General features: G+C 47.0%; 3 protein-coding genes and 4 non-coding genes across 8 annotated transcripts; 4 read left to right on the forward strand and 3 right to left on the reverse strand.

Annotated features, from left to right (window-relative positions):
- Positions 1 to 14,571: 14,571 nt before the first annotated feature.
- NCL (nucleolin) lies at positions 14,572 to 24,003 on the forward strand. 2 transcript variants are annotated; one of them, XM_060106138.1, is made up of 14 exons: positions 14,572 to 14,739; positions 15,824 to 15,940; positions 17,162 to 17,639; positions 18,023 to 18,223; positions 18,333 to 18,419; positions 18,604 to 18,745; positions 19,373 to 19,497; positions 20,404 to 20,527; positions 21,045 to 21,202; positions 21,694 to 21,817; positions 22,005 to 22,138; positions 22,663 to 22,789; positions 23,119 to 23,345; positions 23,519 to 24,003. In XM_060106138.1, the coding sequence occupies exons 1-14, from the start codon at positions 14,722 to 14,724 to the stop codon at positions 23,593 to 23,595; spliced, it is 2,139 nt and encodes a 712-aa protein (XP_059962121.1). In that variant the 5' UTR covers positions 14,572 to 14,721; the 3' UTR covers positions 23,596 to 24,003. The 2 variants fall into 2 exon arrangements, with proteins under 2 accessions (XP_059962121.1, XP_059962122.1); XM_060106139.1 differs by having other exon boundaries at positions 17,177 to 17,639.
- Positions 18,459 to 18,528, forward strand: LOC132495523 (small nucleolar RNA SNORD82). Its single transcript, XR_009533256.1, has one exon. It is a non-coding gene; the product is annotated as a small nucleolar RNA SNORD82 (small nucleolar RNA).
- Positions 22,222 to 22,301, forward strand: LOC132495524 (small nucleolar RNA SNORD20). Its single transcript, XR_009533257.1, has one exon. It is a non-coding gene; the product is annotated as a small nucleolar RNA SNORD20 (small nucleolar RNA).
- On the forward strand, positions 22,848 to 22,981 carry LOC132495516 (small nucleolar RNA SNORA75). The gene has a single exon (XR_009533251.1). It is a non-coding gene; the product is annotated as a small nucleolar RNA SNORA75 (small nucleolar RNA).
- A 32,041-nt stretch (positions 24,004 to 56,044) lies between the features above and the next one.
- On the reverse strand, positions 56,045 to 60,445 carry B3GNT7 (UDP-GlcNAc:betaGal beta-1,3-N-acetylglucosaminyltransferase 7). The gene is made up of 2 exons (XM_060106740.1): positions 60,381 to 60,445; positions 56,045 to 58,484 (listed from the first exon to the last, which is right to left on the reverse strand). Exons 1-2 carry the CDS (start codon positions 60,389 to 60,391, stop codon positions 57,290 to 57,292), a joined length of 1,206 nt encoding a protein of 401 aa, XP_059962723.1. The 5' UTR covers positions 60,392 to 60,445; the 3' UTR covers positions 56,045 to 57,289.
- Positions 60,446 to 82,824: 22,379 nt separating this feature from the next.
- On the reverse strand, positions 82,825 to 224,937 carry ARMC9 (armadillo repeat containing 9). Its single transcript, XM_060106995.1, is given in 25 exon segments — positions 82,825 to 83,307; positions 83,309 to 83,528; positions 90,141 to 90,267; positions 96,662 to 96,798; positions 101,558 to 101,673; positions 112,267 to 112,371; positions 150,091 to 150,146; positions 153,626 to 153,716; positions 159,521 to 159,595; positions 161,045 to 161,121; positions 163,147 to 163,286; positions 165,421 to 165,544; positions 167,640 to 167,730; positions 172,594 to 172,686; positions 175,808 to 175,919; positions 179,117 to 179,151; positions 191,847 to 191,945; positions 195,084 to 195,241; positions 202,469 to 202,493; positions 206,393 to 206,485; positions 210,122 to 210,277; positions 211,909 to 212,079; positions 215,345 to 215,470; positions 217,037 to 217,124; positions 224,853 to 224,937. Coding segments are annotated over 24 exon segments (2,961 nt in total). The 5' UTR covers positions 217,088 to 217,124; positions 224,853 to 224,937.
- LOC132495584 (U6 spliceosomal RNA) lies at positions 210,742 to 210,844 on the reverse strand. The gene has a single exon (XR_009533310.1). It is a non-coding gene; the product is annotated as a U6 spliceosomal RNA (small nuclear RNA).
- Positions 224,938 to 239,181: the final 14,244 nt, after the last annotated feature.

The following is a 239,181-nucleotide window of genomic DNA, read 5'->3' on the forward strand; positions in this document are numbered from 1 at the left end:
TCTCATTAGTCACCATATATTTATTTGCTTAGTGCTAGAATACACATAAGCAGTTTCTGAATTTCTAACTCACAGCTCTGAAAAACAAACCTGCTACTTAGAGTACAATACTGTGCAGTTTTTTCCCTTTAATCTTAGAATAGATGGTCAGATACCCTTTTCTGAAGCACGTAGAGGAGTGTCCCCCGGCATCCTCAGTGCTGTGATGCTCTCCATTTGTAGTACAGTTGGGTTCATCTGTTTCTGTTTATATTCCACTTTGGGGCTTCCCTGGTGGTGCAGTGGTTGAGAGTCCGCCTGCCGATGCAGGGGACGTGGGTTCGTGCCCCGGTCCTGGAAGATCCCACATGCCGCGGAGCGGCTAGGCCCGTGAGCCATGGCCGCTGAGCCTGCGCGTCCGGAGCCTGTGCTCCACAACGGGAGAGGCCACAACAGTGAGAGGCCTGCGTACCGCAAAAAAACAGGTAAAATATATTCCACTTTGGGTTGTCTCCACTCCCCCTTTCCCAATTCCTTGTTGATTAAAATTTTAAAAAAATTTATGAAACACAGTAATGATTCCAGAAGTCGGAACTACACAGAGATCCTCAGAGAAGTGTCACTGCCCCTATGCCTTCTACCCGCTCCTGTCCTTCACACCCTGCCTCTCCCGGCAAGTAAGCAATCTCACTAGTTTCTGATTTGTCTGTATTTATTACTATTTTTCTTTTTGCACGGTGTGTATTTTCTAGTTCCTCTTGTGTACGTGGTAGGTAGCCTGCTAGAAGAGCTTTTGCCCTTTGCTTTTTTCACTTCACAGTTTCTTGGAAATCATTAGTAAACATTTTGGGCTGTTATGTTATGGCTGTGCTTACTCACCAACGGTTTGTTTCAACAGTGTCCCCCCATCTTAGAAGAGGATGTGGAGAGAAGTCAGGCCGAAGAGGCAGGCAGAGGTCAGATCCTGGCCAAGGCCATTGCTTGCTGCACTAGTGAACTGGTACAGGATGGATGGGGATGAGGCCAGGGCCAAGGCCAGGGTGAGGAGACGGGGAGACCAGCCAGGAGAGCCTGCCGTGGCGTCGGCCTGGACCAAGGCAGGGTCAGAGGAACTGGAGGGAAGGGGACTAATTGGGGAGGGCAACATCTGGAGGTGGGGGACAGCAGACAAAGAGGCAAAGATGCCTCCCAGGTTTCTAGTTTGGTGACTGAGGGAGAGAATGAAGGCAGAAGAGCTGGTCTGAGGGAACCTGAGTGACTGGTTGAGTTTCAGGCAGAGCTTATTAGAGGGCCGGAGTAGGGGGTGTGTGCCATCAGCAGAGGGTGGTGCTCTTCCTTCCTCCTTCCCTCCCTCCCTCCCTCCCTCTCTTTTGCTGCACCATGTGGCTTGTGGGATCCCAGTTTCCCTACCAGGGACTGAACCAGCCCTCAGCAGTGAAAGCGCGGAGTCCTAACCACTGGACTACCAGGGAATTCCTGAATGGTGTTTTAAATGATGGCTGCGCAGGGAATGCCAAAACATGAGATTCAAAAATGGGTGTGCAGACTTCCCTCGTGGTCCAGTGGTTAGGACTCCGCGCAGGGGGTGTGGGTTCGATCCCTGGTCTCGGGGAACTAAGATCCCGCATGCCTCATGGCCAAAAATGAAAAAAAAGGGTGTGGCATGATGTTAAGTGAAAGATGCCAGACTCCGAAGCCCACCTGCTATATGATTCCACTTATATGACACTCTGGAAAGGGCAAAACCTGAGAGACAGGAAGTGGATCAGTGGTTAGTAGGGAGTGGTTGTGGTGGGGGGAGGGAGGGAGGGAACTGACTACAAGGGGCATTCGGGGAATTTTGGGAGGGGTGGAAATACTCTGGATTATATCATGATTGCATACGTTTACTAAAACTCACTGAACTGTATACCTAAAAGTAGTGAGTTTTACTGTATGTAAGTTACACCTCAATAAGTGACTTTTTAAAAACATGGAAGACTAGGGGACACTGATGGCTGTGGGGTAGTGAGGAGAGTCCAGAGGAGAATGAGGGCCCCTGAGCTGAGTCCTGAGACGCTCTGGAATAGAGGAATTGAGTGTCAGATACCAAAGGGGTCAAGTAAGGTGAGACCTAGAAGGTTTACTCACCAACAGTTGGTTGGTGAGGGAACGTTTCCCTTGTATGTGACAACCAGGCCACCGATGACCTTGACCAGAGCAGATTTTTTTCCCCCATCTAGGGTCCCCATCTTCCCCAAGTAGGGTCCCCATCCTCCACCCCCCTCAACTATGTAGGGCCCCATCCTTTCCAGGCTTCCCAGCAGACTGAGCTGAGGAGACATGCGTGATCAGGAGCCCCAGGAAGGCTGAGCGAAAGCACAGCAAGGGGAAGCGCCCAGCACCTTTCTGGGAAATAGCAGTGATGGGGATCCCCGAGGCAACGCGAGTCCTGCCACCAGCACCATAATTTAGGGCCAACTGCAAAGTGAAAATGCAGGGCTCCTGTTCAACAGTTACTAAGGTTTCAAGATGGCAACAGCAGAGCATGAAACCAATCCCGGGGCCCTTCTAAGTGTGGATGGCATGCCTGTGAAGCTGGCCTTGCTGCCACCTGAGAGTTGAGTTCCCAAGAAAGCACCGTAGACCACAGGAGCTGGCTGGGGAGGCCCAGCCTCCTTCTCTGCAACTAGGACTCCCAGGCGTCCCCAGAACCAGGACATGCCTCAGGGCTGCCACCTGCTGGCTATGTCAGGCCACTGCACCTCCCTTCGGAGAGAAGGACCTTGGGTGGAGCAGGAAAAGCGGCTTGTTGATCTCCAGGTGTCCCAACCCTTCCTTTCACTGAAGAGAAAACAGCCCCTGAAGGGGCATTTTGGCCGAGGTCACACTGGCCATAACTGTCGCACTTGAACCTCTCTGTTCTTTACAACCTCACAAATTAGAGATGGTACTCCCATGTGGATGAGGAAAGGAAATCAACAATTTGAGTTTCCTGGCTACTGTGGTTGCCTCCCATGACCCTTCTCTTGTCTAGGCACTCCCCTGATGATTCTTTGGGTACCCACTAGCCCAAGTGCTGACCCACCTGGGCCTGGGGCTGGGAGACGCAGCATAACCTCATTACTTGGCCGCAGAGTGGGCCATAACCCAAGGACAGTGGAGGGGACTTCTTTTTGGCTGGGGCTGCTGGAAAAGACATTTTCTAGCTCCCTCTGGACACTAAGATGTGTAGACATGAGGGTCATTGCTTGAACTGCAGCAAGAGGTTTTGCCACCAGGGTGAAAGCTGGTCTGAGCATGAAACTGACATGGGGAAATGGGGAAAGAAAGACAAAAAAGCAAATACTGGATGACATCTTTGAGCTGCTGGATCAAGCCAGCCCTGAAGAGCTGAGAGTCAGGGTACCCAGCACTTCGCAGTGCTGAGAGCCAGTGAATCCCTTTGTGTATTTAAATAGTTTTGAGCAGCTGCTTGCGATGAAAGGTGTCTAATGCAAAAGTTCCTCAAACCTCCATCTGTCTCTAGCCCCATCTGCTATGATCACGAGTCCTCAAGCCCTCAGTCTCCCTTGAGTGTTCAAAGGCACCAGGCCTCTCTCTCCAGGGCCTTTGCACAGGCTGTTGCATCTGCCAGGGCACTCTCCCCTCCCCCATCTAGCTGACAGATCCCATGGGCCATTATGGTCTCAGCCTAGATGGCATCTTCTCAACGAGGCTCTTCCTAATTCCGGTTCGCTCCAGAAACATTTGCTGAGCTCCTGCTCTGCCAGGCACCAGGCCAGGCCCACCTCTACCCGCCGCCCCCCCGCCGCCCCTCATGGGGAGCTCTGGAGATGCAGCAACATGAATCAAAGGGTCACACTCATGTCCTCAGACAAAGAGAAGAGACCTGGGCCTGGAAGTGAGAGTGTGGCTGGATGACCTGGGGATTTCAAAGAAAGCCAGTGAGACTGGAAAGCAGGGTCAGGGAGTTGGGAGTGGATCTTCCTGTCGTAGGAGCACGGAGGTGGTGAGGAGGGTTAGGGTGCTAGATATGTTGTGAAGGTAGTCAACTGGCCTTCCCTGTTTGCCAAGCTACCTTCTGATTCAGCTTCTATTGTAGGTCTGCAAATAAGCTGGTGCTGGTCCAGTGAGAGCTGTATTTGTCCCTGAAGGTTAATATATTTTTATATGGATTTTAAAATTGTGATACAATTCACATACCATAATGTATACTCTTCTAAAATGTACAGTTCTGGGGCTTCCCTGGTGGCGCAGTGGTTGAGAGTCTGCCTGCTGATGCAGGGGACATGGGTTCGTGCCCCGGTCCGGGAAGATCCCACATGCTGTGGAGCGGCTGGGCCCGTGAGCCGTGGCTGCTGAGCCTGCGCGTCCGGAGCCTGTGCTCCACAACGGGAGAGGCCACAACAGTGAGAGGCCCGCGTACTGCAAAAAAAAAAAAAAAAAAGTACAATTCTGGGTTTTGGTTTTTGGGGTTTTTTTTTCACAAAGTTGTGCGACCATCACAACTGTCTAATTCTAGAACATTTTCATGACCTCAGAAAGAGACCCTATGCCCATCAGCAGTCATTCCCCATTTCCCTCTTCCCCTAGTCCCTGGAAACTACTAATCTCCTTTCTGTCTCTAAAGATTTGCTAATGTTGGATACTTCATATAAATGGAATTATAAAATATGTGGTATTTTGGATCTTCTTTCACTGAACATATTTTCAAAGTTCATCTATGTTGTAGCACAGATAAGTACTTTCCTTTTATTGCTGAATAATATTCCATTGCATGGAGAGACCACATTTTGTTTATCCACTCATCATTTGTTAGACATTTAGGTGGTTTCACTTTTTTGTCTACTGTGAATAATGCTACTGTGAACACTCATGTGCAGGTTTTTTTTTGTCATGTGTGAGTTTTTGTATGGACGTATGCTCTCATTTCTCTTGGCTGTATACCTAAGAGTGAATTTGTTGAATTACATGGTAACTCTATGTTTAACCCTTTGAGGAACTGCCAGACAATTTTCCAAAGCAGCTGCACATTTTACACTCCCACCAGTAGTGTACAAGGCTTCCAATTTCTCCACATCCTCACCAACACTTGTTATTATCTGACTTTTTGATTATTGCCATCCTAGGGGTTGTGAAGATGTATCTCGCTGTGGTTTTGATTTGCATTACCTTGTTGGCTAATGATGTTGAGCACCTTTTCATTATTCAGTATTTGTTATATCTTCTTTGGAGAATGTTTATTCAAATCCTTTGCCCATTTTTTAACTGGGTGTTTTGTTTTTGTTGTTGAGCTATAGGAATTCTTTGTGTATTCTGGATATTAACCCCTTACATGATTAACAAATATTTTCTCCCATTATATATTATTATCTTTTCACTTTCTTGATAGTGTACTTTGCAACACAAAAGTTTTTTTTTTATTTTGCTGAAGTCCAGTGTATCTCTTTTTTTCTTTTGTTGCTTATGCCTGTGGTGTTATATCTAGGAAACCATTGCCTACCCTAAGATCAGGAAGATTTCTGCCTACGTTTTTTTTTTTCTTTCATTTTTGGCTGCGTTGGGTCTTCGTTGCCGTGAGCGGGCTTTCTCTAGCTGCGGCGAGCGGCGGCTACTCTTCATTGTGGTGTGCGGGCTTCTCATGAGGTGGCTTCTCTTGTTGTGGAGCACAGGCTCTAGGCTCATGGGCTTCAGTAGTTGTGGCACGTGGGCTCAGTAGTTGTGGCTTACGGGCTCTAGAACGCAGGCTCAGTAGTTGTGGCACACGGGCTTATTTGCTCTGCGGCATGTGGTATCTTCCCAGACCAGGGCTCAAACTCGTGTCCCCTGCATTGGCAGGCGGATTCTTAACCATTGCACCACCAGGGAAGTCCCCGCCTATGTTTTCTTCTAAGAGTTTTATAGTTTTAGCTCTTACATTTACGTCATTGATCCATTTTGAGTTAATTTTTGTAAATGGTAGGAGATAGGTATCCAGTTCCATTCTTTTGCATGTGGATATCCAATTGCCCCAGCACCATTTGTTGAATAGATTGTTTTCCCATTGAATTATTTTGGCACCTTTGTCAAAATCAACTGACTATAAACGTATGGGTTTATTTCTGGATTTTCAGATCTATTTCTTTGATCTATATGTCTATTCTTACGCCACTACCACACAGTCTTGACTACCGTAGCTTTGTAGTAAGTTTTGAAATTAAAAAGTGTGTCTACCAACTGTGTCTTTTCCAAGATTGTTTTGGCTATTCTGGGTCTCTTGAATTTTTATATAAGTTTTAGGATCAGCTTGTCAACTTCTACAAAGCAGGCAGCTGGTATTTTGATAGCGATTGTGTTGAATCTGAGATCAATTTGGGGAATGTTGCCATCCTAACAAAATTAAGTTTTCTAATCCATGAACACAGGATTTCTTTTAGTGTAATTTTCAGTGTACAAGTCTTGTACTCTTGTTAAACTTGTTCCTAAGTGTTTTATTCCTTTTGATGCTAGTGTTAACAGAATTGTTTTCTTAATTCCATTTTTGATTGTTCATTGCTATTGTATAGAAATATAATTGATTTTTGCACATGGATCTTGTATCCTGCCATCTTGCTGAACTTTTGATTAGCTCTAATAGTTTTTTGTGACTCCCACTGGATCTCTCTATATAAGATCATGTCATCTGCACGTAGAGATAGTTTTACTTCTCTCTTTCCAAACTGGATGACTTTTTTTCTCCCCCAAATCACCCTGGATATAACCTCCGGTACAGTGTTGACTAGAAGTGGTAAGAGCAGACATCTTCGTTTTGTTCTTATTCTCAAGGGAAAAAACTTTCAGTCTTTCACTATTGAGTATGATGTTAGCTGTGCGTTTTTTGTAAATGCCCATTATCAGATTGAGGAAGTACCCTTCTATTTCCTTGTTGAGTGTTTTATCATTAAAGGGTATTGGAGTTTGTGAAATGCTTTTTCTGCATCTATTGAGGTCAGTACAGTACATGGTTTTTGTCCTTTATGGTTAACACATTTTTTAAAAGCAGTTACCTGTGCAGGTAGAGGAATAGGAACCAGGAGAATGGGAGACATGAGTGCAAGAGAGACTTTTTACTGTATATTCTTTTATATTTTTTGGTTTCTTGGATGTATTTCTTATTCAAAAATGAAATTATCTTTTAGAAAATTGTGGCAAGATAAGCATAATATAAAATTTACCATATTAAACATTTTTAAGCATACAGCTCAGTAGTGTTAAGTATATTCACATTGTTGTGCAATCTCCAGAACTTTTTCATCTTGCAAAACTGAAACTCTATACCCATTAAACAACTCGGCATTGCCCCTCCTCCTAGCCCCTGGCAACCACCATTCTACTTCCTGTCTCTATGAATTTGACTCCTCTAGGTGCCTCATATAGTGAAACCATACAGTATGTGTCTTTTTGTGACTCACTTATTTCGCTTAGCATAATATCTTCAAGGTTCATCCATGTCATAGCATGAGTTAAAATTTCCTTTCCTTGTGTTTATCCATTCACTCATTGATGGATATCTGGGACCTTTGGCTATTGTGAATAATAGCCAAACACGGCTGTTGAACAAGGGTGTGCGATGTCTTTCAGACCCTGCTTTCAATTCTTTTGGATATATACCCAGAAGTATTATTTCTGGATCGTACAGTAGTTCTGTTTTTAATTTTTTGAGGAACCACTATAGTGTTTTCCATAATAGCTGCACCATTTTGCATTTATACCAGCAGTGCACAGGGTTCTAAATTTCTCCACATCCTTACCAACACCTGGCTTTTTTAATTAATTAATTAATTAATTAATTATTTTTAAAAAAATTTATTTATTTATTTGGGCTGCATTGGGTCTTTGTTGCTGCGCACGGGCTTTCTCTAGTTGCGGCGAGCAGGGGCTACTCTTCGTTGCAGTGCGCGGGCTTCTCATTGCAGTGGCTTCTTGTGGAGCACTGGCTCTAGGTGCACGGACCTCAGTAGTTGTGGCATGCGGGCTCAGTAGTTGTGGCTCGTGGGCTCTAGAGTGCAGGCTCCGTAGTTGTGGCGCATGGGTCCAGGTGCTCTGCGGCATGTGGGATCTTCCCAGACCAGGGCTCGAACCCGTGTCCCCTGCACTGGCAGGTGGATTCTTAACCACTGCATCTCCAGGGAAGCCCCTCACCTGGCTTTTTTTAAAATAGCAGCCATCCTGATAGGTGTGAGGTATAAATTATCTTTTTTTTTTTTTTTTTTTTTTTTTTTTTTTTGCCGTACGTGGGCCTCTCACTGTTGTGGCCTATCTCGTTGTGGAGCACAGGCTCCGGAAGCGCAGGCTCAGCGGCCATGGCTCACGGGCCCAGCCGCTCCGCGGCATGTGGGATCCTCCCACACCGGGGCACGAACCCGTGTCCCCTGCATCAGCAGGCGGACTCTCAACCACTGCGCCACCAGGGAAGCCCTCAACTACTTTTAATCTTACCTTCTTTCAATCTTCCATGAAGGCAGGGCCCTAGACCCAGCTTTGACCCTCCTAGACCCAGAAGGACAACTGGAGGGATGGACAGGAACAGAGAAGGAGGTCCTGTGGGGGACAGTGGGGATTCATGAAAGGCAGGGTGTCCCAGCTCCAGCAAGGTGGCCATGGGCTAGGGTTAGACTGGAGGACCTGGAAGCGGCTTCCTTGTTCTCCACAGTCTCTGGAAACCCATCAGAATTCCTGAGCTCTCTATGGCTAATTCTGGGTTCCTCCAACAGCTGTAAGTCATGTGGGCATCAGTCACAGAATCAGCATTTATTTATTTATAAAATGCAAATGTCTTTTTGTTTTTAATATTTATTTATTTTATTTTTGGCTACGCCGGGTCTTAGTTGTGGCATGCAGGATCCTCCGCTGTGGCGTGCAGGCTTCTCTCTAGTTGTGGCACGTGGGTTCTGTAGTTGTGGTGTGTGAGCTCTGTAGTTGTGGCACGTGGGCTCTCTAGTTGTGGCCCGAGTGCTCATTAGTTGAGGGTGCGCGGGCTTAGTTGCCCCGTGGCGTGTGGGATCTTAGTTCCCTGACCAGAGATTGAACCCGTGTCTCCTGCATTGGAAGGCATATTCTTAACCACTGGACCACCAGGGAAGTCCCTGAATCAGCATTTATTGAGCACCACCTGTTCGCTGACACTGTGCAGAGCCCAGGGTTAAAAGAACGAATTCCACATGACCTCAAGAAGCTCACTGCGGAGTAGGAAAACAGACACGGAAGCACACTCACCCAAAGGCACGGTGACAGCTGGTGCTTTACAAGTAGGAATGAGTTTCCAACCCAGTCTGCAGATAACGGGGGTCTCCAGGAAGAGGTGGCTGAGTCAGAAGGTCAACCAGGAGGCCAGGAGTGGGCGGAGGTTGTCTCAGCCAGGAGAAGGAGCACAGGAGAGGGTGCAGGTGGGACAGAGGCCAGAGGGCCCATCGGGGGAAGGCCAGTGGTTCAGTTGCCTGAAGCCTGGAGGTCACAGCTGGGCACAGAACCAGGACTAGGGTGAGACAATTGAGGCAGTTGCCTTGGATACAAAGTTGAAGGCCAAAAACTCAGTAATCAGTACAATGTTTTAATGCAAAACATGAAACACATGTTCCGGGAGAGAAAACTGAATATTGTGAGAATGTCAGTCTTTCCAAAAGTAGTACAAGGAAATTCATGATGTTTAATTATCAAGTTTTAAATGAACACAGGATCAATAATAGTGTTGTGTAAGCCATAGTGGAGCCTGAGGCCAAAGAAATATCAGTAATTCTCATCCTGTGGGTTTTTAAAATTCGATTTTGTGTTGTGTATTTTTCACGTTAATGAAAAAATACTGCACTGAAATACTACTCATCTTGATCACTCAGTTTCTGGGGCCCCTTAGGTCTTGTTCCTGAGACAGATGCCTCGCTCGCCTCACCTTAGTCCCCTTCTCTGCAGCAGGAAGTGGGCTTTCATTGGTGGGCTGCGGCACTGGAGGGTCACCCTTCCGGGTAGGAGAAGTCATTGAAATCTTTTATTTATTAGCATGTGTTTGTATCTGTTGATTAAAAAAACTGACGTGGCAGGAATTCCCTGGCAGTCCAGTGGTTAGGACCCCGCGCTTTCATTGCTGAGGGTGTGGGTTCAATCCCTGGTCGGGGAACTGAGATCCTGCAAGCTGCGTGGTGCAGCCAATAAAACAAAAAAAACTGATGTGGCTACACATAAATTAAGATGGGGGGCAGGGCTTCCCTGGTGGCGCAGTGGTTGAGAGTCCGCCTGCCGATGCAGGGGACACGGGTTCGTGCCCTGGTCCAGGAAAATCCCATATGCCGCGGAGCGGCTGGGCCCGTGGGCCATGGCCGCTGAGCCTGCGTGTCCGGAGCCTGTGCTCCGCAGCGGGAGAGGCCACAGCAGTGAGAGGCCCGCATACCAAAAAGAAAAAAAAAAAAAAAAAAAGATGGGGGGTAAGACTGGTGTCAGGGAGGCCAATTCAGAATTGCTGTCTTAATCTAGGCAGGATGATGAAGCTTGAAGTAAGAAGGAAGCTGTGGGAAGAGTAGGGGAGCGATTCCAAAGACTCCCAAGGGCCAGGCTGTGGGAAGCCCCTGCCTTGGGGGCTGAGGGGGACGGTCAGGTCTAAGACTGTGTCCAGCCCTGGGCTGGGAGGGCCGGTTGTTGTGTCTCGTTTAAGAAGGTATGAAAGATGGCAGTTCAGAGCGGAGGAAGAAGCTGAATTCAGTTTGTGACGCTTGGAATTTGAAGATCTATAGGACACCAAAGGGAGCTGCCTGGAGCCCAGGAGGAAAGAGGCTCCCGCAGAGACCCTGATTTGGGCACTGTCAGGGGACAGTCGTCCCCGGGAGGTGGAACCAAAACCAGAGAGGGTACCCCAAGCAGAGCGGCAGGAGGTGGGGGTATGTACAGAAGGGAGTTGAGGCCACGGGGGGCCCTATTCTTCCAAAAGAGACAAGAGCAGACGGGAATTATCGTAATTGTCACAACATACTCCATTCATTGAACGGACATGTCCTACGCATCTTTTATGCACCAGGCACTGTCTGGGCACTTAAGAGGCACTAAGCCATCCTGGCAGCAAGCTCCGGCCCCCCAGAGCCTACATTCTGGCTTACTCTTCTGTGTTAGTTACACAGGTACGCTTACCTTTACTCTCAAATTGGTGTGGACCGAGGGGTAGCCCCTTCATTTGGGAATCCTCACTCACTTAATCTTGTCCTCTTGTTTCTTTTCTAAGCTTCCAACTCTCCCTCCACTGGGTCCTTCCCCATAGGCTATAAGCTATGGGGAAGCTGGAGCTGCGACCACTCCCTCTCCCAGGAGTGCTTCCTACAGGGGCCCTGCACTTAGCGCTGCCACTTCTCCGTCTGCAGCACTGTGGCTTCCACCCCATCACACTTGCCAAAATCTCCAACGTCTTTTAATACCAAATCCAGTAGACCCTCTCAGGCCTCACCTTATTTGACTTTTTTGTGGCATTGGATACTGTTCTTTCTTCCTTTTTTCTGGAAACCCTTTCTTCCCTTGGCTTCCAAAACTCCCCTTTTCTAGCTTGGCTTCTGCCTCTGGGCCTTCTCCCACCCTAGATGTTTCCCACCACTGGGTCTGGGTCTGCCCAGCCTTCTCCTCTCCTCACTCTGGCTGCTATGCTAGGCTGGTCCCTCATGCCATCTGTGTGACCACCTCCATAGAGCCAGCCGCCTAAAGCAGCAGTCCCCAACCTTTTTGGCACCGGGGACTGGCTTTGTGGAAGGCAGTTTTTCCACGGACGGGGCGTGCGGTGGGGAGAGAGGATGGTTCAGGAGGTGATGGGAGCGACGGGGAGCAGCAGATGAAGCTTTGCTCACTCACCCACCGCTCACCTCCTGCTGTGCGGCCCGGCTCCCAACAGGCCGCAGACCAGTATCGGTCCCCTGCGGGTTGGGGACACCTGGCCTAAAGCAATGGGTATTTCTTATGCATCCATCATGTCCAACATTGAACTCAGGAGCTTCCCCCCAGAACTGCAGCTCTGCTGGTGTCACTCCACATACATACACACACTCAGCAGATAATGGAAATAAATGATCTGTTCTCCCTCTCTATTCAAGTCACCAAGTCTGTCAATAATAATAGCTAATACTGAGGGCTTATTACACATCTCACTTAATACTTTAATACTCATAACAACCCAAATGTCAGGTACTATTATTATACGCTTTTTTTTTTTTTTTTTGCGGTACGCGGGCCTCTCACTGCTGTGGCCTCTTCTATCGTGGAGCACAGGCTCCGGACGCGCAGGCTCAGCGGCCATGGCTCACGGGCCCAGCCGCTCCACGGCATGTGGGATCTTCCCGGACCGGGGCACGAATCCGCGTCCCCTGCATCGGCAGGCGGACTCTCCACCACTGCGCCACCAGGGAAGCCCTATTATACGCATTTTATAAAGAAATGGGATGACAGAGCAGGGTCTCAATTTAAATCCTAGTTCCTAGCTATGTGACCCTAGACAAGTTAACTTATCTATGCCCCAGTTTCTGTAAAATAGTGATAATTTTTTTCTAAGAGTAAATGAATTTATATATATATTATGTATAAAGAACTGGAATAGTGCTTGGAACTTCGTAAGTATTATATAAGTATTAGCTATTACTGTTTTTCTATCCTAGGCTGACCCCAAAGCAAGGCACTTGAACACTAAGCTATACTGGCTTTCTCCACTGCTCCTTTTACCTAAATACTTCATTCATTCAACAAATAATTTTCACCACTACTTATGTGAGGCAATGCGTGAGGTGCCAGGAATACAGCAAAGAACAAAGTCTGTGTTCTTGTGGCTGGGGAAGGAGCAAACAGACAGTAAACAGACAAGAAAAATGCCAGGTAGTGGTAAGCACCTGCAGAGGACTCGGTTAGGGTGATGTGGTAGGGAGCCTCTGGGTGGCACTTTTCATTGGAGGGTTGGGGAAAGGCCTCTTAAGAGGTGAAATAAACTGAGATCTGATGACAAGCCAGCCACGCCAGTATTTCTATAACTCATCCCTGTCACTTGATCATGCACTGCTCTCTCCAGCCTCTTCCCATGAGTGCCCCAAGCTTGCTCTGTGCCAAACTGCTTGCAAACACGTGGGTCTTATTCCACCATGCCTTGGCTTATGCTGTTCTTTCCATCCCCCGTCGCCCAGTAAGTGTCCCCTTGGTCCCCATCCCAGAGTTCAAAATGAGAACCTCCTCAGGGTGCTCTCCACAGATCATCAGAAAGCAGGGTGCAGACCAGAGAACTGGCCCCAGCTTCCTTCCTGATCAGAGAGCCCCAGTGGGTAGCTGTGAGTTTCCTATTCACTCAGTCACAGGAGCCTTCCAGGAAGAATTGCAAAATAACTTGATAGCTCACAGAATCCCCACCAGCCCTTGTTAAAATACAAAATCCTGGGCCCAATGCCACACCTCTTTAATTAGAAACTCCAGAGGTGATTCTGAACATTAGTTCAGTTAGGGAAATATCATCACAGCTGAAGGTATCTTGGTTTTGTACCAGGCACCAGGTGCCCAGGATGTAACCATCCTACCTGGGCAGGCTCAAAACTGAAGAAAGCGCTCTAGGTTAAGTTTGACACCAAAGTTTTGCCACAGTGACCCATCTGAATAATTGGCAAAAACACAACGCAAGGGCAATTTTCTGTGCTTCCGCCAACAAGGGAACCTTCCTTTGACTCTTCTGATTGACTCCTAGACCATCTAGTGACACTGATTTAGCAGCCACCATTTTTAAATAGCTGCTTTAGTCCCAAATAACAAAGAGGGAACTTTTGAGTGGTCAAAGGCCCTGCACTGTGGTTGGCCTGACCAAGTTCTTCTCCCCACCCCGCAGGTGTTAACATCCAGTGACCACCAGGGTGTTTCCCACTGGTAAAATGACCTAGTGCATGAGGTTTCTTGAGATTAAATATTATGTTTGTGCGCTGCTCACAGTAAACCTCACAAACATACACGACCGTCTATATCAGCAGCTCTCAGAAGGCAGCGTCAGGCACGTGGGCCGGAGGGCGGGATTCACCGGCAGACGGGGACTTTCTGGCTCTTGGTTCGTTAGCGGGCGGGACGAAGTTGGGCCCTCAACGCGGTGGACCCTGAATTCCCGACGGTCTCGGGCTAATTAGGAAACGGGGCAAACTCTTATCTTTCCTCCCTCCAGGAGGCTCTGCGTGGAGTGCGGGCCGGGGTCGCCCGTGAAGCCTCCCAGGAAACTCAAGCCCTCCACAGTCGACAAGACCCAGACACACTGGGGAGCCGAAAACCACCGTTACCCACCGCCCGGGAATTAGGGAACACGCGGCGCCAAAAATGTCCGTCCCACGGCGCAGGCGCCACGAGCGCGGGCCGTGGATGGGCACTCCGAGAACCGCGCGCCCACGGGCCAATCAGCGCTGGCCTTGCACAAAGCGAGTCCCGCCTCCAGGCCTCCGCCACGAATCCCCTCCCCCCTTCTCTGGCCTCCTCTGCCCGCCCACTCTTGCCCGTGCCCCGCCCCGCGCCGTTCTCAGGTACAGGCTCGCGATTGGCTTATGGGAGGGACGCGAACTCTGGTTGGTCGCGGCGGAGTCACGAGGGCGCCGTCGTCGCCTTTCCAGAGGCGATTACTGGGCAGGCTCAGTCTTTCGCCTCAGTCTCGAGCTCTAGCTGGCAGCCAAGCGTACGAGCTCTGCGATCAGCGGCCGCCATCGACGTTGCTTCGCTTCTTCTGGCCTCATCTGCGCCACTCGCTCGCCACACACTCCGCAGTCCTAAGCCGCTATCATGGTAAAGCTTGCAAAGGTAAGAGGCCTTGCTCGCGCGAGCACGGGCGTCAAGGCCTGTTTTCCGAGGAGCGCGCGCGCGGCGCCGCCAGGAGGAGGGCCTGCGCGCGGTCTCGGGCGCCTTCGAGGGCGCCATAGTGCGGGAAGTCTCGCGCGATTAGCTGGGAGGTCTCGCGGCTTTTGGCTGTGTGGTAGCGACGTGAAGAGCTTCGGCAGGTGCCGCGGATGGTCGATGCGGTGGGTAAGGACTTTGGGGCTGAGCGCGGGAAGGGGGCGCTGGGCCCCGGACGGATGAGGCCAAACTCCTGCGACGGGCCCGAGCGGAGCCCCGCCTCCTGACGCATGTGCCCTGGCTCGCGGCCCGCCACGTGGGCCGCGCCGCGTGGGTTCTGGCGCCTGCTGAGGGCCGAGGGCCCCGGGCCCTGGGGCGGCCCACGGGGGTCTCAGCTCTGGGCGGGCGGCAAGAGGGCTCCGGAAGGAGGCCCTGCCGCGTGCGTTCTGCGCCGGGCAGCGCGCACATGGTGGCCTGCGACTTACCCCCACGTGGCCCTGCTGGGGATGGAAGGGGCGGGGTTGATAACCTGGGAAAGGAAAACTTAACGGAATACTAAAGGTTAAGACGTGGATTTTTTTTTTTTTAAGGCTGCCTTAATTTAAATTCAGACGAGGGTGGTGGGATTAGGTGCCACAACTTACCCCAGAGGCTTTTTTAAGGTGGTTTTCCCCAGGTGAAGGGCCATGGATTGTTAGCTGTTACAGTGGTCCGATTGTAGGCTGTATTGAAAATTTTGTGCCGCGATACAAGGTTCGATTCTGGCTGGATGTATAGTTTTTTAAATGGGTGTGCTTAAAGGACGCAGCAAGAAGAGAGAAACCGTTTTCTTGAAGTTGCGTTTTTATCCTAAGGTTGGTTTTTGAAGAACTTGACAGGAAATATGTGGGAAGTTGACAATTCACCTGTGGTAACATTGGTATGAAGAGTAGTTTTTACGTTAATTGTACTTAACAGTATGAAGAGCGGGTTCTGAGGGAGATGACTGTGGTTTTACTCTGAAGAATGGCCTGAAATGTGGGAGGTGTAATGTGTAATGCGTCTGTTTTAGGCCGGTAAAAATCAAGGTGACCCCAAGAAAATGGCTCCTCCCCCAAAGGAGGTAGAAGAAGATAGTGAAGATGAGGAAATGTCAGAAGATGAAGAGGATGATAGCAGTGGAGAAGAGGTAATTGTATATAGTTGAACGCAGAGTTGTGTTAAACTACAAAATGGAGAGTTAAGAGCACATGGTATTGGGCGTCTGAAAATACTGGCAAAAAATAGCATTATATTTATCCATATATGACCTGTTGTAATGGTCCAGCGTTTCACAACGTTTTTATTGACCTGTCAAGATACCATAAGAGTAAGTGTTTGAATGAACTTGAGAGGAAAGGTGTGGAGTTTTCATGTGCCCTCTGCAGGGCTTGGTGTGATATAATGCAATAATATATTATTAGTTTTCCACTTGGAACACATTAGCCCCACATACCAGCTGGAGAAACAGCCTGGACAGTAAACTGTCCTGCGCGTGGCAGCTTTGCGCATTATATTTAGGTCTGAGGTTAGCCTTAACAGATTCGTCTAGTCTCTAAGTAGGATTAATTGGTCTCTGTTACCCTGTATGGGCTTGATAGTACTAAACACTGTTACAATGTGTGGATTGAGGGTTGCCACCTCCCATTGTGTTAGCACTTCATTAGCACTCCCAGCTACTGTTGGCTAGCTGTAAAGACGGCTAATTGCAGTATTTGCTCATGTTTCTTATTTAGAATTCAAGAAAGATTTTATTTTGACACACAGAACCTGATAAAACCAATAGTCAACAAAATGTGGTTTTGAGTGTGACTTAAATGTAAATAAATGACAGTTTTTTTATCAAGCTAATTGTTCACTCTTTGTATTAATTTTGCAACGATTGACTGTACAGCTTGACTATTTGATGTTCATTTTCTCTTTGGTCCTAAGAATGAACGTTCAGTGAACTTTATTCCTCCACCCACTGTGAGAGCCCCAAATAACTTCGTAACACGTAACAGGTAGTCCTTTCTATGTGTAAGGCTTTTAATTACATATATCAATTCAATCCTTAAAGCATTGTATAAAGTTGAGTTATTTTCAGATGGGAAACTATTGAGGCTTAAAATTAAGCTTTAAAACTTTGCCTAAGCCCACGCAGTGGCATCCAGTCTGTTTTCAGAGTCCCTGTTAGGGTGTGCTGCGGGATGAGGACTGTGACTTGAAGCGTACAGAAGGACATGTTACTTGACCCTGTAGTTTAACTTGCTAACATCTAGTGCATGTGGTCTTCAACTAGAGGCAGTGCTAGAATTTAGCATTCATTTATGGGACCAAGGCTCTCTTGAGTTTGGAAACAGGCCTATGTTGGTTTTTATTTATTCTTAAGGTTGTTATTCCTCAGAAAAAAGGCAAAAAGGCAACCACAACTCCAGCAAAGAAGGTGATGGTTTCCCCAACAAAAAAGGTTGCAGTTGCCACACCGGCAAAGAAAGCAGTTGTCACCCCTGGCAAAAAGACAGCTGCTACGCCAGCCAAGAAGACAGTTACACCTGCCAAAGCAGTAGCAACACCTGGCAAAAAGGGAGCCACACCAGGCAAAGCATTGGTAGCAACCCCTGGTAAGAAGGGAGCAGCCGCTCCAGCCAAGGGAGCAAAGAACGGCAAGAATGCCAAGAAGGAAGACAGTGATGAGGAAGATGAAGATGACAGTGAAGAGGAGGATGAGGATGATGAAGAGGAGGATGAGGATGAATTCGAGCCAGCGGTGATGAAAGCAGCTGCTGCTCCTGCCTCAGATGATGAGGATGACGAGGATGAAGATGACGGTGAAGACGATGATGAGGATGACGAGGATGACGAGGATGGTAAGGCATTGTATTGGCAGTCCTTGGGCTCCTGTTTGCAAGAAACATTAGGGGCGAGGTGTGGGTGGTAATGCTGTACTCCTGACGACCTGGGGTGGGTTAGACAAGCGTCACCCCCAGGGGTTCTCTGGGCTGGTTGTGGTGCACTGGTGGTGCCTGTGTGGTGCCCGTGGATGATTGCCTGCTCCTGGGTAGCATGCTTCAAACAGCTCATCCTGTATTTTTCACAGTGTAGATTTTTGCTTCCAAGTGATTTGTTAATTCTTGCCATAGCCTAAGCACAGTGGCATGGACAAGATTACATTTATTTTCCTTTGGCTTTTCCTAGGACTAGGAATAAAACGGATAATTCTGAGTTTTTGACTAGGTGGCTTCTCTTTCAGACTCTGAAGAAGAAGCTATGGAGACTGCACCAGCCAAAGGAAAGAAAGCTCCAGCAAAAGCTGCTCCTGTGAAGGCAAAGGGCACTGCTGAAGATGAAGATGAGGATGACGATGACGATGAGGAGGAGGAGGAGGAGGAGGAGGATGAAGACGAGGAGGAGGAAGAAGATGACCAGGAGGAGGAGGAGGAAGAGGAGGAAGGTAACCAAGTTAGATTCTGAAGTACATTGGCATGAGTTTTGTTTAAAGGAGATGCTTGAGTATGTGTGGCTACTTGTGGATGACATAGATTGTTTGATATCTTGACCAGAACTTGTCAAAGAAGCACCTGGAAAGCGAAAGAAGGAAATGGCCAAACAAAAAGCAGCTCCTGAAGCCAAGAAACAGAAAGTGGAAGGTAACTTAGAGAATTGGGAGGTGGGAAATAACACCTAATAGCACAAGTGATGAACAACAAAGGGACTTAATACTGAAACCTGATGTTATATTGCAATGTGCTGATGTGCTGTGTACAGAAATAATTTGACTAATAGTCAAATATACTGGAAAATAGACTAATTTGAGTAAATTTTTTTGTGCAGCCACAGAACCAACTACATCTTTCAATCTCTTTGTTGGAAACCTGAACTTCAGTAAATCTGCTCCTGAGTTGAAAACGGGTATCAGTGACCTTTTTGCGAAAAATGATCTTGCAGTTGTTGATGTCAGAATTGGTTTGTCTAGGTAAGTATGGGGGAGCTGTGCCGTAGTTCTGCACGATACTCGTGGGTCTGCTAATGCTTTTTCCTTCCCCTTTTAGAACCATAGCCCATTATCCTTAAATGTGAGTATGTTAAAGTCTTCAAAGATTAGACATTAATGAATTAAATCATTGGCCTATCAAATTGTAAAACCCCCAAATTGAAATTTTTTCTGTAATCTTCCTTAACTTTTGATGTAGCACAGTCTAGTTTCTAATAATGAGATCTGATGCTTATCTTAGAAGTATCTATTAGACCTGAGAAGCCATAAGAGTGAATGCTTTTAATCAGACAGGATTTTCCTATATTAGTGCTGAAACAGGTTTTTTTGTCATCTGCTATCAGTTGTTAAGGTGCAGTGTAACTAATAAAGATCTCAGAGGTGAACTTGCATCAGGTCTTGGTACTTAAATCCTGCTCTGTAGCCTCAGCTTAAAAGAGCCTGATTCAATTTTACTAATTGTATAGGTGCTTTTTAATCCTTGTTTGCACCATCATATTAGTGTTGCTGCTTTCCCAGAATATGTGTTACGTGGCTCTTGTTTGGTGGGGTTTTTTTGTTTTTTCCCCCCACGTGTAATTTTTTTTTTTTGTCCTCTTCGCCTTAAAGGAAGTTTGGCTACGTGGATTTTGAATCTGCTGAAGACCTGGGAAAAGCCTTGGAACTCACTGGTTTAAAAGTCTTTGGCAATGAAATTAAACTAGAAAAACCAAAGGGAAAAGACAGTAAGAAAGGTATGTAAAGCTTTAGGTAATGATGATACTTGTTAATGGTTATGTATCTAATCTAATGTAGACAAGCCAGGGTAAGTAGTTAACTGTTTTCCCTTTGGCTTCCTCATAATGTTGTGAGGACTAAATGAATTAGAATGTTAAATGTTTACAACAGTGCCTGGCACTGCTTGCTAGACTTAATCAAAAAATAATTGGTTAGATGTACCTAAATTAATAGGGTCCTTTCCTCACTGGACCTAGAGCAGATCCCTAACTACTCCTTTTGCATCTTTTACCCTTCTCTGTATGCACTTGTCACATTTTAAGTGTGTGTTTATGATCTTTTTATTTTTTAAAGTAAAAAAAATTTTTTGGCCATGCCGTGCAGCTTATGGGATGCTATTTCTGTGACCAGGGATCGAAGCATGCCCCCTGCAGTGGGAGCTCTGAGTCCCAACCACTGGACCGCCAGGGAATTCCCTACACTTGTTTTTTTAATGATCTTTTTAATGGAAAAATACTGAATATCTCCTCTCTATATACTATATAATATTTAGCTGTATTTTAAATATTCAGTGCATAGTTTGTTGTCAGCTGTGACAGCAATTTGTTTTGCCACTGCTATATTTCCATAATAGCAGAGTGCCTCCTACATTGTAGAATCTCTTTTTTTTATTTCTAACCTTTTTATTTTTATTTTTTTGGCTGTGCTGTGTGGCACGCAGGATCTTAGTTACCTGACCAGGGATCCAACCCGTGCCCCCTACATTGGGAGTGCAGAGTCTTAACCACTGGACGGCCAGGGAAGTCCCTCAAAATTATTTCTTAAACAGAACTTTTACATTGGTCAGTCTTTGGTGATCTTTGGGGGAAGAATGGTCTTTTAAGCCATCCAGTTCATTTTTGTGTTTTTGTTTTTTAATCTAGAGCGAGATGCGAGAACACTTTTGGCTAAAAATCTTCCTTATAAAGTTACTCAGGAAGAATTAAAAGAAGTGTTTGAAGATGCTGTGGAGATCAGATTAGTCAGCAAGGATGGAAAGAGTAAAGGGTATGTTTCGTGTCTACTGCAGTGTTTCATTAAAATTAATGAACTTTACTAATTTATAAAAGAAATGTTGATTTAATTTTCCTGTGTTTGTGATTTTGGGCAAATTAATTATTCTGTAACCTATGTCAGTCACCCATCTGTACAGTGGGGATAATGTACTTTAAGTGATAAAATAGAGTGATTTTATTATAAGATGAGCTAATGTATAAAATACTGTATATGTGCCTAGCTTACAGTAAATGTTTTGGAAATAATTGTAGTTATTGTAGTGAGGTGGACTTAATGTGAACAGATTTTCTAGAAGTGTTTGGCAAACTTTCTATAGTGGGAGGAAAGTTTAAATTGAAAAGTGGAAGATGGCAGAAACCTTGAACATTTCAATTACTATAGAACAAAGGACATTTTTATTGTACTTATCTGAAATACGGGCATATTGCTGAGATTAAAAACATTTGTGTTAGAGAATTAATATGGTTTTAAAAATCATGTGAGTTCTTAATGTTTTTTCCTTTTGTAGGATTGCTTATATTGAATTTAAGACAGAAGCTGATGCAGAGAAAACCTTGGAAGAAAAGCAGGGAACAGAGATAGATGGGCGATCCATTTCCCTGTACTATACTGGAGAGAAAGGTCAAGGTCAAGACCATAGAGGTGGAAAGAATAGCACTTGGACTGGTAAGAATTTATAGGCTTCCTACAGGGTTCTGGAATTGATGGAGGGGAAAGAAATCCTTTGCATCTTTGTACTTTATAAAGTTGACTGATAAATTGGATGTAGATGTAGATCAGCAAGTTATACCTGTATTTGTAATTGAGTGTCTTGAATGAGAGCTATATGAGATCTTTGTACTAGAACACAGATAAATCTAGCTTCCTTTGCATGTTTTATACTGTAAAGGACTTAGATCGTGTGCATTTAAAAATTAGAATATGCTAGGAAGACACAGGGCTGTAGTCAGCTTACATCTGAACAGTAGGAGTGGAAGGAAGCAGCATGTAACAGTACGTAGTAGTACTTGATATGTTGAGTACCAGGTAGGGTTCCACTTGTATCAACATTGGTGTGTTAACTCTCCCAAGCACAGATTCTTTAAGAACAATGTATAGCTGTGACTGAAGTTGGGAACTACTGCTTCAGTCTTAATTTGCCATCTCTTTATTTGTAGGTGAATCAAAAACCCTGGTTTTAAGCAACCTCTCCTATAGTGCAACGGAAGAAACTCTTCAGGAAGTATTTGAGAAGGCGACGTTTATCAAAGTGGCCCAGAACCAAAGTGGCAAATCTAAAGGGTAAAATAATTAGTATCTTTATGTTGTCACTTACAGGCTTTTAAGAGTATCTTGTGGAGGTAAAACCATGTTCTCCTGGCCATTAGTAGAAGCTGCACAGTTTAAGTGTTTGAAGAAAAAGGCTTGGTGGCATCAGAGGAGCAGTGTGCTTGGTAACTTACACGAAATGTTGACTTTTTATCCTCAGGTATGCATTTATAGAATTTGCGTCATTTGAAGATGCTAAAGAAGCTTTAAATTCATGTAATAAAAGGGAAATTGAGGGCAGAGCCATCAGGCTGGAGTTGCAAGGACCCAGGGGACAACCTAATGCAAGAAGCCGTAAGTTACTTCATTAACAGGATGTTGTGGTTGCATCCTCAGATCTAGAACATTTGTTTCTGTTGCTGCTGAGTAAATGATACTGGATATGATGACTGATTATCTGAGAAATAACTGATGAAATCTCAAGAGAAGTCCTCTAGATAGTCAAGTTCTGATCCAGCTAAGTCAGCACTGAGCAGCACATTTGCCAGGGCTTTACTGTCCTGTATGGTGTTTGTAGCCGCCTGGTTTAGAACTACTTTCACTTGCTTGGGTCGCTGCTTCTCCCGTTTTCCATAGAAGATTCTCAACTGCTCTGATGATCAGTGTAAACTTGACATGGCATTTGGTCTAAGCCCTTTGCTTTAAACATTAGTTGACCAAGTTGCTTTTACCCAGACACTCAAGGTGAAAGGCTACCTTTTGCTAAGATAAGCATTCTTAGCCAGTAGTCAGATACTAGACTGCAACATGCAAGTCCAGCATGTTGTCATAAATTGTGACTTTAATAAAAAGTACAATTTTTATTTTTTCTTTCCCAGAGCCATCCAAAACTCTGTTCGTCAAAGGTCTGTCTGAGGATACTACAGAAGAGACATTAAAGGAGTCGTTTGACGGCTCTATTCGTGCAAGGATAGTCACTGACCGGGAGACTGGATCCTCTAAGGGGTAAGTAAGATGCAGGGAACGTGTGGTTTCCACCAGGTGGAGAGCTCCCACCTAAGACGTCTTCTCATTGAGCTCCTTTCTGTCGATCGGTGACAGTTTAGGATTCGCACGAGAAGAAGAGACAATTCACAGAGCTAGCATTCTTGCCTTCTGTCTTCACAGAGGTATATTCAGCTGTTTTGTGGGACATTCTGTTTCAGCTTTCCATAGGGAACTCCCCTCACCTGGGTCTTTTCCCAGCTAAGCATCACCATCCAACATGTGGGAGTAACTTGGCATTTGTTCCACATGTTGGCTTTATAATGGGCAATTTCGTTTGGTGTTTTTAGGTTTGGTTTTGTAGACTTCAACAGCGAGGAAGAGGCCAAAGCTGCCAAGGAGGCCATGGAAGATGGTGAAATCGATGGAAACAAAGTTACTTTGGACTGGGCCAAGCCTAAGGGTGAAGGTGGCTTCGGTGGCCGAGGAGGAGGCAGAGGTGGCTTCGGTGGCCGAGGAGGAGGCAGAGGTGGCGGCCGAGGTGGATTTGGAGGCCGAGGCCGGGGAGGCTTTGGAGGTAAGGGGCGCGCGGTGGCCACCCAGCTGTGTGCGCCAGGTAGCCGTGGCAGTGCACTCCCGGACCTGAGCCTGCAGGCCCCGGTTCCTGCACCAGTCCCCACTCGTCCTGCTGGGGAGGGGATGGCTGGCAGCTTTGCAGCCACTCTTCAGTGACGGCTTGCCTTCCTGCAGGGCGAGGAGGCTTCCGAGGCGGCAGAGGAGGAGGAGGAGACCACAAGCCACAAGGAAAGAAGACGAAGTTTGAATAGTTTCTTCTATCCCTGTCTTCCCCTCTTCCATTTGAAAGAAAGGACTCTGAGGTTTTTACTCTGTTACCTGCTCAATGACGGAGCCTTCTGAGGACATTCCAAGACAGTATACAGCCCTGTGGTCTACTTGGAAACCCGTATAGATAACATTTCAAGGGAGATAACCCTGTTGGTGTTGACTGGATATTCGTATAAACTTTTTAAAGAGATGCGTGATAGAGCTAACCCTTATCTGTAAGTTTTGAATTTATATTGTTTCCTCCCATGTACAAAACCATTTTTTTTCCTACGGAGTTTTTTGGTTTTGTTTTGTTTTGTTTGCGTTGGTGGGTTATAAAGGAAAGCAGAATGTTTTATCATGATTTTTGCTTTAGCAACTTTGGGACAAATTAAAAGTCCTAAACTCTGGTGCCAGACTTGTACTTCCTGTCCTAGAGTGTTTCTCCTGGAATATCACTGAGAGTGGAGCATGGCAAATCAGTACTGCCACTCCAGATCTCCACCCCCTGTGAAAATGCTTATGCTTTGGTTTCAGGTATCCCAGCCATAAGTTTTTGCAGCCCTGTGTATGTCATGTGAAAGGCTCATTGGAAGTCCACTGTGGCCTTACCCCACTTAGAAACAGGCCTGAGGGGTCAGGTGTCCTGAAAAAGTGCTTTGGAAAGAGGGCCAGGAGCACTTTGGTCCGGGCTTTTTTAGATATGCATGCGAGAGCAATGACTGATGAGTATAATTCCTGCTGGATGAATGGGCCAAAATGGAGGCTTTGGGACTGTGAGGCCGGAGAGGAAACTACCAGTCTAGCCGATGGACCTAATATCTTTTGTAATTCCCCCAGCACCCTCAGGTTAAACCAACAAGAAAGGCCTTTGGTGGACATTCTGGCTTGTTAAGCATTCCCTTGCCCACCCCCACCCCCCCACTTCCAGTAAAAGGTCACATGAGAGGCCTAGGTCAAGCGATTAACATGATATATTTAGTTGAAAAATGGTGCGCAAGATGGTACAGAATGAAAGTGCCAACTCAAAAATACGGTACTGGTAGACTAGAGGGCAAAGTAAAGGATTTGCATTAGCTTAGTTTTGTCCTGGTTATGAGTTGCTGGCAGGATGAGGGAATCTAAACCTTGTGCATATCATGCACCACTCACCAAGTCAAGTCCATTGTAAGTACTAAAGGCGCAGACCAGGACAAATAACCTGGTTAGAAAGGGTGGAAGATTGGAAGTTTGGGTGCTGCTGGGAAGAAAAATCAAGCCAGCAGAGGGACATCCTCTGGTCAGGCAAACCTAAAAACTAAAGTGAACCATTGGAGAGCCTACTGTATAGCTCAGGGAACTCTACTCAGTGCTCTGTGGTGACCTAAATAGGAAGGAAATCCAAAAAAGGGGATGTATGTATACGTATAGCTGATTCACTTTGCTGTACAGTAGAAACTAACACAACATTGTAAAGCAACTATACTCTGATAAAAATTAAAAGCAAACTAATGAACCCTTGGTAGCCTATATTTTTCTAGAATTAAAAGTTTAATTAGTTGGAGCCCATTAGGGCTACTCATGAGTTAAAGTATATTATGTCTTAAAGCAACGCTGAGTAGAGTTTTAGCCGAGCATGTGAAAAGTTACGTCATTAATAGCAGCTCAGTCTGTCCCAAACTGGAATTTGAGGAAGGGGCCTGTGAGATTGGTCTTGGGGTCTGCAGGGCCTTCTCCATTACTCTGCAGCTGTTTTCCGGGTTTAAACCTGAAAGCATAGGACACTCCTTGGCCATCTAGGAACATGAATTAGCATTTGCCAGCTTGGCAGAGCCAGTGCTTATTCAGTACTTGTATTAACTAAGACCCTGTGGTGGTGGGGTGTTGGTGGGTTCCCTTTGGCAGGGGGGGGCTGAACCTGACCCTGCTAGCGGCCCAGTTGCAGGAGTTCTTGGCTCCTAGGGTAGGGCCTGCATTGAGATAAAAGTCTGAACCCACCTTGCTAACCCACTGGCAGTTAGTGGTGCTGAGAGTGTGCCAGGCTTTTATCTCGGACTCTCTTAACCGGCTATGGCGCAAGACAAGAGCAGAAAAATCGGATTCATCCTGTTTTTCTTTCCTCTCAGGTGAAGGAAACAGTCCAGCCCTGTGTGTTACTAGTTACTCCAGCCAGGGGTATTATGCTGACTTCCAGTGGAAGGATGATGAGGATGGAGGGTGGTTACCCTTTGGGATGGCAGGGGAGCTCTAGGACTTGCACGTAGGGAGTCCTGCAGACTTCTGAATCCTAGGCCTCCCTGCTCCCTCTGGTTCCTGGTTTGGATTGGGTGAGGGTTTTGCAGCCATTTTAGAAAAGCAGCTTCCTACGGCAAATGGTTGTCGCCACTTCCACCATCCTTCCAGCAGGTGGCAGCACATCCACAAGGATGTGGACACCTGGCAGAGGCGTCGAGAAGGAAGCCGAAGATTGTCTCAGGCCAATGGGTCTTCAACTCCAAACTCAATTTATGTAGTGGTAGGGTCTGGGAATCTGCAGGAAGTGCACTCAGCACACAGAGATGGTGTGGAATCCCCGCCAAAAAAGTGGATTCCAGTTGAGTACAAGAACCACAGTTTGTTGAATGCTTGTCCCATTTACCCATACTTGGCCCACTAATTACTTCATTGTAACTCAATCTTTGTCTGCCCTCAGCCTTAAAAAGTGCCAAAGCTTTTCTCATCCCAAGAGAGCTTGTCTCCTGAGCCTGCCTCCCTGCCTAGCCGTTCCCTCTAGCCTTTATTGCCGGACTTCGAGAAGGACCACACTCCTGCCTCCCCCTTTGCCTCCAGTAGTGTGGCTTCTGTCCCCACGTCAGCACAGTTCGTTAAGGGCGCCAGTGACCAAAGGCTGCAAATCCAGTGGTTGGTCTTGCCCTAGTTGATGGCTTCCCTGCAGCACCTGACATTCCTCCTGCCCACCTGCAACGTCCTTTTCTCCCACGGTTAGGAAGGAGGTGCAGGCTCTGTGATAGTAGCCGGGATGGAGAGGGACGAGAACAAGTAAACCTGGGAGTGGAGCCTCTCAACAGGATTTTCTCCAGTTAATATACATGAGCCAGTGGCCGTTCCTCCACATCAGGTAACGCCGTCACTGGAGGAGAAAGACTCTACTGCTGGTCCTTGTACATGGAAATGTGAAAAGAACACTCGTGTTCCTGCCAGCCTCTGAGAGGAGGGACTTGGTTGTATTTACTGTTCTGTCCCATGGGCCTAGGACAGTCCCTGACATAGTAGGTATTCAGTAGGTAATGAAGAAGTCCTGGAGAAACTCCTTCCCCCAACTGCAGGAAACCTATGGCAGCAGCAGGAGGGACTCTAAGGCCAGGAGTTCTTAACGTACATTTTTCAAGTTCTTAACATTTTTGTGTTGGGAGTTCTTTTGGGAGTCTGGTAAAGCTTTTGAAACCTTTCCAGAATAATGTTTTCAAATATTTTTTTAAAGCATTATAAGGGAAATCAAGTATATTGAAAAAAGTTTTTTTTTCCGGTACGCGGGCCTCTCACTGCCGTGGCCTCTCCCACTGCGGAGCACAGGCTCCGGTCGCGCAGGCTCAGCGGCCGTGGCTCACAGGCCCAGCCGCTCCCCGACATGTATCCTCCCGGACCGGGGCACCAACACGCATCCTCTGTATCGGCAGGCGGACTCTCAACCACTGCGCCACCAGGGAAGCCCTGAAAAAAGTTTTTAAAATATTAAAGTACATCATTTGTGATAGAATTGTGTATGTGTTCACTAATACATCAGGTAAGATGTATTTACATTTTTTAAATTTGTAGTTGCTTTACAATTGTCCAGTGAAGTGAATCAGCTATATGTATACATATATCCCCTCCCTCTTGGACCTCCCCCTCCACAAGATGTATTAACATTTAAAATACAGTTAGGGAGTTTGGTTCTGGTAATGATGGAGTGGCTTATAACAGACTAACCCTCCTGTTGATAATTATAAACTCGACAAAATATAAGAATCAACTTCTGAAGGTGTTGAAGACCAAACAATACCAGATGATAGAAACTGGAGCAGAAACCATCCTTGAAAGAAGGTAAGGACACGGGAGGAGATACATGTTTAACCATCTTTCCCCTCAGGGGTACCCCACCCTGCACCCCGATTAGCATGAACCTTTGGGCATAGAGTTTAAGCAGAAAGGGAGTCTTACTAAACTGAGAAGTCGGGTTGGAGTTTGAGTCTGGAAACTTTCCTGAAGATGAGGGAGACAGAGGAGAAAGCCATAAAATATGCATACAAGTTGCCTTCAGATTCTTGGCTGAGTCCTAAATTGATGAGCAGGGCAAGAGTCCCATGAGCACAGGGGTAAACAATGGAAAGGTGAAATAGCTGGCTACAGGTTCCAGCAAATAAATACCTGGTGCTGGAGAGAAGTTTGAAGTTCAAGTTCTGCCCAGTTAGAGGTGTTCGATAAACACTTAAGCTTTTTGAAACTCGGAAGAATCATACTTTAGAAGTAACAGCACGTTCCAGGCCCATGGATTAAGCCCTAGGAGTAAGGGCAAAATGCAAAACTAAGATAGACTCACCCTAACAAAACCTAAAGCCTAAAACTAAGCCCCCACGTAATCAATGGGGGAATCTGTTGGGAATTTAATTGCCTACTAGAACAAAATCCAACAGTGTTCAGGGGAAGGTAACAATCCAGACTCGGCAATATGTCATACATAATGTCCAGTAAGAAAAAGGTAACTAACTATATGTGCAATGAAGTATGAAAATGTCCACAATCGAGAAAAGCAAACAACTCGTTGAAATTTGTAAGCAAGGACTTTAATCAGTAAATATGTTAAAGAATTTACAGGAAAAGATAAATGAAGAAATGGGGAATTTCTGGAGAGAGATGGAGACTCAGAACCAAATGGAAATCCTAGAACTGAAAACTATATTAAAAAATTCACTAGAAAGGCTTAGCAGCAGGAGAAAGTATCAGTAAACTAGAAGATAGACCAATAGTAATATAGAGGTCAAAACATGCTACCCCAAAATATGATATAGCATATTAAATATTTCAAGCTGAAGGAATTTGAGAAAGAGCAGGTGCAGGAAGGACTTACAGAGCTTCCCCTGAAGCAAGTCATAGAACCCTCATATGAGAGGTGCCCTCCGTCTACCCGGAGGAAAGGATCACCCTTATCTCTGAAGACAGAGGGACACCAAGAGGGAATTTGAAGGAACAGGCCTTGCTGTTTCCCCCCGTTTACTACACTCAGTTCATACCTTTTTTGGGGGGTTCTATCATATTTTTCCACAACTCTCCACCCTTCATCAAATCTAACAAAAAAGTATACTAAGGCTTAACTACTTCTTCAGGTCTTCATTTCCTTATGAAGGCTCCCACGTCATGTAAGACTTATATTAAATAAATTTGTGTGCTTCTCTCTTTTTATTCTGTCTTTTGTTACAGGGCTCCAGCCAAGAACTTAGAAGGGTAGAGGGAAAAGATATTTTTCCTCCCCTACATGATCCAAGCTGAAGCTCAAAGAGAAAAGGTTGGGAGAAAAATGAACAGAACCTCAATGACAATACCAAACTGTCCACCATGTGTAATTGAGTCCAAGAAGGAGAGGAAAGAATGAGTGGGCAGAAATAAATCTCTTAGAAAAGTAATGGCTTAAAAATATCTAAATTGAAAAACAACCTACAGACCAAAGAAGAAAGTCATACACACCCCAGCACATCATAACTGAATTGCTGAACAACAAAGATAAAGTCAGACAAGAAAGACCCATTATGTGCAAAGGAACATCTGTAAGAATGATGGCTAAGTCTCATCAGGAAAATTATAAGACAATGGATGATATCTTTAAAGTGCTAAAGGAAAAATATCAATCTAGAATTCTAAATCTACAAGGTGTTCTTCAAAAATAAAGGAGAAATAAGTCATTTTCAAACGAAGCTGAGAGAACTCATCACCAGTAAGTACACTTGCATTTCAAAAAATGCTAAAGAAAGGTTTTCATGCCAAAGGGGAATGATATCAGATGGTAAACTGCATCTTCCAGAAGAAATAAAGAGCACTGGAAATGGTAAATAATTTACCCTTTGAAAGACTACTGTCTAAGGCAAAAAACATAACACGTATATTCTGGGGTTTATAATATATGTAAAAGTAAAGTACATGACAAAAATAGCACAAACTAAGGGAAGTAGGTCAATGAAGTTATATGATTTTAAGATTCTAGTATTACACTTAAGCTAGTATAATGTTAATTTAAGGTAAGCAGTGATAAGTTAAAGCTGAGTATTGTAATCCCTAGAGCAAACATTAAATAAAATAATACAAGCCAATAGAGAATATGGAATATTAATTCCAAAGACGTGAAATGTTAAAAAATAACCCCAAATAAGGTAGAAGAACAAGGATTAGATGGGATACTAGAAAACAAATAGTGGAATGATAGTTTATTTAAACTCAATCATACCAATAATTACAGTAAGTGAAGATGGACTAAACGAAAGGTAGAGATTGTCAAACTGGATGAAAAACACAAGAACTAACTATAAGCTATTTACAAGAGGTGCCCATTAAATACAAAGAAAAATGTTGACATAAAAAGATGGAAAGGAATATACCATGAAAACACCAGGTGTAAGAAATCTGTTGTGGCTATATCAATGTCAGACAAAGTAGATTTCAAAATGAGGAGTATAACCAAAGATAAAGAGCATTGTTTCATAATGAAAGAAAGGTCTATTTATCAGAAATGTATAGCGATCCTAAATGTATATTAATAACAGTCTTACAATATGTGAAGCAAAACTGGACAGAGCTAAAAGGAAAAATAGACAAATTTGCAAATCACAGTTGCAGATTTTAACACTTCTCACTTAGTAATAAAGTAGACAAATATCAGTAGTGATGTAGAAGAATTGAACACTATTTAGCCAATTAGACCTAACAACGTGAGGATACACATTCTTTTCAAGTGCACATTGAACATTCACCAAAATATTCTAGGCCACCAAACAAAGCTCAAGAAATTTCAGACTGAAAAACATATGTAGCATATTCTCTGATATAATAGAAATAAATTAGAAATCAATAACAGCAAGACATCTAGAAAATCCCTAAATATTTGGACATTAAGTGCACTTCTGAAAAACACTAAACACTTCTGAATGGGTCAAAGTAGAAATCAAAAGAAAAATTAGATATTACAAAGTGAATGATAATGAAAACACATTTGGGATGCAAATAAAGCAGTGTTTAGATGGAAATTTATAACTTTAAATGCTTTAGAAAAGAAAGGAAAAAGATTTTAAATTAGTGATCTAAATTTCCACCTTAAGGTAAAAAAGGAAGAGAAAATTAAGCTCAAAATAAGCAGAAAAAGGGAATAATAAAAATAAGAATGAAGGGCTTCCCTGGTGGCGCAGTGGTTGAGAGTCCGCCTGCCGATGCAGGGGACGCGGGATCGTGCCCCGGTCCGGGAGGAACCCACATGTCGCAGAGTGGCTGGGCCCGTGAGCCATGGTCGCTGAGCCGGCGCGTCCGGAGCCTGTGCTCCACAACGGGAGAAGCCACAGCAGTGAGAGGCCTGTGTACCGCAAAAAAAAAAAAAAAAAAAAAAAAAAAGAATGAAAATGATATAGGAAAATGAAGGCAAAAGTTGGTTCACTGGAAGGATGAAAAGGATTAGTGTAATTGATAGCAAGACTGATAAGAAAAATGAAAAAACAAATAACCAATAAATTTAACAGCTTAGACAAAATGAGCAAATTCTTTGAAAACTCAACTTTCCAAGACTGATAAAAAGAAATGGAACATCTGAATAGCTAATCCCTACATCTACTGAAGACATTGAACTCATCATTCAAAACCTCCCACAAAGAAAATCCCAGGCCCACATGGCTTTGTGAGTAAATTCTATCAAATGTTTAAAGAAGAAACAACACCAATCCTAACTTATTTCAGAAAATATAGGAAGGAGTAATTTCCAATCTGTTTTATGAGCGCTGATACCAAAGTATGAGAAGGACATTACAAGAAAAATACCCCAATATCCTTCATGAACATAAACATAAAATCCTTTTAATATTAACAAGTTAAATGTAGAAATATATTAAAATGATAATACATCATGACCAAGTGGGGTGTATCCTTAATTCAAAGTTGATTAAGATTTGAAAATAAATGTAATTCACCACATTATAGGATAAATGAGAAAATACAATTGTCCAAATAAAAGTAAAAAGAGGGCTTCCCTGGTGGTGCAGTGGTTGAGGGTCCGCCTGCTGATGCAGGGGACATGGGTTCGTGCCCCGGTCTGGGAAGATCCCACATGCCGCAGAGCAGCTGGGCCCATGAGCCATGGCCGCTGAGCCTGCGCGTCCGGAGCCTGTGCTCCGCAACAGGAGAGGCCACAACAGTGAGAGGCCTGCGTACCGCAAAAAAAAAAAAAAAAGGCATAAAGATTGGGAAGCAAGAGGGAATTCACTGGCGGTCCAGTGGTTAGGACTTGGTGCTTTCACTGCCAGGACCTGTGTTCAATCCCTGGTGGGGGAACTAAGATCCCACAAGCTGCCGGTGGCGTGGCCGAAAAAAAAAAAAGAAAAATATTGGGGAACAAGAACTAAAGTTCTTTATTCACACATGATATGATTGTCTATGTAGCAAAATAACAAGGAATTTTCCAAAATACTATCACAAAAAGCAAAATTTTTATAAAGTTTACAAGGACTTATATAACTAGGATCAACATATAAAAACCAGTTGTATTTATGTACAAAGCATTAAGCAATTGGAAAATTAAAAAAAATTTAACTACAATTTATAATTGCATTAATAAAAACAAAATATTTAAGTAAATTTAATGAAAGATGAGCAGGACATTGTGAAAAGAAATAAATAACTGGAGAGATACACCATGTTTGTGGATTGGAAGACTCAATATTGTTAAGATGTCAATCTTCTCCACATTTATAGATTCAACCCAATCATCATAATCTCAGCAAACTTTTTTACAGAAATTGACAGCATAATTTTTTTTTTTTGGCCATGCCGCAAGGCATATGGGATCTTAGTTCCCTGACCAGGGATTGAACCTGTGCCCCCTGCAGTGGAATTTCGGAGTCTTAACCACTGGACCTCCAGGGAAGTCCCAACAGGATCATTTTAAAACTTACATGGAAATGCAAGGGACGAGAATAGCCAAACAGTCTTGAAAAATAAAAGAAAGCCAGAGGACTTATACTAAATAATTTCAAAATTTATTATAAAGCTACAGTAATCAAGGCACTGTGTTACTATTTTAAGGATAAATATGTAGAAAATGAGACAGACTAGAAAGTCCAGGAATAATTCCTCATATACACAGTCAGTTGATTTTTGATAAAGGTACTAAGACATTTAATGGAGAGAAGATAGACTTTTTAACAAGTGGGGTTTAAAAAACTAGGTATTCATATTTTTAAAAATGAACCTTGACTTTTACTTCACCCTATATACGAAAATAATTCACGATGGGTCACAGGCCTAAATACAAGACCTAAAACTATAAAGCTTCTAGAAGAAAACAAAGGAGAATGTCTTTATGACTTAAGGGTAAGGAAAGATTTCTTAGGACACAAATGGTATTTACGATAAATGGGGAAAAAATGATAAATTGGACTTGATCAAAATTAAAATGTCTGCTCATCAGAAGACACTGTTAAGAAAATGAAAAGACAAGCCATAGATTAGGAGAAAATATCCACTATATATGTATTTCTGATAATATTCACAATACATATGTATTTCTGATACATATGTATTTCACAATACATATGTATTTTCAAAATAATAAAGGATTAAAGATCCATAACAAAAAGCCAACCCAATAAAGAGACTAAAGTCTTGAACAGACACTTTAAAAAAGAAGATATCTGGTTAGGAAAAAAGCACATAAAAATGTGCTCAACATGATTCGTCATCAGAGAAATACAAATTAAAACCGCAATGAGATACTACTACATACCCACCACCGTGGCTAAAGTTAAAACTACTGACAATGCCAAATGTGGTCAAGGATATAGAGCTAGAACTCATATATTGCTGGTAGAATGTAAATGGTATAGGCGCACCTTGTTTCCTTCTTGTTTTTTTGGGCCATGCCACCTGGCTTGCGGGATCTCAGTTTCACAACCAGGGATTGAACTCGGGCCATGGCAGTGAAAGCCCGGAATCCTAACCAGTAGGCCACCAGGGAACTCCCTAGGCACACCTTATTTTACTGTGCTTTGACTTGTGCTTTGCAGATATTGCATCTTTTATAAATCGAAGTTTTGTGGCAACCTGTGTCAAGCCAGTCTATTCACATCATTTTTCCAACAGCATTTGCTTACTTCGTGTCTCTGTGTCATATTCTTGAAATATTTCAAACTTTTCAAAGGTAATTCTAGCAATATTTCAAACTTTCTCATGATTATTATTTTTGTGGTGGTGATCTGTGATCAGTGATCTTTGCCTTTTTTATTTTTTTGGCCACACCGTGAGGCATGCAGGATCTTAGTTCCCCAACCAGAGATGGAACCCGAGCCCCCTGCACCGGAAGCGAGGAGTCCTAACCACTGCACCACCAGGGAATTTCCTGTGATCAGTGATCTTTGATGTTACTACTGTAATTGTTTTGAGGCACAACGTACCACACCCACATAGGACTGCAAACTTAATCAAAAAACGTGTGTGGGGCTTCCCTGGTGGCGCAGTGGTTGGGGGTCCGCCTGCCGATGCAGGGAACACAGGTTCGTGCCCCGGTCCGGGAAGATCCCACATGCCGCGGAGCGGCTGGGCCCGTGAGCCATGGCCGCTGAGCCTGCGCGTCCGGAGCCTGTGCTCCGCAACGGGAGAGGCCACAACAGTGAGAGGCCCGCGTACCGCAAAAAAAAAAAAAAAAGTGTGTGTTCTGGCTGCTCCCCCTACCGGCTGTTCCTCCATCTCTCTCCCCCTCCTTGGGCCTCCCTACTCCCTGAGACACAATATTGAAATTAGGCCAATTAATAACCCTACAATGACATCTAAGTGTTCAAGTGAAAGGAAGAGTCACATGTCCCTTAATTTAAATCAAAAGCTAGAAATGACTAAGTTCAGCGAGAAAGGCACATGGAAAGCTGAGACAGGCTGAAAGGTAGGCCTCTGGCACCACTTAAACAAGTTGTGAATGTAGAGGAAAAGCTCATGGAGGAAATTAAAAGTGCCACTCATGGGCTTCCCTGGTGGCGCAGTGGTTGAGAGTCCGCCTGCCGATGCAGGGGACATGGGTTCGTGCCGCGGAGCGGCTGGGCCCGTGGGCCATGGCCGCTGAGCCTGCGCGTCCAGAGCCTGTGCTCCACAACGGAAAAGGCCACAGCAGTGAGAGGCCCGCGTACTGCAGAAAAACCCCAAAACTACTCATTAACACATGAATGATAAGAAAGTGAAACAGCCTTACTGCTGATGTGGAGAAAGTTTCAGTGGTCTGGATAGAAGACCAAACCAGCCACAACATTCTCTTAAGCCAAAGCCTGATCCAGATCAAGGTCCCAGCTCTCTTCAACTCTGAAGGCTGAGGGAGGTGAGGTAGCTGCAGAAGACAAGCACGAAGCTAGCAGAGGCTGGTTCATGAGGTTTAAGGAATGATGCCCTCTCCATAACGTAGAAGTGCAAGGTGAAGCAGCAAGTGCTGGTATAGAAGCTGCATCAAGTTATCCAGAAGATCTAGCCACGATAATGAATGAAGGTGGCTACACTAAACAACAGATTTTCAATGTAGACAAAATAGCTTTTTAAAAAAAAAATAAAATTTTATGTTTTATTTTTTTTGGCCATGCCACATGGCTTGTGGGATATTAGTTCCCTGACCAGGGATTGAACCTGCACCCTCGGCAGTGAAAGCATGGAGTCCTAACCACTGGACCACCAGGGAATTCCCAAAACAGCTTTATATTGGAAGAAGATGCCATCTATGACTTTCAAAGCTAGAGGGGAGAAGTCAATGCCTGACTTCAAAGCTTCAGAGGGCAGGCTGACTCTCTTGTTAGGGGCTAAAGCAGCTGTTGACTTTAACTTGAAGCCAATGGTCATTTACCATTCCAAAAATCCTAGGGCCCTTCAGCATTGTGCTAAAACTACTCTGCCCGTGCTCTATAAATGGAATGACAAAGTCTGGATAACAGCACATCTCTTTACAACATGGTTTACTGAATATTTTAAGCCCACTGTTAAAAATGACTGCTCAGAAAAAAAGATTCCTTTCAAAATATTACTGCTCACTGACAATGCACCTGGTCACCAAGAGCTCTGATGGAGATGTACAATGAGATTCACGTTGTTCTCATGCTGCTAACACAGCATCTATTCTGTAGCACACGGATGAAGGAGTAATTTCGACTTCTGAGTTTTACTATTTAAGAAATACATTTCGTAAACTATAGCTGCCATAGATGGCGATTCCTCTGATGGATCTGGTCAAAGTACAGTTGACCCTTGAACAATGCAGGGATTAGGGGTTCCAACCCTCCTCACAGTTGAAAATCTGTGTTCCAATATCTCAGTACTTCAGTGGAGGAAGTAACTGCAGAAGAGAAGTAGAATTAGAAGTGGGGCCTGAAGATGTGACTGAATTGCTGCAATCTCATGATAAAACTTCAGCGGACGAGGAGTTGCTTCTTATAGATGAGCAGAGAAAGTGGTTTCCTGAGATGGAATCTACTCCTGGCGAGGATGCTGCGAAGATTGTTGAAATGACAAAAAAGGATTTAGAATATTTCATAAACTTAGTTCATAAAGCAGTGGCAGGGTTTGAGAGGATTGACTCCAAATTTGAAAGTCCTACTGTGGATAAAATGTTATCAAACAGCATTGCATGCTACAGAGAAATCATTCGAGAAGGGAGGAGTCAGTCCATGTGGCAGACTCCATTGCTGTTTTATTTTAAGGAATTGTCTTGGCCACCTCTCCCTTCAGCAACTACCACCCCGATCAGTCAGAGGCCATCAACACAGAGGCAAGACCCTCCACCAGCATAAAGATTATGACTCACCGATGATGGTTAGCATAACTTCTGTATGCACTGGGGAACCAAAAATATTCAGGTGACTCACTTTATTGCAATATTCACTTTACCACAGTGGTCTGGAACCAAACCTGCCATATCTCCAAGGTTTGCCTGTACAGTCATTTTGGAAAGTGCTTGACCATTTGTTATAAATTTAAACATATACCTACACTGAAAGTTTATATCAGGGTAAAGTTAAAGCTCTACCTATCTGATGACTCATCAGTTCCACTCCTAAATATTTACTCAGGAGATAACATATGTCCACAAAAAAACCCTTGTATAAAAATGCTTGCAGCAGCTTTATTCATATTAGCCAAAAACTGGAAACCACACAAATGTCCATCAAGAGGAGAATGGATGAATAAACTGTGGTGTATTAATGCAATGGAATACTCCTCAGCAATAAAAAGGAACAAACTAATTATTTACTCAACAACATGAATGACTCAAAATATTATCTACAGTGACAGAAGGCAGAATGAACAAGCAGAACTAATCACTCGTTATAGAAATTGAAACCGTGGTTGCCTCTGGGGATGGGGGGAGATTGAGTGGAAAGAAGCTCAAGGGCATTTCTGGGATGATGGAAATAGTCGAAATCCTGATTGGGGTGGTAGTTACAGATGTATGCAATTGTCAAGACTCACAAAACTGCACATTATGATTGGTGCATTTCATTGAATGTAAATTACACATTAACATCTAAAATGTGTAAGCAAATTAAAGTTAAATTTTAGTTTTTAAAGACATATTGGTGTGAAAGCTGTTAGAAATAAAACATTATACTATATAGCTACAAGGACATATTATAAAACACGGGGAATATAGCCAATATTTAACTATAAATAGAGTATAACCTTTAAAAATTGTGAATCACTATATTGTATACTTATAACTTATATAATATTGTACATCAAGTATACATCAATTAAAAAACTAAATACATAAACTTGGGAGATTGGGATTGACATATATACAGTAATATGTATAAAATAGATAACTAATAAGAACCTGCTGTATAAAAAAATAAATAAAATTCAAAAATTCAAAAAAAATACCTAAACTTAAAAAAACAATATACTATAGGGTGGTCTTTGACAAGACAATACACACAGTTTTGTACATCTGATTGATTTGTTTTCCTTTTCAATGTTATAAGTCCTGAAAATCTTGCAAAGGTATATATCTAAGCTTCTAGGGCTTGCTTTACTAGGAGAAGACAGGCTTTTCTCAAAGAATACCAGAATGCTTCAAGGCTTTTTTAGTTAAACTCTACTCGTCATAAGTTTTTTTGTCCTAAGAACAATGAGTTCATCTTTACCTAGGTCAAAATTCAGGAACACATTATCTCAGGAAGAAAAGAATTGTGGATTCATGGTTCAATTTTGATTGCCTAAAGACTGAAATAACTTTTGAAAGAGTTATGAAATGTTGCCAGGTGTTGGTAAATTTCTCTTTGCAAAGAAATTGTTAGAGCATTTTGTGTCTGCTCTGTCCTAAGAGAGCAAGTCCCACCCCGGGATCATTTGCAAAGATGTCATTGGTACTATATTCTCCTTCCTTATTGTCCCAGTTTGTTTTTTTAGGAGCATCATAAATGGTGACTTCAGGATCTCAAAGAGGAAGACATCTCGTTCATACAGTTAAAAATATCTGCCAAGTAAACCAACCCAAGGATAAAATTTTCTCCTTCAAAGTGTTTCCAGAAGTGGCCTTTCTTTTTCTTTCAGAAAATAATAAGACTTCTGCTGTTAGTTTGAACAATGCACTTGTCCTTTGAAAGCCAGTGAGAAGCACTTCATGGACTGTGTTCCCATTTCCTGACAAGCCGTTTGCAAACGCAGTCATTGAGAGACCTGCTTCTGAAGAAGTTGATGACTTTTATGAAAGTTGACAAAACATCTTTCAGAGATGTCACAAAAGTCTTTATTGCCCGTGCATTGAGTGATGACAGCGTGGAGAGTTTTATCACTAGGTTTGCAAAATCAGATTTGCAGGAGGTCCATCTGGATAGAGAATGAAGCTTTTCTTCCCAGGCCAAGTTTTATTTGGCAAAGACACTTTTTACTGCTTTCAAAATGTCTACAGCCTTTGTAGTTTTCAAAAGCCACTCGGAAAGTAAGAATCCTTTGGTAGCACCAGGACGCCCACAGTGAGGAGAGTGAAGCTGCTGTTTCCCCAGCGACCTGCTTCAAAATGTTAAAAGAAATGTCATCTATTCTAGAACATATCACACCATGTGACAAGGAAACTGCTTCCAGTGTTTTCTTCTGGTCCAATCCAAAAAGCAGTTTGATAATCTCTGTGCACGTGCCATGGCACTGTAACATGTCCCCCCGACAGCGTGGCAGATATTTGTCTGGGCGACTGGTGAGCAATTTTGGAGGATGCTCCAATAAAAGCTTACTGTGAAACAGCAAATCCAAGTGCTGGAAGTGTTCCAGCTTTTTTTGTTTTTGTTTTTGTTTTAGTTTCTGCTGTATAACAAAGTGAATCAGCTATAGATATACATACATCCCCATATCCCCTTCCTCTAGCGTCTCCCGCCCCTCTAGGTGGTCACACAGCACTCAGCTGCTCTCCCTGGTTCTAGCTTCTTTTTTTTTTTTTTTTTTTTTTTTTTTTTTTCTTTTTGCGGTATGCGGGCCTCTCACTGTTGTGGCCTCCCCCGTTGCGGAGCACAGGCTCCGGATGCGCAGGCTCCGGATGCGCAGGCCCAGCGGCCATGGCTCACGGGCCCAGCCGCTCCGCGGCATATGGGATCCTCCCAGACCGGGGCACGAACCCGTATCCCCTGCATCGGCAGGCGGACTCTCAACCACTGCGCCACCAGGGAGGCCCTGGTTCTAGCTTCTTTGAATTGAGCTTTCCTTACACAACACCCCTACCCCCCCATCAACATCTTTAAATGCATTTTCAGAAGGGATAGACATCCCATGCCCTTTCCATTCTGCTGGCTTCATCCTTCCATTCACAAGAATTTTTCAGTACAGAAAACACTGTGGCTTTTGTGTCCTGTCATGCTCGTTATTAAAAGCGAAACCAGATAATACATTGTCTTTATCATACTTCAGTATTACTCCTGTAAAGTGACTTCTTTCCATGACTTTGATGGTCTTCTGATGTGTCAGCCTGGCTAGGCTACCATCCCTGGTTCTTCAGTCAAACACTAAACTGGGTGTTGCAGGGAAGATACTTTGTAGATGGGCTGAAAGACCATAGGCAGTTGACTTTAAGCAAAGGAGATTATCCTAGATAATTTGGGTGGGCCTAATTCAGACAGATGAAAGACTTTAAGAGCAGAGTGGAAGATTCCCCAAAGAAATTCTGCTCGTGTATATCTGCTCCTGTCCGAGAGTGCCAGTCTGCCCTTCCCGACAGCCTGCCCTGTGGATTTCGGATGAGCCCACCCCCATAATCCTGAAAGCCAATTCCTCACAATACAATAAATCTCTTAATATATACAGGTGATCCTCATTATTTTTGGATTTTGTATTTGCAAATTCAACCACTCGCTAAAGTTTATTTGTAACCCCCAAATCCATACTCATGGTGCTTTTGTGGCCATACGAGGTTGTTCCCACGGTCATCCAGGACACGTACAGAGAGGCAAAAATTGTGAGGCATCCAACATGCGTGTTCCTAGCGGAGGTCAAATGAGGCGACCCTGCCTTCTTGGTTCAGCTCACACTGTAAGCAAGGGCCCTTTTGACAGTACATCTAGTGCCATGGTTTTAGCATTTTTGTCCTTCTTGTTGGTGATTTTGCTGTTTGAAATGGCCCCCATGCATAGCGCTGAAGTGCTGTCTAGTGTCCTAAGCTGTGTTTCATGAGCCTAAAGGAGAAAATATGTGTGCTACGTGAGCTTCGTTCACAGCTGAGTTATAGCGACGTTGGCTCTGAGTTCAATGTTAACGAATCAACATATATATGAAATTAGGTGTCTTTAAACAGAAACACACCTAAGCAAGGTTGTGTATTGATCGGTTGATAAAATTTCCCCCAGGAGCAATGTTTCAGTGTTTACTAATTCAGTGTTTGCAGCGATTTTATGGAACATAACCACCGCAAAGAATGAGAATTAAATGTACCTTCTACTGATTGTTTCTCTGCTTAAAACCCTCACTGATAGAGTGACAATCACAGAACCGCTAAGATAACCGTGGTTTGTTGCCCACTTTTACAATGAAAGGAAACTTAAGGCTCGGTGAAAATGAAGATGCAGGTTTTGTTCCCATCCCAGTTTATGGCTCCCCTGAACTCATGGCCCCCAGGTTAAGACCACATCTGAACCGAGGCTCATGGAGAAGGACCACACGACCGTGGCAGTCAGGGGGTGTGGGCTGAAGGCAGAGAGGTTCCCACAGACTCTAAAGAGGCCAGAGGCGGAGTCCGGAGTGCTTTGCTGCTTCGGCCCCACCCAGCATGTTGCCTGCAGTTCTTCTTCAAGGGGTGGTTGTCCCCAAGGCTGGGCCATCACAACCGGAAAACAGTGGTTGCCTCCAGTGCTGAGGAGGAGGGGCCTGCAAGGAGGGGAGTTTGGCTGGAGCAGCTCCAAGGTCCCTCCCTCAGAAGATACAATGGCATCTTGATTGTTTTCAGCTCAAAATAATCTGCATGCTCAAGAGACATTTTGAGGTGGCAAGTTTTGTTCCTCTACAGTCCCGCCTTTAAAACTTCTTGTACGAAGTTTCAAGGCCCATAAGCTGAATTGGTAGATGGCTCCATCTCATGAAACCAGTCTCTCCTTAAAGGGAAACAAAGGTTCATGGTTGGAGTACATGATAAACCCGGGGTCTGAGTCCTGAGTGCCGTCAGTCGGGAAGATTTCTAGATGTCAGGGTCAAAGCATCTTGGGCAGTTTGAAATGTCTCTGATGCTGCGTTCAGGTTAACTTTCTGAGTGGTTTCCACAGCAACAGGCATGAGGATGAGGATGGTCTAAAGAGGGGGCAATTGTCATCTTTCTCAGGTGGATGTCAAATTTCTCAGCTTGACTTTGCGGGGCTTCAGGAAAAGGGCAGCTCTCTTTCTTGATGATGCCAAGTCAGAAGTGGGAGAAAAATTGGAAACGTGAGTTGGAAGAGTGGTAGCCAAATATTGGAGAAAACTAGAATTCAGGATGCAGTCTAGTTTAGAGGTGGGAGGAGGGCAAAAAAGAGAAGATAAAACTGGTGTCACCAGGGGTTGTACACCATTTGTCTTTATTTAGTTTTATTTATTTATTTATTTGGCTGCACTGTGCAGCTTGCAGGACCTTAGTTCCCTGACCAGGGATCAAACCCGTGCCCCCCTGCAATGGAAACACAGAGTCCTAACCACTGGGCCGCCAGGGAATCCCCGGACACCATTTGTCTTGACTCATCTGTTGCTCTATCTGTGGTTTTAAACCTCCTTCTGTCTGGACAAGCTCACCTTTTGTCTTTTTGTTAAATTAACCAACAAGCCCTGGTTCATTGGACCTGGGAGGATACTTTGGCTGCCTGTCTGTGCACACAGGCCCACTCTACCATCCTAGAGAGTGAGATTGGTCTGCCTGGCCAGGCTCCTTACAAAGGGGGGCTGGTAATCCATCTTGTCCAGGCCACCGTGTCCTTCAGCTTAAGGTCCTGGGGACACGAGGACTTGCTTCTGGCATCTTCAGGTTGTGGGGCTGGACCTTGGTCCTTCTTGGCTGGGCCTGAATTCACCTCCAATGGCTGGCACTCCCTTAAGCACGGCTCCATGAACCCTACGATAGCGCCCTCTATTGTAGGTCTTATTGTGCCCATTTGGTAACTGAGAACTGAGCTTCACAGGGTAACTAGACTGACCTGCACAATGCTTTTTCCAGGCTGAGCTGACCCCACCTTACCTTGCCCACTCTCAGATTTCAGCTTTGCCAGAACCTTTGTCTCAACACCTCCACTCCTGGGTAAGGATGCAGCCCTGCTTTTGGCCCTGGCTCTGTGACGTTACATTCCTTAACGATCAGCCCCTAGTCCCCGGTGTGAGGTGGGAGATCCGCACATTTTCCCTAGAACCCATTGTTCCATCTCCGGCTCCAGCCTGGGGAAAAGCTGTCACCCAACTGGGATCAACTCTGCCCTTCCCCCTGCATGAGACTGCATTTTCACACCCTTTCCAACATCACAACTATGCATGTCCCATGACACATGGCTCAGGAATTATCAGATGAAATCTTTGGATATGACTTTACCCCAAGCGGACATATTTGTCTTCAAAGTTCTCCTCTGTGACCTGATCTCTTTCCTGGAGCCTCTTGGTGTTTTGTTAGCATCTTGACACCTGCCCATGAGCCCAGGGTGAATCTCAGATGGATATGGATGCGCTTCATGTCTTGGCACCTGCAGTGTTGCTTTGAGAATCTGAGGAAAGCCATGGATCCTCTCCAGCAAAATCCACAGATCCATACACATAGAATCTTTTTTGAAACTTTATATTGGATTTTTTATATTGTTGATTAACAATGTTATGTTAGTTTCAGGTGTACAGCAAAGTGATCCAGTTATACATATACATGTATCCATTCTTTTTCAAATTCTTTTCCCATTTAGGTCATTACAGAATATTGAGCAGAGTTCCCTCTGCTATACGGTAGGTCCATAACCATAGAATCTTGCAAGCAACTTCAAGGGGCTCGGGGATCCCCGACCCCGAGTCTTTCCCTCAGTCTCATCCCCTGTGTCAAGCTCACTTGATCAGGCAAAGTGAAGACAAAAAGTAAAAGATTCCAGCCCTACACTTACAACTGCTCTAAGACAACAGGGGTTGTGAGTCTAGGGGCAGGGTCCTGGCCACAGAGAAGGTCAGATAGCATGTTGGCCACTTGTAGCGGCCCCACTGGGAAAATGTAGGAACGGAACAGCTCTGCCTGGGAGGTAGCCAAGCTGCTAGGTTAAGGGCAGAGCCCTCCAGACTGCCACGTCTGCCCAAGACTTCTCACACTAGCTGCAACAAGTTCGGCCAACCGGACTATCTGAGGGAACAGTCCCCACAAGACTGCCCTGACTGCAGGCACCAGCTGCAAGTTCAGGGGTCTCAGGACCACCTTTACTTTAGATTTAGGTCTCAGGACCACCTTTACTCCACCTCAGGTTTGATCATTTGCTGGAATGACTCACAGAACTCGCTGAAAACTATTATACTCACAGCCACATTTATTACAGGGAAGCATACAAATTAGAACCAGTCGTAGGAAGAGGAACATAAGGTGGAGTCTGGGGGGCGTCCAAAGGTGAGCTTTGCCCATCCTCCCCCTGTGGAACCACGCATGGCATCACCCCTCCCAGCCGTGATGTGTGAGAATACACACTGAGGCTTGCCAACCTGGAAAGCTCACTCAGCTTCCATGTCCAGCGTTTGTGTAACCGAAAGTGGGGCCTGGCTGCTCGCCGCTCAAAAGCTAATAAAGAGGCCAAGTTGGTGGAAAAGAAATTTTGCTTTATTTTCGCCGGCAACCAGAGGGGAGGGCAGACTCCCGTCCAAAGGTCGACTCCCCCACTGACAATCAGGGGGCAAGAGCTTTTATAGACGGAGGCTGGGGGCTACATGCACAAACAGCCCAGTCAGCTCTGACCGTCATCTTGAAATTGGCCATGGGTGGTCTGATAAGCGTCATCTTGATTGTTTTAAGTACAGTTAATCTTCAGTTCCAGGGTTGGTTTGTTCCCATCGCCTTGAGGCCTGTTCTCGGAATTGTGGCAGCTTATGTCATGGCTACAGCCTGGTCATCATGTAGTTAACTTCTTCCACCTGGTGGGGCTTTCAGTATCTACAACACAGCTCGCAGGATATGGCTCAGAATATTATCTATAGCCCTTGAGGAGGAACTAAAAGTCCTTGACTTTGCTTAATGACCAAACTATTATTATTTGGTATCCTTTGACTGTTTTCCTTTGTTTCTGCATGTTCTCACTTCTCTGAGTAAACGTGTTCTTTGGCTAAAGTTTTTCCACAGGCAAAAGGCAGGCAGAGGACATGGGGGACAAGGTCCATTTCATTTGGACGGGGGTTTCATTACGTAGGAATGAATCAGGGCCCACGTCGTCTCCAGCCCACCTCCTATCCCTGGAGGATGAGCTGATATCACACGATAAGTCACTTTCTTAGGATAAAATATCTGGTGTGGTCCAGGGGTCCACCATGAATAACAAATAATCTCCTGTTACTTGGGAGATTCCAAGGGCTTGGAAGTTCCCTCCCAGGAGCCAGGACAAAGGGCCCAAGGCCAGATCTTTCTCACGGGGGAGGCCCAGTTCCTCAGTACACAGCTCCTGAGCTCAGCCCTCTGCCCTGCGGTTGGGCGATCATCCCAATTCTGACTTCATAAGCACATTCTGCTTTGTAAGTGACCCCACAAGTCTCCTCCAGGCTGTGAACTGGCAATGGGGAAAATGCTGATGCAGGTGGCTGGACTCAGGGTCCGGTCCACCGATGGGAAGTGCTGTATGCCACCCTCCCAGCAACCACCAGGTACTTCCCCTGCAGACCCCACTGGTTCTTCAGGAGCTTGAAGCAAACTGCAGCATCTGTGGAGAGACCCAGACTCCTGACTGGTCACTTGTGGAAGGGTGACAGGTGGCTACCTCCCAAACCTCCTGCCCTTAGCCTCCCCGTCCTGGGCACTTTGTGGACATGGATATCCTGAGCCACGTCCTGTCCAGCCAGAATCCTGCTCCATGTGGACTGAGCCTGTGGTGGCTCAGAATTGGGAGGACAGAGCAGAGGACCGAGCATGGCCCAGAGTTTCGCTTCCCTCCCAACCTTAGGCTGATGGGGGTGGAAGCTGATTCAGTGGATTGAGGAGTGAACAGGAGATGGGACTGAGAGACAGTACGTGGATGATGCTCTCAGAGACCCGGGGTCTGAGGGTCAGAGTAAAGACAGCAGTAGCTGAAGAGGATCACAGAATTGAAGGAGGGTTTTTGGTTTTAGTTTTTGTTTTTTGGTTTCTTTTTGTGGTACGCGGGCCTCTCACTGTAGTGGCCTCTCCCGTTGCGGAGCACAGGCTCCGGACGCGCAGGCTCAGCGGCCATGGCTCACGGGCCCAGCCGCTCCGCGGCACGTGGGATCTTCCCGGACCGGGGCACGAACCCGTGTCCCCTGCATCGGCAGGCGGACTCCCAACCACCGCGCCACCAGGGAAGCCCTTTAGTTGTTTTTAATGTGTGAGAGACTTGAGTCCATTTGGACGACCATTGAGGAGGGGCAGGGAAGCAATGCTTAGGTGTTGACCACAGAAGACAGTGTTCCTGAGGGGCTTGGGAAGGTGGGCTCTCAGAGGGGTGCGGGGGATGCACCCTCTTGCAAGGGAGACCCCAGAAGCTAAGGAAAGACACCAGCGATGATTTTTGAGGAGGGAGGGTGGGCCTACCATTTTAAGCAGGAGGTGCTCCCCCACGAGTCCTTGCATTTCCTTGTGGACTAAAAGGCAGGTCATCTGATAAGAAGTCGGGGGAGATGCTGGAGTCAGAGGTTTAGAAGAGTGAGGAAGGTCTCAGATAGGCTGGCACAGAGGAAGCATGGCAATAGACCCAAGTGCACGGGAGAACTCCGTAGATAATAAATAGAGCCCTTCAGGTTGGTGCAGGAAAGGCGGACTGATGTCGGGGCAGCTGGATAAATACCTGCTGAGAGAAAACATTGTTCCTCGTGGCTTACGTTAAAATAAGTTCCAGGTGGATCAAAGGTATTGGTGTGAAAAGTGAAATAGTAAATAACTAGAAGAAGGACTTCCCTGGAGGTCCAGTGGTTAAGACTCTGCGCTTCCACGGCAGGGGACACGGGTTGGATCCCTGGTCAGGGAACTATCCTGCATACCGCGTGGTCAAAAAATAAAAAATAAAATAAAATAAAGTACTATGGGAAAATTTGTTTTATAACTTCAAAGTTGGAAAGGACTTTCTGAGAATGACATAGAACCCAGAAGCCATAAAAGAAAAGATGGGTAATTTACATAAAAATAAAATATCACTGCATTGTAGAAAAATTATGAACAAAATTAAAAGATAAATGACAAATATTTGCACAGCATATTGGATAAATGGCTTTAATGAAGACCTTCTACAAATCAATAAGAGAAAGACAAATACACCAATAGGAAGATGGACAAAGTTTGAGAACAAACCATTCTCAGAAAAGGAAACACAAATGGCTCATAAACTCAGGAAACAGCTGTTAACCTCGCTCAGAGTAAGAGAAATGCAAGTTAAAACAACACTCTGTACCTTTCCTACCTATTAGATTGGCAAAGATCACCAAGTTTGCTAACATTCTGTCAGCAGGTGTGCGGGGACGGGGCTCACTTGTGCGTTGCTGTAGGGAATGTAGTTTGGTAAATCTCTGGGGAGAGAGCTAGTTGGTAGCTGCTGTCTGTTATGGGCCGAGTACTGACGTACTGAAGTTATGAAATCATAACTCCCAGTACTTCAGAACAAGAGTGTATTTGAAGATGGGGTCTTTACGGAGGGAATAAAATTAAAATGAGGTCATTAGGGTGGGCTCTTCTCCACTATGACTGGTGTCCTTATAAGAAGAGGAAATTTGGACACACCCATGAAGCCTTAGAAGAAACCAGCCCTGCTGACACCGTGATCTCAGACTGTGGGCCTCCAGACTGTGAGGAAATAAATTTCTGTTGTTCAAGCCACTCAGTCTGTGGTACTTCACTTTTTTTTTTTAAGTTAATTAATTAATTAATTAATGTGGCTTTGTCGGGTCTTAGCTACGGCACTCGGGATCTTCCCTGCAGCATGCAGGATCTTTTGTTGCGGCACGTGGGCTCTCTAGCTGAGGCATGTGGGCTCTAGAGTGCATGGGCTCAGTTGCTCTGCGGAATGTGGGATCTTAGTTCCCTGACCAGGGATCGAGCCTGCGTCCCCTGCACTGGAAGGTGGATTCTTTACCACTGGACCACCAGGGAAGTCCCATGTGGTACTTTGTTATGGCAACACGAGCTGAATAATACACTATCAAAATTTAAATTGACCTGGAAGTTTCACTTGCAGGAATTTATGCTACAGTTAGAGTGGCCCATGGGTTCATGAGCACGAACAAGGATATGCACGCTGTACTGTTTGTATCAGTCGAGGTTTAATCAGGAAAACAGAAGCCACTCTAGGTATTTCAAGTAGAGAGAGATTAATACAGGGAAATGGAGACTTGCAGAAGCATTGGAGGGGTTGGGGGAGGAAAGGACAGGAAGCCACTGGAAGTGAGGGGATGGCAGGGAACGTGCCACCAATGATCCCACGTGCCAGCAAGACGAAAGCAGGGGTTCCCCAGGAGGACTCCTGGAGCTGCTGGAAGCTTTCACTAAGGGTCTCAGCTGCCCACAGCACTGAAGTGAGGGTCTTCCAAGGGGGACCCCAGAAGCTAAGGAAAGACACCAGTGATGATTTTTGCTGCTTACCCATAGCTGCTTCTCGAGAGGAATGGCTTCTACTTCCTTCAGCCTTCTGAATCTGGTGAGGGTGCCCCTCATGGGCAGAATTCGGCCTAGAACATACTGGAAAGGGATTCTGGAAATTCAGAGGAGATATACAAGGGGATAGAGATGATGTTATATTACAATGATCGCACATGCCATGGAGCAACTAAACCCGTGCGCCACAACTGCAGAGCCTGAGCTCTAGAGCCCGCGAGCCACAACTACTTAGCCCAGGCGCTGCAACTACTGAAGCCCGCGCGCCTAGAGCCTGTGCTCCGCAACAAGAGAAGCCACCGCAATGAGAAGCCCGTGCCCTGCAACAAAGAGTAGCCCCTGCTTGCCGTAACTAGAGAAAGCCTGCGTGCAGCAAGGAAGACCCAAAGCAGGCAAAAAAAAAAAAAAAAAAAAAAAATTATCTACTGTTCATCTATTATTGTGGTAAAATATGCATTACATAAAACATACCATTTCAACCTTTTTAAAGTGTACACTTTAGCGGCATTAAATACAAAGACAATGTTGTACAACCGTCATCACTATCCACCTCCAGAACTTTTTCATCATCCCCAACACACAAATTCTGCACCCATTAAACACAAACTCTTCCCTCCCCGCATCCCCTGGTAACCTCTATTCTGCTGTCTCTATGAGTTTGACTACTCTAGGGACCTCGTATAAGTGGACTCATACGATATTTGTCTTTTCTGTGTCTGACTTATTTCACCCATCATAATGTCTTCAAGTTTCATCCATGTTGTAGCATGTACTCTTCTGTAGCAAGTTCATTCGTTTTTTTGGTTTTGTTTTTTGGCCATGCCATGCAGCATGTGGGATCTTAGTTCCCCAACCAGGGATCAAACCCGTGCCCCCTGCAATGGAAGTGTGGAGTTTTAAGCACTGGACCGCCAGGAAAGTCCTGCAAGTTCATTTCTTTTTATGGCTGAATATTATTCCATTGGACATATACCACATTTTGTTTATCCATTCATCTTGATGGACATCCCGGCTGTCTCCACCTTTTGGCTATTGTGAATAATGCTGCTATGAACATTGATGAACAAATATCTGTTTGAGTCCCTGCTTTGAATTCTTTTGGGTGTATTCCTAGAAGTAAATTTGTTGGATCAAATGGTTTCTGAGGAACAGCCAAATGGTCTCCATACCCACAAGTGGAATTGCTGGACATATGGTAGTTCTATTTTTAATTTTTGAGGAAGCTCCATGAGGTGATATCTCATGGTGGTCTTGATTCGTCATTTTTTTTTCTTAAGGAACAACTTATGGATTTATTAATCAATTCTACTGCTTTCAAATTCATTAAATTCAACTTTCATTTTTATTATGTCTTTATTGTTTCCTTTTTCTGGCTTTGCTTTAGTCTGTTTATTTATTTTTCATTAAAAAAATTTTTTTGGCCACACCATGTGGCTTGTGGGATGTTCCCCACCGGGGATTGAACCCGGGCCACAGCAGTGAGAGCTCCGAATTCGAACCAACAGGCCACCAGGGAACTCCAGCTTTAGTCTGTTTTAAAGTTCTTTCCCGAAATTTTGAGTTGAAATATTAGTTCAATTATTTGTATTATATTTTTCGTAGATAAATGAATGCATTTAAAGTTGTTAAATTTCACAATGTTCAACTGCTTTAGGGCCAAGGCCTAACACCTTTGAGGTTATAATGACATAAATTGGTGTTATCTCCATAAACATAATTATGTGGTGGCCCTGATTTCAAAACAGTCTGCCTTTATAGCTTTCATTTTTTCTTTGGCACACAGTTATTTAAGAAAGAGGCTAGGATTGTTGTCATTGTTCTTGTCATTTGGTTTACTTTTGTGGGTAATTTCTGGTTTATTGTCTCATGAACATGGAGTTTGGCCTGTCCAATTCCTGCTTTGGGGGATCCTTGATGTTTTCTTCCTAATATACATATGTAGTAAAAGTTTCTTGTGCAGAGGGGATGTACGTGCTGAGCATGGTACAGAGTTTGATATGAATCTTTGATTCAGTCCCACTTCCTTGCTGGCTGCCAACCAAGGCCTGCTCTCATCTTCTAGAAGCTGCCCTCACTTTTTGTCACTTGGCCACCTCCATCTTCAAGTCAGCTATTGTATGTGGAATCCTTTTCCTGCTTTGAATCTCTCCAATTTCTCCTGTTGGCAAGAGAAAGCTCTCTGCTTCTAAGGGTTCATGGGATTAGACCGGGCCCACCCAGATAATCTCCCTATTTTAAGGTCAACTGTGACATATAATGCACTGTAGTTATAAGAGTGATACCTCATCAAATGTGAAGGTTCCTGGGAGCAGGTAGGATATCACTGGGGGATGCTGAGTGTACTGTGATTCACAGTGGCTCATAAGTCTTCATTATAAAAGACACATTTTTATCAGTAACTCTCTATTTTTTTAAGTGCCAAAGAACATAGGTTCAAGTTCATAAAACAAATCTAGTAAGAAACGTTTGACTAGGTCTGGATGTGCTGGGCTGCCTGATTTGAGTCTGGCCTTTCAACCAACAGCTGGTTTTAGCTAACTGCAGGTGGCAATGGTGGATGGTCAGCTGTTTCCAGACCTGCCTCAAAGTTTTCCAGACCATTTGCCTGGGTTCAGTATGGTGGTCAACATGCAGCTTTTGCAACCTGAGTGCAGATCTGGCAAGTGGGGAGGCTGCCCTGTGCCTTTATCCTGGATGAGCAGCTGAATCAGAGCAACCTTGAAGGTGGCTGCCCTTGGCCTTTCACTCATGTGAGCCAGCAAATTGCTTTTAAAGTTTCAACCAGCTTGAGACTTCCTTGGGGGTCCGGTGGCTAAGCCTCTACACTCACAATGCAGGGGGCCTGGGTTCGATCCCTGGTCAGGGAACTAGATCCCATATGCATGCTGCAACTGAAAAGATCCCACGTGCCACAAGGAAGACCCCCCCACACAGCAATGAGGATTCCGCGTGCCGCAACCAAGACCCGATGCAGCCAAATAAATAAATTTTTTAAAAAAATGAAGTTTCAACCAGCTTGAGCTGAATTTTATGTCATTTGCAATCAAATTTATCCTAAGCAAGGCTGGCTATACATCAGCTTTTATAGCACATGGATTATTGTATCAGTTGTCTAGGAGAGCTTAAGTAGTAAACAATTACAAGGACAGCAAACTGTTGCCAGATATCTAAGGCCTTCCTTCTGACCTCAGAAGGCCTCTGAGGGTGGGCTGGCCAAGGCGATTTCTGTCAAGAGGCTGCACTCATCCTTGGTGGGTAAAACAAGAATCATTCCTCGAGGTGGCCCTGAGGATCTCAAAGCCATCTCCCTCCCTCCAAGGCTACCTTGTCTGTCCGAATATTGGCCTACGTGTATCTCCTAAACTTTACCCCTCAACTAAGTGATAAACGCTCAGGGTAGAAAGCCTTCTTTATACAGATAAGCTAAAAGAAAAGGATAAACCCCCTGGAATCCCACTACCAGGAAACAATTCCTATTGTACAGTCTGGCGTGGAGGTTTCTGGCATTTTTGAGGCACACATGCCCTTAGGTACCGCGGATAACTTGGGCTACAAGTATTCCAAGTTACAAATTTCACGGAACAGCTCTAATCGTCCCACCCCTCATTGTCACGATGTCCAACGTGGTCGGCTGGGGGCGCTCCCCGCCCTCTCCTGGCATCGCTCTGGTCCCGCGGACGCCTCCAGCCCTCCGGCCCCGCCCCGCGCCCTGGATCTTCGCAGGGCCCCGCCCACGGCCCGCTGCTGCGGAGCCGGCGCAGAGGGCTCTGCCTGCAGCCGTGCGCCCCTCGGCCCTCTACGGCCGCGTCACGGGCCAGCAGGTAGGTCTCACCGGGAGATGCCGCACTCCCCACCTCCTAACCAGGTCCCCGGGATCTGGTGGATTCCGCCACCACCCACCCCTGCCTCCCCCACCTCCGACGGCAGAGCGCGATTGTCCCCACTAAAGCCTAGGTGGTTCAGCGATGGCCTCTGGGTCGCGGGTTGGGCTGACCGCCCTCCGACGCCCGCACCCTTTGTCCAGCCTGGGGCGGGAGCAGGAATTCCGGGCATTCCTGTTAGATTCGGCACCAGAGAAAAACAAAGCGCGAGAAGATTCCTGATCGTCACCTGCGGCTCTGCAGGGTCAGGTAATCCCCGCCCGGGCGCCCGCCGGAGTCACCTGGGCAACTGTTTAAAACACCTAGACTAGCGCCCGCCCCCGAGGTTCGGATGTAACCCGCCTGGGTTGGGCCCTGGACGCAAGTGTTTTTCCAAAGCTCCCGGGGGCGGGGAGGGCGCGGGGTGGGGGTTGCTTTTCAGATGAGCAGCGGGGCTGAGCCCCTCCAGAAAGGATTGAGCTCCAGGCTCACCTGGAAGGTGTAAAATTTATTCCGAGATGCAAGTTTTGTATCAGAAATATACGCAAAAATTGCTTTCTACTTCATAACGTGTCTGTATTCGTTTTAATATAGAAGCAAATGTAAAAGATACTTTTCAGAAAAAGGAACTCCTAACTCCTACAGGTATAAAAGTGAACGCGAGGTAAAGATTTATTTTATTCATAAGAGGGCAAGCGGATGCTATAACTGGTTCACAGGAGACGTCAAAAAGCACAAATTTATATGGAGTGAAGGAATTGAATTGCAAACCGAGGCAAAACTGGTTTTTCCATAGGGGGGAGAGAAGTTGATGGAAGCCCTCGCTTCCTGCGATTTTTTTATTATTATATTTACAATGTATTTCTTAAAATTTTTTATTAAAAAAAAATCTAAAATTGAAGTATAGTTGATTTACAAAGTTGTGTTAGTTTTAGGTGTACAGCGAAGTGATTTCGTTTTGTGTGTGTGTGTGTCTATATATAGATATATTCTTTCTCAGATTCTTTTCCATTATAGGTTATTACAAGAAATTGAATATACTTCCCTGTGCTGTCCTTGTTGTTTATCTATTTTATATATAGTAGTGTGTATATGTTAATCCCAAACTCCCAATTTATCCCTCCCCCACTTCCTGTGAGTTTAAAAAAAGGTGCAGAATAGCTCCAAGACCATGAACTGGGCTGGAAGCAGACAGATTGGGGGTTGTGCTTTAAACAATGCATAGTGTTTCGCTGAAACAGAAAAGTTTTTCTTCACAATATTTTTAAAAACTACCTGGAAAAAAGACTTCTTACAGTGCTAATACTGCTGGGCTCCCCCAAACCCAAAATACCCAATTTCCAATCCCTCATGGGACATCACATTTTTCTACTTTTGGGGCTTCTGGGCAAAACCCACAAATACACATGGAAGTTCGTGGGTGAGGGGTTAGGTGCAGAGACCTGAGTTCAAGTAGTGCCCTGTCACACGATACCTGTGGGACCCTACTCTTGGGAGCCTCCATTTCTTCACTTGACCGTCGTATATAACAGGGTTCCAGAAGCTTCCCTCCCTGCTTCTTAGCTTAGGTGGACAAAGTCACCTCAGAACAGGCTTTCTTTGTTAAGGGGAGGTTTCTTTGAGTGGTCTCTTTAGTTATGTAAATGTGGCAAAGAGAGCACCCACTGCCCGGCGGAGAGCAGGCTGGACCTTCTGTGGCCTGACAAAGCTACCTCTTCCCAAGGCCCCTAGGAATGCAGGGCTGGTGGCTGGGGAGGAGGGGAAGTGTCTTGCATTTGAAGCTCAGGGCCCTTGGGGAGGAAAGGGTTTGAGACCCACCTCCCCCCACCCCTACCTGTTCCCCAGGATCTGATTGAGGAGTGACTAAAATTTACTGTCAGGGAAGGCTTGGAAAGTTGCTTCCCAGGGACAAAGGGAACCTGAGTGCGTTTGTGGGGCTCCCCAGGAGACTGTGTAACCGACTGGGAGTCTTGGGACCCAGCACCCCTAGCTTGCTTCTTCTGTTCTTTGGGGAAGGATGGCAGCACCAGCGAGGGTGATTAAGAGAATCACTCTGTGTCTGAAGCGTGCGCCCCGCTACAGCCTCTGCCAGGAAGATAGCGCCTGAGAGTGCACGGGACTGGGGTGCGGGGGACCGTGTTCCACCGTGTCACCGTGTCGGGGGAGAGCCAGCAGCTGAAGAAGGTGGCTCAGACTTTCCAGGGAGCACACTTTGGACTAAGGATGTCCTTGAGGGTCCAGACGATTTAGGAGTGAGTGGGCTCCAAAAGGGAGAGGTAGGATTTTGTAGGGAGGAAAGATAATTTTCCCTCTACCCTTCTAGGTTGTTGGCGGAGACTCCTCCCTATAATAAAAGACAGATTAACAGGAGAAAAACAAACAGAAGTTTAATAACATGCATACCTCTTATGTGCATGGAGGGTACCCAGGAAAACTCTCCAAAATGGCCCAAGCCACCACCTTAAATACCATTTTCGGCTAAAGACTGAAGAAAGATATTGTGGGGTGCAACACCAGGACACCCCGCCCAGCTCCTCCCATCTCCAGCACTGCCCACCCGGGGCAGCTGGCTGCCCCGATGCCCCACGTTTTTGCACTTCTGGGCTGCTGCACGTGTCCCTGGCCTGGACCCTCCTTCCTTCCCCTTGCACCACAGGCAAGCGCCCACTCCTCCTCCAAGATGCAGGTGCTCCCCGCCCTGGGCTGGGGGTCCTGTTATTACCAGCCCCTTCAGGTGGGCTCCCCGCCCTTCCTCCCTTCCTTCTGCGGTGCTAACGCGGGCGCCCCACCCCTTTCCCAGCCCTCTCTGCCAGCCCAGCCTGGGCCCCTGAGGTTTGAAATGGGGTCAGGAACAAGGGTCCCCATGGGGCAGAGCCTGAGGAAGTTCCCATGCTGGGAACTTGCTGCTCCCACTGAGATCTCCCTGTGCTTGCGGCTCAGCTGGAAGAAGAGTGCACCCAGAGGAAGGGGTGTGCCGCCAGGGCCCCCCGCCCCGCTCCCTCCTCGTCCCTCTCTCTCAGGATCAAGTCTGAACACCCTCCTGCAACCCAGAAGGCCTGAGACCCCCAGCAGCCTTCCCCTCTCACAGCCCTGCTCCACCACCCCCAGCCTCACCCACCGCAGCGCCCTCCCACTGTGGAGGAGCTCCTATCTGCTTCGGCGTGCACCCACCTGTCTCCCCTCCACCTACCCAGCATCCTTCAGGTGGCAGCTGAACACAAAGGCTGCCTCTGGACCCCCACCGGGGCCTTGGGTCCAGTGGCCCTTCCGCCTCCGTCTCCTGGATGTCCCTCCATGGCTCTCGGCCTCGCTGGACTGAGCTCTGGGAAGGCAGAGACCCCAGAGCCCCTCCCTGCTTTCTGCAGCCCTTGGCTTCAGAGGGTGAGGGATGGACAAACAGGGCTAGCGACCTGTACAGTGACAAGGCCCAGCAGGGCCCTGTGCCCCGTTTAACTCTCTGCTGTGCCATCGAGAAATTCTTAACATTCTAAGATGGTGCGTTAGGTTAAGATCTAGCCATTCCTCTCACTCACCTGAAGGAGAGTCCTAGCGTGGGCATTAATAAGTAAGTGACCCTCTCGGGGCGTGTGAGCCACTGGGCGCAGGCAGGGAGCTGCTGTCTTGCCCACTACAGCCCCCGTGCCCCTTCTCCTGCGAGTGGCTGCCCTTGCCAGCCTGGAAGTACACAGTTTAGGCCGAGGTTCCCCGCACAGTCTGCTCACACCGGACCCCACAGAGCCACTGTTTTAGTGCCACTTGTCAACCTTACCAAGGCTCCAGGCTGGCTGAAGGAACGTCAGGAAGCCCACCAGGCCCTGCATGCCCCCGACCCAACCCCACCCGCTGCAGCGCCGGCCTCAGGGCGGCTCTGGCCTGGCGCTCGCTGGGAACACTCTGCGGGCGGCAGGTCTCTCTTGCACCCCGCTCCCCACCCAGGGGGCGTCTTTCTTGACTCTGCTTTCATCCTGGCACTCAGCTCCCTCTAAGGTCCTTCAAAGGGTCCTTGTGTACCCACCAGCCAAGAACAAGGAACGAGCTGTGTCTTCAGAAATCTCCAGCAACCTTGGCCCCAGACAGGCCCCCCGACGGAGATGGCGACAGGAACTTGCACACCAGAAAGAAAATCAGTCCCCTTTTATTGAGAAAATAGAGTCGACCCCTCAATCTTTTCCCAGGTGACTCGACCCTGATACGAGGTGGCATCCTTCTGCAGCTAGCCCCAAGGACCCCTGAACCTGAGTGGGGCGGCCCACGAGGGCCACGCCATCCCTTCACAGGGGCAAATGCTGGTCTGCTTAGGCCCTGCAGAAGTAGGCGTGCAGGCCGGGCAGGGTTCTGGTGCGGGGCTGGGACGGGCATGGGGGTGCCGGGGCGGGGTTGTGGCTGTGGGTGGAAAAGTGGCCGAGGCAGGTCGTGTCTTGCTGAAACGAGGGAAGCGGAGGGACGAACACCACCTTCTCCCGAGGCCTGGCACCTTCTCCTTCCAAATTCTTCATAAATAAAACTTCACATTAATAAAGGAATGTCCACTTCCAGGGTCGAACCGGCTGGTTTCCGGCTGGGGAGCCAGGCCTCACGGGGCTGCAGGAGGGCCCTCGGCTTGGGCTGGTTGGGCAGCACCTTGACTGCCGGGGCCGGAGCACTGCTCCTTGGCCCTGCGTCAGGGGGTGAGGTGGGGCTGCAGCCCATCCAGAGGTTCTGAGGATCGCTGAGGTAGTCAGAGTGGCCGGTCATGCTTCCAGACAGATGGGAGCCGGATGGAGCATCACAGGACGCAGCTAGGAGTGAAGCCAACTGGGAGTAGACTGGGCAGCCAAAGCCCAGGTAGGTCAGGGGGCGGGGGTGTGCTGAGGGCCTTCTGAGGCTCAGTCTCCAGGAGACCCAGGGGCGTGAGAGGGCCTGTGTGCCTGCACAGGGCTGAGCTTCTCCTGAAAGGGCTGCTTGGGCCCGTGGGGAGACTGAGGCATTTCACAGGAGGAGAATCTTCTCCGTGAAGGTGAGAGGGCAGCCGCAGACCCATCCAGGGGCAGGTCTAGCCCAGGTACCTGAGCACAGGGTTCCTTCAGAGGCCACTGGGGCCTCCCACCGGGTCAGAGGGAGCCAGGCCACAGACCCAGGTTAGGAGGGCTGCCAGGGGCCAGTGGCCTCGCTCCCCAGAGACCCGTCTCCAGTCTGGGCAGTTGCAAACGTTCCCGGGCCTCAGCTCCGGCTACCTGCACCCCACCACACCTGGGGACACGTAAGGCCCACCCTTCTGCCTCCCTGCGGGGACCGAAGGCTGTGCCCTGGCCTCGCACTTGCAGCCTCATGCCTTCCGGGGCTCGAGGGCACACGCCCTAGTCTACCCTGGCGGCCCGCCCGGTGTCAGAGCACCTGGAGCTTGCGGGAGCAGGTAAGGTTGCCGTGCACCAGACCCCACATGGCAAGCAGCTCAGCGGGCAGCAGCTTGTGCACGACGAGCATGGAGCGGAAGAAGCAGGGCTCCTTGTTCATGCGGCTGTTGCGGTTCCGCGAGATGCCGAACGTCTTGAAGCCCTCGTGGGCCGTGGGCCGCACGCCCAGCACCTCCAGGCACATGCCCAGGAAGACGTCGTCGATGGGGTAAAGCTCCAGGGTGTCGCAAGCATGGTGCAGGCGCCGGGCCAGGCCCCCCGCCATAAGGAAGCCCCCTCCGCCTGCGTACGGTGGGTAGCTGGCCTGGCTGTACAGGGCCCCGGGAATGTAGTATTTGTTATCCTTTCTGCGGATGGGCCGAGCGTGCTGCAGGACGTCACCCACAAACAGGTCTTCCTGGGGCCGCCGGTCAGCCAGAAATTCCAGCAGGTTGGTGGGGTTGACAAAGACGTCATCGTCGCCCTTGAAGATGAAGTGGACGTTGGGGCAGTAGATGTCAAGCCACTTGAGGAAGTGGATCTCCTTGAGGGTCAGGTTGAAGAAGCTGTCAAGAAAGTCCCACTGCAGGATGTCCCCGTAGATGCGGTCCTCGTAGGCCAGCAGCCGCTGGTAGTGGGCCTGCTCCTCCTGCTTGGAGGCTGTACCCAGCAGGAAGAGGGTGTGCACGGCGCCGCGGCCCTGGCCCGCCGACTCCTGCTCGCGGCCCCAGGTCTGGCGGATGGCCTCGCGGCGGTCGTGCTGTGTGATGACGGACTTGACCACCACCAGCAGATAGACGTCGCCGCTGCACTTCTCTGGATGGTTCAGCAGCATGGGGAAGTATCGGCAGTGGCGATAGAACAGAAACTGCTGGAAGTGTGGCTCCAGGCCCTGGAACCAGGGCTGGTGGGTCAAGTTTACATTGGCTGAGCAGTTAGTGGTGGTCACATCCCAGGCCTGGGGCCCCCGTGAAACCATGGGTGTGAGGGTGACCGCATCCTTTGGGTTCTTCCAGAAGCTGTCAGGGTTCACCAGGTGTCCGCTCAGTTTCTGGGCCTTCTGTAACCCGAAGGTGGGTAGCAGGGGCTCCTGCAGAAACTGGCTGGGGGTCAGACTGCGCTGGAATACTGTTACAGCCACGAGTAGGGCCAGCGACAGGCACACACTCTTGTAGATGGTTCTCTTCCTGTGGGGGGCGGGGGTAGTGAGGTGGGGAGAGAATGGTACAAAGGAGAGAAGAAAGGATGAGTCAGTCCCCTTGTACAGAGGTGCAGTTCCAGATGGGCAAGTGGACCCTGGACACAGACTCAAGTCCCTGGGCCCCTGAGCGGTCAGAGGAGGGTCCTGCTTCCTCTCTCATCCTGACCTCCCTCCTCCAGGACCAGGGGAGCCACACAACACAGAGCTTAAGTACAAACACTGTGGAGTCAGGCTGCTAGGATTCAGATTTTGGTCCTGCTACTTACGAGCTGAATGGAGAGGTCCAGTGGGTCTCCCTTAACCTCTCTGAGCCATGATTTCTTCTTTTCCGAAATGAGGATAACATGCAATTGGAGTGCTAGCCGCAGTGCTGGGCACACAGTGGGTATGGAGTCAGGGGAATGCTGTGATTCCCCGAGGATGACCTCTGCCCTGCTCCCCACCTCTCCCCCAGGCACCCCCTTTGCTTTGTGCAAGCCTGGTGAACCATCAGAGAGTACACCTGCTCAAAAAGTGTGGGGGACACTGGGGAGCCGGCTCTAACTTGGGACCTGAAGAAGCCTGTCCCTCCCCCGTCCCCCTGCATCCACGTGACCCAACAAAAAAGAACAGCTCTCATGGTCGACAGAGGCCTGAAAATGGGGCAAGCATCTCCTAGCATGCCCACTGCCCCCATACCCCAACTGGGAGAGGTGAAGTCCCCCGGCTCTGCTGCCTTGGGAAGGGCGCAGCTGTATCCCCACTCTCCAGGGTCCCTCATAACGACTTAACCTCACCACACCCCTTTTGGAAGCAGAAATCAATTTTTTTTTTTTTTCCCAGGAGTGCTTGCAGAGCCAGGGCCAGGGCCCTGAGTCCCCGGACCCTGAGCCCTTGGACCCCAGGACACCCTCTCCTCAGCTCACACTCTCGGGGTGGCCATGCCACCTGCCATGTTCTCTCCTGTGGAGACATAGGAGCTGGGGACTCGAGGAGTGGGGGGCAGGCCAGAAAAGTGTGGCCTCACAGGGCCAGCCCAGCAGGGAGATGGCCCTGAGTGCCAAGAGGGGAGATATGGGAGAGACAGACTGTAAAGCGGTGAGACAGGAACCAGGTAGAGCAGCCTGGAGTGGCCTCAGGACCGGCTGATTAAAGGTGGCAGGCACCCGGGGCGAGTGAAGGCTGAGCCCCATGGAGCGGCAATTTTCCATGGGGTCCCAAGATTTCCTGGAGGAAGACTGGATCCTCTCAGGTGCTGGGACAGGGGTGTGACTCAAGACCGTATCTTCCCAGGGGGTGGGAGCAGAGTGCTCCGGGGCCGGCTTTCCTGCTCTGGGGGTTTCGGCGAAGCCCTCCACACCCCAGGTCGGGAGGCCGGACCGGAGGAAGTACAGAGGGGGTCATCCCCCTCCACTCCAGGCTGGTTCCACTTGCACCGCCCCACTTCATTTGTGGGAAAAAAGCCCCCAACGGGAGGAGAGGAGAAGGGGAGAGGTGGGCAGGCGGGAGGCACGAGCTTCCCGGGAGGAAGGAGAGCCACTCAGGGGCTGAGGGTAGAGGACGGGTGTCGCCCAGGACGCAGGAGGCCCTGGGAATGGGGGACGGGACCCAGCTGCCGGCGAGACCTTGCGTCGCTAACTCCCCGGGTGCGGGAGTGGTTGTGCGAGCCTCGGTGCCCGGGCGTAAGGGAGCACAGGGGCCGCCGGGGAGGGCTGAGCGCACGGGCCCCGCGGTCCCCGCTCGCCGACCGGCCGGTGCAGGCGTCGCGCACAGCCGGGCATCTCCGGCCACCGCCGTGCCAGCCCATCTGTGCCCGGGAAAGTGAGGCCAGCCCGGGACACCCAGCGCGGCATGCCTCCCCGCGCCCCCAGCCCGGGTCCCCCGGCCCGACGGCCCCACTCACCACAGCGACATGGCGGCCCGGTCCAGGGCGGCGGCGGAGCGGGGCGCGCGGATCGCAGCTCTGGGCACCGCGGCTCGGGGACGGCGGGCGGGGACCTGGACCGGGATGGGGACCGGGACGGGGGCGGGCGGGGGCGGGCATGGGCGGAGGCCGGGCCGCGCCCCCGCCTAGGCTTTCCTCTTCCCCGCGGCCGGAGGAGGGGCCCGGAGGGTAGGCGGCGGCCCAGGTACCTTAACCCCTTCGGCGCCCCCGGCTCTCCATCCCCGCGGCCGCGCGCCGAGCCCTCAGCCCCGCGCAGAGCGGCAATTACCCATTTCCCGGGGGTGGCGCCTGAGCCCCGGGAGCGCCCGGAGCCGCCCAGGATCACTCGGCCCGGGCGTGAGTGGCCGAGTCAGGACTTCGGAGCCCACGAGGGTCACTCACGCCCCCAGGGACGCGGTTTCCCCCGCGGGGCTTCCCTGGGGTCGCCGGCCCCTCTGGACTCTTGCGGACCGGGACCCCACCCACCTCCAACCTCCCCAGGCGCGCGGGGCCCAGCCATTTCCCTCCGGCCCGTCCGGACTTTTTCTGGGTGGGGGAGGCAGAGGCATACAGGGCTTCCTTTCCCCCCTCTCCCCTTCCCCCTCCCGCCGCCCCCCCCCCCCGCACCTAGCTACCTAAGGCTGGGTCTACGGAGGAGAGGGACTGGGGCTGGGAGAGCAGAACCCCAAGCAGAGGTCAGGGGGAGGCCGGGTTGCCTGGGTGGGGACGCCGGCCTATGGGTGGGGACCCCGGCCCAGGCCACAGCTCAGCCCTGAAACCTTCCCTGTGTCCCCGGACAGTAGCCCTCTCCATCTCTGGGGTCCTTCTCGCCTCTGGAAGCCCCTCCTCACCACCAAGGAAAGGCCCATCTGCCGGCCCAAACTTCCTTTTCATCCATCAACAAGTATTTCACTCAAAACCTTTTTTGTCCCTAAGCCTCTATTAATCTGTTTGTGTATGCCACACCCAGGGACTCCTAGGGAGTGGGCTGCACAAAGACAGAGAACTCACAGGGGCGTTCTTGGCCCAGGTGGGTCTGGGGTGGTGGGTGTTCCATCCAGGTGACTTCCAGAATCCTCTAACAGGTAATGTCTGTCCTAGCCTTGTTCCATGTTGAGGTCCCATCACTGAGCTTACAGTAGGGCCTCAAAAGGGCCCACAGTAGTGAAACAGAAGCATTTCACAGTCCAGTAAATAACAGCTAACATTCATCAAGCAGTGCAATATGCAAAGCACGGTCTAGGCCCCTGCGTGAAATGACTGAGTCCTAGAGGCTATTATCACTACCACTTTACAAAGGAGGAAATGGAGGTGCCTGCCTCCAGTGGGTCAGGTCTCATAGTAAGCAAACCCAGGAAGCCTGCCTGGCTCTGGAGGCAGGTCCTTTTGCCCTTCACTCAGGGAAAGCAGTGACAGGGAGCAACTTCCTGCCAAGGGGCACCCAGGGAGGCCAGGAGGCCTCCAGGTACAGTCAGAGGCAGGTGGTAGGAAGCCTAAGGAGGCTGCTCTTTCCCAACTGGACCCCAGGCCCCTGAGGTTCTGGTGAGGGGCACTTTCTTTAAGGCTCGAGGGCCCATTGGAGGGGGAGGAGAAAGCCAACACTCAATAGAATTTTTCCTGGATGTTGCAAGCTTCAGGGAGGGACTGTGAAGGGCTTTTCAGGCAGAATTCCAGAGGAGAACCCTGGGGCCAGCGCTTTAGTAACAGCCCCTCGCAAGTACCAGAGCAGGAAGAAGTTCTGACCTGCAGCCCAAAGCCCCCCTTGGCCTGGCAGCCTGCTGTTGAGGGCCACCCACAGTCCCACTGGCCACCCATCCCGCAGGGCACCAGGTAGTTCACTGCCCAGGCTTCTGTGTTCTCTTGCTTTGCCCTTCAAGTATGGCCTTGAGGGAGGGCTTGTGCTGGCCTGGCTGAGGAGAGTCCTCCCTGCCTCAGCACTGACCTCTCACCTGGAAGCTGCGGGGTCTTTTTAGGAGCCTAATGAGGGGTGGACACAGTGATCTCTGGGAAGGGGTTTTGAGCCCAGAGTTAGGGACTGGAGGGGCAGTGTTGGGTCTGTGGGTCTGCACTTCCTGCATGTCACCGGGAGCAGGTGGCTTATTGCCCTGAGAGCTCAGTTTCCTGGCAGCACAGAATGACAGAGATGACGCATGTGAAGCTTGATCAGTGCCTCCTGCGAGGTGGGGAGCCAATCCATAGGTTCCAGAACCCAGGAGGGTTCAAAGGTGGTAATGGGAGGACCGCCGCCAAAGGCAGCAGAGTGTTTGCCAGTGGAATCTGGTCCATTGAGAGGAACAGTTTGTCATCATGGTTTCATTTGATCTGTGCCTCGGTCAAACTCAGCCTGGGAAATGGATGACAGTTAAATACTCGGTTCTTGACTCTGGGGTGGGAGCCAGGCCAGCCCCTGGTCAGCTTGCACCGTCAGTCTGACCGGCTCCCCTGGGGCTGCTTGGGCCTGTCCCTATCAGGAGTGCCGGAACTCACCCAGTCTGGCCCACTCCACCTGTCCCGGCCCCTGCCCTTCGGGCAGAGTCCCGGCAGCAGATTCCTGCTGATGCCTCAAGCCTTGACCGGGGTGGGTGAGCGAGGCCCTGAGGAGGCAGAGGTCAGTCTGCAGATGGAATCTGTCACCTGCCCTACAGCCGTGGCTGAAGGCAGAGGGAAGCTGCAGAAACTGATCGGGGAGGTGGAGGGGGCCCTGGAGGGAGGGTGGGGGAATGGAAGCAACCGGTTAGGCGGGGGCTGGCGTGGGTCCCAAGCATGGGGGAAGTGGGTCAGCTGTCCCTGTCACATGGTCAACCTCTGCTCCCCTCAGGTTGACGTTCTGCCCTGAAAGAGGGAGCTCAGGGAGCCCTGCCTGGGAGATCCCCAAGAGCCCCCTTCCCCTCCCCCCTTCCCCTCCTCCTCCCCCCTTTCTTTCTCATCAGCCCCCACCACCCCTCCAGAATTGGTTGGGATCCCGACCCTGCTGGTTTCCCCTGGGATGAAAGCCCGGGGCCCAGAGCCTGCTGAGCCGTCAGATGTGGAGGGCCCTCTGCAGGACCAGAGGGTGCACTGGGCCAGCCTCTGGCCAAGGTGTGAGGAGCTCTGGGCACTTGGGAGAGAGGGGATGGAGCTCAGAGCTGGGCAGAGGCTGCAGGGTGGAGAGTGGCCCTGGCTGTGGTCCCTTAAGTGCAGCATGTGTGAGCGTGTGAATTCACATCCTCCCCAAGTAGGAGTCTACGCTCCAGGGGCAGCCGGCGCCGCGGCCAGCCAGCGCTTTGAGGGTGGCCATCGACACTTGCACCATGGGGTCTGTTAATTCACACTGGAGTGTCAGAAGCCATTGCTCTTTGGTGAAGATGTGTGCCTGGCAAGAAACTGCACAGGCCCCTCTGTTCAAGCCTGAATGAGCCCCATAACCCAGCAGAGCAGTGCCCTGGGCCCAGAACTTTCTGTAATTGGTCTTGGGTGCCCCCCCACCTACAATGATCAGACTGGAGGGTTAGCCAGTCCTTGGTCAGCATGAGCATGTCCTTGAATTTGCCCTGGGATGGAAAGTGGTACTCCCTCGGGCTCTGGGCAGGGGTAGGAGGCCTGCTTTTGTGCTTCTCGCAATACGTGCTTTAAGTGGGGCCGCATTGATTGCACTGTCGCACACCACCTGTCCAGGAGGTGTGGGGTGAGGCCCACTGTCCTCACCTACCTCTGGTCCTCAGAGGCCACCCATATCCCCTGCAGAAATCTGACCCACCCTGCAGGGCATGCTGGGAGGGGCTGCCTGGTCAAGGGGGGCAGTGCACAAACTGGCACTGGAGGAGCCCCCCGCAGGCAAACTGTCCCCCCTGCAGTCTTCCAGGGGAACATGTTTCCTGTGGGTTGGCCCTCCCTTTAAAGGGTGGGAGGAAGAGGAGGAGGTCAAAAAGGAGTGAGCAGAGAGGTGGGGGGATGGGGAAGAAAGGGGGTGCTCGGGGAGGGGGCAGGGAGGAGGGACAGGGTTTTGAAGCATGGGTGGTCTGGTTTGGAGTCTGAGAGGTCACCTCACCCAAAGGAAGATTGGGCCAAAGAGAAGCCCAGATCACAGGGGCTTGAGAGAAGATGGGAGGAAGGTAAAAGGGGCTCATTGCAGGGTCCCCATATGAGCAACACAACAGGCAACCCCACTGCTGCCAGGGAAGCCCAAGATGCCCTTCTAGGGCCAAATCCTGATGGAGCCAAGACTGACCCAACAACTAAGAAGGTGATGTTGCCATAACCAGTGAAGGTGCTTTAAAATGATGATTCCAGGGCCTACCTGCAGAGAATCTGATGGAACCTGGGAAATTGTATTTTTCCACTTTCCTAGATGATTCTGATGCACAGGAAGGTTTGGGAGCCACTGGTGTTGAGCCCTCCAATTCCAGCTCTTTTGGTCAGCCGTGGGCAAGGGCCAGCGGAGGGACTGTTCCTCCTGTGAGCCTGGGGACAGGAAAGATCTAATGGGAGGCAGGTGTGGAGGAAATCAGGGCCAAGATGGAAGAGCTGAGGAGTTCGCTTTCCCATCAAAGCAGGAGGCAGTTGAGGAAGCGGCCGTGGAGTCAGTAGCTTGAGAAGAGGAGGGAAGGGTGGCCACAGCCCTTGTATGGGATCTGAGAAAGCCAGGGAGGGACAGAGGAGAGGTAAGCGCCAGGCAAGGGTGGTCCCGTGCGCCCTGGAGACTCAGACCCGCGACTGAGGCAAGGATTGTCCGGGGCCCCGCTGGCTGCAAGTGACAGACACCCAACTCAAAGTAGCTCAAGCTTGTTTGATGGGCCAGTGATTGTGTCGGGGGGGCTGGGGGTGCCATGATCGGCCGGGCCTGGGTCACGTGTCCGCTGCTGTAGTGGGAACGACTGTGAGGGGGCTGCTATTCTCAAGAAGGCAGGGGAAGAGCTGCCCAGGCCAGTCCTCCTGCTCACGCCCCCTTGGACTCTCAAACTGCCCTGAGAAACAGGCCCTAAGCCTGAGGGCCCCAGAAGGAAGAAGAAGGGTGGTGTCTGTGTGGGAAGTGTCTGTAAATGTTTTCCTGACAAGTCCTCCTCTCCAGGCTGGCCACTGGGGGGTGGGGGTGGGGGCACAGCCCCCTTGCGGGGCTGGCCTCCCCTTCCCTGTGCCTGGGCCCCCACTGGCTGGCCTGGGGGCAGCTGAAGCCACCCTGGCCTTTGTTGGGGTGCGAGCCAGTCACATGTGGGTGGAGCTGCTCAGACGAGAGAGAAGCCACAATTCAAACAGGCCCAGGAGCAGGGTCAGGGCGGCCTGTGAAGAAGCTGGATGGGAATGAGAGGCACACTCCCCGGATGCTGCCCTGGACACAGGCCCGCTGGGCTGAGCCCCAGGCTGCTGTGGGCAGGGCGTGGTGGGCACTCACAGCAGACACACACAGAGCCACGCAGGCAAGCAGGCGACAGACCCAGACACACACACACACACACACACACACACACAGGGACAGGCATGCACACACGGATGTATTTAGAGACACACAGCACTCATACACAGACACATTCACACACAGAAGCATGCATGTTCGGCATGACAGTCATAGTCATACACACTCATACACACACGAGATACATGCACACCTGGTAAGAAATCCATGCAGACACACTTATACACATACACCTATAGAGACACACATTTCCACAGAGAGAGGCACATACACACACCTAGACTCACCCATAGACACACCCAGATACTCATCACACATGCACACACACCTTCACACACACACACACACACACACACACAAGTCCAGGTGGGAGGGGCTTCCCCCAACCAGCTCATTTGCTACCAGTGAAACCCTGCTTGGCAGGCCCTTGGGAATGGGCTCAGCACCAGGCAGCTCCCTACTGCATCCTTGAGTGGCCTCTTCTGATCTCCTCCAGGTCCTCAAGCCTAGCCCACCCATACCTCCAGAAACCTCCAGCTACTGACCACAGGCCCTTTGCACCACCCGAGTCTACCTCCCATCCCTACTCCAGCTGCCCTGGCCTTCCTCTCTCTTTCACCAAGACTCCAGCTTCCTTCTGCTCAAATGCGCTCCCCCCTGCTGCATCGAGTGAACTTCTGCTCATCTTTCAAAACCCACCTCAAATGTCCCCTTCCTTGGAGTAGGTGCTCCCTCTCTTGGCTGGCATCATGTCTGTCTGTCTGTCCCCCCTCCACCTGTCCCACCACAACCAAGAGCAGGGGCAGGCCTTTCTGTTCTCCCGGCAGCACAGGGTGGGGGAGGCACCGATGCCGTTGGCTGAATAACGGAGGGCATGAGTTGCCAGCCTTGGCTGCCTGGAGGAGACCCTGGCAGGGACGAGGCCAGTCTCGCCACAGCCATATTCAGAGGATGACGGGGTGTGCCCACCCCAGGGAGCCTTGGGAGGTCCAGACAGATCTGCAGGGCTCCAGCCCCACCCCCAGCACGCACGTTCAAATTCACACTGGCACGCATTCACACGAGGGTGGGCATTGTGCCCTCACATCCTGGACAGCTGGGTGCCCCCTCCCCCAGGCCATCAATGACTCACATCCCCGCCCGCCAGGCGGCCGGCTTGGAAACACACACAGCCTCCTTTCAGCCCCTCGGCCTCAAACACACTAGCTTAGTCTTCCTTCCCCGGTGCCTCCCCCTCGGCTGTGAGCCGGCCTGCCCTCCCCGGCCTGGCAGCTCAGCCCCACGGGGAGGCCTCCCTCCTCTCCGCAGCACAGGGCTCCCTGTCTCTCGTCACCGGCTCCTGTCCAAGCCCTGAATGGCTGCCTGTTCATGGCCCAGAGCCTGGCCAGGTGCATTCTGGGCAGCCCTGCTCCTACCACAGCCCACCGGGTAGCTGTTGGCCTTGGTGCTGCTACCACAGAGGGGCCAGAGCCAGAGGGACCATTGAGACTCTGGCCGAGACTCAGAGCCTCAAAAGCCCCTCCTAGGCTCTGGTCAAAGGCCTCTCCACATTGACAAAGACTCTTCTTCACACACATACCCTCCCACCTGCTTCCCTAGCAGCCCTAGAGAGCTTGGCCAGGCATGGGGTTTCATTATTCCCATTTTACCGAAGGAACAACTGAGGCCCAGAGAAAAGTCAGCCTGCTGGTGAATGGCAGAGCTGGGACCGGGTCTCGGTAAAGACGGGTTAAAAACATGATGGGCCTTGCAGAACTGCAGTGAGCATGGTAAAGGGCTGAGCCAGGAGCCTTGGAGAAGAGGTCCAAGAGTGGGCTTCATGTGACAATGGTCACAAAATCTGTTCTGGGCTTTGAACCCAGCACCCCTCCCTTCTTTTGGTAACAGACCTCCTCCCTCTAGTCTCAGGGTGGGCTCTCAACCAGGCTGGGCCAGTCAGTCCCTTATGCCCCCTCCTGCCCTGGCAGCATGCTTGGTCCAAGGGGTGGGCCTGTGACCTAAACTGGGCCAGTCAGGGCTCTGCCCTGGGGAGTGGAACTGGGAGAGGGACACCCCTTTCCTCTCTGGTCACCAGGCTTTTGAGAGTGTGGCTCTGAACATATTGGGGAAGTGTTGTGCTCATGCACCCCGTGCCCCACTCACAAACAACAACAACAAACAACATGCACAGCAAACAGAGAAACAGGAGTCTGAACAGGGCTGGAATCCTGTATCTAGAGGTCCTGGCAAAGTGTCGCCCCTCCCACAAAGCTGTCCCTGCCTGATCCTCAGAACCTGTTACCATATTAGGAAACAGGCAAAAAGGATCCAGATGTAATTAAGGTTCTAGACCTGGAAATAGGGTGTTTAGCCTGGATTATCCAGGTGGGCCCAATCTAATCATGAGAGGCCTTGAAAGCAGAGAACCTTCTCTGGCTGGAAGCAGAAGGGAGCACCAGAGAGACTCCAGGTGTGAGAGGCATTTGACGTGCCTTTACTGGTTGTGAAATATAGGGACCCACTTGGAGCCTAGAGACAAGAGAGGCCCCTGGGAGCTGCAGGTGGCCCCCAGTTAACAGCCAGCAAGGATTCGGGAACCTCGGTCCTGCAGCCAAAAGGAACTGGATTCTGCCCACAGTGTGAATGAGCTTAGAAGCATATTCTTCCCAGAGCCTCCCAATAAGAGCCCACCAACTCCTTGATCTTGACCTTGTAAAATTCTGAGCAGAGAAACTAGCTGAGCCACCCTGGGCTTCTGACCTACAGACGTGTGAGAGAATAAATTTTGAGCTGCTAAATCTGTGGTAATCGGTCACTGTAGTATTAGGAAGATAAAATAGAGCCTGAGAACTAGTGCCACCCTGCCTCCCCTGATTTGGTTACAGGTGCCAATAACTTTTTGTTGGTGGCTTTTGTCACCCACCCACAAGCAAAGACTCTGGTCTTTGCCCAGAAGCTCAGGTGGCCCAGCTCTGGCCCTTCCTCACCCAGCAGGGCTAAGTTCACTGGGGAGAGGTCCAGCGCCTGGGAGACAGGGATAAGTGACTTGTCTGAGAATTTTCTATGGTGACTTAGTCAAAACTTGTGAAGGTTGGCAGGGTCAATAGACATAGGGAGTTGTGGTCCAAGGTGGTGACATAGGAGGTGCCTGAGCCCACCTCCTCCCAGGAACACACCAAATCTGTGTCGACACATGGAGCAGTTCTTTCTGAAAGAAACCCAGAAACTAGCTGAGTGACAACTACACATCCAGAAAATGGGGGAAAAAACCTACCTTGAAAGGATAGGAAAGGCTGAGACACACTCTTGCCATATACTCCACCCCTGGTAGAGTGACATGTACCAGGAGGGGACTCACAATTCCCAGCTTCTCTCTCAGGGATGGAGGGTTTGGACCCCAGTCTAGTGTGCCAAATTCTAAAACTGCCACCCGAGGGAAGATTCCCCCAAACACCTAGCCCTGAAAGCCAGACTATACCAAACAAACAAACAGTTCTTAACTGGCTATACCCCCAGGACTCTACTATCAAAATTCCAAAGGTATTTTTCACAGAAATAGAAAAAACAACCCTACAACTTGTATGAAACCACAAAGGCCTCAAATAACCAAAGCAATCTTGAGAAAGATAAACGAAGTTGGAGGAATTACACTTGTGGTTTCAAATTATAATACAAAGCTATAGTAATCAAAACAGTATGGTATTGGCACAAAAACAGACACAAAGATCAATGGAACCAAATAATGAACCCAGAAGTAAATTCATGTATATGTAGTCAATTAACTTACAACAAAAGAGCCAAGGCCAAGAATATACAATGGGGAAGTATGGTCTCTTCAATAAATGCTGTTGGGAAAACTGGTTAGCAACATGCAAAAGAGTGAAACTGGACCCCTCTCTTATTCCACACCCCAAATCAACTCAAAATGGATTAAAGACTTGTATGGATTATGACCTGAAACCATAAAACTCCTAGAAAAAGACATAGGGGGTAATCTCCTTGACATGAGTATTGGCAACTTTTGGGATGTTTTTGGATTTGATACCAAAGGAAAGACAACAAAAGCAAAAATAAACAAGTGGGACTACATGAAACTAAAAAGTTTCTGCACAGAAAAGGAACCATCAACAAAATGAAATGGCAACCTGTGGAATAGGAGAAAATATTTGCAAATCATATGTCTGATAAGGGGTTAATATCCAAAATATATAATGAACTCAAACAACTCAACAAAAAACAAACAATCTGATTTTAAAATGGCCATTTTCTCAAAGAAGACATCCAAATTGTCAACAGGTACATGAAAATGTACTCAACATTGCTGATCATCAGGGAAATGCAAGTCAAAACCACAATGAGATATCACCTCATACCTGTTAGGATGGCTCTTATAGGAAAGAGGAAAAGATAAAAAGTGTTGGTGAGAATGTGGAGAAAAGGGAACCCTTGGGTGCTTTTGGTGGGAATGTAAATTGGTGTAGCTACTATGGAAAATAATATGGAGTTTCCTCCAAACAATTAAAAAAGGAGCTACCATATGATCCATCAACCCCACTTCTAGGTATATATCCAAAGGGAATGAAAAAAGCGTTTCAGAGAGATGTTTGCACACCCATGTTTACTGCAACATTATTCACAATAGCCAAGATATGGAAACAACCTAAGTGGCTGTCAATGGATGAATGGATAAAGAAGATGTGAGATATACACACACACACACACACACCACACACACACACACACACGTGAATATTATTCAACCATGAAGGAAATCTTGCCATTTTTATTATTTTTAAATTTTTTTTGCAGTACGCGGACCTCTCACTGTTGTGGCCTCTCCCGTTGCGGAGCACAGGCTCTGGACGCACGGGCTCAGTGGCCATGGCTCACGGGCCCAGCCGCTCCGCAGCATGTGGGATCTTCCTGGACCGGGGCACGAACCCATGTCCCCTGCATCGGCAGACTCTCAACCACTGCCCCACCAGGGAAGCCTAAATCTTGCCATTTTTGACAACATGGATGGACCTTGAGTGCATTATGCTAAGTGAAAAAGCCAGACAGAAAGATAAATACTGCATGTTATCACTTATATGTGGAATCTAAGAAAAAAGTCAAACACATAAAAACAGAAAATTGGTTGCCAGGGGCTGGGGGTGGGGGAAATAGGCAGAGGTTGATAAAAGGGTACAAACTTTCAGCTATAAGATGGATAAAGGGAATTCCGTGGCGGTCCAGTGGTTAGAACTCCGCCCTTCCACTGCTGTGGGCCTGGGTTCGATCCCTGGTCAGGGGACTAAAATCCTGCAAGCTGTGCAGTGCAGCAAAAAAAAAAAAAAAAAAATCGATAAATAAGGTCTAAGGATATGAGGTGAAACATGGTGACTAGAGTTGATAACACTGTATTGTATACTTGTGATTTGCTGAGAGTGGAACTTAAATGTTCTCACCAAATAAATAAATAAATAAATAACTCTGTGAGGTGATGGCTGTTAATTAACTAGACGGTGGGGGGGGATCTTTTTACAATGTATTAGAAGGTCTGAATTACCAAGTCTGAGCACATCGAGTGTTACTGAGGATGCGGTGCCCCTGGAACTCTCGTCCACTGGGGGTGGGAATGTCAATTGTTGCAACACCTTCAGAAAACAGTTCGATGGTTCCTTAATAAGTTAAACATATACTTATCAGATGACCCAGCCATTCCACTCCTAAGTATTTATCAAAGAGAAACAATCCTCAGTCCCTACCAACACTTGTACATGAATGCTCACGGCATCTTTATTTTTAGTAGCTAAATAAACCAATGGTGGTATTATAAAATGGGCTACTTCTCAGTAATAAAAAGGACTAAATTCCTGATACACACCACAACAGGGCTAGATCTCAAAATTATGTTGAGTGAAAGAAGCCAGACCAGAAAGAATACCTGTTGTATGATTCTAGTGTATACGTAAAAGTTGGGAAAATACAAACCTGCCTTTAATGACAGAAAAATCAGTCGCCTAGAGGTGGGGGGAGGAGACGGGAGAGGTTCCAAGAGGCGGGAGGAAGCCTTTGGGGGTGATGGGTCTCTTCACTCTGCTGCTTGCGGCATGGTTTCATGGGTGTTTACACACATCCGAATTGATCACATTGTACACTAGACAATTTACAGTTGATTTTATGTTAACGACACATCAATAAAACCGTTAAAAAGCAGCAGCAGCAGTACTAGACACGGGCTTCCTGAGGGGGTTTGTGGTTTGTGGGCAGGAGAGTTGAGGCCCAGCCAGGAGTAGCTCCAAGGTCAGGGCTCAGCGGGGGAGCCCTGGATCGAGAGCCAGCGCCCTGGTGCTCTCGGGATGCTGACTCCAGGCCACTGGCCCTGCGCCGGGGACTCCTGCACCTTTAGGTGTGCTGTGCTTACCCCACAGGACACTGGGGAGAGGCCCTCCCTGCCCTCCCAGAGTTCCCGGCAAAAACCCCCAGGGGGGGGTGGGGGGGAGGGGGAGGGGTGAGAAAGGCCTCCTGGGAGCTGGTGTCCCAGCAGAGGCCCAAGGAGGAATGGGGGTGTGGGGGGGGAGGGCAGGCACACGTGGGCTGTCGGCCAGGGAGAGGGAGGAAGGAGCAGCCCAACCCTGTGTCTCCTGGCGGCTAACCGCTCCCTGGGAGCCCGCAGGGCCATCCTTCTTCATGGTGTGGGCCCCTTGACCCCAGCCTGGGCCGGCGATCCGCTCAGCCCCTCCATCGCCTGGCTGCTGGTCCTGCTTCCCTCCCCCAAGCACAGGGCAGGGTCTCAGGAAGCTGGACTCTGCCTAGAAAGTGGTAACACAGACGCGGTGTGATACACATTTCAGGGGCCTGGACTCCTGCCCCAGTGGAGACCCCAGCCTGCTCCGGGCACTGTGGGAGAGCATCCCTCAGCCAGGGATAAGGGGACGATGTGATCCTGTCCAAGGTTGGCAGAGACACAGTGACATTGTGTGCCAAAGGTGTCTGGGCTGCAGGCAGCTGCCCGCCTGTGTGGCCTCCCCCTCGGGCTTCGGACATGGAAGGAGTGAAACCGCGAGGCTCGCCTTCGTGCTTTTTCCCACTCCCTTTCAGCTAAGGCTGCTTTGGGAAGGTGAAACCTCACACCCAGTCCTGCTTGACCAAGGAAGCTTCCAGCAGGACTGGGAGGGCTGGGCTTAACGCCCCTTCCCACCCTATTCCCCATGGATGGATATCCCTCTCAACAGCCTCGGGCTCCCTGCAGGAGAGCAAAGCCTTTGGCTGTGGAAGACTGAGCTGATCCACTTCCAGAGAAGCCAGGGGGCCAAGGGAGGCCTTGTCTTCAGGGGTCCTCCCACCCCCCACTTCTGAGTGGCAGCTCTTTTCCCATTCCCCACCCCATCCTGCTCTCCCCATCAAAACGGGGAGGGGAGACCCTGGCGGGATCCTTTCTTCTTTGACTGGAAGCTTCCTCTCTCTGGGGTTTGTGGTTCAAGCCATTTTGGCCCAGTCGTGCGTGGACCACAGTTCTGGATCGGTTTGGTCTTGGATTGAGGCTCACCTTAGACCCAGGATACCATCTCGATTCTCAGAGTTTATGGAGCCAGAGGCGCCGGGACAGAGGGGAGGTTCCCTCCGCTCCTTTCTGCTTAGACCCTCTTGTCGCTGGGTGAAGTCCCTGGTGCCCTCCCATCTTCGTGAACTGTCATCTGGCTGGAGCAGGGGCTGGAAGATTCGCAGGAGCCCCAGAAAGATGAGACCTGAGAAGCGCTGGGAGGAAGCGGGTCTGTGAGGGGTGGGGTGAGGGGCAGGAGTGGATAAAAGCATTTTCAGAGCCGGGGGCCCCATGATTCTGGAGAGTGGGACCCAAGATCTTTCCTTAACGTGGGAGGGTCACTGCAGGTACGGGGGAGCCACTGATTATAGATGTTGGAGAACCAACAAAGGAGAAAAGAAAACCCAGCCAGGATCTGATGCTGTAACAGCAGAAGCTGACCAACGAGGCGTGAGCGAGGGCGGGGGGTCTGAGCCTGGAGCCCAGCGCTGGGAGGTCTGCTCCAGGGCACAGAGAGAGGGGGAAAAGGCCAGAGCCGTTCCAGGGGGCCAGAAACAGCAGTGAAGGCATTTCAGTGCCTGCCTGACCCACCCTAGGCAGTAGTCATGGTACCTTACCTTCTGGCAGAAAACCTTTTTTGTTAGCCACACCACCGTGCAGGAAAAAGATGGCGGTGTGTTTTGTCCCTGAGCCAGACTGAGTTTCTGAGAAGATGTATTTAACCACAACTATGACCTTGACTTTTTGGTCCAGTTTGTTTGGCCTGCTGCTGCTCCTGCCTTATGGTGGCCTCCGGATCCTTGTAGGAACCCTGACCCTTACGACCGAGGCTATGGAGGGAGTCTAGTCCCCAGCAGACCGCGAGCTTGGCACTGCAGCATCACCCTTGGTCCCGCTTTTTTTTTTTTTTTTTTTTGCGGTACGCGGGCCTCTCACTGTTGTGGCCTCTCCCGTTGCGGAGCACAGGCTCCGGACGCGCAGGCTCAGCGGCCATGGCTCACGGGCCCAGCCACTCCACGGCATGTGGGATCTTCCCGGACCGGGGCACGAACTCATGTGCCCGTGTCCCCTGCATCGGCAGGCGGACTCTCAACCACTGCGCCACCAGGGAAGCCCCTTGGTCCCGCTTTTACTCCCTTTGCTGATTCCCCGCACCCGGCCTCATGGTCACCTCTCTTGTCCCCTCCTAGTCCTGCATTTACACACATCACAGAGGGGACCCTCACCATTTGGAAAAAACAGCGCAGGTGGAAAATTGTTCTCTCAAGAACGAAGGGTGAGCGGTTTGGAACTTCGTGAGGGGCGTGTTTGTTGCTGAAGAATCACAAGGGACGCAGCCAAACGACGTTTCCTTTTAGGGACCTGAGGCTGAAGGGGAGGAGCCACAGCGTCGGGCCACACCTCCTGTGGGCCAGAGCGGGGAGCACGTGGGTGGGGGAGGAGGGCAGCTGCCTATGAAAATAATCAGAAGCAGAGTTAGCGACGCTTTTCCCCAGCCGCTAAGAGAAGGTGGGTTTTGAAGGAAGGTTGGGAGCGATGTGGCCGGCAGAACCCGCCAGCATCCCGAGTCTAAGCGGGTAGGTCACTGTTTCAAATTGTAGGCTTGCTGGTAAGTGACACCCAACACGAAGAATCATTAAATAAACATTCAAAAAGGCAGAGATTTATCGGTGATTTACTGGCCCAGATGAGCAGGAAGGATCAGGGTGTTGCTGGTGACGGCTGCAAGCAGTACTCTGTCCAGGGATCTCACCTCTGTTTCCTCCTCAGTGGCGCCTCCTTCTCTCCTCCTGCGGGAGAGGACGCGGCCGGCATCTCAGCTTCGCCATCCAGAGGGAAAGGGGCCCCCAGGTCTGACTGGCGTGGCTCAAGTCCACCTCCCCCCTTGCATGACTTCAGGGGGGCCAGGGTCAAGGCAGAGAATGGGATCTCCATTTGGACCATGGGGTGAGGGCGGGATGAGGAGAGGCCCCCACTTGGAGGAAGGTCTGCTCAGGCATCCATCCCATGGCAGCACCCGGGTTTCTGATCACCAAGGAACACCAGACACAGGTGGGACGGCCCCACGGATGGTGCGGCAGAGAGTCACGACGCCTTAAAGCCACGTCGCTGGTGGGAGACGCCACCCTACACCTCAGCTTTGGTGGTGCCTCTGCAGACTCTGGTCAAGGCTCCCCCTTGCCAGCTGCCCCCCTGCACCTTTCTTAGTACTTGATCCTCCTTGAAGTCATTGTAATGGAAATGCCACTCCCTCCATTCTTCCCTATTCTGCAGTCACCGGGACAGCAAGGGTGCAGTTGCCTGGGTGCAGGCTCCCTGGTGGGTCAGAGGAGGGTCTGGCCAGGCCTGGCTTGGCCCCCTTTCTGGTGATGGGGGAGTCGGTCTCCTTGGGGTTCCAAGGTGGTGCAGTGATAGCCAGGTTCCCACCTCCCTATTTCCAGGTGTCCCTCCCTGGGGGCCCCCAAAAGCTCAGAAATCCTTCTCTTTTGCCTGATTTTTGTGTTTTTCCACTTGCCCCCTACTCCATGCCCTTTGTGGATGGAAAGTCCTGGTCACTGTATCGCTGCCCTGGAGCCCACGCCCAACGCTCCCCCCGTCTCTGGGGCCCTCTGCCCTGGGCAACTGGGGCCTCATCTGTGGGGCTTTGGGCTCAGAAACTGGGTCCCCCTGAAGATAGTCCAGCTGGGAACCCCACACCAAAACATAAATCGACCCTCAAGCCCCAGGGCCACGGGGCGCCCAGGAGGCCCCAAGCCCTCCAGTCACGCTGCTTCCCAGGGGGGCCCTGGAAGACTGGCCTTTGGCCTGGCACTAGGGTCCCCCAGTTCACGTCCCAGCCACTTCTGCCTGCATTCTTTTTGCTTCTGGCTCAGGCAGTTTATCTAGGCTCTATGCCTGCCTTCTGCCGGTGCAGCCCGGTCCCCAGTACGCCCAGACCCTGCCCCTCTGCACTTGTAAGTCACTGGGACCCTCAGCCTGGCTTCTCCCTTGAAGATGCTGTTGCCTGGGTTCAAGCCTGGCCTGAGTGCTGCCTGGGAACCCGCTGACATGAGGAGGGCATCCACACTTATCTCCCCCTCAGCCCTGTCAGTGCTCCCACCTGGGTGTTTCAGAATCAGAACACAAAGCCCTTGGAGTGTATCTGGGGAGCCCTCCTGACTCTCTGGGAGGGTGGCCCGCCACCGTGACTGGCAGGCAGCAGCAGTGCCGTACCATTAAGCACACATGGCGGCTGTGTTTCTAGGTGGCACAGAGATAACGCAAGTGCAGTCAGCAGCAGTGTGTCAAGAGGGAAGGTATTCAAGGGCACCTACGGTGACCAGATGTCACCCTCAGGTATCACGTGACCCAGGAGCAAGGCTCCACGTTAGCTCCTGCAGGGCGAAGGCCTGGAAGTGAAGTGATGTAGCCACCACCTGTCCCCACACGTGCCACCCTTTGGGCTTTGCCATTCTAGGGGGCACACACTGCCCTGATCCTTCCAACTTGCCCCTGACCCACCCAACCTTCCGCCCCAGGCTGCACCTTGCACACGCCTTAACAACCGGCTCTGCTGCTAGGGGGCCGGGGAGCCCTGGTTTGTAGCATTTGTCACTTTCTGTGGTGTAAGTGTCCCCATCACAGCCAATTTCAAGCTACCAAAGTGAGGTCACTGAACACAAGACTTGTGAAGGGGTGCATAGTAGGCAGCATTATAGTGTATCTCCCTCCGACAAATACAACAGGTGTATGTATCCTCCAGGATGTAGACAATATAAACAGTAAAACTAGGAAGGGATGAGTTTTGAGTATTTATTACCTTTGTTTTTTGTTTTCTGTTTTTTGTTTTGCGTTATGCGGGTCTCTCACTGTTGTGGCCTCTCCTGTTGCGGAGCACAGGCTCCGGACGCACAGGCTCAGCGGCCATGGCTCACGGGCCCAGCCGCTCCGTGGCATGTGGGACCCCCCTGGACCAGGGCACGAACCCGTGTCCCCTGCATCGGCAGGCGGCCTCTCAACCACTGCGCCACCAGGGAAGCCCTACCTTTGTTTTTAATAGAAATTATTTAATTTTAAGTTTATAAAATTTAAGCTTTGAAAATGGCTATGTTCAACACCAGCTCATAGAAATCCTGGACATTTAGCGAGCGGGCACAAGCTGACTGCAGGACACCACTGCCTCCTGCCCAGGTGGACCGGGCCCAGGGCCTGGACCCAGCACTCCTCAAGGTCACTGCTCCATGGCCTTTGCTCCAGCTGCCCCTCTTAGAGCTCACGCCATCACTTTGGCCCCTCGTCCTTCCCCAGAAGACCCCACTGACCTCAAAGCCTCTAGCATCCAACTCGTCGCCTCAGCTTTTCCCAGGGCCAGGCTGACCTCTGGCTCAGCACTGCTCTCTGGAAGGTGTCCTCAGGCAGCCCAACCCTCCTCCAGCTGTGACCATGGTGAGCACCCTCCATGCACTGCTTTCCTCCCCGGGGTCTGGAGCATGTGCTCCCAGCCTGGCTCCTCCCTGGAGACTGTCTCCTGCACCAGCCCCTCTTCTTTCTCTCACCCCTGGCTCTGCCCTAGGTTTCTTATTTCTCCAGTGCCGTCCTCTGAGATCCCATCCATTCCCAGGCTTCAACTGACACCTTAAAGAGACGACTCTGTGTCGGTCTCTCGAGGCCTGACTTTCTCCAAATTCTATAAGCTCCTCCTAGAAATCTGTCCATCACTTCAGTCTGGTGCTGGTGCCCTGCCCTGAACTGTGGCCGTCTGCAAAGGCCAGGACTTCTTCCTAGAAGATGGATAGCAACTCACAGGCCAGTGGAACCTTGTCTCCTGCTGCGAGTTTAGCCAAGCTACTCTGTGATGTTGCTGCAGCATCTGCTGTGTGGCTAAGTGAGGCCGCAGAGGCTTTGAACTGACCCCAGCCCTGTCGCTCGTGCGTGGCCCAGGAACAGCCTGCAGCTCAGAGGTAGGAGTAAGTTCCCGATAGGACTTCCCCAAGGGCTAGTGATATATAGTCTCCCCCACCTCCCAGGACCTCCCCGTGTGTCCCACCCCCCCGACCCCAGGAGAGCCGTGTACCTCCCCCGGGACTGTGAGTACTAAGCTTCTCTGCGGCACTTTCCCTTCACCGGGGCTCCACCTAAGCAACGTTCATTTAACAAAATCACAACACTCCACAACCCAGTGCAGAGCAGCCCCACAGGATACGTTTGTTGAACTGAATTAAAATGGGAAGTTTACGCCACGGTGGAAAAACCATCCTGAAAGATTTGGTTCTGAGGCGTGAGGTAAGTTCTGAACACCCTCTCTATGGTAGGTTGTCACAGACCTGTCGGGTTTGTTTCTGGGTCCTTGTCGGTCCCGTTTCTGGGTCCTTGTCGGTCCCTCTTGCACAGACTTGGCCTTGGCCATGTAACCTGTGTTGGCCAATGGGAGAGCAGCAAACGTGATGCAAGTAGAAACCTGAACAGTGGGCTCGATCTCTCTCACTGCAATTGTTGCCCTGAGACCACCATGTGAACGAGCCTGAGCTAACTTGCTGGAGGATAAACCCAGGACCCAGCCCGCAGCCAACTGCCAGACATGAGTGAGGCCCTTGCCTGCCCTCTGATCAGCTGGGTCCATCCAAGCCCGAGAGAGCTGCCCATCTGGGCCCAGCCTCCATTGCTGATCCACACAATTGTGTAGCTAATAAATTGCTGCTTTATGCCATTAAGTTTTGGGGGTAGTTTGTTATGTGCAAAAGTGAACTGCATCACTCCTTAGGACAACTCCCCACAGTGTCTGGAGAGCTGAAGATGGTCAGGCAGGCAGGCCCAACCCCTCGGCCACAAGGCTGTACTATGAGCACCCTGGGAGGCCCCAGGAGGATCCCCCCAGATCCCGAGCGAGGCCAGTGAGGCATTCACCTCGCACACAAAATGTAAGGGGTGCCCCCAGATTCAAGATACATGATATTTTAATGCAATTCAGCAAACTATGCCTCGTGGGCTGGCTGCCTATTTTTTAAAATAAAGCTTTATCGGAATTGGGGCTGGGATTAAGGTTCTGCAAGCAAGGTAGGGCCACAGAAGCATGCGGTCAGATCATGTTTTTGTTTCGTTTTTTAAAATACATTTATTTATTTATTTATTTTTGGCTGTGTTGGATCTTCGGTGCTGTGCGCGGGCTTTCTCTAGTTGCGGTGAGCAGGGGCTTCTCTTCGTTGCGGTACGTGGGCTCTAGCCGTGCAGGCTTCCGTAGTTATGGCACGTGGGCTCAGTAGTTGTGGCTTGTGGGCTCTAGAGCGCAGGCTCATCAGTTGTGGTGCACGGGCTTAGTTGCTCCACGGCATGTGGGATCTTCCTGGACCAGGGCTCGAACCCCTGTCCCTTCCCAACAGGGAAGCCCCAGATTCTGTTTTTATTAAAAGTTTGATACTTTGTCATGGATTTTATGTGTTAATCTTATTTATTTGTGCTTTTTTTTTTTTTTTTTGCTCCTTTGATTTGGGCCAAATCCTTTCCAGCTTACCGCGTGAGCCCTAGTATCTGACTAGATCTCAAACCTCTACCTGCCTATTGTATTCCCACCAAGGGTCATAATTTAAGCTGTTGCCGGACTTTTACACTTGTTGTGAATGAAGCAAATGAGATCAAGTCCTACTCGGGAGAAATTAAGGGGCCAGTAACCAGAGAGCTGGGGTCAGCTTTCAGGGGCCGAAGGACTCTTCCTGAAGGCCCATTTCTCCATAGTTCCATGGACTCCTCTCCACGTCTTCCCTGAGTAGGTTTCATGGGCAAATCCTCAGAGCTGCATGATTCGGTTTCCAGATGACCCGTGAAAACGTTCTGGTTTCGGTTTTGTATATTTGATTTCCCCCCTGCACCCTGTAGACAGTGTTCATACCCACCTCCCATTAGGCCAGCAGAGAGCTAGAATATTTACACATAAATCATTGGTATTTTACAAAGTCTCTTTTGTGCCATCAGCCTTGGGGTGTGGAAGTGTGTGTCTGCAAGAGGGCTCTCCCAGAGGCCGAGGCCATGTTTAGTCCCCAGGGAACCGCCCAGACCACTGCTGGTGACCTCAGTGTAGTTTGCCCACATTGTTTTTTTACCCCAATGGCCAGACATTTACAAATCACACTTGAGCTCATCCGCAGGCTTGAGGGAGAAAGAGAAGTCCCCCTTGCATCAGGGAGGCTATGGGTGGTAACAGATGAGCCGCCCACTCCTTCTGGATTCTGGAGACAGGGCTTCTCCCCCGCCAAGGCAGGGCATGGCTGTGCCAGTTGGTGGCATCTGAGGAATCTGAAGGGAGTGGACGGTGCTGGAGAGAATGGGAGAGATTTTTCCATGATGCTCCTGTGCTGTTCATCTGCAAACACTCTCTGCCTTTTCAACGTTTCGCCACGGAGCGCTTCCATTTCAGGGACCCAGTCTCTGCTTCTGTTTGTCCGTATCAACAACACCGAGAGAAGTGTTTGTGTTTTCTCTTTATTCCTCCAGAGGTCAAGCCAGGAGTTCAGAGGGCCTGGAGGCTGACATTCCCAAGAAGGCAGGCCAGTGTTGCACACAGCCTTCTTCCCCAGGTACAGAGAGGGGCTCACGCATTTCCAGAGAATCAAGATGGGCCAGTGACACGACCACAGAGTTCTAATGTGCCCAGCCTGGCACCACTGCCAAGACCTCGCGAGATTAACCCAGGGTCCTGGCCCATGATGTGTTTACAGTCATCGCAGGGGTAACCTGGCCTCTTGCCCGCTCCAACATTCTCCTGTTCACCTCTCTTCCCGCTCTCCTGAGGAGTCAGAAGGCCATTGAAAAACGCAGCGCTTATCCTTTATTTACGTCCAGTGGGGCCCCAGTGATGCCTCCACTAATGGGCATGGCCAGGGCAGACGGACTGCCTGGGGGGCAGCATGTGATTTTATTCACACACACACACACACACACACACACACACACACACGTACCATGTAAATACTGATAATTTTATTTCAATATTTCTGTTTTAGGAGAGGTCAGACCCTGCGACTAGCTTGAGTAACATGACTGGCTCTGCAGTGAAGTGAAGTTTCTTCCTCTGTCCTCAGACGTGGGCCCTGAGGGCACCCTCGGCAAGGAGCGAGTACGAGTACAGGCCTCCACCAGCGGGGGACAGTCACACTGCCAGTGGCACTATTTGTGCTTATGGTTTTAATGGAGGGAGGGAAATGGCTTTAAACTGGTCAACGCTCTGGGTCCTTAAAACACACGTGCAGAAGCACAGGGCTGCTTTGGAATAGCCATACTCCCAGCCAGAGAGGGGAACACACCATATTCTTACCAGATTTTAAAAGAGGAAGAAAATACTAAGTCTGCTGCTCAGGCAGCGGGCTTGAGAACGAGTTTCTGTCATTCTCAGTCCCTTCTGTTTCCTCATACTTGGTCTGGGTGAGGGGGGCCAGTTTCCGCCGAGGCCAGGGTCCCGTCTCTGGCCGAGCTGTCTGGCTCCGGCTCCTCCGCAGAAGCTCCCGGGATGGACGAGATGGACGGGCTCATGGACTTGGCTCTGCTGCCCCCCAGCTGGGTGCCAGGGGGAGGGCGGGCAGGAAGGGCGGTGGCAGGACCCTGGGGCATGGGCTGCGGTGGGCCTGGTCCTGGATGCCTGGAGGGCTGTCCTCCTCAGCCCCTGAAGCCACCTGGCGGCTCATTGACAACTGTCTCTTCACATCTGTCACCTGCAGCTGCTGGCTGGCCGAGGGCAGGAAGTTGGCTGGTCACTGGGCAACGGGAGGGTGACACCGGGGAAGAACGCATCCTCACTTCCTGGAAGACTGGATGCCTAGAGAAGAAAATCCAGGCAAGCTGCCAGCACCAGGCCGGTCTCAGCACAGAGCCCCCTCTGTCCCACACAAGCCCTCCTTTCAACAGGCTCTGCGCAAACAGAGCGCCGGGAACCTTCCCTCCCGGGTCACCTGCTCTGCGGCCAGGGCCTGAGTCGGGCGGCCACGCTCGTCCCTTACAGGAAGCAGGCTGCCCGGTGCGGGGACTCTGTGAGCTCCGCTGGCCGCGCGCCTGTGTCTGTTGGGGCCGAGGGACGCGTATCTGCTGCTACCCACCCCGTGCGCCGGCCAGCCCGTCCGCGGCCCGGTGCTGCCACCGTGGTGACGAGAGCAGGGGCGCCCGGCCTGCTGCAGCCCGGAGGCCGGGCAGGGATGGGCGGCCTGCCTGCCCCTCTCCTGGCCGCGCCCCACCCCCCGGTACTCGCCGGCTTTTCCTCCGGACCTGTGTACGGAAGCACCGCGGTGGGGAGGCCGGGCTGGGGCCCTGCGCGTGTGTTTCCCAGCAGAGGGGCGCTGAAAGGAGGGGGAGGGCCCCGCGGGCTTCCCGGCCTCGGCCCATTTACACACTCCCAGCCCAACGGCTCCCCGGCTGGCCAACGCGCCCAGGGCCGCGGCAGGAACGGAAGGGGCCCCGTAGGCCTGCATACATCCTGAGAGTGGCTGATTTGGGGCCGCTTGACGTTCTTTTGTTCGGTTTCTCTTTTGTTTTCCCTTATTTTTAGTAAAGCCCTTTAGAAAGTTACGGGCTCAGCTGGGGAGTGGAGGGCTGTGGTCAACTAGCCGACGGGCAGGGGACGGAGAAGCGGTCTTTACCGCTAGCAAAAGGGCGAGAGGGGGGCCCCAGGGACAGAGGGGGGACCTTGGACCCACCCTCCACCACCCCCCCCCCAAGTCCCTCGGGCGGCCCCTCCGCCCAGCCTGCGAGGAAGCACCTGCTTCTGTCTGATTTCGAGGCCGCCCTGAGCTGCTGCTGGCTGCTTCCCACCAGAAGGCCGGTTCGGATTTTGGGGTTGACCTGCAAGCCCCACGCAGGGGGATCTTGTCTCCGAGTGGCATTGCCTGGAGGGTGTCATTCCGCCCGTTTGTGTATGAGCCGCTGAGACCAAGGGCAATTTCATAAACAGAAAGATGAGTGAAGAACCGGTCCCTGGGGCAGAGGAAGCGTCTGGCTAGGGCCCTGGTCCTGCGGGGAGGGGAAGCGGGCCTTGGTCCGGTGGGCACGGAAGGGGCACCAGTCAGATGCGGAAGGCCAGCGCCGTTCCCTGCAGGCTGACTTACTTTGCAGGCTCCTCGTGGCGCACGCCGTGGAGCCGGGGCGGCTGGCCTGCTGTGGGCCACACGAGGAGAAATGAGGGGCTGGAGCCGATGCCTTGGCCTTGGGTGGGTTCAGGTCCAGGATCTCTGGGCTGCAGGGGGCCCGGGGCTTGTAGGTGAAGCCGGGTGTGAACTCCCTGGAACAAAATGTGCAATCTGAAGTCACAGGAGAAAGGAAGGACTCCCCTTTCCAGGCACTAATAGATGCCAGACGTGGCATTGTCCTGGGCATGGGGCGGGGGTGAGGGAGAGCAGGGCACCCAGAGGCATAAATCATTGCCCCATGGAGCTCACGTTTTAGGGCAGGAGGGAGACGATGAAAGAAGAATCAATGCTAAGGAGGAGACGAAGCAAGGAAGGGGAATAGGGAACTTGGGAGAGTATTAAATTGTGAGATCGAATGGCCAGGAAAGCTGTGGCTGGCAGAGTAATGGTCCCCAGTTAGGTCCATGTCCTACTCCCTGGAACCTTACATGACAAAAGGGAATTAAGGCTGCAGATGTGAGATTATCCTAGATTACTGGAGTGGGCCCAAGGTAATCACAAGGGTCCTTAAGAGTGGGAGAGAGGCAGAAGAGAGTCAGAGGAACAGGTATGGCCACGGAAAAAAGGCACAGAGATGCAACGCTGCTGGCTTGAAGGATGGTGGAAGGGGCCACGAGCCAAGGAGGGCATGAGGCCTCTAGAAGCCAGAAAAGACATTCTTCCCTAGACCTCCGGAATGTAACCTGCCCAGTGGATACCTTGATTCCAGCCCACTGAGACCCGTGTAGGACTTCTAACCTAGGGAACTGTAAGATAATAAATTTGTGTTTGTTCAGGTAACTAACTGTGTGCTAATTTATCATAGCAATTGGAAAGTGATTTTAGATGGGGTAGCCCGAAAAGGCCTCAGCGCGAAGGTAACTTTCAGCCCCCAAACAATCCTGTGAGGCAGGCATTACTACCCCATTTTTCAGATGTTAAAACTGAGGCTCTAAGTTCGTAAACTCTCCCAAGGTCACACACATAACAAGCAGTTAGTGAGGCCAAGATCTGAACCCAGTGGGATCTTATAGCCAGCCATCCTCCAGACACCCTCAGGACCCCATCCCAATGGACCAGCTTCACAGAGACAGGAGCCAGCTTTCCTCCAGCACCTGCAGCCACCGCAGCTGGGGTTGGTGATGTGATTTCCCGGCCTAGCCCTTTGCTCTCTGGCTGTCATTGAGCTATATACATGCTCAACTCTTCTTCCCACCTTGACTTCTGGGGCCTTTGCTATCTATGCGCCCATTTTCCGGACAATAACTCTGAAGACTGGAGTCCCGGGCTGTCATCCGGGGTTGTTGTCACCATTGAATGAGCTGATGTCAGCGCCAGCTTCGCTCCCGGCAGAGGCGGCAGGTGCTCCTAGTCCAGCTTCCCTTCAATAAGTGGGTGTCTCCGTCTGCGGGCTGCACACAGCAGGTGCACGGCAGGTACTGTGAGCTTGGCGAGTGAGGGGGTCCCCGCACTGCATCCCACTGCAGTGGGCAGTGGGGAGTGTGTGTGTGTGTGCGTGTGCATGTGCGTGTGTGTGTGGTGTGTGCTGGGGGTTGAAACTGAGGACTGTGGGAAGTGCAGGATCCAGTGGCCGGGAAGGAGGGTGGGGGGCCCAGAGGGTACGCTCAGTCGAAGGGCCTGGGTTCTCAGTCCCACTGTGCTGCTCTCTAGCTGGTGACGAGAGTGAGCAAGTCTGCTGACACTTTGGGAGCCTCAGTTTCCTCACCTGTAAAATGTTTTCTATAGGACAGCTCTGAAGATAGGGTGGCTGTGCTCCGGGCCCAGTTGTGGTAAAGTGCCCCGTAAATGGGGGTTACGACTCTGGGGAGTGAGACTCGGGAGGAAACTGCATAATTTTTGGATTATTTCTACATGCCTCCTTTTTTTTTTTTACATTGAGAATCTAATACTTTAATAATCAGAAAAATAAAACTTAAATATCTGAAAAGTCTCCAAATTCAAATTTAGAAAAAGACTGGCATACACTATTATATATAAAATAGATAACTAATAAGGACCTACTGTAGAGCACAGGGGACTCTACTCAATACTCTGTAATGGCCTATATGGGAAAAGAATCTAAAAAGGAGTGGATATATGTATACGTATAACCGATTCACTTTGCTGTACAGCAGGAACTAATACAACATTGTAAATCAACTATATTCCAATAAAGCAAAAAAAAAAGAGGCTGGCATAAAAACCGCCCATACTTTAGACAAGAACTCTTTCATACCAGGTTGAAAAGGATAGAGGAGATTTAGCCCTATTGCTTTTTTTTTAAACTTTAATTTTTTTCTTCAAAAAGCAAAATTTATTTTTATGTCACTCCTAATATTGTCCCTCTAGGTGAACTCCCTAAGAGCAGCAATTTGGTCTAGTTGACCTTTGAGCCTCAGTGTCCAGCACAGTTTCTGAGCACCATGTGCATTACCAGTGAATGAAAGAAAAGCAAAATGTTAGGGCAAAGGCGTCATAAATTCCGGTATATAGATCAGATGAAAGAGCACACAATCATTAAAAATAATAAAGATGGGGGCTGCTCAGGCATATGAGAGAGAATGGAATAAGGCTGAAAACAGAGCAATACAGAGTAGCATGTAAGTCTGACTGCAATTGTGTGAAAACAGGCATGCATTGCTGACACTTCTTCCACATACAAAGAAGCTGCTTATACGGGCTAGTGAGGTGGTTTTCCTTTAATATTATTTAGTTCAGAGGATTTTTTCTCCTATTTTGCTGTTCTAATTTTGATATATAGATATATATTTTTTCTTTTTTTGGCCTTGTGGCTTGTGGGATCTCAGTTCCCTGACCAGGGATTCAACCCAGGCCACGGCAATCCTAACCACCAGACCACCAGGGAACTCCCTAATTTTGATATTTTTTATCATTGTTATTGCAGTAAAATATACATAACATAAAAATCTTGACCATTTTTTTTTTTTTTTTTTCCTTTTTGCGTTATGTGGGCCTCTCACTGTTGTGGCCTCTCCCGTTGTGGAGCACAGGCTCCGGACGCGCAGGCCCAGCGGCCATGGCTCACGGGCCCAGCCGCTCCGCGGCATATGGGATCCTCCCAGACCGGGGCACGAACCCGTATCCCCTGCATCGGCAGGCGGACTCTCAACCACTGCGCCACCAGGGAGGCCCAAAAATCTTGACCATTTTTAAATGTAGCCCCATTACACTTTCAAAAGGAATAATTGAGAGACACTAGTGAAAACTACTCAGGTGAGCACTGGGGCTATTCCCGGCAATGCTAACGGCAGAGGGTCAGCCCTGGGTTACCTGGGGATGTCCCATCACACGGTCATGGAACAGGGTGGCCAGATTTGGAGGAGCTAGACGTGCAGGCCCAGGACGGCTGGCCTGCTTCACCCCGTGGGGCCTTAGAGCCAGTGAGCAGCAAGGTCAAGTTGCAGGGTCAGAGGAAGCCGAGGTGAGTTGGCAAGAAGTGAAGGGAGAAAAAAGTCTGGGCAGCAGGGCTGGGAATCTCTAACCTCCCAACCCAGGGCAACCAGGAAAGGGTCCCATCCTTTTTGGAGAGCAATTTGGCAATGTGTATGAATATCCTAACATGCAGGTTAATTTTATGGGTCAACATTGCTGGGCCATGGCACCCAGGTATTAGATTAAATATTGTTCTGGATATTTCTGTGCAAGTGTTCTTTGGATGAGATGAACATTTCAATAGGTGGACTTTTTTTTTTTTTGCCGTGCTGTGCGGCTTGTGGGATCTTAGTTTCCCGACCACGGATTGAACCCGGGCCCTTGGCAGTGAGAATGCGGAGTCCTAACCACTGGACCGCCAGGGAACTCCTCATAGGTGGCCTTTGGGTAAAGCAGACTGCCCTCCAGAATGTGGGTGGGCCTCATCTGATCACTTTTAGATTTTGGACTTGCCAGGCCTCTGCTACTATGGGAGCCGATTCCTTAAAAGAAATCTCTGTATAGACACACTTCCTGTTGGTTCTATTTCTCTGGAGGATCCTGACTAATACACCTTAAAAGGCAGCCTCTTCTCTGCCGTGGGACATGACCTTTGTTTGGCCAGGGCAGCATTGCTGCTGGGGAAAGAGCACCCTCAGACAGAGGCTCCCTCGGCTGGCTCCTCCCGTTGGCATTGGAGAGAGTGGCCTTTGGCAGACACCAGGGGGCCGCCCTTTGGCTTGGCAGGTGCCCCCCACCCCATGAGGTTCCCCAAACAACCTGGGGGGCTGCAGGAAGCGGCGGTGTGGACTGAGGGCGCTGGCCACTGTCACTGAACTCTGCAGGGATGATGGCATCAGGACCCCCTGGAAAGGACTCTGTAGGAGGCGGGGATGGCTGTCTGTCAGTAAGGGTCAGCTTGGCCTCTGAGTGGCCCCTAGCTCCCTAACGCCCCAGAATGTTGAGCTCAGCAGTCTGGGCAGCTAGGAGCCAGAGCCAGGAAAGGGTGACGGTCTGGCAGGAGATGGGACCGGATGAGGGCAGAGCAGAAAAAGCACATGGATGGCAGTCACCTATGATTTAGAAAAACGTGATCTGCTACAGGAACACATGGTGCTGGGTCCTAGTAGGAGGTAAACTTCAATATATTGGTAAATTGGTAGGTGGCCTGCAAGGTAGGCGATTACTTATTAAAGAAGGCTGGCCTGTTTATATTATCTCTCTTATCAATAGGAACATTGTGTTGGAACGGAGTAGCAAGAAAAGGCTTCTGGAGATATTTAATCTTTACTTGTGTTTGGAATGCTGCTGAGTCATAATCCGCAGATGGCCGGCAGCCGATGGGTCGGCAAGGCCACGTGACAAGTCTGGGCAGCAAGGCCCCTCACCTTCCTGCAGGTGACGGCTGGAAAGCAACGCTGCACGTTCCAAGGTGCGGGTCAGCCCCTCCAGGTCTGAACCGACAGATTTCCTGGGAGAGGGCCTTGGCTCTTCTTGGGATAAATGCTTTTTTTTAAAAAATGCATTTTCATAGCCTGGTTAAAAGCTACTCAAAGCTAAGCGGATAGAAAAAAGAAAAGGAGAACTTGGCTGTGGGGAGGTGTGGGATGGTGGAGTCCGAACATTTTTACTCCTGGCTTTTTCTGGAAGGCAATTGCATAGCAAGACCAGTTGCTGGAAGCCACGGGGCTGCAATCATCTTTACACCACCTCAAAGTTGGGGCTAAGCAACTGAGGGCTATCATTCCGTCTACAAATGACCCACGCCCAGAGCTCCAGGGCCTTCCTTCTGCCGCAAGCGAGGGCCCACCCAGCGGACTCATCTTCTGGGGCCAGGGGCTGCCCTCCCCACTACAGACCGAGAGAGAGAGAGAGAGAGAGAGAGAGAGAGAGAGAGAGAGAGAGAGAGAGAGAGAGAGAGAGAGAAGAGAGAGAGAGAGAGAGGAGTTGTCAAGCCAGACAGAGAGCCACTCTCTCTCCCTTTCTCCTAGGATCCATCCATCGCCTATTTTGAGCACCTGCCCTGGGCCAGGTGTGGGAACACAGGGACAAACACCCTGCTCGTGGCCCCTGTCTTTGAGGAGAGCGGGAGACAGTCACGGAGCACGAGACCACACGGTGAGCCTCGGGCTCACCATCTTTTACGCCCTCGGCCCGGTAGAGACATCCAGGACTGCCCCCCTCCCCAGTGCAGGTCCCAAAGTCCTTCCGGCTCATCCCCACACAGCAGGAAAGAAAGGTGCAGGGTCGCTGCCTGCCCCAGTGGGTGCCGCTCTGCTGGGTCCACCAGTGGGTGCTGGCTCTGCTAGGGCTTCTGCAGGTCATCTCTGACTCCCCGGCCACTTCTGCAGGCAGTGGGTGGCTTCAGGCCTCGGGGGCCTGGAATGCGGGTCCTCCCACTGCCTCACCCAGCTCCCCGAGGCCCCGCTGCTGTCGGGCCAGTCAGCCGTGACCACAGCTGAGGTTAGGGTGACCCTGCGGACACTGTAAGGGAAGTCCTTCCCTGTTCTACAGGAAGGTGGGGCGCGGGAGGCCTGGCCAGTCACCGTGGCAGGATCCCTTTACTTCTGAGACTGCAAGGCGTAGTCATGTTCACCATGACTCTAGCCCAGGGTTTTAGTGCAGGAGCTTGGCTTGTCTATGGTGACATGCTCAGCCGGCAGGGCGCCCTGTGACCAGGAGGAAGTGGTGGGCGGCGGTCGGGAGACAGGCTGGGTCTGCATCCAGAGCTGGGCCCCTCCCCCTGAGCAGGCTTCCTCCGACCTGAAAAAGGGGGCTGTGAGAGATTAAGAAAAACAGTCCTTTCTAGATTCTAAAGAATCCCTGGTAACCCATCAAGTGCCAGTTTGTGCTCGTTTGGTACAGAGGGAGAGAAAATAACTTTTATTTTCTCCTTGGAGGCCCAGTTTCGGTTTCAGGAAGCTGACATCGGAGCCAAACCATTTGACTGGTCTCGTTCTTCATCTTTCTCCCCTCCAAAGCCAGCTGCTAAGATAGGACACGGACCTCAAATTAATTCTAATCACAAACCCTCCCAAACATGTTTACCTATCAGTTCTTAAAACTAGTCTCTTGGGCATGTTTGTAAGTTTTTCTTTCCTTCCAGTCTGACAACTGATAGTTCTCCGGCGGCAGGTCCCTCCCCCTTGGGCTCTGAGGTTATCAAGCATGGTGACCACGCTCCCCTGAGGATCTCAGAACCGTGCTTCAGGACCCAGCGAAACGCTCCTTTGCTTCCATCGTCAGAGGCTGGGCCTCAGAGGAGCCTTCCCAGGATACCTCGCCATCCCTACCTGGTGGTCTCGCCACTGTCCAGGGCATAGGGCACCTCCCTAGGCTGGCTCGGGCCTCCCGCTGGGGGCAGGTGAGGCTCTCCCTGACGTCCTGCTGGCAACCACTCTCCCGACTTGGCGTCGATAGCTGTGGAGGAGGAGAGAGAGCTCAGTTGATTCTGCTCTGGAAGCTCTTTGAGGATGCTCTTTACTGGGCTGGGCCCTGAAGTCGAGAAAAGCACACACCCCGGGCCAGTCCCTCACGGCTCCCCGGCGCCTATGGATGGGGACTTGTTTACTTGTGCAGCTTGAGGCCTTTCCAGATGGCCACTTGATGTACTTATAACCTGAAGGTGCAACAGGCATGCTCTGGCTGGGACACACGAAGCGGAGAAGGACAGACCAGTGGCCCTGTCGCCTCCCACACTCCCACTGCCTCTCAGGGAAAAGCCAACAAAAGCCAGAATTGTCTCCTGGGCCCCTGCTTGGCTCTGATGCACAGCGGCCCAGAGGCACACTGAAAAACTCTTCGTGTTTATTTGAAATTCAAGTCCACCTGGGTGTCCTGTATTTTTATTTGCCAAATCTGGCAACCCCCGAGGTGGGGCTCTCTTCGCCCTGTGCTGCCCCAGGATCCTTCAGGCCTGAATCCCTGTCTTCCCCCAGGGGCAGGAGCCTCCATAATACCACCTAGCAAGGACAAGGCCACCTAGGTCACCCCAAGATCACAGGGAGTGATAGGAGAAGTCCCAGATGACACTGCCGCGGATGCCTCCCAAGGGTCTGGGGACAGGCCTGTTCTGTATTTCAAATGACGGGGACCCCTCTTTCTCCAGCCCTGCTTCTCCTCTTCTTGTTCTATAGCCAAGGGGGTCCGTGTCACCATCAGAGCAACACTGTGACAGAGTCTGGATTCACTGCTTCCTTAATCCACGCTCCTTTCAGCTCTTTCATTAAAAAAAAAAAAGTCTCTCTAGCACCTTTGCAATGTGGCCTCTGCTTTATCTTAAATATAAAGAATCTTCCCTACCTAAACAGACATGTCTCCAAAGAAGACGTACAGATGGCCAACAGGCACATGAAAAGATGCTAAACATCGCTAATTATTTGACAAATGCAAATTAAAACTACAATGATATACCACTTCAAACCGGTCAGAATGGCCATCATTAAAAAGTCTCTAACAAATGCTGGAAAGGGTGTGGAGAAAAGGCAACCCTCCTACACTGTTGGTGGGAATGTAAGTTGGTGCAGCCACTATGGAAAACGAATGGAGTTTCCTCAAAAAAACTAAAAATAGAGTTGCCATATGATCTAGCAATTCCACTCCTGGGCATATATCCAGACAAAACTATAATTCAAAAAGAAACACGCACCCCTATGTTCATAGCAGCATTATTTACAATAGCCAAGACACGGAAACAACCTAAATGTCCACTGACAGATGAATGGATAAGGAAGATGTGGTACATATATACCATGGAATACAACTCAGCCTTAAAAAAGAATGCGAGGGCTTCCCTGGTGGCACAGTAGTTGAGAGTCCGCCTGCCAATGCAGGGGACACGGGTTCGTGCCCCAGTCTGGGAAGATCCCACATGCCACATGCGGCTGGGCCCGTGAGCCATGGCTGCTGAGCCTGCGCGTCCAGAGCCTGTGCTCTGCAGCGGGAGAGGCCACAACAGTGAGAGGCCCACGTACCGCAAAAAAAAAAAAAAAAAAAAAGAATGAGATAATGCCATTTGCAGCAGCATGGATGGACCTAGAGGTGATCATACTAGGTGAAGTAAGTCAGAAAGAGAAAGACAAATACCATACTTATGTGGTACAAAAACACATACTTATATGTGGAATCTAAGATATGAACTTATCTAAGAAACAGAAACAGACTCCCAGACATAGAGAACAGATTTGTGGTTGCCAAGCGGGAAGGGAATGGGGGAGGGATGGATTGGGAGTTTGGGGTTAGCAGGTGCAAACTAGTATATATAGAATGGGTAAACAAGGTCCTATTGTATAGCACAGGGAACGATATTCAATATTCTGTGATAAACCATAATGGAAAAGAATATAAAAAAGAATGTACATATATGTGTAACTAAATCACTTTGCTGTAGAGCAGAAATTAATACAACATTGTAAATCAACTATACTTCAATTTAAAAAAAAAATCTTCCCTGCAGGTTTCCTCAAATCCATAGCAAGGGGGCACAGCTTTGACTTCCAGATAACTCTCTTTTGACCCAAACAAGGACTCTGTTTCTGGTATGGAACCCAATGGGTGGCTTTATTTACAGTCCACATTGGACAGTCTCCACCCAGAACTGGGACTAGAACTAGAATTTCAGCCTTCTCTGATCTGCTCTTCAATGGACAACTGGTCTGCTTGTCTGTGCTCTCTGTTCAATGGGCTTACAGTAAGTCCCCTACATACGAACCTTCAAGTTGTGAACGTTCAAAGATGTGAACGTGCATTTGCATGTCCAATCACGTAAGTTAGTTCACGTCTCTGGCGTACATTGCCATGTGTGTGCATCCTCTACAAATGGTTGCAGCAGCCATTCAGAATGCAATCCAGGGCTACTGGGTCATCTATGACTAGAAAAAAGAGCTACTACCCAGATGTCACTGGATCGTTTTTTCAAGAGAGTAGACAGAAGTGAATCCAGCAAGGAACCAGAACCTGTGCCATCAACGTCAGGTGTGAGTGAAGTTGCAGCTTGCCCTCGGTCTCCTATTGCTGACGACCCTTCAGCTCTACCGTCTCCCACCTCCTCTCCCTCCTCCAGTCAGTAACTCTTCTTGCCTGTTCACTCGATGCCAGCCCCTGGATGCCAGCTGTTGTACTGTACTGCTGTACTTTTCAAGATACCATACTGTAAGATTAAAGATGTTTTCTTTATTTTGTGTTTGTTTTTTATGTATTATTTGTGCAAAACGTATTATAAACCTATTACAGTACAGTACTCTATAGCTGATTATATTAGTTATATTAGTTATTAGTATCCTATTAGTTAGCTGGGTACCTAGGCTAGCTTCGTTGGATTTATGAACAAATTGGACTTAAGAACGTCATCTCAGAACAGAACTCGTTCCTATGTAGGAGACTTAACTGTTTAATAAAGCCCAGGGGACCAGATTTGGGTGTATGAAACAATAGTTGAGTAGAAGCACACGAGTGCTGAGCTACACACAGAAAATCCCATGAGAGTTAATGGTGTTACAAGATGGTGCCCGGGGGTAGGCAGCCCTCCAGGATCAGGAGCTTTCCCCGGCTGCTGGTGGGGGGGAGACAGCTGGCAAAGCCCTCTGGCAGGAGGGAGGAGGCGCCAAGCTGGGCTCTCCGAAGACCCTCTGAGGTCTTCTCGGTTCAGTCACCAAGCAGTAGCCACCCCTCCGTCCTTGCCTATTCGCTCTGCTTAGGCCACACTGCAGACTTTCAGAGCACCCCCTGCGGCACACCCCCCACACCCGCAAGAAAACCAGCTCCACTGAAAGAGCTGGGATCTGGGAGGAGAGCAGCGCGTGAGGCCTCCTGGGACAACCACTGCTTTCCTACCTGTTAATCCATTTCAGACAGGGCTGGCATTGTCCCTCCACGGTCCACTGACAAGGCATGGGAGTTTGATACCCCAGTTTTGGTTGACGGGGAAATGAGAATAACTTGCCTCAGGCCAATATCATGCAACACTCTAAGTCACATTCTTGGCTTATTTTTCTTGGGAACTATTTCCTTTTGGCTCCGTGGGGCTGAGTCCTTTGCTTAAAAATAATGTCCTTTCTGGGCCCGCATTCAACTGATCAAGCCGTTTGAGGGTCCCGCAGTTTCCTCGTCCTGAGTCCTGCCTTCAGTGTTGACTGAATGCACAGGGGTGAAGGGGTGTCCTGAGCAAACCTGACGTGTGGGCCGTGGTGCTGGGTTCCCACGGGTCTCGAGGTGTTAATTCCCAGCATGAGTGTAGCCAGACTCAGTAGTAAGTCATGTGTGAGGGGACCTGTGGGGAGTGGCCAGGCGAGGCCAGACTGGGATGGGGGGGGGACAAGGTGAGCAGGAGAAGAGACGGGCAAGAAAGGGCTGGAGGAGCAGGACTGCATGGACGGTAGGGTCAAGAGGAAGTCAGATCGGCTCTTGTCAGGGAAGGAGTAAAACCAGAGACGGTGAGGGTCAGGATGGCCCCACTGCCCACCGCTGTCCTTTCCTTCCCTCAACCGTGGCACTCAGTCCCAGATGCAGCCTCAGAACCAGTCTCAACGCAGCATTCCAAGCACCTTGGCTGAAGCCTGTTTGCACGCAACCTCACGTGGAGGCTGAGAAGAGGAAGAGATGGCGGTGGCGAGACAGGATGGGGAGCTGGCATTAGTCCACTGGGTGAGGCGAGGGCCAGGGTGGCTGCAGCTGGGCAAAAGGAAGGAAGCACAGAATCTACACCGGAGACGGAATCCACGCTCAGTAAATGACCCCGGGAAAGCCGATGACCCGGACGCTTGGCTTCTCCAAGGGGAGAACTTTTGTCAAGGAAAAGGATTGTAAAGGAGAACTACGGGTGCTGGCCTGAGGTGGAGACACGGCCTGGGGGTGGGTGGAGAGATTAATATGCCTGGTGTCTGCAGGGGGAGTGAGGGTGGACTAGGGGTCAGTGTAGCGGAGTCCACCGAGGCAGGAGGGCAGTAGATGGGCTCCCAGCCAGACCTGAGCGAACAGGAGCAGGTGGAGGATGGGACCCGAAAAATACGGCCTCGGTGTTCACAGCAGGCTCATGGGTGCACCCGACAGCGTGACTGGGCCCGTCTGGAGGGGCTGATGAGCAGCTGCTGCCTTGGCAGGGAGAGGCACTGGGAACGGCTGATGATCACAGGGATGGGTGCCCATTGTTTTCCTGCAAGGAACCAGACCCTGCCAGGGCCAAAGGCAATTGTGCTTGAAACTAACAAGAACGTCTACATCGCCAGCTGCCACTCAGCCACCTCTGTCCCTGACAACCTCAAGTGCCTCCACCCTACAGGTAATAATACCATGACAAATCGTTCCAAAAGACAGGACCACACTTATAATCGGTGCAAGACAGAGGGTCACCCTGGTGGTCATTTGGGTCAAACAAGGATGTTACTGCTGAATAAGTTTAGCCTAAATGCAACTTTTTGGAAGTGCAGGCCTATAGAACTTGAAATCATTTAAAACTCAGTGGCATTAGGTCAAACTGGCAAAAATTGTTAGACCACCTAAAACCTCCACCCCGGCAGCAGAGATCTCTGGATAAATTATTGAGCTAATCGTCTTTTAGAGAAGGCATATTAACGCCTGCAATGTCTGCAGCTCTAACAAAACACATGTAAAATAACAGATGATCAAAGCTGGCAAAACCTCTAAAACCACTTATAATCAAGAGATCTCCTCTCCTGGGGTAACCAAATAACCTGGCTTCCTTCTGGCACTGCGACAGATCTATTGCTCTGAATCGGGGATCAGGAGCAGTTGAATCCAACTGTGAGCAGATGATAAAAGCTCGCAGATGTTTCTCACACTGGAATCTGACCTGCTCCTCTGTTGTTTTTCTATTTGAATGGATATTACAGTCTTATCTGATCTGTTCATATCTTTTTAATTTCCTCTTGAAAATTAAAAAAAAAACTTTGTACATTTCGAATTCAAAGCACATATATTTTTTCTGGCATCTAAAAACTACATTTATCCCCCATCAGTCTCTGATGAACTCAACTGGATACTTCAAAATGTGTTTGGATCCCACAGTAGTTTTTGCTCCTAGCCACACATTTCTGACTCAATTCAGCCTTTCTAACACGTGGCTGACCACCTCAGCACAAGAGTTTGGGGCACCAAAGTTTTGGTCAAAGACCTACATCGTTCTGAGATTCCTACTTAAAAATCTCACATTAAACACAGCTTCCCCAGTCAGAAATCTTGCTCAGAAGCTTGCACATGTGAGCACTGGACACAGCGCTCTGAGAGAAGGGGGTCTAAAGGAAAAGCCCACGGTCAGGTCTGGCTGTGTGGTTGCAAGCCTGTGGGCCTCTACGACACGGGGCAGTGGCTGAGCTCAGGGGGCTTCTCAGGACCAGGTGGGAGGCCAAGGCCTTTCTGGGTCTGTAACTGCAGCTGCTTCATAAGAGTCCAGGCATCACCAGGCCCAGAGCTGCCCCCAGGCCCAGTGCTGCCCCCAGGCCCAGAGCTGCCCCCAGGCCCAGAGCTGCCCCCAGGCCCAGAGCTGCTCCCAGGCCCAAAGCTGCCCCCAGGCCCAGAACTGCCCCCAGGCCCAGAGCTGCTCCCAGGCCCAGAGCTGCCCCCAGGCCCAGAACTGCCCCCAGGCCCAGAGCTGCTCCCAGGCCCAGAGCTGCCCCCAGGCCCAGTGCTGCCCCCAGTCCCAGTGCTGCCCCCAGGCCCAGAGCTGCCCCCAGGCCCAGAGCTGCCCCCAGGCCCAGTGCTGCCCCCAGGCCCAGTGCTGCCCCCAGTCCCAGTGTTGCCCCCAGGCCCAGAGCTACCCCCAGGCCCAAAGCTGCCCCCCACATGCTGCCAGTATGCTTACATGAAGAGGAAGCACAAGGCTCAGGAGCACCAGGCATGACCCCCTTGCAGACTGGAAGGTGGGCATTTGGCAGAGATGGGAGGCAGCTGTTTCTGGCATGTGTGGCCATCTGGGGAGAGATGGGATGGTCTTCCAGCCTGGAGGAAAAAAAGAAAACAGCAATAAATACAGATAGGAGATATTTGACTGCTGACTACTGTGTAGCATCACAAAAAAATACAGGAAGTGGAAGTACCTGGAAGTCTTTTGTTAAACTGATATTAGCAGATATTGAATCTCTTTAAGAAATAGGAAGTGCCCTTACCTCACTCTTGTTAGCTCTTATAAATTTACAGTGAAACATGGCTATTATTTTTCCTAACACAGAGTTAGATCTTTTGGCTTTGGGTGACACGGGAGCATGAAATTTCAACCAAACAATTTAAAGTATCAATCTTCTGGGCTTTCTTCCAAGGATGAAGCAGATTAGCCAAGGGATGAATTCCATCAGAAAAGACGTGACACGTCAGCCGTTGACAACAAGAGTTAGGCCGGAACAGGACTGGGGAAGAGCTTGTTCTCTGGAACACTATCAATGGTGTGTGCAGTGCCTACCGCTGGCACCTGGGTCGATGGAGACTCATTGGCCCAGCAGACATGCAGTGGGCGCCTGCAAGAGACAGGGGGCCTGGGCAAGCACATCACAGAGAGGTAAGTAGGATGTGGGGTGGCATCTCCCGTCAGCCTTCACAGCAGATCCCCAGGAAGGTTCTGCAGTGTGCGCACAGCAGCACAGAACTCACTCCCCTTCAACGAGGAGATACCAGGGCTTAGTGGGGACACAGCAGGGCAGGCTTGTCCCCCCTGTCTAGGGTTGTGCCCCATGAAACGGCTGTTCTTGAATGTCAGTTCCAGCAGCAAAGACAAGCAGACACCTAACTGCCATGCGGGGCAGAAAAACCTCTGTGTGTGTGTGTGTGTGTGGTGTGCATGTGTGTGTAAGAGAAAGGCAGACAGACAGACTCAGCCGGTCTTGAACTCTGAGCTTGGGTTTGTCAGGGGCCCGAACACGGAACATTTCCCGGCAGAGGTAGCAAGCACCATGAACGGGCAGGGCAGGAAAAAGCATATATGTGCGCTGCTTTGTTACAGAGAGATTTAGTGCACTCAAAATGCACACAGTGTCCTGGGGAACGTGGGGCTTCGAGGGCTGAGGTTGGGGGGTGTCAATTAAGAAGGACCTGGTTGGCCAGGGTTTGATTAGATTTGGTCCCTAAGGGAAACAGGAGTCACAGCAGTGAGATTCCACAACGATGTAGTAGAAGGAGCACTGTGTCTGTGGTCGTGGAGCGTGCACCGTGGCAGGCAGCATGGCCTGGACGCTGCGCCCAGCCCGGGGAGGAAGAAATTGCTCAGGAAGGCAGAGAGGAGGGGCCAGAGCCAGGAGAGCAGGTGGGAGGGGAGGGCTGGGCACCCGGGGTGGGATCCTGTTCCCTTGTCTGGGGGTATTAATGCCGCTCCCTGAAGCAGGGGGCTCAGAAGACTGTGGTGTTCATCCGGAAAAGGCTGAACTGGGGGTGGTGTGAGGACACATCTAGCACGGGGGTGGGGGGCAAGTCTGGGCTGGAGGGAGAGACTTGGGTGTCAGCAGCATGTAAGGGAAACCAGAGAACCAGGAGGATGGGATGGGATCTTTAATAGGGACCTGCAGGGCACAGTATTTTAGGAGGAAGAGGGTTGAGAGTCGGGGGACCAGCCCACAGCGGCCGTGGGATGGAGGTGGGAGAACTCCCCGTGGGTGGTCAGTGGGGCAACTGCCAGAGTGTCCTCCGGGCTTGGAAACTGGGAGGTCACCTGGGGCGGTGGAAAAATTAATTTGCAGACGTCACCGCCAGACCACGTGGGCTGTGAAGGGAGAGGAGGATGGGCAGGGAAGGAACCAGAGGGCGAGAGGGCGAGGGAGGCCTGGAGACATGGAGCCTGGTGAAAGGCCTCGGGAAAGAAAGCAGAGAGGGAGGTGGAAGATGGAGCAAAAGAGGTGCTAAATGAGGTTGCAACGTTAGGGCAGTGCCGGGGGAGAGGGGATCTAGGGGCCACAGAGGGTGAGGTCTGGCCGAGGGGAGGTGGGAGGGATGCTGGGTGATGGAGGGTCCTGCATTACACAGGGGCGACTGTATTCGTTATTTTCAACCTTTCTTTTCTTGATTTTAAAACCAGTGTTTATCATGAAAAATTAGGAAAATATATAGAAAATACAGAATATCCTGCTAGACACAACCCCTATTAACATTTGACATCTTTCACTCTTTTTAAAATGCAAATATATACTTTAAAAAACAACTTGGGATCACCGTATGTGGCCAGCAGGCTAGATCCACACTATTTTATAATTCGCTTTTTCACTTAGCAACGTCTTGGGAGGCTCTTTCTATGAATTAAATATTCTTCTGAAATGTTACTTTCAATACTATTTTATGTGGCTAATAATTTAACCCACTTCCTACTTTGGGCATTTAGATTATTTCTCATTATATAAGTAATGCTTCAATAAATACGCTTGCGTTTATGTGTGTGTGTGTGTGTGTATCTGTCAATATCTGATTACTTCTCAGTATAAATCCTTGGAGTGGGATTACTGACTCCGAAAGTACTAGTGTCTGGAATGTGTGTAATGCATATTGTCAGAGTGTCCCCGAGATCACTGAGATTCTTGATTTATCTACACTTCCGGCATCACTGGGTTATCAGAGGGCGCTGGGTGTGCATGCAGCGTCATGTAACCTTTTTAAAGAAGTTGACCTGAGATGCTGAGTGTTAACTTTGTGCTGCCAGCCTGCGGGGAACCCCTACACTCTGTCATCACCTACTTACCGCGTAACTGCCGCTGTCTTTCTCCCCTACTAGGTGGCTTGCTCTGTGTGCTCCTGAGGGCAGGAAGCACATCGCTTATTTTTGCACCCCTAGCAACTCGCACACAGAAGTGTTATAAATGTTTGTTAAATTGGCCTGACGGATAGAGCTGGTGATGGGGCAATTGCTTCGTTAAGAGTGGGAAGGTCCATCATTTCAGGAAAATGAGGTTCCCTCATTCCTAGCAGGGACCACTTCCACAAGTCAGGGGACAGCCACATGTGCTCCCCAGGCATGGAAAAATGTCCTCTTTTTCTCTCCATGAGGTAGAAGATTTCCCCTAAGAATTAACTGTGCCCATTGGTTATATCTTGTATTTATTAGATTCCCTTTGCCCATATTCCTGATTAAATATGCTTATCTTATTGTTGCCTCTCTGTGAAGCCGGGGTTTTAATAACTTTAAAAAATAATTTTAAAATAATTTTTTTAAAGATGATTCAGTGTCCTCTTTCCCATCTTAAGCAAGATGAATTTTATTAATTCCTCTTGCTACTTCCATTCAAAAAGATATTACATTTATAAACTGGATTTACTAGTAGTTGACAGTTGGCTATGTTCTGGATCCAAAACATGAACACGAAACCCCTCAGATATAAATGACATTTTGGGGATGATTAGGGAATATTTATATGCTATATTATTAAATTAACGTTAACTTTCTCAGGTGTGATAATGTGGTTAGGTAAAAGGATGTTCTTATTCTTAGGAGATGTGCACTGAAACTATGCTACCTTCTTTCAAACAGTTCAGCAAAAAAATATGTATTTGTGTAAATTATATATTATGCCCAGAGAGAGAGAGAGAGAGAGCACATATGTGTCAGAACGCTAACAGCTGGAAGCTCTTCATTGTAATAATTCTTCCAACTTTTCTGTAGGTTAAAAAATACTGGTTGTAGGTTTAAGAGAAAAAGGCATGATATTAGCTTATACATTAATAATTAAAAATAAAAACCTTGAAATATGAAGCACATGATAACTAGTTTTGAAATCAAATCAAACATCTCAGAGCACCATCCACAGCATGGGCCCTGAAATATTTACAGGTCAGGTCCTGGATGGGCAACCAAACTCCACCAGAGCAGGTGCTGGGGCTCCAGAGTCCTCAGCATCCATGCACAGAGATCTACAAGGGCAGGCATTTCTGTGTTTTGTTTGTTGCTGTATCCCCGGTGCCGAGTGGTTCATTACAGATTACTATAGAGCAAACCTGGAAATAAGCAAACCGCCCCGCTGTTCAGGATAACTAAGTAAAATACGTCATATTCATTTGAAATATCTTATGGCCACTATTTGTTGTATGAATAAATGTAGGTTTTTCGCCTGCTCTCTATAATCCCCTTATTTGCACCTGTTTCTCTCCAGTGTTCTCTCCGGACAGGAGAAGAGGCCACCCAGACCACAGAAGAGGCTTCGTCCTGACCAAGCTGGACTGCCTGGCCTGGGGCTCCCCCAGAGCCCCCAGGGGTCAGGTCCTCAGGTCCCCAGGGAGACCAGAGGCTCTGGATAACCAGACTAGTTTTGTTTATATAAACAGGGTAGGAGCAAGGCTATGAAGAAGGAATAAGGCTTGGCAGCCAAAAATTCATATCGGTGCTTTACAGAGTCATCTAGAAATAAGCTGATGGCATCTTAAACTGTGACACTCCATCCCAACAAAGGGCCTGGTGCTACGGTGAGAGGCTGCAGAGAAGAACAGGAGTCCTTTCTGGGTAGACCCACCACTCCTTTTGGTCCTTTCCTTCAGAATCACATTGGCCAACACCAGCCTTCTCCTGGATAAAGGCTGTTAAGTGGCTTGGAGACCCTGAGAGACATGGGGGGAAGAGGGAGACTCAACCTCTTTCCTTTCAAAAAATCCCCCAAAGGATAAATAATAAAGAGATAAATGCTTTTTGATATGAAATTTTATTCTGAATTTTTAAAATACGTACATCTTACACTGCAGTTAATCAAAACAAAGCTTAAGAAAGTAAATCCCCGCCTCCTTTAGTACCCGTACTTACGCTGGGTACCCGGTCCTGTGGCCGCCGGGAGTGATGGGCCGGCGCAGGGGCTCGGGGCCGCCCCACTGCATGCCGGCCGCCCCCTTCCGCCTCGCCTTCCCCGTGTTGGTCATGATCTGGTGGAAGCAAAGAGGAAACAGGGCTGGAGAAATCATCTAGTTGAGAGCTGACCTAGACATGCTAACTCACTACATTTAATAATCTATAGTAATAAGAGGATTTGCAAATAAGTGAGGAAGGATCATGACATGGATCATTCAGCTAAACAGAAAACTTTGGGGAAAATCTGCTTAGGTTTTCATATTATACCATTTAGCAGTGTAAATTAAAAAAACAAAATCAAACCATGGAAAAAGGAGAAGAAAAGAATTGGATATAGTAACTTATCACATCCCTGGAGAGGACTGACTTTTGAAAGTAAGAAGGGAAAAAAGACAGACAGATTTGGTTTCATAAAAAATTAACATTTCCACATACACAGTAATTTAACGATAAACCAAATTAACAGGTAAACAATGAACTGGGAAGAAATATTTGCAGCATGTATAACAGATGAAAGCTTAAGATTTTCATTAGATAAAGAGTTCTTACAAATCAGTAAGTAAAACACTAAGTAGATGACTGGGCAAAGAATTCAAACAGCCAAGTCACAAAATAAAAAGTATCACCAGTAAAGAGAAGAAAAAATGATCAACTTTATAAGTAACTAGAAACTACAATTTTACAAAAAATGTATCATTCTCCAATTATTAAGTGAGTGACAGTTAAAGAAATGACCCCATCCACTTCTGACAATAGTTTAAAATGTCAGTGGCATGGAAATTTGAGACAGCTCTTTTGGAAAGTAATTTGGCATTTTATATCAAGAGTCATTAAAATGTTCATATCCTTGGGTGTTAAACCCTAGAGAGAGAATCCAAAATATGGAAGATGTTAAATAAAGCTGTATGTAACAAAATCATTACACAGTAAACCTGGAACAATCTAACTGTCTAGTAATAGGGGAATAATTAAGTAAAATATGGCATATTCATTTGAAATATTACATGGCCATGTACAATGATAAAGACTAGGTTATGAAGAAAAATGTTCATTTAAAACATTGTTAAGTCAGGTTATAATATTGTACATAAATGATGCTTTCCATTATGCTAAAAGTACACAAAAAGACTGGAAGGAAATGAACACTAAAATGATTATAGTGGCTACATAGGACAGTGAACCAAGAAAAATTTTTTTCCTCTCTATTTTCTGAGTTTTCTGTAATATGGTTATATTATGTTAATAATTAAGAAAAACTGTTTAAAAAAGAAATCACTGTAAAATTGGTGAAATCTGAATGAAGTCTGTGGACTGTACCAACATCAATCTCCTGGTTCAATACATGCTACAGCCACCACTGAGGACGCCAGGTAAAGGGTGCACGGGACCTCTCTGTACTACTTTTTCCACTTCCCATGAATCTGTAATTATTTCCAAATAAAAAGTTAAAGAAAAATTTTTAATTGGAATTACGTCTTTGATTTCCTGATTTTACTTAAAAGTTATTTGGGTTTATCTGGTATTTGAGGTAGGAAGAAGAAAAAAAAGGCCCAATTCCTCTGGGAGAGCATCGCTAGGCCTCACCTGTGCTGTGGGGGACAGCTACCAGCTGGAGGGGTTGGTCAGTGGGTGGGGGAAGAGGGAAGGGGGTGTGAAGGGGAGAAAGGCAGGAGAGAGGGGCGGGGGGGCCCCTACCCTCTTGGAGGAAATGGAACATAATTAAGCCTCCCAAATAAGAACTAATATGCAGTTTCATTTCTCTTAATATCTCTTGTGAAATTTGCAAAAGAAGGCTATTTTAACTGCCATCACTCACTCCTGCTGTCTGCTTCTCCTCCGACTTCTCTTCTGTCCCGCTGTCCCCGTCTAGTACCTAGGGTCAAATTCACATGTCCGCCCCCATCACCAGAGCAGGTTCCTTCAGGCCAATATTCAACAGTACCTTAGGACTACCCAGGGCTTCTCTTTCCCCCTCCATTATGCCAGTCAGACACCCGGGTCCTTCCACAGAGGGCTAGGATAGGAAGGCTCAGTCTTAGGCGCTGGAGAGGGAGACAGCGAGTGTGTGGGCTGCCAGCCCCCCACGCCCCCTGCCTCCTCCCTGTTTCACTGTCCCGCCCAGCTCACCCCTCCCAGCTCCTTCCTAGAGGAGAGAGAACACGGCACATATCTGAGAGTGTTTCAGCCTTTGGAAAACCCCATCAGCCACACCATCTCCCTAAAACTTCACAGGCCTAAGAAACAATCTAAGGTGGGTGGTATTTGTCCTCTCCAGTGGATGAGGAAACTGGGTCAGGCCTGTGGGCAGAACCATCCGGTGTGTCGTCAGAAGGCCTGAGGAAAGGTCTCTGGTGAGCAGGGTTGGTGTGAGGGCCCAGGACGACTGTGTTAGGCGCTCGGTGTCTCAGAGCAGCTCTTTCCAGAGGGCTTGTTTCCTGTTCACCTCACAAGCCACTGTGCAGGTGGGGAGCCGCAGAGGGGCCCACAAGGGCTCCAGGGCCCTCTCTGGGCACCTCAGTTTGCAAAGGAGCCTTTTTGGGCTGAAAAGGTCTTAAAGTGTAACTACCGACAACATGCTATTTCCACAGAAATGCTTCAGGTGTTGTTGGGAGAGAAGAGAAAGGGTTCCTGACAACCACACTACTCATCAAAGGAACTCAGCTTCCATCTGTGTTACGGATGGAGATGCTGCTTGAAAAAAGGTTCTGCTACTCAAAAAATACAGCATGTTTAACCACAATTAGAAAAAAATGCAGCATGTGATTTAGCTGAACGTAATTTATTCTGTAGTAAAAGATGGTCAACATGTCAATTTAGGTTAAGAATTTCCCATTTACTAGTTTTTGAGTATTGGTGAATCACTTAAAGCAATTATGACATGCTAATAGAGCAGTATGAATGTTTGTAAGAAAATACAGGCCCAGAATATGTCCATCTATACACATGGAAAACAACCTGGAAGCTGAAGGAGACACTGGTAGCCGGCCACCTAACACTCATTCTCTCTTTCTTGACCAATAGCCCCCTGATTTTGTGGACCCAGAAATGCGTCTACGTAAAAACACCGTTCCAGACTCCCTTGCAGCTAGGGGCCATGTGGCCCAGTTCTGACCAGTAAGAAGTAAGTGGGGAGGAGGGTGGGAGGAAGACACAAGAGGGAGGAGATATGGTGATATACGTATATGTACAGCTGATTCACTTTGTTATAAAGCAGAAACTAACACACCATTGTAAAGCAATTATACTCCAAAAAAAAAAAAAAAAAAAAGTAAGTGGGGGACGCCAGAAGTAGCTTTGGGAAAAGCACTGTAGAGAGGGTGGATTTGGCTGGCCTGCACTCTTGACTTCCTCCTGGCTTTATCATGATTTGTGCCAGGAGCTGCATCCATCGTCTTATGACCAAGAGGCAACAAGCATGTGAACGAAGGGTCAATGCACCAGGCAGAGCTCCCGTGGAGCTAATGAAACCAAAGCTTCACAGACCCAGAAAGAGCCCTGGCAATGTGCTCATATGGTTTTTGTAAAATTTGCAGAAGTAGCATGTTTCAATTGCAGTCACTTAAAACTGCTGTTTCTTTCTACTCTCACTTCCCTTGCCATACTCCCCCTCATGGTGTTGGAATGGCCAAAGGCAATTTAGAACTTAGCCAAAAGGACGTTGAATCCGGGTGACCTTTAATTTGAGTTTAGTGGGAAATATGATTCCCAGTCACTTCTGTGCATAGCCAAACCATCGCTAGCTGTCCTGGTGTGGAAGTAGCTTCTAGGAATTCCACACATCATCAGAGAATTTATAAAGAGTCAGTGCACAGGAAAACTTGAAATGCCCCCAAATCTTCCAGTTTCTTTATGAAAGAAGTTTGAGGATGGTTTTCTCAAATTTAACAACAATCCTAAAAATTTACACAGCATTACCATAAAACTAAATGTGAGGCCAAAAGAAAATTTTCAACTCTATCAATAATAAGAAACAAAGCTGGGGCTTCCCTGGTGGCACAGTGGTTGAGAGTTCGCCTGCTGATGCATGGGACACGGGTTCGTGCCCCGGTCCGCGAAGATCCCACATGCCGCGGAGCGGCTAGGCCTGTGAGCCATGGCCGCTGAGCCTGCGCGTCCGGAGCCTGTGCTCTGCAACGGGAGAGGCCACAGCAGTGAGAGGCCCGCGTACCGCAAAAAAAAAAAAAAAAAAAGAAACAAAGCTGATCAAATACATTACAGGAAGGATTAATTTTCTTTTCTTTCTCTGTAGAAAATATTACAAACTCATTGCAACATATGTAGAGGCAATCAAAGACTATAAAACAAAAAATATCCGGAAAGAAAACTATGAAGCACGTGGCAAGCAGCTAGTTAATAAAACATTATTTTTCTGTTTGTGATACCTGTCAGTTCTTTCTTTTTTCCCTTTACCTACTTAAAAAAAAAAATTGAACTATAGTTGATTTACCATGTTGTGTTAGTTTCAGGTGTACAGCAAAGTGATTCAGTTATACATATATCTATTCTCTTTTAGATTCTTTTCCATTATAGGTTATTACAAGATATTGAGTATAGTTCCCTGTGTTGTACAGTAGGTCCTTATTGGTTATCGATCTGTCAGTTCTTAAAATTTGACTTTGACTGTGATTTATTTTTCTTAGTCTCATTCTAATTATTCACTTTCATACCTAAACCTTGTATTCCGTTGTTTTAAAGAAGGCCTGCAAAACCCTGTAAACTGGAGGGCCCACAAAACCTGGATCTTCCCTTCTGACGGGCTGGGTGAAAGAAGGCAAGAGATGAGCCTGGGGTCTGATAAGGCTGGATTCCCTGCTACTTGCAGATGAGCTCAATACCAACTGACAAAGGAAAGATGAGATGCAGAGATAAATGAAAGGAAAATAGAGGGAACAATGGTTATCTCTGGGTGGACAGAATTATTATGGTGGTTGTTTATGCTGTACTTACTTTTGACTTTTCAGTAATAAGCATGTATTTCTTTTGCAATCAGAAAAAAGAACCCCAGAAACAAACTGAAAAAGAAAAGGATTTAGAATCTTTGGGGGTTGGGGATTCTTCCCCCTGCTTGTTTGGTTGTGTTTTCACACATAGGAATATGGACTTTTTAGTTAGTTCCAAGTGACTTTTCAATCATCAGAGTCAGGCAGAGCAGGAATAATTGGTTGAAAAGTGATTAGAAAAAAACCCCAAAGTGGAGACAAATTTGAAGAAAAAAAGGAAAAATTGGAAACTGAGGCCCTTCCTTCTCCGGTTTTGGTTTTCACTGTGAGTAAAACAGGGCCAGCCGCAGGCGCCCAAGCTTCTTCCCTGTCTCCGGCGGGCTGGTCCTGCCCCCTGGCCGCTGCACTCATTTCCCCTGCTGAGGCCCCGTTAACCTTGAGGTCTGCCCACGTGGCAATGTTTCCATGGCCCAGATGCTGGCTTTAGAACCACTGAGGGTTGTAATAAAGATGCAGATTCCTGGGGCCAGGTCCCCACACACAGACTGTCTGAAGATTGGGTCAGGACCCCTGCTTTAACCAGCCCTTTAAGAGATCTCCAAACCAACTTGGCAGAAAAGAAAGTGTGGAAAGGAAGTGACTAGCATTGACACCAGGCATTCCCCCTCCAAACTGAGTCTATGCTTAAAAATTGGACCATAGAGTAATTCTGAATATTTCACACAGTTGGAGACTCTAAACTTTCAAATATGGAACAGAATTCACTGGAAAATCAACAGTTCTCCCAGAAGGCAGCAGAGCTTAGTGGTAAACAGCAAGCAGGCTCAGGTAACACCTGAGAATGCTCCTCAACGCTCTCAGCCTTAGCTTCCTCATCTATGACACGCAATACGAGCAGAATTTACCCCATCCTTTGTTGGGAGGATTAAATAAATGGAATCAGATGTGTGAGGCAATCAGCACAGGGCCTGGCCCAGGACGTGAGCCCAACTAATTTAAGGCACGCCTATGACTGTTGTTAAAGGTAACTGAACAATAAGTTTAAACTTCAAAATAAAAACAAAAAAACTGAGATCCTATGATAAATATCTACACTCCTTTACCCAGGGTACTGAAGGTATTTAAATCAGGGCACTCTTTTTAGGAAGAACTAAGTGATTATTTGGCATGATATGGATGATTCTAAAAACTTTAGAAATAACCAAGCAAGGAGAAGCTGGCAAGTCATCAATCTTGACCTGCTGCTGACCACGGCCTGAAGAAGAAACACAAAAGGGTGCTGTTTTTCACCAGAATTATGAGTGAACGGATACATTTTTTTTTTTTTTTTTTTTTTGCGTACGCGGGCCTCTCACTGTTGTGGCCTCTCCCGTTGTGGAGCACAGGCTCTGGACGCGCAGGCTCAGCGGCCATGGCTCACGGGCCCAGCCGCTCCGCGGCATGTGGGATCTTCCCGGACCGGGGCACGAACCCATGTCCCCTGCATTGGCAGGTGGACTCTCAACCACTGCGCCACCAGGGAAGCCCGAACGGATACATTTGATGTGACCACCACCACTCTCAAGCAAGCCCAGGAAAAGTGGCTTGTTCTGCTCAAGCCTTCCCTGAGTTCCCTGTGGTCGTCAGCTTCTTCATGGCCCGGGCTCTGCAGTGCGCAGGTGCTACCTGCTTGAACTTGGGGGAGTGAGGACAGGCAGCTAGTGTGGCCTTGCAGGGCGCGGGGTGGCCATCAATGCCCAGCAAGCGGGGAGCCATGGGTCCAGGCATCCTGGGAAGGGCTCCCTTCCATCCCCTCGACACCCTGGCAGGCTTCCCTCACTGCACCTCCCCCCTCACGCCCTAACTAGTATTATAGTTTGTAAATCACTGGTGTGTACAATTACTGCTCCCGGGATGATGGTAAGGAGGTCTGGGCTGGGGCCTAGACTCTACTTTAATCCACCTTCGACGGCCAGCTCTGACGTCACAGGACGATACCCGTCAACCCCCTGACCCTCCATCCCTCATCAACAGCACAGTTTTATCTGCTCTGTGTCACCTGTAAACGTCTGGAAGATAACAGCTTGAGAAACGTTGCCAGCATTCTGTTGTGTGTTAGGCAAATGGCACAGGTTCAATGAAAAATTTTTGAATACACGTTTCTAAAAGTCAACAGCTTTCCACTGATCTTGAAAAATCTACAATCTACCTAGTACACCAGAATGGGAGGCATGAATTGTGATATCTGGGGTGCACATTCCCTAGTGAAATGCAACACCTTCTATCTCTGGCAGGTTCCCTCGTTTGACACAAGCAGTTAGCAGGTGTGAGTGCACAACCCCCATGTGAACCACCAGAGCCAAAGGTGGGCAGGTGAGGTGAGCTCACAGCGCTGGCCGGCTGTCAATTTCAAATCAAGACTGGGTGACTGAGGGCAGCTGAGGAGTCTAACGAACAAAGACAGCAAAATGGGCAGTACGCCTATAACCTCAGCGCTTACTGCTCAACAGTAAGCTCTCTAATAAAACTTTAAAGAGTTTCCACATGAGATCCTATGGTGACCTGGTCTAGTGGGTCGAATGGTGGCCCCCAAGAGATCTGTCCATGTACTAACCCTGGGAACCTGTGAACGTGGCCTGATTTGGATAAACAGTCTTTGCAGCTGTAGTTACATTAGGGATCTTGACATGAAGAGATCATCCTAGATTATCCTAAATCCAGTGAAGGGTGTCATAAGAGACAAGAGAACACAAAGAGAAGAGGAGAAGGAGGCGGAGTCTGGAGTTCCACAGCCACAAGCCAAGGAGGGTCTGGAGCCGCCAGAAGGTGCAAGACCAAGAAAGATTCTCCCCTAGAGCCTTCGGAGGGAGTGTGGCTGTGCTGATAACTTGATTGTGGATTTCTGGCCTCCAGAATGGTGAGAGAACACATTTCTGTGGTTTTAAGCCATCCAGTTTATGGTAATTCGTTACTGCAGCCCTAGGAAACGAATAACCTTGGTCTTCACGTCCCTATAACAAATGCTTTCTGTACTTCATTCTTACCACTCACATCGCCACCGAAAAGTAACTGATACCAATGAGATAAACAAGCATGTGTAGAACTTTTCTAAATACTTCCTTCTGGTAAAAGAACAGCACCTATGCATTAAGGGGATTTAGAACTGCAGGCTCGGGTAAAATGACACCATTTCTGGATGCCATGAAGCTGGATTATTGGTTGATTTGAAAGCTCTGTCCCTTTGTGCCTCACCAAACTGCAAGATTAAACTGGTGGTTTCAGCACGTTCGGTGTCTTGTTTTCGTTGTTGCTGTTAAAAATCTTCACCGTATCAACATAAGATCTCACCCGTGGTATTTCACTGCGCAGAGGTGCTAAAAGCTATTTAGCGGAGGGGCTGTACTGGGGTTTCTGTCTGAACATCCTTGCTGACCCTCACGTGCTTGTGCAGTGGTGTCTGTGGGGAAGTCCCAGCATCTCAGGGCTGAGTTCTCGACAGCTTCGCCACCATCCTCCAGAGAAGCCCCACCAACTTGCCTTCTGTTTTCCTCACCACCTGCCCACGAAGCATGAGAATCTTCCTTTTAAAAATGCACATCCAGGGCTTCGCTGGTGGCACAGTGGTTAAGAATCCGCCTGCCAGTGCAGGGGACACGGGTTCGAGCCCTGGTCCAGGAAGATCCCACACGCTGCAGAGCAACTAAGCCTGCGTGCCACAACTACTGAGCCTGCGCTCTAGAGCCCATGAGCCACAACTACTGAGCCCGCGTGCCACAATTACTGAAGCCCACACGCCTAGAGCCCGTGCTCCGCAACAAGAGTAGCCACCGCGGTGAGAAGCCCGCGCACCACAAGGAAGAGTCACCCCCGCTCGCCACAACTAGAGAAAGCCGGCGTGCAGCAACGAAGACCCAACACAGACAAAAGTAAATAAAATAAAAAATAAATAAATTGAAAAAAAAATGCATGTCCTGTCAAATGGAGCTCAGTCCTTCCCTGACAAAGCCAGTGTTCTTCCAAAGGGAAGCAAAGGCCTAGTCAGGGCTCAAGACTTCCATCAGCAGTTTGGAACCCGGATGGCCTCACTTCCGTCCCTTCTCAAGCACCTACCTCCCCACTTGACTTAACGTAATGGAGTCTCCGCAGTCAGTTAGGTTCCTTTGATCCCTGAGTTGTTTCTAGGGACAGTGGCGGGCTATAGGCACTTGTCCATGACTGGGGGCCGGTGGTCACCCGGCCTCCTAAGTCACCTCCCTTCTTTAACTCTTGCCCCATACGGTCTATTCTCCACAAAGCAGCCAGAGTGACAATAGAAGTTAATATAGTAAAACGTAAGTCAAACTGAGTACTCCCCTGCTGTGCGCCCTCCAACAACTTCCCAGCTCATGCAGAGCAAACTCCAAAACCCTCGCCGACAGTGTCCCCATGACTGGGCCCTTGGCTGTCCTCCAACTTCAAGTTCTGCCAGCATATACTGACTCCAGCCTGGGGCCCCTGGAAACTCCTTGAACAAAGAGGAAGACCAGGCCCAGGTGACCAGGGAGACCAGTGCCCAGGGTGAGGTGATGAGGGCCTGGACAGGGCAGCAATGGGAATGGACAGGTGCTTTCTGCCCCTGGAAAGGCTCACGCCACCTGTACCCGCCACCTGTTTCCTTCCCATGTCACTGTCCTTGCTTCGATTGTTGAGCATCTGGCTCCCAGCTCCAACACCGACCTGCCCAATCTGAGGAGATTTCAGGGTCCATGTAACCGACCCAGTCAACCACCAGCTTCAAAATTCCAGGAGCTCCTTTTAATACCAATGGCCTTCACTCCTATGTGCTCAGCCATCTGTCACGGGGCTTCGGTCTGAACTGGCCTCATCCTGTGCAGTTGCTGCTCCCTTCAGACACCTTACCCTGTGGCATCCCACCTGCTCACCCATGTGTTCTCTGATCAAGGTTCCACGAGGCACCTGGGCCCTCGACGCCGCCATCCTCTCCCAGCCGGTGGGCAGCTCCCCTGACTCACACTCTTCCCTATCGAGCTGGTGGGTGGTAGCAAGGCGTTCCCAGAGCATCGGGGTCGTCGGGGAGTTCAGATTGTGGCCCCTCACAGACGTGTGACTCCACAGGCCTCTTGGTGCTTTGACTGACCACTCAGCCCATCCGGAAACACCCCTCCCTCCTGGTTTCCGTGGCACTGCTTTCTCCTGGTTCTCCTCAAGCCTCTCTGACTGTTCACTTTCTGTCCTTCTCAGGGGCCCGTCTTCCTTCTCCTGCGCCTGACATGCTGGTTCACCCCCTGCCCTCAGCCCCGCCCTCCCTCCCTCTCCACCCTCCACCTCCCTCAGTGGGCGACCTCACCTGCTCGGATGGCTTCGGCCATCACCTGTGTGCTGACGACTGACAAACCTGCAGCAGTCTTCCCTTCTCACGGATAAGGCACAAGAAAACCAAGACGCTGGACGGGTAGATGATTACTACTAAGGACGGGCTTACCCTCAGATGTCACGAAGGCTCTGGGGTGTGCCTTTTAGTTATACTCTAACTGCCTTCTGTCCACCAGCGGGCCTGTTTAGGATAGTAACTAGGGCCGCTGTGCACTTCAGGGCCCCTGGAAGCAAGCTGGATGACGCATATCTTATAAACATAGTATCATAACAGACCAAACCAAATCCTTATGTGTTACTGCAAATGCTAAGTCCATCAATGGTCCATCTCTCCTTTCTATTTCGGGGTCCCCACCCCCTTCACACGGTACTTACTCCCAAGTACTCCGTGGTCAGAAGCTTCTCGCCTGAGAGCTCTCCAAGCTGGGGCTGGATCAGTTCATCTTTGTCCAGCTCGGCTTCCATAGTGTCATGGTCCTCCTGTTTCAAAGGAGACAGCGGGTGAGCGCTCTGGACCCCTCCCTCGCTGCAAGTTCCCAGAGGGCGGCTCCCCAAGTGGGCACCTCATGAAATGGGAAGACCTTAGCCCAACAGCAGTGGCTCATGGGTTTGCATTTCAAGGGTTCTCCAGGGCCGTGTGCCCTCTGCTCACAACCTCCGCGAAGATGAAAGGGAAAATGCCAACCCACCCCTTTAGGAAGCTGGGCGGCTAATGAACACTTCCACGGCCACAGGTGGGAAGGGGTTCAACAAGGTGCTGTTGAATGGTCTCTCCTAGTTACAGTCCTCAGAATGTTTTCCTCTGTGAGGTCAAGGTGCCACGTGAACAGCCAAATCAGCCAGTCTACAAATACTACTAAGCACCTCCATGGGCACAGGCCTTACAGAGGATACAAAACTGTATGTTATAGGCTTGCTCGTCTTACGCAGTTTACAGTCAATAAGAAGGCTCAGCAAAAAGAGAAAAACTGTTTTGCTTCTGGGAAGATGGAGTGGACATATTTTTCCCTGTTCTTCCCACTAAGTACAACCCAAAACACTGGACATTACGTACAAAATAAATATGAGACCCTGAGAGGCGGAGAGGAGGGGGCACACTGGCTGGGTATCCTGAAACACAAGGAATAAAAGGTGGTGAGTCCCCTGGGTTTACTTTTTGCCTTAGAGATTCCCGACTTGGCGCTGAAGAAGCCAGCGTCCCAGAAACGAGCATGGTGAAGACAAAAAAAGTCCCCCAAAGCCTACTCCGTCTAGCCAAAGAACCAGGAAACGAGGAGCCCAGCATGATGGAACTTTTAGACACTAACCAAACACCGGAGCAAACACTGTCATCCCACCCACAACCACACCAGCAAGGGCATCAGGGCGCTGAGACTTCTTCCCCTACCAGGCTGTGACGAGGCACCCCAGTAACCCCCACCGGGGTGATATCACAGAGGGAGACGTAGGGAGGGGGAGTTTTGTCCTTGCTGGGCGGTAATGAAGCCCCCCTATCCGGAGGGGAGAGTAGAGACCAGGTGGAGAACCTGGACTTCCACCCTGACTCTGAAGTAATGAGATGTCCCTGCCCCCCAACCAGGGACGCTGTCAGAGGAGGCCTGGTGGAGACTCAAGATGTTCACCACTGCCACGTTTCACCACGTTCCTGTGGTGTCGGGGAGGCCATGTGGGGGGCAGTAACAAGGCATTCCTACCACCTCTTCCAGTCAGGGAGGTGTTAGTGGCGGCCTAGCAGGGATGGAGAACTCCCACCCCTATCCTGCAGTAACAAGGAGTCTCCTCTCCCACTCCCCGGGGTGTCAACAGAGGCCAACTGCAGACCCTGGACTTCCACCCACACCGAAGAGTAATGAGGAGGAGCCCCAGCTCCTCTGCCACAGCAGTGTCAGAAGCAGCCAGGTAAAAGAGAAGGTTTAAAATGAGACAAAAGTTTCATAACATAGTATCCAAAATATCTGGGTTTAAATAAAAAATCATTCATCATACCAGGAACCAGCGTGCTCTCAAACTGAATTAAGAGACAATCAAGAGACGCCAACATCAAGATACAGAGATGCTAGAATTGTCTGAAAAAATTTTAAAGCGACCATCATAAAAAGGCTTCAATGAGCAATCACAAACATTCTTGAAACAAATTAAAAAAACAGGAAGTCTCAAGAACATAGAAAAGTAAACCTAAAGCAAACAAAATGAAGGCAATAATAAAGAGAAGAGCAGATATCGATGAAAAGGAAAACAGAAAAACAACAGAGAAAATTGGTAAAACTAAAAGCTGATTCTTTGAAAAGATTAATGAAATTGTCAAACCTGTAGCAAGACTGACAAAGAAAAAGAAGACACAAATTACCGATGTCAGGAATGAAACAGGAGATATCACTACAGACCTGCAGACATCAAAAGGATAATAGGCCCATACCAAGTTAATCATCACACTTTTGCCACCTATATACTTCTAAATTTCTTTTCTACTTGCCACTGTCTTCTCTTAGGCCCTTGTCACTTTTTGTTCTTTTTCACTGTTTGAAAAGATATGTTAGTTCAATTTTTTTGTAACAAATAATGCACAATTAAATTATATAATGCATGAGAGCTAACTTGGTGGGGCTTCCACTGGCCAAATGGGGACAATGTGAGCATGAAAATAAATGTGGATTATTAATGGATTATCAGGTAGAAATCCACACAGGTAGAGTTCACACTTATATAAATAAAAGGTTTTTAAAAAATGAAAAAAAAAAAAAAGGATAATAGGGATTACTATGAGCAACTGTACATAAATTTGACAACTTAGATAAAAAACACAAAGCTGGGGCTTCCCTGGTGGTGCAGTGGTTGAGAGTCCGCCTGCCGATGCAGGGGACGCGGGTTCGTGCCCCGGTCTGGGAAGATCCCACATGCCGCAGAGCAGCTGGGCCCGTGAGCCATGGCCGCTGAGCCTGCGCGTCCGGAGCCTGTGCTCCGCAACAGGAGAGGCCACAACAGTGAGAGGCCCGCGTATCGCAGAAAAAAAATAAAACAAAACACAAAGCCTCTCAGATGACTTGAATAATCCTATAATTATTAAGAAAATTGAATTCCTAATTTAAAAATTCCCCCAAATAAGTCTCCAGGCCCACAGGGTTTCACTGGAGAATTCTACCAAACGTTTAAAAAAGTTAACACCAATTCTACACAATGTTCTCCAAAAACGGAAGAGGAAGAAATAATTCCTAATTCATTTTATGAAGCTGGTATTACCCTGGTACCGAAACCAGACAATGATAGTACTTTTATAAAAAGAATACAAATATCCATCATAAATAAAGATGCAAAAATCCTTAACAACCAAGTTAAAGGAAAATGAAAAAAAAAATCCTTAACAAAATATAGGCAGATAGAATAGACCAACAGATCAATATGCTAAAAAAATTATATACAATGACCAAGTGGGGTTTGTTCTAGTGATGCAAGTCTGGTTCAGTATTTAAAATTTAATCATTGTAATCCACAAGATTAACAGGCTTACGAAGAAAAAAAAATCACATGATCATATTAATGGATGAAGAAAAAGCATGGCAAAATTCAATATCCATTCATGACCAAAAACTCAGAAGAATAGGAATGGGGGGTACCTGATAAAGAACATCTATAGAAAACCTGTATTTAACATTATACTTAATGGTGAAAGACTGGATGCCTTCCCCCTAAGACTGGGAACAAGGGAAGGATTTCTACTCTCACCATTCTTAGTGTTATAAGTTCTAGACAGAGCAAGAAGGCAAAAAAGGTAATAGGAAGTGTACAGATCAGAAAGGAAGAAATAGAATTGTCTTTACTTGCAGATGACATGATTGTCTATGTAGAAAATCCCAAGGAATTGACCTCCCAAAACTCGAAGAACTAATAAGTGAGTTCAGCAAGGTCACAGGATATAAGATAAACATACAAAAATCAAATTCTACATACTAGTCTTAAATTAAGACTCTGATTAAAAATACAATATAATTTACAATTGCTTATACACACACAAGAAAAATAAAATAAGAAATACTTAGGTGTAAATCTAACAAAACATGTATAGGACTTGTATGCTGAGAACTACAAAACACTAAAGAAAGAAATCAAAGGAGGTCTAAATAAACGGAAAGACATTAACTTGTTCATGAATTAGAAATCCAACATAGTTAAAATGTCAATTCTCCCCAAGTTGATATACAAGTTTAATGTAATTTCTATAAAAATCCCAGCAGGATTTTTCTGTAGATGGGTACAAGACTACTCTAAAATTTATATGGAAGGGGCAAAGGAACTAGAATAGCTAAGACAATTTTGAAAAAGAAGAATAAAGTGGGAGGAATCAGTCCACCTGATTTCAAGACTTATTATTGTAGGCAAAGAATGTCATCTGCCATTTCAGCAAACAAAGGATGCTGTGGCCATAAAGTCATCAGGCACTGCAGCCACCCCTGCTGGCGCACCCTGAGGGGAATTCAGGATGGAAAAAACCAGGGTACTGGCCCTAGATAGTTAAGATGAATATCAAAACGGTAATTTCAATGAGCCCAGGCTATTGCATCTTCCCATACACTGAAAAGCACTAAAATCATTAACTTGAGATGTCCGTTTTTTTGTGATTAGTAGTAATCTTTTGATGTTCGACTACATTCTCCTCCCCAGCAAAAGCTCCTATTATATCCAGTGCCTCCCTTACCTCTTTGGAACAGTCCCTCAGAGCTGTCTGAGAGGCTGTCTCCCAGGCTACAGTCTTCAGTAAAGCCCCTGAATAAAACATAACTCTCAACTTTTAGGTTGTGCACTTTTTTCCCAGTTGACATTATATAGCAACCAGAATCAAGACTATGTGGTATTGGCAGAGGGAGAGAGATATAGATCAACTGGACAGAGCAGAGAACCTCAAAACAGACCTACACAAATACGCCCAACTGATTTTTGACAAAGGTGCAAACAGTATTTCAACAGAGGAAGGATAGTCTTTTCAACAAGTGGAGCTGCCCCAAGATTCAATAATGAAAATTTTGAATTATTGACTAGATTGCTGCAAACTGGAACAGATCTCTTTTTTTTTTTTTTTTTTTTGCTGTACACGGGCCTCTCACCGCTGTGGCCTCTCCCATTGCAGAGCACAGGTTCCGGACAAGCAGGCCCAGCGGCCATGGCTCATGGGCCCAGCCGCCCCACGGCATGCGGGACCCTCCCGGACCGGGGCACAAACCCGTGCCCCTCCCATCGGCAGGCGGACTCTCAACCACTGCGCCAACAGGGAAGCCCTGGAACAGATCTCTTGGTGTGAAAAAGTAAATTATCACTGGGGAAACTTTTAAAATCTAAAATTATCATAAAATATCTCAATACTAGAGAAGGTAAAATATTCTATATGGGAGATAGTAGAGCACATAGGCTAGAAACATGGGCTCTGATGATCATCTGCCATTGGACTTTGTACAGTTTATTCCATCTACCTTCCAGTTTCCTTATATGTAAAATCATGGTAATAACAGAATCTAACTCATAGGACACTTCTGAAAACTGTACATTAGAAAAGTGCCAGATACACTGTAAATGACTAATAAATGCCAGCCATTGTTATTCAAACAAACAAACAAAAAAAAAAACAAGTGGTGCTGGAGCAACTGGACATGCATGGGAAAAAAAAAGAACCTTACTTTAATTCTCACATCTTATATAAAAATTAACTCAGAATGGACCATGGGCTTAAATGTAAAGCTATCAAATTGTTAGAAAAAAATAGGAGAAACTCTTCAGGACCCATGGCAAGGCAAAGCGTTCTTATACTTGATACCAAGAGTACAATCCATAAAAAGGAAAACTTGATAAATTGGATCTTTATTGAAAATTTAAAAACTTTTGCTCTGTGAAAGACCCTGTTAAGAGGACAAAAAGAAAAGCTATAGACTGGCAGAAAACATTTGGAAAACACATATCTGACAAAGGACTAGTATCTAAATATATAAAATATAGAAAGAATACTCAAAACTCAACAGTAAAACCCCCAAACAATCCAGTTATAAAATGGGCAAAAATATGAAGAGACACTTCACTAAAGAGGACACGTGGATGACAAATAAGCACATTAAAATGTTCAACATCACTAGCATTAGGAAAATGCAAATTAAAACCATAGTGAGTCACTCCACACCTGTCAGAATGGCTAAGTTAAAAACAGTAATAACATCAAATGCTGGTGAGGATGCAGAGAAAGTAGATCACACGTACGTTGCTAGTGGGAACACAGAACTGGTACAGCCACTCTGGAAAACAGCTTGGCAGTTTCTTAAAAAGCTAAGCATGGAACTACATATGACCCAACAATTATGCTCTTAGGCATTTATCCCAGAGAAATGGAAACTTATTGTCACACAAAAATCTGTACATGAATGTTCATAGCAGCTTTATTTGTAATAACCAAAAACTGGGAACAACAGATGTCCTTCCACAGGAGAATGTTAAACAAACTGTGGTCTAACCACACCATGAACTATTTTTTTAAATTAATTTATTTAATTAATTTATTTTTAGCTGCGTTGGGTCTTTGTTGCTGCGCGCAGGCTTTCTTTAGTTGCGGCCAGCGGGGGCTACTCTTCCCTGCGGTGCGTGGGCTTCTCGTTGCGGTGGCTTCTCTTGTTGCGGAACACAGGCTCTAGGTGCTCGGGCTTCAGTAGTTGTGGCATGCGGGCTCAGCAGTTGTGGCTCGCGGGCTCTGAGCGCAGGCTCAGTAGTTGTGGCGCATGGGCTTAGTTGCCCCGCGGCATGTGGGATCTTCCTGGACCAGGGCTCGAACCCATGTCCCCTGCACTGGCAGGTGGATTCTTAACTACTGCGCCACCAGGGAAGCCCCACACCATGAACTATTGACACACGGGGGCCTGGATGAATCTCCAGTGAAATACGCTGTGTGAAAAAAGCCAATCCTCAGTGGTTACATACTATATCATTCCACTTATACAACGTTCTTGAAATGCTAAAACTATGGAAATGGAGAACAGATTAGTGGTTGCCAGATTTTAAGGAGGAAATGGGAGTTGTGGCTGTAAAGGGACCCCGTGGTAATGGAAATCTTCTGGCTCTTGAATGCATCAGTGTTAATACCCTGGTTGTTGTTATGCTGTAGCTTTGCAAGATGCTACCAGTGGATGGAATTGGGTAAAGGGCACACAAGGTTTTTCTCTATTGTTATGTCAATCTATAATTATCTCAAAATAAAAAGTTTTCAAATACACAAAAAGAGAGGAGTTAAAAACAAAATAATAGCATATATGAGCTGTCTCGAGTCTGTGTCTAATCAAATGCCAGCTGAATGACGTACATGGTACCGGGGAAGCTGCGGTACCCTTTCCCACTCCCTGCTAGGACTTCAGAGATTACACTGTCCTTTGCAGGTTAAATTATAAAGATCAATACAAAACAGACCAGACCGTCACCTGACTGAGGTAGAAACTAAGGAAAGAATGTGTCCGTGTGAAGGGAGCTGGCCTGCTGTGAAGTGAGATGGCAGGAAGGAGGGGCCCTGGAGGAGATGCCCATCCCATGCCCGTCCAGTCTCAGGGCGGAGGGGGTGCCCCAGGCCTGCACGCCTGGGTGACAAGCGTCCCTGAGATTATCTAACCAATCCTTCTCCTGATTCCTCACCCACTCAACCACATGTGATTTGCTTCCTCTAAACTTGCCAACAGGAAGAGAGAGCAAACGTTAAGTGCCTGTCCTTGTTTTCAAACAAACTTCCAGCCATTTTGGATGCCCCAGTCTTTTGTGAATTTGGTTTATCTGCGTCGGTTTCCAAGGGATGCGAAGGCCCAAATTCCCGTGAGGACTGCCTCTGGGTAGGGCTGTTCCAGGGCGCAGTCCTGTCTCCCGGGCTTTCTTCACCACCCAGTCAGTGCCATCTGCCACCACTAGACACTGTCACCCCAGGATGGGCTTTCTTAGGAAAAGGGGATTCGACTTATTCTAGGTGGCCCCTGAAGCAGACCAGAACCAGCAGACTGAGAGGCATGTTCCAGTCCAACCCACAGGTTTTCCTAACCCTCCGTGCTGTCTTATCCGCGGCAGGGGCTGCTGCGGAGACACTGCTCCCTCCAGCTTGCATTTGAGCACTTAATTGATGCTCTGTGACCACAGAACCATGGAGGAATCCACCTTCCATTTCCACAGCACTTCACCTTAATTCTCACGGTGACTCCGCGTGGGTTCCTTTGATTACACCTACTTTGTCTGATGTGGAATCTGAGCTGGACAGAAGTGACAGGTCCACAGTGAGAGCCTGGCCTGGAGGCAGGAGTCTGGACTTTAACCTTGGGCCAGCCCTCTTCTGCCCAGATCTTTCTGACTCAGCCACCTGGGGACCCTCAGAGAAGCCGGTCTCTGAGGAGGCACAGCCTGGACTGACCGGGTCCTCTGAGGCCCGAGGGTCCTCAGTGCCTGGTGGAGATTGAGCTCAACGGGGCAGAGAGAGGGGAGAGGAGGGCCGCGGCACCGTTCTGGACTCCCCTGTCTTGTCCTCTCTCTTCCTGTCCCATCTAATCACCGACGGAGAATCCGCTCTTGTCCTACCTGGAACACCAGGTTCACGGTCGTCCAGCCTCTAGTCCTGACTCATTCTCCATGCAAGGGCTGCTGCCTTCTTCTCCTGCTGCTTCACCTGAGTTGGCAGCTGTGTCGAGCACGTGTGAACACGCCATCCTGAAATTTCACTCGGGGTTCCTTAAAGGTAATGCTATATGAGGCCCTACCTGAGGTCAGGTCTGGGACAGCCAGGTAAGATTTATGCTGCTGCCTTGGCTTAGAGTTTAGCTTACTACAATATCAGCATCTTAGTGATCAAATAGTGTGTACATTATATGATTAATTTAGGAAAATGACTGCTTTTTGTGGACAAAAGCATTGGGCTGTGTGGTCAGAGTGAGTAGCCAAGCGCTCTGGGCAGTGGGGTAGTGTTTCATCTCTTTCCTAGGGAACCAAGCTTTGGAGGCACCAGCTGGAAATGGGCATATGGATCACAGTTTCACAGAGGTATTGGTCATACACCACTTCCCTGCCAGGATGAGATATGAAACCTTAAGAAACAAAACAAATGCCCACATTCCATTTCAATGAAAAATAAAAGGTCAGTGGCTAACCTTAGTCAACGCTCACAGAAGTACTTCTTTACTCTGGACAACGAGTACATATGTAAGACATTCACTTGCAAATATACAAACCAGCGAACGTATTCTCCATCATAAGTTAAAGCTTGATTTATTAACTTGTTCAAAAACAAGTTAGTAAGAGATTCACTGAAATATTATTCAAGTTTTTAAAAATTTAAAGCAAGTTGAAGCTGTTTTTTATTAAAAATACTTCATAGCTAAATTCCACAGGGAGATCAGCTCGGTGCTTTGTGACCGCCTGGAGGGGTGGGATAGGGAGGGTGGGAGGGAGACGCAAGAGGGAGGGGATATGGAAACATATGTATATGTATAACTGATTCATTACGTTATAAAGCAGAAACCATTGTAAAGCAACTATACTCCAATAAAGATGTAAAAAAAAAAAACTTCATAGCTAAATTCATTGGTAATTGATAACCTTCATAAAACACAGGCCAGTTTCTACATTTGGTCCCTAATATATACGACCCTGTAATAAAAGTTAACTTAAGTCACAGTGTCATAGGCAAGTGTAGGGCCAGAGGAAGAAGCAAGGCATCTCAGCCGATCTGCTTGCCACCTGGAGAATTTGCTCCTGCTGCCACAGTTTCTCTACTGACGACACGCAGGCAAATGCTCTTGGTGCTTTCAAGAATATTACGTTGACGTAAGATGCATAAATGTAAGAAAATGGATGTGAAAATCATTATTAAACTGATAGCTCCTGGTTAAGAAAGTTTGTAGTGAGGCTCTGATTAGACGTGATTCTCTGATTAGATGTGATTCTTGTCAATGCCTGAGTTTCTCCATCTGGCAAATGAGATCATTTAAAATCCTGTCCCTTTTAAAATCATGCCTTACTGATTAAGGAAATTTCTTAAGTTCTCTGATTTTGAAAAGCCATATACTGTATAGACACAAACAAGTCACTGTCATAGTTTTTCTAAGAAACACTGATATCAGCAAAAAGGAAACGGAGGCATCGTTAGGACCCCTGAAATGTAAAGAGCAGAAGGAAAATGAGCTGTACTCGATGAGCTGGTGAGTGCAACTTAGCAAAGAGAAGCAAGAGCTTAATTCAATACTATTCAATCTGTTTCCAGCAACACTTGGGAAACTAGACGCAGAGGGAGCTTCGGGAAGGCAGAGGAAACCACTAGGTGTGGTGGGAAACGAAAGGAGAGAGGCTGTAAAACTGATGCCTGCTGATAGCAGGGCACTGGGTCCACTTCTTCAGTTGGGGCCAAGGGGGTGGAAACGACTGAGGATGTGTCAGAACGTTTTGACATGGGCAAACCTAGGAGACATTCAGTGATAATTTTACAGCTTCAGCCTTCTCTCTGGGAGAGAGGAGACTACTTCCACTAGTTTCCCCCAATTTAAGTGGGAAGAATGTCACTTGCCTCACTTAAGTGTGTGTGAGCAGCTGAATGCGGTAGCGCCCGGGTGCAGAACACACCGTGTAAAAACAGCACCAGCTGCACTGCCAGCTTTTCCGAGCTGCCTGGGAATTCCAAATGAAACATACTTTGCAATCTACTCTGTGAAGTAAGCAGGTGATGGATAAGGAAATGCTTCAAGAATAAATGTCTCATTAGGGTGGGTTTTAAATACCATTGCTGGGAGGAATTTTACTAAAATTACTGGTCTTTATGTACTTGGGCAGAATGCATCAGATTACTGAAGGGAGAGCCCAGGGATAACTGATTACTTCAAGAAATTAAGAATGCCTCATAAAAAAGGCACTTGAGCTGAGATGAATTTAGATGTTCTAATACGAAGCTTCCCCATAGCGGCTCGGTGATCTTATGACACTACAAGATTCTTAACTGGAGGCTTTAGATACATAATACTCCAGACAAACCAGATTCTAAGCAATTGGCCTGAAAACAAAACTAAGGTTGACCACTAAATGCATTTGAAAACTCAGATTCTTACAGATATAATGCAGAGAGCAGAATGTATTCAAGTGGTTTTACATATGACAAGTGAAAGTATCGAGTGTGTTTTCCACTTGAAATAATTATAAGACTTCTACCAGCAGTTTAAATTTGAGACACCTTCTCAGAACACTGAATTGGAAATCTCACTCTTTGTAAAAATAAGGAAAAAACACTCCACATGGGAGAGAAAGGGTGGACCAAGGTGACTAGGCAGGTAGTGTAATCAACATATTTCCCCTAGCGGAATGGACCTTTTCCATTTTTGCAGCTTTCTTTGAGTGTGTGCCAGGACTGCGGATGGAAGCAGGTTCTGAATCCTGGAGGACTTGTCGCGATGCTGCGTTGCTCTAGACAGCAACTTCCCTACCCACAAAATGACATTCCTGGGGGTAATGACAGCTGGTTTAACAACCAGCTCAGTTCATTAACTAACCCCCGAATAGAAACTAGACAAACCCCAACACCCTTCACTTCCCTGATTCCTCTAAGCCATTGTTTTCGCTGCTCAGTGTGCTTCCTTAAACTTCACCTGAAGTCTAGGTGAAAATAGCAAGACACCTGGAGACGACGGCAGTGTTGCTCTGAGAGAAGCTGAGCGTATTAAAATATGGAACACACAGACTCAGAGGAGACTTGGAGGCTGAACAGGACTGGAAGTGAAAGACAGTAGAAAGCTTTGGTGGCACAGAGGGAGGAAGCCGACATCATAGCAGCGTCCAGACACTGAGCGGGATGCAGACAGGACGACTCGGGTAACCCGCGCTGTGGTTCCTTCTGAATAAGAGTCACATATATACGATGGAATATTACTCAGCCATAAAAAGAAACAAAATTGAGCTATTTGTAATGAGGTGGATAGACCTAGAGTCTGTCATACAGAGTGAAGTAAGTCAGAAAGAGAAAGACAAATACCGTATGCTAACACATATATATGGAATTTAAGAAAAAAAATGTTATGAAGAACCTAGGGGTAAGACAGGAATAAAGACACAGACCTACTTGAGAATGGACTTGAGGATATGGGGAGGGGGAAGGGTAAGCTGTGACAAAGCGAAAGAGAGGCATGGACATATATACAGTACCAAACGCAAGGTAGATAGATAGTGGGAAGCAGCTGCATAGCACAGGGAGATCAGCTTGGTGCTGTGTGATCGCCTGGAGGGGTGGGATAGGGAGGGTGGGAGGGAGGGAGACGCAAGAGGGAAGGGATATGGGAACAGATGTCTATGTATAACTGATTCACTTTGTTATAAAGCAGAAACTAAAAAAAAAAAAAAAAAAGAGTCACTGAGTGTGCTCAAGAGATGGGAGGGGTGGGCAGCGCGGCACTCTGGGGAAACAAAAGACCCCAAGGCTGGGTGGGGAGTGAGGGGGGCGGCTAGCTGACAAGCCAGAAACCACCACCCCAGACCTGGAAATGCCCCTGACACAATGAGGGTACACGCTTACACATCAGCAAGAACGTCACAAGGAAAAATTCTTATTCAATACACCACGTAAGTTCTGAAATAATGTTTAGATGAACTTCAAAATCCTCAAAGAATCTAGATGAAGGAGATTTGAAAAGTAAGGATTTGTCAGTGTTTCTCAAGCTCCCTGCGGTGGGGAAAATGCGTTCGCGGGGATTGATTAGGAATCTGAATTTGTTTTTTTAGGAAAAACCTCACAAGCAGGCTGTTACCGGAAGTTTGTGCTGGGAACAGCCTCCCTCTCCTCCTTTTACCCACCGAGGGCGTCCAATGGCTCCCTTCCCCCGCTCTCCACCCCCAGCTCCATCCTGGCCACCCACCAACCTTGGCTCCAGCTCTGGCTGGGTACCACACGAGGAACCTCCACTCTAGCAGACCTTCATTTGCATCAGTCTAGTCTGCCTGTAGATCATGATGAAACAGTAATGTCAAAACTGGCTGACATGCACTGCGTCTGTGCTAGCACTTTATGGGGATGATTTCATTCGATCCTCACAACCACCTGAAGAAATGGGTATTTATAGTTGCACTTTACAGATGAGAACACTGAGGCCTGGAGTGGTTAACCAACTTGCCCCAGGCCACACGGCTGTTAAGAGATGGGGCAGGACTCAGACCCAGGCAGTCTGATTACAGAACCACTTTCTCTGTATTTAGATTCAAACACTCGCTGTTCTAACATTCAGCATGTATTTGTCATTTTCAGGGTCTGTTCCGGGGTACAGAGAGGCTTCTGTGCTTGGCCCCTGTCACCTTGGACTTGGAATGAAGACACGGACAGTACACATGATCAAATGCGCCCATAAGAGGAGACAAGAATGTGATCCAAGACCCCAGTGAGCTGCAACAATAAGATATCAGGAGATGAAGAGAGCATCCTAGTCTTGGCTTTAACAGGTCCCCCTGCTCACCCCCCAACTTTTCTGGATTAGACTCTTTCCACACAGCTCCAGAAGGAGCAGGTGTGTACTATAGAGATACAAAGGAAGGAACGGAAACTATCATTTTTTTGTGTGTCCATTATGTGCCACAGATGAACTCACTGATCTCACAACAATTCGGTAGTAATTATCTTTATCTTTATAGATGAAGAAACAAAACAAGTAATGTGAAAGAAAATATAAAAGTAGACTGGGGTCTCAATAGAGTGGGCCTTTGAATACCACCATTAGCAACTTAATTTTATTAGGTGATGGGGGCATGGAAATTTTTTTTTTTTTTTTTTTTTTTTGCAGTACGTGGGCCTCTCACTGCTGTGGCCTCTCCTGTTGCGGAGCACAGGCTCCGGACGCGCAGGCTCAGCGGCCATGGCTCACGGGCCCAGCCGCTCCGCGGCATGTGGGATCTTCCCGGACCGGGGCACGAACCTGTGTCCCCTGCATTGGCAGGCGAAATCTCAACCACTGCGCCACCAGGGAAGCCCCCATGGGAATGTTTTTAAGACGGAATCAAGTGAAAGCGTAAATGGATTCAGTCACCTTGAAGAGCAATTTGCAGCATCTAATAAAGGTGAGACCTTTGCACAGCAGTTAAGAGGGTGAACTAAGGCAGCACGTATTGGTGTCAGTAAATCTCTAACATGTAACGTTGAAAGGAAAAAGCAAGCTGGTAAATGATTCACAGAGTATTACGCCATTTATGTACATTTAAAAACCATAAAACAATATTGTATATTGTTAATGGAAACATAAAGATATTATAGAAGCACAGAATGCTCATGGAATGTTATACACCAGCTTCAGGATGGTGGCTAATTCTGGGGAAGGTGGGAGAGGAGAGGGATGAAGGGATAGCTCCACTCCTGTCATGTTATGTTCTGGACTTTCTGGAAAGTTTAAAATGTCCCCCAGTTTAAAAATGAAGAGATCACGTCCCTGCATGATAGATCCAAGCCCGGCTTTAGAAAGATGGTCTGGTGGCCACATGCAGGACAGGCTGGGAAGGGAAGAGACTGAGGCTTAAGCCAGGATGTGGAACAGGAAAGGAAATGACGGGGTGGATGAAAGTGACTTTCAGAACGATGAACCACTGTGTCTGGAGGATGATGACAAAGTACAAGGGAGAAGGAACAACCACAGGTCACTGAGCTGTTGAAAGAGCATGGGTGCCTGGACAAGCAGCCAAGTTAGGAACCTCAGTTTTTGTTAACGTCCACATTTGAGTTAGAGCCAATTATTGACTGTATATCACATGTGTTAGACACTGGATAGTTGGCTCATTTAGAGAAACTGAGTCTTGTACATGGCAGAGTCAGGACCCCAACAAGGGTCCCTGATTCTAAGATGAATGATGTTCGGCTAAGCCCAGATGTCTCTTCAGCCTAGAAGTTCACGAGGTCCACAGGCTCCCTGGTCCCAGTGCCTCAAAGCTCAGTTCAAGTACAGGGATGCCAAGCCCTGTCAATGACTTTCTGAATTCACTTGGCAGTTGTAGTTCTCATTGTGATGAGGTCAACGGGCATTCTGAGTGATCCCTTAAGGCAAGACGAGTGATAATGTCACTTTTCACTTAATACCTTCCAACAGCTTCCCTCCTCTCTCAGAATAAGAGCTAATGTCTTTCTCAAGGCTCCAGGTGATCTGACCCTAGCTACCTCCTCTGACCCCGTATCCTATTCCCTCCCCATTACTTGTGGCTCCCCAAATAGGCTTCTACCTCAGGGCCTTGACATTTGCTATTCCCAGTGTCCACCACAGGGCTTCTCCCTCAAGCCCTTCCTACTTTTATTGTTCTTTAAGGCACCTACCACCATTTGACATATTACATTTCTATTTTCTTATTTGTTTAAGGTCTGCTTTTCTTCCAATAGAGTATCTGTTTCGCTTACTGCCGCGCCCTGATGGCTTCCGGTAATGGAATATGAGTAGGTCAGGCAATTCCCCTTTACACAGATCAAGCACAAAATGTGACAAATTTATTAAAAACAATCATTTCAGGACACTGGAAAATGACCAGCTGCAGGCCACAACTGCTCACTGGGGAAGTGCTACTGCACTTGGGGCAAGAATGGTGCACTGGCTGGGGGAGTTCCTGTCTATTTCAGGCAGTGAAAACCCACAGCTTTATCAGCTGAAGGTGTGGACTTGGTAGAGGGCAAGTAGCAGAGCAGCTAGTTGAAGGGGGATACCCGGAAGCAAGGGAGCCATAGAAGGACTGAAGTAATAAAATCTCCAAGCATCCCCAACCGACTGCTAAACTACAGATACACGCAGAAAACCCCAGGGAGCTCAGAGAAATTTAAAAGCTTGGGGAAACTTGCAAATTTTCTGTGCTTTTAAACGCATTCCTCAACCTACACATAATTCAAGTGGCAGAAGATGGTCACTTGAGGTGTGTCAACATAACCTTTGCCCAAATCTCTGACTGACTGTTAAACTATGCACTGGCTGTGTCCCACAGAGGGGAGAGATTTCACAGTTAGAGACCAGGCAAGTTAACAACTTACTAAACAACACTCAGGAGAACAAAACATAATCCAGAATCATTGCAACATATTATCTGCAACGCCTAGTTTTCAAACAAAGGCATTACTTAGATGTGGCCCAAGAAACAAAAGAATGTGACCTGCACTCAGGAAATATCAAGAAGCCAAGAACTCACTTAGAGTGGGCCCAGATGTTGGATTTAGTAGACACAGACTTCAAAACAGCTATTATGAAAATGTTTAAAGAATTAAAGGAAAACGTGCTTAAGAGTTAAAGAAAAATATACTAAAAATGAGTGAAAAACAGGAAATCTTGACAGGGAAATGGACACTATAAAAAGGAACCAGATGGGAATTCTAGAGCTGAAAAGGATTAATAACTGAAATGAAAAATTCAGTGGATGGGCTCAATAGCAGATATATATAAACTGGTAGAAGTATCAGTCAATTGGAAGATGGATCAACACAAAGTATCTGGCTTAAAGAACAGAGAGAAAAAACACTGAAGAAAATGAAGAAAGCCTCAGAGATCTGTCAGATAAGATCAAGGATTCTAATATATGTGTAATTGGATTTCTAGGAGGAGAGGAGAGAAGAAAGGGGCAGAATATATACTTGAATAAATAATGGCTGAACACTTCCCAAATTTGGTGGGAAATTGTAACTTATAGACTCAAGAAGATCAGTGAGTCCTAAAAAGGATACATACAAAGAAAACTACACCCAAACACATCATAATCAAAGTGCCGAGAGCCAAAATTGAACATAAAAATCTTAAGTAGCAGCAAGGGCACAACAACTCACCACATCCAGGGAAAGAATGATAAAAGATAAAATTAATAGCAGGCTTCTCATCAGAAACAATGGGAGCCAGGAGACAATGACATATTCAAAGTGAGAGAGAAAAACCTGTTGATCAAGAGGTCTATACCCAGTGTAACTGTCCTTCAAAAATGAAGGTGAAATAAGGACAATTCCAGGGACTTTCCTGGTGGTCCAGTGGTTAAGACTCCGCACTCCCAATTCAGGGGGCCCGGGGTTCCATCCCTGGTCAGGGGGCTAGATCCGGCATGCCGCAACTAAGAGTCTGCACGCTGAAACGAAGATCCTGCGTGCTGCAACTAAGACCCGGTGCAGCCAAATAAATAAATAAATACTTAAAGACAATTCCAGATTTTAAAAACTGAGAGAATTTGTTGTTAACAGACCTGAATTACTAGAAATGCTAAAGGCAGTGCTTCAAACAAGAGGGAAATGGTGTCAGGTGGTGACCTCACAGGAAGGCACGAGGGCACTGAAAATGATAAATACGTGGGTGGATACATAGATATACACTTTCCCCGAATTGCTTTAAAAGATTTATGACTATTTAAAGCAAAGATTTACAATACTGGGTTGATAATAAATATAGATGTAGTACATATGGCAACAAGAGCACGAAAGAGAAACAGAAACGGCGCTGTACGGGTGCAGCTTCTATTTACAAGAAACAAGTCAGTATTAACTCGAAGAAGACTGTAAAGATGCATATTGTAATCCCTAGAACCAACTCAAAAAGAAAAAGGGAAATAACAGCTAAAAAACTAACAGTAAATAAAATGGTATACTAAACAATATTTGTTTAATCCAAAATAGGGTAATACATGTATGTGTTTAATACAAAGGAAGGCAGGAAAAACAGGAAGAGATCACATAAATAGAAAACAGCAAATAGCAGAATTAAACCCAACCATACCAATAATTACATTAAATGTGAATAAATATCCAACAAAACAATTTTGAAAAAGAACAAAGTTGGAGGGCTCATTTTCAAAACCTATTACAGAGCTACAATAATTAAGATCATGTGGTACTAGCACAAGTGAACAGAAATGAGAATCCAGAAATAAATGCTTACATTTACGGTCAATTTTTTTACAGAGGTTCAATTTGACAGTCATTCAATGGGTCAAAACACAGTCTTTTCAACAAATTGTATTGGGGCAACTGGATATTCACATGCAGAAAGATAAATTTAGATCTTTACCTTACACCATAAACAAAAGATAACTACAAATGGTCCTAGATCTAAATGTAAGAGCTAAAATTATAAAACTCTTAGGGAAACGGGAAAATCTGGGTTTTTTTTGGCCACACCATGGCATGTGGGACCTTAGTTCCCCAACCAGGAATTGAACCCATGTCCCCTGCATTGGAAGTGTGGAGTCTTAATCACTGGACCTCCAGGGAAGTCCCAGAAGATCTTTGCAATATTGGTTTAGGCCAATGGTTTTCAAGTGGAGGTGCTTTTGCCTCCTAGGGGACATTTAGCAATGTCGGCAAACATTTTTGGTTGTCACAACTTTGGAGTGGGGTGAATAATCCTGGCACCCATGGGTAGAGGTCGGAAACGCTGTTAAACAGCCCACAACACGTGGAACAGTCCCCACAACAAAGAATGATCTGGCCCCAAATGTCAACAGCGTCCAAGGTTGACAAACAGTGGGTTGGGCAAAGAGTTCTTAGGTACAACAACAGAAGCACAAACCATGAAAGAAAAAACAAAAAATTCTTGTACTTCAAAAAACGCCATTAAGAAAATGAAAAGACAAGCCACACACTGGGAGAATATATTTGCAAGTCACATATCAGAGAAAGGACTTGTATCCAGAAGATATAAAGAACTCTCACAACTCAATAATAAAAAGACAAACAACCCAATTTTCAAGATGGTAAAACTATTTGAATAGATATTTCACCAAAGAAGACATGCAAATGGCTAGGGTTGAACTGTGTATCCCCAAAAGAGATGTTGAAATCCTACCCCCAATACCTCAGAATGTGACCTTATTTGGAAATAGGGTTGTTGCAGATGTAATTAGTTAAGATGAGGTCATACCGGAGTAGGGTGGGCCCTTAATCCAATGTGACTGGTGTCCTTACAAGAAGATGATGTGAAGACACACAGGTGAGAAATGCACCTGCAAGCCAAGGAACACAGAGGATCTCCAGCAACACTCGGAGCTAAGAAGAAGGCATGGAACCGATTCTCCCCCAGAACCTGGAGAGAGTGTAGCCCTGCTGACACCCTAATTTTGGACTTCTAGCTTCCAGAACTGTGAGACAATACATTTCTGTTGTTTTAAGCCAGCCAGTTTGTAGTACTTTGTTACAGCAGCCCTAGGAAACTAATGCATCTGGCAAGCACACAGAAAGATGCTCGGGCTTCCCTGGTGACACAGTGGTTGAGAGTCCGCCTGCCGATGCAGGGGACACGGGTTCGTGCCCCAGACTGGGAAGATCCCGCATGCTGCGGAGCAGCTGGGCCCGTGAGCCCAGCCCGTGGGGCTGTGCATCCGGAGCCTGTGCTCCGCAGCGGGAGAGGCCACAGCAGTGAGAGGTCCGCGTACCGCAAAAAAAAAAAAAAAAAAAAAAAAAAGAATGCCCTAAATAAACACTCCAATCAAAGGCAGAGATTGTCAGACTGGATAAAAAAGCAGAACCTAGCTATATCCTGCCTACAAGAGAAGCACTTTAAATTCCAAGACACAGGTTGAAAGTAAAGGAATGGAAAAAGATATACCATGTGATCAGTAAGCACAAGAGAGCTGGAATGGCTGTATTAATATCAGACAGACAGGGGACTTCCCTGGCAGTCCAGTGGGAAAGACTACGTGCACCCAATGCAGGGGGCCCGGGTTCGATCTCTGGTTGGGGAACTAGATCCTGCATGCATGCTGCAACTAAGAAGTCCACATCCCACAACTAAAACCCGGTGCAGCCAAAATAAAATAAAAAAAATAAATATTTAAAAAAAAACAAACAAACCAGACAGACAAAACATGCTGGGCACATTACTAGAGACAAAGAGGACGTTTCATAATGATTAAAGGGGTCAACACTGGGATGATATATTACAACAATTACAAATATATATGATTCAAACAAAAGAACTCCAAAATAGATGAAGCAAAACTGACAGAACTGAAAGGAAAAACAGGCAAGTCTACAATTAAAATCGGAGATTTCTATATTCCTCTCTCAGTAACTGGTAGCACAACAAGTAGACAGAAAGATCAGTAAGGACATAGACTAGTCCCTGGCATAAAACAGGTGCTTGATAAATACCTGTTAACTAGATGAATTCTCACTAAGTCAGTTTTTTTGTAAGATTCCCAAAGCCTGATCAACTTGGGTGAAGCAGGAGAACACAACAAGCTACCACCGACTGAACACAGACGATACACATCAGGCCCTCTGCTCAGACTTGGCACAGATATTCCGATTACCACTTACAACACTACTTGTCTGGTTGGTTAAAAAACAAACAAACACAAGGTTTCTGAAATTAAGAGCTGAAGGTAAACCCTGGTAAGGCGAGTATAGTAGAAGATTCAGAATGAAAAAGGCAGTTGTCTTTTCCCACTTGGTAAGGTTTAGACGGTAACAAATGTCAATTTAGATCGCTAAAACTTTAACTTTAATTGGAAAGAACTTCTTTCTTAGTTTATTGTCAATTCTTGTGTGTGTAAACAAAGTTTTTTTTTGTATATGAAAGCTATCTTAAAATGTTTTTTTTTTTTTAATTATTTATTTATTTTTGGTTGCGTCGGGTCTTCGTTGCCGCGAGCGGGGGCTACTCTTCGTTGCGGTGTGCGGGCTTCTCACTGCGGTGGCTTCTCTTGTTGTGGAGCACGGGCTCTAGGCCCGCGGGCTTCAGTAGTTGTGGCTTGCGCGCTCTAGAGCGCAGGCTCAGTAGTTGTGGCGCACGGGCTTAGTTGCTCCGCGGCATGTGGGATCTTCCCGGACCAGGACTCGAACATTGCAGGGCTCGTGTCTCCTGCACTGGCAGGCGGATTCTTAACCACTGCGCCACCAGGGAAGTCCTAAAATGGTTTATTCTGAGATGAATCTCACTATGGTGGACTGTTGCACAGACAGCAACTCCTCCCATGACAGCAAGCACACTCCTTCACAAGAGGCCTAGTGGCTTTGGCCTTCGCCTTCTGAGAGCCTGGCAACGACTATGCTGTGAAGATGCCCAGCAAATTCACTGGAGGAGGAGGGCAGGCTCTGCCCAGTCAACCCACAGAATCGGGAGGAAAAGACGGTTGCTTCTTTTAAGCCACTAAGATTTGGGGTGGTTTTATCAGTTAGCAAAGGCTAACTGGTACTGTCACAAATAAAACATTGAGCAAACAAGCCAAACTCAGAGTGCATCATGCTGTAGGATTCCATTTACATAAATGTCAACAACAGAGCGAGAACTCAAGGTGGGGCTTCTGAGATGCAGACGCTAATGATTCGGATGGTGGTTACACAGGTGTGTGCATTTGGATCAGGTGAATCTGCCTGCATCCACTTTTCTGGGGGAATTCTCTGCAGAGAGAAACCATCAGAGCTCCTGTGAGCATCTACCCAACCAGTATCCCTACCCAACAACCAGTGTGTGCCACGTGCCGTGCTAGGTGCTGGGGGTGCTCTGGAGAACAAAGCTGACACTGTCCCCGCCCTAGTGGCACTTACAGTTCACTAGTGGAGAATAAAAGGCAGTGAGAATAAATAGCATCTAAAAAACGATGAATCCAGGCTTCCCTGGTGGCGCAGTGGTGAGAGTCCGCCTGCCGATGCAGGGGACACGGGTTCGTGCTCCGGTCTGGGAGGATCCCACGTACCGCGGAGCGGCTGGGCCCGTGAGCCATGGCCACTGAGCCTGCGTGTCCGGAGCCTGTGCTCCGCAACGGTAGAGGCCACAACAGTGAGAGGCCCGCGTACCACACACAAAACAACAACAACAACAAAAAAAGATGAATCCATCGTGAAAGGTAATATCAAAATAAATGCCCAAAAGGAGCACACAATTTGCAGCAACATGAGTTGCATGACTATGAGTTGCATTCCCTGTTGTGTTTCTCCCACATACCACATAGCAACGTTAACTTTCACTTTGCTTCTGGTTTTCTCTCTTTCAAGTGAGCTTGCTCTGCTTTTCCCTTTAAAGATCTGACTTACATCTGTCTGCTCTTAGCAGCAGATCTTGGTTTAAGTTGACTACACCACGCCTAACAACAGCTTAATGAGTATCCTCCATTTCGTTGTTCTTGTCATTCTGCAAAATTGAATACGGTGCATTGCTCATTTCGCTCACTACTAACAGAAAATTGCTTCTATTTCTATATTTTATATAACAGACATATTCAATATTTTATATAACTCACGTGGCACACAGAATTTAGACACAAACTGGCTCAATTTGAGTCAAACAGACCCTGAGCCCTTACAGCCAAATGACAGTGATACAAGCAAGGGCCTTAGTTACTACCTGGAGCACCAATGTCTTGAATTTTTAAGTTGGAAGGGATGGCAGGGCATGCACTATTTTTTCTCCACTCACATTCCCAGGCCTAAGACACTAAGTGTTTCATCTCTGAATGCCAAGTGATAGTGATTTGATTAGGTAAGTAGAAACAAGTTTATTTAATAAAAATTTTAAAATAATGCAGAATGCACTTAAGTATAAGGATTTATCAAATAGGTCAAAATTAGAAATATACATGTCTCACTACATAAAAGGTGCTATTATTCCAAAAATCTATGATAATGGGAAAAAGCGCTGCACTGCTGTGGTATTTGTAAAAAATTAGATAAGAGAAAAAAAAGTTTATTGCAGAGTACTGGTTGACCTTTTCTGCATCTGTTTCCATGGAAACAGATGTTGGACAAATAGGGTCTGTAAATGCCTCAGAATCTGGAGGTGTCTCCGAGCCCTCACCTTGTTTTGAGCCATCTGATGTCTATTTCCATAGAAACCAGAGTGGAAACGAGGGCAGTAGCCATGAGTCAGCCTGTTGGGTGGTTCGTCCCCGCCAAGGTATGAGAGCATAGGAGCTGTGTTATAGAAATAAGCGAGTTTAGAACCAGAAAAAGCAAAAATCGTAATTGGGAAACACTGGTTTCTTTATTGACTTGATTAAATAATGGAAAGGCGCTGCAAGTAACACAGACATAAACAGATGTTTCTTTGCTAATTAGGTAACAGGGAATTAAACTCATATCCGCACCATACCAAGGAAGCAGACCACAGGAGGTGACCCATCAGAGGTGCTTCACAGAGAGGAGTTGGTTCTTTGGATGTGTACTCTGAAGCAGTTTCAGGTGGATCAACCATCTCACAGGTTGTGTATAAAGGTGGCCAAAGAGAAAGGAGGTCATGGCCCAAGCACTCAACACCTCTCTGTGGAATGCATGGTCGCTTGAAGGAAGCCTGGTCGGAAACTGACTGGATCTAGGCCCCACCCACTTTCTGTTCTAGCCAGATAATGGTATGTGCCTCCCACATAAAATCAAGTTTCTCCTAATACACGATAGGCTTCCCCCACCGCCAAGCCTGTGTTGCCCATTTTTGTTAAAGGCATCACCACCCTCCCTGCTATCTGGGGTCAAGGTTCCCGGCCTTCAGTTCCTAATGACATGCCCTGTTAGTGACCAGCTCCTGCCACTTCCACCTCCAGGAGCACCCCCTGCAGAATACCTCCCAGCTGGCGGCCAAGTTCAGCATCATCCCCACTGAAGCATGCAGCAGAGGGAGGGCGGGCACAGAGACTCTCACACCAGCCTGGGTTTAAATCTTAGTTCCATCAATTACTGCCCGTGTAACCTTGAGCAAGTTTCTGAACCTCTCTAAACTCTGGCTTTCTCATCCAAGAAATAGGGCTAATAATAGTACCTATTTGACAGAGGGGGTACAAGGAATAACTAGAAGAAAGCTCGCAAAGCTCTTGGCCTGCACACAGTAAGCATTCAGAAGATACTGGCTCTTCAGTAATTCTAAGCTTTCTTGATCTCTTGTTAATTTGAACACTGACGCCAGATCAACCATCCTCTAGCACAGCTCTGTTCACATCCCTCCCAGGCTCACAGATAAATATTCAGAGCTTCACAGATATTCCATTTTCTGTAGCCTGGCTCCAAACCATCTTTCCAGCTTTGTCTCCCACCCTTCTCCTTCGCATACTCCAAGCTGAGGCCAAAGTGAACCATCCTTGGCTGGTGTCCAGCCTATGCTCTTGACTCATGTCATTCCTCAGCTTGGATGCCCACCTTCTCTGAAGCTGATTTGAATCTAACAGCTGTAACACCTCTTTTACTCGCTTTCTTTCTCTAGTTTTTTTTTTTTTTTTTTCTAAACTTAATTAATTTATTTAATTTTTGGCTGCACTGGGTCTTCTTTGCTGCACACGGGCTTTCTCTAGTTGCAGCGAGCGGGGGCTACTCTTCGTTGCGGTGTGCGGGCTTCTCATTGCGGTGGCTTCTCTTGTTGCAGAGCATGGGCTCTAGGTGTGCAGGTTCAGTAGTTGTGGCTCACGGGCTCTAGAGCGCAGGCTCAGTAGTGGTGGCGCATGGGTTTAGTTGCTCCACGGCATGTGGGACCTTCCCGGACCAGGGCTCGAACCCATGTCTCCTGCATTGGCAGGCGGATTCTTAACCACTGCGCCACCAGGGAAGTCCCTCTTCCTCTAGTTTTTAAATAAATAAAAGTTCCTTTTGAAAGACTTTCGTCTTTACCAGTTGGGGTGAATATTTAAGGGATCAATGTGACTCTTATGACCAGATTACCAAATATGATGATGGCAGTAATTGTCCCAGCCCCGGAACCCAGGCAGCAGCAACAGTGGGGAAAACAGCAGGGAAGGTTTGAGACCACGCAGGGTCCCTGGAGCTCCTGCTTACTTCAAGAGTCAGTGTCAGGGAGAAGAGGGAGATGAGGCTAGAAAGTCTAGTGGGGCCAGGCTGTGGAAGCCTAGTGTATTAATCATGCCTTTTATTTTCTCTATTCTGATGCTTTGACATCTGGGGTCTTTGCTGACCATGGAAGGACTGCCTCTCCTAGAAGTAGCCAGTTCCTGGAGATATTAAACAACTCACTTGGGAGCACACCTTTCAAATGCAAACTAACCAATCCAGAGCCCACGCCCCAGTCACCTCCTGTATTGGGCCCTCGTACTCTGGGCCATTATCCACCTGCCCTAATCACCTGTCTGGCCCGGTACCAGGCAACTCAGGACAGCCCCTAGACCACAAAGCCCCGTGAAATTATTCAAACCAGCGAATCTTACCTTGCCCCAACCATTCATTCCTTCCTTGGAAACCACAACAAAGGCTCTTGGCCACATTTCCTTTCTCTCCCTCAGCCTCCTGACCTCGGTGCCTCCTCTCCCCTGACATGTACCCCCCAGGATGTGATGTGCCCCAACCTCTTGAGAACTGGGTGTAACTATTTTTTCTGATCTGTTAGCCTAACTGAAGCTCACATTTTCTATTAATACACTATATTTTAAAACACCTGAGGCCACATCCTTATCTAAGGCTCCTCTATGGCACCCATGCTTCCAGCTGAGCCAGAGTACAATGGGACACCAGGTGCAGAAACACCAGTACATAATATGTTCTCTACAGCCAGGTGTGGTGGGCCTGAAGTTGACAACAGTGGTGATACTGAGGATCATAACCATGACCATCATCACCATGGGAACCGACATTCACCAAGGGCTTACGGTGTCCCAGGAACTGTGCCAAGTGCTTTGATGTGATTCCTTAGTGACGTCAGAACATACTGGGATTTTATAAAAGCCACTGATTCAGCTCTACTGCCTGAGCCTGGCCTTTCTTTGATGTTTCTACCCAGGGCCTTGTATTGGTAAAATGCATCTAAAGAGAGTATCACTTGAAAAATTAGTGATATAAAAATTTTTTTTTTAAGGAATAAGACCTAGTTTTCTGCTTTCTACTTCGATGCTTTAGGAAATATGATTTAAAAAGAAAACGAAAAGAAAAAGCCTAGCCTTCCCACGTCACATCAACCACACGAGATGGTCACTGGGTCTGAGTTTATGGCAGCAGCCTGGGGGGCGGTTAACCTCAGACCCATCCCCCCCCCCACTTCCTGTACCAGACTGACCGGCTTCACTTCCTCATGAGAATATGTATGTACACCACGGGTCAGGTGGGATTGGGGGGGTGCAAAAGAAATGGTAAGACAAAATAAAAAAAACCAAAACTAATTACAGCCCCCAGGACAAGATAAAAATCCTCCTGATCTATTTTATGAAGCCAGAGTAAATTTTAATAACCAAACTCATAAAGATTGTACCAAACTAAACTGTAAACCAGTGGTTCTCAAAGTGTGGTCTGGGGAAGCTTCAGAGGCCTCAAGGTCCTTTCAGGAGGTTTATAAAGTCTATACTATGTTCATAATATAATATTATTATATATCACATAAAATATACTTATATATCTATTATCATTTATAAAATGTAAAACAATACACAATTATTTTAATAGTAATAACATTTGCCTTTTTCACTCATTCTCTCATGATACAGTGAAGTTTTCTGGAGGCTACATGACACATGATGGTATCACTCTGATAGTTAATAAATGTATGTTTTATTTATTCTTATGTTTTCTAGAAATTTCTAAGGTTTGGGGTATAGATATGTGCATTTTCATAACTAAGTTTGTTCTCAGTACTTCTACTGTGCTTTTATTAGCAATCTTTGGTTACATCTACTATAACTGATATAACTTCATTATCAACCAATAAATCTTTATTTTGAAATCATGACATTTTCCTTGCTCCTATGCAGTACCAGACTAGCAGTACACTTATTGTTTTATGTTGCAACAGTTATTTTTATAATGAAAAATTATAGAAAAGCTTTTCTAATTTAAAAATTTCTCTCTAGGGCTTCCCTGGTGGCGCAGCGGTTGAGAGTCCGCCTGCCAGTACAGTGGACATGGGTTTGTGCCCCAGTCCGGGAAGATCCCACATGCCGCGGAGGCTGTGCGTCCGGAGCCTGTGCTCCGCAACGGGAGAGGCCACAACAGTGAGAGGTCCGCGTACCGCAAAAAACAAAAAACAAAGAAACAAACAAAATTTCTAGAACTGTTAAAATTTAAGAATCATTTATTTTAAGATAAAAAAAATTTTTTTATAAAGTCTTTTTCTTATACTTTTAAGGATGGATCATGGGCTTAAAAAAGAATGATCAGGGCTTCCCTGGTGGTGCAGTGGTTGAGAGTCCGCCTGCAGATGCAGGAGACACGGGTTCGTGCCCCGGTCCGGGAGGATCCCACATGCCGCGGAGCGGCTAGGCCCGTGAGCCATGGCCGCTGAGCCTGAGCGTCCGGAGCCTGTGCTCCGCAACGGGAGAGGCCACAGCAGTGAGAGGCCCGTGTACCGCAAAAAAAAAAAAAAAAAAAAAAAAAAAGAATGATCATTTGTTATAAAGCAAAAACTAACACACCATTGGAAAGCAATTATGCTTCAATAAAGATGTAAACACACACACACACACACACACACACACACACAAAAGAATGATCAGAGGACTCAATTTCTCAACCCACAGCTGCACCATTTATATGAAAAAATGCTGAAAAAAAATGAAACCAACTTATCAGAAAGGTCGCTGACTCATGGAAGGGAGGAATCTATTCCAGGAAAGCTGGGTGAAACTGCAAATAAAAAACAAAATTATGATGGAAGTTATCTTTCCCTCAGTTTTATAGATGTCAATAATTTACCTTATATAAACATTTGAATAGTATTATAAAGCCAGTTAAGGTATAATTTTGAGACCAATCATTCAGAGTCCAAAGAAAAAGAATTTATGGGCCTCCCTGGTGGCGCAAGTGGTTGAGAGTCCGCCTGCCGATGCAGGGGATACGGGTTCGTGCCCCGGTCTGGGAGGATCCCATATGCCGCAGAGCGGCTGGGCCCGTGAGCCATGGCCGCTGAGCCTGCGCGTCCGGAGCCTGCGCGTCCGGAGCCTGTGCTCCGCAACGGGGGAGGCCACAACAGTGAGAGGCCCGCATACCGCAAAAAAAAAAAAAAAAAAAAAAAAAAAAAGAAAAAGAATTTAAATATTTTAAACATAGATGTGACTGAGTTCTTTAAAAGTCAAAAACTGAAAATTTGTTTGTTATAACTTTTCAGACTAGAAATTAAAAAGCCACTGAAGCTGCGTTATGGGCATACAGGAACTGTGTATTCTTTTTCTTTTTCTGTAAATCTAAAATTATCCCCACACCCAAGCCCAATTATTTAAAAAACAAAGACACTGAAGACCTTAAAGTGTACGTTATTATATTGTGTTGGTCCAAGAAAAATACACAACAGCCTTGTAGAGCCAATACTACTGAATGCCGGCTGGACGGAAAGTTAGCAAAAGAAATTACAGCATGCTCCTTCTCAATGAAACAGTAGCTTGCCGAATTAAAGATTAAGCTGCAAACATGAATGCTGAGTTAATATCTCATCTGCAGAGGTATGCCTGGACCTGCTGTTTGGCTTGTATTCATCCAGTATCAACAGTAACTAGTCATTAAAGACCTTTTATGTAAATACTTGGCAGCAAAACACAAGTGACACTAGCTGAAATACCGCATGGAATACCTTTATTGACTTTCATGGTTTAACCTGATACCTGAACATATGGTGCAAAAGCAAAGGAGGGTAAAACCACTAGTTCCATAGCATCAATCAGGGCATTGCTAACAAGCTCTAGTAGTAGTCACTGTATTCTCCATTACCACCACAGATAGCTAGATAGATAGATAGACAGACTTATAGATGAATAATAGAAAAATGATAGGTAGATAGGTAGGTAGATAGATAGATGAAAGATGATAGAGTTTCATTTAAGAAGTCCTCAGTGAAGCAGCAGGAATTAATGTTATTAAATCTTGATTCTCCTGGCCTGTCTTTTTAGCATTCTGTGCGAGAGGATGTACATGATAGTTATCTTGAAGAAAGCATTTGTGTGGTTATTTGATTTGCAAGCTGAATTAGGCACTTTTTTTTCGAGAAGCATCACTTTTACTCAAAAGAATGACATAAGAACTATGTTATGCAGACTTGGGTATTTGGCAGACATTTTCTCAAAAATTGATGAGGTGAGCCTGTCACTTCAAGGAAAACAACTGATAGTATTTGTTATCAATAATAAAATTTGAACTCTCAAGAGAAAACAAGAATTTCAAAAAACTTGTACCTACTACTGTGGGCTTGATAGCTTCCCAACACCTAAAGACTTTTCTGATGAGATCAGTGGTGATATTAACAAACGCAATTTGGAAGGATGTTTTATAATAAAATACGGCTGGAAGAACTGCAAAAGTGCAAAACCATTATTTCCCCAGCTATCAATGCATGAAAATACAAAATCACATGTGGGTGAAAGAGCAATTGAAAGGGTGAAAGAGCAATTGAAAGTGCAAAACAGGCAGGATGCCAGCAGGAATTGTGAAGTAAGCACTTTTGAAAATCCATTCTCCATAAAAGCAAGAACACTGGCAAAAATTGTCAAAATCAATTTCTTCAGGACTTTGAAAATTAACCAAAGGCTGCAACAATCTGAGGAGTGTTTATTCAAGAAAAAACCTGGCTCTCAGTAAGAACAGCAAATGTTGTGGCATTTAAACTTGCCCTGCTCCTCTCACTCTCTCCCTAGGCGCCTGAAAACCACCAGCTCTGCAATCAAAGTGAAAACCAGCATCCAAGCAGTCACTGGAGTGAGCAGACAGGTTTTAGGCACCCTAAAGGCCTCATTCTCAGAAAACGGTCATGTTTTGACCTGTCTGGCAATTTCCTGGAAAACCCTCTCATAGAATTTGTCTTTATTTAACCCACTAGTTTACTTGGGGTCAACTCATAGGCTTTGTTGAAAACACACTCTTAAATAATCAGTGGGTGAAGAAATCACAAGAAAAAGTAAAAAATACTTTGAGATGGATGAAAATGAAGACACAACCTTCCAAAACTTATGAGGTGTAGTAAAAGCAGTACTCAGAGGGAAATTTATAGCTGTATATATTTAATGTATTTAATGCCTACATTAAAAAAGAAGAAAGATCTCAAATCAATAAGCTAACTTTATACCTTAAGAAACCAGAAAAAGAAGAGCAGAAGGAAGGAAATAATGAAATTAGAGATAAATGAAATAGAGAATAGAGAAACAATAGAGAAAAATCAACAAAAACAAAAGTTGGTTCTTGTAGAGATCAACAAAACTGACAAAACTTTAGCTGGACTGATTGTGTTAGTCAGCTTGGGCCGCCATCATAAAATACCACAGACTGAGTGGCTTAACCAAAAGAAATTTATTTCTCATAGTTCTGGAGGCTGAGAAGTCCAAGATCAAGGTGCAGGCTGATTCACTTCCTGATGAGGGTTCTTCTCTTGGCTTGCAGACAGCCACCTTCTCTGTGTCCTCACATGGTGGCGAGAGAGACAGAGTACTCTGTAGTGTCCCTTCTTATAAGTATACTAATTCTATCAGATCAGGGTCCCGCACTCATGATTTCATTTAACCTTAATTACCTCCTTGTAGGCCCTGTCTCCAAATACAGCCACACCGAGGGTTAGGGCTTCAACATATGAATTAGAGGGAACACAATTCAGTCCATAGCACTGACTAAGAAGAAGAGATAAGACTCAGATTAGTAAAATCAGGAATGAAAGGTGGAATACTACTGCCCTTACAGAAATGAAACCGTAAGAAAATACTATGAATAACTGTACACCAACAATTTGATGTCTTAGATGAAATGGACAAATTCCTAGAAGGACACAAATTACAAAAACTGGCTCAAGAAGAAATAAAAAATATGAATAGACAGACATATAATAAGTAAAGAGATCAAGTTAGTAAAAACAAAAACAAAAACAAAACAAAGCTTCCCACAAAGAAAAGCCCAGGTCCAGAAGGCAGCACTGGTAAGTTCTACCAAATGTTTAAAGAAGAATTAACAACAACCCTTCACAGACTCTTCCAAAGATGGAAGAGGCGGGAACACTTCCCAACTCATATTATGAGGTCAGTATTACCCTGATATCAAAACTAGACAAGGATATCACAAGAGAAGTCAAACGACAGACTGCTATCTATTATGAATATAGATACATAAAACCTCAGAGATACTAGCAAACCAAATCCAGCAACATATGAAAGGGATTACAAATCATGAAGAAGCAGGATTTATCTCAGAAGTTCAAGGGTGGTTTACCATATGAAAAGCAGTCAGTGTAATACACCATATTAATAGAATGAAAGACACCCCCCCACACACACACACATGATCACCTTAATTGATGTAGAAAAGGCATTTGACAAAATTCAACACTTAACAAAGCTGGAAAAGAAGGGAACTTTCTCAAACTGATAATGAGCATCTACAAAGAACCCTCAGCTAACATCATACTGGACAGCTAACATCATAACAAGGTACTGGACATACTGGAAAGACAAACGTTCCCCCTAAGATCAGGAAAAGACAAAGGGTCCACTCTCACCAATTCTATTCAACACTGTACTGGAACTTCTAGCCAGGGCAATTAAACAAGAAAAGGATATAAAAGACATCTAGATTGGAAAGGAAGAAGTGAAAATATCTCTATTCGCAGATGACATGGTGGTGTATACAGAAAATCCAAAGGAATCCATCACAAAACAAAACAAAGAAACAAAAACTTTTAGAGCTAATAAATGAGTTCAGTAAGGTTATAGGATACAAGATCAGAATACTAAAGTCAATTGTATTTCTATACACTAGCACTGAGCAATCAGAAAATAAGATAAACAAAATGAAAAATAGATGAATAGATTTTAATTAACAGAATAAAAAAGGTTTATTGATATAGTTTCTGATTCCACATTGCAACTAACCTTTAATAAGCTATCACTTGTCCAGTTTTGAAGTAGTATCAAAGAAAAATATTTCTATCCCAAAAGGCTATTAAAATACTCCAACAATTTCAACTACATAAATGTATGAGGCTAGATTTTCTTTATATCCTTCAATCAAAACAACATATTGCAACAGATAGAACCCAGAGGCGGATTTGAGAGCAACTCTTTTCTAATCCAGATATTAAAGAGATTTGTAAAAATAAAATACAATGCTACTCTTCTTAATAGCTTTTTGTTTTGTTTTGTTTTGGAAAATAATTCTTTTAAAAAATATTCTATTTACATTGACATGTAATGGGTTTATTACTGTCATTTTATTTTATTTTTATTTTTCTGGCTGCACCTCGAGGCTTGTGGGATCTTAGTTCCCTGACCACGGATTGAACCCGGGCCCTGGCAGTGAAAGTGCCAAGTCCTAACCACTGGACCACCAGGGAATTCCCTATTATTGTCATTTTAAAATTAATAAGTACATTTTATCAGTTTTATATTCTAATTTAGCAAACATTAACAGGCAAAATACACATAAACAAAAGCTCTTCACAATATTCAATAATTTTAAGAGTATAAAAGTGTTCTACAACCAAAAATTTGAGGACAGTTATTTCAAACCTACATAAACATATATTTTTTCTTTTACATGTATAAAATATTTAATAATCAAATTTTAAATGAAAAAATGAAATCTTAGAGGAAAATCTAGGCGAGACTACATGTAAAATTTAGCGTTAAGGGAAACCTTAATCAGGATAGAAAACCCAAAGGGTACAAAAGAAAAGCCAAGATATTTGTTTTTAAAATTTTTTTAAAAGATTTATGACAGGGCTTCCCTGGTGGCACAGTGGTTGAGAGCCCACCTGCCGATGCAGGGGACATGGGTTCATGCCCCGGTCCGGGAGGATCCCACATGCCGAGGAGCGGCTGGGCCCGTGAGCCATGGCCGCTGAGCCTGCGCATCCGGAGCCTGTGCTCCGCAACGGGAGAGGTCACAACAGTGAGAGGCCCGCGTACCGCAAAAAAAAAAAAAAAAAAAAAAAAAAAATTATGACAAAAGAAGTTATAAAAATATGTCAGTAAATAAAAGATGCATCTTTAAAATAGTTGCAATTAAGGTGAAAAAGGATCAATATCTATAATATACAGAGAATTCATATGAACCGACATGGAAAGACAAATGCAATTTTAAAAATAGAGAAAGGATAGGAATGTGAAATTACAGCATAGCAAATCCAAATATCCAATCAAATAAAGACACTCAAACTCACTACTCAATGGAGATGCAAAATTAAAATAACAATGAGATCCACTTTACCACCATTAGATTGGCAAAAATCAAAAGAGTAATGTCACCTATCGCTGGTGGAGATGGAGGGAAAGGCTCCTCTCCTGCTCTGCTAGTGAAATCTGAATTGTTACAGCCTTTCTAAAAAGCAGTCTAGAAAAATGTATTAACATTAAAACACACATACACTTCAACCCAGCAACAAAAGCCCATGTTAGTAAAAGCACCACTAAATAAGGATGTATTTGCAAAGATGTTTACTTCAGCATTGTCTGAAGTAGCAAAAATTGGGAAAACTGCACATGCACAGCATTAAAAGGAATCCCAACTGCTATGCTGGTTGATTCAGAGGGATTTCCAGAAGATATTAAGAGGGGTAAAAGGCAACACTGAGGATGTGTGTGTTTGCATCTGTGTGTTATTTTGTAAAACAAATACTGACAAAAACATCCAGGACTATGGTACATATGTTTGTGTACCTTATAAGAAAAGTATGAAAGCACATACGCATGCTAGGTTGTTAATATGGGTTTCGTGGGGGCATCACTGTGGGTCGGGGAGAAGCAAAGGACAAAGCTCATGCTGCCTCCTCTAGAAGATGCCTTTCCTGCTTTCCTGACCACATCCTTCTTTCAGCAATCCAATCCACTCACCTTTCACCCTCGGTGAGGCAAAGTGCTGTCCAAACAGCCACTTTCCAGTTTTCTCTGAGTACTCGGAATTTCTGCAGCACTTCTTGTTTCTATCACATTCACGGACCTAGGAGCGCATGTTTATTTTCTATTATTTGCTAACTGTTTGTATATGTGTTTATATATGTCTCGCAAGAGACAAAATCATGTAGTGGTTAACAGTGTGGACAAGTCAGACCACCTGGGTTTGGTTCCTGGCTGCATCACTTAATTATCAGCTGCGTGAACTCGGCAAGTGACGTATTTTCTCTGTTTCCCTGTCTGTGAAATGGAACAATAACAGCACTATCACCGGGTTCTTGTGAGGAATAAATGGATAAATAGTACATGTAAGGTGCCTAGAACAGTGCCTGGCACGTGGTGATGCTACACAAGCTCTTATCAGGGTCTTTATTACCTCACCTATCTGGATTTTAAACTCTTAGAGTCATTTTAAACCACAGATACTCTTAAATTTCTTTTGGATCCCTTCCCCATTATTTCCTAGAATAATGTTATTTTAAGGTCCTCAAATATTTGTTGAATAAGCAAGTGAATGGCTCTTAGATTTCAGAAGTCTATGGAGAAAGGAACTGCCGAGCACATGATTGTCACTTTTATGGCCACCAGTAAGTAAATGTCCATCGCCGATCTAACCCAGCCTTTAAACCTATTTTGTTAAGAGGGGAGAATATTTGTCTTAAAATCAATCTTCTGGAATAGCACAGAAAGGCCTTTCATTTCCACTTACAAAGCCACTTATGAGCTAGACACAAGGAACTCGCCTCAAACTGTAAGAAAACGTGAGCTATTGGTGGTGAGAATACTGGAATCAGGACTCCTTGTGATTCACCATTGACCCTTTGGGAACATATTATCTACGTTTAATATAAAAATAAACTGTATTAGATAATAACACATTTCTTCAAAGCACTAGGTGAGATGCGTTGGAACCCTTAAATTGTTGTTGTCATTTGTCCATTCTCTCCTAGGTACTGTCCAAGCTTATCTAGTGATAGTTTTTTTTCCTCTGGAGCTTTAAATGGTCCAAGAAGAGTATAAGAAGCAATTTAGAAAATAATGAAAACACCTGTCCTTCTGAGATGCCATCCTCTCTCTCTCCTCCTGCTTTGAATGTTCAACCTTTCCCGCCCAACTGGATCCTTCCCAAACAGCATTTTAACATGCTTAGGTATCTCCCAAATGAAAACAAAACAAAAATGCCCCATTTAGCCACCATCCAACTCTCTTCCCCTGCTCATAGCCAAATCTGTGGGAAGAGCTGTATGGACTTATTAGCTCCATTCTCTTAACTTCCCACCTGCTCCTCAACTACTCAGTTTGGCTTTTGCCTCATTAGTCTTCAAAAATGCTCAGCAGCCAACCTCCGTCCACTAAATCCAGCGTGCCCTTCTTACTTCTCGCCTCATGTGGTGAGTCTGCAGCTCTGGGCCCTGCAGATCCAGGCCTTTCTTCACCTCTCAGCCACACTTCCTCATCCCCAGACTTCACCCAGGGAATTTCCGGTGTCAACTAAGAGGGTGTAACTTTCCACACCTTTCTGCTATGTATATATAAGCAGGTATATAATTCATCAGGATGTGTGTTTAGAAGTTTGTTTTTTGAAATTGAGTCATACTGCTCATGTTACTTTGCAATTTCCTTTTTCCATCTGACGTTATATCTTAGACAGCCTACAAGTCAGAAAAAAACTAACTCTAGTTAACTTTTTATGTTGGTATGTGTATGTATATATATTCAGGCATAACTAAATAAGTGTTAATACATCAGGACAAGTCATTACATTTTTACAAATTAGAGAGAAAAATCAGATTTTGCATCTGGGGATCCTTGAGAGTCTCCAGCGGAGCAGGACCAGTGGCCGAAGTTGCAAGGGCACAGATTTCAGCTCAATGTAAGGCAAGGCAGCCATAATTTACCCTGGCCTCTGGCCCCTCCTAGAGCCATTTTACCTTTAGTGGCACTAAGCAGCTAACTGCAAACAGTGGCTTCGTTATCTGCGTTTTGGGTTTAAATAATTTTGCTGTCTCCTTCAAAGTTGTCACCTTGGGAAGTGACAGCCACATTCCAACAACAGTGTGACTTGCACAACTGATTTTTGGAGATTTTCCTGTAGTCTAAGCATCTTTCACTTTCTCCCCACACCCATACCTCCCCCCACTCCCGCCCCCAGTTCAAAAAGTAACACCTGGCCTTGGGGAAAGCTGAGTAAAGTAGAGACCTGCTGGCTCCTTCCCAGGTCGTCCTGGCTAGTCCTCCACAGTACGCGTCAGGACCATGACAGAGGGAGAGCCCAGAACCTGCTGACCTGAGCTCATCACAGAGAGTCAAGTTTTGGCTCCAAATGACAGGTCCTTTCCTTATAATTTTCCAGCTAAACCCTTTCAAGAATCTTCTGAAAATTCTAGTTATCACAACAAATATTTTCAAACACTAGCTTCTTAAAATAAAAATCTGCAGAGTAGCAAAAAGTCCAGAAAATTAAAAGATGTCTATATTCCTTCATTTACCATAGACTATAACTGTAGTTAGAGTCGACTATAACTTCCACAGGGAAATTTCCAGAAGTTGAATTCCCATCATTAACAGCTGAACCAGATGAATTTTCCCTTGCAGTACAAAAACAAAGGGGTTAATCGCAATAAAATAAAACCACCCCACAGTGATAACAGATAGGGGGGAAAAACAGATCATGAGGGGAGCTTTTTTTGGACAAAAAGTTATTGGAATTAAATAATTAAGATATTAACTCAAAGTATAATATAAAACAGTGCTGAAGGGCGAGACACACAGGCGGTGTCTTTTCACAGTCCTGAGAAGGCCAGTGAGTCAGGGAACTGGGTTCTTTCCAGGGTTGGCAAACAATGGCCTGTGGCTGTTAGGCCAGTAATCTAAGAAGGATTTTCACATTTTTAAATGTTTGAAAAAAAATTTTAATGACATAAAAATCATATGAAATTCAAACTTCAGGACGCATTAAAAAGAAAAAAAGGTTTATGGCAACACAGCCACGTTCAACCATTCATGTATTGTCCATGGCTACCTTGTGTTACAACGGGTGGATCTGGGTGGATGAAACTGACGGTGTGGCCGGCAAAGCCTAAAATATTTACTAGCTTCCTCTTTATAGAAAAAGTCTGCTGATCCCTGTTCTAAACCAGATTTTACTGCCATCAGCTCTGTGTGACCTTAGGCTGGCCTCCTCCCTTCTCTGGATCCACCTTTGTAGAGGAAGGGGCCTGGAGAAGGTGCTGGCCAGTTCTGGAAGTCCAGAGCTGCAGGGAGCAGGGGTACCCGCTGGCGCCACCTACAGCCCATTAGGAAAATGGCAGGCGGGAGGCTGTCTGCAGAGGGACCATCACTCACAGATCTGTCCTCATTGGTGGAGCCGTCCTCGTTGGTGGAGGGCTCTTAAATGAACTGTCTCCCCTAACTGATGCCATCAATGAACAAAAACCTGGCTTCTACACACCTTTTACATGGACAGACCACAACTCCAAAGAACAACTGATCTTCCAGCGTTCACTTCAGGAATAAATGCTCCCCACAAAATAGAGGGAATGCAAATCACTTATGACCACAGAGAACAAGAGAGGACAGCCATGTATGGGTTTTTTAGGTCTGAAGGAAAAATAATGAAATAGCTTGTCATGTGAAAATCCATTTACAGCCCATGAGTCACCATTCTCTACACCACCTACCTCACAGGACTCACTCAGGCGCCCTCCTTCTGAACCTTCACGCTCTTAAAAACCAGGTAAGCAGATTTTTCACAGCTGAGGTAACCCACACCACAGGAATGCAAATGACAGGGTAAAGTGGTAGGTTCTGCCAGCTCTGAACCACGCCCCGGACTCCCACCCTGGAGATTCTCCCAGGAAGCCTCCAGGCCCAACGTTCACACTCACGAGGAAGACAGGGGAGGCTCGCACCCCTTCAGAGCAAAAGACTCAGCTGAAGACCTGTCATCTTTCAGCCTCCCATCAAGCCAAGCGCCGCCGAGTGTGGTCTCTCCATGCTGGCTGCACCAAGCCCACCGAGGTGCGGCCGACAGTCTCCAGACATGCCACCCGCAAGTCCTCCCACCCTGCAGCCGCGTGTGGGTGGAGTCTAACTGCCCCCCGCCCCCTGCCCCCGGTCTGGGCGGGTCTTGGCACATGCCCCGAGCAGACCGCAACGTAAGTGATGTTCCGAGGAAGCTTTCACTTCTTTCCCCTTGGAGCCCGGCCCCCAACCAATAAGGCAGTCCGGGATGGACCGCTGAGTGATTAGAGGCCACGTGGAGAGGGGCTGTGGCGGACGCGATGCCAGCTCAGACGTGGAGAAGATCCACTGACACCCCAAGAGAGACCAGCAGGAAACCACCCAGCTGAGCTCTAGCCGACCCACAGAATTGTGAGAAGTAACGTAGCAGGGACTGAAAGCTCCGTTTCTGGACTAACTTTCCAAGGCAAGTAAGAGACTCAGAATAGTTGGCCCGAGTTTTCAATGTGGTGTCAAGAGCCTCCAACTTACTTCATCATCTTCATCTTCGTCATCATCAGATTCAAGAACACCGTCCAGTAGCTCTTCTACAAAGAAAAAAATCAATGAATACTGCAACCACAGTTGGGAGCCTTGGTCAACAAAATCCTTTAGCTGCTGCAGAGACAGGTAAACGAAGCCTGTGAGTCCCCGGGGCCAGAGCAGCTGACCTACTCAGCACCTTCCTTATTACCACTCATTTCTTGAACAGACGACATGGAAGTAAAGAAAGCCGGAGAGAAGAGGAAAGGAAATCCAACAGGAAATAGGAGGCCAGAAGGAAACAAAGGCGCTGAAGAGACTGTCCAGCACACTTAGGAAGGCGGTAGGTGCACCTAGACTTAACCAAAGCCCAAAACCATTTCCTAGAAGGGAATCCGGAGAAACGCCAGGACTCCCGTTGTCCTCGACGCAGCCCCCATGCTGAAGGGAAGGACTCCACTGACCCGGCTGGACCGAAGCCAGCAGGACACTCACAGGGCTCGCATGCCTACCGTGGGCTGTGCCGTTGTCCCGGAAGCTACTTTGCATACTGGAGGCTGTTGTGTCACCTGCATCTGGGTGGGAGCTTGATTACCCAACTTCTATGCCCTCCCAGCCCCTGCTCCTTCCCACCTTCGGTATGTGGCTTTCACAGTGGGGAGGCTGCTATATTTACCAACAGTAAATTAAACCTTTCTTCTTCAAATATGGAAAGGCCTTTTTTTTTTTTTTTTTTTTTTGAATCTCAGATATTTCATGAGGCCACAGGCTAGTCTAGCCACACTGCCCCCTCCCCTGAGCCTGGGGCTCAGACTCAACCTACTTTAGGAACAATGTGCAGTCCTGTGAACTCAAGTCCCTTACAAGCCTCAGCTCCTCCTCTCAGGGAGGACGGGGACACGAGCCCTGCTTCCCACACTGCTCCCTGGGCTGTGGGCCCAACAACAGGGCGCTTGAGTTACCAGCATTCCTTCTTTCCTGAGGGCCCTCCAGGGAAGCCGGCTCCACCTTGCTCTGCCCAGTGACCAGTCAGGTCGCCCTGTCCTCTCTTTGGTGACCGGCTGGTATCTGCCGGTCCCCGTTGCTGAGCGCTGGAGTCACGGACAAAACTCCCTGCTGCTGCTGGCCATTCACTTCCACTTGTCACATCACCAGGCCGGGAGTTCCCCTTAGGCTTCGCCAGAGCAGTCCTTCCCCTCCTGCGGGGTTAAAGTTCTAAAACACATGGGAATTTTTGTACTTGAGGACCTTAAAACTCCACTAGAAAAAGGGTGCTAGAGGATTGAGATGGACTTGAATTATGAAAACCCATGTACATGTTTTCATGTTCACTAAAATAAAACAAGAAAGTCGATACTCTAAAAAAAAGATTGTAAAATCTAAAACTAGATTTACTAGTTTAAGATTCACCTATCTTGAACTAGTAAATGACTCATAACGCACACTCGGCTATCAATTTCCCCTTGAGGATGAAGACTGGACTGGATGGAAACTCTCCAGCTCTCCCTCCTCTAGGTTTAAGCATGATGCGTGTAGATTCATTTTGACTTGATGGCTGTTGACAGGTATCCTAAGGTATTTATGTGTATGTATCTGGTCCTCCACCTAAATATTCAATGACTTTCTAATTTTGCTTCCAAGGAGCCGACTCCTGGGTAATCGTCTCTGGAGTCCTGCCACCGTCCTATGGATACAGAACAGCTTCTGTGCTTGAAATGAAAAAGAACTACTGTAGGCACTCCATTTAAACTGGAACTTCCGGAGCTGAGCAGGTGGAGCCCAAGTCTGTCCTGAATACACAAGGTTGTAAGGCTTTGGCTCTGTGCAGGACAACTTCTTGCTAAAGCACATCCCTTACAGAAACGTAGACTGACTCCTCGTCCTCACATTCGTTAGTGTGCTGGTCCAAGGGCCAGCTTTATGTAAGAGGAAGAGATGTTTTCTTGGCCAGAGAGACAAGGCACACTGCCTTCTGGCTGCCTGGGAGGAGGGAAGACTGACAAGGAAATAGAGGTGAGTGTGTCTTGACAGACTGACTGAAACAGAGTCAGCCTTGAAGAAGGTTCCCAACCCAAGCCTGACCCTGACGCTGCAGAGGACTCCTGGCCTGGGAGGGAGGTCTCGGCATAGCTAGTGACCTCGGAGCAGATAGGCGACAACTTTTCCCAGCATTCCCCTGCCTTCCCAAACTGTGGTCTACATAGAGAAGGTTAGGGAGTAACCTCGGCCAGGACTAAGGTTAGGTTTTATTTCCTTTTATTATTTTTTTCAATATGCCCGCCTAGCAGAATGGAAGTGCAAAGTCAGAAATGCAGTTGCTGCAGAAAATACAAATCTGTTCCTTCCCCACCTGAATCTGGGATGAATTATACTTGCTCCATAAAAACCAAAGGGGAGGACATTCAAGTGGAAATGGGCCCCCAGCCTGACGGCAGCCAAGGCTTAACCTCACCGGCTGCTCTCCTGGCCGCCTCCTGTTGATGGGGAGCCCTCTAACCCACCCCTTCCGCCTCTCCATTTCTGTGTTCCCCCGAGGTAGGGCTGCACACTGGAATCACCTGGGAGTTTTAAACACTATTCATACCTGGGGCTCCTCCAGAGATTCTGATTTAATTGGCATGGGGTGCTACCTTGGGGGTTTTCAAATCTCCCCAGGTGACTGCCCTGTGCAGCCCCAGCTGTGAACCAGGAGCTGGGAGAGCCACCTGTGGGCTTCCTCCAGTGAAGGGCTTCAGGCATTTCCCTTTTGCTTGGCCTTGGTCAAGCTGCTGCCTTGGAATTAGAGATCAGGAGATTCATTTTTTACCTGCGTTCGTGTGAGGAACAGAATCTGTGCACTTGGACTTTCAGTGATGTGGACAAGGGCATGCAGAAAGACATAAGTGACAAACTTGACCCTGGATGCTGGCAGTGCCAGGTGCCTCTGGCTTGTGTACAAGTCAGGATCAAGGCATCAGGGGGCCACAGAAAGAGCTAAGAGTGTCCCCACCACCCGGTCCCATCCAAGGCTTCCTTTACCTTCCTTTCCTGCTTATTATGGGATGTGGGTGGTCACAGTAATGGAAGAAAGGGGATCATATCCTCCCACGTTGCTGGTTGGCAACATGAATTCTTCTGGAGTGAATGAACGTGGGAGGACGAGGGCCTTTTCCATGGTGGTGCCGGAAAGATTGGCATCTGTTTTCATTATCTGACCCTCGGACCCGGGGACAGCCGCCCTAGTGGTCTGGGGGAAATAATTAGGAGGGGGGAGGCCCACATAAAGAGAACTTCCAGTTAGAAAAGGGTTTCTGCAACTGCTTTTGAACTCTCTTTGTTGACTATAAGCCAAAAGTGTGATGAGAGACTATTGATCATGGGACAAAGTGGCCTTGGTTACCTGGCTGAACTTCCATTTGTGGGTTCACTTGGGTCTCCTCACCTCCCTTAAGGCCTCTTGAATGAACTCTAAGACATGACAAGCCCCTCTAAGAAAGCCCATGTGTCTTTCTAGCATATGTGAAAGATTCAAAAGATACATAATAGATTCTTGCATTAAACAGACCTGAATTAAGCTGCTTGATGATAAATTCAATCTGGCGGATCATTTCAGCATTGCCTTCTTTGATGAAGCAGCAAAGGATGTCTTCCATTCCCTAGAAGGATTGGAGAGAGTAAGAGTTAACATTTCAGTTTTGGGGGGAAACTACTTTTCAATGGAGTAGTTTCACCTCATCAAAAAAAACCCAGGGCTTCCCAGGTGGCGCAGTGGTTAAGAATCTGCCTGCCAATGCGGGGGACACGGGCTCAAGCCCTGGTCCGGGAAGATCCTACATGCCGGGGAGTAACTAAGCCCGTGTGCTACAACTGAGCCTGTGCTCTAGAGCCCGAGAGCCACAACTACTAAAGCCCTCAAGCCTAGAGCCCGTGCTCCACAACAAGAGAAGCCACTGCAATGAGAAGCCCGCGCAACCCAACGAAGACCCAGTGCAGCCAAAAGTAAATAAATAAATTTAAACAACAACAACAAAAAACCCCAAAAAACAAAAAAACTTTTTTTTTTCAGGAGGAAGGGGTATGCACAATAAAAATCCTCTGCTCAGTTCTAAACATTCTTTTTGTCGTTTTTACAATTCACAAGGAAATTATTTTATTCTTGGTTGGCTATCTGACCTAATTATAACACATTTATTTTTTAAAAAGCTATTGTAAAATTTTACTGTGTAAGTCTTCCTTTTAGCTTTGGCAGTATGTCGTTTGGGGAGGTGGTTTCTCTCCCATGTTTTCCCTGTAGTTATACACTGCCTTCTGGATTTTAGGGCCAAAAATGGTCTTTGAAAAGTAAAACCACATGTTCAGAGAAGTAAAAGAAGAAATAGAACCTCGTTTTAAACAGCCATCATTCTTTTTCTATCAAAATAATTATAAAGTCATTACAGTGTGTATTATTTACTACAAAACACTGACATCAGAATTTTCAATTCTGACTAACAGAATTCCAGGGACATGTAGAGGTAAGATACTGATTTGACCATAAATGTCTATTTCCCCTCCTTCCTCTTTTCTGTGGGACTTGAATGTATGGTTGGAGCTGATGAGGCCTTCTTACCCCCACGAGGGGAAAGTGTATCTGATATTGAACCCAAAGCAGAGGGAGCAGAATACAGAGGTGCTGGTAGAGAAACGGATCAAGTGACATGTGAATCCTGATCAAGCTGTGCCTGAAGCTTGTGCCTGAAGCTTATGCCTGGACTTTTCAGTTACCTGAGCCAGTAAGCTCCTTTTTAGGTAGGCCAGTTTGGAATCAACAGCTCTAACCGAATCAAAGAAGTGCCAAGTGCAGTTTTGAACATGGTGAGTTCCCATGATCTAAAGCAGAGCATTACCTTCTAGAAAGGTTAAATCTGGATTGTAATTCTCATTTCCCCATAAACTAGCTGTGTGACCTTGGTCAAATTATTTAACTCTTCCCAGCCTTTTCCCTCAACTATAAAATAAGGATGGCAACTCAAGTTAACACGAGATTTTTAAAGGATATAATTGGGTGTTGGTTATGTAAATATGTATATTTGTCAAAATGCATTGAACTGTATATGTAAGGCTTGTGCATTTCACTGTTCATAATTATACCTAAAAAAAAAAAAAAGAAAAAGCATCTAATCTGAAGACTGGCACATAGGAGATGCTTAATAAACAGTTGAAACTGTGCTTGCTGTGTCTGGTAGGGGTTTCTGGCTCAGAAGAGAGAGCTGGTGGCTGAAGCAAGGGAGCAAACAAGGTTCCCGGTGGCCCCAGAGTGAGAAGAGAAGAGGGTTAGGACAGAGCCTTGGAGAACCTTTAGGTTGTTTCCTGTTTTCCACTATGATCAGTAATGCTGTGATGAATATTCTGATACATGAATCTTTGTTCATGTTTTTGTATGGAGCTTCAGAAGTGGAATTACTGGGCAAAGAATACTAATATTTTTGAGGACTCATACATATTGTCAAATTGCTTTCTAAAAATGCCATATCAATTTATCCTCTCAGTAAGATTTCCACACTAATTTTTTTTCCAATAAATTTATTTATTTCTGGCTGCGTTGGGTCTTTGTTACTGCATGCAGTCTTTCTTTAGTTGCGCCAAGCGGGGGCGACTCTTCGTTGCGGTGCACGGGTTTCTCACTGCGGCAGCTTCTCTTGTTACAGAGCACGGGCTCTAGAGCGCAGGCTCAGTAGTTGTGGCACACGGCCCCAGTTGCTCCGCGGCACGTGGGATCTTCCTGCACCAGGTCTCGAACCCGTGTCCCCCTGAATTGGCAGGTGGATTCTTAACCACTGCGCCACCAGGGAAGCCCTCCACGCTAATTTTGAAAGGCCCACACATAATGGATGCCATGGAATACAGCAAACAGGCTTACCAACTGTAATGGACAACTGTTACATTTGTAGCTGATGAACAGTTTTAAAACAGCTTCTCTACAATGTGTTCATTTCCCAAGGCCGCAGCCAGAATATTAGCATTCCCAGGCTCCCTGCAGCCAGGGTGCAGGCAGATGACCCAGGTCCTGCCAATCAACTGCACCCACGTGAGACTGATTCAGAAGCGGGCAGTGTGAAGAATCAGGCACACGGGGAACACACGTCCTTGTGACAGTTGGGCAGGCGGCATCCCGCCCTTCAGGGACAGCAGAGCAGAGTTTCTGGCACTGCAGCGTGAGCCTGGGCCCGGGGCATTGGTGCAAGGCACGGGGGGATATCACTGGAGCAGCCCCGGGGAGTGTGTGGGCATTTCTCCCTGCTTTGTGGCTTCTGAGCCCAGTTCCCTAGTTTTCCCAGAGACTCTTGAGAGCCTTGACAGAGCATCTGGTCTGCTCTAGCCCAGGGCGCAATGTTTGGCTGGGGTTTCGATCCCAGGGAAGAGCTCCTGGCCAACAATTACTCCAGCCCTGGGTGCAGGAGGCCTTGGGGTAGCATTAGGGTGGCCCTCTTGATCGCATCTGCTCTCCGGCCCCAGACCTTGGTGTTCTCTTAAAGTTTAAATGGGCCTCAGGGCACGCATGTATCTTTTTCTCCTTTTTTTTTTTTTTGTATTACTTTAAGACCACCATAGTGGCATTTGGTACTAATCTAAGTTTTATGTATTCTTTCTCATTTTCCACAAGCACACAAATGTTTTACACAGTTGCAGAGTTATTATAATGTCATATTCTGCTTTTCTCCCTCATTACACAATAAAGTTCCCATACTGTCTCATACTGCTTTTCTTAATTACCATCTTCAATAGCTACTAATACTGTGAGCAAAAGAACCACAATTTCATCAGCAATTCCTCTGTTACCAGACATTTATGTTCTGGTTTTTCATTATTATAAAAATATTGAAATGAGTCTCATCATGCACAGAGCTCTTCTCCTCTGCATCAATAACCAGAGGAAAAGGAATGAATCCAAAATATGTAGGTTTTCATAATTTTTCACATACACTGCTGGACTTCTTTCCAAAAGGACTGCGCTGACAGACACCCGGCACGGTCTGAACATCAGTTCTTCCCTGGCTTTGCGTGTGAGCAGATGTTAGGGTGGTGAGAATATGGATGATGTTCTCCTCACTGTCTGGTTTCCTTTATTACTGTTATATGATAAAGGAAAAGGATGTAATACCCTCTATCAATCTAAAAACCTCTTCAAGGGTAAGAGTGAAATGAGAGGAAATCTCAGGGTTTTAGAAAAACTCTGTTGAAGCCATATCCTCCTTTAGAGGCCTCTCTTACAAATAAATAGGTAACTACTTAGGTGAAGTGTCCAAAAGCTTCCTTCATTTGCTTATGACTTCGATCCCTGTTAAAATGCCAGAGGGAAGCGTATGCTACTTACACCTCTAAGTGGTCTACGTTTTCTTTTCAAAGTCAACAATTCAGAGGCTGTCTAGAAACATGTCAGAAACTATAAAGGAAGATATTAATGGATCTGACTATAATTAAAGCTGTCATATAACCAAAACCCCATAAGTAAAAGACCAATGAAAAATAGGGGAAACATTTGTGATATACGTCAAAAGATTAATAGCCCTAATTTCCCTTGCGACTTCTTTGATCCAGAGGCAACTTAGAAGTGAGTGGCAGCCAGGCTCCAAGACGAACCCCCCTCCTGGACTGCATGTTCCCGGGCCGTCCCTCCCACACTGCACCCGAGCCGGTCCTGTGGCCACTTCTCGGATTGGGTCATAAAGGAGACTGTGGCTGCTGTCTTGCTCACTCTCTGACTCTCTAGGATCCCTCAGGGAGAAGCCAGCTGCCATGTGGAGAGAAGCCCTATGCAGCAGTCCCCTGGCCAGGAGACGAGGTCCCCAGACAACAGCCAGCACGAGAGCGAGCTTGGAAGCGGATCCTTGTGCCCTCGGCTCCCCGGCTGAAGTCTTCACTAAAATCAAAGGAGAGACTCTTGGCCAGCACCACGCAGCTAATCTGCTCCCCAACGTCTGTCCTATAGAAACTGTGAGGCAGTACTTTTTTTTAAACCATTAAACTTTGGGGTAATTTTTTATGCAGCAATAGAAAACTAATTCGATTGTGCTGTTTAATTTCCAAACATTTGGGGATTTCCTAGATGCCTTATTATATTATGTTTATGTTTTTCATTATTATTTATTCAACCCTTTTTCTGCCCATTACCTCTCTCCCCTCTCCTTCTGGGGCTCCAATGACAGACGTGTGAGGCCTCTGGATATTGCTGCACAGGGCTCTGAGGCTGTCCCATTCTTCCATCTCTTTTCTCTCTGGCCTGGATGATCTCTAAGGGCCACCCCTCTCGTGTCCGACAACAGTGAGTCTCTTTTCCCCACTTGGTGCCTGTCCCTTTCCTGCCCTTAAGTCCGCCTTCTCCACATGCTTTTGGACTCCATGTCACCTCTGTTCTTTCTTTTTCTTCAACCTACATGTTTTTTTCCTTGTTCTCTGCCTTGGTTGACAATTCCTCCCTTTGACCTGAATGACCATAATGCAGAATTTAATCAAGTTTATCTTCCCCTGTTCTATATTGAAAAAGCAGATTTCTTTTTTTCTTTAAAAGCAGTAGGCAATTAAGTTTCATTGTTTACCGTGACCACACAGAATGGATCTTAAATAAGTTTTTGTCTCTGGCGTAACCGCCGATGTAACTGTAGATGACCCATTAGAAGATTTAGTAATTCTTCTAAGTAAGCAAAGCCAAGTGGAAGAACATGCCTCACTGGTCTCAAACTGAATTTAGCCTGCGTTCTGACGATGGAAATATATTTAATCCCTTCATTCTAAGCATTTAATACGCACACACGGTTTCACATGTCATAAGGAAAAAGGACAAAACTCCAGTGGTTTTGATTAGATCTAGAAACGTTTGTCATCTCAAAAGAAGATGCTAATCACCTGAGGTTTGTTTTATACTTCCAATATAAACACTAAAGTAAACACATTAAATATTCAGTTAACTCTTTTCCAACCAGAGAGTTTTATCAGTTTTATCTGTTCCACCTGATTGCTATCAGAATGCCTGCAGGTTAGAGGAGTGTTTTGATTGCCCCAGGTCTCACTGCCACAATTCCTCCAGGAAGCCTGGAGGTGAATTTGGGTGATGATTTTCTCCATTTCATCATTTTCTTGCTAAGTTTCTCCTACTATGAAATCCATAAGCATTCCCAAAGCCCCCAAGTAAAATGAGTCACTTAAATTTTTAAAAATGTCTACAACTTCCCAAAAAATAAACCTTCTAGGAACTTCTGACGCTGTGGTTCTTAATCCTGTCGGCTGGGATCCCTTGAGAATCTGATAAAAACGACAAACTCTCTCCCCAGAAAACTGCAAATATGTATTTGGGATACAGTTTCAGGGCGTTCAGAAGCTATCTGAAGCCCTTCCCTGGGGCCCCGTCAGGAACCCCTTGTTCTAACAGCCTCTGAACGTGGCACTGACAGAAGCTGACCAATCCCACAGCACATTTTCTTACCATTGCTCTTGCTTCTTCACGAATGGATGGAATAGAAAGGATGCTGTACAGTGCTCCATTCACATACGGCTGTATCTTTAAGGGGAGAAAAAACAGTCATTTTCAGGTTCTCAAATACCATACAACCCAAACGTCACACACTAGCCTTGAGAACAGCCTGGCTAGCGAGGAAGGCGAGCCCTGCCACCTTCACAGCTCCCTGAGCTCCAGGAGGCAGGTCTCCAAGTGACAGACACCTCCACTGGCACGCCCCAGGGCAACAGCTAAAACGAAGAGTTCACAACCAAGGGCATCATTCTCTCCCAAAGTTTACTCCCGTTACATGTCATTGCTGAATTAATGTCATCCTGATGACTCAGGCTAGAACCTTTGGCGGCGTCACTGATTCCTCTCTCTTCTTACCCTCCAGTGTTGGGTCTCCAAACCATCTTTAGTGGGAACCCTTCTTTTCCATAGGTGCCGCTAACAGTCCTTGTTCAGACATCATCGTCCATGACCTAGGCTACATGAGATCTCCAAAAGGGTCTCTCTGCCTTCTATGTTCACCCTTTAACCCAACCATCACATCATTGCCAAGATTCTACAGCATGGGCCAAATCACCCCTTCCCCAACCTCGGGAATCTTCTGTAGAAACGACCTGGAAAGTCCTGACTCCTTACTACAGGACACAGGGCCCTTCAAGGTCTGGCCTCTATAGCATCTTCCTCTGCTCCGTCCTGCCTGCCACTTGGAATTCACACTACACAGATTCCACTTAAGGGACGGCCTCTATTTTATTTAAAAAGGGCTTGCCTCCCATTGGCTAGAACACCGCATGGATGAGAGCAGAAGCCAGGACGGCCATCCTGCGGACAGTTCTGCAGGACTCTGACCCAAATGACACATGGGGTGAGCCAGCAGTGATGGGTGCCTACGCCCCAGAGAAGCTCCAGCTCGGGCCCTCGAGGGGGAAGTGCGGCCACGTCCGCCGAGGACGGCTGTGGCACAGAGGGGTGAAGGCAAGCAAACGGGGAACCCCTGGGGGACTGGATAAGTGAAACGGGAGGGCTGCCAACAAGGGGCTGCTGTGCAGCAGCGGGAGTTAAGGACCTAGGTGTACAGAAAGCACCAGAGAAAGGTCCTAAAGACACAGTGAAAATGGAAGAAAAGGATGAGATTTAGAGGGCAATGTTATTTATACAAATTGAACACACCCATAATATTAAATATACTTTCAGGTTACATACATGTCCATGGACATATATTAAACCCAGCAGAGGCGTGTCAACATGGTAGGAGGAGTGAAGCAGGGGGAGATGACCAGGAGGGAAAAATAACCCCAGGGAGGGAGCAGCACAGGCCAGCGAACGGCAGTTGTGCTCACAAACGGGAAGCCAGGGAACAGCCTCCTGCTCTGGGTTCCAGAATTTAAACATGATAAAAGCTCTGACATAGCTTATACAAATACTTGGAAGAGGGCAAGTGCAGTAAGTACCCCGGGCCACCCTCCCCCGAGCCCGGGGCTTACGGCGCTGACTGGGTACCTCGCGGTTTTCATGGCCGAGCAGATCCGAAAGAACTTTCAGCACGAGGCCCGCCACCTTGGCACACATGTTCTTCCCTTTAGGAGAAAAAGAGAGAAACAAAACAGGACATGTCTAGGGCATGGTGGCGCAGTGGTTGAGAGTCCGCCTGCAGATGCAGGGGACACGGGTTCATGCCCCGGTCCGGGAAGATCCCACGTGCCGCGGAGCGGCTGGGCCCGTGAGCCATGGCCGCTGAGCCTGCGTGTCCGGAGCCTGTGCTCAGCAACGGGAGAGGCCACAGCAGTGAGAGGCCCGCGTACCGCAAAAACAAAAAAACAAAAAACCCCCAAAAAACAAAAACAGGACATGTCTAAACTCAGAGGTACAGTTGCAGGTCAGGCAGACTTGAATATGAACCTTGGCTCCTCTGCCTGTGAGCTGTGTGACCTTGGGTGAGTCACTTCACCGACTTGGGGCCCAATTTCGTCCTCTGGGGTCCCTTGGGGATTATAATGTCCACCTCAAAGGGCTATGTAGAATTAAGTAGCTCAGTATATCTCAGTATGTGAACACTAAAGTTTCCCAAAGCAATATGAGAAAAGGAGACAGGAGCATGAGACAGAAAGAGAGCATCAGTTTTTTGTTTTTTGTATTTTTTTTGGCCGAGCGCCATGGCACGTGGGACCTTAGTTCCCCGACCAGGGATCGAACCTGCGCCCCCTGCATTGGAAGCGCGGAGTCTGAAACACTGGACCGCCAGGGAAGTCCCAGCAGCTCAGTATAGGGCAGCACACTCCCAGTGCTCAGTAAGTGGCGGCGGTTCTTATTATTCAGGAGGTCAGAGCTGTTCACTACACTGAAAGCACGATGAGTCAAAGGGCCATGCTCTCCTCCCAAGTGCACACGCCATCACTTAAAAATCCTCCAGCTGGGGCTTCCCTGGTGGCGCAGTGGTTAGGAATCTGCCTGCCAATGCAGGGGACACGGGTTCGAGCCCTGGTCTGGGAAGATCCCATGTGCCGCGGAGCAACTGGGCCCGTGAGCCACAACTACTGAGCCAGCACGTCTGGAGCCTGTGCTCCGCAACAAGAGAGGCCGTGATAGTGAGAGGCCCGCGCACCACGATGAAGAGTGGCCCCCGCTTGCCACACCTAGAGAAAGCCCTCGCACCGAAACGAAGACCCAACACAGCAAAAATAAAAAAATTTAAAAAATCCTCCAGCTATTTCAGGAATTCCAAACATCATCATGACAATCACTGCAAATAAACTGATGATATTTAAGAAAAGCCGATTATAATCTGATAAATGTTTTAAAGCTAGGAAATTTGCATATGTTATTTTTTTAAAAGAGAAGATAGAAGTCAGTCATTTAGTCAGTCAACAACACACAGTTAGGTGGTTCAGATTCCAAGGCGTCTGAGGGTGAAGGAGCTTCTAACCAATACCCCTGAGCTATTTATCCAGGTAACCTTCTCCCAACACCTTCTCAACACCTTCTCAGACAGAGGTCAGCCATGGGCCGGACGTGGCACCTCTCCAACGAAGCTTCTTCCACCCCAGGGAACAGATCACTTAAGTGGGATGGAACCTGCAGGAAAGCTAAAATCACTCCCTTTATTGATCAAGACGTAAATGACCCGAGATGTCACATGGGAAAGGCTGTCTGTACGAGGTGGAGTGGGGAAGGCGACTGTGATTAAGAGCAGGAAGCCTGGTTTAATGTCACTGCTCTTTCACCAACTTAATCCTGTAGAATCTCAGGCACATACTTCTCTGTCTTCAGATAAAACAGATCATAGTTCTTCACTTCCTACCTTTGAATAACGCAATGAAAATGAAGAAAAACGTAATGGAATTCCATCTCCTCTTAGTGTGGGTACTGCATATATATATATATATATATATATATATATATATATACATACATATATATATATAAATTATTCTTTCCAAGGCCAGAGTGGTATTTTGGCTTTAGGGATTCAATAGCTTTATACCTAGCTGGACATGCTTCACACTCTTTTTCTGTTTTGAGTTTTCTGGGAGGGAAACGAAAGGCAGACCACATCAGGCTCGTGGGTACTCCAGAGCCTGGGGGCGGGGGACGGCAAGGGAGACCTGTGCTCCGGAGGCAGAGGTTCATGAGCAGGGCCACCGAGTACTCGAGCGTGTAGTCTGACAGGCAGTCAGGCTCCTCCAAGACGTCAATCAGCCAGAAGATGAGGCCATCTTGAATCATCGCTGTCTGCAGTGGGCGCCTAGGATGAAACAGCCTGCAGGGAGTTAGCAAGAAGCCTTTCATGCGACAGTACATAGTAGTGAGAATGCCTATCAGAAAAGAAACTTTACAGAAGTTACGGACCCTGGCGAATATCTTACTGTTAGACCTGTACAACGGAAACTACAACAATAAATTCTTTACCTTTCAGGTATATTATTAAAGGTTTAAAGAAAAATAAGGCAGTAAGGAGACTTCCTACTCTGAAAGTTTCCTTTGCAATATTTAGAATTAGCAGCGTATTACTTCAAATACTTAATAAATATTTATTGATAGCTTTTGGTCTACTTAACCCAGGAAACAGAGTCATAGAAATGGTTCACTGACAAACAGATTTTTACCTGAAGTCTAGTCTATATAATGTAGTTCAGGCACTCTGAGCTATGTAAAAGTAAAGAAACACAAAAAAGAAGACCAGCTCATATACCACTTTGATTCAGATCTCTATAGAGTAAGGGTAGTTTAGTAACCTGGGTAATACAGTTTATATGGAATTATTTTCTACCCAAGGTCCAGGTGTAAAATCTTACAAAATCCAATGCCTCATCATAATGTGTTACAGTGGATGTTATCATGTCAACCTTAAGAACTGATAGGACTAAGCACTACAATAACTACAGTTATTAAATTTCTAAAAGTTTTTCAAATACAGTCAACATCAAGCTAAATCATCTTTATAAACAAACAGAAACATGTTCCTATGATCTGAGGAAGCAATAACTCTGGAGATTATTTATAGTTCTTTCAATTCATATAGGTAGAACAAGAAATTTTCATCAGCAGAGACATGGCAAATAGTAGGAAGTACATACCTACAGCTTTCCCCCCACAAAATATATACACACTTAGAATATGTCCTTTTTCAGGTTTTAGGTTATTAGTGAGAGTCAGTCAGATGTTAACCACATCTGGTGGGAAGGAAAAGTTAGGGACTGACAGAAAAAGTTAGGGACTCAAGGTACTAAAATTCTTAGTAGTCAACGAGAAAGTCAGGTGGTCATCAGGGAATATGGATTCCGGAAGAATTAGCGTATGACCCAGCAATTCCACTCCTAGATACCTACCCAGGAGAAAAGAAAACATATGTCTACACAAAGACTTGTATGCAAATGTTCATAGCAGCATTATGCGTAATAGCCAAAAAGTAGAAACAACCAAGATATCATCAACTGATGAATGAATACACAAAATGTGGTCTGTCCACATAATGCAATGTTATTTGGCAACAGAAAGGAACAAAGTACCGATACATGTGACTTGTATGAACCTCAAAAACATTATGCCAAGTGAAAGAAGCCAGTCACAGGTAAATCTACAGAAAACAGAGTGGTGGTTACCTGGGGCGAGGGATAAGAATGAAAAGTGACTGCAAATAGGCATGAAGTTTCTTTCTGTGGTGATGGAAATATTCTAAAATTAGACTGTGGTGATGGTTGTACAACTCGGTAAATATACCAAAAATCATTGAATTGTACACTTAAAATGGGTAAATTTTGTGGTATGTAAAATACACCTTAATAATGCTGCCAATTTAGAAAAAAAAGCCTCTGGGAGGACATCAGATCTGCTTCAAGAAGAGGTGTCTAAGATTTAAATCTCTAATGTGGAGCACTCCCAAGTCATGACCAGGTCCAGGCGGAGACTACAGGGCAGGTGGCTGAGATGGGTGGACCAGGAACCAGGAGGCTCCACCCCTGACTTCCACAGAGCAATCTACCCCACCGACTGTGACTGTGCATTTACACGTGCTTCTCCCACAGTGAATTCTGAGCACTTGCAGGTGGAGGCTCTATTGGGGTGCATTCGTGTGCTTATCTCCAAACCTTGCACATGGCTTGAGACACAATCTAGCATCTAGCACCTGGTCAGCACGAGATAATGGTCATTGGAGAATGTAACAGTGCTTTAAAGTGTAGGAGCAGGACGGTTTAGTGGATCCAAGATACACTTTCCAGCTCCTCTTCAGAAAGTCACCCAACCTCTTCTAAGCATTCACTGAAAAATATCACCTGCATCTTGGATTGTCACTGGGACCAAATAAGCACAAAACAGTGGCTAAGAAACCCCCAAGTTGATTTCACAGGCACCACCATGACCTACTGCACGGTCAGCACCTGAGGCTGAACTTCTGCAAGGCCCCGAGAACGTTCTCCCGGGTGATGACGTCCTTGTCTTCCTCCTTCAGCCTTTCTTCCAGCATCCGCAGCACCTTTGTGCTCTGGGCAAGGTAGCGGCGACCTAATAATATAACCAGAGATGATCAAGGGAGAGAATTTATCTTGTGTTAAGCTCATGCTCCAAAACCACTTTCTATGAAAACTTTGCATATAACACACGTAGAGTTTGGGTAATTTTATGTTCTAGAAAACTTATTAAAGCATATTTCAACTGCAAGTTGGTTTTACTCAATCAACTATCTAATGAATGGAAAACCACTTTTCCTGTCATCTAAACATGATTCACCACTGTGTTCTTGTGCGGAGCACTGTCTTTTATTTACCCCAAATCTTTTTTTCTTTTTTTAAAGATTTTTTTTGATGTGGGCCATTTTTTGTTTTTAAAGTCTTTATTGAATTTGTTACTCTACTGCTTCTGTTCTGTGTTTTGGTTTTTTGGCCGTGAGGCATGTGGGATCTTAGCTCCCCGACCAGGGATCGAACCCACACTCCCTGCACTGGAAGGCAAAGTCCCAACCACTGGACCACCAGGGAAGTCCCTACCCAAAATCTTGAACCCAAAAGTCAGATCACAAGGAAAAATGGGGTGACGAACCTGTGTGTTATGAACCCCTTAGTCTTAACAATAGAGGCAGCCCAGTAGTGCTTTCTGGACACACCCATGGCCTGGAGAAGAAGTTAGGAACCATACCTGGAACCCTATCACTAGCCTGCTGTGAACTTGTATCTTGATACAGATGACATTAATTTCAGACATAAAGTTCAACTGTATTATATGAATGGTCCCTGGCACATACTCTGGCTTATCATAAAATGTTTGTTAAATGGCTGGAAGAACAAACAAATGAAGGAAAAAACTTTTGGAGTGTCAGACAGTCACAATTTAAAACTCCCATTATTCATGTTAAAAAGAGCTCAAACAGGGGCTTCCCTGGTGGCACAGTGGTTGAGAGTCTGCCTGCTGATGCAGGGGACATGGGTTCGTGCCCCGGTCTGGGAAGATCCCACATGCTGCGGGGCGGCTGGGCCCGTGAGCCATGGCCGCTGAGCCTGTGCGTCCAGAGCCTGTGCTCCGCAGCGGGAGAGGACACAACAGTGAGAGGCCCGCGTACCGAAAAAAAAAAAAAAAAAAAAAAAGAGCTCAAACAAATTAGAATTTATGGGAGGTAATGGCATTTTGTAAAACCATTTTGAATTAAATTATGGTGGCATGTTATTTTGGGAATTTTCAAATCCTCTTGATTTAAAAGGATTAGTGTTTTGAAAGACATGGTATAGTGCTTATTGGGATCACTTTATTTCACCAACCTTATTTGGCCTTAAGTAGAAAATGATAAAAAATGCATTACCTGCTATCTTGAGAGCAATCTAAAAAGTACTACATTACAATACCAGAAAGCTTACAAAATAAAACCAAACGCTAACAAAATAAACTCCAAAACCATCAAAATTTGCTCTGACATAAATTACAGCAATATGACAACAACTAAGTTTTTCAAAAGACCTTAGATGCATTAAACAGTAATAAACTGAGGAATCACATGTCATTGCTAAGAAACTTGGGGAAGAATGTGTTTTCACAGGGAAAAACACATCCACAAGACCTAGCTCTTCTCTTTGAAGGTATCAATAAAAAAAAAATGTTGCCTGCCGTATCAGTAAGCAAAGCATGTTGCAGACGTCAAGCCACTACAGCCACTCTGGACGGTGAGCCCTGAGGGAACTCAGGATGGAGACCAGTGGACTGCCCACTGCCAAGCCCTCAGCCCCTGCAGCCACCCCCAGTGGTGCACCCTGAAGAGGTTCAGGATGGGAAAGCACAGGATATGGCCCTAGATCGCTGAGGTGCCTGTCAAAGGAATGCTTTCAGTGAGCCCAGACTCTTGCATCTTCCCGTACACAGAAAAGTGCTGAATTCCTTAACTTGAGATGCCTGGTTTTCTTTAGCAGTAATCTTTTGATGCTCTGTCTACCTCATCTTTGCTGCAAAAACTCCTATATACCCTGGCTCCCCCCTTGCCTCTTCGGAGCAGTCCCTCCGAGCTATGTACGATGCTGCGTCCGGGCTTAAGTCTTTAGTTTTGTCCGCCAAATAAAACATAATTCTCAGCTTTTCATTTTTTTCCCTCAGTCGGCAAGGAGAGCTGCCGTCTCACCTTCTGCCAGGGATGCAAATGCGTTGATGAGCCTGGCCATGTACTGCCGTACCACCTCGCTCTTTGAGTGCAGCAGCTGCAGCACACTCCTCTGTGGGAGAAAAGAAAAAAGAAAAAAACATATATATCAAAAGAGGAAAAGTAATGAAGTGAAAGAAAAGTGAGAGAGAAGCATATGTCTCCTCTGCAGGTCTGCTGTTCTCTTCCTCTGAGTGAACTTATTAGAGGTGATTCAGTCTTGATTTCCAACTGATTTTTTTTCTGAGAGTTGGCAAAAAAATATAAGTTTTTCAGACTTCCAAATTTAGAAGAATTAATGATTCAAAGCACTTAGAATGGTGACTGACACCAAGTAAGCAATACTATTTGCTATGACTGCTGCTGATGTTTTTCCAGGTAGAACAATTGATCCAACACTCGTCTAACTTCACTCCCTCCAAAACCACCATAAAACTATAGTAAATGGATTTTTTAAGGAGACAAATCCTCAAGGACAGAGAGGACAGCACAAGAAACCATAACAACACTATATTGGAATCAGGAATGCAGGATGGTAACAAACTTAGCAGACCCAAGAACGCCAAGCGGGCAATGAGGAATCACCCAGCTTATGTCACGTAATCCTCAAAAGTCTCAAGAACTGGGGGGGAAATCAAGAAGAAGGAATGAAAGCTGTGGAAGCAGCAGCTAGGTCCCACCCGCGCTGCTCCTGCACAGCTGTCCTCCCATGCACCTCCCATCACACATCTGGGGGCGCTCTCTTTTGAGGGCAACACAAAAGGTCTCTGGACGGAGGACAGCAGGCACAGGTGAGCAGGGCTGCCACACCAAAATGGAGCAGGGGTGGTGCCTAAAAGCAGGATAAATGCTCGACAGAGAGCCACCCCCGTCCTCTTCCCCTACCTGGCTCTCGGAACACTGCCAACCAGACTGTTACCTTTTAGGCAGATTAGAAGACACTTCCTGGAGGAGAATGACCAGCCCTGAAAACAGGGAAAGAACTAAAGTTCCTGAAATCAGAGGTTCCCAATAGATGGCCCACCAGGGTCACCCTCAGTGGAGCTCTAGGCCTACAGGCCTGACCCTCACCTTCAGAACCGCCAGTCAGCTTTTCAGTCCCTCCACTCTAATAAACATTAGGAGATAACCAAGGTCTACCAGGAACTCAAGGAAAGTTTCTAACATGGAAAATAAGGCCAAAACAAATGGGGCAGGGGAGAGAAGCAACTTCGAGGAAATGAGACTGCAGGGAGAAGAAAACTAAAAATAGACAAAAATTTGTCATTAATATCCTCAGAGATATAACTGTATCCATGCAACAACAGAATGCTACCAAAAAACAAAAAAACACAAAAAAGGGAAATGAAAAACTCTACAGCAGGGTTGGAAAATAAAGATGTGGAAATCTCCCAGAAAGTGAAACAAAAAGAAAAACATGGAAAATATGAGAAAAAAGAGAATTAGAGAACCAGTTCAAGAGGCCCAACATTCAGAAAGCATGAGCAAAGAAAACAAGAGAGGAAATCATCAACAAAACGACTCAAGAAAAGTTCCCAGAACTAAAGTTGTCAGATTGAAAGGACTCACAAAGTGCTCAAAACAGTGAATCAAATACACATCATGAAAGGCATCAATGGGAAGTTCATTAACACTGGTGAAAAAGAAAAGATTCAACACGTTTCTAGAGAGAAGAAAACAGGTCACATACAAAGGGTCAGGAATTAGAATGACTTGGGACTTTTCAACAGCAACACTGGAACCTAAAAGACAATGAAGCAATATCTTCAAAATTCTGAAGGATAATTATTTACAGCCCAGGGGTCTATACAAAGAATAACGATATTTTCAGACATACACAGTCTTGAAAAATATACTCCCCATCCATCCTTTTTCTAGAAGCTATTAACTAAAGGCTGTGCTTCACCAAGAAAACAATACGGGATATTGGAAACAGAGATCCAATTCAGGAAAGGGCTGCAAGGAATCAACATACGTTTGGTGAAAAGAGATTTCTGGAAGGCAGCTGTGCCCCAGATGTGGAGGGCCACCAGTACAGGCTGAATGACTGACTCAAGAGAGTGACATACCAAAGGCTGTCATCCCCAAGATGCCTACTGCCACTGTACCATCTTCATTTAGGTAAAATTTTTATTGAAATATAACATCCATACAGAATATTGCCCAGATCATGAGTGTGCGGCTTGATGACACATGGGTAACCGGTAGTCAAATCAAGAAACAGAACATTACCAAAGCCCCAGACACCCTTCTGGGGTCCCTTTCCAAATCAAGGGCAATATCTCTCCTGGCTTCTTATAGCGTAGGTTAGTTCTGTCTGTTTTTAAAATTTTTAAATAAATAAAGTCATGCAGTATGTATTCTTTTATATCTGACTTTTTCATTCAGTTTTATGTTTGTGAGATTCATCCATGTTGTATGCTGTGTGCCCCTTCTTATTGCTCAATATATCCCATTTTACAAATATATCCCAGGTGATTTATCCATTCTACTCTTGATGGGACATTTGGGTTATAGCCAGAGTTTTGATTCTTATAAATAGTGCTGCTATGAGCATTCTTACACATCTTTTAGTTGAACGTATGGACACATTTCTGTTGGGGTTATACTTAGGAGTGGTTTTGCTAGGACACAGACTATGCGGTTTTAGTAAATATGGCCAGGGATCCAAAGTAGTGCACCATGTAACATATTTTCAAATAGAGTGCAAACTACCTGGGTAAGGTGAGCCCAGACTCATCCACACTTGGATACCCCTGCCCTTGCTCTGATGAAGCTCCAGCTCCCCCATTCACACCCTGCTATGTGGATCAAAGTCTTTTCATCCCCACAGAAGTGTCCTCATGTGATCAGCTCCTGAGAACTAGAAGTAGACGAGGCAAGCTTAAAAACCAAAATTACAGAGCAGCTCACCATTCCCCTTGGCCATACATAATGCTGCTGGATAACCAGTACCTGGCCTACCTTTCAGCCCTGCCAGAGGCCCTGTGCTTCCTGGGACTCTCTCCTGACTTTGATTACCAATGTCCCCAGAGGGGACCATTAAGAGCCCAGGGAAGCTACGCCTGATTATAATCCAGCAATTTTATTCATGTCATCTTCCCCTAGGTGCCTTCATCTAACATGGGAACAGTGCCCTTTCCTTGCAGAGCAAGGTCTGTGCTTGCTACTCAGCAAACCCCAAATCAAACACTATATTATTCAGGGTACATATGCAAATGTGGACACTACAAAGAAAAGCAAGGAACTGATTGAGACAAAAGTGAGGGTGTGCACACTCCTGTTCAATGCAGCATTATTTACAACAGCGAAACGGTAGAGGTAACTCAAGTGTCTGTTGATCAATGGATAAACAAAACGTGGGAGATTATATATATATATATATATATATATATATATATATATACCAATTTATTTTGGTGTCATGGTGACACGGCACCCATATTTCCCAAGGAGTTCTCCTGCTCTGCAGATTCTCTGACATCTTAAGATAACTCCAGCTCATTCCTTGTTAAAAAAAATAAATAAGCCATAGCAATTAAAAATAATGACCTGAGGAAGACAGGACATCTTCAGTGACTATAAAGATTTCGGCATTTTGACAAATATCATATATCACAAAACCTAAGACACCTTTCATAGGAGGACATATTATTTTTTTATATATATCCAAGAAAGAAAAAAGCACTGCAAGTTAAACTGTAACAGGCCATCGGCTATTAGATACACCCCAGTTTCGGAGATGCTAAAATGCGGGGAGAAATTACATCTTAGATTCAATGAAATATCGCAGTTCAGACAGAATCAGTATTGAATTCACTCTTTGAATTTGAGTTCGTAAGTCATGACAGTATATTATTCAGCTGCTTTGTGTCTTATAGGCTGGTTTCTGTGCCATTACAAATACCAACAGAAAAAAAAAAGGAAAAGAAAATAAGAATTTGAGGGATTATTTTTCATACTTAACTGTTTCATGGGAACAATACGATTGTGTACAAAGAAGAAACTCAAAACCCTTAAATGTTGTCACCTGTGCACACAACAGATTACGCGCAACAAGCTTCCTCCAGGGCTGTTTCATCAGCGATCCTAAGAGGTATTGATACTGCACTCAGGGCGCACACTGTGAAGCCTAACAGGAGGGAGATGAAGTTTTTAGAGCATTTTGGATAACGATGAAACTGAAATAATGAGATGCAGTATCTCCTCTGCATAGGGCATGTTCAAGCTGTCGATCCTCCTTCGGTAGGATACCAGGTGCTGAGAACAGGGAAGAGGGATGAGGAGGGGGGAGGAGGACTCCTCCGAGCTGGGCCCTGGGTTAAGTTCTTCCCACACGTGACCACACGCAGCCTTCCCAACAACCTCACGAGGCAGGTGATGGCCCCTTCTTGGTGGTGGAAAGCTCCCTGAGACTGAGAAATTTGCTTAAGGGTGTCTGGCCAATAGTCGGTGGGGCAGAGATTTGAAACCAGTTTATCTCCCTCTAAACCCCATACTTTTCCCACTGCACCATTAGACCTATCTGGTCCAAAGCTATATACAAAGAGTGTTGAAGACACTTTTTAAGTCGGGCCCAGATGAAAACAGTTTGAATCTGCTTACCTGCCTTGCCCATTGTAAGTCATGCTGAGTTTTCAGGACTCACGGTAAGCAGTGGGGTGAGGGAAAGAGCGGGGAATTTGAAAAAAGGAAAAATGGCAGAAAGGAGCTCCAGAGTTGAATCAAGCAGTACGAACTTGTTTTGGACTCTGCATTAGAAGTGAGAAGTGGGACAGTGTCCAGGGTGGACAGCAGATTTCGGAAGCTAACAGAAGCCCCAGGCTGACATACAGTCACTACGCTGAAGATATGCATAGAAATGAAAGCCTCCTCCTTCTAAGATCCTTCCCAGAAATGCAGGCCCTGGCTGGACGCTGGCCCCTCTCTCACCCACCTGGCTACGGCTGTGACAGTCCAAGAGGTCGTTGCTGATGTAGGCCTGCAGAACGGTCTCCCTCTGCTCTCCAGGGTGCGATGTGGTCAAGCGCTAGAATGAAGAAAAACAAGAGCAACAGGACCCAGGTGTCGATGTGGAGGAAACTGTTCCCACAGCTGGCAGCATCAGTAACTATGCATTTCACCAAACAGGATGAGTAATACCCAGCCGGCCGGCCAACCAGCCAACAAGGCAGTTAACAAAAAATTACAGCGTACTTCCGAATGGGCGATGCAGGAGTCAACTTACACGTGTAGCCTCCAGAGCAGTGAAGGATTGTGTCAGACTGGATTGTAAGGGAGCAGATAAGAGACAGTGCACCAATGCCTGGAGAGGGCTTTTTCTTTTTTTTTGCCGTAGTGGCTCAAGAGTTGGTACCCGAAGGACGAGCAGACTGTTGGGCAGCACGGGGGGATGTGAGCGCAGTGGGGGCTGGGACGTGTGGTCCAGCTGAGGGCGGTGTGAACACACAGGGTGTCTTTGCATGGTGCCCGACGGGGGCGGGCATGAATGAGCACCAGGCGCACAGAGCAGACCCATCCCACAGGGGCTGGCACAGCAGCACGGTGGATACTGTGTGTGCGTGTGCGTGTGCGTGTGCGTGCGCGTGTGTGGCATCCCTGGCACCGCCCTCCTTGCATATGGTCCTCTCTTCCCCCAGGGCCTCCCTCCTTGGCCGCGGTGGGTCCCACGTCTCCGGGACACTGGCCTCTCAGGATCTCCACCTTTGGGTTCCGGAAAGTCTACGGCTCTTCCCGCCTTCTCACCCATGGGCTTTACACGGTCACAGGGGCTGCCGCCCTTCTGGTGAGTTCGGAGGCTACTGCTGGGCTGGGGTGCAGGGGTGAGGGGCTGGAGGGGTCTCAGACAGAATTACAAGGATCTCTTTATTTTTCCTGCTTGTTCTATGACATTCATTCAGCAAAGGAATATCCTGTCTCGCCAAGAGGCTCAATAGCATGGACTGATAGCAAGTGCCCGGTGGATAATCGAAGAGCCAAAGGGAGGCTGGTAACTGGAGCAGCGGCAAACCTCCGGGCAGGGACAGCCACTAGCGGTTACTCATGTCACCCCACCCACTCTAGTCAACAAAACCAGAGCAGACACACTGGCCACAGGACTCTTCCTGCTGATCCTGGATGCGTCCTAAGAGTGCTCCTCCAGACCATATTCCCGGAAGCACTGCCAACCATCAGAGTGCAAGTGAGGAGAGCTTTTTGTTATCCAGAGAGATGGGGAAATCACTCAGAGGCATTTGGATGTCAAGATAACCTGAAATTTGGGGATCCATGAAGGGGTTTGACGCTATTGCAAGGTGTATTAGAATAGATTGTTCAGTTAAAGAGTGAACCAGGGACTTTCCTGGTGGCCCAGGGGTTAAGAATCCGCCTGCCGATGCAGGGGACACAAGTTCGAGCCCTGGTCCGGGAAGATCCCACATGCCACAGAGCAACTAAGCCCGTGCGCCACAACTACTGAGCCTGTGTGCCACAACTACTGAACCTGTGTGCTAGAGCTGCATGCCACAACTACTGAAGCCCGCGCACCTACAGCCCATGCTCTGCAGCAAGAGAAGCCACCGCACCACAGTGAAGGGTAGCCCCCGCTTGCCACAACTAGAGAGAGCCCAAGAGCAACAACGAAGACCCAACGTAGCCAAAAATAAATAAATAAGTAAATAAATTTATATAAATAAATAAATACATTGTACTCCAATAAAAATTAAAAAAAAAAAGAGTGAACCAGTGTTGGCTTAGGCCAGCAGTTCTCAAAATGTAGTCTGGGGAACCCCGGGGATCTAGAAGGGGTTCCCTTCAGGGAGAGTTCCCTTCAGGAGAGTCCCTTCAGGGTAGTCTAGAAGGTCACAATTATTTTCATAATACTACTAAGGCATGTTTTGTCTTTTTAATGATCAGCCTCTCAGAGGTCGTATGAAGCGTGACAGATACTGTGACAAACTGAATGTAGAAGCAGAGCTGAGAATCCAGCTGCCCTCCATTAAGCCAGACATTAAAGAAATTTATAAAAGTGTAAAACAATGTCAGTCTTCTCACTAATTTTTTTTTAGTTTGGAAAATAGTTATTTTTCACACAAAATATGTTATTTCTGTTATGTCCTCGGTTTATTATTGTTCATCTCAAATGAATTAATAAATATATATTTTACGTTTTCTCAGCTTTAACTTCTAATACTGTCAACTTTTGTAGATAAAATTCACATAAACAAAAGCTCTTTGGGTTCCTCAGTAATTTTTGACAGTGTCAAGACGTCTGGGACCAGAAAGCTTGAGAACCACTGCCTTAACTGTGATCAATCTGAAAATTGGCGAGAAAAGCAACCATTTATTTATTTAAACGAAGGCTTTTTTTTCTTTTTTCTTTTTTTTTGGCTGTGCCACGTGGCTTGCGGGATCTTAGTTCCCTGACCAGGGATCGAACCTGTGCCCCCTGCTGGGGAAGCGTGGAGTCCTAACCACTGGACCACCAGGGAATTCCCAGAAAAGCAACTATTTAGATGACACTCTATTTTCCTTAAAGACTTGTTAATAAGTTTTCACCCTTGATGTCTGCTCATGTGGCTGCGCAGGAATACCTAAATCCAGAGGTCTCTGCGGGGGTCAGTGTGAGCGGGACTCGTGCTCTAACACACTGACGCCACCAGCTGTGAGTCTGGCTCAGGACCAGGGAAGGGCCAGCTGCCAGGACATCTCCGGGGCCTTGAAACTACATGTACCAAATCATCATGTATCAAATCATCGAGTGAGGGCAATGGCAGCTGTGATGTCAACATAGGGGTTTTTAAAAAGAGACCACAGTGATCTTCGGAAGCTGCTTTTCATTTTCGCTCTTGGTGTCAGCAGGAAGCATGAAGAAAGATTTTGAGAAGATGGGTTAAAAGATACAGGCAAGGCAGCCAGCCAAGAAAAACAGCATGGCCTTTTTTTTTTTTTTTTTTTTTTTTCGGTACCTGGGCCTCTCACTGTTGTGGCCTCTCCCATTGCGGAGCACAGGCTCCACGGCCATGGCTCACGGGCCCAGCCGCTCTGCGGCATGCGGGATCTTCCCGGACCGGGGCACGAACCCGTGTCCCCTGCATCAGCAGGCGGACTCTCAACCACTGCGCCACCAGGGAAGCCCCTTTTTATTTTAACTTCAAGGAAAAGGTACTTACCCAGCGCAGAGCCTGCAACAAGAAGGCTTTCAAGCGGTCACTCCCCAAAATCAAATCCTTCTTCAGTTTCTCATAATCCAAGGAGGGCAGTAATGGGACATCCTTCAATTTCCTACTCAGCAACACAAGTTCAAAGAGAAAGAACAGTGCAAAAGGGCATGTTCATTACACCTCCTGAGTATCATGACAGTCTCATCTAGAGCTGCTCTGACACACTGTATGGGCAGTGGCCCACTTGCTCTCTGTGCTCCTGGCGTTAACTCTAGGCCTCCACCAAGAGGGCTGGATTCCAGGGCCCCCACCCCAGCTTCAACGGGCTCAGCTCCGTCTCTTCTGTTGCATGTACTGGGGTCTATATAACACTTTTCCTAAAACAAGGAGTCTCTGCCTAATGGGATTAGAAACCATCATATTCACAATAGCCCAGGGCTCCACACCATGGGGATGAAATCATCTTGGAGGCATCATAGAATCCTGAGTTCTATTTAGAATCCTGAGCCAAGTCCAAAGCCTATTAGTTTCAGCAGGCCCCTAGGGTCCTTCCTAAAAACCTGAAGCCACTGTCCCTCTCAAGCCTGAGGGACTGGCTTGGGGGGAAGTGAAGGACAGAACAGGGGTCAGAAAACAACTGTGAAGAGGAGGTGCACAGCTGACCCTCCAGGAGGTAGGAAGGTGTGGCCAGGAAGCGGCAGTGGGGACGTGCCAGTGAGGCAGGTGGTAAGTAGGGCAATTTGCAAACCCTCCTCAAGAGGACTCCGAGTCAGACTTCAGGCGAAGGCAGGTTTCAACTAAGAGAGATCGCTGTTCAGAGATCTACACGGTGCAGATGACCCAACACCTGCATCTGGCTGGCCAGAAACAAAAGGGACCACCTCAGATGCCTTGTCACTAAAACAAGTATCTTCACATTTTGTTTTGTTGAATAGAAGAAGATTGGAGTGTACAGAAAAATTGAAAACTGAGTGAGGTCTGCACTGTCTCCATGTTAATTTCCTCGTTTTGCTGTTGTACTACAGTCAGATAAGATGTCACCACCTTATCTGAGACACTGAGGGACTCAGCTTCCTATGAATCTATAATTATTTCAAAATAAAAAAACTAAGAACAAAACAAAATATGATTCTTCTAATACTGTGCAGAGACTATTAATATTAAATGAGAATTCATGAAGAATTGAGTGAAAAGACTAAAGCTGTAGGGTTTCATTTGTTTTTAAGGGTGGAGTAAAAACTGAGCTAATACCTCTGGGAGGTAGGATTTGGGGTTCTTTAAATTTTCTTCTTCATGTTTCTATAGACTCACATTTTCTATAATGAGCATGTATTACTTACATTATAGGAAAAAATTACATGCTAGTTTTTTTTTTTTTTTTTTTTTTTGGCCACGCCACGCAGCTTGCAGGATCTTAGTTCCCCAAGACCATGGATCGAACCCGTGCCCTCAGCAGTGAAAGCGCGCAGTCCTAACCACTGGACCACCAGGGTATTCCCTTAAGGTTAGTTTTTAAAAGAAAAAATGAGATCCTCTTATAGGGCCTGGAAGAAAAAAACCAGAAAAGAGGGCAGCGAATGGTGTCTCAGTTAACACTCCTGGGGAGGAGCGTCAGCGTCTTCTATTTAATATAGCAAATGGGGCTTCCCTGGTGGCGCAGTGGTTGAGAGTCCGCCTGCTGATGCAGGGGACACGGGTTTGTGCCCCGGTCCGGGAGGATCCCACATGCCGTGGAGCGGCTGGGCCCGTGAGCCATGACCGCTGAGCCTGCGCATCCGGAGCCTGTGCTCCGCAACGGGAGAGGCCACAACGGTGAGAGGCCTGCGTACGGCAAAAAAAAAAAAAAAAAAAAAAAAAAAGATTAAAAAAAATATATAGCAAATGGTAAACCTCCGTACATGGCACATTGATTATTTTGATTTTTTTCCAGAGGCAGATACTATTGTGAGTTTAAAAATTAATACAAATACTTTAAAAAATTCCATTTATAAATAACTGGTCAGTATTCTTCAAAAGTGTCAAGGCCTCGAAAGACAAAGACTGAAGAATGATTTCAAATTAAAGGAAACTAAGACATGACAAGACTAACGTGCGATCCTAGATTGAACCTCAGACCAGAGAAAGGACATAATGGAACAACTGATAAAATATGAATAAGCCCTTCAGACTAGAGGACAGTACTTTTTGAGCATTAATTTTCTGATTTTGATAACTGCACTGGGCTTGTGTAAAATATTAACACTGGGGCATCTGGGTGAAGGGTATATGGGAATTCTTTGTTCTATTTTTGCAACTCTGAAATTATTTCAAAATGAAAAAAAGTTTTAATTTAAAATGCAAACAGGCTCTTTTTCTAGACAAAAAAAGTTCCATTTGTAAAGCCAAGTTTGATAATGTTCTATAGCTGGGGAACTTCTACTCAAAGGAGGAAAAACGGTCATATATATTTGGGCCATATTTACTTGCCAATAATGGCAATATTACTAAGTTGCTCAGCTATCCCCCATTTCTGTGGTCCAGCCACTCTCCCACAGTCCATGAGGAAACTGAGGTACAGACAGATTATAAAAGTGGTCCAAGGTCACAGAGCCGGTGGCAGAGGGGGGTTTTAACCCTGGCAGTCTGCATTCTACAGCCACCATCTGAAGTGAACAGAGTGCAGGGTTAATGTCAGACTCGGGCAGGACCGAGGGAAGGAGGAATGTTGTATCGACCGCAGGTGTCTTGGTAATGTCATAGCACCCACCCCTCCAATCCCCACCACCACCCAAGGCTGGCTCAGAGGGTCACCAGAACCCACCCTAGTCCTCGTGTCCATGCCAAAGGTTCTCAACTTCCCTGCTAGTGCAACACACATGCCTGGTGAAGCCCCCGTGCATCAGATACCCCCATGGGGGACAGCCTAACTGACTTGGATAGGAATGCTCCAGCACACACAGAGCTATCCTGTGGCCCTGGTCACAATGTGACTCAGGAGAGAACATAAAATTTAGACACTGCAACGTTCTGTTGACTGCCCTATGACAGTAGATTAAACTGATTTCTATAGAATATTATAGGAACAATTCAACAGTTTTTTCCATTGGATACTACCTCGCCAACGTAAATAGAATTGACTTTAAAAGATACTTTTATAAGTATTTTATAAGTATTACTTATGATTACTGGTATTTCCTTTAACACCCACATGTAGCTCCAGCTTAATCAAAGGAATTCGTCTCAGCTAGGTGGTTAAGAGCATTTATTACAACTGTTTTGAATTTCAGTTTTACCCATAGCTATTCTCCTTAATAACAATTCCTAAGAGCAATTACTTACACGGGTGCCAAGGAGGCTCTTAACATGGTTGAAGCCTGAGGGGGAAGGGGAGAGAAGGAAATAGATCGTGTTAAACATTGACAGCAATGCATTAATCCCAAATCACTGTAACGGCACAGAACCAACAGATTTGCACAGTTTTTCATCCACCAGGATTCTCCAACCATAATCGTATGTGATTTAAAAATTAGCCCAAGTCCAAGTTTAGTAACACCCTACTGACGTATTTCCCAAGCCACCCCCCTTTGGCTTGTTGCTACTCCACTCCAAGCAGCAGTCTATAAGAAAACGGGTGGGTTCGCCCTGACCAAGCTCCCACAGGAACTTAAAGCTGCCTAGTCAAAGACATCATAAAGAACAAAAGCAATGAAAATCAGTTTATTATCCTGGTTTTCTTCTTTATTAAGATTTTACCTTTGAGTATAAAAATAACATGCACTTGGCAACAAGTCGCTCTAGAGGTGTTTATGGAAAAAATTCACAATTCCCCTCCCACCCTACCCCCTTTTAATCCTGCCTATAGGCCAAATCATTGCCTACTTTATGGGCACGTCCCATTTATTGTTTTTTTGTTTTGCTTTTGCTACTACAGCAATGTGGTATTAAGCATGTACTAAAATAGAGAAACCACCAAATGCTGTGAATGGCACTTGTTTGGATGGACTCAAACCAACTGTAAAAGACATTTTGAGAAAACACAGGAAATGTGAAAATGGACTGCACTGGTATTACATGATACTAAGGAATTAGTATTAATTATATATGGCGCTGTGGTTACGTTTTTCATTTTTTGAAGCCCTTATCTGTTAGAGATGTATATTGAATTATTTATAGGTAAAATGATGGAATGTTTGGAATTTGTCTAAAAGAACTCTAGGGGAAAAAAGTAAGTAGAGGCGAAGAGAGGAAGTCTCAGCCGTCTGTGGAGCCCTTCCCGAAGGGGCAGGCAGTAGTACTCCGTTCCCTCTATGTCACCACAACCGTCGAACGGAACATTATCCACGCTGATCATATGGAACTGTGATCATTCTGCAGCCATTTCTGTGCCTTTCTCCTTTAGCAGACACGGAGTTTCACAAGGGCTGCAGATATAGCACCTGCATGTCCCCAGCACCTGGACCACAGAGGCACTCAATCAACATTTATTTGTTGAATGCATGAATGAAGACTGACTTCCAAACGTGGGCACTCCGGAATCCTTGACTGATTTAATAACTAAATGTAATAAATCGGCCCCGTTCTCGACTGCTTCCCTTTGCGGTATTTACAGATCCCCATATTCTCACCTTTAAGACCGAAAACCCTGCTTTTAAACCCATGTATGTTCTTGTAACTTTTTTTTTGTCTTTTTTTTTTTAATTTTTAATTTTTATTTTTTTAAATTTTTGCTTTATAACAAATTTAATCAGTTATACATATACATATGTTCCCATATCCCCTCCCTTTTGCGTCTCCCTCCCACCCTCCCTATCCCACCCCTCCAGGCGATCACACAGCACCAAGCTGATCTCCCTGTGCTATGCGGCTGCTTCCCACTAGCTATCTACCTTACGTTTGGTAGTGTATATATGTCCGTGCCGCTCTTTCACTTTGTCACAGCTTACCCTTCCCCCTCCCCATATCCTCAAGTCCATTCTCTAGTAGGTCTGTGTCTTTATTCCTGTCTTACCCCTATGTTCATGACATTTTTTCCCCTTAAATTCCATATATATGTGTCAGCATACAGTATTTGTCTTTCTCTTTCTGACTTACTTCACTCTGTATGACAGACTCTAGGTCCATCCACCTCATTACAAATAGCTCAATTTCGTTTCTTTTTATGGCTGAGTAATATTCCATTGTATATATGTGCCACATCTTCTTTACCCATTCATCTGATGATGGACACTTAGGTTGTTTCCATCTCCGGGCTATTGTAAATAGGGCTGCTATGAACATTTTGGTACATGTCTCTTTTTGAATTATGGTTTTCTCAGGGTATATGCCCAGTAGTGGGATTGCTGGGTCATATGGTAGTTCTATTTGTAGCTTTTTAAGGAACCTCCATACCGTTCTCCATAGTGGCTGTACCAATTCACATTCCCACCAGCAGTGCAAGAGTGTACCTTTTTTTCCACACCCTCTCCAGCATTTATTGTTTCTAGATTTTTTGATGATGGCCATTCTGACTGGTGTGAGATGATATCTCATTGTAGTTTTGATTTGCATTTCTCTAATGAGCAAACATGTTGAGCATCCTTTCATGTGTTTGTTGGCAGTCTGTATATCTTCTGTGGAGAAATGTCTATTTAGGTCTTCTGCCCGTTTTTGGATTGGGTTGTTTGTTTTTTTGTTATTGAGCTGCATGAGCTGCTTATAAATTTTGGAGATTAATCCTTTGTCAGTTGCTTCATTTGCAAATATTTTCTCCCATTCTGAGGGTTGTCTTTTGGTCTTGTTTATGGTTTCCTTTGCTGTGCAAAAGCTTTGAAGTTTCATTAGGTCCCATGTGTTTATTTTTGTCTTTATTTCCATTTCTCTAGGAGGTGGGTCAAAAAGGATCTTGCTGTGATTTATGTCATAGAGTGTTCTGCCTATGTTTTCCTCTAAGAGTTTGATAGTGTCTGGCCTTACATTTAGGTCTTTAATCCATTTTGAGCTTATTTTTGTGTATGGTGTTAGGGAGTGATCTAATCTCATACTTTTACATGTCCCTATCCAGTTTTCCCAGCACCACTTATTGAAGAGACTGTCCTTTCTCCACTGTACATTCCTGCCGCCTTTATCAAAGATAAGGTGACCATATGTCCGTGGGTTTATCTCTGGGCTTTCTATCCTGTTCCATTGATCTATCTTTCTGTTTTTGTGCCAGTACCATACTGTCTTGATTACTGTAGCTTTGTAGTATAGTCTGAAGTCAGGGAGCCTGATTCCTCCAGCTCCGTTTTTCGTTCTCAAGATTGCTTTGGCTATTCGGGGTCTTTTGTGTTTCCATACAAATTGTGAAATTTTTTGTTCTAGTTCTGTGAAAAATGCCAGTGGTAGTTTGATAGGGATTGCATTGAATCTGTAGATTGCTTTGGGTAGTAGAGTCATTTTCACAATGTTGATTCTTCCAATCCAAGAACATGGTACATCTCTCCATCTATTTGTATCATCTTTAATTTCTTTCATCAGTGTCTTATAATTTTCTGCATACAGGTCTTTTGTCTCCTTAGGTAGGTTTATTCCTAGATATTTTATTCTTTTTGTTGCAATGGTAAATGGGAGTGTTTTCTTGATTTCATTTTCAGATTTTTCATCATTAGTGTACAGGAATGCCAGAGATTTCTGTGCATTAATTTTGTATCCTGCAATGTTCTTGTAACTTTTAACCTTTGACTTTTCCTTTTCTTTTTTGGCCACACCGTGCAGCTTGTGGGATCTGAGTTCCCCGACGAGGGACTGAACCCAGGCCCTCGGCAGTCAGAGCTCGGCGTCCTAACCACTGGACTGCCAGGGAATTCCCTTTTCTTTCTTTTTTTTTTTAAATCCTTGACTTTTTAAAAATTAATTACCTGTTATTCCTGTTATTGGCTTAAACAGCAAGGAACTCAGAACATTGTTTGAAATGTCATCTACGTGACTTGTCTAACACACTAAGGGGATCAAGGAGCCAGTAATGTGGTCAACGAAGGACACAGCCATAGTAAAACACTAGCATAATATATACACCAGAGAAAAATATTTTAAAATTAGTGATATTGGCTACTTCATATTTCCACGAATAAAATTCATTTACATACACCCCCCCTTTTTTCATTTTTCTTTCTTTTTTTTTTTTCCGGTACGCAGGCCTCTCACTGTTGTGGCCTCTCCCGTTGCGGAGCACAGGCTCTGGACACGCAGGCTCAGCGGCCATGGCTCACGGGCCCAGCCACTCCGCGGCATGTGGGATCTTCCCGGACCGGGGCACGAACCCGTGTCCCCTGCATCGGCAGGTGGACTCTCAACCACTGCGCCACCAGGGAAGCCCCCCCATTTTCCATAATTAAGAAAATGTTCTCTATCTTTTAAAACACTGATTTTTTTCTTTTTCTAAATTCTGTATCATTCTATTTGCCCTGTGAAGAAATTAATTGAAAAGCAGTAATAACTGACCCTTTCATGAGAAGAGCCAGTATGTTAAACAGTATTGAGACTTTACTATTCAATCAAGTAAAAAAATTTTTTCTTTTAAAGCTGGCAGTGAGCCGAGGGGAGAATGGCCCAGCCTGCTCCTAACAAGGGAGGAAGTTGTGGTATTTCATTCAGTAAGTGCTGACTGCCCACCATCTAACAGGCCTCTGCTAGGCACCGCTGATATCGGTGAGCAAGGCAAAAGCCCTCTTCTCAAAGAGCTTGCAATCCAATGGGCAGAATCAATGATCAAATAACTCTCCGTGCCTCACCTGCAAGATGGTGGCAGTGCTATACCAGTGGGTGCAGATGCCAACAAGAGCGCATGGAAGTCAGCATGGCTTCCCCTCTTTTCTGCCTGTCCACGCTGAGCTCCCAGTGCTGACGGGGATGCTAGAGCTGAGAGGTACTGGGCGTAAGTTATGAAGTAGAAGTTGACCTTAACATTGACACCCAAGTATAAACTTGCCCACGGAATGGAGAACTCACAGCGGGCGACGGCTACCACTTCCTTCTAAGGTGGAGGCATTAATAAGAATACTCGAACACTGAGGGGGCTGCTCTGATCTGTTGACTAACCTTTACTTTGGATTGGATTTCTAAAGGTCACTGCCACCAGCTGCGGGCGCTGCTCTGCGTGTAGGCGGGGTGGACACAGCTACGACAGTCTGGCTAAGGAAGAAAAGCCCCAGGAAGAGAAAGCTGGGAGAGGCCCCAGAATCATCATCAGTTGGAATAATTTCCCTCTCAAGGTAACTCTGGATTTTGCGTATGGGCCACAAGCCCAGGGAGCATCCCCTCGCTAAGGAGGCCCTGACCGCAGCCCCAGTGGGTGCTGTGTGAGCTCCGGGATTCTATGCTGGGCACTCAGAGTAAGGCCCCCAAGGCCTGGGGCACCAGGAGGAGGCCGGCGCCCCGGCCACGGCGGATGTGGGCACAGATGGGTGGCGCTTTCCAGTGGGCAAGCACAGTGTGAACGTGCGGCAGCCCTTTCCGGGCACAGGTAGAGGCCAGCGGAACGAGGAACATATGCACCTGTCAGTTAGTCGCTGAGCGCCTGTGCCGTGCCAGGCTCAAGGCAGGGCTCTCTGCAACGCTTGGACGTGGGAGAACTGAACTGCTACCTAAGCCGAGAGTGAACGCGCAGAACTACGGCCCCATCCCTTCCCAGCTGCAGGCAAGGAAGCGGAGCCCGGCCCTCGGGGTCATGGTGTGGGCGAGGGCGTTACTGGGGCCACACGAGCCTGGGACCACTCTTGGTGACAACAGCGGGATGAGGGGCTTTGCTAATGACGCATGACGTCAGGAAGCGTGCTTAGAGAAACCGGGAGGAGGTGTGACGTGGCGAGAGTGTCCCTGGGTCACCAGCGACTGGAGGTGGACTGGGTTGGCGGGGCCCTGTCACTGTGGGACTTCTCCGGGGAGTTTGGTGTACGGCTGACGGTTGTGAATCTCAGTACCCAGCGTGTCTCAAACTTGTGACATCAACAGTTTGCTTGGTGACGGGGACATCCCGTGGGACTGGCTTCGAGGCACACACTTCGGGAACTGCTGCTCCACAGGACGGCAGCGGGCGTGTGCAGCCTAGGGAGGGTCAGAAAGAAGGAGCCTCGACGACACCAGCAGCGGCTGCGAGCCCCAGGGCGACACGAAGGCCCCGTCTGGAGCCAGAAACCTCCGCGGGGCAGGCTGGTCCGCTGCCAGCCCGGTCCGCTGCCAGCCCTTCTTCCCTGGCCCCGCCCACGTGGGACTAACGCTGAACCCAGGTGCCGCCTGTGCGGTGCAGGACAAAGGCAGGACCCTTGTCAGGTGACCTCACGGGGAATGGTCACCAGGAGAGGTTAAGTCACCACCGAGGGAAACCTGAGGAAATGTGTGTTGGCCACGTGACAGAGAGGCAACAGGAGCCGGGGACCCAGAGGGGCATCCGCGCCACATGGACGAGGGAGGCTGCTATGGCCAACTCTGTAACAGGAAGGGGTACGGACACAACTCGAAAGCGCAGGCTTGTGACCGCAGAAGGGGAGCACTGGAATGGAAACCTGTGCAAATGCGATCTGGAAGCGGCGCTATTTGTGCGTGCGTGCGGTGTGGGAGTGCCCGGTGTCTGAGCCCTTGGCCTTGCCTCACCACCCCGCAGCCTGAAGGCGTCTGAGAGCCTGGGGCCGGGCAAGGTGCACAGCAACGCGCACACCTGGGGAGGTGCCAGGGGCTGGGGCTTCTTGGGGTTTCTGAGACCCAAGTCAGGCCGGGAGAGACAGATGCGCATGAGATCGTGGAGGGCTGGGGACTCCATGCTGAGCACGTTGGACCGGAAGTAACGAGATGGGATTTCTGTTATGTACCTAAATCCTTCCTGAAGCCTGAGGGCATAAGTAAATAAATAAGACACAACCAGAAAGGTCACTCCAGCTCCCGTGTGAATGAGCCATCAGAAATCTACGAGTTTTGAGACTGAGACCAGGCAGGAAATGTTGCTCTAAGCCAGGACAGAAAGAGGGAGAGCCTGAACGGACACAAAGCAACAGAGGTAGGGCAGGAGGGAGGAAGCCCGCCCAGATCCCCACGGCCACCTGAGCACAGGGCAGAGGAAAGGGTGACTCCCGGTGTTCCCTGGAGTGCCATTTGCTGAGACAGAAACACAGGAGGGAAATCACCTGTGTGGAGGAAAAGATGAGCCTGGGTTGGGACACGGAAAGTGTGACGTGCCTGTCAGACATTCACGGGGAGAAGGCCAGTAAGTCTGGGTTTGGAGGTCGGGGAAAAGGTCTGAGCTAATGGTACAGTTACCCTCTGCCAATCACGGTCCTACCGACGGATGAGACCAAAGGTATTCAGTCCTCACATCACCAGGGTCCATTCAGGTACGTGACAGGCACGGGTGTGTGAGGTGTGGTAGCGAGAGGGGAACCAGGTGTGCAACTCCTCCTCCTCGATACACAGAGCACTGGGCCCAGAAAGGCTGCCTCGAAATGCAGTGGCAACAGGGGGAAAGGGCAGGCGTCCTGCCAAGACTTAAGCAAGCCACCTAAGGGAGAACGCCAAGGCTGAAGATGCTGGACTTCATTTGCAGAGCCACAGTCCACGCAGCGGGAAGCTTCGGGAAGTACCCTCCTTAGCAGAATAGTGCCACAGCAAGGCTTCTGAACAACTGCACGAGGCCGCCTCCCAAAAGGGTCACCGCCAGCACCGCCACCCCCCACCCACCCCTGCAGGTTTTCACTGCTAACAAAGACGGTTGATTTTGGAAGTAGATGCCTCCTAAGATTCACATGTCCTGGACCCTTAATATATTTAATGCTATCACACCAGGAAGTACTGTAACTTGTATTTCCAGTGCGGCCTACCTGGAGTCGTGGAAGAAAGGGAGGGTTAATTCCCCGAAGAGCCATTTTTCCAATAAGGATGGGTTTAAATGGAAACTTTCCCATCCGATGAATCACAAACCTAGAGGCGTCACAGGGTGGGACTTGGGACCCAACCGGGGGCTGTGCTCAGATTTCCACCTTGAGAGTGTCTCTGCATTCATGCTTGCCCACTGCAAACAGGGGGCTAAGAAGAGAAAGCCATGCCAAAGCACTTTTAAATGCTATTTGCAGCACACAAAGATGGACGCTGCATCATTAGAAAGAGCAAAAACCCGACAATGTCTGCCAGAGGAATGGTTAAATGGTACCATATTCTCAAATTAAAATTCTGAAAGATAAGGGAAATACAAGTATGCGAAAGGGACATGAAAGACTTTCAAAAATGTAGTTAAGTGAAAGGAGACAGCCTCAGAATGATATGTGTAATAAAATCTCAATTATATACAATTTTTAAAGGTCTAGAGGATGCATATGAAACATAGTCAACACTTAGCTGTGGAGGAAGGCAGGATGGGGTGAGTGTGAGGGAGGGGAGGGGTTTCTGCTTTGCTCCATTTACTGCTAAATTGTTGTGTATTTTCCAGCTAACACATATTCTTGGATCCCTTGTATAACCTTAGAACACAAAAAAAACCTCCCTCTTGTGCTCTGAGGAAGAAGTTTTCCCTTTTACTACTTATCACTAGATTCCTGATAATATAAAATCAGATTCATCTCAAATCCCAGCAAATAATGGGCCCCAGGGTTTGGAGCCTGATTTGATAAGGACCACGGCACGACAAACCTGGGGTTAGGGTGGTGACAAGCAGTCAAGCTGCAAGAGGCCATCCAGGAGAGCTCTCTTCTCAAGATTTAACCCATCATTATCAACCCCGGGAGCACGTGGATTTGACGCCCAGCTCTGATAATGCATCAGACTTCCGGGCACAGTTACCTGGGCGGGAAGGAGGTAGGGTGGAAACACACTTCTTATCTCCTCAGTGGGGTCCTCGGCCTCCACACATACACAGTCTTCACACATACCCCCCAGAGGGGGTGACTTACTGGATTTGCACCGCCCTAGTGGGGGTGCACAGAGAGCACAGCCCCAGTGGTACAGGAGGGCAGGGGCTGGGCCACAGCTGTCCATGACGGGGGGAGAATGGTTCTTTAATTTCAGGGCTCAAAAGTAGCTTACCCACCTGCCTACCAAAAAAAAAAAAAAAAATCCACATTCTCCAATATAAGCTTTGTCAGAATCGGTGGCAATATCTTCAGCTCCTTTTTCCTTCATGCTATTGTTGTAGTTTTCGACTGGTTCGGAACCCAGGGGGAAGAAGGGTCTTATTTACTGCGCCCTTCTGAACTCTCAACAGTGAATGAGGTTGCAGACGGCCAGACTCTTAACAGCCAGACTTAAAAACCAGTAGCAAAGGCACTAAACGTTGTAGTACCAGCCATTTTCTGATGGGCCTCCGCCAGGCTCTTGTCAAGTACAGTGAATTGAAATGCTCAAGCCCGGGGAGAAGCTGATCAAGGACCAGGCTAGAAGGAAGGCTGGTCTGTGCCTACCTATTTATCTTGAAATTGATGGCATCGTGTTTGGACTTAGGGTAGACTATATTCCCTTAAACGAATAAAAAAGCAATCTTCGTCCAAATCCTAGATCCTATTGGCTCAGTCACCGGACATCCGATCTAAATTGTATCCTAATTTCCTCTTCATGCGTTATAAATCTGATATCATACATAGACATTAGGCATGCCTAGTCAACTACAATATTCTTTTACACTTCCATAATGACCCCTCACCCACTTTTTATCACATTCTAAGAAAAATACATTAGGAACGATAAAAAATTGTTTGCAGTTTTTATGGCCTGTTACTAAGTCAATAACTCAAGTGGGGGAAAAAAAAACGGTTACGAGATAAGGCAAACAGAGCACACCCTCTCTCCCGTGGTTTCGGAGGCTTACACTCCGTACCTTAGTGCCACCATAACAGGAAAGGATGGTAGGACCAGTCTCTTGACAAATGAAGGTAACTTCTAATGGGATGAAATATCAGATACGTTGTTCCCCCATTCCCTTTTATACCACTCCTTTTAAACATGACATCAGTTTTGTTCACGTGGCCCGTGGGATCTTAGTTCCCTGACCGGGGACTGAACCCGTGCCCCCTGCAGTGGAAGCGCGGAGTCTTAACCACTGGACTGCCAGGGAAGTCCCAGCATCAGTTTTAAATATGCTGGATGCAGCACTCTGCCAACAGACAGGATTCTTGTATATGCAAGACAGGGTGGGATTTTATAAACAAACCTGAAGAACACTAAGTATTTACTGAATTAATACATAAATGGAAGGGGGGGGGAAGAAGTGGTCTTATTAGACACAGATCATGCTATGCTAATTACTGCTAGAAAGCCATCATTTTTGGTGAACACACTCTATCCTTAATGTTACCTTAGGTTGATGACTTATAGCTAACCATACACTGGACACAGAGGGTCAACTCAGCCAGGCCACAAGGATGTGGCTTGAAGCCCCTCATCCTAGAGGGCCCATGAGGGAGTTACTTTTTCGAAACTCAGATGTCTGCGTGTGCTTTACTGACATTTTAAAAATGGTCGATTCGCTAAGATTCCTGTATGCTGACATCACTGCACCCACATACTAAAGCATGGACTCCGCAGCTCCTGTCCATGTGTGGCACAGCCAACACAGCGAAAGCCTGGCGGTGCACTTCCACGTGCACCCCGAGGACACAGTCAAGGACGCTGGCCCTTCACCACGTTACCGTGTCCTTTCTACCAAGATGCAAGAGAGGAACTCTCCTCAGGTCTTAGCACCAGAAAGACCCTGTGCAGCAGTTTTTTGACCTTCCAGTCCTCAAAAAAAAAATGTACTTAGACTTGTTTTTAAATTGTAAGAGTAATATACCTACTTGGAAAAAGTTCACGGTCTAAAGGGCACATAGGGGACGTTGGTGGCATTGAAATGGTCTATTGTGGGCATGTGTGATGGGCTCGTAGGCGTTCATTTTACTGCTGTGCTTCACAGGCTACACGTGTAGCACAAATGCCGTTTTAGATGCAGTGAATATCACCCTCTCTTCCTTTAGAAATAAGTCATGTATGGGCCTCCCTGGTGGCGCGGTGGTTGAGAGTCCGCCTGCCGATGCAGGGGATGCGGGTTCGTGCCCCGGTCTGGGAGGATCCCATGTGCCGCGGAGCGGCTGGGCCCGTGAGCCATGGCCGCTGGGCCTGCGCATCCGGAGCCTGTGCTCCACAACGGAAGAGGCCACAACAGTGAGAGGCCCGCATACCGCAAAAAGAAAAAAAAAAAAAAAAAAAAAAAAGAAATAAGTCATGTAACTGTTTTTTGCACAGGTTACTAGGAAGCCCACAGCCAAATCTGGGTCTCGCTCCCAGGGGTACAGTAACTTAGGACATGCATTTTTTTATACTAGCCTAAGCCCTGGCTTACTTTTATTCTTCCTACCCTCATTTTCCTTTAAGCACAATTTCTTTTTTTCCCCCAGCATTACTGAGATATAACTGACATACAACACTGTGTGAGTTTCAGGCATACAGTGTGATAATCTAATAAATGTATATATTTTGAAATGATTACCACAATAAGGTCAGTTAACACAGCTGTCACCTCACGTAATTACCTTTTGCTGTTGTAAGAACATTTAAGATCTACTCTCTTAGAAACCTTCAAGTACACAATACAGTATTGTTAACTGTAGTCATCAGGCTGCACATTACATCCCCAGACCTATTCATTTTAAAGCCAGATGTCTGTACCCTTTGACCAACATCCCCTCGTCTCCCCCACTCCCTGGCGACCACCAATCTACTTTCAGTTTCTATGAATTCTAACCAAAATTTCTTTCTTTATTTTTATTTTCTATTTTTTCATTTCTCATATTTGTGTTTTCTCATAATAAGCTGCTTCAAATCTACTTGAGAATCAGGTAGATTATTTTAATGCTGAAAAAGGCCTTGTTTATGAAGACTCTAGTATTAATGTGCAAACACTTAATTAAAAGCTGGGGCTCTGACCCTCGGGGTTGCCTCAGGATCACCCGGTGCTTCCTTCCTAATTGCCCGGCTCCACACACACAGCCTCCGGACCAGGAGGCAGGTTGGTGTGCGCTCCCGGGACATGGGTTCACGGAGACACAGCTATACTCGTGCCCCTGGTTAAGAACGTGACTCAGCTCCACATGCCTCCAGATGAGCTCTCCTAGGAAGGACACATCACCTACGTAATGTCTTGGCCTGTAACGCAATGTCTTGGCCTGAATCTGACCACAAGGAAACATCAACCACAAAAGGAGAAATGTTCCATTTTTAAAGAAGGGGAAGGACTGTCTTCTTTTTAAATGTCGATGTCATGAAAGTCAAAGAAAGAAAGACAGGGGTGGGGTGGGGGGGGAGTGTTGAAGCTGAAAGGAGGCTAAAGAGACACGACAAATCAACGTAACACCTGAGCCCACACTCCGGGCACGGGGAAGGGCTGCTGTAGAGGACGTTAATGGCTCCGCTGGCAAAACTGGGACGTGCACTGTAGGTTAGTCAGGTAAAAATACTGCCTCGATATTAACTTTACTGAAGTTGACCATCACATGGTTATATAAGAGAACACTGCTGTTAAGAAATGCACCCTGCACTCCAGTTTTAGGAGCAAAGGGCCATAAACATATGTAATTTATCCTCAGATGGTTCAGAAAACATATTGTGTGTGTATGAGTGTGTGTGGAGAGAAAGTAAACAAACAAATGAGCAAAACGCTAGCAGGTGGTGAATATGGGTAAAGGGTATACAAGTGTCCTTCGGGCAGTTTTTGCAGCTTTTCTGTACATTTGCAATGATTCTAAGTATAAAGTTTAAAAAGATAAAAGGAAAGCCCGTCTGACACCGCACAACCCCAACACGGCAGTGATTTTTCAAACAGGACGAGGTTTCCTTCGTTTCCTACTGCCTTACTGCCATTAGCGGCCCTGGGACCCAACAAGCAGCTCCGCCTGGAAGAGACAAACGCGCCTTCCCCGCCCCCGCCCCCCCCCCCAGGGGGCCGCCTCCCAGCGGCCCAAACCCACTCTTCCTTCTGGGAACGCACAGACCTCCGAAGCCCGCTGAGATGCAGACTCCGAATGTGTTATTTTCTCCTGTTCTCCCATTTTTTAAAGTTACGGGATTTTGACACCTGGGGGCAGACCCGGGCGCAGAGCCTCACCGTGCCGGGCCTCGTGAAGTCCACGCTGCGCGCCAGGCTCTGCCGCATCTGGTTGCTGAAGAGGCGGACGCAGACGCTCTGCAGGTACTCGGGGGTGATCTGCCGGAGGACAGAGGATGGACGGCGGGTGAAAGGGGTGAGACATCCCCGGAGCCGTGAGAGGCGCCCTAGCCAGTGTCGGAGCTGACTCTCAACAGCCTGTCCGAGGGCACAAAGGTGAGCTTTTGCTTTAACATCGCAGCCCCAGGGAGTTGAAGCACTGAGCCTGACGCAAAAACTAACACACTACTGGTGTGGTCACGGGATAGCATACTTTAAGTTACAGGACTCCACTTAACGTACTCCTGCTGTCATGTAGAATAAACTGACTTTTCTTTTTTCTTTTGGCTGCACAGGGCGGCTTGTGGGATCTCAGTTCCCTGACCAGGGATTGAACCCGTGCCCTCAGCAGTGAAACGGCAGAGTCCTGACCACTGGACCGCCAGGGATTTCCCATAAAATAAACCGATTTTCAACCATTTTTTGTTAATTCAAGCAACAAAGTCACTGGGTGGCCATAATGTGGTGGAAAGAAAGCCGGACTGAAAATCTGAAGATCTGGGCTCAAGCAGTGGACTCGAGAAAACCAACGGCTCTGCCGCCTGCTTTCCTGACCTGTCGGCTCTGCGTCACGGGGAGGGGGGTAAATGAGCTCTAGGGAGAGCCTAGCAGAGGACAGATGGCTCAGTAAACGCTTACTGAATGAGTGACGGAGACACTGTATACACCCTCCAGCGCTAGACAACAGGAGGCTGGGCTACTGCTGCATCAATGCCACTGCATCATGGCCTCTTCCTTCAGCATCTCTCATCCCTCTCTCATTAGCTACCATGATTCAGGACGGACATCCAGCATCTAAGGTGGTCATCTCTGAAACGTTTTCTTTTCATCTTATGCCTTTTCTTTCTATAGGGGTAACATGTGCTCATTTAAAAGGTAACACAACCTCTCCCCAGCCCCACCCCACAAGCCAATCCCTGGAGGCTACTACTCTTAACAATTTTACCCCCTTCCAGACTTTTTCCTGTGCCTGATTGTGAGAGGGAAGCTCCTTTTCCCCAGCCTCATGGTTCCATGTGCTGAACTTCCATATGGTAATGTAACTGGCTCTCTTCCTACCCCTCACTCATTCGTCTCCACAAGAGGAAGACAACTCAACTGGTTGGTGAGTTGGAAAGAGCCAGAATGCTGGGCTAGACCCTTTTGTCTCCCTATGGTCCTCCTGTCTGTCCCCCTGAAACATCTGGTCTGCTTCGGCACCAGAAGGACTGCCCCTCTATGCCAGATGTCTCTGGTCATCCCTCGACACTCAGCTATAAGTGACTCAGACAAAGAAGGGCCCCATGTCAAGGCTGCACCTCCTACATTATCCTGAGCCCATTTCCTCTGAATTCCCACAGTATCAAAATTTAATCATTCCTTTTTCATCCCGTATATTTAACCTTTCCTTGTAAACCTGTTCCTTCCCTACAACCTAGAAACATGTCCAAATATATTTAATATTTTAAAAATACCTTCCCCTTTCTCCTCCCTAGGCCCTCATCTATCAACCACCCTCTCAGTGTTCTTCCTTCATAGCCAAGGTCCTTGAAAGAACTGCCAACATCTGCTTCCTCCCCTTCCCTGTACCTTTCAACACACCACAGTCGAGCCCCATCTGAATCACCCCAAGGAAACTCATGGCAAAGGTCACCAGTGACCTTCTAAGTGTCAGAAACATTGGACACTTTTCAGTCTGGACTTCTAGAGTTTTCTGTGATTTTTGAGACTTTGGATCAACCTCTTGCTCCTGAAACTGTTTCCTCTTTTGGCTGATACCGGAACTGATACCAGACCCATCCCTTTAACAAGGAAATCTGATTCTGTCACTCTCTTGCTTAAAACAAGTGAGTGAGAAAAGGACATGAATAAACAGTTGACTAAAAGACAAATATATAAATGGCCAAAAAACATATGAAAATATATTCAGCCTCATACATAATTAAAGAAATGTAAATTGAAACATTCAGAATACCGAGTTTTACTTACCAAACTGGCAAAAATTTCAACGTATAATCATGTCCAGGGTTGGCAAGTGTGTGGAGAAATACGCTACTGGGGGTGGGGGGTGGGTACACATTGTTGAAATCTTTGTAGAAATAATTTGGCAAAACATCTCTCAAAATTTTAATGCCCATGACCTTTGACCTAGCAATTCCATTCTTAGGCTCTTATCTTACCTATATTCAAAGGTATACAGTATATACAAAGATGTTCATTATAACAGTTTTTGTTATAGCAAACAAAAAAATCTAAATGTTCCTCATCAGAGATCTGATGAATTACGGTTCACCCTTGCAGTGGAATAATAATGTACAAGCATCAAAAAGAATGAAGTAGGTGTGTGGTCATGTGGAAAGATCTCCAAGATATATTGAAAGTGAAATAGCAAGTTTGAGAAGAGTAATGGGTCACAAGATCCCAAGTATGTGCATACCGTATGCACACGCACACACGTGCACACACATGCACACGCATAGAAGTGTTCTGAAATAATACACAAGAAAGTGTTAATCTTGAATGTCAGTAAGAAAATGAGACTTAGGAATTGTGTGTGGAAGGGGCCTTTTGCTCCTAACTATATACTCCTCTGAATTGTTTCAATCTTTTACCAAGAGCACGTATTTCTTTTACATGAAGAACAAGCTAGTTAAGATTCCAGTGTTCCCCCCAACCCCATCTCTCCCTGTTTTGATAGTGGAGGCCCTTCCAACCCCTGCCTGGTGGTCTGCAGGCCTCTGCTTGCACACTCCAGTTGTAAGAGCTCACGTGCCCATCTGTGGCCCGCATGCTACACCTGGCGTCACGTCGACCCTGGCTGTAGGAAGCACACCAGGATGATGGCAGTTACGTTTTAAGAGGAGGGAAGGCAAAAGGAAAACACACACTTTCTTTTTATTTATTTCTGTACTGTTTGAATTTTCTTTCTTTCTTTCTTTTTTCTATTTTTTGGCCTCGCTGTGCGGCATGCGGGATCTTAGTTCCCCGACCAGGGATCGAACCCGTGCCCCCTGCAGTGGAAGAGCGGTGTCTTAATCACCGGACCGCCAAGGAAGTCCCTGAATTTTCTATGTACATGCCTTCTATTTTGTCAACAGGTGTGTCTTGACACATCTTTATCTCAAAAAAGACACATGAACAATGGGGGACCTTCCTTACCATCTTGCCACTGACTGTGGCCTCCAGAGAATCCACCAGCTCTGCTGTGACTCCGATAAGATTGTGGTAGTCCGCCTGGATCTTATTGTACCGTTTCAAGTACGTCATTGACCTACGCTCAGCTTCTACCAGCTGCCGGTGGAGCTGCTGCAACGTTTCTAGGAAGACAATATATATTTATATTAAAACAAAACAAAAAAGCAACAATTTAAAAGACTCCTACAAAATAAAAAATAATTATATTCTTCTCAAGGGAATACCATGCCTACTGTCAGAATATTTTACTATAACAATGAGCTTGCCACTCGTATTTGTGTTTTACACTTCTGTCTCGTGCCACTTTTAATTACAAAGTGCTTTGTAACCACTGATTTTTTTCATTTCTTATCCCCGGTAGTTCAACTGAGTCATCACTGGCTTTCCTAACAAAATCTATTTCCTTGTCTGAACCCCATGCAACTTCTTTTAGTTCCTCTCTCTATGTACAAGAAACAAACTCAATGTTTCTTTCTAGAATCAGCTCACAAAATGGTTGAACCAAAACTGAGTTTTTTTCTGTTTGTGCCCCGTGAGGTTGTCTGGGGGATAACTCATAACCACAAGGAAGTCCTTCATTTTAAGTAAAGGTTAGGGCTGCTTGACAGGTGCTGAGAAAACTCAAATCTAGAATTTGGTAAGATTCCAGGTGTTCATTCTGCCAGTTCGATGAAGCATAAGTCTTAGAGCGGCAGCCTTGGAAGGTTCTAGGGTTGTCTTCTTGGAATCCCCCCCACCCTGTCCCCGTACCCCATGGCAGCACTTGATGGCCAAGCCACCCTGGGCACAGCTCGACTATGCAAATCTTCTTTGGTGTCAGTACTCATTGGCCCTATCCTACTTTTTTCCCTTTCCTGGAAGGCTATGTTTTGGATGGAAGGACGTGTTGCTGCCCCCAAACCCACGTTAACTTACTATTGTCCCGATCCAGGCACTGTATAATACTTAAAGTCTTCATTTTAGAACACATTTCATGTATACAGAGAGAGCCTTTAAAATTACAAAGACCAAATATAGCCATTATTTTACAATAACTTTAATGGAGTATAATCTATAAAAATATTGAATCACTTATGTTGTATACCTGAAACTAATATAATATTGTAAATCAACTATAATTCAGTTAAGGACCTGGGTTCAAATCTCTACCCTACCAATTTCTTGCTGGGTAACCTGGGGCAAGACACTTAATGTCTCTGCTTCTCATTTCTTAACCTATAAAATGGGGAAAATGATAATGATCTTGAAGGGTTATCGTGAGGATTAAAGAACACATACACTCAAAGTGCCAAGCACACTGCTGGCCCATAGCAGCTGCCCATACATGGCAGCTATTATTATTACTGCCTTTCATGGAAAGGGGTCAAAGATTTTCTAAATATATTTCTATGCAAGTAGATAACTTGAAAAAGTGGCAGAAAGGTTACGTCCTAAAGCAGTGGTATGCAAACTTTGAAATATATCAGAATCATCCAAAAATAAAGATGATCAAGCTTTACCTTCAGAGACTCTGATTTTGTGGATATTGGGTAGGGGCTGAGTATCTATGCTGTCAACAAACTCCCGGCTCTGACACAGACCACAAGTTTGAGAAACACTGTCCTAAATTATGTTTTCCTCCTAATTTGTGTCCTAAACAGCTATGAGGATCACCCACATTCAAACTGTATTTCAAAAACTTTTATGTGTCACAATAGTTGATGTGCAGAAGTAAAATATTTTAACTACTAAAATCCAAAATATCACATAATGAATTATTATTATTATTATTTAATACCCATCAAATCTCAGTATTGAAAGATAACTTTAAAAAGTCATCTGACACAAATCTACATCCAGTACTTGAACCTCTGGAGAACATTCCTAGAAATCATTTATCAACCTTCTCCTAATATAATACTGGGAAGGAGTCACTACCTTCCTCCTACACTAAGTATCATTTAAGCTTTTTCATACATCCCAGACTCAAAATTACATAAACAAGAACTTCCAAGGATGAAAATTTTAGATTATTCATAGTCCCATTTTATGGGAATAAATATTAAAGAGTATCTGTGACATTTTTCTCAACGTGTACCAAGTGGCAGATGAATGAAATACCAAATCCCATTAGCTGGGTCAAATTATCAGTGTTAATGTCATCAAAGTAGTCCCTCTCAAAAGGGGACTGTAGCAAAAAACTCTTCCCCTCATAAACTCATTGTATGAGGGACTATTTGTGGAACTTTTGCCTTGGGAACCCAGAATTGGAATTTATGACAGTTTCAAAGTATGGTAACCTGAGGCAAAAGAGCCTTAACTGCCAGCAGCCTATGGGAAAGAGAGAAGTAGGCAACTGGGCTGAAACATTCATAACCCTTTCAAATACACCATTTAGCAAAAAGAGCCTGCTATCCAGAGATATCACCTTGCAGACACCTTAACTGGCTACAAACAGGACCTGACCATTACTGTAAGCTATTTGGGTTACAGCTCAAAATATCAACTTTATTTTTGAGCATTAAAGAGAACTTTGACTCTTTTTTTCCCTGTCAAATTGTGACAGGGAAGAGCTAAATCAGACTCCATGTTCCGATCGGTTTCTTAGACTTTAACCTTTGCTTTTCATTGCTTTTGTTATTATAAACATACATAATGGCCTGCCTCAGGGAACCCTGCCCGCCTGTGGATGGCTGCAAGAAAGAGAAACTAACACATCCCCTCACCGAGTCTGATCATTCCAGAAGATGCTTTGCAAGACTGATGGCCCTTTTACTTTACTTCCTCACCACCTCTCCCTCTGTGATTCTATAAATGAAACTGGCATCCAGACCCAGATAAGATGGTTTTTCAGAGACACCGGTCTGCCTTGCCTCAAGACCTTGTCTCCAATTCATTGGCCTGTCATGTGGCGAGCAAAGCGAGCTTGGACTCAGTAACAAAAAAAGTTTTATGAGACAAGGACAACTAAGCTAAGATGCCTTGCCATGCAAGATCTCAACTTTTAATGGAGATGTCTTGGTCCATATTATTTGAATGAAACTGTCGTAATCATGCCAGCAAAATTTATTGAGACTCTTTATATTTCAAAGCCACTGACATAATTTGTGCAAAAGTCCAAAGAATTGCATCCCAAGCTTTAAAAGATATATACAACCAAAAGAATGCCAGTTAAGGTCACAAAGAGTGACCTTATATTTCCTATAATTTCCTGTATTATATAATTTTCTATATTTCCTATAATTCGAGCATGAAATGAATCAATAACAAAAGTGATCCTACAATAAAGCAGTCAAGCTTTCCCTTGTTGACATTTCTACTTCATTTAGATGCTTTTTTTTTTTTAAGAGTAGATGAGGGGCTTCCCTGGTGGGGCAGTGGTTAAGAATCCACCTGCCAATGCAGGGGACACGGGTTCAAGCCCTGGTCCGGAAGATCCCACATGCCGCGGAGCAGCTAAGCCCATGCGCCACAACTACTGAGCCTGCACTCTAGAGCCTGCGAGCTACAACTGCTGAAGCCCATGCGCCTAGAGCCCATGCTCCACAACAAGAGAAGCCACCGCAGTGAAAAGCCTGCGCACCGCAATGAAGAGTAGTCCCCGCTCGCCGCAACTAGAGAAAGCCTGAGTGCAGCAACAAAGACCCAACGCAGCCAAAAATTAATTAATTAATTAAAATAAAAAGATGAGATTTGGTTTTAGAGACATCTTGGCTGCTCAAGATGATACATTTTAAAATATGGGTTTTTTTTCTAACCTAATGTAAAAAACTAAAACCAATCACTCTATTTTTATAATATCAAACAATTTTTCTTTGTATTTAGATATAAATCGGCTCTTTGATATTCTGCTAATCCACAAATACCGGAAGAAGAAAGTTAAGGCTTATAACTGGGAATATAGGTCATCTATTTCAAAAATAATAGCTCTGAACTCTAGGAAAATGATCAGTTGCCCATTGTCTGAAGGGGCCAAATGCATAATGCCAGAAATGCTAAAAGATACTATTTCTGTATCCTTTTTAGATGGCTAGGTGAAAATAATAATCCAATATGCTATATTGCCAACCTAAGTTTTTATTCTTAATGCCATTTTTAATATAATTCCTTCTGAGAGACTTTTCCACTCCAAGCACTTTTCTCACCTTCTTCAAAAGCTTCTGGAAATCTCACTCTGCCCATGAAACCTTCCTATCAAGACACATAATGATATTATCCAACCATTCCATTTAAAAAACAACACCTGAGCTTCCCTGGTGGCGCAGTGGTTAAGAATCCTCCTGCCAGTGCAGGGGACATGGGTTCGAGCCCTGGTCCCGGAAGATCCCACATGCCAGGGAGCAACTAAGCCCATGCGCTACAACTGCTGAGCCTGAGCTCTAGAGCCCGTGAGCCACAACTATTGAAGCCCGCGCGCCTACAGCCTGTGCTCCGCAACAGGAGAAGCCACTGCAATGAGAAGCCGCGCACCGCAACGAAGAGGAGCCCCCGCTCGCCGCAACTAGAGAAAGCCTGCGCACGGCAACAAAGACCCAACGCAGCCAAAAATAGATAAATTTTTTTAAAAAGAAATAAAAATAAAAAACAACACCTGGGACTAGAATTGAATTGGGGGCTTGTCTGTGCCTTGTGGTCACTGCAGCCTTAGCAATGACCACAAGGCACAGAAGACACAGTGGTGACAACTAGCTATGGTGACACTGGGCCTGGGCCGGAGTCCCTGGTACAAGTGCCCTGCGGTGCTAATCTCTCATCTCCATGGCAATACTGCATTTGGGGGTTATTCTGCCACAGACACACATTGTGCCTTCCAGACTCAATTCCACAGACATCCTGCTTAGCTATCCTCAGAAAACTCAATTAAAATCAAACTTAAAGAAGGCTCGAAAAACCTGTTCTCCTTGCTGAAATACCAAATGAAAGGTCTGTAGAAAAATACAGTCTCTTCTACTTGCACTCCCCCACGCATGTTTATTTCATCTGCAAAATTGGGCCACTTATCAGAGACATAACTGGTTGCTGGCAAGAAGCTATCCCCCCAAACTGCAGGGAATGCTGGGTAACAGGAGGTGGCAGAAACTCGGGAATCCAGGAGAAGTTTCTCACCACCTTCCTGTCCCCAATGCCTAGGAGTCCAAAGACCGACTCTGAACAAGGACTAATCAGACTCAGCCAAGAACTGGGCTTCCCTGGTGGTGCAGTGGTTAAGAATCCACCTGCCAATGCAGGGGACAAGGGTTCGAGCCCTGGTCCGGGAAGATCCCACATGCCACGGAGCAATGAAGCCCGCGAGACTAGAGCCCGTGCTCCGCAACAAGAGAATCCACCGCAATGAGAAGCCCGCGCACCAGAGTGAAGAGTAGCCCCCGCTCGCCACAACTAGAGAAAGCCCATGCGCAGCAACGAAGTTCCAATGCAGCCAAAAATAAATTAATTAAATTAATTAAAAAAAGAAAAAAAAAGAATTAAGGCAGTTCTCTGGGACCCAAAGGACGCAGGTTGGGTGGTGGTTTTAAAATATGAATGCAGGGTCTTTGACAGTTCCTTCCCATCAAGAGGTGGAATGTTAAGTCTCCTTCCTTTGAATGTGGGCTGGCTTTAGGAATTTGCTTCTAATGAATAGAACACACCACCAGAAACAACACTGAGTTACTTCAGAGACTGGGTTAGAAAAGGTGACACAGCTTCCATCCAGCCCCCTCTGGGGACATTCACCCTTGGTGGGAACCCGGCCACCAGGCCCTGAGGGCTCAGGCCACATGAAGAGTCCACGTGGGCGTTCTAGTCCAGGGCCTCTGCTGAGAGTTCAGCCAACAGCCAGCATCAGCCACCAGACCTGTGCATGTGGAAGCCTTGGAGACGGCTCTACCCGGCTCCGTCTACACCCGGGAGACACCCCGAGGGAAAACTGACTGAGCCACAACTCCCAGATCACAAAAGATGATAGCAATAAGAATAATAAATGGACATGGTTGTTTTATGCCACTGAGTCTGAGGCGGCTTGCTGGGCAGCAAGAGGAAGAGAAGTAGTGAGGCAAAGAAGCATTTCTGGGGGTTGCAGCGCCTGTCCCAACTGAGGGGCTCCAGCTGTGCTGAACGGGAGACAACCGGCCTGGACCCACCCTGGCCAAGGCCCGGAGCTGCACTAACCCAGGAGGGAGCAGGCCTGGGCAGCCGCAGAGAGAGACCCCGGGTACGCGTCCTCCGTGTAACCATACTGGGGGCAACGCCACCTCCGGGAGCTCGAGGCTGCAGCCTGTGACCCTCGGAGCGGTCCCCACTGCTCCTCTGTGTTCAGGCCCGGACCGAGGGCATGAGTCCTGTGACCTGCCGCTCCTCCACGCAGGTCCCTCTGAGTACCAGGAGGGGAGGCCCAGCTGCAGAACCAGCGGCACAATTAGAACCGCTGGGCTGGAGGCCCGCGAGGCCACCGAGGGCAAGAAGCAACACCCAAGCGCTTCCCACCTGAAGCTACTGAAGCACGCGTGGGAATCAAACCTGCAGGCCTGCTCATCACTCAGTTCCCTGGTACACCAAGAGCTAAATAAGTTACTAATGCTTCTTTTCTTTAGAAAACTTTAACTCTCTAAAAGGAAAGAGAAAAACAATGGCAGGAAGTTTTGCAATCCTCTCTAAGGTGACTGCTGTGAAAAGGGCAAATGTGTTATTTCACGTAGTAAAACTCCACCTGCTGGGAATTGAGGATTATGCCCTCAATACTTATCAAAGGCATGAAGCACATCATATAACCCTTTCCAACAGAATAATTTAAGCAGTTTTCATAATGTTGTATCAAAGACAAAACTCCGGCAAAGAACCCCAACTGTGGCCACCAATTTCATCTTAACTAAAATTTTTCTCACCTTTCTGGAAAATGAACAGGTCTGGTAAAAATTACTAATCTTGGAAAACCATCATGTTATGCTAAAGGTGTAAGACTGGAATTCCTACTTTGAATGCAAAAAATGGAAATGATTTGTAAGAACGAGAACTCCATATTGCTGCAGAGATAAGACCCTGTTAAAGTAGTTTACGGTAAAAGTGAAAGGTACTGAAGTAACTCTTTCCCAACCCATGCTGTACTGCGTCTTCTAACTGTGCTGCTGCACTTATGTCCCTCTGGCACTTGCTTGGATTCTCATCGTTTCTCCGTGTCTTAGTTATCTGACATACAAGACAAAGCTAACCATACCAGCCACCCTGAAAAGTGGGTCTTGAGGAATGCAGATAAAAAGGACTACAAAGCACTTCATAAATATTTAGATTTTTAAAGCCTTCATTTGCCAAGTCCGCGGGATTCTCTCCATTTCATTACTTAAAACTCGAGTTGGCAAAGTTGTGATTTAAAATTTTTCATCTAGATGATTTACCTTTGCTGCTTTGTCCATTCTCCTTCTGGGATGAAAGAAGTTTAGGAAAACAGAATTCAGGAGGCAGAACTCAGGGTATCTCACATTGTGTTGGCCAATCTGAGAAAGAGCCCCAGTGTGGTAAAAAAGAAATCTCAGGACAGGGAAGGGCGCTTCTTAACATTACTATAAATAACTAAGACAGTTACTGACTTCTCGATTCTTGGGTGACTCATGACTCAGATAAATCCTCCTCTATGCACCTCAAGAACCACTCTGTGAGTCCAACAGCCCCTAACTGGCCTCCTTCCCCCTTCAAAAACCTTCCCCACAGTTACCAAAATATTTGACTAAAAGTGCAAATCTGAATTCATACGCTTTAACGCTGTAACTTCAGTGCTAAAGCATTAGCCTAAGGAAATTGAGAATGGGATGAAGAGCATGGCGCGGTAACTACAACCACAGACTCTGGCACCAGGCTGCCTCCTGGGTTTAAATCTCAGCTTCCACACATCTGGCTGCATGTCTGATGGCAAGGTATTTACCTGTTTTATTTGGGTTTTCTTAATTTAAATATTTATTTATTTATTTATTTATGGCTGTGTTGGGTCTTTGTCGCTGCACGCGGGCTTTCTGTAGTTGCGGCGAGCAGGGGCTACCCTTGGTTGCGGTGCACGGGCTTCTCATTGCGGTGGCTTCTCTTGTTGCGGAGCCCGGGCTCTAGGTGTGCGGGCTTCAGTAGCTGTGGCATGTGGGTTTCAATAGTTGTGGCTCGCGGGCTCTAGAGCGCAGGCTCAGTAGTTGTGGTGCATGGGATTAGTTGCTCCGCGGCACGTGGGATCTTCCCGGACCAGGGCTCGAACCCGTGTCCCCTGCATTGGCAGACGGATTCTTAACCACTGTGCCACCAGGGAAGTCCCTGGGTTTTCTTAATTTTTCTGGTAACAGCTTTATTGAGATGTAATTCACATATTATATAATTCACCCATTCAAAGTGTACATTTCAGTGGTTTTCAGTACATTCACTGAGTTGTGCAACCACCACTACAATCGGCTGTGGAACATTTTCATCCCCCAAAAAGGAAACCCTGTGCCCGTCAGCAGTCACCACCCTCCCCAGCCCTAGGCAACCACTGTCTACTCTCTCTGTAGATTTGCCCCCTCTGGCCCCTTCATAGAAATGGAATCATACAATATGCAGCCTTTTGGGTCTGGCTTCTTTCATTTGGCATCATGCTTTCAAGATTCATCCATGTTGTAGCACAGATCAGTAATTCACTCACTTTTATTGTCACATAATATTCCGTTATATGGACAGACCACATTTGGTTTATCCATTCGTCAGTTGATGGACATCTGGGCTGTTGGCACTTCTTAGCTATTTCAAATAATGCTGCTGTGAACATTCATGTACAAGTTGCTGTGTAGACATATGTTCTCATTTCTCTTGAGTATACAGCTAGGAGTGGAACTGCTGGGACGTAGGTAATTTCTATGTTTAAACTTTGAGGAGACAACCTATTTTTGAAGAATATTTAACGATATGAGGAAATTCTCTCTTCATTTGATAAAAAATATTTTAAAATACACATACATATAGCTGTCTATCCTCATTTATTGTAAACATTACATACTTTGGGGTGTATGTATGTAGACAAATGCATTTCTGGGCTTTCCAAATTTTCTATAAGGAATATGATCAATTTTATCATCAGGAATAAAAAGAGTGTTTTTGTTTGTTTGTTTGTTTAGAAATGTAAACATAACCATGTTATTATTCTTCTTAAAATGGTTCATAGGCTCCTCATTACTCACAGGACCTCATATGAACCTTCGTGCCCTGGGCCTGCCTACTCTCTGACTCTCTCTCTCAACCCTTCTGCTCCAGCAATACTGAATGCTTCATAGTTTCCCAAACATACAGGCTCAGGGCTTTTGCACGAGCTGTTCCCTCTACCTGGAACTCCTGTCCCTCATTCTGTCTGCCTCACAGACTCCCATTTTACTGTTCAAAACTCCAACTTGCCCGAGACAACTATGTCTTAGCCTTTTCTTTGTGTCCCTAATTCCTAGCACAATATTCAACCTAATATATGCGTTGAACTGAACTCCAAATATTTCCACATAACAAGGAAAACAAAGGAATAATGTTTACAGTTACCTGCTAGACTTCAGTGTATTTGCTTCAAAGCATGTTGAACAGGATAAGAGGTAACAACTATTTGCAAACTATAATACTAACAGCTAACAGTCAGTAACACAAGAGCTTCCATGTGTTGGGCTGTTTTAAGCAAGTTTTTCATGTATTAACTCAATCCTCATATTATTCCAATGAAATGGGTGCTATTATTAATATAACTAATATGATTTACTATGTAAAAAATTTCTTTTAGAATCTTTACATAATTCCCATTACCTTTTTAAGGAGAAACGCTTTTTAAAAGTGTATTAAAGTAATCATAAACCAAGTTGGAAAAGTCCTAATTTCACGGAAAACTGTCCTTTTATATGGAACTCTAAGAGGGAAAATAATTGGGTATGCAAACATAATGGTATGTGGGCAGAGGGTAGTATTGGAACAAAACCTTAAAGGATATAAAAGCAGAGAGGAGAGCTGTACTCAGCCCGATGGTGGGCGGTCTCAAGGCGAGGCTGAGGACTTGAGTACAGGCCACAGGGAGCCACTGGAGGCTCAGGAAGCTGAAGCAGGAGAAACATGCCATGAAACCCCAGGGATTTCAATTCAAAGAGTTCAATTAGGAAAAGAGAGTCCAGTGCTTTGGAGTTAGAATGGAAGCAGAAGGTATTATGCAGCACAGTGGCCTAAATGCTTTATTAAATTAAACAAAACAGACACCAACTTTACAATTCAAAATGCTATATTATTGTTATGAAATAACTTTTGATACATTCTTGTTCAGAATAAAAGGAGATGAACGTCCTTAGAGACCCACGAGCTTTGGGAAATCAGCCTCCCACGGGCGGGGCGATACGTGACATTCTTCCCTGGACAAGCTCCATTTACACCTGCTGCCTGGTCCTCTGGTCAGTGTTCCCTTTTTACTCTCAAAAGTGTCCCTATTTAAATTGGATTGTGGTGATGGCTGCACAACTCTATCCATTTGCTAAAAATCATTAAATAATGCACTTACCATGGGTAAATTTCGTAGTGTGTAAATTATACCTCAGCAAAGTTGTTTTTTATTTATTTATTTTTTACACATTTATTTATTTATTTGGCTGTGCCGGGTCTTAGTTGTGGCACTAGGGATTTTTAGTTGCGGCATGTGGGATCTAGTTCCCTGACCAGGGATCGAACCCGGGTCCCCTGAATTGGGAGCACGGAGTCTTAACCACTGGCCCACCAAGGAAGTCCCAATAAAGTTGTTTTTTAAAAGTCCTAATTTGAGTGACAAGTTATATTGACTTGTCCATACGCCATGGCCTCAAGGCCTTAAAAGTGACTAGCTGATCTTCTGCGAAGGACAATTCTTCCAAAGAGTTATTTTTCAGGAATACAGACATTTTTTTTTTCCTACTCAGACAGCTTCTCGGCACATGACATGAAAATAGGACCCTCGCTACGTCTCAGAGACCCAACGTCATAGAAGTCAATCCTTTACAGCAGCGGTCCCCAACCATTTTGGCGGCAGGGACAGTTTCGTGGAAGACAATTTTTCCACGGATGGTGAGGGCGATGGTTCGGGTGGTGATGCGAGCGACGGCGAGCGGCGATAAAGCTTCGCTCACTCGCCCGCCACTCACCTCCTGCTGTGCAGCCTGGTTCCTAACAGGCCGCGGACTGGTTGGCACACGCTCCCATTAACGCTTAATTCACTCTTAAGTATGAAAGCAGCACCACCACAACTATCCCTATTTGAGGACATCTGGGCCAGTGAGCTGCTCTAACACCACAGGTGGCCTCCATATGCTTCAAAAGGATACATATAATGTTAAAAGCTTCGGCGTGTTACTGGCTTTAAAAATGAAAGCCAGAAACTTTTCCAACTTCAACTTTAATTCTGGAGTCCAAGGATCCTGAAGGAAAGGAAAAAAAAAAAAACAAGGAAAAAAAAGAAAAGCACTAGATCATTAAATGCCAACAAACATTGTCAAGTTGTGGCCTTTAGGGTTAAATAACTCCGCCACAGTTACTGAAATCAGAAGCAAGATGTCTTGCCAGTGGTGTGATGCTGTAAAAAACATGTTTTAGGACATTTCACCAATTCACTTATAGAAGATTCGAGAGCCCACAGCAGGAGGAAAGAAGAGAGTACTTTCATATACAGACAAAAAATAACCCTGTACATGATTTGAATTTTTCATGTGATTTAAACACAAGCATGATAAGTAACCTTATTATGTTGAATAGCAAAAAGAATGCAGTACGGTTTAGGCCAACGTGGCACTGGCAGGAATACACAATTATCTCTAAGAGTCTTACTGAGAGTCTCCAGAAGGAGACTCATTTCCATAAACCTCATCCAGACAAGAAAAACAGAAAGAAGCTGTTATCTGTCTCAAATACTCCATCATGTCCAGCATTATGACATACATCTAGTTTGATTTGTTCCTTAAAAATAAATTATTTATCTCAAATAATGCTCACTGAGAAGGAAAAAACAATGACTCACGTAGTAAAAGAATAAGTGTCACAAGCAATGACCTCTCTCAGGACAATTTTTCTGAGTCTTCAGACAAAAATATCCACCACCTAAACCAAGAAGTTCCACTAAAAAGAAGCTCTGTCACTAAAAATTCATGTCCACTTACCTCTGAGATCCTGCCCCACCTCCCCCAGATCTGCCCATCCTTCCCCATTTCTCCCCCCAGCTCTAATCCTCATCCACGCCTCCCACCCCACCCCATCAAGTCTATCCAGTGCGTTGTCTGACCCTTTGTCTGGCAGAACAACCCTTTGTTGTCTGGCAGAAAAAATACTGCCAGAAAAGCAGAAAAGTCTGATATTTTTTAAAGATTTTGTAATTTCCCGACACAGCATGATGACTTCATTTCTAATGTGTCTGTTGTGGGTTGAACTGTGTCCCCTAAAAAGACATGTTGAAGCCCTAATCTCCTCAGAATGTGAGGCCAGGGGAACGGGGACATTGCAGATGGAATTAGCTATTAGTGTAAACTCTTAATCCAATATGACTGCTGTCTTTATAAGAAGAAGGGAATTTAGACACAGACACAGAGAGAAGATGGCCACGTAAAGACAGAGCAGAGATCTGGAATTATGCAACCACAAGGCAATAGACACCTGAGGCTACCGGAAGCTGGAAAAGGCAAGGAAGGATCTTCCCCTAGAAACTTCTTAAAGAGCATGCCCCTGCCAATACCCTGATTTCAGACTTCTGGCCTCCTAAACTGTGAGACAATAAATTTCTGTTTTAAACCACCCGGTCTGTGGTCCTTTGTTATAGTAGCTGCAGGAAACTAATAGTGTGCTCCAGCTCAAGGCTCTCTGTGCTCAACCATATAGAAAAGAATCTCAGGAAAGGACTGCTAGATTGGCCAATGTAAACGAAGACATCTTAAAAAACAGAACAAAATAAAATATTTGGGTATCCCTAGACACACTACAGTGAAATTATACAATCTTAAAGGCCAGAGAAAAAAGACAGACCACGTAGAAAGGAACAGCAATTAGACTGACAGTCAACTTCAAAATTGCAACAGTGGGAGCCAGGAGACGAAATAAAAATACCTTCAATGTCCCAAAAGAAAATAACTGTTGGGACTTCCTGGCAGTCCAGTGGTTAAGACTCCGCACTCCCACTGCAAGGGGCACAGGTTCGATCCCTGGTCAGGGAATTAAGGTCCCACATGCCGCGTGGCCAAAAAAAAAAAAAATAGAACAGAACTGTAAACCTACTATTTTAATCCTATCTGAGAAAGCAATAAAGATGTTTTCAGACAGACAAGAAGTGAAAGAAGGGATCCTCAACTAAAGGAGATTTTAAAGGAATGTACTTAAGGTAGAGGAGAAAATGATCCCAGATGGAAGGTCCTCAGCGCAAGATGGAGTGGTAAGCAAACATACTGGTAAACCAAAAGGTAAATCTATACACATACTGACTGCATAAAATAATAAAAATTTCAAATTTGTGGGGTTAAAGTATATAACTAAAATATTTGATAATAATAGCACATAAGTTGGGAAGGAGATAAATGAGGTTAATGCATTCTAAGGTCCTTATAATGGTCAGGAAGAGAATAAAGACATTAACTTTAGATTTTATTATGTACACTGAAGTATCTGTGATGACCACTGAAAGAATATATTTAGAGAGTAGGGCTTCCCTGGTGGCGCAGTGGTTGAGAGTCCGCCTGCCAGTGCAGGGGACACAGGTTTGTGCCCCGGTCTGGGAAGATCCCATGTGCTGTGGAGCGGCTGGGCCCGTGAGCCATGGCCGCTGAGCCTGTGCGTCCGGAGCCTGTGCTCTGCAACAGGAGAAGCCACAACAGTGAGAGGCCCACGTACCTCAAAAAAAAAAAAAAAAAAAAAAAATAGAGAGTAGAAAAAGGAAAAAAAATGGAATAAAATGACTCTCCATGAACACTGATGGTCTCTAAACTCCTGAACTCTGAAGAAGAACCTGACCTCTGCCTTGGAACATCAGACCTGCTGAGGCCTTGGAGGGACCCTTCCCCGACGCTGCCAGCTCCTCCTCATCGTGATCTAAGCTGTAGCCACACTGCCATGTCATAATTCTCATAAACAGAAGCCTTGACTGTGAGAAGTTTCACAACTTTCTAACCGTTTTATATTTTCAACCTTCTAGGAGAAGACAGTAAAACTAAATTTGGACTGACCAAAAGAACAAGCACAGAATTCAACTGTGCTACTATACAACAATTGGGCTTTGATGAGCTCAGTCAACTACCTGACCTTCAGTTTAGCAGCTGCTATTCAGGAGTAATGAAATCTGTTTTACTGAATTATAGCAGGAGCTGAAATGTACTGAGCTTGGAAGAGCTGCATCCATTGTTCAATGGCAGGGGAGTAAGCACCATACAAATTCTTGGAAACAGTGTGAGAGCTTTAGAAAAAGTATCTAGTTATATCAAAATATTTGTCTCTAAATACTTTTCAATAAACCTCTCAGTGGGACATATTAATTTTAGTAAGTCAACAAAAATTACCTTAATAGGTAAATCTTACTCACAAATATTATTCTAAAATGTCAACAAGTTGAAGTATAACAATTAAAAGATCTATAGGCAAATAGTCTGATGGTAATATAGTACACAATCAAGTAACCAAATATATACCGAGCAAGTGAGAATTTTAACACATATCAAAATATACATGGCCAGTGATTGTGTAAAGTAGCCTAGTTTTTTTTCCGGCTACTAATTTTCATTGTAATTGAATAAGTTATTGTTTCAATACTGCAGAAGTATACACAGAATGATTTAAGAGGTTAGTATATTTTAAAATATTTTGTCAGTCTGGGTTAACAAGTCTTGGTGCAACAACAAAAAAGCACATTTTATAGCACAAGAAAAGTTTGTTAAAGCAAATTACCTGTACATTCTTTTAAAATACAACATAACATAAGCAAATTTTAGCCTTTTTACAGCATCATTCAGAAACCACCAGTGTATACAAGGTGAAACTGCCATGCTGCCCAGGATCTGAGACAAGATTCGGGGGTGGTCACTTACCTGGAAAAGCTCTTTAAATGAGGGGTGTACCATGGGATTGGGAACAAAAGGCAGGGCATAGAAAGGGAGAAACTCCGTGGTCTGGCTCAGCACTGCCCCTTTGGTCTCCAGGTAGGTTTTGAAGTAAGAAATCCTTTCATCCATTTCCTCTTTGTCCTGCGAGGAAGGGAGGATGCTCGTTTGAGATCTCCTGCTTGACGCCGGCTCACTTGTTCACCTGTCCTCTCTCCGAGGCTCCTTCAGTTCCAGCCACGTCGCTGGCATCCTCCCCGTCTGGCCCAGCCTGCGTGCTGTCACCAGTCATCCTAACATCACCCCTATTTCGCCCCTTCGTGAAACTGTCAGGAATATCAGAGAACTAGATATATGATACACACAGTTCAAATGCTGCCTTTTCAATCTATAGTTACCATTTTCTCATATCCTTAAAATTCTTCATAAACATCATTCTTAATAGGAGGACAAAACCTCATCTTGTGGGTCTATCATAATTTATTTAACCAATTCCCCCATTATTAGATATGTACATTGTTTTCATAGTTCAGATATCAGAAGTAACTATTTGTCTGCATTCCTGTGATTTCCTTACGAGAGGTTTTTAAGGGTGAACAGTTATTGTTTTTAACATGGAATGCTTCACGAATTTGCATGTCATCCTTGTGCAGGGGCCATGCTAATCTCCTCTGTGTCGTTCCAATTTTTTTTTTTTTTTTTTAGTATATGTGCTGCCGAAGAGAGCACTTAAAGGTGAATAGTTTTTAGAAACGGAAGTTTTCCATATCATTATTCCTTTCCTTTATTAGGCTAACTAAGAGGTGATCTTGCCTGCTTCACTGCTTCCAGGTGTAATCCCAGGCAAGTCAGGTACCCACCCCAGGGTTTCCATCTCCTCCTGGGCCTCAACGAGAAGGTCCACCCTGGCCTCGCCTGTTACGTCCCTCACGGCCTCATACACAGGCCAATTCTCATCAGTGCATCTCACTTCACCTACACCGTGAAGCCCACCGGATGTAAAAAATTTATTGATCTTTTTATCTTACAGAAAAATGGAAAAATTAGAAAATAAAAATAAATACAAAGAAAATGAAAAGTCTCCCACAATGGCACCCACAGGAGTCCTATCTTAAGGAACAGCCTTCCAAGAATGGCTCCCACAATGTGCTGGAAAGCTGCTCCCTCTACCACTGGGCCTTCCCGTGGCCCCCTGACATTTAATAAGTTAACACAGGTCTTGGGGGCAGCAGGCAAGGCGTGGAGAAGCCTTGTACGTGGTCTGATGTCAGCCTGGCCTGCTCCCCTTTGTCATTCCCTCCGTGCCCCAAGGTTCACCCGCAGAGCAGTTTGTGGCTGCTCCCCTCTCTCCCCGTCACAGCTCCAGTCCCACACCTGCAGGAAAAGACTGCAGAAGCTAAATTCAACTTATCACTCAAGTGAACTTTCACAGACGGGGATACCATTTTTCCACTGTTTAAGCTTAAATTTATCTTCTAATATATGGTCGAAAACGTGGTCTAAACATGTATTCTCTTAGACATACATGTCTTGAGGTATTCAGGAAAATGATGTAGCTTTCATTACAGAAGTGATTAACTTTCCATGCAAATTAGAAAATAAACTGCTGGGAATGAGATAGAAAATCATTCATCAGGATGTAAGACACCTATTCCTTAGAGGCAATATGATAAAATGGCCACAAAACTAAATTAATCCTTATTTGCAAAACATAATAGCTAACATTCTCCTTTAACACACCATTTGGACCAACCCACGCCATAAGGTGAACCTACAGGTCTCCCCGTGGAGTGTTTCAGAAGATAGATGGCAAAATGGATGTGTAGGTAGAATTCCAACTTCTGGGCGAGGGAGTCGCCAGCCCGGATGGAACTGGGAATGTGCCCCTCCCACAAATCGAAGAACACCTTCTGGTCTCCACTGTCAAACGCAGCAAGGAGGTCCTTCTGTGGAGAAGACATCAGAGTCATAGGGGTCATAGGGATGCCCCTTCTCTCAACACCCCAAATCCTCACACCCTTCCACTACCTTGGATACCGATATACTCCATCGTTTCAGTGTGAGCAAAATTAAGTCTCTTTTTCAGAGGTAAGGGATAGGAAATAGAGATCCAGAGGGCTTCAAACTGCCTAGGCTGAGATTCCTACAGACCGACCCTGGTTTTCCACTGCTCTGCAACATCATATCTGAGCATTCTAAAGAACAGATACAACATTTAAGGTCTCTGAAATGGAAGGAATCAGGCATAGGCCAAAGATTGAGCCCAGAGACTCATAGGCAAATGAATACATTGAGGTCGCCCCTTGGACTTGCTGATCCACTGCACGCAACTGATGAGAACAGGCCAGACCCAGAGCCCAGCCAGACCTCAGTGGAACAACCTCATACCTATGGAAAGCTGCTGACACCACAACTGCCAAGTCCCTGAGCGCCTGGGAGCTCAGCCACATGGAACAGTCAATCCCAGGCCTGGGAGGTGGGTGCTGTCACGTGCCCGCTGTTGCTAGAAGCATGTCTGGCAGAGAGGGCAGTGTGGGAAGTAACCACGGAGCCCAACACACGCAGGTAGTGACTGCCCGGGCCCTCCCGTTCCAGGAACAAGGAAGCCTGGGCTGGAGATGGAGGAGGGCGCACAGGCCCGGCACCAACCCGACCTCGGAGCTGTGCCAGTCTGACTATGTGGGGCAGAGACAGCTTCCCGACTCGCCATGCAATAGCTGAAACAGAGAATTCTGGAGAAAGGTGGTGGCAGTTCCCATGTCACCTGTCTCACAGGAAAAATGATAACTGATCCATCACAAATACCTGCTGCGTAATTTTGCAGATTTAGGTATAAGGCAGAATCAAAAGAACTTCCTGTGACTCATATTATTTTCCTTTTTGTATCAAATGCCCAAGATCCTCAGACCTACATTTTGTGCTCAACTGCAAAAGCTTTTCTTGGAGTGCATTTTCTATAGAATCACCAGTTCCCCAACCCATCACCACCATTATTTACCACCATTATTTGGTCATTGTTCTTTTATACTTTTTTTAATGGTTTTACATTTTTTCTGTAAAATTGTCTTTTTTTTAAGGTTACATATTCTATTTGTTTATAATCAAACTTTTTAACATTATAAAATAGAAATGTACAGAGAACAATGTTACATTGTTTGGTCATCCTTAAGTCAAAGACATTCACTGATAAGGAATCTTCCACTGTGAATCTTACAAAAATGTTCTCTACGTCACGTGACCGAGAACAACTGTCTCTGAATATTACCTTAGTCTGGAAGGGATTGGCATACATTTGAAAGAAACTCAGAATTTTTCAAAATAAGCCCTACAATGAAATTCTACCTCTTCAAAACTGGCCTCTTTCTGTCTCTCAGCCCTGGAAACAGTGAAGGACACCTGGTCAGCAATTGCAGGCAGGGCGGGTACCAAAATAAAGCAGAAGCAGCTAAGCACCGCCACCTCTGGAAGAAACTGGGGGAACCTGGCCAGAGGATCCCCTTTTCTTGTCACTGACTGATGCAAGGTGGAGGGGAGCCTCCCAAGGGTGTGCTGCTGGGGCCTGGTCCTGCCCCAGGCTCACCTCTGCTGAGCTCTGAGCGAACCCTGCGAGCCACTCTGGGGAGGACTGTCCTGTGAGAGGTCCAGTGATTGTGTGAATGAGGTGACCACAGACTCTTGTGGGTATTTTAAAGCTTGGAGTCAAGGTACTTTCTTAACATGGCTTGGCAAAGGAAGTCTATGTGTCAAATGGCCCATCTACACTTTATTCTAAACTCTACATTTGTAGACCTTGGACTACAAACCTTTACTGTGCCATAACATAATACTCCCAATTTGTGAATCATATTCTGTACCTGGAAATGGTCCCCGCATTTAAAATAATATCTACACATAAAGCAATCCAGTGTTACAACTCATAGTGTCACAAAATATTAACTTCTCAAATATAAACCATGATCACAGCCAGCATTATGAAGATCAGAAAATTTATACACCACCAATAATCACCTATAAACACAGACACACACACATTCTTACAGAACTGTGCTTAGGGAAATTCTCCCTTTGTTGAGTGCCAACTTAACAAATGTCCCTAAGTCACTGCTCCAGGGATTTTTGTTTGGGAAATCTGCAATGGCAGGACACAGCTGTTTACTGAATGAGCAGAAAAGACACGCTTCTCACAATCAGAAAGTTTCAAGGTCTTTCAAGTTAAGTACAGCCTCTGTTTCCATGTCTAATAATGACTAGATTCTTGTTTCATGTTCTAAAAAGTTTGCTCCAGGGTTGGGAGGTGTCATCAGGCTGCCCGATGCATCACTGACAGAAGAGCCTGTATCTGAAGTGGTGGCAGCTCAGAATCCAGGTGTGTGAGGACTGGAGGGGCACTGGGTCGGAGGCCATTGAGACGGTGCCCCTGCTCAATGGTACCCCGTGCCAGGCCACTGGGAGTCGGCCTGTGGCCTGACCTCCACCTACTCAGTGGGACTCTCAAACAGAGTCTCATATTTTTCTTAGAAGTATGTCCATTGAAACAAAAAAATTTATTAAAATAATAAAATCATGAAAAGCTGAAATACGCTGCCTCAGGAAACGGTATGTTCCCTTGTCACTGGATGTACTCACGGTCAATCAGTCACCTACCTAGAATGTTACAAATGGGATGGAGAATCAAATAATGGTTGAAATGAGGACTTTTAAGATCCTGTCTAACCCTGAGAGTTGAGGACCATGTAATATCTGCCCTTTGCAGCCCACTGAGACAGGCTCACAGCTGCCCAGGCCTTGCTTTGGAAGGCTGCTGCCTTGCATATGACTCTTGCTCCCTGCCCGCTCTGCCCTCCCCAAACTAGAAGGCAAGCACCATGAGGGCAAAGATTTTGTTTTGTTTTGTTCACTGCTGTGTCTCCAGTACCTGGAATTAATAACCTAAAACTCCTCAGAATGGGGACCACATTTGTCTTAGTTTCTAAGCATTGCATGGTTTCTTCTTGCCAAGAAATGTATGTGAAAGATCTTATGTTGCCACCCATTTCCTAGGATACAGAGATTTGAAAATGACATTACTCATTTATCCATGAACATGTGCACAGTCTAACAGTCATTGTGCCCAGGTCCCCAGAAATATTCCAACATTCTCTAATGGCAGCATTTCTTACAAATTTGGAGCATCTTGATTATCTACAGAAATCAAAAAAAGTAAAATGTTACCTGGATTATCGATGATTTGGAGTCCCTTAAAGAGCCACATGCTGATTTAGATAACGGTTTTCCTTTTATTTTGCATTCTTTTGAAAATGTTTTCAAGGTGTCTTCAAATTCGGCAAAATCTAAATACTACTTAAAAAAGCGCATAAATGTATATATATTTCTGTTTTAACATCAACAAAGTAACCATCTTTGATGTAATTGTACCAGCTCAATATTACCACAAAATTTATAAGGGGGTTAATGAACTGTCATCTTTGGGAGAATTTGGGATCCAGCTTAGAATTTACTTATTGATATACACAGTAAAAAACTAGAAAGACAGTATCAGAGAAAACATTTATTTACAGAAAATAAGTTTGTTTTTAGAAGGAAAATGTGAGCTGCATTATAATTTATTTTTTAATTTTGGCCCCGTCGCACGGCTTGCGGGATTTTAGTTCCCCGACCAGGGATCGAACCCATGCCCTCGGCAGTGAAAGTGCGGAGTCTTAACCACTGGGCCACCAGGGAATTCCCTTATTATAATTATTAATAGAAAATACGATGATATGTGCAGCAGCCTGAAAAAGGCAAAAGTGATCAAAGGACCTGATGGCTTTGGGTCTAGTAGGTCTCTGGGAATTTGTTACGTGAAACAGAGGGATTAGAGGTAATGCCTGCCCCTAAGAACAAAAGGTAAGTCATTAAAAGGTGGGCAATGTCATCAGCCACCTTCAAGCACTAATGATCCCCGCCCTACCCCGTCCTGAAGCGCCCCTCTGCCTTGTGTTAGTGACATGCACTACTTCCACTGCTGCTCTCCACACTTCTCTGCCCTTCTTTACTGTTTGTGTCAGTTGTAACTTTCTGTTTCCACCTCCTCTAACTGTGGCTATTTCTCCAGGCCCTATCCACAATCCTCTGCTGTGAGAGCTTTGAAAATTTATTCATGATCACACCAAATTCCAAAGCTGTATTCCCAGGGTGGATGCCCTATCCTTGCTCCACGGCCATGTCTCTCAATGCCTAATGGACAGTTTAACCACACAGTAAAACAGCAGCAACCATTTCTTTAGCACCAACTCTATGCCAGCCCCTGCTAAAGGCAGTAGAGAATACCAAAAAGCATAAGGTGTGGGTCTTATCCTTCGAAAGCTTTCAGTGTAGGACACCTAAATGTCCATTAATAGGCAACAAGTTAAATAGATGATGATGCAGCCACTCAGTGAAATACTCTACAGCATTCAGAGGTATGAGGCAGATCACAGGAAGAGGTTCATGCTGCACTAGTGTTGATAGAGAAAAACAATGTGTGTGGTATCATCACATCTTGTAAAACAAACTATAGGCGTGTGAATATATTTTGAATATTCATAGAAAAAAGTCTGGAAAGGTAATATACTAAGCCATTAACAGTGGTCACTGCAGGAGGGAAATTCACTGTTTATACCTCTATACTGTTTGAATCTGTTACCATGAGCATGTGTTGCCTTTATAACTTTCTTTAAAGGAATTCTAAAAAGCAGCTTTACAATGTCAGTTTAGTTATGAAAACAAAATATAAATACATGGAAAATTATAAAAAGGAAAACAGATAACTGTAATGTAATGATAGAAACATTACAAGGCATTACAGAATTTCCTGCATTGTAAAATACAAGCTTTACAAGTTTTCAAGATCTTTTTCTGTGACCTGTGTTTTGTAAAACATACCTCTTTCACTAGTCCAAGTAATTCTGATTCATGAGCCAGAAGGTCCCCCATATTGAACCGTTACTGTTAATTCTCACAGCAAAAATCTCTACAAGGCAAAAACATAAGACAAAGGCTATCATTCCAACTACCTATAAAATAACAAAAAGATAGCTGTAGTGGGCAGAATAATGGCTCCCGTGTCCTAATCCCCAGAACCTATGAAAATATTAGGTTGCATAGAAGGAAGGGGTGGATTAAGGCTACAGATGGAATTACGGTTGCTGATCAGCTGACCTTAAAATAGGGAGAGTAGCCTGGATTATCTGGTGGACCCAACATAATCACAAGGGTCCTCATCAGGGAAAGAGGGAAGCAGGAAGGTTAGCGTCAGAGTGATGCAGTGGGAGAAAGACTCAACCCGCCGTTGCTGGCCTTGAAGATGGAGGAAGGGCCGGGAGCCAAGGAATGCAGGCGGCTTCTAGAACCTGGGAAAGGTAATAAACTGATTCTCCTCTGGAGCATCCAGAGAGGAACAAGCCCTGCCAACACCTTGAGTTTAGTCCAGTGAGACCCATTTCAGCCTTCTGACCTCCAGAACTGTAAGACAATAAATCTGTGTTGTTTTAAGCCACTAAATTTATGGTAATTTATTACAGTAGCACTAGGAAATACAGTGGTTAAAGTCAAAAGTAATTCTCTCTTCTACGACAACTACTTAAAATGAATGTGATCAAGGACTGGAGGGTGGTATAAATGAGACAGTCAAGGATTGCTGGTGAGAGTGAGGAAGATTATTTTTCTTATTTAGAGTTTTCTAACATGCTATCATGTGGTATGTGTAATTCAAACAGTCAAGAGCATAAAGTGTATTTAGAACAAAATAGAGTGTAATGATAAAGTCAATTCATTTACTTTAAGAAAGGATACACACTAGAATTAGTCTGATGGAAAAAACACAGTCACTAATCCCTCACTCTGCTTCCAAGTAAAAAACATTAAACCCAGAAACAGAGTCACAGATGTAGAAAACAAACTTATGGTTACCAGGAGGGAAAGTGGGGGGAGGGATAAATTGGAAGATTGGGATTGACATATACACACTACTATATATAAAATAGATAACTAATAAGGATCTATTGAATAGCACAGGGAACTCTACTCAATACTCTGTAATGACTTATATGGGAAAAGAATCTAAAAAAAGAGTGGATACATGCATACGTATAACTGATTCACTTTGCTGTATGCCTGAAACTAACACAACACTGTAAATCAACTATACTCCAATAAAAAAATACAAAATAAAAAGTTTCTAAAAAATGCAAAAAAAGAAATTAAACAGTCACAAAAAGATATCAGGTACTGCTTAAAAGAAATCTTTAATGTCACCCGAAGTCCATAATCATTCAGCCTTACGCTATCGGAAGAGGAGGTGGTGTGCATTTACACAAGTGTTAACACAAGGTTCATACACCAGAGAATTTATTAGGTCAGTTTTTAAAAAATTAAGTGCAAGAATGCCCAACATCTTTTATATTTTCAAAACACTTAAATAAATAAAACGTCATGAACTTTTTTAAAGTAATTCTTTCTTCTCTTCCTGCCACCCCTCCCCAAGGTGTACCCAAAGCAGCCATTCCCTGGACCCCACTCCCAGTCTCCTCCCCCGGGCTGCTTGCCCATAACCTCAGAGGAATTACAAAGCCTGGGCTCTAATGCTAACTCTGCCATTCACTGGCACCTGATCTGGGGCAAATCACTGGAACCTGTTTCTATCTGTAAAATAAAATGGAGAATTTATCAGATCTCTTCTAGTTCTAAGAATGCATGATTTGGGACTTCCCTGGGGGTCCAGTGGTTAAGACTCCATGCTCCCAATGCAGGGGGCCCAGGTTCAATCCCTGATCAGGGAACTAGATCCCACGTGCATGCTGCAACTAAGAGACTAAGAGTTCACGTGCCACAACTAAGGAGCCCTTGAGCCGCAACTAAGAGCCAGTGCAACCAAATAAATAAATAAATATTAAAAAAAAAGAATGCATGATTCTGTAACCTTACATTTTTCTGCCCATAACAGTGCATTCAGTTTGAAATATTTGAACACAAGTCCAGAAGACGAAATTTAGAAATCTCCCCCTTTTCATTCTCTCTGTCTCCCCGTCACTGTCTCATGCCTTCGTCTCTCCCAAGGTCCCTCCACACCACCTCCCATCACCTCCCTCTCCACCTCACTCCAATGTCTAAGCTACAACAAGTGATCTTTCCCCTCCTGTTTTCGACCCTCCCGTGGTTCCACCTATAGATGAAGACCAGGCTCCTTCGGCCCAACTCTCATCTCAAAGTCTATACCACTTGGCCTCCAACACTCTTCCTTTTGCTCCATAGGCTTCAGCCATGTGGGCCACTGTGCGGTTCCAGCGCACACCCGCTGGACCCGCCCTGCACATGCCTGCCCCCGCTGAGGACTCTGCTTTCACTGCCCCCTCTGCCTCGTGGCCCCTCCTCCAGGCATCCACGTCCCACTCAGGTCTCTGCTTCAAAGTCACCCCCTCAGAGCCTTGCCCTGACCACCCTCCCTAAGGAGCCAGCCCCCGGTCACTTCCTACCCTTTCTGCTGCTTTACGTTTCTCAGCAGCACTAAGCATCCCCTGACAGGAACATCCTTCCATTAACATATCCGCTCACTGTCACTCCCACCCCGGGGTACTACAGATTCCATGAGGAAGACACGCGTTCACTTGGCATCCCCAGTGCCTGGACCAGTGCCTGGCACACTGTGGGTGCTCAAAATTACTTACTGAACAAATGGAAAGAATTTCAGATATGAAGAAAATATGGCAAGGAAGGAGACAGACAGCGGAGGAGGGGGTCTGGGGACATTTTAGAAAGGGTGGTCGGGGGACTTCCCTGGTGGTCCAGTGGTAAAGAATCTGTCTAACAATGCCGGGGAGGTGGGTTCGATCCCTGGTCAGGGAAGATCCCACATGCCACGGAGCAACTAAGCCCGTGCGCCACAACTGCCGAGCCTGCGCTCTAGAGCCAGCGAGCCACAACTACTGAGCCCGCGTGCCACAACTACTGAAGCCCACCCGCTGCAACTACTGAAGACCGCGTGCCTAGAGCCCGTGCTCCGCAACGAGAAGGCACTGCAATGAGAAGCCCGCGCACCGCAACGAGGAGTAGCCCCCGCTCGCCGCAACTAGAGAAAGCCCGCGCGCAGCAACACATGCAGCAACGAAGCCCCAATGCAGCCAAAATATAAAAAGAAAAAAAGAGGAAAGGGTGGTCAGAGGAGGCCTCCCTGGGAACAGGAGTGGTGAGCAGAGATGTGAGAGAGCAGGCACTTCCCAGACCTGTGCAGACAGATTTGCAAGTGCTAAGGCTGCGGGTGCTGGGGTAGGGGTGCCGCTAGGGCAGAAGAGCAGGCACGCTGTGGAGGCAACGAGGTGCCAGGGCCCAGTCCAGTAGGACTCGTGTAGGGGACTGGCCGGGCCGTTAGCCGGGCACAACGGGAGGCCGGGAGGGGGCTGACCCAACCTGGCTCACGTCTTGTAAGGAGCGCCATGTCTGCCGGGGCAAGAAGAGACTGCAGGGCCCCATGAGAGGAAACGGACGGTGAGGGGAGTTCGGACGAGCGACAGGAACCGTGTGAGGTGTTCTGGTTCCAGGTGTAAAGGCGTAAAGGCAGAGGTGGCCGGCTGCTGCTGGACTGGGTGTGGCATGTGAGGCGACAGGTGAAGGACGACACCTGGGGCCTGAGCAGTTGGGTGAAGGGTCAGCCACTCACTGATCTGGGGAAACTGGGGAGGGACAGTCTGACAGCTAAATCAAGAGCTCTGTTTCGGCCCTAAATCTGAGATGCAGAGCCGACATTCACATGGGGACGCTGAGAAGGCTGACGGAGCGCAGGCAGCAGCGGGAGCCGGGGAGGAGCGTTCGGAAGTCGTCCGCGCAAAGATGGCCGTTCGGCGGATGAGCACGCCCGCCCCGGGCAGAAAGTGCAGCTGGAGAGGAGGACAGGCCCAGGCTGAGCCCCGGGGCCCTCGGTACTGCGGCGTCAGCGAGAGGGCAGACTAAGCAAGAACAGAGACTTGCTGGAAGACACGACCAGGACACTGGGACACTCTGGAAGCCCAGTGAAGGTGCTTCCCACGTCGACTGCGCCTGCGCGTGGTCAAGGGAGATGAGGACAGGAGAACTAATCCCTGGATTTGGCAAAATGGAGTTTGGCTGTGACGTTGATAAGAACAGTGAGGACATGTGCCTGACTGGAAAGGGTTAAAGAGAGAAAGGGAAGTAAGGAAGGAGAGACAAAAAGGACAGGAGAGATGGCATGGCGGCTGGAAAGAGATGGGAGTTTTTAAGAAGGAAGATGTGGTAAGCAGCGTGTTTGTACGTTGATAGGAGTGACCCAGTTAGAGAAGGAAAAGTGGGTGAGGCAGGAGAGAGAGGAGATGGTTAAGGAAGCAATGTCCTTGATGCGGCCAGTGTCCAGTGAGGGCTGGGCCTCACACAGGGATGGGGACAGGACATCTCCTGACAGAGGGATGGCAGAGGATATGGGTAGTGACCAAAGAAATGGACAGATTTAGTGATGAGAAGCAAAACAAGAAACAAGGTCATCAGCTGAGAGCAAGAAGCAAGTTGGTAGTTTGAAGAGAAGGGAAGGTGGGAACCAAATCAACTATGGAAACCCGGCAGGATTTCCAGCATTGAGAGTCTGCTTAAGATACATGGACTCGAGGGACTTCCTTGGTGGTCCAGTAGTTAAGAATCCGCCTTCCAATGCAGGGGACATGGATTTGATTCCTGGTCGGGGAAATAAGATCCCACATGCTGTGGGGCAGGGGTCCGCAACCCCCAGGCCTCAGACCGGTACCAGTCCGTGTCCTGTTAGGAATCGGGCTGCACAGCAGCAGGTGAGCGGCAGGCGAGTGAGCGAAGCTTCATCTGCTGTTTCCCACGGCTCCCCATTGCGTGCATTACCCCCTGAACCATCCCCCACCCCGTCCATGGAAAAATTGTCTTCCACGGACCCGGTCCCTGGTGCCCAAAAGGTTGGGGACTTGCTGTGGGACAACTAAGCCCGCCCTCTGCAACTACTGAGCCCGCGCAGTCTGGAGCCTGCGCGCCACAAAGAAGGACCCCCACCACCACCCATGCCGCAACAAAGATCCTGTGTGCCACAACTAAGACCCGACACAGCCAAATAGATAGATAAATAATAGTAAAAAAACAAAAAAAGATACATGGACTTGAATCCCAAACAGAACCAGTCTGCACCATTTTGCACTTTTCTCCAGCCACTTTCAGCTGTCTGAGTTAGGTTAACAGGGTGAGGCTTTTGCAGGAGAGGGGAAAGAGAAAACAAACATAACAGCGATGGAGCATTGAAGTTAAGCCACGTTAAAGATGGGGGGGAGGGCTTCCCTGGTGGCGCAGTGGTTGAGAGTCCGCCTGCCGATGCAGGGGACACGGGTTCGTGCCCCGGTCCGGGAAGGTCCCACGTGCCACGGAGCGGCTAGGCCTGTGAGCCATGGCCGCTGGGCCTGTGCGTCCGGAAACTGTGCTCCGCAACGGGAGAGGCCGCAGCAGTGAGAGGTCCGCGTACCGCAAAAAAAAAAAAAAAAAAAAAAAAAAAAAAAATATATATATATATATATATATAGGGGGAGGGAAGGTGCATAAGGGGGTTGTAAGGCAGTGAAAAAGTAATGGGGTCAAAGACCTACTTCAGAGGCACATCAAAGTGAGCTTGAAAGATAGAAGGTGGTGCTCAGAGAGGGGGATGAATAGTTCAAATCAAGATTTTGAAGGTGGTGCAGTAATAAAAAGCTCATGACCACAGAAGTGGGCAAATGAGGAGGATGGAGGAAAAAGATGCCTATAAGTAAGGAGGACGAAGAAACGTGTGCAGCCAGAATTCAGAAACCCCTCAAAATGAAGCAGAGCGGGTGGAGACGTAGACGGCAAGCCAGGCGCTGCAGTCTTCAAGGGAAACAACCGTGGTAAAGCCCATGGCATGGACTTCAAAGGTGGGGGTTAGGGGGTGACGGGGAAGTAGCAATGAGGAGCAAGCAGGACCCCCTGCCTGCCAGTTACACATGGTGTGAGGAGAAAGACAGCTACTGTCTGAGGACCACCCACTTCTCCAGCCTTCCTCTGGACCAACCACCACCCCCAGTCCCTGTTCCCATCCCGGCTCCATTCTTACTTCCCCATATGAGGCCCCAGTAATACTGAACTCCCGGCCATTCCTCCTTACAAAATGCTCTTTCATGATTCTACGCCCTTGGATGTACTCTTCTTCACCTCGTGGGCAAATTTGACACATCATAGTCAGGGCTTGACCTCCTTCACGAAGTCTTCCAGGAACCCCTCTCCTTCCTTCCCCATGAAGGCAATTCTCTCTCCTCTGGGATACCTCTATATCCTACATTTACGTCTGTTATACTTATTACCCTATTTAAAAAGGCAGGCAGCTGTATTTAAATTTTGTATCTCTAGAACCTAGCAGAGTGCCTGGTAGGCACCCAAGACACGTGATAAATAAATGAAGCCCAAGCAGAGGGAAAAGCATTTTGGAGGCCCTGGAACAAGAAAACTTTGTTGTCTTGAGAACTCAAGCTCCTTTCTACCTCAGGGCCTTTGCACATATTGTTCTGTCTGCCTGCAACACTCATCCCCTCTCTTTCTTCACCTGGCTAAGCCCTGTGCTTATAAACATCACTTCGTCAGAGAAATTCTTCATGACCATCTTTTGAATAAGATTCTGCTATGATCATCTGTCAGTGAATGTGAGCCATCATTGGGTATTCTATTACTCTGACATTCTTAAAAATTACAGAATTTTCTGTACACTTTTATATCATAATAAGTTCACTTATTGAGGGCTTATTGTATGCCATGCAAAACGCTTTGCATTTAATTTTCACAATAAACCTGAACGATGAATCTGATTTGTATTCTCCTTTTACAGATGAGGCAGCTGAGGCTCAGGGAGGTTAAGGTGCTCCCAATAACTCAACTAGTAAGTAACAAAGTGGGACTTTAAATCCAGACTGATATTAACCACTACACAGTATTACCCCAAAGTTTGGACCACTCAATCAGAATCACCTGGGATGCTTGCGAAGATGAAAATTCCTAGCATCACTCTGAACTTACTGAACACAATGCCCAGAAATTGTTTTACACAATCTCTCCCGATGACTATTATGCACGTTCAAGTTTGAGAACCACGGCTTTACTTTATGCAAAAACTAGAGAAAACTTCTTCAATCACTCTTGAGGATTGCAGTGGCAGCTTCTGATTTCTATATAATAGGGATTTAGGGCGTACGAGCTGGTTGAATAAGGGGAAGACTATGGGATTTGTCTGGAAGACGAATTTGAATAGGAAGCATCCTCGTTTTTCTTAGACTGGATGAAGTCTGGACTCAACCTGGGTGCCTGGGGAGAGCAGTTAGCTGATGGAGATAACGGAAGGGATGGATCTAAAAGCCCCAGGCCACCCTCTCGTGCCGCCACTCCCCAGCTGGACGACATGGAGCCCCCTTCAAGCTTGGCTCACTGAAGCAAAGATCAGGGACTACTTGTGGGAAGCAGCTGGGCCTGTCCTCGGGATATCCAGGCAGCCGCCTCGGGCCCACAAAGTCCAGGACAGCAGTCGAAAAGTGGGGTCATCCGGCAGCGGCTGCTGAGTTGGCGCGTCGGGGTTTTCCTCTGGGGAGAGGGCTCAGCAGAGCCTCGGCCCTCTGGCCCATCACCACTCCTCCCCGCCCGGGGACGGCGGGCTCGGGGGTGGCCCGGCCGCGTCGGGGGACGAGCTTACCTGCTGCTCTGACGCGGGCACACGCGCCTACCCTGCCCGGCCGCCCCTTGTCCAGCCGTCGCCCCGGCAACCGCCGCCGCCTGCCTGGCACCACGTGGAGCAGCGTAGCCAATCACCGGACGCGACCTGCGCGGAGCATCCTGGGACAAACGGCGGAGCCTAGGGGGCTAAGCCCCGGGGCTTCCAGGCGGCGGAAGTGAAGTCACGGCTCGCAGTTTAGACTCCGCTGCGGGTTGCACGATGCTGGGTGGCGTCACCCGTCCTCCTCTCCACAACTTCCCATTGGTTCATTTCCACAAATATTGCGCCTGGCGTTGTGCCTGGCTCTGGGGATGAGCCCGACCAGGCTGGAAACAAAACCATCAAGAGATTACAGTGTGGTGTGCGCGGAAAAAGATAGGCGTCGTTATTCCCATTTTACAGGAGCGACCCAGGGTCAATTTAGAACCAACAATGTAGCCCAAGATCTGCCTTAAAGCTCCAGGCACCAGGGTTACACTCCACTGTAGCAGTTTCCAGGGATTTTAGAGAAACTTTTTTTTCCCCACGTGAAATGTGGGTTTTTAAAAGTAAAACAGGAGCACAAATCATCCCTCTCCTTGCGCGTGGTGCTTTTGAAGTGAAGTTCACCAGCACTGAAAGAGCACCTGCGAGTCGTCCAACTCTGGGCTGGAGGCTGGGGAGTTGGCTAGAGATGGAGAAAATCTCTCCCCACCCGGCACTGAGGACCAGATCTCCATGCTTCCAAGAAGGTGGAGACCACCAAGGCCAGAGACAGGGAAGAGCGCATGGAGAAGGTAGATATGCTTGCCTTTGAAGAAACCCTAAGATGGTCTGTGGCCATCTCCCCAGGCCCCAGGCCTGCCAGTGCTCTTTTGAGATCTGAGAGTGTTTTCAAAGAAAGGTTGTATTTAGCAGGAAGAGACACCCTGTCCAGGTAATATGAATTGAAAATAAACCTCGCCGTTCATAATGATAAAAGTGCACATCTATTGTCAACTCACTGTGTGCCAGGGATTGCCAGACAAAATACAGGACAACCAATTAAGTTTTAATTTCAGATAAGTTTTCAGTATAAGTATATCCCAAATATTGCCTTATTTTATTGTGCATATAGGACATTATAGTTCCTGTATTTTTATTTGCTAAATATGGCAACCCTATGAGTGCCCACTTGTATGTAATCCTCACACCACATTATGAGATGGGTAATATTTTCGGGGGTTTACAGATTAACAGTGTTGTACCTTACCTGAGCCCCCTGCTCCTGGGAAACAGTGATGGTTAAGAAATCCCCCCACCCTTCTGTGTTCTGGGAAGGGGCTTACCAAAAAGAACTACCCTTCCTCTTGTGACTTAGATAAGGCTCATCATGCATTCTTCTTCTTCTTTTTTTTTTTTTTTTTTTTTTTTTGCGGTACGCGGGCCTCTCACTGTTGTGGCCTCTCCCGTTGCGGAGCACAGGCTCCAGACGCGCAGGCTCAGCAGCCATGGCTCACGGGCCCAGCCGCTCCGCGGCATGTGGGATCTTCCCAGACCGGGGCACGAACCCGTGTCCCCTGCATCGGCACGTGGACTCTCAACCACTGTGCCACCAGGGAGGCCCCACTCTTCTTCTTGACTCGTATAAGATTGATGGATGATGCCCTCGTTTACCTGTGACAAGGCCAAACATAGACCTTTCCCCTTTTGCTTGAACCTGCTCACCAGGCCAGACACAGACCTTCCAAATTCCTATTCTTTGTCTCGTGGTTGATTAGCTGAGATAAGAACTGTTCGTGCCCCCCCCCCCCCCCCCCGCCAAACTAGTTAGATACAGAGATAAGCATGTCCTGTTCAGCTAATTGACTGAGATTTCCCCTGATGGCAAAATCATCCCAACTGTAAATCATCCTACTTGTAACCTGTCTAGCCCTCCCTCTACGAGTCCAAGGTAAAACCACCCTGTGGAGACACTCTGATGTCTGACCTGGTGTGCTCTACCTATTGCAATAGCCTGAATAAAATCAACCTCCTTGTCCAGGTTTTGTCTTTGACAAGATGAATAACACAAAGAGGTTAAGAAATTCCTCCAAATTCACATAGCTAGGGAGTGGTAGAACCAGAACTGAACACAAGACCGTGTGCCTTTGAACCCTAGGCTCTTCACTACAATAAAAACCACTCCAGGGAATTCCCTGGTGGTCCAGTGGTTAGGACTCTGCCCTTCCACTGCAGGGGACACGGGTTTCGATCCCTGGTCAGGGAACTAAGATCCCGCATGCTGCGCAACACTGCCAAAGAAAAAAACAAACAAAAAACCACGCCTGCTTTACTTTTTCTTACAAGTGCATTTGCCTCACGATCAGGATTGGTCACTTACAAGTGCATTTGCCCGATGAGCAGGATTTGACCAGCATCCCTTCCCTTCTAGAAATGCACCCCACACCCCCACCCCTGACCACAGGGATGGGCATTACAGCCCAATCTGGACCAATATTGCCCCATCCTTCTGACAAGTGACTGGTCCAGGATAGGCATGTGATCCAAGCTGATCCAATGAAAGTCTTTCCCTGGGATTTTTCTGTTGAAGTGTGGTCAGTTCATTGTAAAATGAGACTCCAGAGCAGACTACTGCTGTGTTCTTCATCACATGGGAAGGCTTGAGAAAATGAAGCTGTTACCTAGAGCGATGCAAACAGAGCATGTTGGGGGCATCAGATCCTTGGTTCCAGACTCTTGAGTTCCCTGGAGCAGCCCTCACTCCATCCATTGCATAAGCACTGCTCCCCCCCAACCCCAGCATTCTTCCAGTCAACCATCGTTTTCATTTAAACTGGTTCAAATTGAGTTTCTGTCACTTGCAACCAAAAGAAGTCTGACTATTACAGACGTAATTTCTATATGTTATATCAACTGAAAATGGCTTAAAAATTGGTTTCTTGTTAAACAATTTAAGTTTATTTCCAGGGATGTGAGTCACATCACAGCACCCAGTAGTTCTGTGGCCTGGATGAGGTTGGCAAAAAGATCCAGACCTTAAAATGGCCTTCCCAAAGGGCAAGCATAGAGGGCAGTATGTTGGTTTGAACTGAAGAGTAGATGCTACAGATATCGAATTTGGTGGTTTTCTCGCAGGTTGACACATCTTGAGGACCAGCAAGGCATGGCTCACAAGGAACCTCTTTAGCCTGTATCGCCAACCCTGTCATTAAGCATTTCCTGGCCTCATTGTTGTCTCAGCCTAAGCACCGATCCACTTGCCCCAAACCAACTTTACATTATGACTACTGCTTTCACGGTGAGACCTACATATGGACTTGAGAGGGTGTGTGGGAGACAGGGACAGCTGGGCTACTAAATAAATAGTTGGTTAATCGTGACAATGAAAAGAATAATTACTGATGATAGAAGATGCACATAGTAACGCTGAATCTCCCTTTTCACCCTTCTCCCCACCTATAATGAATGTCCCATGAGCTCAGTTGAACCTGAGGTCAAGGGTAAGACGTAGAACTCCTTGCTGCCCCTTTTACTGCTAATAGACATCTGAAGCTAAAAGTGAAACTACGGCCGATGAGGAGAGAATTTGGGAGGATGGCCCACTGGCTTTCCCATGTGTGGTCCCCAGATCAGCTGCCGCAGCAGCATCTGGGAGCTTGTTAGAAATGCACATTCTCAGGCCCCACCCAGACCTGCCGAATCAGAAACTCTGGGTGGGGCCCAACAATCTAGTCGATTGGGACTGATGGGCACTCCAAGTGTGGGAGCCCTTGGACTTGAAGGTCTCGGGTTGCGCGGGCTCTGGGCGGGGGCGGGAGCGAGCATCCGCCGGGCCCCGGCGCGGCGCGGGGAGCTGGGCTCTGCGAGGCTGGATCTGCGCCCGCCGCCCGCCCCGCCCTGGAAGCCGCACAGACGCCGCCCGCCCGCGCGTCCGCCTGGCTGGCGCGGGGACCAGGTGGAGCCGCGGTCACCAACGCAGCCGCTCCGCCCCGAGAGGAAGCAAGCAAGGCGCCCATGGCGTTTTCACCCAGTGACCCTAATCTTGGGTGGGGGGCGTCACTGCAGTGCCCTCGGGCCTGGGAAGGATGGGGTCAGCGCGGGGCCTGGTTAGAGCTTAAGACAGCAGCCGTCGGACCTGACCTGGGCTCCGCCCCGGCGGAAGTTCGGCTCCTGCCGGGCCCCAGGCGCACCCGCGCCTTCTCCCGCGGGCATTTCCAGGAACCTGGACTCTGGCTGTGCCAGCCCGGCGGTCAGAGTGCAGAGCGGTTCCCAGAAATCACAGGCGCTCTGGAGCGGAGACAGCCCCCACCCGGGCGGCCCGGCCATCACTGTTTTCCTCCCACGACCGGCCCCCAGCTCTGACCCTGGGAAGGAAGTCGGGGCAAAGACACTGGAGCGGCCCGGGGCACAGCAGCCCAGGCCAACCCCGCCTTCCCTCATTACAAGCTCTCTGGCCCTGTCCCTTTTCCTCTCGGCCTCAACTCCTTACAAAGTCGCGCCAGAGACGCAGAGGACTCCTTCACGTCCAGTGACAGAAACCTGTCTTGAAACAGCTTCAGCCAAAAGCGACTTTTCCTGGCTCCCGTCACAGGGAAGTCAGGCGCGGCCCGCCTCCCTCAGGCAGAGCGGGAAGGAGGACCCCAGCAGTGCCTTCAGTTCTCGGCTTCTGTCTCTCTCCTCTGGGCTCTGCCACGGGCTCTGTGTGGGGCGGGGACTGGAAGCCAGCTCTCCCCGTGGCCGGGCCTGCGACCTGGGCCCGGGAGCAGCGAGGGGCGACCTGGGCGGAGAGGCAGGGAGGACGCGCGAAGCCCTGTGCGAGCTCTCTCCCTGGAGACTGGGGCCCAAGGGTCTGGTTCCCCTCGCTCCTGAGGCCTGGCTGCACCCTGTCCTTGACTCTTTAAAATGGATTTGTGTGTATAAGATGAAGGCTGCTTCTGTGCTGAGCATGTTCGAGTTGATTACCCACAAGGAAGGGTCTGGACTCCCACAGGCTCCCTGGGCAGGGCTGGCTGCCTCCCAGCCTCCCTGCCCGTGGGCGTGAGGCGGAGCTCCCTAGCATGGAGGAGGGGAGAGGGGACACAGACACTGCCCCAGCGTCCAGCTCGGTGACCTCCTCCTCCCTCCTGCTGGGACAGGGGAGTGGCCTCGTCCTCCTCTGTATGGGTCCCAGCAGGGCCTGCCAAGATCCTTGGGGGAGGTGCTGAAGTAGGCAGAGATGTTGGAGCAGCTACAGTGTGGCAGCATCTTGTCCAGGCTCAGAAGTTTCTGGTAAATGGAGCTAAGGCAACCCCCACCCCCCACCCCGAGTATTTGCTTTGAGGAGGGGCTGAGAAGCTGTCCAGGAAAAATGATATGAACTCTGTCCATCCCTGGGGTTCAGGCAAATATGGCCCAGCTGAGAGCCTGGGATAGTCCTGATGGAGGTCAACCGCAGGGGTGGAGGTCAGCCTGCAGGAGCTGAGCACATCCAGGAAGGAACGGGAGGGGCAGTATCATCAAACTCCGCAACCATCTGAGGCTTGGCCAGCTGGCCAGCTCTTAGCTGCAGGGTCCCATCTCAGAGTCACAGACCTTTGGGAGTGCAGTGACCATAGGCCATATAGGGCCATAGGCCCTATGTGACCATAGGGATCACATGAGAAAACTCTGGAGAGTGAGAGAAGTCCATGGGAGGGGGACCTCCTGCTGCGAGGTGAGTCTCCATCCACCCCTTCGAGCTCCCGGGCTGGGAAGCCAGAGCCACTTAGACGTAGCAGCACCTTTGCTCTGGGCCTGCTGGCCGGTGGGGGCAGAGCAGGAGACGCTCTGTTTGAAGGTTTCCCAGCTGGGCTGTGAGTGGTGAAGCCCAACCATCAAGGTGAGGCTGGGAGGGTGACGGGTGCCGTTTGTATGAAGGAACGTATGAAGGAAATTTCTTTCTCCAGATTTTCTCGTAGGCTGCGCACTGGATTTGTTTGGAAGAAGTATGTGGATGAATCCTTTGGGGTACGGGTGGGTGAGGAGCAGATGAGAACCCAAGGTCTCAGTGCTCCGCCTTCCAAGGGGGCTGGGTGCTAGCCCCGGGGTGCTGGCTAACCCACCGCTGCCTCCAGGGAGCACCCTTGATGGTGGTGCACCATGGTGGCCCTGCTCCCCAGTGTCCAGGCCTTGCTTTGAACCCCAAAGCCCTTGCATCTAAGCTTTCCAGGTCTTTGCAAAGCCAGGTCTCGGGCCAGGCCAGCTGTGGCCACACAATCGTGCAGGCAGGCCTTTTGCCATTCCCCCCAGCAGTGCCGAGCCTAGAACACAGGTGTGGGGAAGGAGCCAAGACAAGGGACAGTTTTCTATCGTCCTGGCCCCAAGAGCCCTCAGGACCCTGGTATGCCTGCCTCCCATTTTCTAGAACCATCTGTCCTATGGAAATGTGTGTGTACCTGTCTGGAGGAAGTAACAGGGGCTGTAGACAGGTAACGTTCTTTACTTGCCCTTGAAAGTCTGGCTCAGTCCGGATCCTCTAATTGGGGCTCTCGGGGGCAGGGGGCACGGGGCAGCCCAAGCCCTCTCGGGGGGCGGTGTGGGGCTCTGGGAGCCACCTCCCCTCCAGGAAGCTGTGAGAGCTGCAGGACCCTGCTAGGGGAGCCCATTTATTTCCTCTGCCTGCTCAGCCCTCACATGGCCTTATAGGGTAGAGGCTGCGCAGAGGCCTGGCCCGCTGGGAAGAGCAGGGGGGGAGGCCTCAGGGTCGCTCTCCATGGAGGCTGCGCCGCCGCCCTGGGTGTTGAGTCTCCACCTTCTCAGGCTCCCCCTTCCATCACATGCTTTGTAATATCCTCTTTCCTATCCTAAAATGAAATTCCCAGCTAATATAACCTCCTCACCCACCTGATTTTAAAATAATCATGATAATGCAATTTATTAAAATATAATGTATTTTTCCATATGTAAGCACTTGGGCCGACTACATGGGAAGACAGAAAGCAGTCTGATGCATGTGGCCTCAGGCAGTTGCTGCCATGCAGACTGGCGCAGGGGTGTGATGGTGGCGACTGGGTAGTTCAAAAGGATGAGCAGCTCTTAGTAAAGTTCTGGACCAGACCGAGCCATGCATGGCAAGACGTCCAGCATGGTGGGCTCCCACCAGGAACACCCGTTGGGTTCCCCAGTCGTTGTGGGAACTAAAAATGCCTCCACCCCCCGATGTGGGAAATGCCTCCCTTCCAGGGGCAGTTATGCCTCACTCCTGAGAACTGCAGCTTCAGGCTGTGAGGGTGGAGGGGAGATGAACGTGAATCCACCAAGCCCAGACCAGGAGCTAATAACCCCGTGTGGGGAGAGGTAAGGGACACAGTGAGGACAGACACAGGTATAGTTCACGGTCACCACTTGGTGTCTCTGACTTCGCTCCCTCTGCTGGAGGACATGACACCATCAGGCTCCAGCAAAAAGCTTGATATCCCTACCCTCACTTCGTCATCGTCAGTGACCAAGTTGTTCAATTTGGCCTAAAATTTCTCTCAGATCCATGTTCTTCTCTTTATTGCTTCTGCCTCCTGCTTCGCTCAAGCCTCATCTCCCTGGTGGAAGACTGCAGTGGTTTCCTCTGACTCCCCCCACCCCCGCCACCAATTCAATCACCTCATCTGTCCCCTAGTACACCCTCTGTGTCAATTTGCTGGGGCTGCCATACAAAATACTAGACACTGGGTGGCTTAAACAGCAGAATTTCACTTTATGACAGTTCTGGAGGCTGGAAACCCAAGATCAAGTGCTGGCAGGTTTGGTTTCTTCTGAGGCCTCTCTCTGCAGCTTGCAGATGGCCTCCCTCTTGCTCTGTCCTTACGTGGTTGCCCCTTGGTCTGTGTGTTGTCTGTCTTGTAAGGACACTAGTCATAGGATTAGGGCCCACCCATATGATTTCATCTTAACTACCTCTTGACAGGCCCTATCTCCATATAGAATCATATTTTGAGGTACTGGAGGTTAGGACTTCACTATATGAACTTTGAGGGGACACAGTTTAGCCCGTAGCACCCCTCTTTAATGGTTCTTCTTGAAGTAGTCTTTTGGTATCAAATGCCAGAAATTCAACTCTAAGTGCCTTGTGTTTTGCTTAAAAAAAGAGAACTTGTCACTCATGGAACTTCGTAGTCTGGAGGTAGAGACACAGCTGGATTCAGAGCTTGTGTGATGCTGTTTGGATCCGCCTCTGAGCTCGGGTTCCTCTGGGTTCGCATCATGTTCAGGCTCTTTGCGGAGCAAGGCTCAGCTTTAGGGCATGTCAAAAGTAGAAGAGAGAGTGGTTCCCAGTAGTTGGAACACAGGTCCCAGAATTGGCCTGATGGGCTGTGTGCTCTTGCCTGAACCTGTCACCGAGGCCTGCGGGTGGGGTGTGCTGACTGGCAGCTGGGCTGAGCTAGGAGGTCAGCAGTTCCCTCAGGGAAAAATGAAGGCACAGACATCAGTTCCCAGAAGGAATGCACATGGTGGCTGGTTTGCAAACGTTACAGAGGCTCACTGGAGAATGGGTGAATACATGAGTGAATGAGCTCCCTAGACCTTCTCTAACGTGGTACAGGAATGTGAGCTAAGGCCAGTCATCTATGGATTTAATTTCCACAGTTTGGTTTAGTCACACTGGCTTTCCCCTCAGATGTGATGCTTTTCCATATTCCTTATTAGTATCAGCTCCACTGCCAGAGCGTGGCTTTGTCTTGAACCAGTCAGTGGCTTGAGAATGTTGAGGGACTAAGCACAGATAACATGTCCCTGTTCAGGATAGATTAGGACCTTTAAAGACTCTAAGCACCGAAAAGATTATGGTGCCTCCCCCCTGCCCCGTTGCCCCCATTAGAAATAAAAACATTTCTAAGCCACAGAATAAATGTAAGGAGGTCTAACAACGTGTTCATTTTCCCCATAAAGACTATTTTAATTGCAAATATATGTTGATCAAATTATTTTAAGAAAAAATGAAATTATTTCTTCCTGGGCTTCTACCCTGCTGGCTCCAGCATGCACTTTTGCCTGCTGATGGGGAATTTAGCCCTGCCAGCCCTGCTTGAGCCCGCTGCCGGCTGAGGTGTTACTGGACTACGTGAACACAGCCCCCCTGAGAACCCTGACGAGAAGAAAGGCTGAGGCACCTGTGTCCAGGCCTCTGTGGGGCTGGCTTGGGGCCTGGAGTTTCCAGGGCAAGGACTGTTTGGCATCCGCTCACAGGCACTGTCTGCTTGGGCAAGTCGATGTGCTTGCGTCTCCCTGGTCACTGCAAGCCGCAGAAGGTCTCAGGCTGGGGGCTCCGGTGGGGCACTTCCCAGGGGAAGCGGTGCATCGTGGCCACCCCTGCTCCTCAGTATGCCCACCGCAGGGCTCTGGGGGAGAGAGCGAAGCATCTCATTAAATGGGCTGTTACCAGAGTTAGACAAACCCAAAGTCCTTCTTGCTGGTGAGCAGCAATAGCCATGGTGAGTGTAGGCGAGCCTGGAGTTAGGGAAGCCAGCAGGCCTGGTGCCGTGTATCACATGTACTACAAGCGAGACCCGCCCAAGGGGCCCCAGCAGGACAGCATTCTCACTTCCTGCCACTTGGTCCACTGATCTGGTTTCTGGGGACCTTTCCTTTGGGGAATAATTCTGCCTCCAGGTATGTCCTGCATTGCTGCTGGAGACATCTGTCTTATACGGAGGGCTTTTGCTGATGGCTGTGCTGTTGGAGGGGCTCTGGGGTCCTCACTACCCCCGTATCCATACCCCGTCTAAACGCCAAGGGGACCCAAGTCTGGAGGCAGCTTTGTGTAGGCCACTGTTTCTCAGTGTGGTCTCAGGATCACCTGAGTGGCAGCTAAACTGGCTGATTTCTGAGTTGGACTCCAGGTCTGTCAAGTCACTGCCATGGTGGCTAAAATAAGCAGAAGCAAAAGAATCAGGTTTTGTAGTCAGACCTGGGTTTGAATTCCAGTTTCATAACTTACTCTGTACTCTCATCCTAAGTCCCATTTTGTGTAAAACGGGATAGGAATATCTAGCTCACAATAGAACTGTGAGGATTGAAAATGGTAATGTGAATAAAGTGCCGGAGTGCCCAGCACACAGAAGCTAAATACATGCTTGGCACTATCATCGGTCCAGCCATCTGTCTGACCATCTGTCTGTCCATCTAATACTTACTGGGAGCCTACGATGAGCCAGGAACTGCTCTAGGCACTAGGAATATATCAATCATCAAAACCAAACTCCTTGTCCTCAGGGAGTTTACACACTAAGCGGGGGATACAGACAATAAAGGAACATATGATATGCAAGGTGGTTCTAGGTGCCATGGAGAAAAATAAACCAGGATCAAGTGTATCACCAGACTCCCCAATTATTTAACCTGGAGCCAATAGGTATTATGTCTCAAACACTGTGACAGGGACTTCGGGGGAGATGTTGGGGCTTGCTCTTAAGGAGCTTATTTATAAACTGGCTGGGCGATAAAAATCCCATGCACACAGGAAATCACTGGAGAACAACGAATCACCTGCCAACCATGTATCATACACGCCTGGGAGTTGCTCAGAGGAAAGATTGATTGAATACCCCCACCAGGCTTCTAATCCAGGAACAAAGGAAGGGGTATGCTTACTCCTTATTTTGGAGAGGCTAGTTCATACCCAGCATAAGCAGAAAGCCTTGTATGCTTATAAACCTCTTAAATCTTTAGAACATGAATCAGGGCTTCTGAGAAGAGATCATGGCACGAGTCAGAGGCTGCTCACACCAGGTCGTGGGAATACAACTTGAAGGGAAACTCTTTATCTCTGTCCAACTATTTGCCAAGTCCCAGCTCTGTGTAATGCCCAAGATCTCTGAAGGTAATTGTCTGCCGGATGCAATTTTATTATAAATAAATAACTCACTGATTTGGTAATCACTGAGTGCATGCACCAAAGGAACTGCCCAGATCCCAGCAAACAGATGGGAAATGCCCATCAGCAATGGGCTGTGTTGTAGAGGCAACGGGTGTTTGGAAATAATGCTTTTATTGACAATCCCTTTCTGAAAAGGCGTACTGGCTTAAGAGTATGGAGGAAGAAGACACAAACCTGGAGCAGAGGATGGAAGTACAATAGCCAGAAAAATGGCTATTTGGAGGTCTGTTGCCCTTTGGATCAAACATGCCCAGAAAACGAATAGGCTAGAGACCAGCTCTGTGGAAAGATGAACTGGAAACACAACTGTAAAAATGGTGCTTAATGTCAACCAGTCACTTCACTCTTATAAGTGCCTTCATGTGTAAAATGAGGGGTTAGACCATACCGTTCTGATTCAACTAAAATTTAGTGAATACGTTAGTGCTAGGTTCTTTAACCTAGATAGATTATCTCAAGATAACAGCATCTAGCTCACAGGGTTGTCGTGAGGAATAAGTCAATACGTGTGATTCTTAGTATCTAGCATGTAGTAAGCATGTAATAATTAGCCATTATTATTTAATCCCCCAACCTTGAGGTAAACATTATTTCCCCTGTACAAATGAGGAAACCACTAAGGGACAAGATCAGGATCTGAACCAAAGTCTGAAGCCAGAGTCTATGACCTTCCCATTATGCAGTTCGGTTTAGAAGGGCCCTCCCTTCCAGTTCTTAATTGTAAAAAATGAGAGGGTAGAAAAGGAACTTGAGCTCTAGAAACAATCAAGCTAAGCAACTTCTAAGGGATCTGCAGTGCAAAGCCTAAGTGTTGTCCCATTTACGATGAAGATACTAAGGAGGCTGGGGAGAGGACTGAGACAAAGCCAGAGAAGCTTCTTTGCCCAAGCTCAACTTCTTCTCATCATCTCATGCCAGCTAGAGATTTCAGACACACCATCTTGCACATATACATACACAAAGCCAAGGTTCTCCAAGAGTAAAACCAATTGAAAAACAGTCCTGAGAAGGATTGTTTAATCACTGCAGGAGATAAATGAGAAGACATTTGAATTAATCTCCTCGTATGTCCTCATGGATTCTGTCCCAGTTGTTCTATTAGTGCTCAGTTGTGGCTCTCACCATTCTCAACAGTACAGAGTCCAAGAATACAGGATCATACATTGTGCACTAGGGTTATAATGGTGAGCAAGACAAAAGTGGGGGAAGATAGGCAAGTCAACTGGGCAATGAATGATAATATGGTGTGATAAGGACAACGGGGGCAATACTGGGCACTGGGGAAGCAAAGAGGACCTAGTCCAGCTCTGGTGGGGGAAATTGGGGAGGGTTTCTTAGAAGAAGTCTCTTTAAATTGAGATCTAAAGAACTAACTAGTAGAATGTATACATATAGCTAATTCACTTCACTGTACAGCAGAAACTAACACAACATTGTAAAGCAATTATACTCCAATAAGAAAAGAAAAAAAAAAAAAGAAGTAACTAGTAGATTCACCAGACCTTGAGGGAGAGATGGGAATAAAGAGAGAAGGGTATTTCAGGCAGAAGGAATAGTATGTGCAGAAACCAGTTATCTCTAGCTGGCATGAGATGATGAGAAGTTGAGCTTGGGCAAAGAAGCTTCTGTGGCTTTGTCTCAGTCCTCTCCCCAGCCCCCTTATTATCTTCATCATAAATGGGACAACACTTCGGCTTTCCACAACAAATCCCTTCAATGGATCTTTGAAGGAAGTGAAAGTGGTTCTGAGTGTGAGGTGGGAGAAGAGTGAAGAGATGGGAGGCTGGAGAGGTGAGTAGCAGCTAATGCCTTGCATAACTTTGTACACATAGAAAAGGATTTCCACATTATTCAACAAAGAACCACTGAGAGATTTTAAGCAGGAGACTAATATGGTTTGCAATTTAGAAAGATCAGTTTGGAGAATGGACTAGAGTGGGCCAAGTCTGGAGGCAGACAGTCGAGTACTTAAACTAGGGGTAGTGAACAGTGGGGAAGATGGGTGGATGAACTGGAGAGATGCTTGAGAGGCTAAACTGAGTCCAGGGTGAAGGCTTTCTGGATCTCTGGTTGGATCACCACATCAAGGGGTTGTAATTAGCCTCAAGGGGGAGCAGAAGAGGCTGGACGTGCTTTGCTTATATGGTTTTAAGTGCCTGTGAGGCAGCCCAAATAGGGATGCCCAGGGAGTGGTTGGATGTGCACCCCTCTTGCCTTCAACTCTGAAACAGTGTGCCCCAATGTCAACACTGGCAGTAATTGCTGCCATTTTCCCTTCTGTTTCTTCTATTGAATGTGTCAATTCTAGCTCCTGTCCTGTTTTCATGCGTGACTTTATTTCATATATCACTTTAGATTTCTTTGCACCTTAGTTATCTCGGTGTTAGGGGTACCTTAGGAAACCTTCTAGGAAAAAAAAGTCAGGAAAAGAGATACAATCTCATCATAATCTGACCCAAGTGGCCATTTTACTTTAATAGCTTGTATTTTTAAAAGCTATAACCTTAAGATTTAAGACCAAGATACAAATTCTAAATTGCACTTCTTACCAGGAACTAGTGTTGACTGCTCCCTGAAGTTCAATGCACTATTTTAGAAAGAATTTATTAACTTTGGCCAGAGACCCATGAATGTACCACTTCTCCCAGACTACTCAATTTTGGACAGTGACATCATTGACAGACTTCTGTTTTTTAAACATTTCATATATTAAGGGAAATGTTAGAGATAACTGTGTCTGAAATGCAAGCAATGTTAAGAGGTTGAACAGGAAGGATATAGCTAATGAGAGGCTAGGAAATGAGATAATCTCTTTTAGAGAATCATCTGATATTGAGGAAACAAGGAATTTACAAAGGAGGGGATACAATGAAATTAACCAATGAGTGGAGCCATCCTTTGGGATCAGTAACCTTTAGACCTGGACCTAACAACAAAGCTGTGGTAGATGAATGGATAGAGCTGATCTACCCAGGAGTTTGTTTCCTCTAAAAATAGGTTTTAAAATTTTTTTTCCAGACTCAGAAGGCTATATCTTAAATTAAGAAGTGAAAGAATCAAGGTTGGAATAAAGAACTATTCGTGTATAAATGTTGGAAACTACCTACTTTTACTTTAATAATTGAAGGCCAAGGCACAAAAGACCCTACATAACCAAATGTCTGCATTTTTTACTACCTTTAAATTATACCTCAATAAAAAAAACCATGAAAAAAGAAGTCAGAAAAGGAGAAAAAAAGGGTACATTATTAGATCTTGTGGCTAAATAAATTGAAATAATTTATATCTATTGTCCTTAACAGGATCAAAAGCAGGAAACAATAAGCAAAGCTTATTTAAAAAAAAAAAAAGCTTCTGAGCTGCCTAAACAGACTACATTTCCCTTGGATCATTAAAGGGACTTCCTCAGTAAGTGATGCCACCCTACACCCTGAATCCCATTAATAAAAATGCAGAGAA

The sequence above is a fragment of the Mesoplodon densirostris genome, chromosome 8 (genome assembly GCF_025265405.1).
Source record: "Mesoplodon densirostris isolate mMesDen1 chromosome 8, mMesDen1 primary haplotype, whole genome shotgun sequence".
NCBI classification, from domain to species: domain Eukaryota; kingdom Metazoa; phylum Chordata; class Mammalia; order Artiodactyla; family Ziphiidae; genus Mesoplodon; species Mesoplodon densirostris.

Bases quoted from the DNA above. Each gene is read 5' to 3' on its own strand.
- NCL (XM_060106138.1), top strand. The intron at 18,746-19,372 runs GTAAGTATGGGG...TTCGCCTTAAAG, and splicing joins GTCAGAATTGGTTTGTCTAG to GAAGTTTGGCTACGTGGATT. The intron at 20,528-21,044 runs GTATGTTTCGTG...TTCCTTTTGTAG, and splicing joins AAGGATGGAAAGAGTAAAGG to GATTGCTTATATTGAATTTA.